Genomic DNA, 247,765 nt, shown 5'->3' on the forward strand with positions numbered 1-247,765 from the left:
AGTATATGTATTAGTTTGGTATTTAACATTCGGTATCAGAGCAATCACCACATTGTGAGTTTGACTCCCGGCGTGGGCGATCGCGTCGACCCAGACGCAGCAACCATGTAACAGAGGACCAGCGTCGTTAAGTCATCGGCTCGTAAAGGTGGATATATTGTTATGGTCGTGGATTAAGTACTTTCTGTTACCACACATATCTGTATTTTGATATGTATTGGCTAGGTATTTAACACAACATAAATAATTTATATAATTTTCAGCTAAATGGACTCATTCATGTTGAGCATAGGTTTCATGTCCTCTCCCTCCTATAATTGGTGGGAGTAACATCTGCCATTTTGACAAAATACACACTCAAATACAAAATATATGTATATATATATTTATACCGAATTACGGGTGGTTCAATTTATGACAAAATAGGCAAAATTTGAACTATATTTTATTGAGTTTTTACTAAAAAAATATGGTTTCTAAAATAGTAATGATATTATTTTGATAAACTAATACAAAACAAATTTTATTTATAACGAATTTCGGTGGTTCAATTTACCACAAAATAGGCAAAATTTGAACTACATTTTATCAAGTTTTTACTAAAAAATATGGTTTTTAAAATAGTAATGAGATTATTTTGATAAACTAGAAAATTCAGAGACAGAAACCCCTCAATAGTGAAGTGATGAAGTATATGTGAGAGGTTCTTAAAGTATAGAAATGGACAGGCATTTGAATTATAATTGATCTTGTTCCTGACGATGATTTGAATTTTTTTTTTTTGAAAAATAATTTTTTTTATTAGAGGGAGGAATTGAAGTGGAGACGTACTATGATGACTCGAATTAGAGTCACCCCTTTTGCAATGGAGTCTACATCTAGGTGAGTCATTTGGTCATCACCTAATCTAATTCCAAGGTGGTTGGGAGTCTTGTTAAGGGAGAAGATCTGTATTTAGTGGTAAAACCAATCATAATTGACTAGTATCCAACAATTTTCAAAGCTAAAAATGATTTAATTGACTTGACACAACTTGTTTCAATCAGAATTTGTCAAAGCAAGTGGCTTTAATTAAAAACAATTTCATAATAACAATAAGAAATGGTTGACCATTTCATAATCGAGCTTGGTTTAATTGGGTATGATCATGATTAACTTGGATATTGATGTCATATTGTTAGATTGAAGATAACTTCTCCCTTAATCTTGATGCTAGAGAGGAGGAGACCCAACCCCCTTCTCCCAGAGGATGTCGGCCCTCCCCCTTTTCTGATGGGGGAAGATCTCCTTAAGGAGAAGGGAGAATGGGTTGGTCCAAACTTCCTATGGAAACCTCTCATATAGGGGGGATTAGTCAACTTGAAGTTCGAGATGATCTTCAACCGCATGACGCCCTTTAACAGTTGAAATCATTAGTGGAGCACAGATGACATTTCATCTGGATGCAGGGGATGAAGTTGTCCTTCATCTCTACGGTTTAAAATCCTTCATCTCGTTGAATACCATTTTTTATCTTCTTTGAGATGAAGGACACGTGCAGCTTGGTTTTCCCCTCTCTCTCCTCACACCCCCCTCTCTCGCGTGTCCTCATTTCTTTTTTTTTCTCCCTTTCTCCCGCACTCCCTCTCTCGTCTCCCTGCTCCCCCGACGTCGCTACTGCCTCTCTTCTCTCGGATTCTCGTCTCGTCTCCGGCCTCCGTCTCTCGGTCTTATTTCGGACTCACCCTCTCTCTCGCACCCCTTCTCTCGTCTCCGTGCCTCCCTCTCTTCTCTTGGACTCGTTCTTCGTTTTTCTCTCTCACTTCTCTCTCTCTCTCTCTCTCTCTCTCTCTCTCTCTCTCTCTCTCTCTTATCTCTCTCGACCTCCCTTTCTTGTTACTCTTCTCCCTTTCAACCTCCCACTCCTTTCTCTCTATGGCTATTCTCCTTTCCCCCAAAATACCTTCTGATTTCCTTCGATTTCCCCATTTCGATTTCAATTTTGACATTTGGGCATCAATTACTTAATTTCTACTTTGATTAGGCATCGATATCTCCATTCGGCATCGATTTCACACTAACACCATCTTCGAACATGAACTTGTCAACACTAACACCATCTTTCGAACATGAACTTGTCCACACTAACACCCATTTCGAAAGTGATGCATGAGATAAAGATGAAGATCAAATTTCTCGTTTGTTGACTAACCAGCACCCCCCCCCACCCCCCCACCCCCCCCCCATATACAGAATTCATCTTTGCATAAACAATGAATGCCAATGGAAGGTACTACGGTTTTTTACATGATCAGGGACCAAGTGCATTTCATTTCTGCAACTTCTCAGCCGCTGAAGAATCCCACCCCAAACAGACCTGGAGGGCTAAGACGAGGCAAAGATGAACTTAGTCTCTCACATCAGGAATCAGGACAAAGGAGAGAGATTCATTTTTTTTTTGTTGCTATGAGAGAGTCATTCCCTGCTTACCAGTAGGTGGCAGGGAGAGAGATAACCCCCAGTCGTACTGGATTAGAGAAAACCAGAGACTGAGGAAGAGACATGAAAACGTAGTCTCAAGCTGGGGGTGGAAAAAATCGCCGATTTCGAGTCTAATGGGTGACCCTTGGATGGATTGAAAACAGAAGAATGAAGAAGACAAATTAAGCTTTTTCTTAAAATATAAAGATTGAAATATTATATGGGTAAGGGAAACAGAGCTTTCCTCTATCAGGCTCCTTCCTACCCTGGTTCTTCTTCCTTTCCTTCACGGTTCATACGGAAGACCCTCCCCTCCCTCGGTCAAAAGCGACAACGGAATGTGACAAAAGCCTCCAACTGTGTCATCGACACGTTCCGTTTTCACTCCTCTCTATTTATTAGTCCTGCTCTTGCTTTCACTCTCTAGATGTGAGCTGGAGCAGATTTCCGTGGGTGGTTTCAATTTCAACTTCGAAGTTTCAAGCTGTATTTTAATCAATCCCAACTATAAATGCCCATCCTCCTTCCCTCCTCTGGACCATTCACCTACGGAATCTCAGACATGGTTTCCCTTACCACCCTCCTTTCCCCTTCTCTTCTCTTAATCCTCTGCTTCTCCCTGCTCTGTTTTTGCTTCGTCGTCTTCTTTTACCTCTTGCTCAGCAAGTCCAGCTCCGGGCATGGGCATCGCATGTTGCCTCTGCCACCAGGATCTCTCGGTTGGCCTTACTTGGGTGAAACACTGCAGCTCTACTCCCAGAACCCAAATGTTTTCTTCGCTTCGAAACAGAAGAGGTAGGCGGCAACTAGAAACATTCATTTACTTGTCTTGATTTTGCCGGTCACTGCCATTCTTTTTGAATCTCTATGCTCATGGGTTTGTTATCGTTTCTCTTCCGGTCTCAGGTACGGACATATATTCAAGACGCATATCTTAGGCTGTCCTTGTGTGATGATTTCCAGCCCTGAGGCAGTCAAATTTGTCATGGTCACTCGTGCCCATCTATTCAAGCCCACCTTCCCCGCCAGCAAAGAGAGAATTCTAGGTCGACAGGCTATCTTCTTTCATCAGGGTGATTATCATTTTAAGCTGAGGAAGCTGGTTTTGAAGGCGGTCATGCCTGAGAATATCAAGAGCCGTGTCTCTGACGTCGAGACCCTTGCCCTCCAGTCTCTCAAGTCGTGGGAGAACCGGTCAATTAACACTTTCCAGGAAATGAAAATGGTTAGTTCTTCCCCTTCTCACTACTTGAAGCTTCCTCTGCTTCTCTCCCTGGTTCTTCACAACTCCTGCCCACTGATTCTTTACCGGTGCTGATCTCCACTTCAATTTTGCAGTTCACTTTCGACGTGGGACTTCTTGCCATATTTGGGAAGGATGAATTTTTCGACCGAGAAGAGCTCAAGCAACACTACTTCACTCTCGAGAAGGCCTACAATTCGATGCCCATCAACCTACCAGGAACTCTCTTTCACAAGGCCATGAAAGCGAGGAAACAGATTGCTAGCATCATGGCCAAGATCTTGGCCGCTCGGAGGCAGTGCAAGGAAGAGAGAAATGACCTGCTTGGGTCTTTCATGGGTGAAAAGGAAGCTCTCTCTGACGAGCAAATGGTTGACAATATAATCGGCATAATCTTTGCTTCAAGAGACACTACTGCGAGTGTCTTAACGTGGGTCGTCAAGTACCTAAGTGACAACCCCAAATTTCTGCAAGCCGTCACCGTAATTCTCTTGCTGTCACTACCTTCCCTACTTTACTCCCATTTTCCTCTCTTATAAATGTAATTCTCATCCTGCCGGTTTTCTGCTTCACAGGAAGAGCAAGAAGCAATCATGAGGCAGAAAGGAGAGACGGGTGACATGGGCCTGACCTGGGCAGACACTAAAAAGATGCCGATAACTTCAAGGGTGATTAAAGAAACTATGAGAATCGCTTCAATTCTGTCCTTCACATTCAGAGAGGCTGTGGAAGATGTTGAATATGAAGGTTGGTGTTCATGTTTTCCCTTTTGATTTATGTTTCAGGTTTCCGGAAGAGAACAAATAGATGAGTTCCAGCTTGTCAACTTACTGGTTTTCTTCTTACCAACTTTTTCCAGGGTACCTAATCCCAAAAGGATGGAAAGTTCTTCCTCTGTTTAGGAATATTCACCACAGCCCAGAAAACTTTCCTGACCCAGAGAAGTTTGATCCTTCCAGATTTGAGGTATTTGATTCCTCCTTGAACTGATGCAAACCCTTGTCAAGAATTCACTGAAAACAACCTCAGGCTAACTTTGTTTCCTCACTGACGACAAACAGGTTTCTCCAAAGCCGAATACCTTCTTGCCATTTGGCAACGGAATCCACTCCTGCCCTGGCAATGAGTTAGCAAAGCTGGAGATCCTCATCTTTGTCCACCACCTGACCACCAAGTACAGGTAAGAAAACGTAACCTACTTGGAGCTCAGTTCAGGCCTCCCTCTTGCATCTCTGTTTGGACAAGACAGTCCCTTTCCAAACCATGGTTAAAAAGTGGATACTGACAGGGAAGTTTTGGTTTCAGGTGGTCTGTGTTGTGTCCACAGGAGGGAATACAGTATGGACCTTTTGCACTTCCTCAGAACGGGTTACCCATCAGATTCGTCCGCAAGAATTAAGCATTTGAGAAAACCGAGCAGGGCTATTGGTGGTTGTAATGGGCGCTTCTGCTACAAAATTCTGTTCCATATTTAAAAAGCTTCAAGATCACTCCTCAAGTCTAGCAAGAGAGAGAGAGGGAGGGAGGATGCTTATTCCAAGAACAAGCTGGGTCTCACAACTCTGATGGCCTGGCATGATTATAGACACGTTACATAGCAGTTGAAGAAGAAGTAGTAGAAGAAGGTAAAAAGGGAGAGGAACAGAGTCACTGCTCATCAACCCATAGAGGGGGGGATGTTGTACATTTTGCTAGGAAAACAAAAAATAGCCATGAGAAAGGATGCGAATGAAGCATTGGCCCAAGGCGATTGCTTCAGAAAACAATCTAAATTTTTTTGTATGAGAATCAAATAAAGTTGTTCAACCCATGTACGGAGCCAAATTTGAAAAACGCTTTTAAGTCTCTTTCCGATCCCTCAAGCTTGCCTTTCTTGAATAAAATAGATTGTACTCTTGCCAGCAAAGACTGAAAGAATCTCTACTATAACCGACAACCCTTTCAGAATTGATGAATCCAGGGTCCCCTGATTCCTGGTAGCATCCCTTTCTGAGCTGTTCAAACTTTGACATTCCATTTACAGTCTGGTAATTTCTCAGAAACTTGTACGGCAACAGTATCACTATCATCCGTGGGGTGGGGATCTAAGTTTCATACAAGTTCAAACAGTTCTCTTTGGCCCTATCTAATCAATCTCTAAGAGCATCTTTAGACAGGACAACAGTAAAATCTCATTTGCCTCCCTGTACGAGTGAATGGCCTTCCATGTCCTCCTTTTTCACTAAAAAACATTCTACAGGCCTTGATAACATCTTCAATGCTCCAGGGAAATTGACATTTCTGATTAATCCATTCACTTGAAACGAGTCTGCAAAATTTCCCCCATATAATATGAGAACCCAGCTGCATACTATAGAGTGGAATTGAAAAACTAATTATTATCCTGCCAATATGATCAGTTCATGCACCCTCCTCCGAATTCCCAAGAGCAAGCTGCTGCTCCTTCAGCAGTTCTTCAGGTTATGATTGAATTATCTGCCTCTTGCTGACCAGTTTCTATCAGAACTTGGGATTGACATGAACCTCAAGACAGTCACCTGAGAATTCTACGTTAAGACTCGACTTCTATGGAGTGATTGAAGGGAGGGGTGGCACTTGGCTGCAGTTTCTTAACTCTCTTAGCTGTTTTATTGACAACAGAGGCCTCTCGTGTGGAAAATATGTGAAGCCCTGAATTCAATATCGTCTAAAGAGAGAGTACCGATGATTGGGTAGAGAATTTGTATGCTACATCTGGTCACAATTAAGTGGATTCGGACTTGCTGATCCAGATGTGATCTGCTAGAGGAGCTGGTAATGGCTCTGCTGCTTAGAGCAGCAACAGAGAGCCCTTCCCTGCTTATCACAGTCGACCCACTCTTCCTTCCCATTCCACTTGAACTCTACTGCGAGTATGCGTGTCCCTTAGAGATTAGCAGGTCCATTTCATTGATCTAATGAAAACACAAATCTGTGGTTCCCTAAACACCAACTCTGGTCTGGTATACGGCCTTTCGTTGTCCACCAGTAGCAGTATCAGCAGCAAAATTCCGAATGATAACTGGTTGATATGTCGGCCGCAGAGGATTTCAGGCTGTGCTTCAATCTGGGCAACCCGGACTGATTCATCTGTACGAAACCAATAGCATCGTCAATCAACAAGATTGGTCGTCCCGGAGAGGAACAGGGACGGGTCAAGGAGAAGGGAGTCGATAAGGTGGACAATGATGGTTCAACGCTCGTGGTAAAGACCACGATCGAGTCAACATCCTTGGACGTGGCGTTCTCATGCATGCATTCTTCCTTTCTTCTTCAAATTTCAAAACCTGTCATGCTGGCAGGTCCTGGTCTTTGAGTCAATTCAGAGTAAAGAATTTAGGATCAAAAGTGGATTAAAAGTCTGCGCAATTGGGTAATGGTCAAATTAGATGCGCTTCACTTCCCTTTTAATGACTCGAACCAGTGGATGTGCTTATTATTGGCTTCTAATGGACTCTGGATTTTCTGAGTCGCATCTCACCATCAGTAATCGGATAAAACAGGTTATTTATAGAACTGTACCTTTCATGGCGGGCCTTCACCGTAATGGGGGACTATTGTAGAGCTGTCTATTTGGTGAAGATTTATGTGAAGGCGTCTGTGAGAAGGAGAAAAGCATGTCTGCAACTCCACTGAAAACTCAAGTGTACAAACTCTGCAAATGCTAATGGAGGTCAGTGAGTCGCTTATCCTTATTGATAACTTAGGGAGACTACCAACTATCTTTTCTCCTTCCATTTCTGCCGTAGGAAAGAGAGAGGGAGTTCCGAATAGGACTAGGCGGCTTTCCTTGTCATAATAAAACAGAGTAATTGACCCTCTCCTATGGAAAGGGGGAGGGGAGAGAGAAGTCGAGCTTCCATGGATCTTGTGAGGTCCCCCTCTCATCGTCTCTCTCTCTCTTTCTCTCGCTTTCTTAGTAGCACAGCGAAACCATCAATGTCAACTGCCCACAAAAATAACAGTTCCAGTTTTACCCGTCTTCTTCGATCGCCATGTTGACCATTCCCCTAAGCTAAGATTTTCTAAAATGCATCTCAGAGTGAGAAGGAGGGCAATTAGGATTATCCATTCGTTAGATAAGAGTACCAAGATAAACCCAGATTTTGTGGGAGGCAAGTCGCACTGGTTGCTTGTCATTGAATGCCAAAACGGAGCTTTGCTGAAAGCTGCGTTTTTATGTAAAGCTCAATTTACCATTCTAAAGCTAAGCTTCAACAATTGTAGCATTCACTTGTTCAAGTCGCACCGGAATTCCTGCTACTTGCTTAGTATGAAATCCAAAGGCCCTAAGATCCTGATTACCATTTCATGTAGAGACACCTCTCACCAAATCAAAACCCCGAGTAATCACTATGGAACTGCTGTACATCGTTGAGTTTGTTAAGAATCGTTTCCATCTTAGCCCTCTCGCATGGTGACTGCTGAAGAACGGTTCGCATTGTGGACATCGCTGTTATCCTTTGTAAAAGCTATCATCGGGGACTGCAACCCTGCAACCTGGATCGCTCCCCATTAGCAGGTTAGAGAATCGGATGATTGATGATTGGCAGCTGGAACAGTTATGATTGACGATGAGAATCTTTACCAGTTTGGGGAAACCTGCGAAACGTAGACGTATAATAGAAGGAGCCTCCTCGATCACAAAGTGGAGACCGGCTTCCTCCCATTAATTCTCTGTGTGTCTCGTTACCTGCAACGTTGCACGGTTACAGAAAACGGTTTAGGCTTCATTAAATTCTCTCTCTCGTAATCTCCTCCTCGTTCCAAAATCCTGCGTCCGTTACACTACAAAGCCTTTTTAACTTTTTCAGTCACTACCAATTGGCACACAACCCTTGTCAACCTTAATTCCCACGGATACCCACCACAGTTCTCCATTAACATGAAAAAGTTTATTCGAGTTCGTGCGTCTGTATATATTCGGCTAAGAAGGCTAAAAGAGTTTGCCACAGATTCCTCTAGCTGTCTTCTCGCTCTCTTAATTTCTTGCTCTTCTGTGTATTCTCATGGCTTCTAAAGGCGTTTCTGTCATTCTGTGCTTCCTACTCCTCGTCGCCTTGCTCTTTGGGAGCCGTGGTGCTTCTGTGGGTAGAAGAGGAGGGCCAGACTCCACTCGCAGCTTGGAAGAAATTCCGGCTAGTCTTTCTCGGGAACTCTACAGTCTGACGGCATTTGAATTTCTTACCAAAGGCATGCCCATCCCGCCTACCGCCCCTTCAGATCGGCACAACGGCGTCAGAGGCGCTATAGGCGCTCGCTCCACCGCCGCCCCCTGACCGGCTTGCAAACCATCTCTCTCTTTCTTCATCATATATAGACATGCCTAACTATCAATGAAAATCGATGTAGTATTTCGTGTGTTAATACTAAAATAATAGTAAAGATTTAAAAGATGTTTGAAAGCAGCAATGTTTGATCGCTCTGCTGTTGATTACCGCTCGTTTGTATTGATTTTGTCACCATGATAAAACAATAATGGAGGAATAAAGTGTTAAGCGGTCGTAGTATTTCTCGTTCGAGTGATGAAGCCAACCTGAAAGCGTCGCAACAGGTTTGAGCAGCACGCATGCATGCCAACCACGTAGAAAACCAGGAGGCAGTCTCTTCATTATTAAGGAGCTACAGCAACCCAAATGTCAAACGTCCCTCAGAAGACAGTTGGATTATGAATTACGATAGGGTAGACGAGTAGTAGGAGCCTGTGGATTCAAGTTGCAGTGAGCCGAACGGTAAAATGGAAGGAAGAAGACGATCTTAGGGCGTAAACATGTTCTTTGATTGTAAAAAACAAAGAGCAGAAAGTTGTTTGGAATTATCACTTGTAATAAACATAACATCTCTTTTGAGGAAAAGTTAATTAGATCAGATTCCTTATGCAACAAAATCACAGAAAGATATCGTAAAAACGAAGGAACCAAACTCATGAAAACAAAAAAGCTTAGTTTTCTGAAATAAATCGATGAGGCCTCCGATTCTATTTCAACCAGAATTTCTAGTTTGCTGTGTAGAGATGAACAAGCACTAATTGATTAACTTTTTTTTTCTTTTTTTATCTACTTTACATGAAGAATGATCTTCTTTTGTAGTGTTCTTTCATCTCTATTCTAAGTTACAGAGTGAAGAGGCACATTTGCCTAGAATTTTTGCCTATTGATGAAAACCCAGGCGGGTTATAGTCCATGTACTTGAACTCTCTTCAAATCTTCCCATTTATGAACTCTTTTGTTTTCCTTCCATTAATTCTCTTCATGTCTGGTCGCCTGCAACTTTGCACTGCTGTAGAAAGCCGTTTCTGCCTCATTAATTTAAGTCACATTCTCGTAATCTCCTCCTTCCACAACACTGCGTCCGTTACACTGGTAATCTTTTTGACATTTTCAGTCAGCACCCATTAGCGTATTGGCTTGGACAAGCTTTCCTCTCTCCTCCAATATCCTGAAAAAGGGTATCCAACTGTTATACACACAACTACTATATAAGGAAGACTAAAACCAATTCTTACAATAAAGTTTCTTTATCTTCGTCTTTCGGCTCTCGTTCTTTCTCTCGGAGTCTTCTCATGGCTTCTAGAGGCGTTCTCTTGACTCTCTTCCTCCTCTTCATCTTCACGCTGCCTTTGAGAAGTAGCGCTTCCATACTCAGAAGGAGAGCTCCAGGCTCCACTCCCAGCTTTGAAGCCGATCCTGCGAGTCTTCCTCGGGAGGTCCATGGAGTGTCGATATTTAGCCTCCTCCCAAAAGGCATGCCTATCCCACCATCGGCCCCTTCAAAGCGACAAAACAGCGTCGTCGTTACTGCGACCACTCACGCCACCGCTCCATGAGAACTCCCAAAAGGCATTCTCTCTCTCTCTCTCTGAATCAACTACCAAGTTACTCACACAGTAGGCCGTCGTCTGAGAATAAATTGGCCGGTCATGTATCGTTCATCTCCTTGATAAGGATTACTGAAATCGATATACCAGTGTGCTTGTTCAAATTAAAAAAAAAAAAAAAAAAAAAAGTTCTGTAGCTATATATGATTCGTTGCTGTGTTACTGATTCCTGCTCGTTAACATATTTTGATTTTGATAATAGTTCTCTTCCCAGTTTATATAAAACGAAACAGAATCTGTTGCTAACGGTTTCAGCAGCATGCATGTACTTGCTTCAACTCAACCCTCCGGACAGCCTTGATTATAATTGCTATAGAATTAACGGATTCACACTAAATATCTATCGTCATTTTTCTAATTTCTTTCATACTCCCACAATGCGAGAGTCGCAAGAACAGAGTTGCAGAAGGGATTTTTATTTCTAACAGCAGTTCATCAATCGCATCGGTCAAAAGTAGAAAGTAAAAATGAGAAGTGGGTCATTACTGCTGGTGATGATTGTTTGGAAACTGGAAAGCCTTTCCATTGAAAACACTTCGAGATGATACCCAATCGGAAAACCGCCGTGACTTGCTCGACCGTCTTGGTAAGTGGACTGCATGCCTAACAATGGAGTGACAGTTCAAGTGAAAATGTAAACGATAACATCACCAAAATAATAGTAATGGTAGCAGTTGCACTAAGTTTTATTTGGAACCCCTAGAAAAAAAAATTAAAAAAATGAGAATTTAACTATTATTATTCTAAAAAATGGTTAATAAAAATAAAATAATGATCAAATTTTCTTTCTTTTCCATGGGTTCCAAACATACCCTAAATAAAATGTTAGTCTGCATAATGGTCGTTAGGTTTTGGATTTTAAACAGTTCAATATAAATGCCTGAAACTTTAAGTCTCCACTGTTGTTGACTAAGTCTCTTATCTTGAACTAAAATTCTTCTTCTGAGGGGAGAGACGCTGCAGTAGACTGAAAGACATACATACTTAATTAACATTTTTATTAACAGGGGAGTGACAGAAAGAGAGAAGAGTCATGGAGAGATGTTAGGTAAAGCAAGCTCCACTAGTGGCCTACGCTGAAATCTCATACTGGTATATACAAAAGCAACATGGACACGGATGCTTGAAATGAGGCTAGAAAGTAGAACGGACTATTATCTGGAGAGAAAAAACCACTTTCCCTTAACAGTGATAAATGAGTTCAGAAAGGAGAACAGAGAATTTGCTCCAAGAATGATTCGATGTTTCTCACCACCTTTTGCATTATCTCCGCGAATAATAAATTATTCGATGTGAAAGCCGAAGTCCAATCTCGTTGGCCGCAATGACAAGGAAAGCCACTGAAAGCTCAAGAGACATTTAGCAAGGAAAACAATGGCAAGAACAAACATTCAATTGCACGGATGGCTGGCCACAGGAGAAGTATGAATAGTCAACCATAAATGATATTGATAATTAAAGGATGTGTGTGTTGTTTGGGTGGCTCAAACATGCATTCTCAGAAAAAGATCAAATAACTGTGCCAAATCAGATGCAGATTTTATCGGTTCCCAGCTGCTGCAGCTTCGGCAGGTGTTCTTGTAGTCATCTGGTCAACTGCATGCACGGTGTTCTGTAGTTCTTCCCAAATGGCTTTGTAAACCATCCTCTGACGATTCACCGCACTTTGCCCCTCGAATGCCGTGGAGACAACATCTATGCTGCAAGGAATCAAAGAATAGCAGCCAAATTGTCAGGCGGGTAGATAAGCAGCAATGGTGACCAAATTTTATAGGATGACATAGCATAAATTATAGGTAGACAACAACTTAAACTTCATCTTCTGAGAAGCCTACAGGTACACGGAGGTTATCATCCACCACTAGAACTTATCATTCTAGGATCTAATTACCAGGTAATCCTTCGCTTACTGAATTCACAAATGCATAGAAAGAGAGAAACAAAAGGGTTCCAGCACAGGCATCTCCCCGACCCTGCTTTGCCCATGCGGCTATTGAGTCAAATGCCGCTGGTGAGACTTGCTTTGCACGCTGAAATAGCTGACCAATCCCACCATGGAACACGATGGACACAAGCAAGCATTTGACAATACCAACCATTAGACAGAGAAATGAAAGAAGCTGCAATAATCAAACAAAGCCGCCCACTAAATGAAGCAATTTGCGCAGCAGAATAAGTTAATACAAATAAAAAATACTTTCTTTTTCTTGTTTTGTTTATTTTCAAAGTCAACTGAAAGAATCTTTCGTTATTTAATGTGTTTTTAGCATCTGTTGCAAATGGAGTTGCCCTTTCTTGAATAAGTATCACACCTATCTGGAAGAGCAGGTTTATTAGTTCAAACAGTCACCGCATGCCCACATGATAATGTTGTTAAATTGGGTCCAAGGCCTTATCGCAAAATGACTAATCAACTTAGGAAACCTCTTTCCCAACTAATAAACACAAGATCTTTATACTCACTAATCCATGTACGACTATCCTTAACACTCCTCCCTCACGTGTAAACCATCTTTTGTGGCTCTACAAGTGGTTAATTTAGGAGTAGGCAGTTTAGGTGTAGGCCCTCTTTTGTGGCTCTACAAGTGGATTAGGAGTAGGCAGTTTAGGTATAGGCCTTCTTTTGTGGCTCTACGAGTAGATAGTTTTTAGGTGAAGATCCACATATGATTACCTGCTCTGATACCATGTTAAATTGGATCCAAAGCCCTATCCCAAAATGACTAAGTCAACTCAGGAAACCTGTTTCCCAACTAATAAACTCAAGTTCTTTGTACTCACTAATCCATGTGGGACTATTCCTTAACAAATGTAAAGGTTAACAAATCCAGATTCTACAATACCATCCTTAGGAACTCGAACCATCCAATAGGTTTAGTGACTTACTTTTCTCAGCTCATTGTATTCCCATAGTTTCATAGAAAGAAACACCAAAGTCAACAGCTTTCAGATGAAAAAATCAATAGCACCTACGACAATCTAATGAAATAACAATCGAATGAAACCTAGATGCTATTGAAATGCATCCAAAAGTTATTGACTTTATTGATTTTGATGTTTCTTTGTATGAAACTATGTAAATACAATAGCATCTGTGACAGTACAATGAATGTAAGGATAAGAATCCTAAAGAGAGCGATGAAAGCGAGAGTGAGTGAGAGAGAGCAAAATGCGAAAAGATCGGGGATATTCGGCAGCAAGGAGAGAGGTGCAGGACATGAGGCAGCTGCTCAAGGTGAAAAATGTGTCGGCCAGGACATGTATTCAGGGAAGATGATTGGCAGTACTAGAGAGGTTGATCAACTTGGCCACTTTGACGGAAGTGCATCCATTGGTTAGACAAGCTTAAATTTCAGGCAATTTATTTTCTATTTCTGCAAAAGATGAAATAATGTTATGGCACTATAGACTTCGCTTCCAAATTTCTTTTATTTGAGTAAGTTTTTTCCTTCATTTTTTTAAAATAAAAATATTTCTCCTTTCCAATGTAAAATTTGTCAACTTGCCAGACATCACAACTTTTCTTCTCAGCCTTACAAACAATCCCAATCTTTTTCTTTCATACATAGTGACACTTGGGGGACTTCGGGAGTGAAAAATATAATGGAGACACAGTGGTTCATTACATTCATAGATGATCATACTCAGATTTGTTAGGTGTATCTTTTGAAAGAAAAATCCGAGGCTGCCAAGGAGTTTTGAAACCCAATTCCATACCAAAATTCAAATCCTAAGAACAAAAAATGGCAAAGAGTACTTCAATTACATTCTTGGCCAATTTCTCATAAAAAAGGGTATTGTACACCAAACAACTTGTATCAACACATCTTAACAAAATGGTATTGCTGAAAACAAGAACATACTCCTTTTAGAGGTAGCTCAAGCGATTATGTTTACCACTGAGGTTCCTAAACACTTCCGGGGAGAAGCCATTCTTATTGTATCTTACCTCATCAATCAAAAAACCTCTCAACATTATGTTGGAGACCTACCCTTATGCACAATTCTTCAATGACATATTTCCCAAGGTATCTGGTTGTGTTGTGCTTGTCAATATTCACAGGCATACCCGTAGTTAACTTGACCGGGGAGCTCATAAACGTGTCTTTCTTGGATACTTACCAACTCAAAAGGGATATAAGTGTTTTGATCCTTACACCTACTAGGTATATATGAGTATGGATATCTTTTTCTATAAAGATCTATCTTTTTCTCCCCAAACTTCTCTTCAGGAGGAGAATCATTTGGATGAAGAAAAGTTTTAGGAAACAATTGTCTCCTTGCCTGTCTCTTTGGTTACCGCTTGTATAGAAATAACTACTTCATCTTCTCAACCACAGATTTTTCCTTTCACAGATTCCCTTCTTGAACACAAGTTTAATGTACTAGAAACTAAAAAATTTAATGTAGGGGGAGAAATACTACCTGAGAAAAACACAAAGCTACATGTCTATACGAGGAGGCATAAGTGACAAAAGTATGGAACAACAACCACAAATAGACAATCAAAATTCAATTCCGAGCACATCTAAGTAATTCAGATTCTTCCTTGTGTCCAAAATCTTGTGATTTTCAAGACCTTAATGTCCCAATCATCCTATGTCTCACTTTATATCATATCACAAATTGTCCTCTAGCTTTAGAGCCTTTGTTTCTAACTTGTCAAAAACATAAATTTCTAAGTCTAAACAGGAAACTCTTGCTGTTCAGAGTGGAAAGAGGTTGTTCTTAAGGAGATGAAGGTTTTAGAGAATAATCAGATGGGAATTGGAATGTCTTCCCAAAGGAAAAAGTTTAATTGGTTGTAAGTAGGTATTCACAATGAAATATAAAGGTTGATGGGTCAATAGAAAGGTACAAAGCAAGGCTGGTAAGCAAAGGGATATACTTAGACATATGGAATAGATTATCAGGAGACCTTTGCTCCACTTGCGAAAATGAATAGTGAATCCTGTTGTCTCTAGCAGCTATTATGGATTGACTATTGCAACAGCTAGATGTGAAGAATGTTTTCCTCAATGGTAAATTGGAAGAGGTGGTGTATATGCATCTACCTCAAGAACTTGAAGGCTTACTTGGCTCAAAAAAAGTCTGTAAACTCAAGAGCTCACTCTATGGTCTTAAAGAATCTCCTAGAACATGGTTTGATTGGTTCACTGAAGCAATAAACAACTTTGGGTACCTTCAGAGTCAAGCAGATTACACTATGTTTACTAAACACACTAATAGCGAGAAGATTGCTATACTTATTATATATGTGGATGATATTATCCTAAAAGGTGATGATTTTGTTGAACAGGAAAAGCTAGAGACCTTTCTGACCAAAGATTTTGAAATCATAGATCTTGGATCTTTGAGGTATTTCTTGGGAATGGAGGTGGCATGAACTAAGGAAGGAATCTTGGTGTCTCAAAGATCATATATCTCAGGCCTTCTCAATAAAACAAATATGCAAGGGTACAAGGCAGCTGAACACCCATGGATGCAAATTACAAGTTGAGGTTGATAAGGGACAATATCAATGATTAGTTGGGAGATTGATTTTCTTATCCCATACTTGACCAGACATCACTTTTGTAGTTAGCGTTGTAAGTCAATTCAAGCACTCCCCTCGTGAGGAGCACTTAAATGCAGTTTATAGGATTCTCAAATATCTTAAACATACTCCAGGAAAGGGATTATTGTTCAAGAAGAGTGACAATGTATTTGTTGAAGCATTCACTGACTGAACTGGAAGTATAGTATAAATGATAGGAGGTCAACAAACAGATATTGCACCTTTGTAAGAGGAAATCTAGTGACTTAGAGAAGCAAAAAGCAGAATGTGGTAATTGGAAGCACTGTTGGAGCTGAGTTTTGAACTATTGCACAAGGGATATGTGAACTTCTGTGGATAAAACAGCTTCTAAGTGAGTTTGAAGATTGTGTTCAACCAACCTATGAAGTTATGCTCAGATAACAAGGCCGCTATTAGTATTTCCCATATCCAGTACAGCATGACAAAACAAAGCACATTGAGATATGTTGAAGAACAAGTATTGAAGAGGTTTACATGACTCTCATAATAAGAAGTCTCACGAAGCCCTTTGTGTATAGAAATACCCCAAAAAGATACATTTTACTGCACAAGGGGACAACTTATTTTTGGAAGAACCAAATATGTGAGCAAAGTATACACACTCAAAAAGTTGAAGAGATAGAGGAAATAAAGTGCCATAAGGCATTAGCAACTGAATGGAAACTTTTAAGGAAGCATACATTAAGAACTGCATCACCCCATTATGAGTTGGAACACTCATATGAAGAAGCATTATATATGTGCAAGTTCCAACATGTAACAGTTCTTGTGTTCAGCTATCCCATTTTGTTGAGGAATAAACACACACGAGGACTGATGAATAATGCCATGAATCTAGCAGAACTTATCAATTTTTTTGATTCATAAACTCCAAACAATTATCAATGCAAAGGACACAAATAGAAGCATCAAATTGGGTCTTTATTTCATTATAAAATTTTTGAAATAAAATAAACAATTCAAATTTCTCCAATAGGAGATACACTCAGGTACATCGACTAAAGTCATCCATAAAAGAAAATAAATACTTGTAACCAAAGACATTGGACACAACACAGAGTTCCCACACATTTGAGTGAACAATTTCAAATAAACTACTATTTCTTGTGTAGTTGAAGGAGAAGAAAGTCCGGTGATGCTTGCCCAGTTGACACGAGTCATACCGAAAAGATAAACTAGAAGGAAAATCAAGAAAGAGTTGAGCCACTGGAAAATGGATGTCCTAACCATAGATGCCATTGGAAGGGTGATACTGCAGCATGGAGAGTGTGGGAAGGAGGCTGTGAGTGACCTTCCAAGTGATATAGTCCACTTCTATCAAGCATGGAACCAATGGTCCTTCTCGTCGTGAGATCCTAAAAGACATAATGAGATGGATAAAAAGTTACAAAAAAGTTCATAGATTTAGTAAGTTGGCTTACTAACAACAGATTAAGTGGAACTTAGGAACAAATAACTCTAACTGAGGTGAGATAAACGAAGATGGCGCAAGTGTACCCAAACCTTGAACTAATGACACTGACCCATTAGCTAGGGTGACATGCTTAATAACAAATGATTTCTTTTATTTAAGAAAATGAAAATAGGGAAGCCATACTTGACATGAGTAGGAGCTCTTTAGTCAAGAACCCAGGTAATGCAGGGCTGACGTACTTAAATTAGCTAGAATGGCGGTAGGAAGGGAAGGCTGAGCTACAAATGTTGAGGTAGTGTAAAGCTGCCAATTGTGTCATGTATTGGGCAAGTTGCTGCATCTCATCAGATGTTCTTGGTAAAATACCTGCTAAGGACCCAGTGGATGTCTTAGTGCTCTCATGAACAAGGGAATTTGCCATGCAAGCGTACAAAATTTACTCCAACACTTGTTAGAGAAATGGTTGAAGCAGCCACAATAAATACATTTCCTTTCAGGTCTACTATCACCAAGGCCTTTGCCTCAGCCAAAACCATCTCTACCTCTGCCTCTACTATTTTCGTCATGGCCTCTAACTGATTCTGAGTTACCTAGAGTGTGAAGGGTAAATGCATAAACATGCTTAGCCTCTTTACTCTGATAGCGGCTAGCCAATACAACCCAACAGACCGATCTGTTAGGTGCGGAAAGCTACCGCCTACAAGAGTGGACGGAATCACTCTGACATACTCCCCTTAGATGTAATGGCAGTCTCTACACGCATAATTATGTTAAATGCAGTGGATAGGGACAAAATGTCATCTAAGGCCAATAGTTGTGCTCTAACTGCATCAAACTCCAGTCCTAAGTCATCCAGAAATTTAGCTACATGACACTGTCACTATTGTTTCCTCAGCTCTCTCTTATCAACAGTGAAGGGGTGAAAAATACTTATTTTTTGCAAAACTCCTAACAACTCACTGTAGTAGTCTGAAACTGATCTCTCAACCCGCTTGAGGCTAAATAATTTGTGTACAATTCATAAACAAGGGACAAATTGCTCTCCTAAGCATACATGGCTTCTAGAGACGCCCACATCTCCTTTGCAGTCTCACAACTCACAATTTGATTCCTTAACTTGGAATCAGTGTTGTTGATTAGCCAAGTCATAACCTAGCTATCTTCTCCCTCCCAATCATCATTCAAGGGAACTGGTGGATCATCCCTAATGAATTTAGATTTCCTCTTGACTTTGAGGTATATATGAATCAATTTTGAGTAGTTGAGATAATTTTGCCCATTTAACCTCTCAGATAACCAAGATCGAATATTTTCCCTCTAAGCTTCCAGACTCCCTAGAGGGGGTGATTATTTCATCAGAATCAGTCATAGACACCAAAAATCCAAAGAAAGCAACTACAACTTCTCACAAAGCAACCACCTGCGTAGACTCTTATGGGCCCCATTTCTCAAAAAAGGCTTTGTGCAATTGCACGCTATGCATCCAATAATTCAGATTCACAAAGAACAACAAATTCCACTCCAAAATTTTCCAGAAATCAACCAATCAAGCTGATGTCAACCTACCTAGGAAGTGTAGGCAATTAAGCCCAGTAATGGGCTGCGGACTAGGCAAGTGGGAAAATCTCAAGCCAAATGACCCACTTAGAACATTAACCAAGCATTTAACTGCTCTAAAGGCAGTAGAAGTCATCAACCCTAAAGTTATGACAAAGAAAGAACACAAAAATTTGAATTTTTGTCAACCAATCAAACCAAACCTTGATATCCCCCCTTTCTAAGAGATAGTTCCTCCTGCTCTAATACCATGCAAAATAATTAAGGAAAGAGAGTTGAGAGAGAGAAGAGGCAATGAGATGAAGGAAGAAGGATTTTGGAGAAGAGCGTGCAGCTCTGCATCAGGGCAAAAAGTTGAGCCCCATCTCCCTTTATTAACTTAAGTGAAAATAGGGTAAAAAGTCATACATACCCTCTATACATTTACAAGCATATAACTCTTCACACACCTCCAAATTACTAGAAAATACATACCATATCAAATAACAAAATTACCCCTCGTACTTTTTTCTACGACTCACAATTTGATTGGCTTCTATGCAGATCTTTTCAAATAGGAAATGACCACAAGACTAGAGCTTGATGGTTTGCAGTTCACCAAGATCCCATCCACCATGGCAAGTCTGATTAAGCTCCCCTTCTCAAACAAGGAGATAGATGAAGCCATCACCCAAATGTCAAATGTAGAGCACCCAAACAACTTAACAGTGCGTTTTACAACATGACATGGAACTTCATCAAGGGAGACATTCACCCGTTTGTTAAAAACTTCTATGAGAATGGTCTGTAGCAAGGTTGTGCATACATCTTTTATTGTGCTGGTTCCCAAGAAGAATCAAGTTGAATCCCCAAGAGACTCCAAGCCAATAAGTCTAGTCTTAAGTCCATGCAATATCATTGCAAGGCAATTGGCAAGAAGACTAAAGATCAATCTTCCCATGGTTATCCACAAGGAGCAACGTGCTTTCCTAATGACTTCGCAATGATGGTTAATGAAGGCAGCTGCTTGTTTGAAGAAAGAAAAGGAACAAAGGTGGCCCTAAGGCTTGACCTTGAAAAAGCATTCGATCAAATAAACTGGAATTTATTGGATTCAATGCTTGAGAAGATGGGCTTGGACAAAAGTGAAGATTCTGGATGATAAGTTGTGTCACATCTGCATCCTTCTTCCTTCTCCTTAATGGCACAGTTTGTGACTATTTCAAAGGTACTAGAGGCATAAAGTAGGGTGAGACCCTCTCCCCCCTCCTTCTCAATGTTGTTGGGAAATTCCTGAATGGCTTGATGCAACAAGGAGAAATCAATGGAAAGCAAATGGAAACATATATATCATACAATTTATAGATGATACATTTGTATTTTGCGTCAAGCATGAAGACCAAATTTTTAAGAAGAAAGCAGTTCTTCAACTGTTTGAATTAGCTACAAGTCAGAAAGTGAATTGCATGAAATCCTATTTCGGATTTAATTTCGAAGACGAAGAAGGAAGAAAAGTAGCCTCAACTATTGGACGTGAGTATGCTACTCTCCTGCAACATGTTTGGGTTTTCCCCTTATCCCCTCTAGATCAAACAAGTACCTTTTTGGGCTTCGATGGTTGAGAAGGCAGAGCTATACTTTCCACCTGAAAAGGTAAACTTTTGTCAAAGGCTAGAAGGAGAAGACCAATGCAGTATGGCACTCATTTTTCCTTTTTGGCTGCTGCATTTATAAAGAATATTGAATTCTACATTGGAAAGGGAGAATCAATCAAGTTTTGGGTGGATTGGTGGTTGAGAAAAATTCATTTGGGAATTCTATTAGCTTCTCTTCAATCTGTCCACAAATCCTGCAATGATGATTAATTACGTAAGAAGACTGGAGACTCAAAATGTATGCAAGGACCTCTACATTCGACGGGATATGAATGATGAGGCGACGGCAGAAGCAGGCAGGCTCATGGGGGATCTTGATCGACTTATCATACAGAGACAGTGCGGACAGAATGATTTGAAACCCTGCTGACAATGGGGAACTGACTGCTTCATCAACCTATGCCAAAATCAAAGGATGGGACCAGAAGGAGAAAAACCCCGCTTCTATTACTTGGAAGCTATCAGCCCCTCCCAAAATATAATTTTCCATTTGGAGTACATCTTGCGGGAGGATCATCATGTATGACAATCTGAGGAGAAGAGAATCGAATATACCTCACACACTTTGTACCCTTTGTGGTGCTGAAGAAGAGAGTAAATCATCTGCTTACCAATTTGGGTGCACTTTCTTAATAAGCTAGGTATCCAGGCTTGCCTCCCCAAGTGTATTACTCATTGCTGTAGGTAGCCTTCCCAAGCTTGGTAAAGCTCTCCACTCAGACCTGAACCGCCCAATCCCTGGGGGTTGAGGCTTGAAAGGAACTGCGGAAGCTTTGAGAATAAGCACACATCCCTGAAAGAGTCACAGAAGCCATCTCTTGCACCATTCTTTCCTGGACCAGCACTCAGAAGCTCTTTAGATCTTTGCTGGGAAGAATTATCAAAAATAACTGGAGTTGAATTGCACAAATGTCCTTGTCCCAACACTCTGCAAATGTGGAATAGAATCTTTCCCTCAAGAGGAGGCATTAAGCTAAATTTTGATGAGAGTGCTTCTGGCAACCTGGGTCTAGTGGGTGTTGGCGACACTTTCAGAAGAAATCACGAAGGGATCTCCATTGCTTCCTACTTAAGACCTGTTGGTACGGCATATTCTACGACTGCTGAGCTCCGCAGCCTTCAGGAAGGACTCATCATTCATGAAAGCTCGATCAGTGGCCCAATATGGATTGAAGGAGACTCTGTCAATGTCAATGGCTAGTGCTCAACAGCCAATCCACCTCCTTGGAAGCAATAGGAAGTTTATCATGAGACGGATTTTGTAGCTTTCAATGTTCAAGCAATAATGTCCCAAGATCAGCCAATAGTGTTGCTGACTCATTAGCTAAAGAAGGGGTATCCCTCTAGTAGACCCCCTTCCTAAGATTTTATTCTTTTAATCTTCGCTTTGGAATAAAATTTCACCTTCTTCAAAATAATGAAAGTTAGACTCACCTGACATGTCGACCATCTCCATAAGCATCCTTCACAATGACTTTATCTGCGTTCAGCTGCTCCTTTATCTGTTGACACGTAAAGAAAGTAAGACATCCGAGAAAGAGACAAGGTTTATGCATAATCAATCTACTTGAGGTTTTCATTGGTAGGTAAGCTACCTTTTTTTGGGGCAGGCAAGTTACCGAAAATTAAAAATGAAAGGCAACACAGTATGAAATGTGAAGTACATAGGATATATCAATTGAGATGTGCCACAAAGTTATCCATGGAAGGGCCATGTAAAAGTGCAGTATAGAGAGGATTAAAGGAGAAAAGAGAAAGAAAAAGAGAAGGGAGAGATGGAGAAGCGGCTGTGTGCTGCATTGAATTGAGGGCTCAGAAAAGTCGAGCCCTCTCTTTTAACATTCTGACTTAAATGACATTACATAAAAAGGACAATTATGCTCCTCATTACAAACACCCTTACAACTTCATAATACAAGTTAGAATTCAATGAACTTTAAAATTAGAGTGCTGACATGAAGAGTAACCTGCTGTAACCTGCTACGAGTCATATAATACTATGAAATGACCAAAATACCCTTGCACTAGTATTTCAATACTCCCCCTCAAGCTAGAGAGTAAATGTCAGATAAATCCAACTTGTCACAAAACGTCAAATATTCACGCTTCCAAAAGGGTTTTGTAACAACATCACCAAGTTGTTCTAAGGACTTCATATATGGAATGACAACCTTCCCTTGCATAACAACATCTCTAATGAAGTGGCAATCAACCTCTATGTACTTAATCCTCTCTTGGAATACTAGATTACTAGCTATGAATATGGTAGTCTAATTATCACACTTCATAACCATAGGTTATGGAATATGAACTCCAAACTCAACAAGAACTAATATCACCTGCATAAGCTCACTAACTATGTTGAGCCATTGCCCTATATTTTGCCTCAATGCTGGATCTAGCCATTACATTTTGTTTTTTATTTTTTCAATTCACTAAGTTACCTCCAAGAAAGCAACAATACCCACTGGTGGATTATCTATCCATCTTGTAGCCAGTATAATCTATGTTTAAATATCGCAACACATCAATCCTCTTGACTTTGAAAAAGTCTTTGACCGTGTCAATTAGAAGCTTATTGACCATCTTTTTGACCAAATGGTTTTGGCACCCATTGGAGATTCTGGATGAGAAGTTGTATCTCAAATGCGTCCTATTCCATCTTGGTTAAAGGAAAATCCTGCGGGTTTTTTAACGGATCGAGGGGTATCCGTCAGGGGGACCCTCTATCGCTATTTCTATTCACCCTCATTGCTGAACACCTGTCGGCTATGATCCACCTTGCCAAATGCACAGTTGGCTCAGTGCCATCTCTGCTAACCCTGCTCAAGACATTGCCCTTCTCCAACATGTTGATGATACTATTTTCAATGAAGCCTTGCTCAACTTATTCGAAATTTCCTCTAGTCAAAAAGTCAATTGGACGAAATCCTCCATCACTGACTTCAATGTTGACCTAAACTTACTGAACTCAATGGCTAGCTATTTGGGGTGCAAAATTGCAACTCCTCCTAGCACCTACTTGGGCCTCCCTTTGACCTCTAGCATGCCTGCAAAACGCTCCTGGCATCCAGTTATTGAACGCTTGGAGGGTTGTCTGGCTTTATGGAGAGGGAAATATCTTTCTAAAGCAAGTAAACTTGTACTTATTAAATCCTACCTACATGGAGTTTCCAGTTACTATCTGTCACTTTTTTGGTGCCCTGCATCAATCAGAAACAGACTTGATATCATTAAAAGAAGGGTTTTTTTTGTGTGTGAGAGTGGTGGTGGTGGTTGGGGGGGGGGGGGGGGGGGGGGGGGTTTGAGGCTAATGGTGAAAGGAAGTACCATCTTGTGAAATGAGCTGACGTGTGTCAACCCAAACACCTTGGGGGTCAGGGGATCCAAGATACCGCAACCACCAACTCAGCCTATCTCTTGAAATGGATTTGGAAATTCAACTTGTTCCCAGAACTAAAACGGAGAGCTTTAGTCGCCGCTAAAGCCAACAAACCGACTGGCTGGTGGACTGAGGGTGGACGGCGTTACCATTTGTCCCCTGTCTGGAAAAAAATCATCATGCTACATCCCGACTTTAGTAAGGTAGTCAAATGCTACATTGGTAACGGCCGTGTCATAAATTTTTTGTCAGATTGGTGGCTGGGAATCAATAGTCTAGATAGCAGCCATGGCTCAATATCAAACTTAGCCAAGAGCACTGATGTTTCAATCTCTGACCTTTGGTCTGAAACTGATGGCTGGAATTTGAACCTTCGGAGAGCTCTTATGGAATTTGAGGCCATTTTGGCATCAAATCTCCTTACCAGCCTCTCCAGGTAAAGCTCCGGACATCCTCGCCAGATAAACTTATCTAGACCCTTTGCCCCAAAGGACTTTTCACCACCACATCGGCCTATGAATTCTTCCACAGTCCCAACACCTCTGATTCCCTTATCCGGCGCAGCACTTCTATCCATGACCTCTCTTGCCCCTTTTGCCAAAATACTCCCGAAACTGCCACCCATGTCCTTCTCCATTGCCACTTTGCCCATGCAGTTTGGACTAGCCTCCTTAATAAAATCGGCCTCCAGTACTATACTCCCAAAATTTGACATCCACTATCCTCTCAGTCACTAGTGCTAGACTCCCAAAACTCGAAAAATTGTTCATATCTAACTGTGTGAGTCATATCCTTTGGGCCTTATAGAAGAAAAGGAATAAGCGAAAATTCAAATTTATATCTTCCACCATTGAAGTTCTGGTAGATATAATTGTTGGTCAAGTATCAACCTGGCTCATGACTCGGAAGGAATTCAGTCACCTCAGTGGCTCTAATCTCAGAGGCAACTGGCGTGTGGTAGCCCAGATGGTGCATCATTCTTGTCCTCCAATAATGGTGAACTGGGATCCTCCACCGGCGGGCTACTATAAGTTGAATTTTGATGGTAGCGCCTTTGGCTGCCCTAGTCTTGCTGGTTTTGGATGAGTAATCCATGACGAAAACTATCGTCTCCTTTACTCCTTCGCCGGCCCGTTGGGAGTCTCCGACTCTACCACCGCAAAACTCTCCAGACTTCAGGTCTTCCAGGGTTATCTTGTGCGCCCGCTGCACACACACACACCCCCCCCCCCCCCCCCCCGACGTGTGGTAGCCCAGATGGTGCATCATTCTCGTCCTCCAATAATGGCGACCTGGGATCCTCCATCGGCGGGCCACTTTGATAGTAGCGCCTTTGGCTGCCCTAGTCTTGCTGGTTTTGGATGAGTAATCCATGACGAAAACTATCGTCTCCTTTACTCCTTCGCCGGCCCGTTGGGAGTCTCCGACTCTACCACCGCAAAACTCTCCAGACTACTCAACAGACTTCAGGTCATCCAGGGCCATCTTGTGCGCAGCACCCCCCCCCCCCCCCCCCCCCCCCCCCCTCCCCTCTCCTGGCGTGTGGTAGCCCAGATGGTGCATCATTTTCGTCCTCCAATAATGGTGACCTGGGATCCTCCACCGGCGGGCCACTATAAGTTGAAGAGGCCTACAGGGCAAAGCACGGAAAGCACATAAAGTTGTAAGACTCCAACAAAAGCGGACCCTCCAATCTTGTCTCTCTTTCTACCCACAACAAAAGAAAAAAAAAAAGAACAAGAACAAGAACAAGAAAACGTTTTCTTTACTCTCTTTTTTTCCTGTCGATTTTATCTATACTCAATTTGACTAAAACTGAAAGTGATATTAAGTTAAGGAAAAAGAGAATACGTAATCACATATGACAAGACAGAAACATCTGTAAGCATCACCTGTTGTTTGGTTACATAGGTGAATTAGAGGATTTGTTAGATGAAACCAAGAGAGTTGATATTGCTTTAATGAAGGTACGAAAGAAAACAAAATGATCAACAGTAATTTACGTAACAGAAAAATAAACAAAGAACGGAGGAAAATATTGAGTTGTTTCAATAAAACCGATACAGAATTTAAACGTCATAGGAAAAAAAAAAAAAAAAAAGTCAAGCACGGATGACCTTTTGTTCCATGGATTGCATCATGGGGGAATCGATGGAACCGGAATCTGAGACGTCTGTTGCCCGGGTGCTGAACTTTCGCCCTGAGCGTCCATGGAACTTAGACGCATGACAGGGAAAGCCATGATTTTGAAGCTTCTTACTAGTGGTAATTGATATATTCTCGAAAATTCTCGGAGAGGTTACCGAGGTACTAACGAGACGAGATGAATAGAAAGCTCGACGAATGAATGATGCAGAAGTGAAGACGTATGGACGCATCAGCAGCAGCGTCGTCTTTGCCATGGCCGTCTTCTTGGACTCTGTAACTGGTCCTACAAGCACTGACCTCTTGTGAGCCGGAGCTACCTTCTAGCGCCTCACCTTCCAGTCCTGTACTGCTGTTAATAATCTCTTGCGCCGAGCGTTTACTGATACCGAGTGCCCACAATTCTGATCTCGTTTGACTGGGCAGTGGGTAACCTCGTGGATCGAACCCGGAGTTTGGAGTCCTCAACTCGGCCCGCATCGAAACACCTTAACACCTGAGGTCATCTCAACCGAGACGCATGACCCATCTATGAGACCAAAGCCAGTAGCTCAAGTTCGAACTAGCCAGCCAAACTGAATCAGATCAAGTCAGGGTCCAACTGAAGAATGGGAACAAGGTATTCAACCGAGTTAGACCCCTCGAATTGTACAAACAAATGTCGAATTCTGAGTCATACCCAGGGTTTTCAACTCAAGACTCCAAACCTGATTTGGATTGGTAAAGATCCGAGTTGGATTAATCAAGACGGATTAGGATTTGCGGGTCCAAAGTCCCTCTCTACTACTCGATTTTTCCAATTCAAAATCTAATCAAATTCGTCTAAAATCCAATCAAATTCAATCGAGTTGCAAGGAGACTCAACAAGTATCCATCTCTCTCAAAAGCAGCTTATAATGCCTTCCTCTCTTAAAATAAGAGATCTTTTGATATATTTAATTTTTATATTTTAAAATAATATTTAGTCAAATATAGTTATATTATAAAATTTTATTATATTATTTAGAGTTCTATTATAAATTTTTATTTATTAATTTTAAATTATTTAATCAGTTAACAAAATGAATAATAAAATTCCCATTTAAAATGAAGTTCCTAAGATGCATTTCAGAATTTTTTTAGACTTTCTCTTTTTCAGTTGACATGTTCTTTTTATTTTTTCAATGGGACTGGAGAAAGTATTCTAGCCAAATGGGTGTTTATTTATTTCAGTTTGAATGAAAACGATCTGTCACAAATGGTAGTGGGATCCAGATCGAAGTCTCTTTTAGATAATTGTTTTGTAGCAGGTGAAATCGTTGACCCAATTGTTCTCTGATTCGCTACTTGCTCGATACATATTATTCTAACTGGTAGGAGCACTGCATGTTAATTGCTCTAGCAATTAAATCCATTTGATAGTCTGTAAATCTGAGGCAGCCATGGTGTTGACCTGCGGCTTCACAGCTCCTAGGCCTTCTTCCACGAGCAGGGGAGCATCGGAACCGACAAGAAAGGATATGCAGCTTCAGGGGTCTCCAGTCTTCATCATAACGGATCGTGCAATGTCTTCCCATCTCTTCGAATGATGCCGTGATGGTGGCAACTTGAATTTCCGGGACGCCGTTCTTCTCCATTTAATAACATTCTGAAATGGCTTGGAATCCCTTCCAGGATATCTCTAATACCAAGCCGCTTTTCCTAGCTGTTTACACCACGGTGATCATCGGAATTGTGTTCTCCACCGTCTGTGTCGTCTCCTCCCTTTACCCGGGCAAGCTCGCCTATTCAGGGGCATGGTCCTCCTCTTCACCATTCTCACGTACGTTGCTCGGTTTAGTTTTACATTCACGTTCTTTGCTTTATTTGTGCTGAAGGGAACCTGGGGTAGCTACTCTTAACTCGTTGCTATTTGTTTTCTTTAACTACTTTGATTGGCATTAAGCTGCACATTCTGCACAACATGGATAACAATTACGTTTCTGGTTGTACTCGTCTATCCTCATGGTTAGTTTGTATGTTCTGCCCTCGTTTCTGCTACGTGTTTTTTTTTTTTAAATAGTGCTGAGAATTGTTTGCAAATTGAAATTGGATGACAGGCTGAAGTTGACTTTGTGCCACCAGTCGTGTTAGTGAGCAAATTTGAACATATCTACTAGTAAATATCATGGAAACTGGATTTGAAACTACTCAGAGAGATAGAGTCACACACCCTGCAAAAAAATACATATGGAAGATCTTGTATCTTATTTGCATATAAGTCATGGTGCAAAAGAACACCTTGCCTGTTGTATTGCTTGTATTGTCTGAATATTCAATTGGAGTCAGTACTTCCAGCATATATATTAGTTCAGTTTGGTATGAACTCAAACACTATCATAAAGTGAGGTGACACTGTTGTCAAGAAGAAGATGAGATGTTGCAGGCTCATTCTGAGGCTGCTCATTGCCATTTTTGCAGTGACCAACAGTCATTACATAATTAAATCTATGCTCAACAAGGGAATTACAATGAAACATGTTCAGAATATCAGTTTAAAAATCACACTTGTTGCCTATTTTTCGGGATCATCAGGAAGAAATATTCGACTTAAGCAGAACATAATGAGCTTCCGGTTACTTCCCAATTCTTTCTTGGTCTTTTCACTGGGGAAAGATTTGGCAATGGTGGGTCAGGTGAAGCGGGACAAAACAGTGGTGACCAACCAAGGCATTTAGCAGATCTTGTTCAGGAAGTTCAGATTATATTTTTACATGCTAGAAATTGGATGGTGTAGTGTTAGAAATGAAGCAGAAACCTACAACAGGATTTTCTGGCTAGTCATGGAGCTTTCTTACTATGGCTGATCTTTCAACTTAACTTCCTGTGTATTTTTCAATTGAAAATGACAACTGGCACTTGATGTTTGTTGTTAGGGATCTGCTCCCTCCTCTTTTGTAATTTTTTATTTTGTTAATATAAATACATCTTTATAAAAAATAAAAAAATAAAAAACTGGCACTTGATACTTGTTACTCTTCATCACTTTTATATTAATCTGCTTTTATGTCTTTTGAGCTCTCAGAATCTTTCAATTGCCCCCTTTTACAATGCTTTTTTCATGGCTACAAGGAAAAGAATCATGATTTCTCCATCCAAGAAAATGTTTAAATTTGTTATATACTTTTTGTGATCTCAAAAATTGGGGAGCAGGAAAAATCAAAGATGGCAAACAGATGGAAAGCTGAACTGATAGTCTCCTTGAAGAATCATTATCCCTGGAACACGGGGGTCCCTTTACTAGTATTGGCTGTTGTATTGGGAACCCCTAAAAATTGATACACTATGGCAATAAATTGGGATATTAGTGCCATATTGGGCCTGTGTCGGATAAAACAGATAAATAATCCAATACATAGCTGTTCGAGGTATCATGTCATCCACCTCAAAATCCATTACATGTCACCTGACACACAACACCTTTCAGCAGTTTGGCCAACACTACTTGAATATGCACTTCATATTCTCCCTGCGTTTTCTCTCTCTTAACATTCAACTATTTTAATTGAATCCTCAGGTGAAGACTCTTTTCAGATAGATAAGGCCCCTAGATTTGCTCCACCAAGTAAAGATACAGTTGCTAATATTTCAACAGCTCCTGAGACTGAGGTGGTAGTGCACTCCTCACATAAAGAAAGCATGTTGACAAGACCAATATGGGATGCCCCTTCTTCTGGTACAAAAATGCCAGATCTGAAGGCCTTTCAGTTGACCAAAGAGATGGTCAAGTATCGAGCAAAAGACAATATTATTATTGTAACCTTTGGGAACTTTGCATTCATGGATTTTATAATCAATTGGGTGAAGCACTTGACAGACCTCAGGGTCTTTAACCTCCTAGTAGGTAAATTATTTCTATCCTCAAATCTGCTCATCCAGCAAGTATGAATATGTCTCGTGGCAAGAGTTTTTTTTTTTCTTTTTTTTTTCCAGCTTTAAGTTTTTTACTTATTGCTTAAAGAAGTTGAAATTCATGTCTTTTAGGTGCAATGGACACTAAGTTATTGGAGGCTTTGTATTGGAAGGGCATTCCAGTTTTTGATATGGGTAGCAATATGAATACAATAGATGTGGGATGGGGTTCACCAACATTTCATAAAATGGGGAGAGAAAAGGTCATACTAATAAATGCTCTTCTCCCCTTTGGATTTGAGCTGTTGATGTGTGACACTGACATGGTTTGGTTAAAAGTAAGTTATTTTCTTCTTGAAGTTCTACTCTTCATATTCCAATCCTCAATTTTTTTAACAAGTTTTATCTTCATTCCTTTTGTTTGTAATTGAACAAAGTTTGTAAGTGAAAACTTGTGTTGTTTAATAGAGAAACATAAGCTCAGGGTTTTTTTCTTGGCACACACTTTTTTAGCCTGACAGTGGTACCCTTCTGTAGTTTTTCTCTATGCAATTCTTTACCTCTCATTTTTCCTTCTAGCATCTGACCTGTTCTTGTTTCTTTATTCCAACATTGCCCTCCATCCATTTTTCGCTTTCACAATATGAAGCGTACTCATTGTAAATACACTGGTTGTTAAGGAAAAACAATCATCGGCTCAACCTATTGAAAGTTATCCCTGGATGACTTGCTCCTAAATTTTGTTATAATTTGATAAATTAGAAAAAAAATCCCAAAATAACAAGCCAATGTTAAAAATTTTATTTGTAATTTAGGAATCTACTTCCAAATTCACAGCCATTTTAGGACTTTTGTTCACTAGCACCCCTGTTATGTCCAGACTCAATAGAAAGTAACCAAACAGGTCTGGAAAGGATGAGACACAATATAATCTGTATCCACTATAGCCATGTCCCGTGATAAGTGGTTGGTCCTGTCCAAAATGGCTTGCCAATTTTAATAGGCTTATTCCTAACTTGTAGATCTGGCATTTTCAAAACTAAAGCTGTGAATTCTTACCCACAAGTGTACTGATTTTATGAAAGTGTGAAGTGGAGCTTTCCCCCAGTCTAATGGAAAACTGCTGGAAGTTTGTGTTTAGAGTATTGAGGCAGGTAAAAAGTTGACTCACTTCCACCCTCCCTCATCTGCCAGAGAATGTGCATATAGACAACTTTTAGTAATACAACAGTAATTAAAAATACAGGTAATAAAATTGAAAGAGAACTTATGTTCATTTGCCTTCATAAATGAACCAACTGGTCTTCCACTGAAAGAAAAAGCTAGTTTTTAATGTAGTGGAGTCAAGCAACCAAGGAACTGAGGAGTTGGTTTCGCTGAGTTCATCTCATGTTTAACTTGCCAAGATTTTGTGAAGGAACAACATGATAATGTTGGTCAAATGGTTTCTTTTGCAATTTGAAATATTGATTCAAAATTTTTTCTTGTCAATGTAATTGAAAGCTGTTATCTATTCAAAGATGCAATCACTTAGGGGGATTAGGTAAGCCAAAAAAATGATTAGCCTTCATATACAAAAGAAGAAGGAAAAAGAAGTTGAAATAAGCCTGGATACTTGTTTTATTGTATAAATATTTACTATTGTCCTGCGGCAACTGTTAGCCTATGCCAACCTTACCAGCACTCGATGTTGGCCCTTTCGCCGGCACTTGACATGACGACCTCAGCACAAACGTGGAGCTCCGACACCCCAACGCAAACAAACGTAGACATAAATGCATACTGGCGTCAAGAAGAGAGATAGTTCAGACTGACAACCCAAGGATGGAAAATGAAGACAACGCAACTGGCGACTGGACAACGGTTTCAAGGCAACGTACTACATCCAAGAAGAACTATTTCTGTTTTGACTATGGAACCACCACCATCACGATGGAGGATCTGAACTGTGCCTCCGGTACTGTGATTCGCATCACTGCCTCCAATGGCTTGAAGCGCTCCTTCATCTCCATTCCGATCGTGGCGACCACAACTTTCAGCAAGCAATTTGAAAGAGCGACCTCTGATCCTGCTTCCCATGGCAAATCCTTTGAACTGTGGACTGGATGTTTCACTTTCTATATCTCAATGACCACCTTCTGTTGCAATTGTGAATGCAAGATCGTTCAACACCGGGGGGACCTTATCACGGTGTGTTACATCCCGGAGCTGACCACCTCACATTTTGGTTGGGAGGCCTTCCATAACTGCCTGAAAAACCTCTCACCATCATCGCATTTGCCTAGACTGAATCAACTACCAGCAGTCCCAGTAACCACTTTCCACCACTTCCACATCCACATCTACATAATCCCACCTTACTTCCCTCTCCACCAGCAAACACCTCTTTCTACTCCCCTCCCGCAAACGACTACCCCTGAACCTGGAGTATTACTACCCAATGCCATAATTTCCCTTCCTCCCCACTCTCTCCTTAATGGTCACGCGGCCCTATGCAGGTCCATCGTGGTCTCTACAACCCCGTGCATCAGTAAACAAGCAATTACTAGCTGGTTCGCCTCCCAACTCCACTTGAGCTACATGCCATGCATCTCCTATCTTGGCTCCACTGACTGGCTGGTACATCTTTGCACCAACAACAATAAATCCTCACCTCTCCTACTCCCTCCCTGCCCCAGCATGGGCATCATTGGTATTGGCGAATGGCTCCCCTCGGCTCCGTCAAGCTCTTTCGGGCAATGGATCTCTGTTTGGGGACTTCCCGCCGAACTTTGGCAATGTTGTGTCTTCTATAGCATCTCTGCAGTTTTTGGCACCCTCATCTCTTTGGACCAGGATACAGAACATTAGCATTGATTGGACTCGGCAAGGCTGTTCATCAATCCCCATCGACTTTGTCATGGACAACATTTCTCAAGCATTGACGTCGACAACGCCTAAATCTGGATCAAAATTGTTTTCTGCGACATGGTTGACTTTTGGCAAACAAGTAATCCCTGCACACATCCCTCCCTCATTGCCACATACCAAAGGAGAAAGAGAACCCAACCAAGGCCAATTCTCCAGGGTGAATCAAGCACTCAAGGCCGCTATCCCAGAAATCATGTCACAAGGAGTCTTATCTTCCCCCCACCGAGCGAACACTCTCATCGTCTTGTTGAGGAGCTCTATTCCGAGAGACATAAGTATGATGCAGATACTTGGGATCAAATGATAGAATTGAATAAGCTGATGGGGGTAGTCTATTACTGCCTTCTCCCTGGCGACCAAAGCTCCTCTGAAGTCCAAAAGTAGCATAAAAAATGATAGTTGTGTCATGGAACACCCGTGAAATTGGCTCCTCCAGGCGACGGGCCTCCATCCGAAATCTTCTGTCTTCCTCCAAGGCTAACATTGCCATTCTTCAGGAGACAAAGTGCCCATCCCTAACCACCTCTACAGTTTGGATATTTGACCTTCTCATGACTTTGGCTGGTTAAAAATTGATGCGGTGGGCCGTTGCAATGCAATCCTTCTGGCCTGGGATAATGGCATTGTCGAGGTCTTAAACAATATACTTGGCTCCTTCTCCATTGGTATAAAAATTAGAGACAAAAATATTGGCTGCCTTTGGTGCCTCATTGGAGTTTATGGCCCAACCAAATGCCATGACAAATAACTTTTCTGGGATGAACTTCTCGTTGTTTGTCAACACTGGTCCCTCTCCTCCTTGTTGGCGATTTCAACGCCATCCACTTTTTGCAATGAAAAAGCATTGCCTACCGATTGCATTTCCTCCTCCATGCGTCACTTTGCTGATTTCATTGGGTCTCTAATTTTATTTTATTTTTGAAATAGTGTTGAGTTATATTAAAAGGCTCAAATGAGCAATATTACAAGGAGAAATAATTGTCCCAAACAATGAGAGATTGCTGGGATGTTCCAAATTTAGACCATCCTCTCCAAATTGGATCGCTTCTTTGTCAATGGTGACTGGTTGTGCCATTACGAAAATGCCACTGATAAAATTCTTGGTCGTACAACTTCGAATCATTGGCCCATACTCTTGGACACTCATTTCAAGCTATGGGGCCCTTCCCCCTTTAGATTTGAAATTTTTTGGCTCAATGATAGTAGTTTCGAATCGATGCTCTCCTATGTATGGAACGGATTCAATGTCTATGGGCCGAGGGGATGGCTCCGCCCTCAAAAACTCAAATTGCTAAAGTAGCACCTCAAAACCTTGTCCTTGGGGTGTTGGTCTGCCCTATCAGCTGATAAAGCCTCTCTCCTCAACTAGCTAGCTAACTTGGATGCAGCCGAAGAGCACATGTGTCTCTCCCCCAATGAAGTCCTTTAGCGTTTTTTTATTCTAAATCAACTGCAAACTTTAGTCCACAATGAACTTGTGCACTGCAAACAACACGACTATTTTAAATGGCTATCAGAGGGTGATGCTAATACTAAAAAATTTCACGTCGTAGCCTTCGCTAGGCGTAGAGCCATCCGAATTACCTCATTATGCATTGATGGCGAGGTAACATCGGATTGGCCCTCCATAACTAACTCTTTGGTGAGCTTCTTTTCAAATCTCTAAACTGAGAATTGCTTGTCTTGGCCCTCAATCCAAAACATTAGGCTATCCAAAATCTCATCCGTTGTTGCTGAGCTCATCAAGCTCCCCTTCTCCATTGGGGAGATTGAGACTACCACTCTCGGCCTACCGCACGATCATGCACCCGGTCCCAATGGTACAATGGCGAGTTTTATAGGAGATACTGGCCCATCATCTACAATGACGTTATTGCCATGGTCCGAAATTTTCATCTTAGGGGCATAACATACAAGAGCATAGGAGCATCGTTCATAACCCTCATTCCTAAGAGGACCAATGTTGAGTAGTCATCTGATTTTTGCCCGATTAGCCTCACCACCAGTACTTACAAAATCATAGCTTGCTTACTTGCCCATCAGCTCAAAACGGTCCTGCCTCTTATTATTCATCATGGCCAGTGCGCTTTCATCAAGGGGCGAAATATCCTTGACTCATCTATAGCTGCCCACGAGATCCTTCACTTCTTCAAGACTTTGAGGCACCCTCAATTTGTCCTCAAATTGGATTTTGAGAAGCCCTTTGATAGGGTAAATTGGAAGCTCCTTGATGTTCTCCTCAATAGAATGGGCTTTGGACAGAAATGGCGGTTTTGGATTAACAATTGCATTTCCTCAGCATCCTACTCCATTCTCATCAATGGCATTGCTTGTGGTTTCTTCAAAGGCTCCCACGTCATTCATCAAGGCGACCCCCTCTCCCCTTTGCTCTTTAACATCATTGCCTTGTACCTCTCCTCCATGATCTACTTGGGGAATGATGCAGGCTGGATCCACCCCATTGCGCCTCGAGCTGAACTTGGCATTCCTATCCTCCAGTTCGCGGACGACACCATTTGCTTTGGAGGATCAAATTCGAAAATTTCGGGTCCTTCTAGGCCTTTTCAAACTCTCTTCGGGACAACAGATCAACTGGCATAAGACTTCCCTTATTGGATACCACATTGGCTCGGATACCCTTCGGAATATGGCAGACTACCTTGGATGCTCCATGGCCTCCCCTCCCTCCACCTTCTTCAGCCTCCCACTTGACCGCAGGCCCAACAAAAACCTTTGGTCCCCTTTGATAGAAAGAATTGAGCGGTGCTTGGCCACATAGTGTGGGAAACTACTCTCTACAGCCGGCAGACTCACTCTCCTGAATTCATGTATTGCTGGCCTCCCTAATTACTACCTCTCCTTCATGATCTGCCTGTCCTTAATCTGCAATCAAATTGAAGCTATTAAGAAGCACTTCTTATGGCACGGATCTAATGATGCCTTCTGCTACCACCTTGTCAATTGAATGAGGTCTAACTACCTTGCTCCCTTGGAGTCCTTGGCATTCGCCCCACAAGGGACATGAATTAGGTCCTTCTTCTTAAATAGATTTAGAAATTTAATGTCTGCCACAATAGCATTTGGAGACCCATGGTCACTTTCAAGCTGCAGTGGCCAGGTGAACGGTGGACTGAGGGTGGAATCTGTGGCCGCCTGTCCCCAATTTGGAAGACCCTTTTCCCCCTTCTTCCCCTATTCAAATTTGCAACTAGTTTCTTTGTTGGCAATGGTCAGAGGCTCCTCTTTTGGCGTGACCGGTGGGGCAGCGATCACCCTTTCAGCAACGTCTTCAGCTCCCTCTTCCCCATCACTCTGTGCCAAGTTGCCACGGTTGCTGATGCCTGGAATAATCACTCCTGGAACTTCCACTTCAGGCGCGGTGTGAGTGATGCTGAGACCAGTTCGCTCTGTGCTCTTTTATCTGTACTGGACCCCATTGTGATCAGGCCTCACTTACCGGACAAGATTCTATGGCTGCCTGCTGCTAATAGTCTCTTCTCGGTCTCATCTGCTTTCTCTCACATCAAGAAATGGACCTCCAATACTATCGAGCATGACGTTGCTGCTACTTGGAAACTTTTAGCTCCACACAAAATCAGGTTTTTTGTTTGGACTGCCATCAGGAACAAGATCTTAACTGCTGATAATCTCCATCAGCGTGACCATCTCAGTCCAGACAGCATCTGTCCTCTCTGCAGCACTTATGATGAATCAGTTAACCATTTCACCTCCACTGCAATCACGCCTAGAGAGTCTGGATGACCATGTTCCAGTGTATTGGCCTTCAGGTTGGCCTCCAAAACAACCTCATTGGGACCAACCGCCTTGTCATGGGGATCTCTCTTCCAAAAATTGGAAAACTACTGCTCTCAGCTTGCCTTGTTCATGTTCCTTGGTGCATTTGACTGGAACGGAATAATTGACATTTCAATCACAAGTTCGCCAGCTTTGAAGACAACATCAACTCAGCTACGGGCCTCATCTCCCTTTGGCTTCATTCTAGAGAGGATTTTTCCTCCCTCGCTGGCGTTCCTCTTCAGATAAACTGGCACATTTTTACACATATGTTAGGCCCTCCTTAACCCCAGCAATGATTGAGTGGTCTCCTCCCCCACCCGGTGCTATAAAACTTAACTTCGACGGCAGTCATCGGCTAGTGTTCTAGCTCGGCATCCCCCCTTTGGCACCATTGGTCTACTTTGTCTTCTATTTCTGATATTACTTCTGTAATTTCTTGTTCTTCATTTCAAAAAAAAAAATTTGTTCTTGGAGTCATGTCCACCACTCAGCAAACTCCTTTTATGGCTCCTTTGCTAAAACCGAGGCCTCCCTCCAATCCCTTATTGTATGGGAAGGGCCCCCTCCTAATGTAATTCCTCTCTCTTTAATAAAATTCAGCACCATTTCAAAAAAATATATTTACTATTGTACTGCAATAAAAAAGATCACATATAAGATGTGATTGATTAATGTTAAGAATAGTCCCATATTGATTCAGGAGTGGAAAGATATTGTGCTTATTACTTGAGAAATACCTCTTTACTTTGGCTAGTTACTTTTGAATGAATGTGGACCCAACTTTAATATGATATTAGAGCATGTACCTATATGTGAGCCTCCATCTAAAATTATCCACGTGTAGGAGCCATAAAAGAGAGCCCACACATGAAGGGGGGTGTTAAAATAGTTCCACATTGATCCAGAACTAGAAAGATTATATGCTTATTACTTGGGAAAATGCCTTATAACTTTGAGTAGTAATTTTTGGATAGACCTGGACGCAACTTTGACAAGTAAGATAAATATTTATCCATATAGTAGAGTCAAGAACAGTAAATTTGGTTTAGAACCTACAAGATACAGGAATAAAGTGTAGTGGTGTCTGATGTATTATTTTAGTTAAGTATCCTCTTTGAGACTTTAACCTTACCTGCTTTTCTTTGTTAAAAAAAGCTGGAATTATTTTCCATCTTTCAAGCTTTGGCAACACCTATCTTATTTCATGTTCTTCAATGCACTAGTAGCTTATTTTGGTGCACTAACTCATACCTTGGTTTCTGTTTTCAAATTACGACATCATTATTACTCAGACTAGTTTTTAGCTTGCATTCAAATTTTATATCTTTATTTCGTCACTAAATATCCATCTCATATTCGCTTTCTAGTCTTGATTTCTTCTTCTATTATTCCATGTGCAGAACCCTCTTCCGTATTTAGCTCGTTTTCCAGGGGCAGATGTTTTAACTTCTAGCGATCAAATCATGCCAACAGTTGTTGATGATAGTCTGGAAATTTGGCAACAAGGTGAACAACAAAACGTCAACACTTTCCATTCTGTTCATCAGAAATACTTTTTTCTTCTAAAAAATTTACCATATTTTTTTTCCTAACATAATCAGCATCTCATCAATATAAATTATAATATACCACAAGAATTGGCTGCTTGAGAATTAGTTGGTTTTTAGCATTGTTTCTGTTTGGTCTGTGCATGAGTGGCACGTAAGTTTTAATCCTTTTCCTCCTTTTTTAATGAAATCCTCATTATTCTCCAAAAAAATTGGCTGCTTGAACAAACTGAGAAATGTTAATATCAAAACCTAAATGCTAAAGCCATGTAATCCAAAAAAAAAATCTAAATTTGAATTGCACATTAATATGAGAGGAACAAAAATAAGATTATGAAACAAGAACCAGCGTCTGTCCCTGATGAAAGCTGCCAAAAAGATAAGAAGTTTAGTGTGAACAAGTGTGAGTGAAGTAGACATATGTGAAGAATGAAAGTCTGTGGATAAGATGACCCTAAGGAGAAATCTGAAACCTACCTCTCTGGCCAAAGAATGAGGGAGATAGACCAGCTTTTTTCTTCATGTTTGAGCAAGAATCTTCATCAATGTCATCTGCTAGTGTGGATCTCTCCCTGTCAACCTCCCAAAGAAGCCTGGCAAGCCAGATATGCAAGTCCCCATTATTGGGTGGTGTTATGGGTAAAAGTCCTACATCTGTTATGGCTGTTGTAATTATTGGTCACCTGACATCTGATTGAGATGGTGGCTAGTTGGATTACTCCTTGTCCCACCTAGCTTAAACTCAAGTTTGATGGAATCTCTCAGAGCAATGCAGGTTTGGCTGTTATTAGCAGTGTCATATGCGACCATGAATATAATTTCTCTCTTTGGCCCATTTGGTGCTATGAATTCAGGTGAAGCCGAGTTCAAATCTTTTTGCCAAGGGTTGAAACTCTTATGTTTCTCTCTTTTCTTGGCTGCTGGTTGTTGTAGGAGATTCCATGATTGTAATTTCCTGGACAAAGGATCTTTGTCATTTCCATGGAGATTTGACTGGATCAAATTGAAGTTCAGCACATTGTGAATCAACTTGACATCACTTGGTTTCGCACCCCTAGATCTGCTAATAGGATAGCAGGTTCCCTTTGCCAAAACGGGTGCTCAGTGGTCTTGTTTTGGACTAGTTTTTACCTTCTTTAGGGCTTTTTTTTTTTTGTTCCCTCTCTCTGTCCTATAAGACTTTCTTACAAAGTGCTGCTTTCAATGTCTTGTTGTGGGCAGTTCCTACCCTCTTTAGGGTTTTTTTTTGGTTTTTTTTCCTTGCTCTTTCTTATAAAATGTCTCACCATTCAAAAATTCATTTAATGATTAGGGACATTTTAACTGATTCCTCATTCACTTCAAACAGTATCAGGGGCCTTGAATATAGGAATTTTCCATTGGCGACCTACAGACACATCGAAGAAGATGGCAAAAGAATGGAAAGAGATGCTTCTTGCTGATGAAACAATATGGGATCAAAATGGCTTCAATGAACTTATGCATAGAAGCCTTGGGCCATCTGTTGATGGAGAACCTGGACTTGTGTATGCTTTTGATGGTAACCTTAAGATGGGAATCTTGCCAGCAAGTATATTTTGCAGTGGGCACACTTACTTTGTTCAGGTAAACCTTCTGGTCTCCTCATGTATTTTGCTTTATTTAATGTTAAATTTCATCAATTATCCTTAGTAGGATAGTTCAATATTTAACTATGACAGAGTTAAGTATTTACTGAGCCTTAAAATCGTATCCTTAGGCAATGTATCAACAGCTCAAGCTTGAGCCGTATGCTGTCCATACTACATTTCAGTATGCAGGCACTGAAGGAAAGCGCCACCGACTGCGTGAAGCAATGGTCTTCTATGACCTGCCTGAGTATTATGATTCACCTGGTAATGTTTGTCCTAGTTATGCAATATATGATGCAGCTTGTACAGTATAGAAGACTAAAGTTCTCATTTTTAATGGTTCTTGTTTCTTGTTAGAAGGTATAATTTACAGTACCACTTGTGATCAATTTATTTTGTTCTTTGTTATCTAGGCTGCTGTATATTTCCTCCATATAGCCATGCTAAAATGATGACCTAAGGAAAAGTTTGGACACTAAGGTCTTGTTAGTGCACTTGAAATTCATAGGCCCTGTTAGATCACCCTGGAATTCACATTTACTTTCTCTTTCCCCGGGTGATCTACTTTCCAAGTGCACTAACTCCCCCTAAACTCAAACAAGTCTATCATTCTATTTATTTATTTATAGTTATCTAGGCTATATTGGTTGAGCTGAATTGACATGTGTCATACAACATTCAGTCCTAACTACAAATCATGTATGCCACTTCAAGACTTGATTTTTAACTCACTGTATCAAGTTTTAGCCAGTTCATGAAGTCCCATGTCTAACCCCTTTTCCATTTCATAAAGGATTAGGAGAAAGAAATTATTTATTTGTAGGTTGCACGGTGAATGACCAACCTGAAGGTTCCTATCTTGAGATCTTAGTATAGGTCACAGTTTGGATATTTAGACAATGGATGCAAATGCTTCTCTCCACCTCTATAAGATAGCATGAGACGTGGTGGAAATAGTGAATCTAGATGAGTCTAGATCAGTCTTTGATTTTGTTGTTTTTCTTTAGAAGGTGGGTTACTCTAGCACTGACTGTTATTAACAAGAGTTCCTAGGTTGCACATTACTTCTTCATAGGGAATCTCAGTGCATTTGTCAGATTTACCAGTTGCACATAGGAAATGCCAATTTTCTGCTAATACTGAAGTTTAAGAATTCCCAAAACATATACATGATCTTTATAGATTTAGAAAACTGCACAATAACCATACTTCTTTTTTTTTAAAAAAGATACAATAGAGTACTCGTGAGTTGATTTGATGACAGTTAAGGATTTGTAGATATATTAATCTCATTAAGGGCATGTGTGGGGGGACAAAGCTTTCTTGCACTAGGGGTTTAGACCAGGGACCAGAACTATGATTTTTGCACTTAGGATGGACTAACTCTTGGCTCATCTTCATGAGACATCCCTAGGTCTATGCTGTTTGCTAATGATAAAGTTCTTATTCATGAATCTAGAAATGATATATTGGGAAACTGGAAATTAGAGGCAGGCTTAGATTCAGAGATTTCTAAGTTAGCCAATCTAAGATAGAATCTATAAACTAAAAGCTAGTTGACAATCCAAGAGGAATTGTTTCCAGTTCAGTTAAGGTGACTCTTCCTGTACCTAGGCTTGGTCATTCAAAAGGAAGGGGAGATTTAGAAAGATATAACACACAGAATGAAATTTGGACGGCTGAATCAGAGATTGACAGCTGAGGTGCTCTGCCAAAAGCACTTGCTGGAAACATGCAGGAAAATTTCTATGAAGTAGCCATTAAAGCATCTATGCTGTATGAATTAGAGAGGTGGACAGAGAAGGAGCCCATTCTGAAGAAAAACTGAGAATGGCGAGGACAAGAATGTTAAAGTTGGATTTACAGCAACTTTGAAAGTCAAAACTAGAAGTTAATATTTCAGAAACAATTTGCTCTAATGCTAAGAGGTCTGGGCATGTCAGTGGAGACCTAATAGTGCCTCAGTTAGAAGGATCTTTTTATTGCTATTTGAGAACTGATAAGATGGGAGAAAGAATGATATTGAATCGGACTGAAATATGGGAAAGAGTCTAATGGACAATCTTGCAAATGAGAAAGCAGGAATGGACGACTTTTGTGAGCAACCCCTAAAGTAACGAGGACAAATCTCTGATGCTGATGCTCACAATTGTGAACATTTCTACATGTATCTGTATGAGTGACAAAATTGTACGACATGTTTATTCATATTCATCATGACAGTACTGAAAATAAAGCTGCATACTCATGTGTGGCATATTACTGTTGTCAGGTAACCGTCAAGTTTTCAGTTTTTTTTTTTTTTTGGCATAAATGACCCAAAATTCCTTTTGACATTTTGGCAGGAGGCTTATTAACTTTTAGACCAAACATACCTAGAAGCCTGTTGCTTGATGGAGAGCACACAGTCGATTCACACTTCTCTCTTGTCAATTTCCAAGTATACAATTTCTCTGATTTTGCATTTTTAGTGCATATTCTAATCAAATATTAATGTTACATCTGATTACTCTCTCTCACACAAACAGTTGAAGCAGATAAGGACTGCTCTGGCCATTGCTTCATTGTTGAATCGAACACTGGTAAGGCAAAACCCAAACCATACTGCCACATTTTCCTTTTCTGTTCTCTTATTCATTTTTTATTTTATTTTTATCATCTCGTTTTATATTTTTTATCAACAGACTCTAAGATCAAGAAATATGGGCATCCATTACAAAGGGATCTTGACAATGGATTGGCTTGGAAATCTCTTCTAAGTTTTATTTTAAAAAGAAAATAAAGAAATATTTGATGAGGAATTATGTGTTCTAAAGTACTATTTCTACTGATACCAAAGTTAGGAAAGGTATTTCTGACATGACTTGGAACTAACCTGGCTTAGTTTTAAAGCAGGTTAGTTGTTGACTTTATGTTTCAGTGGCCTATGAAATTAAGGTCAACTAAACCAGTTCTTTTCACTGAGTGTAGTATTTTGTTTTTTTTAGATTCCAGTGGGGTTTGGGTTGATTTTAGGCTGGATCACATTATGTTATTTTTATTTGTGACAGAGGTCACCTGGGGGTACTTTTCGTTTTTTTTTTTTTTGAATGCTTGACCATGTTCCTCAAAAAGAGTAACTTTGGCTCAGTGGTCACATGGACTGGGGAGGTTCAAGTGTGATGTCTCACCAGGTGTTAAGGGAAGTGTGTGCTTGTGTACTCAATATTCAAAAACAAAAGATAAGTTTGGGTGTGAGCAGGGACCTACAACTGTGGTTTAGTTTGGAAACAGAAACAACTTCAACTGAAATGTCAATATGATGCTTTCAATTCCTCGGATTCAAAATCATTTTTTGCTTAAAAAAATGACAATTTTCACCTTCAATGGTCTGAAACTTTCCACGTATTTCATGGTGTCCTCCAGAGAGATGAGTTCATTTAACTTACTCTGAGTTGTGCCTTAGCATCCAAAATTTCAAATACAATGGATTTAGAAGCAATGTCATTCAGCCGGATAAGGAGAATAGTTTCAATTTATGAATTATTATTGTAGAAATAAATTATTTTATTCTAAACAACAGCATCGACATGGTGAAGCGTACTTCTAAGGTTTCTATAATTGCAGTATCTGAGATACTTTCCTTTTAATAATAAAAATTATATTTAAATGAGGAGTTGAGGGGGTGAAATCAACATTTTAAGAAAAAAAGTACAACGGAAGGGAAGCTGTACCAACACGCTGAGTGGGAGTGTTTGAATACCAGTTCAGGGGTATTTTGTTCATTTCTCATATTATGTTTTATCCCAGTTTATGTCTGTTAGATAGATAATGTTTTTACATTCTTATGTTTCTTGTTTAATTCAAAACAGGGTTGTATTTTAGGAGTTACGTAATTTTTTGTCACTAAGGGCAACTTTATTCATTCTGTAATTATTCACTTAAACCCCTAGTAAAAGAATGGAGCTTGTGCTTTTCTGGTACAAACTACAATGCAGCCAAGGCTGCTCCTTCTCCCCTTCTTCTTTTACTTTTTCTTCTATTCTTTCTTCCTCAAATCTCTTTCTTTACACTTTTTCTTAAACCTAGTGTAGTGAGAGAAAAGGGCAATGTTTTTTTTCTTTTTGTGGTTGACATAAATTGCAGTTATAAGATATAACATGCTTTCATCTAGTATTTATATAGTTTGACATACTTATGTTGCTGACGTTGTTTACTACACTTGTCTTGTTTTCAGGTCATGCCTCCACTATGGTGCAGATTGGACAGATTGTGGTTTGGGCATCCTGGAATTCTGCCAGGCACAATGACGAGACAACCTTTTCTTTGCCCTATGGATCATGTGTTTGAGGTACCGTTAGTATTTTGAGAATTCGGTACACTAATTTTCTTCTGAATGATGATATAACTGAATATAGAACAAGTTAAGCATTTTACACTTATCTGTTTATGATATTGCTTTTCCCTGTTTCTGGACAGTAACTTTTACGGGGGGTTTTTTTTTTTTCACGGTGTAACTTTAAGCTTCATCTCAATGAATATTTGCACACCGACACACTCTTTATTTTTATTTCTCAATTTGGTGTAATAAGAAACAAGAAGAGGATAATGCTGAATATGTAAGATAAGAATGACTGGAAGCCATACAACAAATGCAGGTGAATGTCATGTTGAGGGGACAGGGAATGTCAGAGGAGGAATTTGGCCCTACTATCGGTTTCAGAGAGTACTCTTTCCTTGAGAATCCTTTGCTTCCTGAACGGGTACTGTCGAACTTGATTCTCTGAATATACTGTAGAGTGACAACCTACTGCATGTGCATTTGTGAGTGTCTTTTATATGACTAGAGCATTTTCCTTCTGGTCAATTCAGGTCAAAGCATCGCAACTTGAAGTTCAACTTTGTGATGACAAATCTCCAAATTGTATGTCTAAGGGGACAGCAGACAACGATGGCATTATCAGATTACAGAAGCATAGCAGTGAAGAAGTGGTATTCTAATTTCTTTGTCAACGTGATGCTTTAATGATAGATTTATTCATAACAGATGATTTGGATTTTTCTATTGAGTATATTTTTGCTGATACATTAAGTAACTAGGAGTTTTGCTCTCTCTCTCTCTCGCTCGCTCTCTCTCTCTCTCTCTCAATTGTGTATATTTTCAGTTGAAAATAGTCTTCTCCTCATACCAAGATGTCAAAGTTATAAAGTTTTTATCCATGGAAGATGCCTTTGAGGGTTTTACTGATAAGGCAAACTCTCTCTCTCTCTCTCTCTCTCTATCTGTTTGTGTACATAGACTAGAAAGAGAGATGGACTAATGATTTATTATCTGAATTATGTGCTATTTAATCAGGTGAGAGAAGCAAAGTTCAGGAACCGAGTCAAGAGGTATGTGGGAATATGGTGTTGCGTGGAGAACCGTGAACGTGGCCACATATATTATGACATGTACTGGGATGAGAAACCAGGTTGGCGACCAGTTCCTCCAGCCACTCCAGAGGATGATCGTCCTCCTTGGTAGATCCTTTCCCAGCTACTTCGCTACTCTATAAATGATCGAGGAAAGGAAATATTCCGGAGCTGCGCCGACCCTCTCATGTTATTCATTAAATCAAGCATTTATTTCTACTATGTAGAATGAATTATAGGTGGAGATATAGATGCTCAATGAGTAAAGAATATTTGCTTCAACTACTGTTAGAAATTTTGACACTCTTGAAAAAAATTAATTAAAAAATGCCTATTCTTGGCTTTCAATTAGAAAATCTATGCTGTTCCAGTACCAATCAATTTATAAGATTACTTCTTTCAGCATATTTCAAGGCAGAATGTGAGCGTACTCGGCTGCTTCAAGGACTCTAAGATAGGCTCTGCTGTGTGAATAACTGGCTCCATTACTCAGTCTAAAACTGAAGCCATCACTGACCTGATCATGGGCAGTGGCCTATCGCACTTGCAGCCTACGCATTTCTTATAGATTGCGCGTGCTCCAATACATTCCTCTTCGATGGGTTGGCTCAGAATTTCCCACTTCCCCACACTGGCAAGGGTTCTGAGAGCGGGGCGACACAGCGACTGATGAACAACATTGCAATCCTCTTCTCTGGATAGCGGTGCAGGGTCGAAAAATGGGACCATTAGCCATGGGCTCCATTGTTGATCACATACTGAGCTACAGCAACTCCATTCAGATATACAGGCGAAGAATTCAAGGTCGAACATTTGAAATTTTCAAAGTCACCTTTTATATCCGCAGCAACCAGCTGTGATGCTTAAAATTTGAGTTGTCTCCTCAACGATAATAGCAGGATCAAGAAATTAAAGAAAAGAAGAAAGGTGGACTCACAGCAGTTGTCTCCTCCTCACATGGAGAGAGCAACCTATCAAAGCAGTGTCCTGAAATGGTACAGACCACAAGCCCATCTGGATCTAAGATTGTCTCACGACATGTTTCATCACAGACTGTAAAAAGACAAACGTTATAATCAGGTAAAAACACTGAACCCCAATATATGTTAGATCTCAGCTTCAGAGCAAAACAATCTCATTTTCTCAGAGTGGTACAGTGACTTGCCATGAACACGACCAGTCTTGTCACAAAGAAATACATCTCCAATTTGAGAGTATGAACAAGTCTGCCCAGAGCAAACATGGTTTGCAGCCACATCATCACTCATGCCTCTACATCATCACTCGTGCCTTCATCAGCAACTGTTAGTTCAATTGTTTGTTTGAATTGAAACACAAAATAACATTTAGAATTATATATCTTGTAAATCGCATTTAGAAATACAATATCTAAAAAGACAATATTTGGAATAGGTCTCTTTGAGAACTCAATAGGCTCTAATTAACTCTCACAAAACTATTGTTACTTGCAATTGGATTTGATGTCTCTTTTGAGTTAAAAATCAAGAGCTAATGTTCAAAACGGAGTTTGGTTAACATCTTCTTTAGATTGGTTCACCTTATAGTGAGGAGAAAACTATCTATTTGGTGAAGCTGCAATATAAACCTTCTTCAAGGAGTTCCCTTTTGAAAATATTAGTTAATAGATATTGAACAAATATTATGTTTCTTAAATGTACCTCATGTACATGGGTACATAATAAGAAACCCTCTTTTAGCAGGTGCTATATCACATCTTAGGCTGGAGTCACTTAACAAATTGCACACAAAATAAGTCTACCTAGTGTGGTTATACACATGTGACCCAGACCTATAATCTAACTTTTAGATTGGTTATGCATAATATTATATAAAACTTGGATATTTTGAAAATGTCTTACATTGCTAGAACTAAGTATAATATTTATAAAAAAGGCTATCTTTCAACATTGTTGGGTTTTGGTGGGGAGAGATTGGGGATTGAATGCTGCTATGAAGTAATTCACCAGTTCCATTTTTTTCACTCCCAACTTCGACTCATTTCCCCCATATTTCAAGACACAAGGAAGATTTGTTGCTGCTATCATATTTTAAAAGATCTTGAACTCGTTTATTACAAAAAAGACTCTTTAACTTAACTAGTCATTTTGGATTGGACCTTGAATCTAAATTTAACATAGTACACAATTGGTACTAAAATGTGAGCTTCCATCCAATAGATGTTATAAAAGATGACCCACTTGTGAGGGTGAACAATAGTATTATATAGACTAGTAAGCAGAAATTTTAGTTGAAAAGGGATTTACAAACTTGGCTAATCATTTCGGGATAAGACATTGGACTAAAATTTAACATAATATCAAAACTTGTGCTCGTACATGAGACTCTGCCTAAACTGTTGACATGTAGGAACCAAAACAAAAGTCTATATATGGAAGAGTGTATTAAAGAGAGCCTATATAGTAAAGTTGAAAGTGTAAACTGAAACATAATGTCATTTTGAAAAACGAAATCCTGCCCCAGATAGATAATGACATCAGAATGAGTAAGCAGTTACTAAAAATCAGTAGAGTACTTATACGAGCAGTCATGCCTAAAAAGATAACATCACGGAAATTGCTCATTTCAAGCTCTTTACTTCAGTGTAAGAAACGGGCAAGCATAGAACCTGTCCAGAAACCTTGAACTTCTGAACTGACCAAAGCCTTCAAGGAGGTTATGCAGTAGAGATGTCTTTCCTTGCAGCTTCTGCTATTAAAGTCTTTCCATTACTTGTTAGCGCAGAAACTGCAGAAGAGAGCCCCACAGGAATACATGGATTGCAAGACACTGTTGGGTTGGGTTGGGTATGAGTCAGATTTGGAGTGGGTTTTTGAAAGCCTGGATTTCCCCTATGAACCCAACATAGAATCATGTCCCTTTGAAAACCTATGGCAGGGTTGAAAATCCCATCCCAGTCCCTACTCTTCAAATATATCTGTGGTCCATAGGCCATTCCATCATTCACATAACTTCATAAGAAAAATATAATAATAAAAAATCATAAATTTACACAACCTATCAATGAATGTAACAGATCAAATAATATGATTTAGATAGACCTATAACAATAAAATAACTCCCTTTTTTCTGTTAAACACATGTATCAATTGTAAAAATATGAGATGTAACGATGTAGGAATGTGTGGCACGGGCTTTTCCCCCTCACCCATGCACGCCCCATGGAAAGGAAGCTCTAATCTTTTCTCTTCTACTCTCGTTAGGGTTGCTTTTGAGAGAGAAGGAAGCCTGCCACAAGTTTCTCCACTCTTTCTCTTTCTTTTTTTCCCCTCTCCAAACTCACTATTTGGATAGAGTGCAATAACATGATAAAGAAAATAGTTTTCTCCAAATTCTTTTCTCTCCTTGTTTTTCTAAGCCAAACAAGGGAAAATAGCTTTCTCCGCTGTTTTCTTCTTTTCTCTCCACTTTCTGTACTACCAAACAAGACCAAACAGTTCCTTTTGAGCAAACAGGTAAATCCTCAAGCTATTGAAGCAACAGCCAATGAATTTATGCCTTATAATGAGCAAACCCGCCAAATGCCCTTAAGGCATTTTAAATGCAGATGTCTTCTTGTTACATTCCACAAAATTAAAAACATGGAGGTCAAGCAAGGTATTATAATGTCCCAGCTCTATTTCCTCATCTTTCACCTGATGAAGGAGAAGAAGTTCAATTATACGGTCTTCCTCATCAATACTGCATCTCTTTCTAGCTTGGAACTTTTCTTCAAAGAGGCTTATATCTTTGTCTGTCCCCAAAAGCAAGGATTTAGGGTGCATAACCTCATTAATTCTTTGTTTTGCAGCTTTTATTTTCTCTCTTCTCCTCTTACAAGCTTCCCTTCCTGCAACAAAAGATGGTGGTAAGGCATCAAACCCGATATACTTTTTCATATCATGATCCTTTATAAGATGCTTATCTGAATCATAATCTCCTGACCAGTAACCCAGATTTCTCTTCCTCTTTCTACTATTGTCCTTGGTTGCCTCATAATTTGCACTGTTAACCAAAACAGATCTGTCCAAGAACTCTCTATATGCATTCCACAAGCACTGTTCTGAAAGTTTAAAATTATCGATATCATCTAAACCTTCACCCTCTCCCCTATTTCCAGATTCCATGTCAAAGTACTTCCACTCATCTTCTCTATAATTACTATAACCATCTTCCATATATGCTGTTTGATTTTGCATGCACTCGGCTAAAGCTTCCTTAATATCAAAATCAACCTGTACCCATGACTTACTGATATTCGACTGTGAAGAAGGCTCAAATTTTGATTTCATCTCCATATATTTAAGAATGTATGTGGTATTCCTGATGATATTGTTCAAAGTAATATCCTTTCCCCATGGCAAAGCTTGAGCAGCTTTGACAAAAGTCTCCTTGAGTTCTTTATACCTCAGTTTGCTTGTCTTAGCCCCTGCATAAAGATCTTTGGCAATCTCCTCTATTGTAACTTTCACTTCATTCACCTCTGCAACAAAAGCCAAGACAGCAACAACGACAGGAAGTGGTTGACACCCGGTGGTCAAAAACCATTGTACAGAGCACACTAGAAGGAATTTCCCTTGCTTTTCCATTGCCTCCACTTTCTCTTTTGCCACTCCAACAAAGCTAGGGCAAGAATGGATTGCGCGTTCAAGGGAAGCCACCATATCATACTCAGGTAATTTGAGGTCCAGGAATTCAGTTGCCCTCATGACCATTCGACCAACCTCATGAACATCACACCCCAATGATGCACAAACTTCAGAAATGGAAGGAGGGAGATGGTTTATCCGGATAACAATATAAGAGAGCAGCAATTAAGATCTGGAACCAATTGCCTTGACCAAATTCACCTTCAGTGATTTTCTCAACCATGTCTCTAACATCATGAGATCGTGGACCAGATAAATGTAGCTTTGATGTGATATCTTCAATTTCGTTATGGGCTTGGAAGATTTTATTTTCTCTGTAATTGAAGGCTCCCTGGGTATATACACGTTGACCATGGGTGCCACTGATGAAGGATGGAGCAGAGGTACAACTGCGGACAATGGTTCCGGAGGGCACATTGAAGCCAGCCTCATAGTCAGACCGAAAATCATCAAACTGTTGGACACAACCGCAGGATTCACAGACCCAGTTGCTGGAGGACAAGTCGAGGATCACACGTTTCTGCTTGCATCGGTTGCATAGGCGGCAAGCATCCATGGGAAGTTTTTTCAAGAAGCTGAAGATCTGACTAGAATTTTCTACTAAATCTTTGCGACAAATAGAAGAAGAACAAACTAACGAATTCTGGTCATCCAGCAGGTAACAAAACCAAATAAAACGTAATTACTCGGCGTCCTCTTTCTGTGAATCAAATATGCGTACCAGCAAAGCATTTGAATTTTCGGGAATCTGCCGAAGTGGGTCTTTTTCTATCAGACAGCCCAAGACAGAAGGAAGGTGTCGTTTGACGATAGACAGGTGGGCATGAATTAAAAGCTTCAGGAATTCTTCACCCGAGTTTACTGAATTCTGAAACAAATTGAAATAAATTAAAGGAGTTAGGGAAAATTGAATTCAGTCATTAAATAAAAAGCCAAATATCTCTTCTTGCCTCTCATACCAAAGAAAGAGGCAAAGTTATCCTGATAAACGGAGAGACGAAGAAATAGTTCTTTAGAAAAAAAAGCTAATATCAGGAAAAGGAATTTTATGAAATCTGATTGAAGGAAGTCATGAGAATGAAAGAGATCACTGAGGTAGAGGCAAACAAGAAACAGACAGCTCAGAGCCAGAAGATTACGTTCAGAAGAGGAAAAAAAAACAAAGAATAAACCTAAAGATATATGGAAACACTATGTGCAGTTTATATTTTTGTAAACAGCAATTCAAATCTGGATAAATCTATAACAGTACCTGAATGTAAGTTTCTTCCAAGCACATGCTCGCAACTTTCCATAAGGAGATGAAAGGCCCCAACACATATAATACCTGCACAAATTTACATGTGTGTCACATTTCCACAGTAATAACACATACCTAAGAGAAAGCTAACTGTAATAAGGTCTCAGGCATGCTCATGATGGAAAATCCAAGATTGCAAAAGCTTGCATATATATAAAAAGTTGCAAAAACACATGAGTTCGATCCCACAACTAAAACCATGTCATGGATTCTAAAAGAAAATGTCCATCAAATAAACGGAATCCTGTCATTCCATAACAGAAAATTTTAATTACTATTATTATTATTTTGAGAAATTGATGGCAGAAAACCACATGAAGCTGGAGACACTGTCATCATCAATCAAATCCGTCAGCCAGGCAGCAATCGATCCTTCAGCTACAGGCACAGTAAAATCTAATAATTAGTTCACATGCATCTACTTATCAAGGAAGCAAAAAATAGTGATATAGTTGATGTAATTCAACAGGAAAATGAGATACTTACAGACGCCGCCAGAGACTTTCATCGGATGCTGCAAAGTTGAGGAATTTACAAGCGAGTGAGCACGAAATAAGATCCTGCGATGAAACCAGAGGGTGAGTTAGCAAAAAAAAGTGCCATTATCTTTAATATGGAAAAAGTTCCAATTTGTACTATTATAAAGTTAAAATGCTGGAACCTCAGAGGAAAGGAATTTGAAGATGTGGTGAAAGAGCTCTGGAGGTATCTTTCTGAAAATCCCGGTTTCGATCTGCGCCGGAGCTCTGCAAAGGCAAACAGCTAGAGAAGTGCCTTCGTTTTCAAGGCGCGGCCTCTTTGAAGGCCTTGTAAATTTGGATTCCTGCAAAAAATAAGAGCGTTTTTACCACTTCATATCTCGATTTTTCGTCTCCGGATCACTGGGTTCAACTACCCCATTCCATAACGCATAAAAACTCTAGACAAATCAATTATTAGGTTTCGGACACGGAAAACCAGCAGGCGATAAAAGGAAGAGCGTACCTGCTCCGAGGCCGCGGAAGGATCTCTGACTCGAGAAAGTGAGCCAAGGTTTCAAAGAGCCCTTTACCTCCTTTGGCGCGGATCTGACCAACCAACCCCCAAGTCTATAGTAACAAAAAATTCAAATAGGCCAAAGTTGTTTTCAAACTCTTCAGAAAATTACTTCATTAATATAAAAAGGGCTTGTTTGTGCATTAGAAAAGTTTAAAAAAAATAACAACAACAATATTTATGTATTAAATTCCTTGTCCAAATCACTTTTATTCATTTCTCATTGCTCCTTCAAGATATTTCTCTACTCCTTGTTAATTGTCCTAAACCAGAAATAAATCTCTCTTGCTAAGTTAGATAGATAGTGAAAGTCCGAAGGATCTTTTATCCATCAAGTTCATTCAATTAGGCCGTTAGTGGTGTACTAGTGCCAATGTCATCTAAAAAACGTAGGTAATCAACTTAGGCTAAAATTTGTAGAGATGTGTTCCTCATTACGTCTTAGAAATAAATCTCTCTCGCTAAGTTAGATAGATAGTGAAAGTCCGAAGGATCTTTTATGCATCAAGTTCATTCAATTAGGTCATTAGTGGTGCACCAATGCCAATGTCATCTAAAAAATATAGGTAATCGTCTCAGGCTAAAATTTGTAAAGATATATTCCTCATTACGTCTTAGAAATAAATCTCTCTCTAAGTTAGATAGATAGTGAAAGTCCAAAGGATCTTTTATGCATCAAGTTCATTCAATTAGGCCGTTAGTGGTGCACCAGTGCCAATGTCATCTAAAAAACATAGGTAATCGTCTCAGGCTAAAATTTGTAAAGATGTGTTCCTCATTACGTCTCAGAAATAAATCTCTCTCGCTAAGTTAGATAGATAGTGAAAGTCCGAAGGATCTTTTATGCATCAAGTTTTAGTAACTAAATCATAAAACTCAAACTCTTCTAAACCTTAAACTCTAACCCTTGAAAGCCCTAAAAACCCTAAATCTTAAACCCTGCAAAAATTAAGCCCTAACCCAAAAACCTAAATCCTAAACCCTAAAAACCATACACCCTACACCTAAACCTAAATCTTAAAAACCCTAAACTTAAACCCTAAAAATTCCAAAAACCCTACCCCAAAACCTAAATCCTATACCCTAAAACCATGCACCATAAACCCTAAACCTAAATCTTAAACCCAAAAAATCCCAAAACCCTAAATGTAAACCCTAAAACCAAAAAATCCTAAACCTACACCTTGAAGCTTGAAAACATAAACCCAAAAACCCTAAACCCTAAAATTGTAAACCCTAAAAAAGATAAAAACCATAATCCCTAAAACACTAGCCTTGGAAATTCGAACTTTACATTTGTTTTTCCATGGCATGTGTCATACGTTTTTTTCTTTTCTTTTTTCCGGGGGGGGGGGAGGTTAGTCAACGATGAAGTTGAAACAAAGTTCTCGCATATTATATAGTTCATTCAATTAGGCCGTTAGTCGTGCACCAGTGCCAATGTCATCTAAAAAACATATTATTTATTAATAAAGCCCCAAAACCCTAAATCCCTAACCCAAAAACCTAAATCCTAAATCCTAAACCCTAAAAACCATTCACCCTAAACCCTAAACCCTAAACCTCAATCTTAAACCCTTAAAATCTCAAAAACCCTAAACTTAAACCCTAACCCCAAAACCTAAATCCTATACCCTAAAACCATGCACCATAAACCCTAAACCTAAATCTTAAACCCAAAAAATCCCAAAACCCTAAACGTAAACCCTAAAACCCAAAAATCCTAAGCCTACACCTTGAAGCTTGAAAACATAAACCCAAAAACCCTAAACCCTAGAGTTGTAAACCCTAAAACACTAACCTTGGAAATTCGAACTTTACATTTGTTTTTCCATGGCATGTATCATACGTTTTTTTTTTTTGGGGGGGTGGGGGGCACAACGATGAAGTTGAAATAAAGTTCACGTGTATTACGTAGTTCATTCAATTAGGCCGTTAGTGGTGCACAAGTACCAATGTCATCTAAAAAATGTAGGTAATCGTCTCAGGCTAAAATTGTGGAATCATGATTGAGCCCAAAATTGCAAATCATCCACTTGAAGCCATCGTTCGGGACGCGTCAATTTTTTTTTTTGTCTCGTGCTCTCTTCTCCCTCTCGGCCTTCCTCCCCCGAATTTTTTTTCTCCCCCTCTCTTCTTCATCTCATCTTCGCACTCCCTCTCTTGTCTCCCTCTCGGCCTCCATCGCAGTTGCCTGCCGCCGCTCCGTCGCAGGGCATCTAGTTGAAGCGTCTCTATTGTAGGGCCTCTGGCATACCGTTGGAGCATCGCCTTCGTCGTCGTTGCCTGCTGGCCCACCGTTGTCTCCGTGCCATTATCGGCACCATGAGGAAGACGACGTTGTTGATTTAATTTTTCCTAAGTTAAGAAAAATTAAACCAGTGTTATTTATTTATTAAATTTATTTTTTAATTACTATATTATATTAGTGATGTAATAGTGGTAATTAAAATATTATTAAGTCAAGTATTTGATCAATTATTTTGGTTTAATTAAACTATTTTTATTTTGGTTTAATAAAACATATTTTCTGGCCATTAACACAACTCATTGTTATATTGCAAGGCATAGACGTTTGCTTTTATGCCGTAAATTGTGGACTATTACGAGTAACTCGGTTCATTTCCAAGCATGTTTTTAAAATTAATTATATATATATAAATATATATGTTATTAATAAAATAAATATATATATATATGTATATAGATTTATTTATTTATTTATTTATTTATTTATTTTATAACTATATTAAATTAGAAATTTAAGACTAGTAATTAAAATATTGTTAAAGAAAGCATTTGATCAATTATTTTGGTTTAATTATCCATTATTATAATTAATTAAACTAATCATTTTTAGTTTTGTAAAAATATATTATTAATTAAACTAAGTAAAAAACCCATCTTATGTTATTTTTGACTAATTAATTTATTTTTTATAATTTATTAGTCGCACATAATTATTATATTATTTTATAATAAACTTTAATCATTAATTAATATAACATAGTATTTTATTAATTAGTATATTAATATATTTTAATACTATATTAAATCACTTATTAGTGTAGTAACTATGCTTATTTTGGTTAATTATCTGTTTACGTATATGTTTTATTTAAGTATATTATAAAAAGTTACTCATTCTCTTGTGTACAATATATTTTTTTTATTTTAGGACATTAACAGTGCAATCTGTTTTCATTTTGGGACACTAACACCCAATTTGAAGTTGAAGTTGAATTAAATCATCGTCTTGAATTTGAAGTCTAACTTCAACTTCAACTTCATTGTTAACTAACCCCCTTTATGTTTTATGTTATTAAGATAAATTTGTTGTTTTTTACATGGTGTATATTATTTTTTTATGTTGATATATTGAAGTGCTATAGAATAGTATCCATGTGATGAAGAGATAATTTTTCTACCGTGAAGGAGGGGAAATACGATAGGACTATCGCATGAATTTTTATCATATTTTTGTGTTGAAGGAAAGGTTGGTGTGTTTTCCATTTTTCTTTTGTTTGTTTTAGTTATTAGTTTAAGTAGATGAGGAAAAAGTGATTGGACCATAAGTTTGGTCGAGTTTAACTATAATAATAACACCATGATAGAACCATAAGTCTGACCAATCTCAACTATACTCATAATACCAACTTTATTAGCACATAAAGCGAGCATAATACGAGTGGAATAAGATGAGCATATATAGACAAAAATGAGCATAATACGAGTTTAAATTATCAAAATACGAAACTATGAGGAAGTATAACATGAAAGTAATATAGGCATAATATGGGTAAATTTTCAAGCATAATATGTTATGATGAACAACATAATACCACACTAATTAGAAATAATTCAAATAAAGCATAATTGCAACCTGTCACCTTTTACCTCCTTTGGCTTGGATATCAATTCTTGCCAAAGAGGTAAAGAATGTTAGATCCGTTCCCAGCTACTGCGCTATTCTATAAATGATCGAGGAAAGGAAATTTTCCGGAGCTGCCCCGACCCTCTCATGTTATTCATTAAATCAAGCGAATGAATTATAGGTGGAGATATAGATGCTCAATGAGTAAAGAACATTTGCTTCAAATACTGTATGAAATTTTGACACTCTTGAAAAAAATTAATTAAAAAATGCCTATTCTTGGCTTTCAATCAGAATCTATTCTGTTCCAATACCAATCAATTTATAAGATTACTTCTTTCAGCATATTTCAAGGTAGAATGTGAGCGTACTCGGCTGCTTCAAGGACTCTAAGATAGGCTCTGCTGTGTGAATAACTGGCTCCAGCACTCATTACTCAGTCTAAAACTGAAGCTATCACTGACCTGATCATGGGCAGTGGCCTATCGCACTTGCACCCAACGCATTTCTTATGGATTGCGCATGCTCCAATACATTCCTCTTCGATGGGTTGGCTCAGAATTTCCCACTTCCTCACACTGGCAAGGGTTCTGAGACCGGGGCGATACAGCGACTGATGAACAACATTGAAATCCTCTTCGCTGGATAGCGGTGCAGGGTTTAAAAATGGGACCATCAGCCATGGGAGCAAGGGATAAGCTCCATTGTTGATCACATACTGAACTACAACAACTCCATTCAGATATAAAGGTGAAGAATTCAAGAGCTGCCCGCCTATGATATTCTTGTAAAAAGGTCGAACATTTGAAATTTTCAAAGTCGCCTTCTATATCCGCGGCAACCAGCTGTGATGCTTAAAATTTTGGAGGAGCCATCGACGACAGTTTGGCCAGTGATACTCTCTTCTTCGTGGCTTTTGTTGAAAGTGCGTGCAGTTTAAAATACCACAGCAATTTGGGAGGCCACCGCCGCCGTCGCCGGTTTGGAAGGAACTGGAGACAGAGAAGGGAAAGCAAGCCAGAAAGGGCAATAGGTGCGGAGGACACAACAGAGTTGTTTGGTGCAGAATTTGAAGGTAGAGAGGGAGAGACGAAATCGGCTGATAATGTCGCTGTAGGAAGAGCCAGTGGCAAGGCGGAAGAGGCCAATAGCCAGGTGGAGATGCGCCGGGAGGTTGACGTGGGAGCCAGCAGGGTCGCGGCGAAGGTGCTCGAGGATTGCCAAAGAGCCACTCAAATGTAGGGGAGGTCATGATGAAATTTGGGAATGGGTAGCACGGCTAAGGAGGAGCGAAAGGGGAACAAAGTTGCTGTGGGAGGTAAGTAAGATTTGAGCTTTCTGGAGGATTTTTCCCGCTAGCCAAAAATGCAACCCTGTTGAATGAAGTCTTTCCCAATAATGTTGTGAAAACGTAAAGCGAAACGATCTAATCAGCATCTTTTTGGCTTTTTCATCATCAATGGTAAACTCTTATTGATCATCACATAACAGTACTAATAGATTTTACTTGATGCAGAACTATTCCAGTCAAACATTTCTATTTTCATTTTCACATCTTATTTTCAGGCAATATATAAAATATGATTTTTTATGAAATTTCAAATAAAATCCCATTTAATTTTCTCAAAAGTACCAAATTCTTTTCTCATCTGTTTGCTTGTTTCCAATAAAACTCGAGACAATTCTGTCCGATTTCTCATCCCTATAAAGAATTTATATGAACATGGGATACATTGCTTGCATTGTAAGTTGACCACGAATAGCTGAGAAATAGGCTAGGCTACAACTGAGAAGGAGATAAGTCTCTAGAAAATATCTCTGCTGGTTCATTAATGAACCCAAATTTTCCAAATAGATAGGATGAACCCCAGCTCATGGGGAGCTGCCAACTATGAGCAAAATAATAGTTAACGAAACTAATGATGCCAACTTGTAGAAAATCATATATAACTAAAAGCAACAAACATTTACATAAATGTCACAAATTGGGTATGTTTGAAGCATTACAATGTCAGAAATGATGACCTGTCTCGCAATCAGATCAGCAAAACCTCAGTGCTTTCTCAAGCTCCTTCTCGTCTGCACAGTTATATCCTAGCAGGTAAGCCCTTGCTGCCAAAATACACAAAAAGATTTAACTTCAGTATGTTACAAGGTTCGACTTCGTATCAATGAAAAAAGTCTGGAGGCAAATCCAAAACAGGGATGAAAAAACGGGAATCTTCCAAAAAAACAAAGATGGAGAAGAATGCCCCTTCTCTCAAAATTTTGTCACAATATTAGACACAGATGGAAACCAAGGAGACCTCTGAGAAGAAAAGTAAACTTCACAATTAGAAACAACAGATACGACCCATAACAAAATGCCCCTATGTTTTTGTATTTGTTTTTGTCTTCTCATTGTTCCTGTTGTTCATCGCAGCAGTAACCCCCTTATTCTTCAACTCTTCTGTTCCTCTCCTTCTCTTTCCTCTTAACTGTTCTTCCCCCTTTCTCTCTAGGTTCTTCCTACCATGCGAGAACCCCATTTCTCCTCTCGTTCTTTCATCTATCTTTTTCTTCTTTCTCTCTCTTTTTTTTGCATACTATTTCACTGTTATTTAGAGATGGCAAACTTTCCTGCTTTTCTGTTGCTGCATTTAATTTCATCCCCCCTCTCTTCCTTCTATCTTCACTTTTTGTTTCTTTTCTTTCTTGTACTTTTCCCTAGCGTCCTTCCCTTTAGTAGGATTTCAGTGGCCGCTCCCTCTTCTCTTCTTCCTCTAGTTTCCTCCTCCACTTTTCTACTTTCATTCCCTTCAAATATACTATGCAGATAAAAATAAAGACAAGAAAAACAACATACAGACAACTTCATTTCAGAAATGCAAAAGATGGATCAAATTATCCAGTTACTAAAACATGGAACTTCATAAGTTGCTCATTCTAATGTTTGACCACAATAAACCTTGAATAATTCGTATCATTATCTGGCGTACATAATTATAAAGATGGCAATAAAATCATACATACAAACTAGTGGCCTGAAACAACTTTTTAAATGAAAACCATATTCAAGTAATCTCAACAAATTTTCAGTTTTGTCCACTGACTACAGGTCATATAGTATGACACCTCAACAGAACAGAACAGGTAATTACTGAATTGCATTCCAAGTAAAGATCTAGAAAATGCCATTTGTAGGTATATCTTTTCCTTTCTACTATGAAATGTTTTCAGAAAGATACAATACCAAATAATAAACGTCCTGTATGGTCTTACCAAATCGGCCAGATCCCATGAAAGGCTCTGCTTCATCAGTTACACCAACTTGCTGCTGATCCTAAAAGTTATGAATCCAAGAGTTAAAAATTATAATAGCACAGAGTTGGTGAATCAGCAGGGAAAATAAAACTGAACTGCACTTGTTAATGGGACACGAATCTGGTTGTTTATTTCTTTACATATTCCAAAAATTTGATTTTTTTTCAAATTTTGATTTTTTTTTTCAAAATTTGATTTTTTTTTCAAATTTTTATTTATGGTGTTAGTAATAGGAAAATAACAATAAAAAGGTACGATCTCATGACCTCTTACACTGAAACTGCGAGATAAAGCCAAAACACAAAACACTTTTTTGTAGGGTTGAATGCACCAGCAGATATCCAAAATTACAAAAATGATTATAATCAACATATAATAGGAGAATAAGTTAAAAAAAAATGATGCCAATAGAGAAGCTATCCAGAATATGAGAGAGGCTGAAAAAATAGCTCCTCCAGTGACAATGGAAGTAGATGTGTCATGTTGACAAGCAGCATCAACGTTTTGTCAATGTTACAACAAGTCCCATTATAAGATAAAATAATAAGAATATGAGACGGCGAATTTTGCACCCACCGGTAGGCCCGGCAACAAACCATATTTGGACAGGAACCTCCAGGTCCTGATCTTGGTGCACTTATTTTAAACAGACTTCAAATATTAAACCGAATGATCAAGCCAGTCAATGACAGATTTAAGTCAGATTTTAACTGGATTTGGACTACGCTACTCTCTTAAACATGGCTCTAAAAATTTTAGTTTTTCAACACACTTGCTACACCATTAACATTTTTGTGTTTGAAAAGATAATTTTTTATTAAAAAAAAAAGACCAACAGTATAGCAACATGGAAAAAAAACTGTAATCAACCACTCTTTCTGAATAGCAGCACATGCACCCCATGGTTTATATTTTTAAGAGAAAAATATAAAAAAAGGAAACTCGGAGAGGAGAAAGAAAAGGAGAGGGAGAGGGAGGGGACAGTTGGGAGGTCTTGCACTCAAATCGCACCTGTGTATATGAGTTTAACATTCCAAAAAAAAAAAAAAAATACGCTCAAATTTTCTTTGTCAGTGATTTACCACTAGCATAATCACACAGATTAAAAAAGATATGCCAGTAAGAAGCAATTCTCGACACCAGAAAAAGGGAGAGGAAAGGAGAGGAGGGGGCTGGACAAGAAGAAAGAAACAGAATCTTAGATTTCTTATTCAAATTCCTCATCCTGAAGATTCATGCAGAAGCATTGGAATGGTCTTTTTTATTCCCAAAGGAATGAAATATCCAGATAATTCAACCAAGACAGCATAGGGGGTAGACTAACATCCCATGTCTTAGCCGTAACCAAATAAGGCCATTTTAGCCATGTGTCAAGAGCTTAGTCTTGTCCATTGCATAACCATCACTTCCCTAACTTGTGCAGGTATGCCTTCTCCAGCAGGTTGTATAGCTATCATCTCTACCATATCATCTCTACCACCTCTATTTTTAAATCAACTGTTTGTTTAAGAATGAAGGCTGCAGATCACACATTAGCACACACACACACAAGAACACTTTGCAATTCTATAGGCTAACACAGTGTATATAGGCAATTGCACCAGGCCCAATGGCATATAAAACCCCTATTTAACTCTCCATACTTTCTGATTGCTTCTTAACAGCTCCATACTAATAGTAAGGCTCATTTTAGACTCTAGGGTTAGATATGGGATTGGACCTGAGTTACTTAAAATTAATCTCCACTGTTCATGTTTGTCATTTTTTTTTTAAATGTTGATGTTCATGTTTGTCATTTGATACCGCAATGGATGATTATGTCAACGATAAAAGCAGGATCAAGAAATTAAAGAAAAGAAGAAAGGTGGACTCACAGCAGTTGTCTCCTCCTCACATGGAGAGAGCAACCTATCAAAGCAGTGTCCTGAAATGGTACAGACCAAAAGCCCATCTGGATCTAAGATTGTCTCACGACATGTTTCATCACAGACTGTAAAAAAACAAACATGATAATCAGGTAAAAACATTGAACCCCAATATACGTTAGATCTCAGCTTCAGAGCAAAACAATCTCATTTTCTCAGAGTGGTACAGTGACTTGCCATGAACACGACCAGTCTTGTCACAAAGAAATACATCTCCAATTTGAGAGTATGAACAAGTCTTCCCAGAGCAAACATGGTTTGCAGCCACATCATCACTCATGCCTCTACTACTTTTCCAAATAGACACTTCATCAGCAACTGTTTTGTCAAGAATTAAGTGATCATCGTTCACCTCCACATCCAGAAAGAAATATTATGGAAAAAGTTAGGAGACAATATGTAGAGGGTTTTACTCAACTCAATAGACACATGAACATTGCCTCTCACCTGTGAAGGAAGAGGTGTTTGGCTTCGCCTGGCCACTTGCATCTGGATGTAGTACTCCTTGAACTCAGGTGGTGTATTCCTGATGAACTCAACCATATCCTCTTGATCACGCTGCAAACAAAATTATTCCGTAGAAGAAAGGAATATATAGGGAATTCAGTAACCACGAATGTCTTTCTTTGGCCCTCTTTGTGAATCCTAACCTCAAACAGGTAGCAAAGCTCAACAAGATGAGACTAGAACAGAGAGCATCCCAGGGGTCATCAAGGAGGACCCATACTGAGACATATGGTGTTTAAAGAAAAAAAAAAAAAAAAGAATAAACCTAAAGATATATGGAAACACTATGTGCAGTTTATATTTTTGTAAACAGCAATTCAAATCTGGATAAATCTATAACAGTACCTGAATGTAGAGTTTCTTCCAAGCACATGCTCGCAACTTTCCACAAGGAGATGAAAGGCCCCAACGCATACAATACCTGCACAAATTTACATGTGTGTTACATTTCCACAGTAACAACACATACCTAAGAGAAAGCTAACTGTAATAAGGTCTCAGGCATGCTCATGATGGAAAATCCAAGATTGCAAAAGCTTGTACATCAATAAAAAGTTGCAAAAACACATGAGTTCGATCCCACAACTAAAACCATGTCATGGATTCTAAAAGAAAATGTCTATCAAATAAACAGAATCCTGTCATTCCATAACAGAAAATCTTAATTGCTATTATTATTATTTTGTGAAATTGATAGCAGAAAACCACATGAAGCTGGAGACACTGTCATCATCAATCAAATCCGTCAGCCAGGCAGCAATCGATCCTTCAGCTATAGGCACAGTAAAATCTAATAATTACTTCACATGCATCTACTTACCAAGGAAGCAAAAAATAGTGATATAGTTGATGTAATTAAACAGGAAAATGAGATACTTACAGACGCCGCCAGAGACTTTCATCGGATGCTGCAAAGTTGAGGAATTTACAAGCGAGTGAGCACGAAATAAGATCCTGCGATGAAACCAGAGGGCGAGTTAGCAAAAAAAAGTGCTATTATCTCTAATATGGAAAAAGTTCCAATTTTTACTATTATAAAGTTAAAATGCTGGAACCTCAGAGGAAAGGAATTTGAAGATGTGGTGAAAGAGCTCTGGAGGTATCTTTTGGAAAATCCCGGTTTCGATCTGCGCCGGAGCTCTGCAAGGGCAAACAGCTAGAGAAGTGCCTTCGTTTTCAAGGCGCGGCCTCTTTGAAGGCCTTGTAAATTTGGATTCCTGCAAAAAATAAGAGCGTTTTTACCACTTCATATATCGATTTTTCGTCTCCGGATCACTGGGTTTAACTACCCCATTCCATAACACATAAAAACCCTAGACAAATCAATTATTAGGTTTCGGACACGGAAAACCAGCAGGCGATAAAAGGAAGAGCGTACCTGCTCCGAGGCCTCGGAAAGGATCTCTGACTCGAGAAAGTGAGCCAAGGTTTCATCTTCCTCGTCAGAAATTGTCATGGCTGAGGTACAGAGGAGAGTCAAATCCAATTCAAGTCCACTCACAGCCGCAGCGATTCCAATGCCGGTCGGTCGCCGTTGGCCACCTGGACCTCCACCCTCATCACCTGTAGCGATGACATCCGCCGGGAACGATGCAATCTGAACTCTGAAGCCGAGAGGAGGATAAGCAAGTCCAACCACACTCGTACGGACGACAGAGTCGATTGTTACTTGCCGCAGGATGCGTCGAATGAAATGATTATCGGTTCCTCGACGGGTTCCGCACGATTTGGACAGTTGTGTCCACAATTCCACATTGTTCGAAAACGGAGTCGACTCGGCCGTGACGACGAATCAAATAAGCAAGGCCGCAAAGGATGTTTGTCTCAGCCGAAGAGACGGACCCTTGAGTCTGATCAACTCAAACTTGAACTCTGCCGAGTCAGACCTCACAAATTGAATTGCTCAACTCAATATCCAAACCGACTCACTTGAATCGTATGTTGACTCGACGATACACGAAATCCTGAATTATAAAATTAGTGCAATGGAATTGTTCAAGCGATAATTCTATTTACTTGGTTCATACTCAAGTCATCTCAATCGAGATGAACAAAAAATTTGAATCAATAAGGCCAAGAAGGTTCATCTCAACCAAAAATGAGATGGCCAGATCAACTCAAACTTGAATTATCAGTGTCCGATTGAAACAAACCGACTCTCACAAGAAACAACGGTTCAACCGAGTCAGACTCCTAAATTGGATCGCCCACCTAAAAAACTATAAATATATAGCATTTGTATATAGTACATCAAGAAGAAAGTTGAGATTCTTGAAGAGACCTCTTTTAATACCCCAATAACTTAAATTTTTTCCTTACACTTCCATGAGTAGAATTCAAAATTCCGAGCTCCTTTAGGTTGAAACTGAAGTAATGCATAAGATTATAATATAGTTTGATGCACGAGGGAAGAACAAGAACTTTTGCACTGAGATTGATATTAGCTGAGAAGATGCTCAACCCATTTCTCGATAACAGCGGGAGAGCCATACCAAGGCCTTAAAATGTCATCAGAGCCAACAGGTGAGTGATACACCCCCTCCAAGCTAATGTTCAATGCTCCCTCCAAATGAGCTGATATTTCTGGAACCACGCCATCACCCCACACGTCTGGGCGCCCACATACCTGTTAAAGAATAGTCCCACATAGATTAGTGAGTACAAAGATTTTGAATTTATCAGTTGGGAAAGAGGCTTTCCTAAGTTGGCTAGTCATTTTGGGATGAACTTTTGATCCAACTTCACATAGTATCAGAGTAGGTACTCATATGTAGGCCTCCACCCAAATCGTAGAGCCAAAAGTGGGTTTATAAGTAAAGGAGAGTGTTAAGGAATAGTCTCACATGGATTAGTGAGTACAAAAATCTTAAGTTTATTAGTTAAGAAAGAGACTTCTAAAGTTGATTAGTCATTTTGGGTTAAGCCCTCAACCCAACTTTACAATACCTACCAAGGTTATTGCAGAAAATGATTAGGAGTTGATGGTTGCACAACAACAAGATCTACCAATCGTTTGGAATTGGGAAAATGCATAAAGGAAAAAACTGAGTTCATCTTCTATGAAGTTGACCATCACCTGCTTGTATCCCTGACCAACGAACCGTGCAGAAAGGGGCGTCACCAGTGAAGAGGCCTTGCTGATGATGTTTGCGGCTGCTGTACTGGGCATTTGCTGATTAGCTTCAGAAGGAATGACTGCATTGTAAGTCACATTGTCACCAAAAAGAGGAGCACCTTGAATGTACCTGTAACGTTATCAAGACCACAAAAGGTGTCATAAGTTTGCTCTTTTCTCATGGGAAGAATACGAAGCTTCAATGTTAAACAAGATGAATGAACATGCAGCTCTTGAAAATAACTTCACCGATACCAAGAAAAGTGGTTCCATCTCAAAACCAAATTTCTTCGGGGGTAATAGTCTCTAGTGATATCTTTACAAAAATTTGAAAGACTTCTAAAGTTGCAATAACTCTTTCACAAGCATTGGTATGTTATAAGGCTCAGTCTCCTGACAATCACACAAGATTTGAACAAAAAAATAGTAGCCAAACTAGTACATTTATAAATCACCTTCCAGCCACGCAAACAAACTTAATCTCATGTGTGTAAACAGCTCTCGAGCAAAACATTTGCACATAATCTAATAAGCCTCTTGTTTGATCGATAACCCCTGGTATACCCTTCGGAGGTGGCCTGAAAGGAAACATATCCAATTGTTTAAGCATTCATAACATGATAGAAAATTTTGAACTCAACATGAGATAGATACCTATTCAGTTAAGATTGATTTTATATGAACTTACAAAGAGAGTTGACTTAATAAAAACATCAACCAACTTGCCCACAAGGTGAATCAAATTTCTATTTATATACTTTGCGACTGACATTCGCCCATAAAGAAATAGTTCCCTTCAATCTGGTTTTCTATCTTGAAAATCATCCTAACAGAGGTGATTTTTCGCAAAGAACCAAGCAAGCAACAAAACAATTAAACGTACAATGGGAACAGTTCCAGTTGAACTGTTCAATCTCAGGGTGATAACTGAATGCAAGGGAAACAGTTATGCAGATGACAGGCAAACTCAAACAATTCAACTTGAACACAATAATAAGAGCATACAAGTGAGGGGTCCCAAGAGTCAATAACAACGATATATGAGACAGGCCAAATTCTTCCATGTAGACACGCGCTAGCCATCCTCCAGCTGAGTGTCCAATTAAGGATATACTCCCACCTACAATGGCAGACGATTTAGAAGTTCAGAGAAAGAAATGAGGAGACAATTGAAGGCTATAAATATCTCTGTACTGGTTGTTCGATTGGAACAAAATTGCAAAATGAGTACCTTTTACATTTTATTTCTTTGATGCATGTAAGTATTGTTTCATGCTTATACTACTTTGACTAAGCAGGGTAAAAGATTACAAAGAACTTTGATGATATTACTATGACTTAGGAGGCTTTCTTTCCTAATGTACACAGTTTTTGCGCATATTGATGCCTCTACTTTGATTGGGAACTAATCCTGCTGCATATTCGAGATGTGTATAATGGAGATAGAGATGGATTTAGTAAATGCGAATGACCTTGAGCTAAGAGCTTTGCCTCAGAAACAGCCTCCTCGACCCTTTCAAGATACCTGAGAAATAAAAGAATAAAAGTAAATCCTAGCAACATAGAAGAAGAGGGTACAGAGAACTTTAGTTATATGAAGCTACAAAATACCAGTCAAGAACAGGCCTAGGACGCAGAGTTCCCCTCCAGTAACTGGCATCTAATAAACCCGCCGCGTTCTTCAGCCAATCAACACGAGAAACCTTCGGAACAACAATAGGAACGCCATATCCTTTCAAGGACAAGGTTAGCCGCTGATAATCATCTGAGTTGTTACCTAAACCCTGCGCTCAGAGCAAAGTGAGAGGCGTCACGGAAATGGAAGAAAATACAAAACGCACTAGCAGGGAGACGAAGAAGGATGATGCTGTGCAAATTTCACGACACGGACTAGAAGATATAAAACAGCAGTGCATTATTAATTTCACCGCCCTTTTACAACAAGAAGCAGGAACGAGAGAGCAAGAAAACCAGAATGAGAAAGCGAGCGACTTCACTTAACTGGTAGAATAACGGCGGGGCGGGAGGCGGTTGTTTGTGCTGACTGGGAGTGGGCACCAACACTCCTGGCCAAACCTTGTGAGCTCCCCTGGGGCTGAGCAAAAACTCCGGCGGTCTGCAGCATTGCCTTCTTTGCTCTTGGCTGTGGCAGCAGTCAGCAGAGCACATCCCTAATGGCAACGAAGCCTATATCCGCATTCAGTCATTTCATTCCGTTTCTTCCTGACGCGTGTCACGCTTAAAATGTAACGGAACGCAGTAACCAGAACAACTGTAGTTACTGTTCAAAGCTCGATCTTTATCGGTCACATCTCGAAATCTTACGCATGAGCACAATGATTTTGTTAACTATGGAAACTCAACTCCGTTGACGTTCTAATCGATTTGTGTTAATAAAAAAGATCCAAGTCCGCGTGCATATTTGACATTATACGTACAATATGGAAAATTAAAAACTATAAACGTGTAATGAGTAATGAAGAATTAGTATAAATTATTAGTATTAGATGGCAATTTTTATGTTCAATAATATCATTTTATTGATAGAATAACTGGAATTTTTTATTTATTAACTCAAGATCATTATCGGTGCAAAGTAAATGAATAGAAATATATATTTATTTTATTATAAAAATATTTAAACAATCAAATACCTCAGAACATAAAAAAATCTGGATTCAAGATAGTGAAATCCTAAGTGAAATTTCACATCCAATTTTCTAGACACAGTCAGTCTCAAAAAAGAAGAAATTCACCAAACCAAGTTCTACAAAAAAAACAAATCTGGATTTTCCTAAAGATTCAAAATACCTCAAGTGATTGCAATTTAAACCAAATTTGGTTGTAGAGAAGTACAGTAAAGATACAGCTTCGATATGGTAAATAGGTCTCACGCAGACCAGGCAATCCTCTTCATCTCAATTCATAGAAAAATATTTGGAGCTGAAACTTTCAGACATGTTTTCAAAAGATGAGGATCTGATAATACAAAAATCAAAAGATACAACATATTTACACCAAAGTCGTAACAGTAAGGAAGAATGGGCTTTAGTACACTTATTGTCACTTGCCACTGAGCAGCCATGTCTTTCATTATCAACATAAAAATGTGAACTGGTTTAACGATGTCGACGAGAACCCTTTCTACGACGACAGTCGGAATCAGAGTCATCAGAGGAACTAGAAACAGAACGGTGGTGTTTCTTTGCTTTTTTCTTCCGTTTCTTTTTCAACCTCCTCTTTTCTGTTTCAGAATCAGAATTAGGAGGAGATGACAAACTGTTGTAAGAATCACTCCCAGTCTTTGTTGCCCTGTTCTTGTGTTTGCTTATCTTTTTGGAATGTTTTTTAGAAGACTTTCTTGCTGAGAACTTGGCCAACAGCTCTGGCATATCACCTCCAGTAAGGAATCCTACAATGGCAAAGTGAGATGATGATGAAACAAGAAATCGGGCACATTTTTTCACCTGGTAACTACAACAAGACCTATTCTTTTTTACCTCCATATTCATCAAATATATCTTCAGCAACAATTTGCTGATTGGGGTCATCAGCACTAAAGCCACCACGAGGAGGGCTTATACCCGGTTTCTGCTTCAGCTCCCACTTCAAAGGCTGTGAAGAAGCAAACAGTAAAAAATAAAAACATCTGAAAATGAAAAAGGTAAAGCCCAACCACCTCTGATAGGGTTCGCTTCAAGAGTGCCACAGAAAATAAGACCAAGTGCAAGGAAGCCAGTGCAAAATACTATGAAACAAGGATCCATTGTAGTTATTATCAAATAAAAGAAAATTTCTATCTGCAAATTTTAATTTCTTGTGGATAAGTCAATTGACCACATATTTATGCATTGCCCATTCACCTTTGTTGTTCTATCTGCCATGCTATACGAAATTTTTTCCTTTTTTCTTTCAGATTTATTAGTACAAATATTTGCAAGACTATTATCTAAATCAGAAAAAAATTACAATTAATTAATTTTTATGCAGCCATTTGGGCCTTGCAAAAGAAAGAAATGCTAGGACCTTTGAGATTGGATCTCAATCTATTGGAAGTGTGATGGAGCATATGATTCACCATACCCAACTTTGGGTTAGTAGGCTGTCTTCATTTGAGCAATGTTGTTCTTAGATCTCATTGGTATGAAATAGCTACCTTTGTTTTCAAGCAAAACTAAGCCACACAAGGGATAGAAGTATCCACCAGAACTATTTGCGACAAATTTTCAGGGTATATTCTGCTCCTTTTAGCGACTGTGATTCAACAGAGGTAGAACTTTAGACATTATTATGTAGATTGAAGATTTATAAACAGCACCTCACCATGCCTCTTGTCGATGGGTTGATTCAGCCTTGGTAGTGGGGTTGTTTTCATCTGAGCTTAGACCTCCTTGGAGATTTTGGAGTTTGCATGATGAAGTGCCTGACTTAAGTTAAGATCTTCAGTTGCAGTAGTTGCATAATGTGAGAAGTGCAAACAGTTTGGAGGATGCTCTTGCTCTGATGCCTATTCCTCTTTTTGGCCTTGTTGAGAGTTCTACATATCCTATTGATATTGAATGACTTTTTGTTCTTTGTATTTTGTGCTTACAGGTTTTTGTTTTTTTGTTCCTTTGGTATGGGCCTCTTGTAATCTGTATTATCTCTTCTTTCCTCTATCAATGAAATTCTCATTATTCTCAAAAAACAAAAAAAGAAACTCACAGCAGATTGCCCTATCCTTCATAGCATGCAGCTATCATATAACAATCATCTCTGAATGATAGATCTAAGGCGACAAAAATGAATCTTTTTGAATATTTGCACAGGCTATATAGATCATAATGATACTGAAGAATTAACTGAAGGGTACTCAAAGGAGGTTTGTGCCAATGTTGTAGAAAAGAGGCAATGAAAGTAAGACAGAGCGCTCTGCACACACGCGGGGCACGGCGTTACTCCCTCCATCAACCACCCTTTCTGGCCCACCTCTTCGAGTGGGACACCGTTCAGAATGGGGCGATGACCGATCACGTCCGGAGAAGCAGCAGCAGCACCAGCGTCAGAGGATTGAAGAGGAAGGAGAAGAAGATCAAGCTCAAAGAGAAGAAAGTGATTCAGGTCACCCGACCCTCGCATCGAAGGATAAGGTAGGAAGAACCATCTGGTTTCGACTTCTGAAATGGAAAAGCCACCGTCTCATTCCGGCGAACGAGAGAGAAGAATGGGGATGCCATCTGCATCCTCTCACGATCTGGAGCAAAGAAATCTTACATCTCTCTCCTGATCAAAGCCATGGAAGCTTTCTTGGCCATTTTCGATAAGATCCAGACAGGCAAGACGGGAAGAAGCTTTGGAAGATCCCTTTTCACTGGTGATCTGAAATTCCAGCTTCATACCCAGTATCACGGTGGCCTTCTCGAATGCGCCATCACTCAGCGCTGCAATTCGTTGATAATGGGTATGATTTTCTTACCTCAAAGCCCTAACTCCGGTCTTGGCTGGAAAATTTTCTGCCTAACCTTGCTCCGAATCCTCAAAAACCAAACAACCCCTCCCCCCCTTGATACCCCATTTCAAAAAACTATTAATCCTACACAGACGACCATACCTTCACCCCCTCAATCGTACTTCAGCCAAATGTCAGTGGAGAACCTTGCTCCGAATCCTCAAAAACCAAACAACCTCCCCCCTAGATCCTGCAACATGAAAAACACTACTCTCTTACCCTCCCGGCCCAAGTTGTGACTGAATGAGTTCATAAACTATCCCTGGCCCCCCAGATCCTGCAACATGAAAAGCACTACTCTCTTACCCTCCCGGCCCAAGTTGTGACTGAAGGAGCTCATAAACTATCCCTGGCCGCAGTCATCTATGTCCATCCAACAAACAACTCAGACCAACAATAAGAAACTGGATTCATGGAAGAGCACCATCAATCGGAGTCCGAGTCACCATTCAGATTCAAGACAGATAGTGGCTTATCATCTTCGCCTCAGCAGAAGACTGACAAAAATTGCATAAACTGAAGAACGAAGTGGAATCCCCAATCCTGAGCATGGACGACTGGAGCCCCGATCTCACAACTCCCCTCTCAGGACACTGGGTGGCTGTTCGGGGCATTCCCGTGGAGATTTGATGCAGATATACTTCTCAGAAATCATCTAAATCTTGAATATTCAAATTTTCTTCGAAATGATACTATTCATTGGAAACAGCGTGCAAGATTCTGCTGGCTAGCCGAGGGGGATGGAAATACAACAAATTTTCATGCTATTGCCTCGGCCAGGTGGAGGGCTAACCGTATCACTTCTCTCTGCCAAGGAGATCAAGTGATCACGGATAGTCCCTCTATATCTAATCTTCTTGTCAAGTTCTTTTTAGATCTCTATTCAGAAGAGCGTTTCAGCTGCCCTACGCTATTCCAGCTCAACTATAAGTGTATCTCCCCTTCTGATGCGGAAGAAATAGAGCGGCCCTTCAGCCCTGAAGAAATTGACTTTGCCTCCCTTGGCCTTCCAAAGGACAGAGCTCCTGGCTCTGATGGTTTCAACGGTGACTTTTACCACAAATTTTGGGGCATAATCAAAACAGATGTATATGCTTTTGTCCAAAATTTCCACCAAGTCGGCATCACTCACAAAGTTGTGGGTGCCTCTTTCATTGCCTTAATTCCAAAAAAAAAACCAATTCAGCCCTTCCTCAAGATTTTAGACCTATCAGCCTCACCACCAACTACTACAAAATCATTGGTCGAATTCTTGCAAACCGTCTCAGATCCCTCCTCCCCAAAATCATTAACCCTTGTCAAAGTGCTTTTATTTGTGGAAGAAATATTTTGGATTCCACAATGGTGGCCCATGAACTCCTTGACTCTTTTAAAAAATCCAAACTGCCCAGATTTTGTCCTGAAACTTGACTTTGAAAAAGCCTTTGACCGTGTAAACTAGAAATTAATTGATCATCTTTTTGACAAAATGGGTTTTGGGATCCTGTGGAAATTTTGGATGAGAAGATGCATATCTACTATATCATACTTTGTCCTTGTTAACGGAAAACCGTGTGGTTTTTTCAACGTAGGAAAATGCATAAGGCAAGGGGACCCTCTTTCCCCTTTCCTCTTTAATCTCATTGTTGAACACCTGGCATCAATGGTCGGTCTTGCAAAAAGTTCTGGCTGACTTAGCCCCATCTCAGATGATCCCAATCAAGATATTGAACTTCAACAGTATGTTGATGACACCATTCTCTTTGGCGAAGGTACAATGAACCAAGTCTCTCATATCAAAGCTCTACTCAACTTATTTGAACTCTCTTCTGGGCAAAGGGTAAGTTGGAACAAATCATCCATTACTGATTTCAATATTGATCCTTTTGTTCTAAGTTCTATGGCTAGTTATCTGGAATGTAAAATTGCATCTCCTCCCTGGGACTCCCTCTGTCATCTGCTCTACCTTCCAAAAATGTTTGGCACCCTGTCATTGAGCGACTGGAAGGCCGCCTGGCTTCCTGGAGAGGAAGATTTTTGTCCAAAGCAAGTAAGTTTGTCCTTATCAAATCTTGCCTCCACAGTATTCCATCTTATTTCCTCTCCTTATACCTTTGTCTTGCCTCTGTTCAGAAAAGAATCAAATTCCTAAAAAGGAGATTTTTGTGGGGTGGACCAAACAGCGAAAGGAAGTACAGCCTCGTGGAATGGGCTGAGGTATGTAAACCAAAAACCATGGGAGGCCCTGGGATCTGAGATACTGCTACAACTAATTCTGCCTTATTACTTAAATGGATCTGGAAATTTAACTTGTATCCTAATTTGATCTGGCAGACTTAAATGGCTATATGAAGGAGATGCCAATACAAAAATTCTCCACTCCCTCGCATAGACGAGGAAGAGATCCAACCAAATTACCTCCTTATGCATCAATAATGAGGTAACATCAAATAGGATCCATATTACTAATGAGCTGCTCAGTTTTTTCACAGATTTATACACTGATGACTTTATTAACCGGCCCAAAGTCCAGCAGCTTCATTTTAGGCAGCTCCCCTTCTCTACCTCATCTATTCTCGAAGCTCCTTTCTCCCAAAAGGAAATTGAAAAGGCAGTCTTGGGCATGGCATGTGATCGGGCCCTGGGCCCTGGGCCCTGACGGATTTAACAGTCAATTCTACCACAATGCTTGGCCGATTATCAAGGGAGATATTTATAAGATGGTTGAAGGTTTTTTCATGACTGGCATCACCTTCCTCAGTATGGGAGCTTCCTTTATCTCACTGATCCCCAAGAAGAGAAACGATGAGACCCCTGGTGATTTTCGTCCTATCAGCCTGATTTCAAGTTCGTACAAGATTATTGCTAGACTCCTTGCAAACAGGCTCAAAACAATTCTCCCACTTGTCATCAGCCATGGCTAGAGTGCTTTCTTGAAGGGTAGAAACATCTTGGACTTAGCTATGGCGGCGCATGAGTTGTTTGATAAATTTTCACGCTCGAAGGATCCAAACTTTATACTTAAGTTGGATTTAGAAAAGGCTTTCGATCGGGAAAATTGGGTTCTCTTGGATGACATCATGAGCAGGATGGGTTTCGGAGATCGTTGGAGATATTGGATTAGGAGTTGTCTGTCCTCCGCTTCGTACTCTCGTCTTAAATGGAACAGTCTATGGTTGCTTCAATGGATCTAGAGGTTTAAGACAGGGTGATCCTCTTTCCCCTTTTCTCTTCAACATTGTGGCGGAATTCTGATATGCTATGCTAGTTTCGGCCAAAGAATGTGGATGGCTACATCCCACCAGCAACTTCTCGGCTTTCAATATTCCGATGCTTCAATATGCAGATGACACTTTGATCTTTGGAGCAAAAACGATGGACAACATCAAAAAAAGTAAAGGTAGTTTTGGGGCTCTTCGAAATCTGCTCAGGTCAGAAAATCAACTGGAGGAAAACTTCATTGATTGGGTTCAATATCAACCCAAACTCTCTCTCTGAAATGGCGGAGGTGCTTGGTTGCGTAATCTCATCCACCCCTTGTACTTATCTTGGCCTTCCTCTGTTCACTGGCCGTATTGGCAAAGATCTTTGGACTCCAGTTATTGAGAAGATGGAATTGCGACTTGCATCATGGAAGGGACGTTTGCTTAGCAAGGCAGGAAGGTTGACTCTTTTGAAATCATGTATCGTTGGCATTCCAAACCATTATCTATCCTTCATGCCTTGCCCAGCTACTGTTTGTCAGCAGCTTGATAAAATGAAGAAGCACTTTCTTTGGAGAGGAAACAACCCTGATTTCAAGTACCATTTGGTCAGTTGGGAGGAAGTCTGCCTCCCGAAGAGTTTTGGAGGTCTTGGAATCCGGCTCTCCAAAGACATGAATCATGCCTTGCTCCTTAAATGGATTTGGAGACTCAACTCATCTGCTCCAAACCTCTAGAAAAATATGGTGCTTTCAAAGCTCGGCATTTCTTCAAATCGGTGGACAGAAAGGGGAAACAGAAGGAATTTATCTCCTATATGGAGGTCACTCTATCTCTTAACTCCTACTTTCTCAGCGGCAGTCCGATTCTATGTGGGGGATGGCCATCATATCAGATTCTGGGAAGATTAGTGGTTGGGTGATATGCCTCTTCAGAACACCTTTCCTACCCTTCTCTTCTAGTCGGACGAATGGTGTGGCCCCCAATCTCTCTCAGAGGGCTTTCCGGGGCTGCATAGGGTGGTAAACAACCTCTCTTGCTCTGTGGCCGATTCATGGAGTGATAACTCGTGGAGTCTTTAGTTTCGTCGGGGATTAAATGATGAGGAATCGTTGGCTTTTTGTTCTCTCCTTACTAAACTCAGCAGTACTATTCTTCGAGAGCACTCAATTGATAAGATGATTTGGAAGCCCAGTAATAATGGTCGATTCCCTGTCACTTCGGCTTACTCTCATATCAAAAAGCAAGACTATAGTCCTCATGAGCACAAGTCAAATCTGGCTTGGAAACTCTCAGAACCAAGCAAAATCAAGTTCTTCGTGTGGTCAACTATCAGAGAACAGATTCTTAATTCAGACAACCTTCACTCACTGCCCCCAATCTTTCTTGTCCCCTATGCGGTGAGTGTGAAGAGACAGTCCAGTATGTCCTCTTACACTGTGGATTTTCGTGGCAAGTTTGGATGAAGATATTTCAGAAAATCGGACTCCAACTGGGGCTGCATCAAGACCTCTTTGGTACCTTTGAGATGGTTCGAGGGATTCTCCTTCCTCGGCTGGGCAAGTTAATTCTTTCAGCCTGTCTTGCTCATGTTCCATGGTGCATTTGGCTCGAGCGGAACAACCGAAGGTTCAACTCCAAAGCTAGTACCCCAGAAAACACGACTTCTCATGGCGTCGGTCTCATCTCGAATTGGTTTCATACAAAGAAGGATTTTGCCACTCTTTCAAGGGTTTCCCTTCGGGAGAATTGGAATTTGATCGCTCACATGTCTGGCCCTAGCAGAGCTCCTAGAATGGTTATCTGGGATCCTCCCCCCAGTGAATGCTTAAAGCTGAATTTTGATGGTAGTGCTATTGGATGTCCTGGTCCAGCAGGAGCAGGTGGTATATTCAAAGGTCACAATGGAGACCCCATGCTTTCTTAAGCGGACCCGATGGTCATTGCCGATTCTAATACTGCTGAAGTTAGGGCTCTGTTGTTTGGCCTCCAAATCTTCAGAGATCTTCTTCATGGCAAGTTAATCATTGAAGGCGACTCGAAGAAGGTTATTAGTTGGTGTTCCAAAGACAACCTCCCCCCTTGGCGCCACTGGCCCATCACTGATATACTCCTGACATTGTATCTTCTTTGCATTGTAATTGGAATCTCATTCCTAGACCAGCCAACTCTCTGGCTGATAAATTGGCTAAATTCGGAACTTCCCAACAATCTCTCATTGTATGGGAAGGATTCTCTCCTTTGTAATTTGCTCTTTTGAGCTTTTGTCTTAATAAAAATCAGCATCATTTAAAAAAAAAAAAAAAAAAAGATTGAGGAATAGTACCATTGTTGAATTCGCTGACACTGGGGGATGGAAATTCAGCCTCGTCGTGGCCTATTTGAGTTAGAAGGTCTTGAAGCCAGTCGCTTGTTGGACGCTTTGTAGCCAACCAGAATCAAGCTAACAAATCAGATAAATTAATCTAGTGGCTAGATAAAAGTGGCTCTTTCATAGTCTCCTCCGCTTATCTTGCTATTCGAGGGATCACTCGTGGTCCCAAGCATGCAATAGAATTCACATGGCGTCTTAGTGCCCCCCCAAAAATAAAATTCTTCAAGTGGAGTGCATGACGTAACAAGATTCTCTCTACTGACAACCTCAAAATTCGTGGCCAACTCGGAGTTGACCCCATTTGCCCTTTCTGCCATGCAAATGAAGAAACTGTTAGCCACCTGCTTCTTTTGTGCCCTTTCTCTTGGGGGATTTGGACGTCGATTCTTAGCAAAATTGGACTCCAATTCTGCTTCCCTGAGGACTTGGCTGCCACCAGTAGAATGCTTGTTGGGACTCCTATCCCCGATTTTGGAAAACTGATGATCTCTGTTTTATCCGCATTCATCCCCTGGGGCCTCTGGTTGGAGCGCAATCAAAGAAGATTCAATGCCAAATTCAGCACTCAAGATAGAGTCATTGAAACCATCTCAGGCAATATTGCTACTTGGCTTCACTCTAGAAAGGCCTTCTCCATTTTCTGATCCATCAGAAATAATTGGAGAAGCCTATCCCAACTCCACATCTCTTCAAAGCCCCCTATCATCTGTGAATGGACCCCCCCCCCCCCCCCCCCCCTCCTGCTGGAGTCCTTAAGTTGAATTTTGACGGATCTTCGCTTGGTAATTCTAGCCTAGCCGGTTTCAGTGGCATGATTTGTGATTCTTTTGGGAACCAGATCGTCTCCTTCTCCGGGGCTCTCGATATTGCAGACTCCACGACGGCTGAGTTTCAAAGTCTTCTTAATGGACTTCGTGTTTTTCGCGATCATTGCTCCGGACCGATCCTGATTGAAGGAGACTCTAAGGTGGTGATCGGTTGGTGCGAGAATGCCTCTTCACCTCTGTGGCGCCATTGGGATGCCTTTTTTGAAATTCTAGATATTGTTAATCTTTTTTATTGTTTCTGGTCTCTAATTCCGAGATTAGTGAATTATGTGGTTGATGCTTTAGCCAAGCAAGGAGCCTCCTTACAATCTCTTATTGTCAGGAGTTGCTCCTTTTTGTTTTCTTAAAAAAATCACATTTCATAAAAAAGCAAACAATTTACTGGTTCGTGGACCGAAGGTGGAAGACATAATAAGCTATCCCCCGTGTGGAAAAAGATTGTAATATTGTTACCTGAATTCAAAATAACAGTCAAATGCTACACCGGAACGGGTAATCTGACAAAATTTTGGTCAGATTGGTGGGTGGGGCCGAGCAACATCAATGTCAGTCAGTTTGATCTTATCCTTGGCTAGAAATAAGGATGCAACCATTTCAGAGCAGAGGACCAATTCTGGTGAATGGAACTTAAATCTCCGGAGAGCGCTTTCGGATGTTGAAGCACTAGAAGCTTCAAACCTCATCATCTGTCTATCTTCGGTACGGCTCAGAAATGTACCCGATACACTCATCTGGACTCCATGCAAACAAGGTACTTTTTCTACTACCTCAGCTTATAACTTCTTGTTCTTCCCCTACCACCCTCAAACCAATCATCCCGCAACCATAGCATGGTCCTTACGTGCGCCTCTCCGAGCAAAGTTTTTTATCTGTAGCGCATGTCGAAACAAAATCCTCACATCCGATTCCTTAATTCATCGAGGACCCCTTGTGCCCCTTTTGCCAAACTTCTCCCGAAACAGCCACCTACATCCTGTTACACTGCAATTTTGCTTACACTGTCTGGACTAGCCTCCTCAACAAAATCGGTTTTCAGTATTGCCCTTCTCAAAATCTCTCATCCACAATCCTCACTATTACTAGTGCTTACTTCCCAAATCTTGGAAAATTGCTTATCTCATGCTGCGTTGGTCATATCATTTGGGCCTTATGGAATGAAAGAAATAACCGAAAATTGAATCTAAAATCTTTTCCTAGGAACATTTTGATTGAAAATTGTTGAAACCAGTGCGCTAAAAGGCTCGAACCTTATAGGAAAGCAACCGCACAGATCTTATACAAGGACTGGCCCGATATAAATATCTCAACACTCCCCCGCACAGGGAAACCCGTGGAAATTCGGGGTCCGTAGAAAGCGCACGGGGACAACCGTGGAAACGCGGCGGGAGGGGAATTCGAACTCGGGACCAACCTGCTCTGATACCATGTTGAAACCAGTGCCCTAAAAGGCTCGAACCTTATAGGAAAGCAACCGCACGGATCTTATATAAGGCTGGCCCGATATAAATATCTCAACAAAAATATTGTGGGCCAAGTTTCCACGTGGATCCTCATGCGTAAGGAATTTCGAAATATAAATGGCTCCAACCTACAAGGAAACTAGCGGCTTATAGCTGGCATGTCATATCCTTCCCGTCCCCCGTTTATGGAAACTTGGTCTCCTCCTCCGATGGAACACTTCAAATTAAATTTTGACAGAAGCGTATTTGGCTATCCAGGCCCTGCTGGGTATGGGGGAGTTATCCATGATGACAATGGAAATCGTTTTTTCACTTTCGTTGGGCCAATTGGACTCTCTAACTCAACCACGGCTGAACTCTCTAGACTGTTCAATGGACTTAAACTATTCAAGCAACGTCTGGTGGGCCCTCTCTGCATAGAAGGCGATTCGAAAATTGTTATCAACTGGTGTGCGAAGTCCGTTAATCCTCCTTGGCAGCACTGGGATCTGTTTTTTTATATTTTTAATTTAATTTCTCAATTAAACTGTAACTGAAAATACATTCCTAGATCAGCTAATCATTTAGCGGACACTCAGGCTAAATTAGGTGTTTCACTCCAACACCTTGTTGTGAAGGAAGACTCTTTTTAGCCAGGTATTGTACTCTTTACTCTTCTTAATAGCATTTACACCTTTTACTCAAAAAAAAATTAAAGAGTACTTAGACACCAAACTACCTAAGATCACTTATGTTTATGAAAAAAGAAGAAAACTAAACTTAAGGAGTGCTAACTTTACCATTTTAGGCTCAAGTTTCTAAAATAGAAAGTCCTAAATTGAGAAAGTCTACAGTAGTGGCAACTTCTTGTAGTTAGAAATCTTGATTAAAAGCAGCTTGCCTTCAATTGAAAGCTTCAATTTGAAAAGCAATTTAGCATTTCAGTTAATAACTTAATTAAAAAATCCATAGCCAGTTGCAGGTTTCTGTTTCAGTTTAGAATCTTAAGTTTCTAACCTAATAAAGCCTAAAAGTGGTAACCCTTCAAAATAGAAGTTCTATCCAGCTCTGAACTTTTCATGCAGCAAGTTAGGCGAGATTTAGCAACTAGTCACAATGTTATAAAGCCCAACCCAGTCACCAAGTGAGGAGACAAAGCCCAATTGAACTTGCTTCAACTAATTTCAATAGGCTTTTTCACACCTCAATTGGATATCGTATGGATAAATAACCTTTCATATCTTTATTATTACATAGTTTCTTTTAGTTCAATTCATCTAATTTAATCACTTTCTTTGATCTCACACTCTTTCATTAAGACTCTCCTATCTTCACCCTTAATGCATTTAACAAAGAAGAAGACAGAATTAGTCATTCATACAAGCATATCAGCGAGGATAAGAAACTGGGGGGAAATGCAACTCAGCCAGCTACTTTTTAATAAATACTGTAATTCATTATAACAGTGGCCAGCGCTAAATTAAGTCTCCACAAAACTGGTATGAGTGTGGACATGTCTGATAATGGTACCTATAGTGTTGCAAATTTTTCAAACTCCAGACATACCTCAGTTGGATCAGTGTGAGCCATGATAGCTGTCAAGGGATCATCTCTCTTCAGCCGATTCTCTTCGTTTGGCATAATTGCATCCCTCAACAGGCATTCACGATCCCCACTTTGATGACCATAAGTTCCACATCTTACACATTTCACATTACGAATTTCAATTCCAAAGGGCTTAACCCTTGCAGGCATGCCAGTCTCCAACCTACACCACCACAACATCTGCATGAACTTTAAGAAAGTAAAGAGAACAACTTAGGAAATGCATACCACCAAAAAATCGAAACAAATATATAGCATAAACCTTTATAGTTTGGTTCAAAGTTAACCCAGAAATGACATAATGATGTAGCTTTTAGCCACATTTTCAAGAAATAGCCCACCTATCTGGACTTACAAGGTTGAGAATAATATTCCATCAAACACCATACAATTGGAAGCATCACCAAGTGTGCACATCAGAAAGGTTACATGGGAAACCTGTCCCGACCCGATCCGCCAAAGGCATAGACAGGAATAATCCCTCACCCGGAGTGGAGGGGATTTGGTAAGGAACATAAACCCACGCAGATTAAAAGACGGGAAGAGTTTTTCCAACCCAGACCCATTGGGTCTTAATACCATGTTACCCATTATATATTTTAAAAATAGATATTTTTTCATAAAAAGAAAATGAAATTAATTTTCTTGTAAGAGATATTTTAGGAAAAAAAAGTTTTCAGTGAAGTTTAAATGATGCTTATGCCCTTCTCTTCTAAATAAAAGACTAACAAAACATTAAAAACAATAAACTAATTAAGATACGGGACTTTTTGGAAAAAAAAAGGTTAGAATTGGCCATGGCATGGTGATGGGCCAGGGATGCAGGGATGGAGTCGAGGACTTCAGTAACAGCATGCCAACCCTGTCACAGGTTCTTCATGTAGACAAGTTTCAAGTCGGGCTAATGGCCCAGGGTCAGGTTCTCAAAAACCGGCCCTAAATCCGACTTTGTACCCCTACTCACTGCAAACATGGGTATAAGTGTTGTTATTTAAACTTTAAAAGAGTGAACTTTAAGGTTATTCAGAGCGCTGGAATGGCTCTGGTTGAGGGTTGAGCTCAACCCCCATGTCTTTTATAGAGTTTCTGAAATTAAAATTACAGATGCACCTTCTTACTTAAAACACTTTAACACTTATATCTCCCTACATACTTATTCAAAATAGATGAAAATTGAACCAGAGATAAAACTAAACACATAGAACAAGCTAGTGTAGTTGTTGGACTTTATAGTGGGCACAAAATAACTATATTGCCCTTCAATAGATTTTTTAACGCCTCCATTCTTTTTTCGTATGATCTTGGTGGACTGGGTCTCGTCCCCTCTGTGATGAGTTCGCTGCATTGTTTAACATTTGCGTTTCGAAGGAAGCTACCATTACTGATATGTGGTCAGCAGACAGAAGCTGGAATATGAATCTTAGATGAGGGCTTTCGGATGCTGAAGCCAATCTCATGGCTCATCTTCTCCAGATTATTCAGCAATGCCATGTTCAAGGTCATGCAAGAGACAAAATTGTTGGGCATCTCGAGTGAAGTGGCCTCTTCTCTGTGTCCTCCGCCTATCATCACCTTGTTGGTTGGTCTACATCTGACCCCCCGCATCCCTCCAGCTATGCCTGGTCCCTCTCTGCACCCCAAAAAATAAAATTCTTCTTCTGGTGTGCCATGAGGAATAGCATCCTCACTGCCAACATCTTGAGAGGACGTGACAATCAACAGGCTACCCAACTGCGCCCCCTTTGTGACATCGAGGAGGAAAACAATTCCCATCTCCTCCTTCATTGCCCATTCACATGGCGCATCTGGTCCAGCCTCCTAAGCGAGCTCGATTTCAGCATTTCTCTTCCAAATAACATCACTGCCATGTGCCATTCCATCTTGGGGGTTTATCTTCCAAAGCTTGCTCGAATCCTACTATCAGCATGCGTTGCCCATATTCCTTGGACCCTCTGGAAAGAACGGAATCAAAGATTGTTCGCCTACAAATCCCGATCAGCCGTTGAGTACAGCATCTCCATCATGGATCAGATTGCTACTTGGCTTCATACCAAGAAGGAGTTTGACAAATTTCAAGGTATCTCTTTGTGTCACAATTGGAGCACCATTGCCAAGCTCTTTGCACCTCCTCGTGCCCCACCTAATCACACCTGGACCCCTCCCCCTCATGGCTTCATTAAATTCAATTTTGATGGTTGTGCTAGGCGTTGTCCTGGCATCGCTAGGGTTGGGGGGGCCTTCGGGGATTCTTAGGGAGTCAACGGTCCTCTCATCTTTGAAGGAGATTCCCAAAATGTGATTCGTTGATGCTCCACTGCTGCTGAACCCCCTTGGCGTCATTGGGCAGTTCTTCACTCAATTATTGACATTGTATCTTCCGTTTATTGCTCTTGGTCTCATATATTTCATTCATCCAACTCTTTGGCTAACTCTTTAGCTTACCCAACTTGTTTTTTTCTGCTCCGTTTGGCTTGTGTGATTCCACAATGGCACAATTATGAGTTCTCCTTCAGTTTCATAGACTATACTCAGCTAATTTCTTCACGCCCCTTGTATTAGAGGGAGATTTCTTGGTTGTATATAGGTGGGCTTCAGGGAAGAAAATCCCTCCAAGGAAATTTTTAATGTATTTTGATGAAATCTGTTACTTAACCAGCTCCATGTCAATCTCTTTGTGTCACACTCCATGAAGTAATAATGGGCAGGCTGACTCTTTGGCTACGGAAATTACTTTGGAACATCTTGTTGCTAGCAATACATTTGTCATATGATTGTACTTCTGGTTTTGCTTTGTTTTTGCTTACTGCTAGTTTCCTCTTCTTTTGATGTAATTTCTCCTTTTTTGGAGCTTCTTTAATGAAATGTTCATTGTTTTCAAAAAATTAAAATAAAATACTAATCTTTTTAAGTAGAGAAGATCACACAAAATTGATTAAATTTGAAAATCTCAGACGTACCTTGGAGCATTTTTCAGAACTTCAAATTCTTCTTCGGTTGGTAAAGCCCGGCCAAATATATCTTTTGGTCTTTTTTTCTTTCTATCATCACCTAAATGAGACCTTGCGGTATCAGTGTCATGCCTGCAAAACGATATGTCAGGTTTCAAGGTGATTAGATTCGAAGAGAGTCACTTATCGAAAGCCAAGTAGAAAATAGCTGCAGAAGCAATGTAAAATTTGCAGACGTTTCCATGGCACGGAAGCATACATTACAGTATAAAGATTTTCTGTAGGCTCTTTAGGGGCATTAATTTGCTCGAGTTTTTTCTTTTCGTCTGCAATCTCTGCGGCTTTGGCACTTTCAGCATTATAACCAGGTGGACGCACGTACATGAAACTCACTGCTTTCATCGCTTCTACCTACGAGTTTGAGTACTCGTCAAACGTCAAAAGAAGCTATTTGCATCATAATATACCACTTTGCTACTATCTTTTTGGGATTGAAAAGGAAAGCCCTAGGTCAGGGGAGTGTGTTCCTATTAAGTTCCACTCACCTTCTCTTTCTCTTTCTTGGAAATAAGCGCAGTCTGACGGAAAAATTCCTGCTCTTGAGCGAACTGGAGAGACGGCGAAAGGAAAAATCAGAGAAAAAGTATGAGAAATTAGATCGTGAAACAACCAAACAGAAAATAAAGGTAGATGAGAGTACCTCTCTAGAGACTTCCTCGGCTCTCCGATTACGTTGAGCATCGGTCTGCTCAGCAATCCACTTGCGGCGCTGGTTGGGATAAGAGAGAGGGTGCCACGGCTTCTGATTGAGATAGGAATGGCTCCATGCGGTTCCGGCCTTTGTCTTGTAATCTACCTCCCCTTTCTCAGAAAACCGCTTACTCAGACGGAAGCCTCGGTCTTCCTCCGCTTCATCCATGTGGTAGGCCTACTCCCTGCGTTTTTCTTTTTCTCCAATTTCTTAGCTGTGCTTCCTTCGAAATAGGAAATACCGAATGCACTTCAAGCTTTTGTGCAGAGGGGAGAACGAGGAAACGATCAAATCAAATCGAACCAGGATGCCCGTTGAATACGAAAGGAAAACGTTTGGCGACAGTCTTTGGCGATTTGGCAAATTACGGGTAGTAGTAGGGGCAGTAATTGGGGAAGGTAACACGGGTAGCATAAGCCAAACCTGTTCTCAAACTTTGGATCGACTTCAAAACGTCATCTCGGTGAGCCAACTCGTTAGCACAGAGTTTTTATATAAAAATACTTTTTACTTTGATTACTCTCATTAATTTCCTCTAGTTGGTTATAATTTCTCCTCAACGAATATCAATAGTTCAACAGTTTTTGGGTCAACCTTCCTCTAAGATCCCCACATGGTCCCTCCTGCCCCCAATAGCCTATTGTCCACTCACATAATCTCATTCATCATCCCATCAAGCCTCCTTCATCGAAGTTCTTCATTTACACACAAATTTCAACATTCTTCCAAGACGTCTAGCCATGGTTTCCTTTTTGAAAACTGAAAATGATTGGACCTTGAAGAGTGAAACATTTAAAAATGGTAGAAATATTGTGCATATAAATTTATAGCAAAGGGTTTTAAATCTAACATAATAACTCAGATAATTAACTCCTTTGTCATCCAAAGAAGAGGGAGTCGCCCCAAAGAGGGAGAGAAGAGGGAGGTCACCCTATTGAAAAATACACTCAGATAATTTGAATAATACTAATAAATAATGTTGGTGACAACTTATACATAATAACTCAAATAGGTTTGAGGTGTGTATTGACTCTTTCGAAATAAATTTGTCTTCTATAGTGCACTTGATACTAGTAATCCCTCCCCAATATACGACGGATTTTATGCCCTTTTAGACGTGCACAACACTAACATATCCTACAAACTTAGTAGGACCTTCTTTGATTGCAAATAGAGGTATTTTTCCTCATTTTTTTTGTCAAGAATCGAAGAACTACGAAGAACATGAACACTGGTTTTCGTTCAGAGGGTAGTGATTTTCTAATTTTTTCTACGCAAGCGGGAGGGGAAAGGAGAGAGAGACAAAGAGGGAGAGTGAGGAGGGATGACGAATTCTAGGAGAGGGATAGAAGAGCAAGAGAGGTTTGGGAATAGACTTAATGGAAATTTCCTTCAACGAAGACACTTGTTTATATTTTTGTCATTAAATGTTTAAAGAAGCTCCTCAATTAATTAGGTTCCCTAATTACATCAATCAAAGGAAAAATACAAAATCAAATGAAAAAATCTATAAAACTTCTAAATCAATTACAATCTTATTTATAGAGATTATTTAAAAGAGGAAAATAGAACTCTTAGGAATCCCTAAAAAAGAGGAGTGTAAAACTCCCATTTCTACTCTTAGTTTTTGGCCTTATTCCCATTTTTGCCCTTGAGCTCCTATGCTCCCATGCAAGCCTTTTCTCTTGCTTCTTCTTCTTTCTTTCTTGATGTTTTTGAAGATTTTAGGGTTGCCATCAATGTGAGATCACAATTAGGATAATCCATTAATGTATAATTTACATGAGTTATTTTTTTTTTTATGTTGATAATTGAGATGAATGTCAGGTGACCAAAAGAATATTATTGAATAAATATTTAAAATTATATAATTTCAAAGTTATCTTGACTTTTGAAATTAATATCATATTTCAAAACAATAGAATTTACTATTAGCGTGGCTGACTGGATTTTTTAGAATATAATGTAATAAATTAATGCATTTATTATGTCAATGGATTTGTTTACAAATAATAAACAGAGTACATAAAGAAGAAACAACTTTCAACATAACCTATTTAAAATTGTTGGTACAAAATTATGTAATTTAACAAGTTCAATAAAAAAAATATATATATATAAATAATTTTTTTAAACAGAAAATAAAATAATAAATTGTAAACATATGCTTAAAAATAATTAAAATCTAACTCTTTTCCCATGTTAATTATTTTAACTTTATCGTTAACAAACAACATTACCACATTGATTATAAGATAAAATATGAATAATAAACATAGTTTTAACATAATCAACATTCAATTATTATTTCTTTAATAATAAAAATTATGTTATTATCTGCGTGATTATAATATCCACGGTCACCAAACCGGGTGGCGGCCTCCTCGATCCATGTGCTCCTTAGTGGTCCTGGCGCGGAGAAACCAAATAGCCTTGTATGTTGTCTTCTTTCGCCGGGCAATCACCGATACTCGGTCGCACTCACTAGCCTCTTAGCGTTTGTGGCTCCACATCGAGCGTTCTCGTCTTATCCATTTCTCGCATTATCGTCCCCTCTCCCCTTCCCCTGCAAGAACGTCCTCCCCGGAGAATTCTCCTCGCAGTAGAACTGTAGTAAGAGATAGAGGATGGCATGTCTGTTGCCTCAGTTCAATTGCCCCCCAGACACTCTTGGTGTCTGTTTCAGAGCACCCCCCCATCACATTCCAAACTGTAAGTGTCCTTCATCTCCCATGTTCTCCTTTTCTCTGAGCTATCTAATAGTGCATGACTGCTGGTTCTACCCAATTTACCTTGCTCGCTGCCAGTGGGTTGTAGCTATTTTCAAGTGTCAGACTCCCGTCATTGAATGCCGCCTGCTGCTTTGGGATCCCTTTCTTCACCGGGTTCGCTCTGCGCTACTCCGTCGGCTTTTCCTCAAACCAAACGTTCTCGTAAAGCTGCAACATTGGCCTATGCCTTTTATATGTTTTTTCGGTCTGCAAGACATAGTGGCACCTTACTTGGTAGTTTAAATCAACGAGTCCATTTCATTATGACTAACACTGTCATGGCTGTCTCAGTATGTCGACCTTTCTATTCCTTTCAGCAACAATGAATCTGCCTTCCATGGCCTACTGTGTAGAGAAAAGATGCGTTTTAAATGAATGTCATCTTCTATCCTCCATTCTCGCGTACATTCCATTAAGTTCATTGGTAGTGTGGCTTCTCTACATTAGAGTATGCATTTCATTAGTCACAACGAGAAAATTGCTTCATTCGATGCAGAACTGGAAACGACAATGTGAAATGTGCTAAAACAGTTGATGAGAAGTGTAAACTCATGAAAGATCGGCAAATGCCTGAGAAGCTTTTATGAGACCCAATGAAAGTGAACCCGAAGCCATTTATTACTTAACTAAACAAATTATTTCAACCAAAGTACCAAACATTATTTTTTTTCAATTTTTAATCTTTTATTTTGAGGAAGTGTATTATTCTTATGAAATTTATAGGGAAGTTTCAAAAGGTTTTTATATAAGTTAACGTAACAATTTTGGATAAAGTTTCGTAACAGCTCCTTGGAATTTAGAAGATTTTCCCTTAAACTTTAAGAAGGATTTTGGTTGAATGTCCAACTCCCGTTCCCTTTAGGAGTTTCTAGTACTGTGGATTGGCATTATGTTGCTAATACTGTGAAACTTTTTCATAGTTACATCTGCTTTATGAGTCAGGTTGGTTGACAGTTGCGTAGGAAAAAATTATGAAGTCTAGAAAACTACTTCTTACAATTTTTTTTTTTAATTTTTTTATGAATAGAACGTATATTGATAAGACAAAAAAGAAAATTACAAACCTAACCTTGGGGGCCAGTCTCCACTACAAAGTGTTGGAGAGAAATGCCCGCCTTGGTCTGGGAGTTTGCTAGGTGATTAGCAGAGCGTGGAATGTGATTCCATTTACAATTTAATGGGGAAAATGAATTACATATTTCATTGAACATATCCCAATGACTCCATGGGGGGTGGCCATGGTTTGCACACCAATTAATGACCACTTTTGAGTCGCCTTCAATATAAAGGTGACCAAAAAGGCGGCTAGAGAAGATGTTGAGACCGTGCAAAATATTATGATGATATCTGGCTAATTGTTATTTCTCTTAAAAATTCGTGTGTTCATGAGTTCCCTTTTTTTATGAAATGTGATTTTATTAAAAGAACAAAAAGGAGGAGGTAACTCCTAACAACAAAAGATTGCAAGGAGGCTCCTTGTTTGGCTTAAACATCAGCTACAAAATTTGCTGATCTCGGAATGAGAGACCAAAAACAGTCAAATAAATTGACAATATCCATAATTTCAAAAAAGGTGTCCCAATGGCTCCACAGATGAATTCTCACACCAACCAATCACCACCTTGGAGTCTCCCTCAATCAGGATGTGTCCGGAGCAATGATCGTGGAAAACACGGAGCCCATTAAGTAGGCTTTGAAGCTCGGTCGTCATGGAGTCTGCAATATCGAGAGGGCCGGAGAAGGAGACGATTTGGTTCCCAAGAGAGTCACGAATCACGCCGCCAAACCCGCTAAGCCAGGGTTACCGAAAGAAGATCCGTCAAAATTCAACTTAAGGACACTAGCAAGTGGCAGCGTCCACTAAAAAATAATTGGGGGCTTTGAAGAAGTGTCAAGCTGGGCAAGATATCTCCAATTATTTCTTATAGAAGATCCCGAGAAGGGGGTGAAGGCTTTTCGAGAGTGGAGCCATATAGAAATATTGCCTGAGATGGTTTCTATGACTCTATCTTGAGTGCTGAACTTGGCATTGAATCTCTTCTGATTGTGCTCTAGCTAAAGGCCCAGGGGATGAATGCGGAGAGGGCAGAGATCATCAATTTTCCAAGACTGGGGACAAAGGTCCTTGCAAGCATTCAGCAGGTGGCGGGCGAGTCCCCTCGGAAGCAGAGATGGAGCCCAATTCGGCTAATAATTGACGTCCAAATCTCCCAAGATAAAAGGCACAGGAGAAGCAGGTGGCTAACAATTTCTTCATTGGCATGGCAGAAAAGGCAAATGGGGTCAACCCTAAGTTGGCCACGAATTCAAAGATTATCAGAAGAGAGGATTTTGTTGTGGCATGCATTCCACATGAAATTTTTTACTTTAGGGGGGCGCTAAGATGCCATGTGAACTCCACTGCATGCTAGGGACCACGAGTAATCTCTCCTTGAATAACAAGGTTAGCGGGGGAGACTGAGAAGGAGCCACTTTTATCCGGCCACCAGATTAATTTATTCGATTTATTAGTTTGAATTCTGGCTGGCTGTAAAGTGTCCAAAAGGCGACTGGCTTCAAGACCTTCAAGTTTCGATAGACCACAACGAAGTTGAATGTTCCATCCCCCATTATTGGCGACTTCAGCAATGGTAATATTCCTTAATCTTGAAATTCTGAAGAGGTTAGGGAAAGAGTTCTAAAGAGCCATGTCACCCAACCACCAATCTTCCTAGAATCTGATATGATGGCCATCACCCACATAGAATTGGACTGCCGATGAGAAAATTGGAGTAAGGAGATATAGAGATCTCCATATAGGAGATAATTGCCTTCTGTTTCCCCCTTTGGTTCACCAATTCGAAGTAATGCCTAGCTTTGATAGTACCATATCTTTCTAGAGGTTTGGAGCAGATGAGTTGAGTCTCCAAATCCATTTAAGGAGCAAGACACGGTTCATGTCTCTAGTAAGCCGGATTCCGAGACCTCCAAGGCTCTTTGGGAGGCAGACTTCCTCCCAACTGACCAAATGGTACTTGAAATCAGGGTTGTTTCCTCTCCATAAATAAACGCTTCTTCATCTTATCCAGTTGCTGACAAACAGAAGCTGGGCAAGGTAGGAAGGATAAACAATGGTTTGGGATGCCAGCAATACATGATTTTAAAAGAGTTAACCTTCCAGCCTTGCTAAGTAACCAACCCTTCTAGGATGCAAGCCGCAATTCCATCGTTTCAATAACTGGAGTCTAGAGGTCTTTGCAATTACGACCCATGAACAGAGGAAGACCGAGGTAAGTAGAAGGGGTGGATGAGATCGAGCAACCAAGTATTTCCGCCATTTATGAGAGGGAGTTTGGGTTGATATTGAACGCAATCAAGGAGGTTTACCCCAATTTACTTTTTGATTTGAGCAGATTTCGAAAAGTCCCAAAACTTCCTTTACTTTTCTGATGTTGGCCATTGTTCCTGCTCCGAAGATCAAAGTGTCATCCGCATATTGATGGACATGGATATTGAAAGCCGAGGAACTGCTGGTTGGATGTAGCCATCCCTTTACCCTTCCCTTGCAAGACTAGAGAATACGTTGCAGAGGACAGGCAACTCCTAATTCAATATCTCCAACGATCTCCGAAGCCCATGTGGGTCATGATGTCATCCAAAAGGACCCAGTTTACCCAATGGAAAGCCTTTTCTAAATCTAGCTTTAGTGTAAACGTTGGTTCCTTCGAACAGCTAAAATGGTCAAACAACTCATGTGCCGCCATAGTGGAGTCCAAAATGAGTTCCTTTTTGCTAGTTGTGTACTGGTAGTTTGGAGTCTTGACCTCCAAGTCTTACTAGTTTTGACCCTTTTTTGTGGTTTAATCCAGTGGATTAAATTAGCTAGTTTTGCAAACCTTTTATCCTTCAAGTGGAGGCTCCTAATGTTTGATAGCCATTCACAACAAGTTGACATTTGCATGATCTTATGCATTTTTCTTGTTGGCAACCTTTTAAACGTCCAATCCAATTCAGAAATATTGAGTGCTTCATTCCTAGTATATAATGTAGAGTTTTCTATTCTTAAGATTATTCTCGTGGAGGTAAGTATGTTTATCTGCAAAAATTGATTTTTTTGGTGGATTTTTCCAAAAAAATGTTTTTGGATCTGTTTGCTGATTTCCGCATAAGATATATTTGTTGCCATGATTTGTTATTATTTAGGCTTCACTTGTTTTCTGTTTTTTTGTGTTGCTAATTTGGGTAGTCTTTCCATGTAAGAGACAGGTAATATATGTTTTCCTTTCGGCTTTATTATTAATCATGTAAACCATGATGCTGATTTTTCATTTCCTGCTGTATTTTTTCAACTTCATTTCCGATCTGGCTTTAAAATTTTTTCCTTGCTTGAAATATTGGGTGTTAACCACAAAATTACATGTTTCTTTTATTATTCTAGTATGCACTTCTCTACTCCTAATGAAATTTTCATTATTTTCAGAAAAAAATAAAACACTACATTCACATGCTGAGTTAGTAACTTTCAACTTTGGCTGGTTCAATCTGCAGCAAAACCCAGAGAAGTACTTTTCTTACGGGTGCAATGTCTTTCATCCTCAACAGCAGCTGTACTTGATTCAGAGAAGCTGTATATCCCTTCTTTGGAAGCATATTCAACTTCTGTAGCTGCTGTCAGACCCTTAACATATGTTGGATCAATTGGTCCACCAGCGAAGGTGTGAGATAGGAACCTCTGTTGCCTGGGAAAGTCTTTTGAAGTATTTTGTTCACATCTATGATAATGATACAGATTATTCTCTTCAGTGTTTTTGCTGTCACCTTCATGCTGTAAGCTCAATTAGGCATTGTTGTAATAGTATCTTTAAGATTAGATGTGTAAACTAAGAGAACATTGAAGTATAAAGCAAAATCTAGCAAGAAGAGATACTCCAGTAGTTTTGCATCACAAGAAAAGAAGGAGATTAAAGGAATTAGTTGATTCCTCTTCCTCTTTTTTTCACTGGCTGATTGGAACAGAAATCCCTTGAAGTTAAGGTCACACCATATATAATAGTAGTGTGACAAGATTACCGTCAAACTTTAGAACACTGATACTTGTCTTCTCTTAACCCCAGAATTTCAAATATGCCATTGCTACAACTTTTCTCAACAAGAGGAATTAATGCTTCTTTGTGTTTGATTGCCCAAACTGTCAGGATAGCCCAAACTGTTGACCCCCAAAACAGACTCCTTCATCCCACACAGGAAGCCCACAAAAGAAAAAGAACTTTCTCTTCAAATCACTGAGATTGGAGAAAATGACACCATCAAAACACCAAAGCCTTCCCTTTGTTCCCATTCACTGCTTGCTCCACCTTCTCCCATACCTATGCCAGGAAGAAAATCAGTCCTAATTCCTCTGAAACCCTCCTCTCTGTAGCCAAACATACCCTATCCACCCTAGTTGGACAAATCATGTCAGCTAGCCCATCCAGAAATGAGGAATCCTCCTCCCAACCAGACTCTAACCCTGAAGACAATACCACTAGGCAAGCTTGCTTCAGAAATCTATCCTTCAAAATCAGTTAAATGAGGATTTTGGGGAAATGGATGCGGTCAACTTTGAAGTCCAACAACATGAGAAAGTTCAGCTCAATGAGTCAAGCATACACAGAGCCAAAGGATACCTCTTCAATCACAAAAACAAATCGAATGATGGCTGCTTACTATCTGAATCCATCCAAAGTCACAGGAATAAATTCGATGAGGAAACTTGGAGCAGGATGGTGGACCTTGCTGGTCACCTTCTACAAAAAATGAGTCCAAATGAGAGTAGCCAAGGAATCTAGAAGAACAAAAAGGGCAAAAAATGATTATTGTTTCTGGGAATGTAAGAGGAGGTGGTAAGGCCAAAATGAAAGCTTCAATCCGTGCCTTACGTGATGCGAAGATGGCTCACCTCATTATTATTCAGGGAAGTAAGATGAGTTCTGTTACTGATTCCGCTGTCCGGGACTTATGTGCCATTCCTCATCCTGAGTGGCTTGCCATCCTAGCATGCGGATCTGCTGATGGCATCCTAATCATTTGGGATGTTAGACTCTTGGAGCTTCAAGATCACCTCACTAGGGAATTCTTCATTTGCATCGAGTCTGTGAGGTTGGAGTTACATGGTGTCTTGCTGGAATTTATGGTCCTTCTATGTACCATAAGCGATCTGAATTCCGGGATGAGCTATACCAGGCAGTCAACCACTCGGATGACCATTGGCCGCTGGCCGTTGATTTCAATTCAACGAGATACTACAATGATAAGTTCCCACTCTCTAGGAAGATCTCTACGTCCATGCGTCAATTCTCCAACTTCATTAGAGCTCTGGAACTGGAAGGAATACTGGCATCCAGTATGCATTTCACTTGGAGTAATGGACAGCATGACACAATCCTCTGCCGCTTGGACAGATCCCTCACCACCCTTAGCTGGCCGCAAATATATAGCAACTCGGTGGACTCACTCCTTTGACCAATTCACCTTGACACCAAATCTGCTGCGTGGAGCTGTAAGCTATTTCGGTTTGAAAACTTGGTTGGAAGATAAAGATGCTATTGGCTCATGGAAATCCGTTGTAATGATGCTAGAATTGTTAGACCAGCCAAGGGTGTGGTTGCCATGAAACTTAAATACTTGAAATTCAAGCTTCGATTGTGGTCAACAATCAATTGAGCTTCTTCCCTCACCCAAAGAAATGCCTTGCAGCTCCAAATCGATGCCCTCAACCTGATTGAGGAAAGTAGAAATCTCACCGAATCTGAATTTTCTCATAGAATCACGGCCTCGACCATGCTGCAAAAGATCACAACCATGATAGAATTCTTTGGAAGTAGAGAGCTCGATACAAATGGCTGAAATATGGGGATGCCAACACTTGTTTCATCTAGTCTATTAACTTGGTCGGCAGATGATCTAATAGAATTAGCTCCCTCCTCCTTGACAATGAGCTTTCTATTAGATTAGAGATTACTAATGAAATTTTTAAGTGTTTACTCAGCTCTTTATATGGAGGAATTCAACCGGCCCTTCATTGACCACGTTCCGGTCAATCATATCTCCCCTCAGCAATGTGATTTACTTGAGCGTCGCTTCACTCAGAAGGAGATTGAGAATGCAACACGTCTTTTGCCTCTTGACAAAGCCCCCGGTCTTGATGGCTTTATTGTGGAATTCTTCAGGGCTGCATGGCTGCTCATGGAAAAGGATGTTCAAAGAATGATGGCTGAGTTTCATAAGAAGGAAATCATATACTGTGATCTTGGAGCTTCCTTCATCACGCTTATTCCAAAAAAAGAGAATGTTGAGTCCGTCAAATACTTCCGACCAATTAGCTTAGTATCCGGGACCTACTAGATCATCGCTTGTATCCTTGCAAGGAGGCTCAAGCAGGTCATGAACCATATCATCAACAAGGAGCAAAACGCTTTGATTCATCCTTGATGCAGCTATGACTGCCCACCTGACAATTGATTGCTTTAAGAGGACTTCCAAGCCTATGATCATGCTGAAGTTAGATTTTGAGAAAGCTTTTGAGAAAGTAAATTGAAGCTTCCTTGACTTTATGTGTCACATCATGGGATTAGGGGAAAAATGGAGAAACTGGATTCATAGTTGTCTTTCCTTTGCCTAATTCTCAGTGTTTATCATGGTGGAGCCTGCGGTTACTTTGTTGCCTCAAGGAGTCTCAAGCAAGGCGATCCAATTTCCCTGCATCTTTACAACATTGTAGATGCTGGCCTCACAAATCTCTTCAAGCTAGCTAAGAAAATAATATGGTTAAATCCTATCTTTGATGGTGGCCAATTCCACACCCCCTTGGTGCAATTTGCCGATCATACAGGTGTCTTTGGGGAAGGAAGTTTGGACCAGCTGCTTTGAATCAAGGCCCACATTTTTGAGCTCATGTTGGGCCAAAAAATCAATTGGCACTGCTCTTTATGGGTTCAACATTAATCAGCAACCGCTAGAGCAGTTGACTAATGCTGTGGTATGCAAACTTGGCACCTTTCCTTGCTCTTACTTGGGCCTTCCGCTTTTCACTAACTGAACGGAGAAATCCCTATAGAATCTTGTGCTTGTAAAGCTCCACATCAGGCCTACCTTTCCAAGAGATGCCCAACTTTTGATACTTTTGATAAGTGCCTACCTTTCCAAGAGGATAGCCTGATGTGGAGCTGTTTTTTTTGTTGAAAGTATCAAAAGTTGGGCGTCTCATGCTACTCCAATCTTGGTGGTTGGCCTCCAACCTACTTTCCTTCCTTCCTACATTGGCCTGTTTGTATTGCCAATCAGATTGCAAAGTTATTGAGGAATGTTTTTGGAAGGGAGCAGCTTAGGGGTTCAAGCATCATCTCATCAGATGGAGAGATGTCTTCCAGCCTAAGTTCTTGTGAGGTCTCTGCATCAGACAGATCATGTTGACTAATGTTACCCTTTTCACCAAGTGGCTATGGCAACTTAATACCCAATCTAATCTTCTCTAGAAGGATCTTGTCACAAAGAAGCTAGGTGGCATCAATAGATTGTGGTGGACAGACACGAGTCACTCTTACCAACTTTCCCCAATTTGGCAGCATATAGCTTGTATCTTCCAGCACCTCAGAACTCATGTCCTTATTGCTGCTGGGAACGGACACAAAGTTCTATTTTGGAGTGACTTTTGGGTGACAAGAAGAGCATCATCCCTTGGCTCCTCTTGTTGGAAAGAAGAGTGGCGAGAGAAGAGGGAAAAAAGAAGGAGAAGGGGGCGAAGGAAAAAGAAAGAGGTAAGTTCTATTCTCGGTCACCCTACCTGTTTTCTTCGAAATCTACTGGCGATTTCTGGGTGTTTTTACTCTGTTCTGTTCTTGTCTTCAAGTCCTTTTTTCAGCAGACATAATCTGGTGTTTTAAGAAAATTTCTGGTATCTTGTCTGAGAGTAACCAAAGGATTTTCAACAATATCTTACCCCGTGGTCCATAATTGTTGATAGAATCCAAGAGAGCATCATCCCTTGGCTCCTGATGTTGAGGCTATCAACGATATCAGTAGCAGTTCTCTAGAAGTAGCTGGTTGTCCATCTTAGGTCTCTCCAAGCTAAAGCATGTCCCCTTGCTGGAATGGTCTCCCCCTTGTGATGGTACTGTTAAACTTAACTTTGATGGCTCGTCCCTTGGGAGCCTGGGGCCGGCTGGGTTTGGAGGTGTTTTCCGTGACTCCTCTGGCACCATTCTTGCCTCCTATGCCGGTCCTCGTGGCACTTCCAACTCTACCACTGGACAACTCAAGCGTTGAGACACGGAATAAGTATCTTCAAAGACCACTTTTAGAATGCCTTGATCATTGAAGGCGACTCTTTAACAGTCATTTCCTGGTGGTTCCCCAAGAAGGACCCACCTTGGTGTCCTTGAATTGTTTTTCTAAGATTCTTGACTTTAGTTCCCCAGTTTATTCCTGGAATCATGTTCCTGGATCTATAAATTGTATGGCTGATTCCTTGGCTTGAGAGGGGGTCTCTCTCCAGTTCCTTGTTGTAAGAGGGCTCCCCCCTAGTCCTTGTTTTGCTCAGTATGCTTTTAATGCAATGCACTATTCATAAAACAAAAAATGCTGTGTTTGTAGTAGATGAGTCTGCAACCAGAGAGCCGGTTTCTCAATCCAGTCCTTACCTTCAACAGAAACTAATTGGGAAGGTAAGAAAAAACACAATTTAACTCCTCCTCTGGGAGGAATTAGCAATCTAACAAGGGAATAGGGGTCAATTAAAAAAAAAAAAAAAAAAACAAGGGAATAGGGGTGAATTCTTCCAGTGGAAGTGCTGCACAGTTCTGAGCCGCTTCAATAATCTTTAGAAACCCTATCCTGAACAGAGAGTCGAAAAAAGAGAAAAAAAAAACCTATTTCAATGCTTCTAATAAAGAGTCATGTCTTCGAACCTTTGAGCAATAGTGTATAGGGGACTCTAGAGCCTGCTCTGAGACCATGTCAAGATGGAAAATCAGGTTAAAGGGATTTTCAGTGGAAAAAGATCAGAAAATAGTGGTTGAGCATCATACTTGTCGAGCCTTCATTATTCATTTATATAATCACATGCTATATCTCTCTGTTTCCAACTTGAATGAAACTCTAATAGAGAAATGAATTGGGCTCCTTGAAGGAATCTTCTTCCCTGTTATACTCCAACACTATGATGAGATTTTTCCTTTTATTTTACGTTATATACTCTAACAATAAACAACTAATGTTTTTAATTGTGCACTCTCTATTGGCAAGCATTATGGCCCTGGAAAGTGTTAGCTGGTTTATAAAATTTAATGCTGTAAAATAATTCTTACTCTCTAATTTAAGTTTCCTTGATTTCTTATGCAGCAGATTAATTATGAAGCTGCATTGGCCTCAGAAACTCTTCTTACTGGTGGAGAGGCTGTAATAGCTGCCGCTGCCGCCGAGGCAGTTGCTCTGGCTAAAGCTGCTGTTGAAGTTGCCAAAGGTGCAGTGGATATGGCTACCACTTCTAACAGTGCATCCACAATGAAGTTAGATAACAGTGTGATGGATATTCCATTGGAAACTTACAGTTCCTGTTTCGAGAGAGTCAGGTTCGACAATATGGAACAAAGTGCTACGATGGCCTTTCTCAATTGTACTACAGCGGAAAGCCCTTTTCCAGATGACAGTAGCATTCCATTTTCAAATGAAGATAGTGGAAGTTCTATTCCAACTGATTATGAGCTTGAACTGTCACGTCTACAGCGGCATTCTGAAGGCATAGCCGTGAAGTCAGTGCGACTGAGTGAAAGAAAGGCTAGAAGGGAAAGGGCAGCAGAAAAGGCCAGCACAAATTCTATTTCCATCAAGTCTGGATCTTCTGGCAGGAAAAAGCGTTCTAGTTTACAAGAAGTAGATTTTTCTGATCCATTACGCTACTTAAGGGGCACTACAAGCACCTCAAGGCTTCTCACAGCAACTGAAGAGCTAGAATTATCTGCTGGAATACAGGTGTTGTTGAATAAACATTTGATGGACTTTTAATTTGAATAAGCTGTCTATGTTAGAAGCATCTTTTGATTTCCCAGTCCAAGGTCTAAATGTTTTGGTCAGGCTATTCTTCCTCCAACAGCAAATAATTATTGGTTGAAGTATGAGTTCTTAGTATTCTTGACCTGCCTGCTGAACACGCTATTCTTCTCTTATCTTCTGACGTTATTTATGACATTACATTAAAGGATGTTTTACAGGTTTTTATGTGCTTGTTCTGCTTTTGAAATAATTTTGTTATACCCACTGATGAGATAAATTTGTTTTCTAATTGTATTTGTCATATTATTTTTAAGTTTGCATTGCTGAACAGCAGTCCATATCAATTCACTCTATTGCTCCTAGTTCATCTTTTGTAAATGAACCTGTGGTTTTGGTTTGTTCCATGAAAACATGTTTGGACTTGTAAATGTTCATTTTTGAGAGCTGTGTGGTTCATTGTAGAATGATCTGCCTATGATGGATAATTACAGGAAGAAACAAATAAAAAGTAGAGCACAAAGTTACATAATTATGTTTTTTCTAAGACAAAAATAAAAGAAAGAAGCAGAAGAATTTCTGATAATCATAATTTTTAGTACAAAAAGTAATGGTTATGTGTTTAGGAGATGAAGATTCAATGAGTTCCAGTCTCTAGTTCTCAATATACCAAAATTGATAATCAAGAGAATGCTACAATGTTTTATTTTTTATTTTTTTTATAATTTTTATTTTTAGAGCAAATGCTGCAATGCTGTTAGAGCTGGGTGGAGATAGGTTCAACCAGGTTGAACTGGAAGCAGAGGCTGTTCCGGTTCTTACATAGCAAATAACTGGTTGTAGCTTAAAAGGGATGAATCCGCCTGATTTGACTGGTTTGACCATAAATTGGATCTGTGTTTAAAGTGCTAAGCTAACATGTGCATGGGTAAATGTCCAACCTGCCCACCAGTTCAGTGTTTTCTGCATAAATGATATAAAACAACATATATATGATTAACTCATAAATTTTTTTGATGAAAAGTGTGAATTTATTGAGACAAAAAAACCAAAAGATACCCAACACATCAAGGGTTTGGAGGGATGTGCCCCGTTTAGCTCGAGCGTCCACAAGGTGATTGACTGATTTGGGTACATGAACCTAAGTACATTCAAGGGAGGAGGAGATGCTATAAATCTCTATAAAGATGTCCCAATGTCGCCAAGGGGGAGTCTTGGATTTGGCGCACCAATCAATGCTCACTTTGGAGTCTCCCTCAATGATGAGGAGACCAGAAACCGGTCTTGGTAGATCATAAGGCCATGAAGCAAACCAGCAAGCTCAGCCGTGAAGGAGTTGAAGAGACACAACTACGCATCCAAAAATGTTGAGGAGATGAAGATTCAATGAGTTCCAGTCTCTAGTTCTCAATATAGTGCCCAAGGGATATGATCCGCGCAGCTGGAGAGTAGCATTTTGCTGAGTTTAGGAAACCGAGAGCCAGTGAGGGACTGAATCATGGATGGGAGGTCATGAGGGACACGATACTGAATGCCAATTCGGCTCAGAAGGTTGACCCATATTGACTAGGCGAATGGGCAGTAGAGCAACATGTGAGTAGCAGATTCCGGCAAGCTATGGCAGGAAGGGCATGATGGGTCTGGAAGTTGGGACCCAGGCACACCAAACAAAGAACTTAGACCGGGGTGGCGCATGAAGAGACCAGGCCGAAGTAGCTGGGTGGCGAGGCCGAGGGGTGCTGATTCCTTGAATGATGTTGTAGGCAGAAGCACCCGTGAAGGAGCCCTCTGGGCAGGGGGGTCCAAATTAGCTTATCTGGAATGAAGGCTCTGATTTTGATGTTACCAAGGGCAGAGAGGAGATTAGATGCCTCCATAGCTACAGCATCTGTGAGACCCCTATGGAATTGCAGATTTCAGTTCCCTGATTTTTGCCAAATATCTGCAACCAAGGCCATAGGGAGATTAGAGAGGCTCGAGAGGGAGCTGAAGGCATTTACTAGCGATTTGTCACCCAGCCACCAATCAGACCAGAATTTTGTCTTAAGCCCATTGCTGGGGAAGCACTTGATAGAGCCAAAAAAATGGGGGACAAGGAGAAAGATTTTCCTCCAAATTGGAGAGAGTCTGTGCCGCCACCCCCCTTCCAACCACCAGCTATCCTGCTTGCCTGCTTTGGCAGCAACTAGGGAGCTCCAAATCAGCAAGGGAGAGGTGTTGAAACGCCATAGCCATTTGAGTAAGAATGCAGAATTTGTGCCTAAAATACTTTTGATGCCGAGACCACTGAGGAGCATTGGTTGACATACATCCGCCCAGTTCACAAGGTGATATTTCCTTCCTCCATTTGGCCCATCCCAAAGAAAACAACGCTTGAGGAATTCTAATTGGTTGGTAATTGTAGTTGGGCTGGAATAAGGAGAGGAAGTAGCTCTGGATCCCATGAAGACATGATTCTGTGATAGTGAGTTTACCTACCTTAGATAGGAACTTGCCCCTCCAAGTTGCTAAGTGGCTCTCCATCCGTTCAATTACTGGGTTCCAACAATGCTTGTTTGGGGTGTAGTCAGTCAGCGGGAGACCAAGGTAAGTGCATCTAAGGTTGACGATTCTGTAGCCGAGGTAAGTAGCCATGGAATGAAGACTACCCTGCTCATTGTTATAACCTGTGATGGAGAACTTTGCCCAACTGACTTTCTTGCCAAAAGAGAGCTCAAATAGGTTTAGCAAAGCTTTCAATTTGGCAACTTGATCCATAGTGCGTTCTCCAAAGAGGATGGTGTCGTCGGCATATTGCAAAATAGCAATGTCTTGGTCAAGATGGTTTGAGTTGGGGGAAAACCATCCAATGCTCTTGGCGTGCTGGACCATCATGGAAAGATATTCTACGGCTATGGTGAAGAGGAAAGGTGACATGGGATCACCCTGCCTGATCCAGCGGGTGCCATGAAAACGACCGCAAGAAATGCCATTAACCAAGATGGAGTAGGAGGCCGAAGAGACACAACTATGCATCCAAAAATGCTAGCGATTTCCAAAGCCCATTTACCAAAAAAGAGAGTCTAAGAGCTTCCAGTTGACGTTGTCGAATACCTTCTCAAAGTCCAGTTTGAGAGCAAATCTTGGAAGTTTTGAGCGCTTGAAGGAGTTGAGAAGCTCATGCACTTCCATTTCTGAGTCGAGGATGTTTCGATTGTAGATGAAAGCAGTCTGACAAGGGTGAATAATTTGCGGTAGGACCTTCCTGAGTCTATTAGCCAACAATCGAGCAATAAATTTTATAGGTGCTGGTGGTGAAGCTAACGGGTTTGAAGTCTAGGGATGTTCAAATGCTGATTTTATTTGGAACCAAGACAATGAATGATGACTCCAATGCCTGGGAAGTAATGCTGCACTGGTAGAAGTTGTTGGCATATGCATGGACAACCTGACGGATCATTTGTTAAAGTCCTAAGCAAGAGTACTTCCCAAGAGGTCACCCATCCTAGAATTACTCTTGCCCAAGCTCGCTTAACTTCAGAGTTCTGAGTCAGATACCTAGCCAATACAACCCGAAAAGACTAGTCATTTAAGGTGCGGAAAACCAAGTACCTAACTTAGACCACAAACTCTTAACAAGAGTGGACAGAACCACTCTGACACCCACCTCACCCATTCTAGAGCCGCTTCTCACGGGATACGAATGCGGGCCGTGGCGTGCCAAGCTCTGATACCATGTTAAAGTCCTAAACAAGAGTACTTTCCAAGAGGTCACCCATCCTAGAATTACTCTTGCCCAAGCTTGCTTAACTTCGGAGTTCTGAGTCAGATACCTAGCCAATACAACCCGAAAAGACTAGCCGTTTAAGGTGCGGAAACCAAGTACCTAACTCAGACCACAAACTCTAACAAGAGTGGACAGAACACTCTGACATCATCGGCCAACAATGGCGGTAGAATTCTCATTTGAAGCCATCAGGCCTGGGGGTACGGTCAGTAGGCAATCCGTGGGCAGCATTATCAATCTCTGAATGGGAGAAGGGAAGTTTCAAAAGGTTGGCCATATTGGTGTTGATACGTTGATACTGAATGAGCTGAAACATCGGACGATCGAACCGTTCTTCAGTATAAAGTTCTGCAAAAAACTTCACTATGGCATTAGTAATAAAGATCCGAACACACTTGGCCCTCGATGTTTGAGAGAGGTGATTCAGTTAGCTCTCTTCTTGGCTGAGGTGATGGAGTGGAAAAAATTTGTATTTCCGTCTCCATCAGATAACTAGCAGAATTTGGCTCATTGCTTCTATGAATTGTTTCATTTTTTTATGAAATATGAAATATTCTGAAAATCACGAGTGAGGTGAAGTCAGAGGGAAAATCCAGGGGTGGAGAGAGACCTTTGTTCCTTGATCAGGTCAAGAACGGACATTTGGTTGTAGAGGGAGTTCTTCATACTGGCAGCAGTAGATCAATACCGAGAAGACTAGGACTTCATATGAGCTTTAAGGAACTTCAGCTTTAGAGGAAAATTCCAACTAGGATTAGGATTGGTTGGAAGGGAAAGCCAACAATTTGTGAAACTTGTGTTAAATTCAAGATCTTGAATCCGTATGTTCTCAAAACGGAAGGGTGTGCAACCCCAAGGTTTGAAATTTGAATTGATAAGGATCGGTCAGTGGTTGGAGCAGGCCCTGCTTGTTAAGTTGTGGAGCCTAATTAATGCCTAACTCTGAGTTGGTACACGGATCGACCTTCGTGGTAAGGTCGTCATGGGGGTTGGAGCCCCTGCTAGGTCCAAGATATATTAACTGTTGTTTCATTAAGGGCAGTTTGGGAATTTTACTTTTGTATTGCAGTTATCCTAGTTTTCTCTTTATATTTGGGGCGCCACTGTTAGGGTTTTATAATTCGAAGAGCATCATCAGTTGCGGTTGTGAGAGGTTAGAGAAAAACACTTTCAGGTGTGTGATTTCTCTTGTAAACTATTTCATCTTCATAGTGAATTACTGCAACAATGGAAAATAAGATGTAGTCTCACCTTGAGGCGAACCTATATAAATCTTGTGTTTTTCGAGCTTGTTTTTCCTTCTTTTGCGATTATTATTATTGCTCTCGTTAGTTTTGAATTAGGGCGTCTAATTCCTAACACTGCTAAGAACCTTTCTGAAAGTATTGTTGTGGAGTTGAAGCCAACTAGGATTTGCAAGGAATCGGTCGATCTCTGAGAGGATAGGGGGCTACTGACCATTAGTGCATGTGAAAATTTTCCTTGAGAGGGGGATCTTAGTCAGCTCAATGCTGCCAATGAGGTTAGTGAAAGCCCTCATCATGGAGGTTATTTTGTTGGTTGGGGGAGATTTTTTGTGGTAATAGCGAATTGCATTGAAGTCTCCCCCCAGGACCCAGGGAAGGTCCCAAAGCTGGAGAAGGTTCAACAATTCATTTGATGTATTAGTCGTCACCTCTCCCCTTTTTGGAAAGCCATGTTCCATCTGCTATCCACTTTCCACGTTGCCATCCAATTTTTTGTTGGTGACGGTTCCAACTTATGTTTTTGGATGGACAGGTGGTCAGGTGATGGCTTTCTTGCCTCATCCTACCCGCCGCTTCTCCAACTCATCACTTGTTGTGATCTCTCCATCTTTGATGTATGGGGAAATGGCACCTGGGATCTTCGTCTGAGGTGCGACCTTACTGATGAGGAAGCCATTTCTGTTTGTGGCTTGATTGATGTTCTTGGTAGTGTTAAGATTTGCCCCTAGGTGGCTGATCGGATGATCTGGCTTCTTGATAACAGCGGGCGTTTCTCGGTCTCCTCAACTTCTTGTCATCTTATGGGTTGGACCCGGCCTGTCGCCCTCACTTGGTTGCCTTTGCTTGGCATCTCTTGGCTCCTCCCAAGGTGAAATTTTTCTCTAGAGTGCCCTGCCGCAACAAGATTCTCACAGCCGATAACCTTATTAGGCGTGGCAACACTGCTCCTGATTCCCTCTGCCCCTTTTGCTGGCTAGAGGCTGAGACTATTAGCCACCTTCTCCTTCATTGTGCTTTCGCCTGGTAGGTCTGAACTTCTATGATTGACAGCATGGGCCTCACTTTCTGCATCCCCCCTAACTTGAGTACCATGTGCTGTTACCCCTCTGTGGTTCCCCTCCCAGCCTCGACAAGCTCCTGTTAGTTGCTTGCATTGCATACATCCCTTGGTGCCTCTGGAAAAAGAGGAACTCTAGACGGTTCGATTGAGCTTTTTGCTTCACTGCAGAGGTGATTTGTACTACTACGGGCCTCATCTCTACCTGGATCCACACTCGAAAAGAATTTACTTGTCTCTCATGTGCTCCTACCCACACCAACTGGAATATTATTGCTCAGATGTCTGTTCCTTTTGTGCCCAATCGGGTGGCAGTTTGGGCGCCTCCTCCCACCATATATTTTAAGCTTAACTTTGTTGGTAACGCCTTTGGGAATCCAGGTTTGGCTGGCTTTGGTGGGGTGATTTTTGATCACGGAAGCTTAACTATTATATCATATTTTGGTCCTCTTGGCATTGCAGACTCGACTACTATTGAACTCTCGGGCCTCCTTCACGACCTTCGCATTTTTCAGAATCTGTTCAGAGGTCCGCTTATTGTGGAAGGAGACTCCAAAGTTGTCATCAGATGGTGCTCCACTGCCTCCTTCCCTCTGTGGCATCATTGACAGATTTTTCTTGATATTATGGATATTGTATCATCTATAACTTGTACTTGGTCTCATGTACTTAGATTAGCCAACACTGCTACTGACTTGTGTGCTAAATTGGGTCCCTCCCTTCAATCTCTTGTTGTTAGGGGAGGTCTCCCTTGATGTATTTTCTTGCTTTGCTTTGAAATAAAATCATCATAGCCTTTGATATTTCGATTCTCCAGTTTGCAGATGATACTATTTGCTTCGGGGTTGGTACTATGGATCAGATCAGAAAATTACGTGCTGTGCTGGGATTATTTGAATTGGCTTCTGGTCAGAGCATAAACTGGGGAAAAACCACTCTCCTTGGCTATCATATTGATCCAGCTGGACTTTGGAATATGGCGGATTATCTGGGAGGCTCTGTGGGAAATATGCCAGCTATGTATCTTGGGCTCCCACTTTTTGATTCTCGGCCTTCGGCTTCACTATGGTCCCCCCCTCATTGAGAAATTTGAAAAGAGGCTAGCCACTTGGAGGGGTAAACTCTTATCAACAGCGGGGCGTCTCACTTTTCTCAAGTCTTGTCTGGCGGGACTTCCAAATTATCTGTTATCATTCATGCACTTTCCGGCCTCCATTTGTTCCAAAATTAATGCCATCCATCAACAATTTCTATGGAGGGGTTCAGAAGATACCTTTAGATTCCATTTGGTCAGTTGGAAGGATATTTGCATGCCCCATAATAGGGGAAGATTGGGTATCCGACCTACAAAAGAAATGAACAAAGCTCTTATGCTCAAATGGATTTGGAATTTCAACAACAAGCACAACAGTTTATGGAAGAATATGGTGAAATTCTACCTTCAGTTTTCGGGTGCATGGTGGAGAGAGGGTGGCATTGGTCGCCTCCTATCCCCGATATAGAAATCAGTTTTCAAGCTCCTTCCAGTATTCAGAGATGCTACCGCATTTCACACGGGATTAAATGATGAGGAATCGATGGCTTTTTGTTCTCTCCTTACTAAACTCAACAGTACTATTATTCGGGAGCACTCAATTGATAAGCTGATTTGGAAGCCCAGTAATAATGGTTGATTCACTATTACTTCGACTTACTCTCATATCAGAAAGCAAGACTATAGTCCTCATGAGCACAAGGCAAATCTGGCTTGGAAACTCTCAGCGCCAAGCAAAATCAAGTTCTTCGTGTGGTCAGCCATCAGAGAACAAATTCTTACTTTAGACAACCTCACAGAAGAAGCTTCACTGCCCCCGATCTTTCTTGTCCCCTATGCGGTGAGTGTGAAGAGACAATACAACATGTCCTCTTACACTGTGGATTTTCGTGGCAAGTTTGGATGAAGATATTTCAAAAAATTGGACTCCAACTGGGGCTACATCAGGACCTCTTTGGCACCTTTGAGATGGTTCGAGGGATTCTCCTTCCTCGGTTGGGCAAGTTAATTCTTTCAGCCTGTCTTGCGCATGTTCCATGGTGCATTTGGCTCGAGCGGAACAACCGAAGATTCAACTCCAAAGCTAGTACCCCAGACAACACGGCTTCTCATGCCATTGGCCTCATCTCGAGCTGGTTTCATACAAAGAAGGATTTTGCCACTCTTTCAGGGGTTTCCCTTCGGGAAAATTGGAATTTGATCGCTCACATGTTTGGCCCTAGCAAAGCTCCTAGAATGATTATCTGGGATCCTCCCCCCAGTGACTGCATAGAGCTGAATTTTGATGGTAGTGCTATTGGATGTCCTAGTACAACAAGAACAGGTAGTATATTCAGAGGTCACAATGGAGACCCCATTCTTTCTTATGCGGGTCCGGTGGGCATTGCCGATTCTAATACTGCTAAGTTAGTGCTCTGTTGTTCGGCCTGGCCTCCAAATCTTTAGAGATCGTCACCATGGCAAGTTAATCATTGAAGGCGACTCGAAGGCGACTCGAAAGCGGTTATTAGTTGGTGTTCCAAAGACAACCTCCCCCCTTGGCGCCACTAGCCCATCACTAATAGTATTGCTGACATTGTATCTTCTTTGCATTGTAATTGGAATCTCATTCCTAGATCAGCCAACTCTTTGGCTGATAAATTGGCTAAATTCGGAACTTCCCAACAATCCCTCATTGTATGGGAAGGATTCCCTCCTTTGTAATATGCTCTTTTGATAATATGCTCTTTTGAGCTTTTGTCTTAATAAAAATCAACATCATTTAAAAAAAAAAGAAAAAGAAATAAAATCATCACCATTTAAAAAAAAAGGATGAAGAATTTGGCTTGTGATAGATCTTTCATGGATATAGTGGTGTTATCAATACGTAGCAAAGTGCTGAAAATGTTGGCAATGCATTCCGTGGTGTGTTGACACCAGGGCTCCGTCAGGATTCCTATAGCAGTGATCCATTTGCCTAGAGGGGCATTAGCAAGAGTGGGGGACCAATCTAAAAGCTTTTCCACTGGTGAATATGGATGATTGGTGGACTCCTTAGCTGAGTTTCTGTCTTTTGCAGTTTTAAAATGTAAGAGCAAGAGCTGATCAGTGAACATGGGAGATAAGAGGGGTGTGGTAGAGGGGTAGTGGGATGGTGAACCAATTTTGGATAGTTTGCTCAAAGGAGCAAGGTGGACAGGCGAAGGCCAAAGCAGCCACAACCAAACGCTTTTTCCCATCATAGAGGGCTTGGGCCGGGAGGGTGAGGGAGATGAAGTCTGGGATATTTTCAACATGTGGTGGAGGGGGTGGTGGCAATTGGCTAGGAGGAGTTACAGGTTGTTTTGACAGAGGTGAAGGGATATGGATTTGGCCGATGTAGGGTGGTTGAAGGCAATGATGGGGAATGTGGGGTCTGTTGTGTGAGGGAAGTTTCCGGAAGTTTGAGTTGGTGAGCAGGGGGATAAAGAGAATGCCCATGATTGCTCCCCAACGGCACTGAGTGATTCTGCATTTCGGGTGTCCATGATGGAGTTGAGTGGCGAAATAGAAAACAAACTCACCTGTCCAAAGTTCTTTGGCGTAACTTCAGCCGGTATTTCCAGAGACAACTTTGTCAAAAAGTTCGATGAAGTAGTCTCTTGCGATAGTCGGAATGGAGATGAAGGATCTTTTGCTCCCCGTCTTGGATAGGATCCTTATGGCTTGACTAGAACGTTCTTGAGTTTGTCGAATGGTGGTGGTCGTCTTCCCATAACTGAAGGAGAATGTGGAGGGGTCTCCTCTTCTCCTATGCCGGCCCCCTTGGCATCTCAGATTCTACTTCAGCAGAGCTTTTGAGTCTCCTACATGGGCTCCAAGTCTTCTCTAGCAACCTCTCTGGTCCCCTTTGTATCGAAGGAGACTCTACAGTGTTCATCAACTAGTGTGCCAACCACGGCCACCCCCCATGGCATCACTGGGATATATTCAATGACATATGTAATTTATTTTCCCCTTTAAATTGTAAGTGGAGCCATATTCCTCGATCTGCCAACCACTTGGCAGATACCCAAGCTAAAGCAGGTATTTCTCTCCAACATTTTGTTGTGGAGTCATACCCCCGACATTAGGTTTGTATTATTCTCTCAGTTTTTAATATATTCACCTATTCATAAAAAAAAAAAAAAAAAAATGAATGCTTTGCTCAAGGATGCATTTTCCCTTGGGGTGTTGGGGCAAGGACGGGGTTCACCCAAAAAACTCGACTCAATCCTCGAGGTTTAGACTACATATACTTCCCATACTTTTCCGTAATGTTAGAGCTTCCAAATAAAAACAAAATGTAAAGAATCAGTGAGGTAGGAAAGAATTTTTTACCTATGTCAGCAAGCTATATTTATGCCCTTAATTATTGAACAGATAACAAAAAAAAAAAAAAAAGGTGACAAAAAAGGTGATATTTTCAACTTTTTCAAGCGCATAAATGGTACTTTCTGTGGATGAGGCAGGCTTTGCATGCTGAGTTATGGATGTGTTGGGGACAGGATTTGGGGATGGGGTGTGTAAAATGAGTAGAAGAAAGAGGGAAAGGAGAGATTTGAGAGAGAAAGATGAGTAGAAGAGAGGTGAGATGATTCTGGTTCTGTGGCAGAGAAAACGATCTCTTGAGGAGTAATAAATTGACCCCAATATCTGTTTTATTTTGGCTTAAATAACAATTAATACAATACCAGAGATATCCCTTTTGACTAATAACATGACCCTTATAACTCCAAATACAGAAATAGCATAATATAAACACTTCAACACTCCTCTAATGAACCTAAGTGAGAAGGAAACTAAAAAGCTTATCTGCTCACAAGTACAATGACCAAATTGCTCCTTAGACTACACAATATTCAACAGGGTGGTGGGGCAGGGACTGGGTTAGAAATCCAACCCTGTTGAACCGGGTTTGGGGACGGGGTGGTGGGGCAAGGTCGGCTTTCTTGAATCCCTACCTTGATCTAACCTGTTGCCCGCCCTCACTATTCAGCCTCGGCAGCCTTCTTCTGTGGGATGGCTAAATTTGAATTTTTGTGGTAGTTTTCAAGGGAATCCAGGACCTGCACAAGGAGGGGTGTTCTCTGTGACTATTCAGGTGAAGTCGTTTAGGAGTACACAGCCCTCTTGTGTTCTTATGATTAGGGGTGGGCATTGGGCCAGGTTTTGTGGGGAATCCAACCTGAAAGACCCAGGTTCGGCTTTCAGGTTTCACCCTGCGGGTTGGGGATGATACGGAGGGAAAAACCTGTTGGGTTTTGGGTTGGGGACGACTTCTCCTTAACCCGATCTGCGGAAATGGCGTGGGGATATAAATATAGTGGTAGGGACAGGGTAGGGATGGGGTTATGTGATGAGGATTGACTTGGGATCGGGGTTGGGGTTTCAGGTTTTTTTCAGGGTCAGGTTTTAAAAAACCCGACTCCTACAGGGTCCTGTGCCCACCCCTATTTGTGATTTTACTGTGGACTGAGGATTTTTCAGCTGCATTGTACTTCCTCTCTTGTAGTAGAAGGGGATTGTTTAATTGTTATTGGCTGGTTTTCCTTAGGTCAATGCTTTACCTTTGGTGATTTTGGTTGATCTATGAAGTCATGAAAATTTGTGAGCATCAGTCTCATATTGTCAGAAGCACTAACGGGATGGCTTACTTATTGGCCCATGGGGGTGTCTTGCTGCAATGTCTTGTTGAGGGCGATGCTCGTCCTACTATCTGCTGAGATGAGTTTGTCAAAGTCCTAGGCAAGAGTACTTCCCTGGAGGTCACCCATCCTAGAATTACTTACTTTTGCCCAAGCTCACTTAACTTCGGAGTTCTGAGTCAGATACCTAGCCAATACAACCCGAAAAGACTAGCCGTTTAAGGTGTGGCAAGCCAAATACCTAACTCAGACCACAAACTCTAACAAGAGTGGACGGAACCACTCTGACAGAGTTGATATCATTGTTTTGTTTGTTGGAATTTTGAGTTTTCTTCGTTTTGTAATGTCTTTCTGATTTCACTAGTCTTGTCTTGCTAGCTTCCTTTTTGAATTTGACCTCCTGACTGCTTTTTTTTTTCTTTGACAGAAGTTCTCTCTTCTCCTTATTTCACTCCCGATATTCAATCTTATTCAACTTTTACACACTTCTAGCTTGAGTAGGTCTAGTAGTTTCTTATTTGATGAGTTATTTTACTTAGTAGAAATATAATTATTGCTTTTCTCATGGATTAAAATGTCTGTAGGATACCTGATCCTCAATTTAGGTTTTAGGTGCCACCTTTGTTTTTTGCTTAAATAAAGTTTGGTGCTGATTCTAAACACAATATTGATTGGCGATGCTAAATTTATTGGTGCTTATGGGTTTTCTTTCAAGTTATGCTACATTAGCATTTTTAAAGAGTACATGTATGCACTTTTCTCTGATTTAAGGTGGCTTTATTGTCCCTCTAAAAATCTGATCAGGACCTGCTGAAATTGGAGAAACTACATAAAGAACTAGTTGAACGTTATGGAGGTCAACCTACTTTTGCTCAATGGGCAGTAGCTGCAGGACTTGATCAGAAGTCCCTAAGAAAGAGCTTAAACTATGGCATCCATTGCAAGGACAAAATGATCAAAAGCAACATACGACTTGTTATATCAATTGCCAAAAATTATCAAGGTGCAGGCATGAACCTCCAGGATCTTGTTCAGGTTTCTCCTTCATCCTGCAACTGCTTGAAATGCATTTGCCTTACTATTATATTGCTGTTGAATTTCATGAAGTGTCAAATAAAATGCATTTTTGCATTCTTTTGGTTTATTCAGATGGTTTTCAATGTCGAGTTGTGTAAATCCACTACCATTTAAAGATCTATACTTTATCTTTCCAGTTTAGTTTTCTTTCAACTTCTTTTTCCTTTTCTTTTAAATGAATATCCCCTTTGCAGGAAGGGTGCAGGGGCCTGGTAAGGGGTGCTGAAAAGTTTGATGCTTCCAAAGGATTCAAGTTCTCAACCTATGCACACTGGTGGATTAAGCAGGCGGTTCGAAAGTCCCTCTCTGATCAGTCTAGGACAATTCGTTTACCTGTAAGTTTCTGTCATCTAAACAATCCATGGTTTTATTTGTTTTTTTCAGTTTGACTCCTAGCAACCTTTTCGAATTAAAACTGCCGCACTAGTCAAAGTTTTGTGATTTCATGCCACTTTTTTGTTTTGAATGAAAGGAGATTTTATTCCAGTAAACAATAGATTATAAAAAGGCAAGCTCAATTAGCACTCCCCTAGCAACAAGAGATTGGAAGGAGGCTCCTTACTTGGCTAGCGAGTCTGCAAAATCATTTGTTGATCTTGGAAAATGGGACCTGTCACAATTTAGAAAAGATAAAATGTCAACAATTTCATGGAAGACGGGCCAATGTTGCCAAGGGGGGTCAGCAAGGCTGGAGCACCATCTGGTTACGACTTTGGAGTCTTATTCAATAATAAGAGCCCCGCTGAGGTGATCATGGAAAACAATGAGCCGTTGGAGAAGGGCTGTTAGAGTCGGTATCCCCATTTGGTCAGAATAGGTGATGAGAGCTGTGCCAACAGAGTCTCGAATGACTCCCCCAAAGCCAGTGATACTCGGGTTGCCTTGCGCCTGCAATCAAAATTGAGTTTAAAAGTTCCAGCAGTAGGAGGTATCCAAACTTCAATAGAATGAGGACAAGGGAGGCGGACATGCAAGCCATAAAACGCCAGTTGATTCGAAGGGGGAGTCTCTCATGCTGGCGAACTCTGTTTGTGTATGGAGCTATGAGGATACATGCCCAATGATGCGGTTGGAGACATCTTCGCCACTTCTGAATTTGCAATTGAATCTTCTATTGTTCCTCTCCTTCCAGATACCCCATGGGATATGAGCTAAGCAGGCTGAGAGAATGATTTTTCCTAGTTTTGGGATGTGGGTACCGAGAATCATTTTGCATGTTCCAAAAAGATCATTAGGAAGGCAGAGCTGGAGGCCAATATGGTTGAGAAGGTGTGTCCAAACTCTCCAAGAATAGGGGCAGTAGAGTAGGAGATGGGGGTCTATTTCATCAGTGCTATTGCAATGAGGGCAATGTATACAGGGGGCAAGAGTATCCCTCTTCCTCAAACTATCCACCATTAAAGTTTTGTTGAAAAGAGCACACCAAAGGAAGAAACAGACCTTTAATGGGCCAGATAGACCCCAGGCAGTAGCGGCTCCATGTGGTTCGGAATTTCTTGTCCAGCCATTAAGGGCATCGTAGGCTGAGGCAATTGAAAAAATGCCACTGTCATCTTGTTTCCATACGATCATGTCCTGGGGATGGTTACGGATTCTAGTTGGTTGAAATTCTTCTTAGAGATTGGAGACTAGCTGAGCCTTGGAGTCCAGGTTTTATCCCCATCGGAATTGAAACTTCCAACAAGCATTGGGATTCCAGGTTTTAGCAACAAAGGCAGTTTGGCCAACTCATCAAAGTGTCATATCTGTTGCAAAGGGGGGCCATTGTCAGTCCACTAGTCATTCCTGAAGTGGTAAATCAGAATGTGGGAAATGACCAAAATGCCCCTGAACTGGTATTTTAACAATGTTGATCATTGCATCCCTTCTCTCGTAGCCTGGGGTATCCTTTCAAATGAATATTTAAAGCTCAACCTTGATAACAACTGATGGGGTAATCTCAGCTTGGCTGGTGGTGGTGTAGTAAGAGACTCTTCTGTTAATGTTCTTTTTGTTTACTTTGCCCATTTTGGTTAGTGTGATGCAACGATTTCAGAATTGAGAGTCTTGTTCTAGGACCTTCAACTCGTTATGGATGGATTCACCACCCCTCTCATTGTTGAGGGAGACTCTGTTGTTGTCATCTGCTAGGGTATTGAAGGCAAGAATCGCCCGGTGTCTTTTTTATGTATTTTGATTAAATTGAAGTTGTAATGCTGACCATCTCTTGGTAAGACAACCCAAGGTGAGCCAATAGCGTGGGGGACACATTGGCTAGGGAAAGAGTCACCTGGCATACCTCATTGTTGGCTCCTCCTTCCCGTTTTGTTTTTCATTCTTTATATTTAGCTTTTCCTTTTCTTTGCATGTAATGGACTGCTTGTCTTTGTATTTAGCTTTTCCTTTTCCTTGCATGTAATGGACTGCTTGTACTTCCTCCCCCGGAAGCTTCTTTCTTAATGAATCTTTTCTTCTCATTGTCATATAACAAAAGAAAAGACAACATACTGGCCCTGAGACTGCCTAGACAATAGATCATGTTTTATCTCTTATCAGATCACCAAGACCCACAGAGTCGCAATTGCAAAATGAGTTTCGTCTGAGCCACTCATCCACTGGGAGGGCCCAAGTGGATATAGATGGAGTCACCTGGTTAACTCATAATGGTTTTCCAATGGCTCTGGGTGAGTGAGCTGAGGGAAGGTATCTTTTGGAGAAAGCTTGCCCAGAAGAGGGTAGTGTGCTGGATTGTCTCATTTACATTCCCCAGAGGTCTTGCCATGCTCATTTTAGGTAGTAGTCTTGTGTGGTTCAACAAGGCCAGAGAATGTGGCAGGAAAACATAGGCTAATCACAAACTGAGAAACTGGATGGACAATGAACAAGTATAGGCTTTATAGATTCCTAAACTTCCCCCCAAAATTTGCATAAGCTGTTTATTACCTGGTAACTCTTACTTGGTTCACTACAGGTGAGAGCTTTTTCACTTGCTGCTCTCTGCAGTGCTTTCGAAGTGCTAAGAAGTTTCCATACCTTAAAGATGTCTGTTGATGCCACCGACTGAAGCTTGGCCTGCATCTCATGCAAGGGTTCGCAGACAATTGCCTGAATATGTTGGACTCCGTATAGGTCTATCCCGACCTAAGTTTTCAATAGAGCAAGCAGGGTTGACAAATTCACCTCGTCCATCATTAAGAGCCCTCCTGAAATTGATGTTACAGCTTGTATTGTGATCCCAACCACTTCTTTTGCACTTGAAAGAGAAGCCCATAATACACACACAAACACATTTAAAATCAGTATGTAGTTCTCTGCTTGAGGCAAATTTTACTAATGATGAAGGAGAGATACAAGTTGAGGGAGAAAACAATCCCTTTTAACATCAAACAAATTAATAGAGATCATATGGTCAGAGTCTCCTAGACTCTTGCATCACAGATTTGTTTCATCAAATGGATACTTCTGGGTAAATGGGCATTTTTGTTTCTTGTTCTTCCCTTCCCCACCTAAATATTTTCTTGCTTTCAACAGTTTTACATGGTTGAGGCAACATATCGAGTAAAGGAGGCCAGGAAGCAATTGTACAGCGAGAATGGAAGACATCCTGACAATCAAGAAATTGCGGAGGCAACAGGTTTATCAATGAAAAGGCTTACTGCTGTGCTTCTGACTCCCAAAGCTCCATGGTCACTAGATCAGAAAATTGGGATCAACCAGAATCTAAAACCATCAGTAGGCATTCCTTTCTTAACAGTTTTCATCAAGGCTGTGTGCTTGTTATTTTTATTTTCTCATTCGTTTAAGTGTGTTTCTTCCAGGAAGTCATTGCGGACCCAGATGCTGAAACTACTGAAGGTTTGTTGATCAAGCAGTTCATGAAGCAAGATCTGGATAAGGTTCTAGACAGTCTAAATCCAAGAGAGAAACAGGTGATTAGGTGGAGATTTGGATTGGAGGATGGGCGGATGAAAACACTTCAAGAGATTGGAGAGTTGATGGGTGTCAGTAGAGAAAGAATCCGGCAGATAGAATCTTGTGCCTTTCGAAAACTCAAGAATAAGAAGAGAACCAAAAATCTAAGACAGTATGTTCTTTCATGAGAAGGGCCTAGTTTTAACAAGGTTGCCTTCTCTTTTCCTGTCCTTTGGCCCATGCTTGTTTCCTAATCCATTGTTTCTTCCTTTAGTCTTGTAAAGCATATTTGTTGTGTTCCAAATCTGCTGGACGGTGAATTGCATTTCATTCAGTGAGAGCAGCTGGTTAAGGAACTCTAAGATCCTTCAACTGTGATTTGTTTGTTCTCACTTCCTTCAATTTCTTGTGCATAGTTAATCATAGAGCAATCGTTGACAGTTTATTTGCTTTTTTAGTTTGCGTTAGACTATCGATCAGAGACACCAGGTTTTGACGTATTGATTCCGCTGCTGGAATGAGAATCACGATAAAGGTTTTGCAATGAAATATCTACTGCAGGATGTTGTTTCTTTACAATATTCACTTACAGTGGGATGCCGTGACTGATCTTCTTCTTTAAGATTGGTTTAGAGATTATGTGTTCATACAAGTAGAAGATAACTCTCTTCAGAATGTAATAAGGCTTGATTCTGTTATATTAAATGCTCAGAAAACTCTTCTTGACTCTGTCACCACCTTCATGAAAATGCAAACTTGTGTGAAAGCTGATGAGTGAGGTACATAGCGTCAAGATGAGGCTCACATACAAGCGAGTTAAGGAACACAAATTCTAGGCAGATGCTGATCTGCCTAAGCTCCCATTCCTGTACCCCTCTTTTGCTTTCTTGGTAGGATTCTGTAACCCAGTTGAAGGAAGTCTTTTGGTGACTTCGTTTGTTCTTTTATTTTTTTGAGATATTATTATTAATATTGTTGGTCATTTTTAATCATTAGATTCTCAGTTGAAATGGTCCTTTTTTTCTGGGCGAGACGGCTTGAGTCAGGTGTCTCACCCATCTACCTGTGCTTCACCCGATGCAGCGCCAAGTAGGCAATGAGACGATAGCCGACCAACATCAGCGCCATGATGCCAACATCTACCCAGAGGTGAGAGAGACCCACGGCTTTGACTGCCGGAAAATCCACCACTTTGCATTTGATTCTTCCTCCATTTGAACAGTCATAGTAATCGTGCTTCGTAAATTGTACTCCGAGAAGCAGCTTGAAGCAGTAAAAACTGTAGCTCAAGTACTTCAACCAGACGATGAAAGCAGGGATGTCCTGCACGTAGTAACCCCCTGCAATGAGGAAGACTAGAGTGGTGACAGAGGCCAAGGTGGTCGACTGCTTGATGTCCATAAGGATGGCTCCAATGGCAAGACCGAGGCTCTGGGATACGAGGACATTGTAGAGGACGACAAGGAGAGAGAGGATGAAGGTGGTAGGGTCGGGCTTGAGTCCTCCCATCCAGTAGATAATGAATACAAAAGCCGTAGGGAGTGCAAGCTCCATTGGAAGATCCCCCACAGTCCGGGCGAAGTAGTAGGATGAGAGGCGGTACATACCAGAGGACCGTTCCTTGATGAGCATCGATCGTTCTTGGGGAAACGTGAAGACCGCATTGTACAATGGGAAGAATCCCCAGAAGACGGAGAAGAAGAATAGAAGGGCTATCTGGGTAAGAAATGAACAGCTAAGAATCAGTGAATGAATGGTGTTGGTTGTAAATAGTAAAATAGAGTAATAGAGTAGCTTCCTTACTCGATCTTGGATATGAGAGGGAGGCGTGCGCCACCACAAGAGACCGCCCAGAAAAGCAACGCTGATGACTTGGAAGATCCTGAGCCTGTTGAAGGCTTCGTACCTCCGCTCTTTCATCCCTCTCCTGAGCAGAACCGTAAACTGCTGCCACCAGCTCGTGCTCCATTGCTCCATTCTCGCCTTTTGGTCCCCTGGTTGATACCAATGGACAATTCATCAGCATTGCCGTTCGCAGCATATGTATCGTCTCCTCATATGGTAGAACAATAAGGATGTCAGCACTTACTCAGATGAGTTTCTCTTGCGCAATTATAGCTGTTAGGATCCGGACCGCAGAGGTCAGCCTTCAATCTTGTAGCAATGTTTTTGTCATAGGCAGAGACAACGAGTTCCTTAACCGTTCTCTTCTCCCTTTCTGAAAAGCTCGCATGGGAATTGCCTAGCTCCGCTGTGGCAACTTGAAAATCGGGTGCGATCCCTGCATTTCATATTCCACATTTTGATCAGGTTAGACATGCGCTGCTAGGGACAATAGATTAGACGGAAATCATGGTGATCCATTCTACAGCTAATCAGAGGGAATCTGCTCATGAGACCCGACTCATTCCTCTCACACGAAAGGTTCTATTCCGTGATAGGGGTCCGGAGTAGGCGTACTGTGTTTCTGCCTGTAACAGATCTTGGGCAGCTAACGGGAGATAATTTTAGTACTCCGATTCCCAGGTGTAGTAGAGGATCAGGTTAGAATTTTCTGTAGCAGCAGATTCTAGCTTGGAGAGAGTGACAACGAACAATGCTTTTATATTCAATAAGAAGCTGACCTTTATCAATAGATAAAAATAAAATTGTCATAGTTCCTAGACCTCAAACTAAATTTCTCTGGGTAATAGATTAAATTCCGAAAGGAGCAAGAGGCAAAGAGTGGACGTTCATTCTGTTGCAGTGTGGACAGTCTGTGGTGTGTGGATACGTACCGTTGGCCAAGTCGAGCATGAGATCAGCTGGGTTGACGGTGACAGAGGTAGGAAAACCAATAGAGGCGAAATAATCCACGGCCGCGGAAGCCTTGCCATGGTAGATGGGGCATCCACCGGAAAGGAGGACGGCCTTGTCGAACATGTGGAAGAGGCGGCTGGATGGCTGGTGAATGGTGGTTACCACGGTGCGGCCGACACTGGCGAGCTTCTTCACTATTGTTATTATTCTCAGCGCCGTTGTGGAGTCCAAGCCGGAAGTGGGCTCGTCCAGCAGCAGGAGGCTCGGGTTGAGCAGCAACTCCTGGCCGATGCTCACCCTCTTCTTCTCTCCTCCAGAGATTCCTCGAAAGAGGGGTCCGCCTATCATGCTGTTCCTGCAATGATTCAGGCCCAACTCGTGTATCACCCCTTCTGCGTGCTCCATTTTCTCTACTTGGGTCAGGCTATTTGGCAACCTGAGCAAAGCTGTGAATACGAGGGTCTCACTGACGGTCAGGTGTGGGTAGAGCACATCCTCCTGGGCCACGAACCCTGTCCGTCTCTTCATGGCGCTAGAGAACGGTTGCCCGTTGTAGGTGATCTTTCCCGACAGTTTCCCACCGAGCCTTCCACCCAGTGCTGTGAGGAGGGTAGTCTTGCCGCTCCCTGAAGGACCCAGCATAGCCAATATTTCGCCGGGGCATACCAATCCAGTTATCCCATTCAGTATGGTCTTCTCGCTTGAAGAGTTCCTATCACCGACGGAGCACCACCACCTTATTTGGTTTCCAGTTTTCACTTTGTACACCACTTCCTCGAACTGAGAACAAACACCCAATCAGGTACAAGAACACAAGGAAGTAAACGAGAGGAAGAAAATTCCTCAAAAAAAAAAGTAAATAGAGAAGACAAAAAGATATGTATCATCACTGCTAGGATTGTGCTCGTCAGTTAATTAACTAGATAGATGAGGAGATATTTTAGTGTGAATATGGGTGATCAGGGGAAAGTGAGAGCAATAAGAGATGACTTATGGGGGGGGTGGACTGAAAACCAACCTTGAGTGTCACGGGGAAGCTGGCTAGACGACGTAGAGCAGCAGAAGATGGATTCAAGTGGGTTGCCGTAGTAGCAGTCGTGGCTGGGTATGCAATGACAGTGTCGGTACTTGCAGTGGCTTCGGCCATGGTCGTCTCCGTGCTGATCACGAGACTCTTTATGGTTGTGCTCAGGAGCAGCAACCGCAGAAGCAGTTGGTTGGAGAGAGGAGGTGTTTAGTAGTACTCCAAAGAAAGAGACAGAGGGGAAGACCGAAGACGGAAGAGTTTTCGAGTTAAGGCCTAAAGGCTTTGGTTCTGATTGAGTGACCCATTAGAGAGAGAGAGAGAGAGAGAGGGATGGACGGAGGAGGTCTCCCTCAGTGCCTCCGCAACAGCGACTGCAACGAGTCTCCCTTCTCCCCGGCCGCTTAAGTCTTAATATGTAACTGTGCATGTGGTGTTCTATGTAGTCCACAAGGCATCACAGAGAAAAGGGAAAGCAGCGGTCCACTCCTGCAAAGGGGCGCAGGCAGAGACAAATGCAAAACGGCGAACCTTCAAAAAGTGAAAAGAAAAAGAAGCAAAACGGCCATACAAATTTCACGCTTTTTCCTTGCCGCTGCTTTTCCCTTTATAGTTTGCTTGATTATCCGCGTAATCAAGATGAAGGTCTGCGCAGCCCCAGTTGAGAGGGGTGTGAAGGGAGGTGAATTGTGCATGACTGGGCATTTGGCCGGGGGAGGTAAGAGATTCCAATTCTCTTCTATTACCGGTCTGCTTTTATTAAAATAACAGTCAGGTGGGTCTCCCACTCTCATTCCACTCGACTCCTTCCTTTTCCAACGCCATGTCTTAAAATCAGGATTCATCATAAGACTGACTTAACCGAATCATTACCTTAAAAAGCAGCTTTTGAGGAGGGAGATTGACGATGAGAACTTGTCCATCCCTTCACACCTGCCCAAACTCCAACCTGTGCTTGTATTCATCAGAAAGGAGAATATAAGATCGATATAATGCGATTAGTGATAGTGGGAGGGGGAGAGGGTGGCCGCAGCAGCGGGCATAATAAACAAAGACGACTGACATCTATGATGCTTTCTTAATTGACACATGAATATGCTTATCAGTTAAGTCTTAATATTCGAAGAAAAGCCCAACCGGAATTTCAATTTGAAAACAGGGAGATGCGAGATCTCATGCTTTAGGATTGGGAAATCATTAAAGTGTGAAACATCGGATTCCAACTGGAGGGGCACCCCCACCCCCACCCCCACCCCCACTCACATTTAGCCCAGACCAAAGCAGAAAGCAACTTTAGACTACTTAATACTGCACTAACTCCGAGGGGTTTATATCGATTAACACAAAATAAGTCAATTATACATAAATCATCATCAAATCACATCCATCCAAGTCTGATTTGAAAATGAGCAAGCGGAAGTAAAAAGTAAACCCTCCGTTCTGGCTTTTCTATTTTGAACCACACACTGGGTGGGGGCAGGAGTCGTTTGTTCAGCCACAGAGTTACGATATCGACACGTGCAGTCCACTTTAGAGGGTCCCTCCCCACTCCACTCGGGTTCTCTTCTCTCTCTTCTCTTTTCATCCGTGGGATCGTGTCGCGTCCAAAGCATGAAAGAGAAGGAATGGTGATCTACGGGATATATATCTTGGTAACTCCGGTTTTTATTAGCTTATCTTTGGGAAAAACAAAAGGGTAAGATCAGGAACTGACACCATGATGATTACACAAGTGCCTCTTTATTTCCAGATGATGCAAGCCTGAAAAATCGATCCTCTCACCGGATTCAGCGTTTTCTCTCTAGAGTTGCTTAATTTTTGGCCAAATATTTCGTGGTGTAAAAGGAAGAAACGGGTGTCCTTTCAGAGTCGTATTAGGCATTGTAGCAGTAAAAGGAAGATGACAGCATGGAAGAAAGAGGAGGTAGCAGTCGAGAAGATTGAGGCAATCTTCTCTGAGTAAAAGTAAATCGCTATCACTATCTATTGGCAATTGGTGTCGTGTTCAGTTTGCACTGCCCCCGCAATCGCATGCTTCCCATATATTGATTGCATTAGGATATGGTGGCATCTCTGTCATATTTGGATTTGCTGCGTCGTTGTTACAACTTACAGGTAACTTGTGAGAGTGTAGAGTGTAATGTAAGGTAGAAAAGGGACAGGGGAGATTGGATGAGAACCGGGGAGATTTCCGATCGACTGCCTCAGTCGCAGAGAGAATTGAGCAAAAGGCAGATGGCTGTGACGAAACGAAAAGGTATCCTAATCTTCGGGTAGTGGGACTCCTAGTCCTAGACTGTAATGAATGAGATTGAGCACGCTTAAATATTACGTATCGTGGGGGTCCCTTCAACCCACGCGCGGCAGCTGCGTGGGACTGCAAAACAAGGTCTCCCCGTTTTGCTGCCTCACCCTCTATTTCCCTAATTTTGATAAATATTAGCTGGCTCATAAATTTTTTAACTTGGTTCATCATTATGGTTTTTTTGTCTGGTTCAATAATATTTCAACCCCCTTAAGGTACTTGCGGATCAGTTCTTTGTTTTGTCCAGGTGCGGACTGTTACCAAATGGAAGAAATCAGTTCAACCATTTAAATAATAAGGTATTGATTCTGCACATAGACTCAGTTTTTTAAACCATCTGAACCCTCTCATAAATGCTAGTTAACGAAAACACTGTTAACTTCAGCTGTTTTCAGGCAGTTTAAGGAGATTTCAAGGCACTTTCCTGTAAATTTATTATGATTTACAAACGTTTTTCACATTCAAACATGACAGAGACAATGAGACACATGATTGCATCACTCAGTAGAAAAATTGAAGATGAACCATAAAAACCATGAACAAAAAGAGTACTGGGTTTTGTTCATGGTTCTGCAGCTTACCTTCAGTCAGCACAAAGGATTTAGTAGCATCCTTCGAATGCTCGAGTCGAGAGAAGTTGATTGACATGAATTAAGATTCGTATACTTCAGTCCAAGCTCTTGGAGATGCCATGGAGGGGCCAGAGACGAGTCCCCTCTGATATGGCGTCTTGATGAGTAGTGGATCTTCAGGAAGCAAAGGTTCACTGTCTCGATTAGAATGTGCGACACCAACAACTTGCAGGCGCTCACTATAGCGGGCCCAAGTAACCAAGTATAAACCAGCGATGATGAGAAACCCTCCAACAATGCTGTTAATTCATAGACAGAAAATTCATATAACGCTGATAAAATTAATAGCAATTCTATCACACAGTGAATGTCGGTTTCTTGATTGATCTGATTGAAGAGCAATGCAAACTCCACTCAAAGACAGTAAATTTTTCACACATAATGCAATGCAAGTACAGCAAGGGAATGAGAGATAGAAAGAGGAAGAGGGAAAGAATGAGAACAAGGTAAAACAGAGGAAAGTGTATTAGGATTCGATCAGATCTGCCAGATTCTCTGGATGCACTATTTAGTCAGCCATTTCATGAAAAACATTTGAAACCTGCAATTATTGACTGCATTTCTCAAGGAAAATTAGGATAATGAAGTTCCTTCTTTCCCTGGAATAATGCTTTTCAGTTGATAGTGTTAAATAAAAAAAAGTATTAGCAAGCAGCAAATGCAGTATGAATTGCAGTGAGTTGAAAAAGTATTTTCTAGCTTACATTCTAGCATATTTGCATTCTAGATAGATGTCACAATCTGTGAGTTCTTAACCACAAAACGTACAAGTAAATCAAGCAGTATAGTATTTAAAGGCAGTATAAATATTTCTGTAGCTTAAACCGCATGATGTAGTACTCTCTGGAATGAACAACTACAGGTGTGATCTAACCTTCCCAGATAAATGGAGCTTCCCAGAAAAATCCTAGACAAAATTGCAGAAGCTGCAGGCTGGAGTGGATTGTAAAGGGCCACTAATGAAGGTCCTAATATCTTGTTTGACCACGTTAAGAGCCCATAGTTAAGAGCAGAGGCAATAATCCCCTGGAAAAAAAAACATAAAATCATTCAGGGTTAGACAGTTCAAATAATCACCTAGGATATTGCAAATATTGATCTGAAACCAATGGAAAGAAGATCCATGATAAGCCTCTCACAAAATGTAATCTTGCTGTGCCTCTCAAACTAAACTTGTAGTCTTGGTTTCCATTGACGGATTCCCTCAATCTGCTTACTCTAATCATCTCCCCTTAAGCAACAAAGCAGTATTGACCCCCAATTGTCTCCATAAATACCTCTTCTTGTAAGTCGCCATATAAAAAGGCATTTTTCATGCCTAACAAATTCAATGGCCACCCTTTTATTAATTTTCATTCACCTGGGATGATTCAATGCCTCCTCAAATGATTTAGGAATAGACACAGACAACAAGAACAAGGCAAAAAACTTGGAAGACGAGGGAAGCAATTTAAAGGACATTACATGAGGCAATGGGTGGCAAGTGCTAAGTTGTGCACTCTCTGTGAGTTGTAGATCAAACACCCCTCTATAGGGCAACAGGAAGTTCTAGATTAAGGAAATCCTTTAGGGCAAAAGAAGAAGAAGATAGAAAACCTGACAAGGTAAAGAAGATGACTGTGTTGAGGGCTCCAGCAACAGGTATAGCATGGTAGGCATATGTTTCGTCATGTAAACTTACATCTACCGACCAATTTGGTCATCTTCTATACTGTGCAGAGAAGTGAAGAAGGGGGACGTGTCTGATATATTTATATGCTCTAATAGCTTATTATGTGTTTTTAGAAATATTACTATGGCATTGGGGGGGGGGGGTCAGCGTTTATGCCTTTTGGGTTGCCTAAATCAAAGTCGGACATACTTGAAAAATCACATCTTAATTGTTTCTTAAACTGTTTTGAGCCCTTTTGAGATTTATTTTCCTTTATCCTCGCATATTTGTTAAGAATTTTCATCTGTAAGGTATTTTCTCATTTAGTTGGTACTAGTTATGCATGTTTGTAGTGACTTCAGTATACTTTCATTATTTAAGTTATTTTTCTTATGGCAGTAGCAAGCGATTAATGTACCTTATTTCCTGATTTGTCTAGTCAGCCCCTTTGTGACCTAATTCAGCCCTTATTAAGCCCTTGCTGTCCTATATTAAAGGATATTTTAGTAAAATACATGCCCATGAGTTTAAGCTAATAAAAGTAGGAGTCTAGCCGACCTGAAGTGATTTGTCTAGTCAGCCCCTTTGTGACCTAATTCAGCCCTTATTAAGCCCTTGCTGTCCTATATTAAAGGATATTTTAGTAAAATACATGCCCATGAGTTTAAGCTAATAAAAGTAGGAGTCTAGCCGACCTGAAGACAAACTGCATCCATTCCAAAATACTCTAAATTTTCAGAATTTCAAGAGATCAGGTTCCATCTAAAAATAGAACCAATTCACTCACAAATTCAATAAATTCATCTTCTTTATCTACTACTACATTTTTTCCCCTTTATTCAAGGTAGGAATTATATTTGCTCAAGGTTGTTGAAACGAATTTCGTTTCAATTGGTATAGAGCGGACGACTCGCTACTATGGGTACTAGCGGATTTATCGAAGGAAGGGCTTGAGGTTAGTACTTATATTTTTTCAGTTTAGAATTAGGAGATTTGCAGGCATTCCGGGAGTTTTTTATGAGTGTGTTCAAATAGGCATACTAGGTGTTCGACAGAAATCTCAAATGACGAACACTAGACAAACTACCTTGGATCATTGGTCACAGATTTTGATGGGATGAAGGAGAAGCTCGAGGGAGTCCAAATGAAGTTAGACACATTGCCACAATCATTTGAAGTCAAATTTACAGCGTTGCAACCTTTGTTTAAAGCAGGGAAGACTCGGCAAGGTAAAAACCAATGCAGCCTTTCACATGCTGGTCTGAGTTAGGGCAAGCAAATGATTGCTAATAGTACAAAGGTTATGCAACGCGACAGCCAAACTTAGGTAGACTGCATGGATCAAGAGAGTTGAATAAATTTTTTATTATCACACCACTCTGGAGGAGCAGAAAGTGGAGTTAGACACAAAGGTAGCTCTTTCACTCCTAAAACTATGGTGGAGGGCACAAGGCCAGTGAATGTACGGGAGAGGAAACTTAATATCCTCAACAACCTGGGGTTGACCCCAGACCACCACTCCTACCCAGCCTACAATTCAGCCATGGAAAGACGTTGCCCATGAACAACCACAAAGATCAACAGCCAATACCGGTTCTAAGCCTTTCCATGAACTTTGTCAAGAAGAAATGGGCAGCAAACAGACAAGGATTATGTTTTAGTTATGATGAGCAGTTTGCCCCGGGACACCATTGCAAGTTTTTAGCTATAACTTTATGAAGTAGCCAGTGGGTATGAATTGGAAGATCAAGTGGGTATGAATTGGAAGATCAAGCTAAGCTATGAAAATCTTACTCTACAAGATCCTGTAATGCTCTAGTAGGTAATTCCAATCCTTGAATTATGCATCATCCATATTGAGCCAAACACGAGGCAAATCTTGTGTCTTGATAATGGTCAAAATTACATGGTGTTCCAAGCAGTTTCTTATTTCGATAGAGATCCTATTTTTTAAAGTAGCTTTTGGACTGGAATTTTCAAGCTCTAGGGGACAACCCTCATAAGGAGCATAATCTATCATCCTCAGATAGATGGCTAGACTAAAGTGGTGAACAGATTTGGAAAATTACTTACATTGCCGGTGTCAAGCCTTCTACTCAGCTACAGTTCCTTCATTTATTCTTTTACTCGCACTCCTTTTCAAGCAGTATATGGTCAGCTTCCTCCCACAGTGGCCAAATACTTTCGAGGTGCTATTCACTTGCCCAACCTTGAGACTCAATCATTTGCAAGAGATAAAGCCATAGCTTCATGTATAATTTAGCGGTTTCTCAAAACAACATGAAACATAAGATCAATGAGAACAAAACCCAAAAGATTTTCAGGCTGGGGATATGGTTTACCTGAAGCCCCAGCCATATAGGCAAGCTTCAATGGTGCAGCAGCGGAACCAAAAATTAGATTTTCAATATTTTGAATCTTTCAAAATACTAGAGAAGATTGGTGTGGTGGCCTACAAATTAAACTTGCCTAGCCGCTCTTTAATTCATCTAGTATTTCATGTTTCTCAGCAAGATTGATGATCAGGTGGTTGTCTCTTCCTTTTGCCATCGTGGGATAATATTGGCTCCCTCTTGAAGGAGCTGCACAACATTCCCCACACTGGGTGCTTTCATGTTAATCAATGCCTACAGATTGAAGTATTGGTGAAGTGGAGGCATCTTCCTAACTCTAAAGTCACGTGAGACTGAAGAGCATGTCAGCTTGCAATATCCATTTTTTCCCCCAAACCTTGAGGACAAGGTTCTTTGAGGCGGGTAGAATGATATGCTTTTATGTCCTAGTAGTTTATTGTAGGAGAGGTGGGAGGGGGGGGAGGATGTTTTGACCATGAGTTTATACTAATGAAATTAGCAGTCTAGCCAACCTGAAGGCAAACTGAACTGGAACCAGTACACATTTCGTATCAGTGTCAAGAGTTGAATTGTCATAACATTTTTAAACATTTCCTGAAGATAATTTGTTTGCAATCTGCAATGTCCGTCCCTTACTTGAGAAAGTTGAGACGACCTTTTGGAAAGAATTATCTTATCCATAATGGGATTCACCTATTTTGTTGGAGGAGATAGTAACATGGTTCACTTTACTAGAGCAGGGAGATCCTCTGCTCACATGCCAACGGATTACCTCGTTTCAATAACTCTGTGTTACCGAGGTACATAAATGAATGACATCCTCCCATTCTTTCAAAGGTGGATAGATTTCTACTCTTTTGAAGTAGTTGGATTTATTTCTAGATTTGAATGCCAATAGGCTTCCTAGGCCTGTATGAGTTCACAGCCATAACATATTTGATTATGGTTTTCATCAGTTGAGCCAGCCTCCATTTCATTTCGAGTATGGTTTAAGATATAGGGTTTTTAAAATCCGAAAGAAACTTTGAAGTGACAATGCAAAGAATCATTCGGTAGCATCAAAGAAACAAGAATAACTGCCTCTATCTCATTCAGAATCTAGATCATGCAGAAGAGATCTCTTAATGTCGAAAAAATTATGCTTCAGGACTTCCTAACAGATGGAGATGCAAATTTAAAACTCTTTCATTCCATTGCTTCCACACTCGTAACATAAACAATTCAATCTCTTCCACAACTATATATGGAATTTTATCTTCAAATGAAAATCCCATTGCTAATGCCTTTGTTGACTTTGTAGTAGGGATGTACACAGATGACCTTCACTATAGATGATTAGCGAGCAATCCTACCTTCAAAACCTTTTCAAATATGGAAGCAGATTCTCTAGAGCAGCCACTCAATTTAGAGGAGATTGAGGCAGTTGTGTAAAATGTATTCATGGCATTCAAGGCCCCTTATTCAGAATGACCAGTTTAAGAGAATTCCTGAAGCGGCTGCTGGTCTGATTGAGCTCCCTTTCTCAATGTGTGAAATTGAAAAGGCTACCCTTGGCCTTCCTTGTGATAGGGCCCCCGGCCCCAATGGTCACAATGGAGAGTTCTACCACCACTGCTGGCCTACCATAAAAGAGGATGTTACTACCATGGTCCAAGATTTCTACCATCGAGGGATTCCCTACCGAAGTATTGGAGCCTCTTTCATTGCTCCCATTCAAAAAAAGCAAAATGTTGAACAACCCTCGGATTTCAAACTTGTAAGTCTCACTACAAGCACTTATAAGATCTTAGCCAGATTGCTTGCCAACATGCTTAAAGTTGTCCTGCCTCTGGTCATTCACCATGGGCAAGTGCTTTTATTAAGGGCCAGAATATCCTCGACTCTGCCATGTCAAGCCATGAGCTTCTACACCATTTCAAGACGATGAAGCGCTCCCCTGGTTTGTTCTCAAGTAGGTCTTTGATAGGGTTAATTGGTGGCTATTTGACCACCTTCACACCATAATGGAGTTTGGGCAAAGATGACGTTTTTGGATTCACAACTGCATCTCCTTTGCCATTTTCTCTCTCATTAATGGTACCGTTTGTGGTCTCTTCAAGGGAACCCGCAGCATTCGGCAAGGCGACCCTCTATCCCCGCTCCTACTCAACGTTATTATTGAGTATCTCTCTTCCTTGGTCTACTCGCCAAGGAGAAGGGGTGGTTGCTACCTAACTTTGATCTTGCGGAGTTCAACATCCCTATCCTTCAGTTTGCTGATGACACGATATGCTTTGGTGTGGGTACTATGGATCAGGTCAGAAAACTTCGAGCACTTCTGGGATTATTTGAGGTTTCGTCGGGTCAATTAATTAACTTGAGGAAAACTACTCTCTTCGGTTACCACATTGACCCCGAGATCCATGGACATATGGTGGCTTTTTGGGATGTTCTCTGAGCACCACACCTTCGACATACCTCTCCTTGACAGCAGACCGAGTGCCAACCATTGGTTTCCCTTGATTGAAAAGCTTGAGCGGCTGATGTTCTAGCAAAGCAAGGAGCCTCCTTGCAATCTCTTGTTGTCAGGAGTTAGCTCCTTTTGTTTCTCTTAATAAAATTCACATTTCATCAAAAAAAAAAAAAAAAAAAGCTTGAGTGGCAGTTGGCTACTTAGCATGGCAAGTTACTCTCCACTGTGGGAAGGCTCACTCTTCTGAAGTCTTGTCTGGCGGGCATCCCGAATTATTATCTATCCTTCATGCATTGCCCAATATCTGTGTGCAAAAGAATTGACTCCATTAGGAAACACTTCCTATGGTGAGGATCCGAGGACACCTTTCGTTATCTATTGGTCAATTGGAACAAGGTCTGCTTGTCGCGCATTCTTGGCGGCTTGGTATCTGCCCCACAAAAGAAATAAACCAAGCCCCCCTCCTCCTCAAGTGGTTCTGGAACTTTAATTCTCAAAGAGTCTCCTGTTGGAAACCCATAGTGGCATACAAGTTACAGTGCCCTCGACATTAGTGGTTTGAAGGAAGGAGATACAGAAACCTATCTCCCATATGGAAGTCTCTACTTTCCCTGCTCCCTCTCTTCAAGAGAGCCACCTCCTTCTATGAGGGTAATGGTTAGAGACTTCTATTCTGGCGAGATGCATGGTGTGGAAACAAACCCCATATGGAGGCCTTCACTTCTCCCTTAGCCATCACTTCTAGACAAGACATCCTCATTGCAGATGTTTGGCGCATCCAATCTTGGGACTTTCACTTCAAGCAGGGCCTTGGGATTGTGAGACCAACTATCTATGTGCTCTTCTTGATAATCTTGCTCCTATTGTGATTTGGGATTGCATTCTAGATAAGATTATTTGGAATTCGAACAAGAGCAGCCTCTTCTTGGTGGGTACTACATACTCCCACATCTATGGGTGGATGCCCAACCCCCCTGAGCGTGATGCCGCAGTTGTATGGAAGCTCTTCGCGCCGACCAAAATAAAATTCTTTATGTGGACAACTATCAAAGGGAAGATTCTTACCGCTGACAACCTATTCAGGAGGGGCCGGTCTGCCCTCTATCCGATGCATGCAACGAATCAGTCAAGCATGTCCTCCTTCACTGCAGTTATTCGTGGAAAGCTTGGATGGTGTCTTTCCAGAAGATAAATCTTCAACTCGCCCTCTCGCTTGACCCAAGTGGAGCCATTCAGATGATTAGAGCTACCCAGCTTCCCAAGCTAGGAAAGATCCTCCTCTCTACCTGTCTTGCCCATGTTCCATGGTACATATGGCTAGAGCGTAACAGTCGATGCTTCAACTGCAAGTCCAGCAACATTGAGCACTCTATTGAGTTGGTTGTGGGTCACATTACCAACTGGCTTCACTCTCGGCGAAATTCTTCCCTCACAGGAATGCCGCTTCATAGTAACTGACATATCCTCACCCACATGGCGGGCCCGACCAAGGCTCTTGGCATGGTCGAGTGGTCTCCCCTCCTCCGGGCAACATTAAGCTAAACTTTGATGGTAGCACTTTGGGTTGCCGGCCCAGGGTGAGGTCATTCTATCCTATGCGGGTCCCTTGGGTCTTGCTGATTCAACCACGGCTGAAGTCACTGGCCCCCTTCACAGTCTAAACATTTTCAAGGAACAACTATCCGGTAATCTTCTCATTAAAGGAGACTCTAGTATCGTTATTAGCAAGGCATCGGGATCGGCCCCTCCCCCTTGGCGCTATTGGCCCACCTTGCACTCCATTTTTGATATTGTAACAGTTATTTCATGTTCATGGACCATGCAATCCGTTTGGCAAATTCTTTTGCCGACACCCCCCCTCTTCCCATGTAATTTTCTCGATTTAATACAATTCTCAACACTTTCTCAAAGAAAAAACAGAACACATAGTCTGATGAATTTTCGTCCAAGGATCTACCGACAATTGCAAAGTCATAGTACTCTATCATGATGATCAAATATCCATATATAGCTAATAATCTTCTAAAGAATTTGGTATGAGACATGAGCAGGACAAGTCAAATCTAAACATGTTTCTCCACAGAGTTAACTTTTGTTTTTAGAATGAAATGATTAATTAATAAAAAACAAAAGGATACAAACTAAAGGATTCTCCTAACAACAAGATATTGTAGGGTGACTCCTTGTTTAGCCATACATCATTTGCTGATCTTGGCACATGAGACCAAGTACAATGAAAATAAGAAACAATTTTAGTAATCTGTTGAAAAATTATCCAACGGCGCCAAGGGGGATCAACAACTTTTGAGCACCAGCCAATGACAATTTTGGAATCTCCCTCAATAACAAGAGGGACATTATAATAATCTCGAAAAACAATAAGCCCTTGAAAAAGGGCAAATAATTTAGCTGTAGTAGAGTCTGAAATTCCCAATGGTCCTGAATAAGTTATAAGTTGAGCTCCAGAAAAATGACAAATAACTCCTCCAATTCCAACTTGATCAGGATTTCCAATCGCACTACCATCAAAATTAAGCTTTAAATACCCAAGAGGCGATGGACTCCATATAACCATGATAGGAGGACGAGGGGAAACCATCATATGAGCAAGAATTATCTTTCCTAGCTTTTGTATTCTAATATGAAGCATCATTTTGCACATACCAAGAAGATTCATTGGAATACAAAACTGTACCCCAATCTTATTTAGAATATGAGTCCAAATCTTCCATGCAAAAGAACAGTATAAGACTTTATCAAAAAAGGACAGTATAATGGAAGATGACTTACCGTTTCTTCCTCTCCATTACAAAACGGACAAAGAACAATGTAGCTGATTACCTCTTCTTCTCAAATTGTCCACAGTAAGTGTATTATTTAAGAGAGCACACCATAAAAAGAAACAAAATTTTAATGGATCTGAAACACACCAAGCTATTGCAGCATCATGTGGAGCATCAGTATTTACCCATCCATTGAGAAATTTATAAGCTGATGTAACTGAAAAACAACCACTTTCATCATGCATCCAAATCATTTTGTCTTGTTTGTCTCTATAAATCGGGAGTAAACGGAGCTCATCAATAAGATTAGAAGCTAAAGTAGTTTCTAAGTCATTCAACCCTCTTCTAAAGTGAAAATTCCATGAGCCATTATCTATCAGAAATTGCTGAACAGAGTTAACTTGCAAATGCAATTACCAAAGTTTTAACATCAGCTTCACCAGCATCAGTCATTGGCAAGCTGCAGATCCATGTTCTATTTTCATCAGTTTGAGGGGGAGTATTGGAGTATATCATGTTAAAGAAGAAACTTATTTCTCTAAAACAGTTACTTACCCAAGTACTTTCTGCTACAGTGAAACATTTATTTTTGTTTCCTACTAAAAGTAGGAGATATCTCCTGATTTGTAGCAAGTGAAGTTTATAAGGAAGTGATGTAGGTCGAGTAAAAAATACTTGATAGTTACTCTCTCTTTTAGAACATCTCTAAATATGCACAAGCTACAAAGGATACTATAAGGAGGTCAGCCTCATTTTCCACATCGAAGTTTGGGAATACATTGTCTTATAAGGGGTGCTATGGAAACTTATGTTGAATATGAAGATCTCTTATTTCTACTTCAGAGAATTCTCTTGTTTTTGTTTTTTCTTAATTTTTGGGGGGTCACAAGCCAGACATGTGCCACATATTCTTATTTTTTCTTTTCTTCTTTTTTTTTTTTTTTAGTAATTTCTATGTTTATAATCAGTTGAAGTTATCCTATCAAGTAAAGATCTACTCACAGCGAAACAATCTCCATGTTTTTATTCATTCTACCAACATAAGATTTTGGTCACAGTTCGAACTAAACATGAAATTTTCCACAGTTGGTATATTTATCAGTGTTATCCTATCAAGTATAGATCTACTCACAGCGAAACTATCTCCATGTTTTTATTCTCATTCTACCAACATAAGATTTTTGTCACAGTTCCAACTAAAGCTTCCACTGCTGTTTCATTTTACTAATATAAATTCATAGTCATGATTCATAGCTAGTCAATACCACTTGCATTTCTTTTTCTTTATATCACAGACTATCTGATGAGTACTGGCTCAACTGCTATCAGTACCATCTAAAATAGCAATTTGAAACTTACAGCATATAAAACTGCAATAACCTCAGATTTTGTTAGGGACCACTCCGTGTAACCATTTGTTGTAGACAAACCCGTCAACAGCATCAACAGTGCACCAAAAAAGTATGAATATGCTGTCAATGACATGCTTGCTGGATACTTGGCCAAAAGTGAAGCCTGTAATCATCAAACAAAATGTGTATGAATCTTTCAGAATTGTCTCCTTTAAAGTAAAAAAGAATAACTTACTCATGAAAGGGGGAAATGGCAGGGTAATCCCCTTCTTCTGGGCACAAGAAATCCGAGTAAATACAAGATAGAAATTACTCAAGGAAGCTCAAAAGAAAAACTGTTTCACTGATTTTGGAGATGTTATTTGGTGCCACAAGGATTTTACATTGCTGTCCTGCTTGGGTCCTCTCTTAGTGACAGGTTCAATATAAGCTTATGTCTATAAGCATCATTTCAAAAAAAAAAAAAAAAATATATATATATATATATATAAGCTTATGTCTATCCTTCCTAAACTGATGTTTTATAGTTGAATACTTCCATGTACCCCTCGTGGAGGGAACTCCATGGTAATGATTTCACAGGCAAAGCAAGCTATATCCCAACTGAGTAAAGAGTTAATCATCAATGAATTCTTGTGAACATCTTTATATCCGCCCTTTTGTATTATCCTTTCCTCTCTCTTCTTGGAGAACTTATCCTTTTGTATTTTTTTTGTCATTTTAATAAAATCATCCCCATGAAAAAAAAATCAAGGCATGTTTAATGACAACCTCTAATCGACAATTTTTTTATTTTTTTATGAAATGTGATTTTATTAAGAGGACAAAAAAGGAGCTAACTCCTGACAACAAGAGATTGCAAGGAGGCTCCTTGCTTGGCTAAAGCATCAGCCACAGAATTTGATGATCTCAAAATGAGATACCAAAAACAATAAAAAAGATTGACAATATCCAAAATTTCAAGAAAGGCATCCCTATGGCACCACAGAGGTGAGGAGGCATTCTCGCACCAGCCGATCACCGCCTTAAAGTCTCCCTCGATTAGGATTGGCCCGGAGCAATGATCACGAAAAACACGAAGCCCATTAAGAAGACTTTGAAGCACAACCGTCATGGAGTCCGCAATACCGATAGGTCCGGAGAAGGAGAAGATCTGGTTCCCAAGAGAATCACGAATCACGCCACCGAAACCGGCTAAGCCAAGGTTACCGAGAGAGGATCCGTCAAAATTCAACTTAAGGACTCCAGCAGAAGGTAAGGTCCACTTGCAGATGATAGGGGGCTTCAAAGAAATGTGGAGCTGGGCAAGGCACCTCCAATTATTTCTAATGGATGATCCTAAGAAGGGCGAAAAGGTCTTTCAAGAGTGAAGCCAAGTAACAATATTGTCTGAGATGGTTTCAATGACTCTATCTTGAGTGCTGAATTTGGCATTGAATCTTCTTTGATTGCGCTCAAGCCAGAGCCCCAAGGGATGAATACAGATAAAGCAGATATCATCAATTTCCCAAGACCAGGGATAGGAGTCCCTGCAAGCATTTGGCAGGTGGCAGCCAAATCCTCAGGGAAGCAGAGATGGAGCCCAATTCTACTAAGTATCGACATCCATATCCCCCAAGAGAAAGGGGGATCCTCTCCAATCAACAATATCATCAAGCTCAACTTTGATGGATCCTCATTTGGTAACCCAAGTCCGGCCTGTTATGTTGGTATTTTTCATGACTCCTCTGGTGTTATTCTTGCTTCCTATACCAGGCCTCTTGGTGTCTTGGATTACATCTCAGTTGAGCTCCATGCACCGAAATTTGGGTTAAAGATCCTCAGGGAGCGCTTTTGTGGGGCCCTTCTTGTGGAAGGAGACTAATCCTCCATTATTTAGCTGGTGCTCAGGGAAGAAAGATCCACCTTGGCATCTTGTCCTGTTTTTTCGAAATTCAAGACTTATCTTCCACTGTTAATATCTGGACTCAAGTTCTTAAAGTGGACAATAATCTTGCTTACTATTTCAGCACTATTTCAAAAAAAAAATCTTGCTTACTTTTTGGCCAAAGAGGGGTCACCCTCCAATCCCTCATTGTAAGGGGTCCCCCTTCTTGATGTATTTCTTTGTGTTGAACTTTAATACATTGCGCTCTTTTTTAAAGATAAATATTAATATTAATATTAAAAAAACCCACAGTGACATGAGCCTTTGGCTCAAAGGATACCTTGAGGGGTTCCTAATATAAGGTCTTTGGATTACCTCTCACCAAAGGTAAAGGGAGTTTGTGTGTCTAGTCAACATTCAAACAAAAATAAAATCATCCCACATGGCAAACAAAAAAAGCAGAAACAAAACTTGGTCTTTCTTAATATGCAAGAGAAGCTCCTTAATTAAAAGAAGTCCCAATCAATGGTAAAAAAATTCAAAGGTAATTTGCACAAGGATGAAGGACAATTTAACCCCCAGAAGTAAAGATAGAGCATAGAGATGCAAAATTTTGATGTGATTCCCATTGTTCAAATGATGAACAAGAACCAACGAATGAGGGAGGAAAAAGACTTCTTAGTTAGAAGCCATGAAGAAATTTGGCCGAATGATGCTGATTTTTATTAGGACAAAAACTCAAAAAAGCAAATTACAAAGGAGGGAAACCTTCCCAAACAATGAGAGATTGCTGGGAAGTTCCGAATTTTGCCAATTTATCAGCCAACGAGTTGGCTGATCTAGGAATGAGATTCCAATTACAAAGGATAGTTGATACAATGTCAGCAATACAATTTGTGATGGGTCAATGGTGCCAAGGGGGGGAGTTGTCTTTGGAACACCAACTGATGATAGTTTTCGAGTCAGCTTCAATGATTAACTTGTCATGGAGACGTTCCTTGAAAATTTGGAGGCCGAATAGAAAAACACTAACTTCAGCAGTATTAGAATCAGCAATGCCCATCGGTCCAACATAAGAAAGAATAGGGTCTCCATTGTGATCTTTGAAAACACTGCCTGCTCCAACCGGCCCAAGACAGCCAATAGCACTACCATCAAAATTGAGTTTAATGCAGTCACAAGGGGGAGGATCCCAGATGCCCATAATCGAAGTCTTGCAGGGCCAGTCATATGGGTGATCAAGCTCCAATTTTCCCGAAGGAAAACACCGGATAGAGCGGCAAATTCCTTTCTTGTATGAAGCCAGCTCGAGATGAGGCCAACGGCATGTGAAACCGTGTTGTCCGGGGTGCAAGCTTTCAAGTTGAATCTCCGGTTATTTCGCTCGAGCCAAATGCACCATGGAGCATGCGCAAGACAGGCCGAAAATTGATAATTTTATTTCAAAGAGGAGGATACATCAAGGGAAACCTCCCCTAACAACAAGAGATTGAAAGGGAGGGTGGGGGCGGCAATTTAGCACACAAATCAGCAGCCGAATTGGTTGATCAAAGTACATGAGACCAAGTACAAGAAATGGTGGAAACAATGTCCAAAATATCAAGAAAAATCAGCCAATGATGCCATTGGGGGAAGGATGAGGTGGAGCACCATCCAATGATGACCTTGGAGTCTCCCTCCATGATAAGGGGACCACTGAAGCGATCTTGAAAAATACACAAGCCGTGAAGGAGACCAAAGAGCTCAGCAATGGTCGAGTCAGCAATATTGAGAGGGCCCAAGTAAGAGAGTATGGCAGTGCCTCCTGGATCAAAAATCACCCCGCCAAAACCAGTCAAACCCGAGTTCCCAAAGGCACTGCCATCAAAGTTTAGCTTATAATATCCGCACCCAAACAACAACTTGGCGGGGGGCAAAAGGGACGGACATCTGAGCAATAATTTTCCAGTTGGTGCGGGTTGGGACACAAGAGATGCAAGGGAATTCTTTCCGAGTGCGGATCCAGGTAGAGATGAGCCCTGTGGCAATGTAGAACCTTTGCAGGAGAGTGGAAAGCACAATCAAACTGTTTGGAGTTCCTCTCCTACCAGAGGCACCAAGGGACGAAAGCTATACAGGCAGCTAGCAGAAGCTTGCCTAGGTTGGGGAGGCAGGTCCCAAAGGAGAAGCGACACATGGTGCTCAGGTCGAGTGGGATGCAGAAGCTGAATCCCATATTGCCAATCATGCAATTCCAGACCTTCCAGACGAAGCCACAATGGAGGAGAAGGTGGCTAATAGTTTCAGCCTCTGTCCCGCAGAAGGGGCAAAGAGGATCGGGAGTGCTGTTACCATGCCTAATAAGGTTGTCTTCAGTGAGGATCTTGTTGCGACAGGCACTCCAAAGAAAAAACTTCACCTTGGGCGGGGCCGAGAGGCGCCAAGCAAAGGCTACTGGGTCCATCCCATAAGATGGTGGTAGGCCAAGGAGACCGAGAATCATTCGCTGTCATCAGGGAGCCAAATCATCCAGTCAGCCGTCTGAGGACGAACCTTAACACTACCAAGACTATCAATAAGGCCACATACACAAATGGCCCTCATCAGTAAGACCACGTCTAAGACAAAGATTCCATGAGCCATTCCCCCAAGTGTCAGAGACAGATAAGTCGCAGTTGGTGATGAGCTGAAGCAGTGGTGGAAAAGATGAGGCAAGAGAGTCATCGCCCGACCATCAATCCGTCCTGAAACGCAGACTGAAGCCATCCCCAACAAAGAACCGAATGGCAGTGCGGAATGTGGAGAGCAAATGGAACACAACATTCCAGATGGGGGAGAGGTGACGACAGTTGTCGTCAATGATCCATCTATCTCCAAGACGCCGCAGCTTGCATGCAACCATTGGCTTCCACGAAGCCCCCGAAGTAGAGTTGAACTTCAAGAAGCACTTGAGCAATAGAGCATGCCCCATTTCCTTGCTGCGTCTGATCCCGAGACCACCCAAAGACTTTGGCATTCACACTTCATCCTAACTGACAAGGTGATAGCGAAACTCATTATGTCAATGTGTTGGCTAATAGAGGCGGGACAAGTCAGGAAAGAGAAGAAGTAGTTAGGAATACCCTCAAGGCATGAGTTTAAGAGGATCAATCTACCTGCCTTGGAGAGTATCCTACCCTTCCATGTGGAGAGACGTCGCTCGATCACCGGGGCCCATAGACCCATCCGGGGTCTGCTGTCAGTAAGAGGGAGGCCCAGATAGTACGTGGGAGCAATCGCAACCGAACATCCCAAAGTCTTTGCCATGATCTGAAGCAAGGGGGATCAATATGATATCCCATAATGATCGTCTTCCCCCAGTTTACTTTCTGACCAAAAGTGATCTCAAAAAGGCCGAGAAGGGGGTTGATGTTACGAACTTGATCTAGCATGCCAATGCTGAAGCATATAGTGTTGTCCGCAAACTAGTGGAGGGGGATGGCAAAGCAACTCTAATCAGAGAACCTCTAGCCAACCAATGCTCGAAGTAGAGTAGAACATAGAAGATAAATACTCAACAATGATGTTGAAGAGGAGCGGGGAGAGGGGGTCTCACTAAAGGATGCCTCGAGCGCCTTGGAAGAAGCCACAGACCGTGCCATTGAGGAGCAAGGAGAACGAGGCCGAAGAGACACAGTTGCTGATCCAAAACCTCCATTTGTCTCTGAGCCCCATACGCTGCATAATGTCATCCAAGAGGGACCAAGTAACCTGATCAAATGCTTTCTCGAGGTCCAACTTGAGAACAAACCTTGGCCGACAAGCTGCATAATGTCATCCAAGAGGGTCCAACTTGAGAACAAACCGCGACCGACCCATCTTGGCAAAATGATCCACAATCTCATGCATGGCCATAGCTGAGTCTAGTATGTCACGACCTCTGATAAAAGCGCTCTGGCCCCGGTGGATGAAGGAAGGAAGAACAACCTTGAGACGACAAGCCAAGATGCGGGCGATGATCTTGTATGGACTTGAAACGAGACTGATCAGCCGGTAGTCCTGAAGGCATTTCATCAACCTCTTACTTTGTGTTTCTTAACTGTCTGCGGCTACTTCCATAACTCCTGTGATATTTGGGAGGGAGACCCTCTCTCCCCGCTGCTCTTCAATATTATTGTCGAATACCTGACCTCTATGTTTTATTTGGACCGCAGCTTTGGGTGGCTTGATGCTATCTTGGATTAGAGTATTTTTTATTTTTTTTTATGAAGGATGTAAAAGCTTTTATGGATCTCTTGGAGGAGTCCAATAACTCATGGGCTGCCATAGCCGAGTATAGGATATTGCGCCCTTAATAAAAGCACTTTGGCAAGGGTTGATGATTTTAGGGAGGATGGCATGGAGGTGGTTAGCAAGGATGCAAGCGATAATTTTATATGAGCAGGAAAAGCTGCTTTCCAAAACATCTTACCCAAATGTAGGAGAGGCCTTTTAATCACCTAAACCATTACATCCAGGAAAGATATGAGGAACAAAAGAGAGGAAAATTTGCACAAAATGGTATTCCAAACTAGAAAAGCAAAAGGACATTAAACAAGTAAATAACCCATACAAGCATACACATCATTAAAAAAACTTGCAATCAAAATTTTGAATCATGACTGCAATAACTTAATTGCTCGATCATTATGTTGAAAAATATGGTAGAAGAGTAGTTTGGTAATATCTTAAAATCTGCACCTCCTAGGAATAGTCTTATCTTATTCAGTATGTTTGATAGTTTGCATAGTCAAGTTTCATGTAATTAGAAGGTGTAATGAAGAAGTTAAAAGGTTTTAAGTGAGTTTAAGTGAGTAGGGGCATTATTGTCCTTGTCTTCTGGACAGAAGGTAAGTTGGGCTAAATCTTCCATTCTGGGTTTCAATATTGATCATCTGGTTCTTAATTCCATGGCAAACTATTTGGGTTGTAAAGTTGCCTCCTCTCCGGGTACGTATTTGGGTCTCACCATTTCTCCTGTATTACCCACAAAATCTTCTTGGCACCCAGTCATTGAACGGCTTGAAGGTAGGCTCGCTTCCTGGAGAGGGAAGTTTCTGTCTAAAGCTGGTAAACTCACTCTGATTAAGTCATGTTTACATGGTATTCCATCTTACTTTTTATCATTGTACTGTTGCCCAGCCTCTGTAAGGAAGAGAATAGAGTTTTTCAAAAGAAAATTTTTATGGTGTGGGCAAAATGGTGAAAAAAAATATTGTCTTGTAAAATGGGTTGACATATGTAAACCTTTTGCTGAGGGTGGCCTTGGAATTCGCGACACTGCAACAACAAACTCGGCTCTGCTTTTGAAGTGGATCTGAAAATTCAACATGACCCCATCTCTGGTTTGGCGAAACATGGTGGCGAGTAAAGCAGATAAGTTCTTGGGATGGTGGATTGAAGGAGGAAGGTATAACAAATTATCTCCTATCAGGAAAAAAATAGCTAAGTTGTTGCATGTCTTAAAAAACGTTGTCAAGTGTTATATTGGATCTAGAAGTAGGACAAGGTTTTGGACAGATTGGTGGATAGGTCAAGCTAGTCTAAACTCTTGCTATGGTTAAATCTACTCTCTCGCCAGAAACAAGGAGGCTAATATTTCTACTGTTGGACAAAATTCTTGTGATTGGAACCTAAATCTCCGTAGATGGCTGACAGAAGCAGAAACTATTGAAGCCGCCGAACTCATTACGAGTCTATCTTCGGCCCGAGTCAAAAATGGCCCAGACACCCTGATATGGACACTTTGTCCCAAAGGTACATTTTCTGCTTCATCCACCTATAAAGCTCTTCTACCCCCCTCCCATGCTCAATCCTGTCATCCATCAGCCATTGCATGGTCCCTACACATACCCCCGAGAGCAAAATTCTTTATCTGGACTGCATGCCAAAACAAAATCCTAACATCGGATGCGCTAATTCGTCGGGGAACGCACGTTTTGGATCCTCTTTGCCCGTTCTGCATGTCCTCCACTGAAACTACGGATCATGTACTTCTGCATTGTAATTATGCGCACTCGGTATGGATAAATCTCATCAACAAAATTGGCTTGCACTATTGCTCATCCCAAAATCTCGTTTCTACGATCCACACGATTACAAAGGTTAATCTCCCTAAAATTGGAAAGTTATTAATCTCCTGCAGCGTCGGTCACATTATCTGGAGCCTTTGGAAAGAACGGAATAACAAAAGGTTTAATAACAAATCCCTTCCTGACTACATTCTCTGCAATCAGATTGTGGGGCAAGTCACCTCTTGGATTCGGATGAGAAAAGAATTCAAAAGTCTTGGAAGGATCATTCTTCGTGAGAATTGGGATCTTGTTGCAAAATTGTCCTATCCCCCCGCCCTCCGACTATGGAGACTTGGTCTCTTCCTCCGGCTGGATGTTTTTAAACTAAACTTTGATGGAAGTGTGTTAGGTTGTCCTGGGTTAGCTAGATATGGGGGGGTTATCCATGACGACCAAGGGAAATTGTTCCTCTCTTTTTGCGGGCCACTCGGCATATCGGACTCAACAACTACCGAGTTATTTGGGTTGTTCAATGGCTTGAAGCTGTTTCATCAGAGAATGGAAGGACCTTTATTTGTCGAAGGCGATTCACAAGTTGTTATCAGTTGGTGTAAGAAGACATGCAAACCCCCATGGCGGCATTGGGATCTTTTTTATGATATATGTACTTTAATTTCCCAAATACGATGCAAGTGGAATTATATTCCTAGATCCGCAAATCACTTGGCGGATAGTCGGGCTAAAACAGGTGTTTTTCTCCAACAGCTTGTTGTGGAGGAAGGTCCTATTTAGTATGGTTTGTATTTTTTCGCTCTCTCAGTAATATATTCACACCTTTTTCAAAAAAAAACTATAAAAAGAGATTAGGGGTCGACCAAAACCCTAATCACAAGAGACAGGTCTCTCTCTTGTTGTCATCTCCTCTCCCTTCTTCATCTCTCAATCCCTCTTATTCCCTAATTTCATACATTAAAATTTTATTTTTTGACCCATATCAAAGAAAATATTTAACCTTTGTAGGAACCAAGAACAAACAACAGAAGATGCTTCATGACACTGGATATAAATGGTTATGTTCATCGCATAAAAAAGGAAATTGCAAAAAGACATAAATCTTTATTTTCTACACATGAATTGCTTAGGACATTGCTTTTCTAATTAGAGTCAAGAAACATCTTTCTTTGTGGTTCTCCTAGGCTTTAGGACATAAGTGATATGCCTTTTCCTAAAAATATGGGGGAGAAATCAATTTTCCCCTCTCCTAAAATTTGGAGAAAAGGTCATGTTCAGATGTAGTTCAGTTGTGGAAGAAAAAAGGCAAAGAATACGAACACAGAGAAATTCTTCCAAAACAATTGAAATTATACAAAGAAGAAAGAAGAAATGGAAGAACTTGCCATGTGTGAGATGCTATCTTTTAGGGTGTAGGGTTTAGGGTGTTTGGGCTTTTAAAGATATCTTTCAAATATATATTTTTTTTAAATGATGCTGATTTTTATTAAGACAAAAGCTCAAAAGAGCAATTACAAAGGAGCGAATCCTTCCCATACAATGAGAGATTGTTGGGAAGTTCCGAATTTAGCCAATTTATCAGCCAGAGAGTTGGCTGATTTAGGAATGAGATTCCAATTACCATGCAAAGAAGATACAATGTTAGCAATACTATCAGTGATGGACCAATGGCGCCAAGGGGGGAGGTTGTCTTTGGAACACCAACTAATAACCGTCTTCGAGTCGCCTTCAATGATTAACTTGCCATGGAGACGATCTCTGAAGATTTGGAGGCTGAACAACAGAGCACTAACTTCAGCAGTATTAGAATCGGCAATGCCCACCGGACCCGCATAAGAAAGAATGGGGTTTCCATTGTGACCTCTGAATATACCACCTGCTCCTGCTGGACCAGGACATCCAATAGCACTACCATCAAAATTCAGCTTTATGCAGTCACTGGGGGGAGGATCCCAGATAACCATTCTAAGAGCTCTGCTAGGGCAAAACATGTGAGCGATCAAATTCCAATTTTCCCGAAGGGAAACCACTGAAAGAGTGGCAAAATCCTTCTTTGTATGAAACCAGCTCGAGAAGAGGTCGACGGCATGAGAAGCCGTGTTGTCTGGGTTATTAGATTTGGAGTTGAATCTTCGATTGTTCTGCTCGAGCCAAATACACCATGGAACATGCGCAAGACAAGCTGAAAGAATTAACTTGCCCAGCCGAGGAAGGAGAAACCCTCGAACCATCTCAAAGGTGCCAAAGAGCTCCTGATGTAGCCCCAGTTGGAGTCCGATTTTCTGAAATATCTTCATCCAAACTTGCCACGAAAATCCACAGTGTAAGAGGACATGTTGGACAGTCTCTTTTTTTTTTTTTTAAATGATACTAGATTTTATTATGAGAGCTCAAACGAGCTGATTACACGAGGGGAAGCCTTCCCAAACAACGAGAGATTGCTGGGGGGTTCCAAATTTTGCCAATTTATCAGCCAAAGAATTGGCTGATCTAGGAACGAGGTTCCAATTGTTGGACTATCTCTGCACACTCACTGCATAGGGGACAAGAAAGATTGGGGGCAGTGAAGCCTCTTCTGTGAAGGTTGTCTAAAGTAAGAATCTGTTCTCTGATGGCTGACCACACGAAGAACTTGATTTTGCTTGGCGCTGAGAGTTTCCAAGCCAGATTTGCCTTGTGCTCATGAGGACTATAGTCTTGCTTTTTGATATGAGAGTAAGCCGAAGTGACAGTGAATCGACCATTATTACTGGGCTTCCAAATCATCTTATCAATTGAGTGCTCCCGAATAATAGTACTGCTGAGTTTGGTAAGGACAGAACAAAAAACCACCAATTCCTCATCATCTAATCCCCGACGAAATTGAAGACTCCACGAGTGATCACTCCATGAATCAGCCACAGAGCAAGAGAGGTTGTTTGCCACCCTATGCAGCCTCGAAAAGTCCTCTGAGAGAGATCGAGGGCCACACCATTCGTCCGACCAGAAGAGAAGGTCCTTCTGTTGCCTGTGTGAAATGTCGTAGCATATCTGAATACTGGAAGGAGCTTGAAAACTGATTTCCATAACGGGGATAGGAGGTGAGCAACGCCACCCTCTCTCCACCATGCACCCGAAAACTGAAGGTAGAATTTCACCATATTCTTCCATAAACTTTTGTGCTTGTTGTTGAAATTCCAAATCCATTTGAGCATAAGAGCTTTGTTCATTTCTTTTGTAGGCCAGATGCCCAATCCTCCCCTATTATGGGGCATGCAAATATCCTTCCAACTAACCAGATGGTATCTAAAGGTATCTTCTGAATCCCTCCACAGAAATCGTCGACGGATAACATCAATTTTGGAGCAAATGGAGGCCGGACAATGCATGAATGATAACAGATAATTTGGAAGTTGCGCCAGACAAGACTTAAGGAGAGTGAGACGCCCCGCTGTTGATAAGAGTTTACCCTTCCAAGTGGCTAGCCTCTTTTCAAATTTCTCAATGAGGGGGACCATAGTGAAGCCGAAGGCCAAGAATCAAAAAGTGGGAGCCCAAGATACGTAGCTGGCATATTTCCCACAGAGCATCCCAAATAGTCCGCCATATTCCAAAGTTCAGCTGGATCAATATGATAGCCAAGGAGAGTGGTTTTCTCCCAGTTAATGGTCTAACCAGAAGCCAATTCAAATAATCCCAGCACGACACGTAATTTTCTAATCTGATCCATAGTACCAACCCCGAAGCAAATAGTATCATCTACAAACTGGAGAATCGGAATATCAAACTCTATTGAGCACTTTGTCGGAGACGTTACTGTAGAGCTGAAGCCAATCATTGTTGGCTAAGAAATGGTCCAGCTTTGAGAGGATAGGGGATTGCCTGCCATTTGACCAAGTGAAGGTCTTCCCAGATAGGGTAATCTCGTCCAGGTCCTAGTTGCCAATAAAATCAGTAAATAGCCTCATGGAGGTAGTGATTCTCCGGGACGGTGGGGATTTCTTGTGGCAGAAGCGAGTGACATTGAAGTCACCCACAAGCATCAGAGGAATAGGCCACTTCTGACAAGTCCTCGATAGATCCTCCCAAAATAAGTGGCGCTCATGGTGTCTGGTAGGGCCGTAGACACCAACTAGGCACCAAATGTTCCCCGAACCTTTGTCTCACAGATTGATCCAAGGGAGTAAGAGTTACTACAACGGTCAAGCACCTCAGTAATACTGGTGTTCCATATCAGTTGGATACCGCCTGCCGATCCCACTGCATCCACTAAAAGCCCAGTTGGGCTCCTTTAGGTGCCACAACTCGCGAATGTATCCAAGGGGTAGAGAAGCCACCTTGGTTTCTTGAAGAACAACAACATTTGCCTTAGTAGAGGAAAGGAGGTCCCGGATGGAGGTGCAGCGACGCAAGGACCCAATTCCACGGACATTCCATGAGAGAATAATCATTGATCATTTTTCACCTTTTCTGACTTCTCAGATGAGTGGTTATCTCCCGGGAGAGACTCCGCGAAGACAGTGCCCATCACCTTGGCAAGTTCCACTATCTGGCCCAGGTTTTTGGGTCGTATTTGTGTTGATATGACAGAAGAGTTTCCACAAGCACCTGAGCTAGTTCACCCGGCTCTGGAATGATGAAATCCCCCGCCTCTGGGTTGCAGGGGTATCGAATGGTGGAACTGGGTCCTCCCTTTAGAAGTTGTCTCTGCTGCCCTCTAGCTCGACGCTGGTAGGTTACAACGGGAGGGGGAGAATTGTTTTTCTTGTGGGCACGAGGAGTGCGCTCATTGCTTCCAGACTCTGCGTCGGAGAGGTAATTTCCAGGGTGGGGATTTCTTGGGGGTGAACTAGGGGAGGATTCCAATATCTGGGCGTGGGAGGGTTATGGGGTTGATTTGCAGGAGGGTCTACAAGGGTTTCTATGGGGAGGCGGGGCGGGGGGGAGAAGGTGAGGTTAAGGGTATTTCTGGAGTTAAGACAGAGGTGTGGATGACATCTGGATCTGGGCCAATGGCATTTTTTTTAGGAGATTGGGTTGAGAGGGTGGGTGGGTGATGTGTCAGATAAGTGGGGGGGAATGCCGGGGGGTCAACGAGTATAGTTCCCATGCCAACTATAAGGCTACCTAGAGGGGATCGCAACTGCAGAGAGGGGGCAGAGTCGAGAGGTGCATTTCCCAGTGCATTGGGTGGCTGTGTGATTTTTCGAGGTTTGATAGCGATTTCGGGGACCACATCTCTAAAATCATCCATCGCAGCGATGCTGATACGGATCCAGTAGCGCTCTTTATCCACCGTGACACATCTGAAATGTTGTCCTTCACATGGGTGAAGAGGGTTGATGAGGATCCGGGCCTCATCCAGACAGTGTCAGTGCTCCGTGAGTGGGTCCAAAGCAATGATAGTGTCGAACTCAGATACGACTCACAAAAAGACCGCGTTTTGCCATAGCTCAGTAGGAAGCCCTGTAACTGTGACCCATTGGCCGTATTGGCTTGAGGGTGCCGAGGGGAGCCATTCTGAGACCCCAATGATGCCATGTGTTAAATGATAATCCCAGCCTAGGGTTTTCAGCTCTTACTAGTTAGACACTACATGTATTCAAACATCAAATGTCAAATTTGGATAATCTTAAAGCCAAATCCAATTACATTAAAGCCAGCTAGGGATATAGATGACTAACAAAAAATAAGGACTACTCTTTATTTATTAACGCAATTGCCTGCAGGATAATAAGGTGATTGGGTAAACACATTCAAAAACTTTTAAATAACTAGCAAAAATTATAAATAAAATTTTCAAAAAATATCTAAAAAAAGATACAAATAAAACCAAAAACACTGAAAAATCTTTCTGATATAAATAAAAGTAATCGAGTATAAAAATTATTCAATATAGACATAAATTTTAGCCCCTATGACATAAATATAGAACATATTTCGCACAAATCTGTAACATATTAACATAGAGAATGTTTAGTCTCCAAAGTATAAAGATAAAAACATTTCTAACCACTCAAAATAAAAACATAAAATTTTATGAGATAACATTTAAAAAAATGAGCGAAATACATTAATTATCCTTGACTTAGCTAGGTAATTGGGTAATTCAGTAACTCTTACCCATATTCTTTCCATGTAATAACTTTTTTTGGAAGGTAAATTGGTAAGGCTATGCTAGACACTTCTATAAGGATATTTTATGATATCCAGCGATGCTTGACATCAATGCTGCCAAGTCTCTCGCAATAGCCTTAGATAGAGCTTGGCCACTTGCCAATTATTGTTGGTGAGTACACAACTTTCATGTCATCACCATTGGTTCTTCCACTCTACCTTTTTTTCCATCAACAGAAATCATTGCCATTCAAAAATAAGAGAGAAAAATATACATTCATAAAAATACAAAGATATGCAAAACAACACCAGCTGCACAAATAAACTACTTCAAGCACTGAACATGTATATTTTACATACTTTATAAGTGGCAGACTCATAATAATTTTACCTGAACATAGCAATATATTGATACTAAGCATGTAGTCAAACTTATGAGTTTTATCTCATATTTATTTTACAAAAAACTTGCAAAAATTCCAATACCTGTAAAGCCAGATAAATTGCCATGCATATGCAGTTCCCCATGAGACACAGTGTACCAATGTGCCACTTTTCAAGACTAATTCCCAATAAATCAGATGGTAACCATCCACTAGGCTCTGGTTGAGACATTGCACTCATCACATTGTTAGCTACAAGCTCTGAATCACCAGTTCCCAGTACAGATGGACCTCTGTATAGAACCATAAATATGGCTCCAAAAACACAAACAAGTGTGCCTCCAACCTTGGCACGCCCATCACTCTTAAGCAAATTCACTTTTTCAGTTCTGCATGAATGAAAGTTAAAGAAGACACATCAAAACCAACAAGTTCAGAAATAAAATTTGAAGATCACTGACAGAACCAAAGATAAAACCTCACCCCATCAATGCAGCCAAGAGGAAGGTAAATACCGGTATCGCAGGTTGTGTGGCTGCAGCATAAGCCGGATTTGTGTAGCTAAGCCCAATGAGAAATAAAAGTTGGTTGCCGAAGATCCTATTCACAAGTTAATCATTAAGGACAGAAACCACTTTAGCTGGATAAACAGACTTCTTTAACAGATCAAACGATGTACAGACATGGTCTTAGACTTTGCCTTACCCTGTCAAACCAAGAAAGAAGAAAGACATGAGGAGGAAGGGGGAGATTGGGAGGCGTACTCTCCTGCCAAGATAAGCAAGCACCCCATCATATTAAACCACATCTACCGTGCAAAACATTACAACCAGGTTAAGAGCATAAAATGTTGAAATCAATAATAAAACACAAGCGTTCACTTACCCTACACAAAATGTCACTCCAAAGCTGTACAATTAGAACAGTTAAATATTCCAACCAAGAAAGTCGAGCTCTACTTATGGTCTGTTCTCTTGGTATTGGATACCCGAAAAATGCTACTTGCTGATTGATATAAGCCAATGTGTTGGTCTAATATCTAACGCAAATAATCAACACAGAACTGTTACAGCGTGGTCCAAGATGATAAAAAGAAGGTTTTAACATTTTCAATGGCGACGTGATAATGCTGCACAATCAAGCCTAATTTTCAATTCCTAACACGTTCAAGTTTGTCAACCTAAAGTTACCAAGAATGAAAGTTTTTAAGACATTAGTTTCTTGGCATTTAGGTAACTTAAGGACGACCCATTTCATTCGATACGAGGATCAGCTTGCCTAAGCAAATGCTAATAAACATAAACCTTAATTCCGGAGTAGAAAACTTCAAAATGGGCGGTCGCTCGATTGATTGAGATTGAGGTAGCACAAAATTGTTCAATATAATTGATTGCGGCAAAATTGACTTTGGGAAGCAAGAATAAGCACTCACTTTTCTTTAAAATAGGCGACGGAGGTGAGGATGGCAAGGGCTAGGACATCGCGGAATACGCAGAAGACGATCTGATTCATCCCCACGTTGAGAGCTACCTTAGTTATCACGTGATAGCCTCCATTAAATAACTGGACTAAAGCCATGGCGATATGGGCTTTCCATACTTCTCCCCCATTATTAGTCATCATAAGCATCCGATATTCCTATTTCCAAGTCTTCCTGCAGGCTTCGCCCAAACAAAGCAAACAGCAACCGCGACGAAGACGACGAGAAGAACAATAACAAAAAATTTGGCAACAATAGAGGGAAAAAATGGGGAACCTACTTTTCTCAACCGCGGTAGGAAGCATGTCTCTGTAATCATCGGCGTTGAGTGATTAAGAAGAATGTCCAACAAAACTTTTCTCTGTCAATTTTGGACGTTGTCAACGGATTAATTGCGTACGAACCTTCGGATCTAGCAATTTTTTTTAGAAATGAGATATAACAGACATATTTATATTTTGCTTGATACGTAAATACCTCAACAGAAATACTAAAATTACCTATATATTCCAATGGATATCGAATCCATTCTTTTTAATAAATCAATTCGATCGCAACTTCCAATATGAAATTCAAAGTTATTAAATTGAAAATAATCCTTTGAATCATCTAACTATAATAAAATATAAGACTATGAGATTCCAAGGTATATCAAGATCCTTTGAATCATCTAACTACAATAAAATACAAGATCAACTAATATTTATTGAATTTGAAAAAGGAATAAAAAGGAAGAGTTTGATCTCTCTTATTTCTCGAACAGTGATATCCATGAATGGGGATTCCAATGAGATACAAAGGTAATATGTTGCAGACATGCAAACAAATGATGATGGCGAGAACCTCTCCAAGGGGCTAGAATGAAAAGGGTGAGAAGTAGGGACTGTTCACTCTATCTTTTCTCTTTCATTGCGAACACCCCTCCCTCTTCAACAAAAAGATGGAGTCCTTCCCTAGACCATAAGTTTCTTTTAAGGTACCCTATTTACAAAAATATTATTTACTTTATTGTATTGACAACAATGATATTATCTCTATATTGCTATTAAAAAATAACATAAAATTCAAAATAACATTGACCTGAATGTATAAAATAATAAGTAAATATAAAATAAAATATTAATTTTTAAATCATCCTCTTCAACTATAACAATAGAAATAAAAAGCAAATGAAACTTATATCAACAACAAGTCAATATTTATTTATTTTCTTTTTATTAATCCTAATTGTAATCCTCAATTGTATTTTATTTCTTTTTTTGTTTTTTCTACAAAACATTACTAACATAAACCTTGTGTACTAAAACGAACAAATATCGACCTCTAATGACGTACTCAGAAAAAACACAAGGTTGGATAATAATTTCATTCCCACCTTGTTTCCCTTTACCTCAACCTCGTCCTTGCCTCCTTCAGTTGTGGTCGGTTTTGGGTTTCTAAAAATTGAACTCGGACCTCTAAACCCAACCTTATAAAAGAGTTTGAAGGGAGAAAATTAACTTTAATTTGCCCTGTTTCTCTTTCCCTTTCTACCCCATTCTAGCCCAAAAACCCAAACCCAATCCCAATCCCACCCCCATTCCTTTTCACTTCACCCTATTCTTGCCTCGATTGGGGTCAAGTTTTTAAAAATCCAACTCTTAGGAGGGGTTAGTCCAAAATAAACAAGAATGAATTACTCCCGCATTACTTGGGGGATGTTATGGTCCTGGGTTAAGTACCTATTTCTTCCGCTCCTAATAGGCTGGTCTTATGGGTAGTGTTGGTTAGGTGTTTAACATTTGGTATCAGAGCTTGCTCCCTTGTCACGTGTTTGAATCCCGGAGGGGGCGACCTATGCGGAGGGTGCGACCTTGACGGAGTAGGCCACCGCACGTGCGGAGGGGGCGACCTTGGCGGATTGGGTCGTCGCTAGAGTGGGTCACAGCAAGTGGGCTGCCGTGGACGTCGGCCAGCTAAGGAGAAGTATGATGTTATGGTCCTCGGTTAAGTACCTATATCTTTCGCTCCTAATAGGCCGGTCTTATGGGTTGTATTAGCTAGGTGCTTAACATTGATGTTGTGGACTCAATAGCACACTGAGTCACACAACGAAGGAGGCAACAACAACTCACTCAATAGGATTTATTTCTTATATTACTTTGAGTATGATTTATTTCTTATATTACTTTGAGTAAGATTTATTTCTTATATTGTTTCAAGTAGGAGTTATTTCTAATTACTTTTATATGTAGGGGCATTATGGGTATTATTGTAACCCTAACCCTAAAACTCCATGACGTGATCTATTTAAAGGGAAAGAATGAATGAATGAAGTAAGCTTTGAGATTTTAGAATACCATAGTGTAAACACATGAGATCACCTATTGATCTCGAGTTTAGGGTTACTCCAAAAATCCAACATATCCTTCACCCTCCATTCCCATCCATCTTCATCCATCTTCCATCACCAGCATCCCAAGTAAGAAGGGGAGCTTCCTGCCCCTTTTCCGAGCCCAAAGAGAAGGTTTTTCCTCCTTCTCGGCAGTAGCAACAAGAGAGACCTCAACTCCTCCCTTATCCAGCAGAAAAGTGAGGATCTTTATCCTCAGACCTTGAGCAGCCCTGGTGCAACGTAGGAGCTTATCACAACAGCAAAGAAGAGGTAATAATCTATTCCAAACTCGTGTTTCAAGTTAATTTAGAAAAAGGTTGCCATCTTAGCTAGAGCAGCAACAAAGAGGGCCAAACCCTCTTTGTCGTGATCAAGAAAAGAGAGCAGTTTACTCTAGCAAGCTCAACATTACTGTGGTGTATCCTACCTTTCACAGCAACTCGTTAGGACCATCAAAAGAGGAGCTTTCCTCCTGGCCGAGCACTGGTCAAGAGAAAGACTCACATACAGACCCTTCACCTGAAATGAGCTTTAATTCTAAGTCCAAAATGAAGTGAGATGAATTACTCCAGCATTACTTAGTTCATTAGATTAAGGGGTTAGTGTACAATGAATTATACTTCAAATGAATCATGTCAATTCATTTGCTCAAGTAAAAAACGGGGAATTTAGATTCAGACCTATTTTGCGAATCAAACACTTGAAGTAGTGCGCGATGCTCCTTTTCCCTTCTCCCTCCATTTTCTAATGCGGGAGAAGAGAAATGAAACTTAAATCAACAACAAGTCAATATTTATTTTTTTCTTTTTATTAATCCTAATTGTAATCCTCAATTGTATTTTATTTCTTTTTGTTTTTTCTACAAAACATTACTAACATAAACCTTGTCTACTAAAACGAACAAATATCGACCTCTAATGACGTACTCAGAAAAAAACTGAGGGTTGGATAATAATTTCATTCCTATTTTGTTTCCCTTTAACTCAACCTCGTCCTTGCCTCCTTTAGTTGTGGTCGGTTTTGGGTTTCTAAAAATTGAACTCAGACCTCTAAACCCAACCATATAAAAGAGTTTGAAGGGAGAAAATTAACTTTAATTTGCCCTGTTTCTCTTTCCCTTTCCACCCCATTCTAGCCCAAAAACCCAAACCCAATCCCAATCCCACTCCATTCCTTTTCACTTCACCCTATTCTTGCCTCGATTGGGGTCAAGTTTTTAAAAATCCAACTCTTAGGAGGGGTTAGTCCAAAATGAACTAGAATGAATTACTCCCGCATTACTTTTTGTTCATTAGATTAAGTTGTTAGTGTAGAATAAATTACACTTCTTTTGAATCACGTCAGGTAATTGAATCAGGCAAAAATCGGGGAAAGTTAATTCAAACCTATTTTGCGAATCATCCACATGAATCGTGCACAGGACGCGTTTCTCCTCCCAAATTTACGAAGGTTTAGAAATGAGAATTAATCGTCAGTTGGATCAGAAGAGGATGAAGAAGAAGAGAGTGTTAGTGTTAGTGATTGTTCGTACTGGAGCCAAAAGATCTAGACCCTCTATAGGGAAGCCAAACTTGATGTCAATGCAGCTCTCGCGCTTCTTGACCGCCTCCACCTCTATGGTTACCGACCCGATTCACCGAACCTTGTCGCCATCGGCCTTGCGCTTTGTCAGGATGGCCGCTTCTCCGAGGCCCATCAATGCCTTCTGCTTTCTCCTTCCTACCCTAATCATGGGAGGTTGAGCCTCTATCGTAGAGCCTCTCGGCCTCCCGACCTCTCTTCTCCCTCTCGGTGTACCGTCAGAGCGCCACCTCCGTCATTGTTGCTCACCAGCCCATTGTAGTCTCCTGCCATTATCGGCGCTGAGGAAGACGAAGTTTAATTTTTCCTATTACAAAAAATTAAACCAGTGTCATAAAAATAATAATTTATATTTTTATTATAAAATAATTTATTTATTTATTCAATATATTCATTTTATAATTATTGTATTAAATTAATGATTTAATAGTCAAAATTAAAATATTGTTAAAATAAATATTTGATAAATTATTTTTGTTTAATTATCCCATTGCTATAATTAATTAAACCAATGGTTTTAAATTTTTTGACAATATATTATTAATTAATAATACATAAAAATATATATTATGTTATTGATAAAATAATTTATTTATTAGTTTATTATATTAATTTTTTTATTACTGTATTAAATTAGTGGTTTTTAATGTTTAAATATATCTTATCCTATTAAAAATAATTTATTTATTTATTATATTCGTTTATGTTATTTTTTACTTTTATTTATTTTTTTATAATTTATTCTAATCACGCGTAATTATTATATTAATTTATAATAAACTGTAATCATTAAGTAATATAATATAGTCTTTTATTAATTAGTTTATTAGTATATTTTAATCTACACATTAAATCACTTATAAGAATAATAATCATGTTTATTTTGGTTAATTATCTGTTTAGGCATATGTTCTATTTAAGTAGTTTACAAAAAGTTACCCATTCTCTTATTTATATCACATTTTTCATTTTGGGGCACTACCACTAGAATTTGTTTTCCAATGCACTTGAACTCGTCTATACTAACACCCAAGGATGAGTTGCAGTTGAATCAATTCATTTAAATTGAATTGAAATCTTCACTTCATTTCAAGTTTATTGTGGAGTAACCCTTAACTCCCTATCCCCACAAAATAGTCCAACCAGGAGTTGAAAAACCGACCCCAACCCCCATGTTTTCTTTTTCCTCGACCCAACCTAGAGTTAGAAAACCTACCCCAACCCACCCCTTTTTCTTTTTGCCATGACCCAATCCATTCTTGCCCAAAAAGGCCCAGCTTTGACCGCAAACCTCTGTTTTGCTTTCCATTGGCCCCAACTCCAATCTGCCACGTCTCCTTTTCCCTTGATCCCATTCTTGCCTAAAAACCCCAACTTCTAAATCCAACCAAAATATTTTGACCTTGATAATTCTCTCCTCCCCAACATTTCCTGGATTTTTCACGTTTGAGAATTTTTAGTAAGCGTATGAGTTTCTAATGATGGATATTCACTGCCATTATCAACAAAAAAACTTCTATTATTTCTTAATTTTCCTAAAATTTTCTCTGCTTAAATTGTAGTAGATTTCCTTATATTTTAGATATGAGACAACTAAAGAGGGCATCCAACTTAATCAATTGACCAATCAGAAATAAAGGTTTTCATGAAGAAAAAAAAAATTCAATCCCTCTGGTACACATATATATATATATATATAACTTAATCAATTGACCAATCAGAAATAAAGGTTTTCACGAAGGAAAAAAAAGTTCTATCCCTCTGGTACACACACACATATATATACATATATATATATATATATATATATATATATATATATATATATATATATATATATATATAGATACATATATATATATATATATATATATATATATATATATATATATATATAGATACATATATATATATATTGTCTCGCGTGAATTGGAGCCGCGGACACACACTTCTTCCACCTGCTAAAAATCCAGCAAAGACGTTCTTACGTTCCTGAAACTATTCCATCGAAATCCTTATTAAGCACTCCTGAAAGTGAAGTAAGAACATGCCTCAAAGATATGCAAAAGGTTGACAGCCTCAATTTTCAACAGAGCGCAACATCTTCAGGAGGCTATATTGCCATTGAAGCCACATTTTTTTTGCCAAAATTCGTCGCAATTTTGGAATGCTCTTTACATTCATTGCTGCAATGTTATGACCTAGCAGGGGATGCTTAACAGCCGACGAACCACCAATCAGGAAACCTTGGGTAGAGCCAGTGTTTCATGTCTCTGCATCTTGGGCAATAATTAACTTAAAATCTGAGCATTGTAATTTGAAAGTTGAAAAAATGCAATTTGAAATCCAGTCAAAACCATTTTGTTCCTTACCTGACAGTTTCCAAATATTCTCTTTTCTTAATGTCGAACCTATAACCATTAGTGAAACTTGATCCCCAGATCTCACATCTTTTTTTTTTTTTAAATGTTGGACCCATAAACACCGTGAAACTTTATCCTCAGATCTCACAAGATTAATAAACTTTTTGGACACAGTCATCGATTGAATGTATATCAATTGAGTGTAAGAAGTTATAATATGCATATTTGATATCAAATTGCATATCATACCCTGTTAGAAGAAAGCCCAAGTCAATCGAGATTCAAAGAGATGATGCAATGTTCCAATCATCAAATAACCTGAGTAGGAGACAAACTCACAATAATTTATAGCAATTGTCCTTCCTCCACTGTCTGGAGTCTGTCTGACATAATGATACCACATGCTCGGCCTGTATTATCATAAATAATCAACATTTGTGATCTCATCCGTCTGATAATGAAAGTTAGACAGTGACACGCAACAACCATAATTGGAAGTAACACATTGTGTGATACCTTGATGTAGCAAGTTATGCAGTGAAGAAGTTATAAGAAACAGGTAATTGCAGACAAACAGTTGTAGCCAACAGATTGAAACTAACATGCAGATGAGTACCAATTTAAACAAACATAATTATTTTTTGCTTCTGAATTGACAACATCGGTATTTAAGATCATTTAAAAAAAAACATCGGTATTTAAGATGAGAAGGTAAAATGTTCCAAATATATCACTGTAGTCTATGGACTAAAGACCGTACACACTTATCTCATGTGTAATTAGCATGAAGCACAACTTTTTCACTTCCTTCTTGCGGTCAGAAATGAGAACTTCTCTAGGGAACTAGTCACAAACGACTCTCTCACTATCCTTCTTAGAGGCTTCTTCAGTTGCATCTTTCATATCCTAGCTGTTTATTTAAGACTTCAGATTTGTTGAAATCTGGCCTTTTGAATTCATTGATTTGTCTCATCAATAAAATCATTGATAACCTTCTGAAAGGCTTATTCGTCCATCCAACCTGGTTCTGCTAGGTTCAATTTCCTAACAAAAAAATTGATATTTAATTACTCCCATACAGGCATTCTATGATAAATCATTGGAGACCCGATCCATGTTAGCCAAAAAGGTGTTCAAAGGACCTGTTCATGGAGAACCTCTTCAATTCTTTTCTTTTTTCTCCTGAAATGAGATGACTAAAATGTTATACAGGAATAACATCCACATCAGTCACTTCTCGTTACCTACTTATGATGAGCCTGGAAGCTGAACCCAGGTACAAGAGTCGGGTCCTAGCATAGGGCCATGGGTGTTCCTAAGGATGGGATTAGAAGTACTCCAGAAAGGTGTTCGAAGGACCTGTTCATGGAGAGCGTCTTCAATTCTTTTCTTTTTTTCTCCTGAAATGAGATGTCTAAAATGTTATACAGGAATAACATCCACATCAGTCACTTATCGTTACCTATTTATGATGAGGCTGGAAGCTGAACCCAGGTACAAGAGTCAGGTCCCAGCATAGGGCCGTGGGTGTTCCTAAGGATGGGGTTAGAAGTACACATCTTAACTCAAGAACACAAGGCCACAGAAAAACAAATTTTGGCACCAAAACCAAAACATTAAAAAAGAAAAAAAAAGCTTTCTAACTAGAAAAAGTGCCTCTTTGCAAACCAATCTCTACCAACACACTGTACTACAAAAGAAGACCGTAAAAATCATTTCTCAGCAGTACTAGCATTAGTTTATCCATCTTACGAAACTAATGAAGCTTTTTATGTCTTCACATTCATAAACACCAAATCAGTCCTGAAAGATATCCTATAAATTCTACACATCCCAAAAACCATACAGGTAAATTCCACCAAAAAAAAAAAAAAAAAAAAATCTGTGGTAAGACAGGTTAGCAGAGAGAAAGCCTCCCTATAACCAAAGACAGTGTTGGGCACTTCTTAGAAACTACAAGTAATAGGTAAGAAAGTTGGATTAGGTTACAGTGGGTCTAGAAACAGATATGCAGAAGAATTACAGTGAAATATAGGCTTTGCTCTTATAAAAAAGGTTTCTTTTAGATTTGATGATTTGTTTTTCTAAAATTTGGTTGACTCACGGTCAACAGAAGAAGAAGATCGCACGTAACTGATCAATTACCACATAGGCAGCGTACATGGCAAAAACAATGAAAATATTTTTTTTCCGAATTTTCACAATAATATCAATACTGAGTATTAAGTTCACAATAATATCAATATTTTTTTTTGAGAAGAGTTATAAATGTATTCAAAAGAAAAAATACAAACCTAGAGACTAAAAAGACATTTCCTCCACAACAAGATGTTGGAGGGTAACTCCTTTTTTAGCTTGAACATCGGCTAAATGATTAGCGGATCTTGGAACATGTTTCCAAGTACATAATAAAACAGAAGTTAAATTACAAATTTCATCAAAAATCTTCCAATGACGCCAAGGAGGTTTTGATGGCTTGGAGCACCAGTTTATAATGACTTGAGAATCCCCTTCAATCAAGAGAGCACCGTCCTTTTTTTGTTTGAAGAGCTTCAGCCCGTTGAGCAAGCCATGTAATTCCGCACAAGTAGAGTCTGACACTCCAATTGGACCCGCATAAGTGAAGAGAAGATTCGTTTAATCATCGTGAATTACTCCACCAAATCCAGCTGGGCCCGGACACCCGAAAGCACTTCCATCAAAATTTAATTTAAAGTGTCCAGGAGGAGGTCTAGTCCATTCTAACATAATAGGAACCTTCGAAGTAAGAGACATTTTCGCAACATTTCTCCAATTTTCCCCTCATATTTGTTGCTCTTAGATCACAGAATTCTTTGCGAAGGAAAACCCAAGAGCTAACTTGACCGACTATCTGATCACAAAGAATATTTCGAGGAATAGCTTTCTGATTGAATTTGCGATTGTTTCTTTCTTTCCATAAATTCCACGCAATGTGTCCAACACAACAAGATATTAAGATTTTTCCTAACTTCGGAAGACGAGAGCTAACCAAAGTTAAAATAGTGTTTTGCAAATCTTGCGAAGGGCAATATAATAAACCGATTTTGTCCATTAATTCGGTCCAAATCTTATGAGCATATTCGCAATGTAGAAGCGTGTGATCTGCTGTTTTAGGAGATGTGTTGCAAAATGGGCATTCTGGATTGGAAATATTAATGCCTCGTCTTTGCAAAGCGTCAGAAATTAAGATTTTCTTACGACATACCGTCCAGATGAAAAATTTGATGGGAGGAGGAATCGGGAGCGACCATGCAAAAGCAGCAGGATGTTCTGCGTGGAGAGGCGGGTATGAAATCATATGATGGTACGTTGAGGCTGTAGAGAACATACCTTGTTTGTTGGGCGTCCAGATGAGTGTATCGGCAGAATTTTTTAAGGCCACACCAGAAAGTAAATTGATCAGACCAGTAGCTTCAATAGCTTCAGAGTCATTTAATGCCCGCCTGAGATGAAGATTCCAACCACCCGAAGACTACCAATGGTCAGAAATCATTGAGCTACGAGATCTTGACAGTTGGAATAAAAGAGGATAACTTTCCTCTAAACAACTAGCCCCGATCCACCAATCCGACCAGAATAGAGTATTTGTACCACTCCCAATATAGCATTTGACGGCAGATTTGAAGGTAGGTAAGAGTTTGGCAATTTTCTTCCAAAGAGGGGATAACTTGTAAAATCTTCCCCCAACCGTCCACCAGCCATTCTCTTTTCCAGATTTAATTGCAACCATTCGGCGCCACAGTAGATTGGGTTGCATGTTGAACTTCCAAAACCACTTTAATAGCAGAGACTTGTTGGTGGTAGCAATGTCGCGAATCCCGAGGCCCCCCATTACAATTGGTTTACAAACATCTACCATTTTACAAGATTAAACTTTTTTTCCCCATTTGGCCCATCCCATAAAAATCTTCTTTTCAAGAATTCAATTCTATCCCGAATAGAAGTTGGACAATGGTACAAAGATAAGAAATAGGATGGAATTCTATGAAGGCATGATTTAATTAGAACCAGTTTACCAGCTTTGGATAAAAAATTTCCTTTCCAAGAAGCCAGACGCTTCTCAAGCCTCTCAACAACCGGAAACCAGGAATTTTTCAAAGGCAGGAAAGGAGTCAAAGGTAAGCCCAGATATGTACTCGGAACTGATGCTACCTTACAACCCAGATAGTTCGCCATTGAGTTGAGAATAGATGCATCAATATTAAATCCAAAGATTGTTGTTTTTTCCCAGCTTATCTTTTGACCAGACGTCATTTCAAAGATGTTCAAGATTGCTTTCATGTGTTTTATTTGTCTCATGGACCCTTCTCCAAAAAAAATAGAATCATCTGCAACCTGAAGAATGGGAACGTTTTGGATTGGATCAGAAAAAATAGGACTGAGCCAACCCGAACGTTTAGCAAACCGGATCATAGAGGTAAGGTATTCTCCAATGAGAGTAAAAATAAAGGGAGAAAGGGGGTCTCCTTGTCTGATCACCCTAGAGGCTTTGAAATATCCTCGGGGTTTCCCATTTACCAAAACAGAATAAGAAGGAGAGGAAATACAGCTCCTCATCCAAAATTTCCATCTTGTACCAAAACCCATACGGTCAAAAAGATAATCCACCAGTTTCCAATCAACCCGGTCAAAGGCTTTCTCAAAATCAATTTTCAGAACAAACCTAGGAAGGGAAGATTTTTTGAACGAATCAAGAAGTTCATGAGCAGTTAGAGAAGAGTCCAGGATGTTTCTGTCTCGGATAAAAGCACTTTGACAAGGATTAATTACCTTGTAAAGGATAGCTTTTAGCCGATTAGCCAATAGACGTCCAATAATTTTATATGAACAGGAAGTGAGACTAATAGGCCGAAAATCTTTAGGCTCCTCCGAATTTGTTTTTTTAGGAATAAGTGCAATAAAAGATGCGCCGATTCCAGAGTGAGTAATTCCCACTTGGTGAAAATTGTGAACGAAGGCACATACATCATTTTTTAACAGATCCCAAAAACAGTGATAAAACTCACCATTAAAGCCATCTAGTCCGGGGGCTTTATCTTTAGGAAGGCCAAGCACAGCCCGTTCAATTTCTTCTGAGGAGAATGGTTTTTCAAGATCAACAGGGTCTTCAGTTGAGATGCGCTCGAAGTCGAGCTGATGGATTTTTGGTCTTCTGAAACAGACTTCTGAATATAGCTCTGAGAAATACTTCACCAAAAGGTTAGAAATGGACGCACTATCCGTTACCACTTGGTCTCCGTTACAGAGAGCAGTGATACGGTTAGTCCTCCTCCTGGCCGAGGCGATGGAATGGAAAAACTTTGTATTTCCATCACCCTCAGCCATCCAACGAAATCTTGAACATTGTTTCCAACGGACAGATTCAGAATGAAGAAACGTACGGTATTCAGCATTTAAATTATTTCTAATCAAAAAATCAGTAGGAGAGATTAACCTTTGTTCCTCCAGTAGATCCAGCTCAGAAATGCGGCGGCGAATCGAATCTTTCTGGGAAGCAGCAAAAACTCGGTGATTTTTATCCCACATTCTGATCTTTGTCTTGAGGGCTTTGAGTTTCCGAGGGAGGGCCCAGCCCGGGTTCGGATGATTTTCCAATTCGAGCCACCACGATTTCAAAGAAGGGATGAAAGCCTTGGTTAATAACCAGGCATTCTCAAACCGAAAGGGAGATCTTTCCCATGCAACAGGCCGAGAATTGAGTTGGATAGACCAATGGTCAGATCCTATTTTGTTTAGGACTTGGCCAGAGGTGTTGGGAAAAAGGAGGTTCCATTCTATATTGGCAAAAAATCTGTCCAATTTAGACAAAATGGGGGGGTTCTGACAATTTGTCCAGGTGAAATTTTTCCCCGATAGAGGAGCCTCGGAAAGAGCAACACTATTGATAAAGTCAGAAAAAGCTCTCATGGTTGATGAGGTTCAGGAGGCAGGAGGACTTTTGTCAAAGCAAAATAATGTCGCATTGAAGTCTCCTCCAATGAGCCAAGGGAGGTCCCACAATTGGACAAGCTGAAAGATTTCCTCCCAAAAAGACGCTCGGTCACAGTAACGAGTAGGCCCATATATGCCAGCTAGAGCCCAAGAAGTACCGAGGTTGTGATCCCGGAGCTGGATACCGATTGAGTATCGCCCCGGAAGGACGGAAATAGCATCAAAAGCAGTTGGATCCCAGATGACAATAATGCCCCCAGAATGGCCAATTGCACCCACATGCGCCCACGCTGGGTTGGAGTCATACCATAAATTACACACAATTGAGTAATCAAAAGACTGTATCTTCGTTTCAAGAAGTATAGCAATTTTTGGTTTAACATCAAAAAGCGCTGCTCTGACGAGGGCACGCTTGGCCAGAGAGCCGAGACCTCTTACATTCCATGATAGAACGATCATGGGGAACGGTGGGAGTTGATATTTCGCTCCACAACGCCAGCTTCAGAGTATCCCGCACAAAAGATGTTGGCAAGCTTCGTCATTTCTGAAAATTCTTCTCGAGGAAAGTGTTGTTCCTGTTCTAGCAGGAACAGGAGGAGCTCATCCCGCGGATTGGGAGTGAAGGCCTTGGCTAGGGTAGATTCAGAGGTTATAGTTGGGGGGAGGTCGGACCAAATTGGAGGGATTCCAGAGGGGAAAGCAGGGGGGAGATCATACCAATCATGGGGAAATTCCATTGGAAGGACAGGAGGGGGGTTTGAAGGGGGGGAAGGTGGGGGGGTAGTGTCTTTGATTTTATCTTTGTCAGTGTTTTTTTGGGAAGGTGCAGGGTTACCGAATTTGGCTTCTAGTTTTCCCTGCTTCTTTTTTCCTGGAGTAGGTATACCGGAAAGGGGTGTTGGCAATTTGTTTTCCAGTATTGGTGTGCAAGGGAGGGGTGAAAGTTTTGGGGTTTGGGTTTTCCATGGTGTCCGAGTGGGGGAAGATAATACGAAGGGGGGTGGGGCAGAGGATAGTGGGAGAGTGAATATATAAGGGGGGAGGGGAGTAAAAGGAGGGTTCGAAATCCCAAGTGGATTCATTAGAGAGGAGGGATGGGCTTAGCGGGGCTCGAGGGGTGGCCGTATAAGGGGAGATTTGAGTCAGAGAGGGAGGGTCTGATGGGACGGCGAGAGGAGCGGGATGCTGGGATGGATGGGATGGGTGATGTGGAAGGTTTGAGGTCGGGGGGGTCGCAGAGGGTGATCCTCGATAAGGAGTCGAGAATGTGGGTGAAAGTGGGGGGAAAGGGGATTTATCGAGTTAAAGAAGTTGCGGGATGGGAATGCCAGGCAAGGGGTACGGCTTCGGGAAAAGGAAGATTTAGGCGGCGGAGGGGAGGGGAGGGGAGGGATTTAAAAGTGAAAGGACGGGAGGGTGGCGTGATGTGGACTGAGGGATTGATGTATGGCAGGCGAGTGGTACTGCTTCGGGAATCGAGGAGCGGCGGAGGTGAAAAGGTTGATGTAGAAAGGAAAGGACAGGGCGACGGCGTGATGTAGACTGAGGGGTTTTGGAAATTGACATATGGCAGGCGAGTGGAAATGGTTCGGGAATCTAGGAGCGGCGGAGCGAAAGGGGGTGATGTAGAAAGAAAAGTACGGGGCGACGGCGTGATGTCGACTGAAGGGTGTTGGAGGTTGATGTATGGCAGGCGAGTGGTACTGCTTCGGGAATCGAGGTGCGGCGGTGGGGAAGGGGTTGATGTAGAAAGGAAATGACGGGGCGACGGCGTGATGTGGACTGAGGGGCTTTGGAAGTTGATGTGGTCGACGGCTGTGGATTTGATGGTTGAAAAGGTGTTTTTTTTATGTGTAAAAGTATGGTGCGGGGCTCGAGGTTGCCAGATCGGAGGGGCATTGGATATGTCAATGATTTGAGAGGGTGATGATGATGGTTTTTGGTAAATAGAGAGGTAGGTATGTGGGGGAAAGTGTTTCTTTTTTTGGTTTTTGTGTCGAGGTGAGGTAGAGTTTGACAGTGATGGATGTGAGCATGGGGAAGTAATAATCCCCTTGTCAGGATGTGTCTGTAGATCAGGTTGGGAGATCCTGTCAGATTTTGGGTTTGGGAAGTGGTGTATTGCAGATGTTTTGGGATTGGGGATTGGCACTGTGGCCAAGGGTGATTTCAGAGATAGGATTTTGTCGGCGGAGGCATTAAGAGGGTTACTGTGAACTGGTGTTGATTGGACTGTTTCGGGATATGGGGATTGATTTTGTGTGGTTGGATTTTTTTATTTTTTTTCGGAACCCATGTCCGATTGAACTCCGAGTGATGCTTCCGAGTCAGCAACTGGCGGATCGGCTGAGTCTGGGTTGTGTTTCGTGAGGTTTCTTCCGAGTTGGCTGCTGGGAGGGTTTCCAGATCTCCGAATTCCATGGAGACCCAGATCGTGGTTTTTCCGCAGGAGATATGAAAAAACTGTAAACCACTTACCGGTGATTTTGGCCGGATGAAAATTTTTTCTTTGTGAAGCTGCGTTGGCTGGCTTTCGGCCCAAATAATCTCTCCGAATTCTTTTGTGAGGCATTCCAGAGTATGCCGGCATCGGATTTCCACCGGAAGACCTTTGACAATCACCCATTGCCCCGAGATGGGGGTTGTGAGTTCTGGGCTCCAATTGGTCATGTGGAGGGTCATTGAAATAGTCTCTGTCTTCAGTGAATGTAGTCTCTTGCGGTCCTCCTCCGAATGGCAGTTGATGATCCAGCTCCTCTCATGAGCTTTGATGATGGCTGTGGACATGATATTTCGTTTTTGCAGCCATTCTTGGAGTTGTCTTTTGGTGAAAAAAAATTTCGGGTCTTCCAAAAGCACTGCCAGGGACATTTTGCGCTCGCCCTCAGTTTCAATGTGGGCTGGCAGGGATATAGAGAATTGGTTTTTCTGGGGTGAGAATTGGGGGAGTGGTATTGGTGGTGGTGTTGGATAATTGGTTTGGCAGACCTGAGTCTTCTCTGGTGGAGGATCCGGTGGGAGCGACAGAATTGTCTGGTGTGAAGCGCTGGGTTGTGAGTGGATTTTTGGTGGGGTGGCTAGCTGCTGGAGAATTTGATCAAAGCGTTTCCAACCCATTCCAGAAGTGGAGGGCTGTGGGAGAAAAATCATACCCATTATCATTTGTCCACGTCTTTGGTGGATGATGCATTGAAGAAGTCCTCCATGATACTGGCTGTGTACTTGGAATTCCAGATCGCCGGTGAGGAGTGATCTGCTGTATTTTCTTCCCGTGTTTCCTACTTGGACTTTCCTGAAAATGTCTAGGAAAAAACTGACTGCGGAGATCGGGAGGGAGATGTATGATTTTTTTCGCCCCTCTTGTGCATGAATCTGGATGGCCTCCCCACTCTTCTCCTTCCTCTTTCGAAAAGTCAGCTTTGCTTTTCCATTCCGGAATTCGTATCTGGTCGGATCCTTCGGTGTGAGGATTTCGAGATTACAGTTTGCCATCTCTCGCCTGAACTATCTTCAGAGTCAATAACTTCCTTTTCCCTCTTTTCTTCTTCTTCCGATTGTTTACCTTTTCGTTGCTGCTGCTGCCGGTGCTGCTACCCCAGACTGGTTCGATCTTCGCCTCTTCCTGGGTGCTGTCCTACTAGAGGTGCTGGATCAGAGGGAGTGGTCGTTGAGTGGGAGTTACTTCGTTCCCCAGATGGTTGGTGGGAGGAAATTACTCCTTGACCAACCCCTCGTCCAGCCATCAAGCTCAATAATATCAATATTGAGTACTGAGTAATTCAATTTCTCTTTTGAATTGTACTTGGAAGTACATTCCTTGTTTTACCAATCATTTAACAGACATTCAGGCTAAGGCAAGCATTTCACTCCAATACCTTGTTGTGGAGGAAGGCCCTTTCCTAGGTTTGATTTGTACTTCACTATTCTTTTAATAGTTTATACACATCATTGAAAAAAAAAAAAAAAGAAGTCCACTCTAAAGAGAAGTGACAAAGTCGGTACTACTGACACCAACTTTTAAGTCAGTACTAGCCATACCAAGTATACGAAGCTGGTTGAAGTTGGTAACGTCAGTACCGGCTTTGTCCCAAGTTAGTATAATAAGCATTGTTCCTCTAAAGTCAGTACCACCAGTATTTTGAATACCATTTTCACTTTACCAATTTTACTCTGCCGACTTGAGTGTTTAGTTAGGAAGTTGGTATCCAAATACCCATTTTTAAACTCAATATTTTGGATACCAAGTTAACTTTACCAATTATTTTACTAATGTTTTTAACCCTCTCGTTTTCATGTTTTATCCTAAGTCCATTTTCACCCTGTCACCAATGCCCTAGATGCAGGAAACAATTCTTGCTCACCCTTGCTGTTAGTCACAGCCGTTGTCGCTGGTGCAGCCTCTATCTGCTCGTTGCTCGATTCTTCTCCTCAAAGGTATGACAAAAAAAAAAAAAACTCTTCTTTCTCTTTTCTGTATTGTTTTGTCACCTCGCCAAAAGGTCATTTCCCATTAGTGCACTTTTTTTTTAAAGGATGAGATTTTATTCCAGTAAACAAGACAAATGATTAAGGGAGCATCCTCCTAACAACAAGAGATTGGAGGGAGGCTCCCTCTTTAGCAAGCAAATCAGCAAAAAAAATTGTTGATCTAGGAACATGAGACTAACTACACAAAATAGAAGATACAATCTGAATAATCTGATACAAAAACATTCTAGCGGCGCCAAGGCGGATCATAAGAGGAGGAGCTCCAGCCAATCAGCACCTTGGAGTCTCCTTCCATGAGAAGGGGACCATTTCAGGTGCTCATCGATAGATAATGAGCCCCTGGAGAAGGGCATAAAGCTCAACAACAGTAGAATTAGAAATCCCTACAGGGCCTTAGTAAGTAATAAAAGGGGTGTCATCTGCATCACGAAATACTCTGCGAAGCCAGCTTTTCTATGGTTACTAAGGGCAGTACCATCAAAATTGAGCTTAAGGGTTCCCACATGAGGTGGCTGCCATTCAATCAAAGTACGGAGCTTGGGAGGTGTAAACATTTGAGCCACAACAAGCCAGTTAGTACAGAGAAGGGCGACCCTTAAGCTATCAACCTCCTCTCTTGTATGTAGTCACGAAGACACGTGCCGAGTAATGCAGGTTGTGACTTCTTTCACACTACCCTATTTGCAATTAAGTCACCAATAATTTCTTTCCTTCCAAAAGCACCAAAGAATGTGAGCAAGACACACCGAAAGGAGAATTTTTCCCAACTTTGGAATATTAGTCTCAGACACCATTTGACTCATGGTGATGAGATCTCTTGAGAGGCAAATCTAAAGACCCATGTTGTCAAGAAGAGAGGACCAAACCCGCCAAGTAAACAGTGAAGCAGAAGGCAATTGACACTTTCCTCCCAAACACTGCATGGAGGGCAAAGGATGCATAGATTCGATAGCATGAAGGCACAAATTTTGGCCTCAGATGAAATACATAACCTCTCTACTACCTTTAAGAGAGCTGAAAAGATTGTTGTGCCTAGAGCTGGAAAAGACACAAAGTAGGTGAAGCTACTGCCCTTAATACATCAGATACGATATCTGATTCTATTGATCCGTCCAAGGGACACACAAGGACTGGTAGAGGCAAATGTAGAGATAATTCTGGCAAAGGGAGAGGCCGATGAGATTGTAAATCTGAGTGTGATTGTGTTCACTGTGGACGCACCAATCATTACTCAAATAGATGATGGGTAAAATTTGGGAAGCCTGGTAGGCAAATGCTATTACACATGAAGTTACAACACCAGGGTCTGAAACTACAATTACACTTGGTACTCCAGATGAATTATAAAAATTGATCCAACAGCAACAACAACAGATTTCCCAAAGTATGGCACAACTATCTATTCCCTTTGCATCCTTAGCACATACGACTCCTTCTGTAGGTATGACAACACTCTGAGTGTCTCATTCCCCATCTTAGGTTTTTTATTCTAGTGCCACAAAACACATGTCAGGTATGTTCTCACTATTTTTTTATTTAAAATAGTTTATTCTCATTAAGCATGTTAATCTTGTGGATGGGTCAGTTTCACCAGTATAAGCAGTGGGAAATGTTACCCCTACACCTTTTCTTTCTCCTCAATTTGCACTGTTAGTTCCAAAATTTCCTTTAAATCTGTTGTTCGTCAGTCAAGTGGCTAAGTCTATGAAATGTTACCCCTACTCATTGTGCCTTTCAAGATCTCATGACGAGGAAGATGATCGGTTCCACTCGTGAGAGAGGGGAACTATACTATCTAGATAGCCACAACCTAGACAATACTTTACATGCACTACACACAAATAATTCACCTCTTCAGTGGCATCTCAGACTTGGTTATCCATCTCCAGAAAACTGATTCAAGTAGTTCCAGATTTTCCTTCTAGTATTGCTTTTTTATGTAAGTCATGTCAACTAGGCATCACTGGAGCTCCTTTCCTATTTCATCTAATAAGACAAGTAAACTTTTTGAGCTTGTCCACTCAGATGTCTAGGGTCCTTGTCCTGTGACTAGTCAGTTTGGTCATAGGTATTTTATTTCCTTTATTGATGATTTCAATAGATATACTTGGGTTTATCTCATGCGACAAAAATCTGAAGTTTTTTATGTATTTCAGCTATTGTATAATGAAATAAATAATTAGTTTGCAATATCCATATCTCGCATACAGACAATGCTCTTGAGTTTATGAATCGTAAATTTGGCTCTTTCTATCAGTCCCAAGGAATCATTCATCAGACTTCTTGTGTGTTCACTCCACAACAAAATATTGTTGTTGAGCGCAAAAATCGTCATTTTCTTGAGGTCGCTCGCACTATACTGATTCATATGAATGCACCTAAGACTTATTGGGGTGATGTTGTTCTTACTGCAAGCTTTCTGATAAATAGAATGTCGTCTTCTGCTCTTGATGACAAGATTCCTATTCAGGTTGTTTTACCTACTACACCTTCGTTTCTAGTGTCACATCAGGCCTTTGGGTGTGTATGTTTTGCACATGTATTTGATTAGTCAAAGGATAAGTTGTCTCCACGGTCTATCAAGTGTGTCTTTCTGGGGTATTCTCGAACACATTAAGGGTACAAATGTTATTGTCCATCTATGAGAAAAACATTTGTTTCTACTCATGTTACCTTCTTTGAGAATGTTTCATTTTTTTAATCTTCTAAATTTGAGTCGGTTCCACCTAAACCCTCTATACCTAGTCCGGTTATTCCTCTTCCAGTTGATGAATGTGCTCCAGCCACACGAGATGCTCCTACTGAAAAACCACTGCAGGAATACCAATACCGACAACAACCATCACATTTTGATCCAAACCTCCTCCTCACATCCGACCATGATTCTTCATCGTCTCCAGATCCTGAGGTAAGTGATCTGCACCTTCCTATTGCCCTTCGGAAAGGTGTTCGTAAAAGCACCCGTCATCCTTTATCTCATTTTGTCTCTTTTGATTCCTTGTCTAATAACTATCGTAAGTTTGTCACTATTCCTTCTTCAATGCAGGAGGTCTTGTTGCAACCTCATTGGAAGAATGCCATGAATGTTGAGATAGAAGCATTAATTGATAGAGGGACTTAGGAGTTATGTGACTTACCTACAGGTGCTATTGTAGTTGGGTGATGGGTCTATACTATTAAATATAACTCGGATGGATCAACTGAACAATATAAGACTCGTCTTGTTCCCAAAGGGTATAGACAAACATTTGAGGTGGATGTTTTTTAGACTTTTTTCTCAGCTTGCTCGCTTATCCTTTGTTCATATACTTATTTTTGTTGCAGTCCATCATAGATGGTCTCTATTCCAGCTAGATATTAAAAATGTCTTCTTATATGGTGACCTTGAGGAAGACGTCTATATAGAGTAACCTCCATGGTACGTTGCTCAAGGGGAGCACATAAGGTATGTCGACTAAAGAAAACTCTTTATGGCTTAAAATAGAGTTCGCGAGCTTGGTTTGAAAATTTTAGTTAAGTAGTTATATCCTTGGGATTTCATTGAAGCCATTGTGATCACTCATTATTTATTCTAAAATGACCATTTGGAATTATTATCTTATTGGTATATGTAGATGATCTCATCCTATCTAGGAGTGACAAATCAAGTATTTAAACAGTTAAATCCATTTGGCAAATCACTTTCAGACTAAGGATCTGAGTCAATTAAAATATCTTCTAGGTATTGAGGCAGCATGAAGCAAAGAAGAAACAACACTAACTCAGAATATGGTTTTTTGGGGACTAAACCTATGGATACACCTATGGAGGTAGGACTTGATCTTCATGATGATCAAAGTCCAGAACTAAAAGATAAAACAATCTATCGAAGGTTAGTAAGCAAATTCATCTATGCTATAATTACTAGACCAGATATTTCATTTGCAATGAATGTAGTGAGTCAGTTCATGGAGCATCCACGTAAGATTCACCTAGAATCTGCATGAATCATGAGATATCTAAAGGAAGCACCAGGAAAAGGACTCCTTTTCAAACTTAATAATCACTTGAGGATTGTAGCTTTCTCTGATGCGGATTATGCAGGCTCCAAGCTGGACAAAAAATCAACCACTGGATACTGTGTATTTCTGGGAGGAAATCTAGTGAGCTATAAAAAGTAAAATGTTAATTGTTCAGTCCAGTGCAAAAGTTGAATATAGAGCAATGGCCCACACTGTTAGTGAGCTAATGTAGATAAAATTTGTTGTCTAGGAATTTGGCCTCGATCAAAAGGATCCTAGGACTATGTGTAGTGATAACCTGGCGGCAATCTTCATAGCAAACACTTCAGTCTTTCATGAAAGAAAAAAAACATATAGAGATAGATTGTCACTTCATCCAAGATGCAGCAATGAGGAAAAAAGTAACTACTCCATATGTTACGTCTGGTGATCAACTTGGCGATATCACAAAAACACTGGAAAAACGTGAATTCTTTTGCAACAAGCAAGGATTACTCGACATATACTCTCTAGCTTGAGGGGGTCTTGAAAAACAAGAACTGGGGCATTTTGGTCATTTTACCTTGTCGTTATTTATATTTTTTATGTAATCTTATTCTACATGTCAAATTATGTCAATGGACCAAATTTCATGTAAAAGGGACTTTTAGAATAGGAGATATAGAGAATTAGGGTTTTCATTTAAAAGTAGGGGCAATGTTGTAAATTGTACTCAACCCTACGCTATAAATAGAATCTAGGGGATGTCCAAGTCCCTTGTTTCATTTTCTTTCTCAATTTTCTCTTCTCCACTTTCTCTCCCTCTCATTCTCTCTCTTCAACTTTCTTTCTTCTTACTTTTTTTTCAAAAAGGTATAGAAATCCTAATGCATTTCTCCACCGCCTATGCGTATTTGCTCATCATCGGCTGGAACAGCACCACTCCTTGGCACGATGCAATCATCACTTGGAGACTCTCGGCTCCCCCAAAGGTTAAGTTCTTCTTCTAGTGTGCACTTCTTAACGAAATTTAGACGGCCGATTACCTTCGGAAGTGCGACAACACTAGTCCTTACAACTTATGTCCTTTTTGCAACCAGTGTGAAGAGGCAGTTCCGCATCTCCTCATGCATTGCCATTTCTCCTGGAGCATCTGGACCAGAGTTCTTCAACTTGTCGGCGTTCAATTCTATTTGCCTCAAAGTTTGCTTGATGCCAACCTTACCCTCTTGGATCCCAATCTCCCCAAGCTAGGCAAGATTATGGTCTCAACATGCCTTGCCCATATACCGTGGATCTTATGGAAGGAGAGGTATAATAGGAGGTTCAACCAAGCTTATCATTCCATTAATGAAATCACCACGGTGGTTGTTGGTCATATCTCCTTATGGCTTGCGTTCCCAGAAGGAATTAACCAACTTTGTTGGTATCTCTTTATGTTCCAATTGGTGCTTCATCGCTAATATGGTTGTTCCTCCTCGCCCCCCAGCTTGTATCCCATGGCAACCACCTTGGCACAGTTCCATCAAACTCAATTTTAATGGAAGTGCTTGTGGGAACCCCAGGTTAGCTGGTTTCGGTGGTGCATTCCGGAATAATGACGCCAACATTCTGATCTCATATGCTGGCCCAATGAGAATATCTGATTCCAACTCTACTGAAATCTTCGCTATCTTTCATGGGCTCTTCATATTCAGCGATCGTCTCACCGGCCCTCTCATTGTTAGAAATAATTCTCAGGCAATGATCAATTAGTGCTCCTCCTCCATGACCCCTCTGTGGTACCATTGGCCGATCTTCCACCGTATATCAGATTTAATCTCTAGTCTTCATTGTATTTGGATCCAAGTACCACACTTAGCTAATTCACTAGCTGATGCTCTTGCAAAGAAAGGAGCCTCCCTCCAATCCCTTGTTGTAAAGGGAGGGCTCTCCGTTGATCGACGCTGTATTTTTGGTTTTTGTTTTATACATTATCATTTCTCTCTCAAAAAAAAAAAGAACAGGTATAGAAGAGTCTTACATGACTTACACATCAAGAAGCCTCACAGAGTAACAATACATATGGCAAAGTCTTACCAAAGTCTTATGGAAGGAAGTCTCACAGAGAGGTCTCCGTTAAAAAGTGTTTACATATGTTAGTATTTTATTCTTATTTAGTTGTTTAGTTACTCTGGGACTTATTTTTAAGTGTTCGACTTTTGGTGTAACTGGGATATGGGTAGTTTAATAGTAATCTAATTCTACTTATTCCTACTAATCATTGTAAACAGCGATAATCAAATCAATGAATTATTTCCCTTTTCCAAAAATCCAATATTTCCCAACTCTCTTCTATGTGCAAGTCGTTTGAGATTAGCAGCATTAGACGTTTCAAGCTAGTACAGCGAAAAGTAGTCACAAAAAGCAGTCGAATCTTGGTATTTAAGCCTAAGTACACGAAACTCGAAGTCTCTCAGAAATATATTGGACAATTAATGCAAACATATTAGCAAAAGGGAAACAATTGCAACAGGAAATATCAAAAGTTTTGGTGATTGTCATCTAAATGTTTATCATATATTTGATATGGTGTATAGCCATTTTTATAGAAAGAGCGAGTATTGAAGAGGATACTGAATGGAAAAAACACGTTAACGGGAAGAAGACCCAATGGCGAGGTGACAAGAAAGAGTGGGAGAACATGCATAAAAGAGAGAGGAGTTTATTTGTCATACCATTGAAGGGTAGAATCGAGCAGTGAGTGGAGTAGCGAGTGGGGCGGATAGAGGCTGCACTAGCGATGGTGACTGGCAGTGATGGTGAATGTCATTTGTTTAGGGCAACGACTACAGGGTGAAAATAGACTCAGGATAAAAGGTGAAAACAAGAGGGTTAAAAACGTTAACAAAAAATTGGTAAAGTAAACTCGGTATCCAAAATACTGAGTTTAAACTCAGTATCCAGAACATTAACTTCCTAACTAAACAGAGAAGTCGGTAGGGTAAAATAGGTAAAGTGAAAATAATATTCAGAATCCTGGTTGTACCAACTTCAATGTTGGTATTGGTAGTACCAACTTTAATGATGGTATTGATGGTACCGACATTAATGTTGGTATTAGTGATACCGACTTCAGAGGAATAACGCTTAGTATACTAATTTGGAACAAAGACTGTTGACTTCAACCCGCTTATTATACTCAGTAGGGCCAGTAGTAACCTTAAAGTCGGTACTAGTAGTATCGACTTTGTCACTTCTCTTCTTAGTGAACTCAGTACTTGCAGTACCTATATTATTGCAAAAATTAAAAAATATTTCAGTTGGCAGTTGACCGATTACTTAGAGCGTGGAAATGTCATCCTTTTAAATATTTTCTGTTGACAGTCAGTCAACCAAATTTAGAAGAAAAAATATCGTCAAATCTAAAAAAACCCAAAATAAAAAAGAAGATTAGATTTTGCAGTGAAAGAGGCAAACTTACAGGTAGAGAATTTCTCCAGCTTTAACTGTACAGTGAAAGGGCTCCGGACCAGAAAAAAATCTAGGGAATAATGATATTTGCTGTTCTCGTGTCGAAGACGAGGGGAAAGGGTTGACACTGCACCAAGGAACGTATCTCAATGGTTTCTCGAGTTCCAAGCTGAACTTCCCTGTTTCCTGCCAAATATAGATGCGAGCATGAATAAAAGAATTGGAGGTATGGTGACGAATAATATAAAATTAAATACTTAACGTTTCGCGGCCGTAGTTCGCAGCTACAAGTGAAGAGTACCATACAAGGCCCTCTGAGAGAGCACAATTGTGCCACAGTTAAAAGTGTAGACTGACTAGCTGACCTGTGAAAAGTTGTAGCAAGCAGCAGGATACTCGCGTACATACATCCGGTGAGCATCGGTAGGAGGGAGGAGGACAAAATGTTTCTCGCCGCTGATGACAGCATAGAGATTCTCGTAGTGATCCTTGTGGAAGGAGGTCTCCGAGCGGTGGTTGCCGATCCAAAGATTCACAGCTTCCGGACGGCAACCGAGCGCCTCGGAGGCCCAGGGGATGTGGGATTCCACATCAGGAACCAGAGGGGAATACTCCGACCTGAAGCAATCGTTCTGCTCTTGAGCGTATGCAACAAAAGAACTTGAAGGGGAGGAAGAATCGAAAATGTATTGGAGGGCCAGAGGAAATGGCATCCGCTTAACATGTGCAGAAGCAAAACAAAGAGTAGAGGGGGAGCAAGGATGGGGAACAAGGGCGTCTGCTCGACCGTCCGGGGTGAGGTGAAGAGACACTTCGCGATCGGCGAGGGCTCGACAAAGGTACTCGTCTTGCGTCCAAGCGGAGAGTGCAGGCCAGTGCCGGGTGGCATTTGAGATTATGCAGGGCTTATTTGGCAACACGAATTGCCTCAGAAATTGGAGAGGCGAAGGCGCCGCTTCCAGATGCTCGATAGCGGTGCCCAGACTGAGCTCCCTCACCTCTTGGCACAGCCCCTCAATGGCGGTGCGAACACTATTCGCACTAGCCTTCCGTCCTTCTCTACTCATTGATCCTCTCAATTTTCGACATCAATACTGTCAAAATCTAATCCTAATAATTTATTTATCCACCGTTGTTGAAGCGGAGGGCAAACGTGCTGTTCAAGAAGGTACCAAGGGAGCCATGATCTCCATGGACTAGAAATTTGTGGCCTAATAAGGCGTCCATACAACAAAACCTGCAGTAAGACGTCTATTTCCTTCTCAAAAATTACTATGATGCTGTACGACCCTTTGACATGGACTGAACTACGTGACTGGATACTATCGTTGTAGAGGGATAATGGTTTTACTTTTCTTTTCATTTGTTGTGTAATATGTAGATTGAAAAGTATTAGTAATCTAATATTAGTTTCTTTTTCAAACAAAAAATGCTAAGAAACCTCTATCATGACCATTAATTTGGCTAGTATGGTGTAGCTTGGTTGCCATATTAAGCAAGTTCCCTATGATGAAATTGGGTTAGTGCACTTGAAAAATATTTTTTAGTTTTTTGCTTCTCTTTCTTCTATTTTTATTACAGAGTCGTATCAAGAGGCCCTTCAGCATCCGGGATGGAAGGCGACTATGGATGAAGAAATGCATGCCTTATTTGAAAATCAAACCCGGTCCTTAGCATCACTCTCGAAAGATAAAAGACCGGTTGGTTGTAGATAGGTGTTTTCGGTAAAACATAACCCGGATGGATCAGTTGCTCATCTTAAAGCTTGAATCATTGCTAAAGGTTATACTCAGTGTTATGGGATAGATTACTAGGAGACCTTCTCTCATGTTGCCAAATTGAATTTGGTACGTATCATCTTATCTATTATTGTTAACTCATCGTGGCTCATATATCAATTGGATCTCAAAAATGCCTTTTTAAATGGTGATATACGTGAGAAAATTTATATGGTTCAACTACCTGGTTATGTAGTTGAGGGGGAATCGGTATGCCGATTAAAAAAATCTTTATATGGGCTTAAACAAGAATGAAGGATTGTCGACCAGTTGACACACCTATGGATACAAATATAAAATTGTGTGGCATGACTGAAGAAGATATTGATATTGGCAAATATCAAAAACTTGTGGGAAAAGTAACCTATCTCACAGTAACTAGGCCAGACATATCTTATGATGTAAGTGTAGTGAGTCAATTCTTGCACAAACCACAAATTACACTGGCAGGCCTTAGAGAAAATATTACGATACCTAAAAGGAGCTATGAGAATAGGACTATTGTATAAAAAACATAGGCACTACAATACAGAAGGCTTATCAGATGCAGATTTGGCTGGATCACCTGATGATAGAAAATCTACATTGGGATATTGCACTCTTGGGGGGGGGGGGGGGGGGGAACTTGATTACACGAAAAAGTAAGAAGCAAAATGTGGTTTTAAGATCTAGCGCTGAAGCAGAATACAAAGCTCTGGCCCATACAGTTAGTGAACTCTTATGGATTAGGACCCTTCTTACCAAATTAGGATTTTATAAAAGAGGTTTCATGGGTTTGCATTGTGAAACCAAACAATCATTCATATTACTTCAAAATAATTAAACATATTGAGGTGGATTGTCACTTTATACTTGAGAAGTTTCAAGCAAGAATAATCTTCCTCAAACATGTTTCATTTTAAGAGCAAGTAGCTGATATTCTCACTAAACCCGTTACATAAAAAATCCTATCTTTTATATGTGACAAGTTGGGTATTTATGATGTATTTTCTCCTCCAGCTTGAGGGGGAGTGTTGGAAGATGAGCTAAAGCCTACAAGCTCAGGACAAGAAGCCCACATGTCAAAGGAGTGGCATATGTGTAAAATATGGTACTTTCCATAAAGATGGCATAGAAGTGTAAATATGTGTTCCTTTTATGTATTTTGTTTTATCAAATTGTAACCCTAAGGGCATTGTAAAACTATAAATAAAGGCCTTGGCTAAGAGTAGAGCATTGAAGCCCTCTCCTCTTCTTCCACAAATTCGTCAAACCTTCCTCTATTTGACGCAAACCCTTCTTCCCTTAATCCAAACTCCCTCCTTCTTTGTTCTTCTTCTTCTCCTCTCCTTTCTCTCTTCTTCTTCTTCTTCTTCCTCGTTGATCTAAAGTTCTTCTCATTGGATCCTAAATTTTACATGTATTAAACATATTTTGAAACACATCATATAATTTATGTAAATTCTTGGTACTAGAGTACAACTTGGCATAACTGTCCCATAAAGAAGGAAACTTTCCTTCTATGTCACTTGGCGTCAACTAGTAATAAGAAATCATAATCTTTGACTTACTTCATTCCTTAAATAATTTAGGAAGTAAATTATACATAATAAACTGATATAGGAAGCCTTCAAAGAGACAAAATACAACAACTTTCTTTCCTAAAAAACTTTCCTCTCAGCAAGCTCTAGAAGAAGGAAACTTTCCTTATAGATAAAGTGTGCCATTTTGTCTAATCAAATCACAACTTTGACTTACCTTTTTTTCCTTCAATATTTTATGTTAAGATAAATCATAGAGTAACTCAACCGTTGGAAGATAAAGGACGTTGCAAAGATCAATAACTTTTTCCAAAAAAAAGTTCTCCTCTAGGTAATCAAGAACTAGTCTTCACCTAACTCTGTAGAGATCAAATCACACAAATAAACGAATTCAAACATGCCATTGATCATAATAATCCACATATATAGCAGAAAACTAATAAATCTTGATCCAACATATAATTTTTAAGGGGAAAAAAACTATCTTCTATGATTAAATCGAGCACTTAAAATTTTGTTTATCAACTTACATGATCCAAAGCAAACCGAGCATTTAATTCTTATGTTGGAGCATAATACATATAAATACTTAACTTCCTATCCAATTTGGACGAGAAAACTCATATATCAATGATTTTTCAAGACCAAATAGCATTAAACATCTCATCAACGAGAAGGGGAAAAAAACTTATCTTTGAACAAACCGAATCCTTGCTTCATCAACAAGAGTTCCACATGAAGCTTGACAAAAACTTTAACTTAATATCATCTTAACCTCAGGATCCTAGACCCATAGCTCTAATACCATGATGAAAAACGTAAATTGATCAGTCAAAGGGAGATGAGAAACCGAAGAGAAAGAAGAAGAGAGATGATAGTAGAGAGAAAGAGAGAAAGAGTGAAGGACGGCTAGAGAGAGTTTGAGAAGGGGGAAAAGAGGATTAAGGATTATCTATCATGCTTAATCCTCTCCCTCAACATATATTTATAATATTGAATATCTCAAAAATTACATCAATGTCCTTTACCCTAAGAAGGGAGGAAATGGACAAGAATTAAAGATATTTTACATCATTGCCGTTATATTCAAGTTACATCTTTCAACAAAGTGTACATACCCAAGTTTTTCTAATAAATGTCCGCTTTCCAAGAAATGCTAAACTATGTTAAATGAACTATAAATCTTACTCCAATAGTCTTCTAACAAAATGTGCTTTTTCAAGCGCTCATGAAGGTTTGAGATCTCATGTAGCTAATTAATATATTTAAAACATTAAAAGTAGGAAAAACAATCACATAAAATTAGTAAAAACATAGTTAGCATGTTAGAGTAAGGTGAAAAATAATTCACCTAGTTAAAATGACTTAAATACCTTTGTTAACAGTATGTATTTTTTAGCAATCTCCTACTAGTATTTTCACCAAAGTTTAATAAGAGCAGCTCAAGCAGCTCAACTATGGGTGTAGTGAATACTAATGAAGACATCTTGGATAGAAGCTTGAAGCCAAGAAATCCCTCTTGATAGAACACAGAGAGGAAAAAAAAAGATGAAATTAATTAGATAAAAAATACCTTTCAATTAAAATAAATTAATATAAATGAAGACTACATTATTCAAATTTTGATGACCCAATCCAAAAATATACTAAGTAAATAAGAAAATACCACACTAAGTAAAAACCTACAACTTAACAATTAGCATAAAACACCAAAATAAATAAATATGAGTGCACAACAAAACAAATTGATTTTAATCAATGGGAAAAGAATCACTCACAAAAAGTTGTTACTTGAGACCCCTCATTTGACCTTCTAGACATGCTCCTAGTTACACAGTCAAATCATTACATAGTTTAATAATTTTCTTAAAAAACACAAGTAGGCACCATGGAGGATACTTATCCCTTAATTTCAAGCTCATGACCATATGAAATCACTCACCAATAATGAAAGAAATAGATGAGTTAACTAATTTGCCCTTGGGGCTACATAAGTGAATACCTAAGAGAATGGACACCTACTTCAACTATATTATATTTATCTTTCACTTAGACAAATATGATAAATCAAATGAAAGGAGTCCAAAGTAGATTTAGTTTATGATCTAACTCGAGTATTATGCAAAAATTGCATTTGTCTGTTTGGATGGATGCTAATTACTAAGGGTGGGCACTAGGTTTAGGTTTCATAGAAACCTAACCCGACATGACCTGCAAACCTAAGGATGAGTTTTAAATCTCACATTGTGGGTCAGGGATATGGTTGAGGAAAAAATCCCCATGGAGGTTCGAGGTGAGGATGGGTTTTACAAAACCTGACATGAACTTGACATGATTTTGACCTAATTAATTTATATATCTAATTTTACAATATATAATTATATATATTAAAAATGTTTTTATTTTTAGAAAAAAATATTATTTTTTATTCATACAATTTAATTAATAATTTTTAAAAATCTTATAATATTAAATGAATGAAAGATTGAGCCATGAGCCGAAGTAAGGATTAGTCAGGGAGAAGCTTATGGGGACAAGGATTAAGTTGGGGTCAAGGTCGCGGGGACGAGTTTTTTAGGGTTCATGTTTTAGGTTACAGGTTTGGGTTGAGGTTTGGATTTTTAAAAGCTTGATCCAATCCAAACCTACTTGTGTCATAATTTCCATTGACCTAAGTGCTTTTTGAGGTAAGTTGATAGTTAGGTTTCAACATATGTTCCACTATTGAGTAGCCACTAGATAGTTAGGTTTTAACATATGTTCCAAATTTGCAATGCATGATTATTTTAAATTGAGAGAGGCCCTTAGTTTTAGAAATGTAATAATTATTCTTTTGTTAACATTATAATTTTTTAAAAATAACTAAGGGGGGGTTAGTGCACATGACTCAGGACATGATCTTCATGCGCATTACGCAGTTCATGTCCTGATGTCGTTAGGGGACGCCGAAATTCATGTCATGTACATGAATATACATGAATCACGAGTTCATGTCTCAAGAGTAACGGGCGGAAAGTGCTTTCCGCCCGATTTTGAGAATCATCTACATGACTCTCGCGCGGGCTCTCTCTCGGCGAGCGGGGCTGTCTCTCGGGGGGCTCTCTGCCGCACACCCTCTCTGCCGTTTCATTTCCACAGCCCTCTCTCGGTGTTGCCGCAACCCTCTCTCGTTCCGGAGCCCTCTCTCGGTGTTGCCGGAGCCCTCTTTCGTTCCGCAACCATCTCTCGTTCCCGCAGCCCTCTCTCGGTGTTGCCGCAGCCCTCTCTCGTTCCGTCGCCGGCCGTCGCCGTTGCCTACTAGCCCGTCCCCGTCGCCATCGTCGTTGCCTGCCGTCGTCGCTGGTAGTCGCCGTCGCCGTCTAGCCCATCCCCGTCGCCATCGTCGTTGCCCTTTGGCTCGCAGCTAAGGAAGACGACGATGGTTTAATTTTTTTTATTTATAAAATAATTATTTTTATTTATAATTAATTATTGTTATTTATAATTAATTATTTTTATTTATAATTAATTATTTTTATTTATAGTTAATTATTTTTATTTATAATTAATTATTTTTATTTATAATTAATTATTTTTATTTATTTAATATATTTATTTAATATATTTATTTTACAGTTACTATATTAAAATAGTGATTTAATAGTCATAATTAAAATATTGTTAAAATAAATATTTGATAAATTATTTTTGGCATAATTATCCGATTGCTATAGTTAATTAAACCAATAGTTTTAAATTTTGTGATAATATATTAATAATTAATAATACATAAAATATATTATGTACAAATATATAGTGTGTTAAAGTTATGATTAGATCATTTTTTTCTCTTAAATTATTCGTGTAGTAATAATGGTTGTTTTACCTAATTTGGGGTTTAAGGATTATGTTGTAATTAAGTGCACTGTAAAGGTTTAGAAATTCTCTTGTTTTTTATGTTTTTTTCATGTTGGGGCACTAACACTGGAAACTGTTTTCCAGTGCACATGAAGTCGTCAACACTAACACAAATTCTTACCTGATCTTCATGTACATGACATGACATGATCTTCATGTTGGACATGACTTGATCTTCAAGAATCCACTTTGGGGCACTAACCCCCCCTAAATAAATTCCCAATGAAATGTAGACTAGAGACAACTTCGTGATATTTTGGTGATAAATATTGTCCTCTTAGTTTTTGGCCCACAAATATAAGACAAGGGCGGCACTTATACACGTAGATAGGCGCGAGTGGTTGTGAGAGAACTTGCTCCCGCATGCCCAGAGAAAGGAGCAGACATTTGATGCAGCTAACAGTAAACAGCCGATGCCGATCCGTCGTCTCCCCTCATGAACAGCGGCGAGTTCAAATAAATTTCTTATATTCCTGATTGTGTAGTCCCGCAGTTCGCCGGCGCTGCACCTGTCTCTATTTTCCTTTTCTTTTCCTTTCCTTTTTATTTATATCTTTCAAATGGAGATTTGGTGCTACTTTTCGAGCGCCAAGTCGAGCTTCCTTTTCCAAACCTTGTCATCCTCCGTCTGTTCAATGGGTTCATTCAGTCCCATCAACAACAAATATCGCTATTCTTCTCCCCGATTCAATTCAATTTCCGGAATCCAGCCGTTTATTTGCATGGATAACAGAGCTAAAAACATATATAGAAGCAAAAGTGTCCTCAGACGGTCTTCTTGTTCACGATCAACTCCTACGGAGGAGCAGCATTACATGGACGACCATGCCACCCCGATTAAGACCAGTGCCGCCACTCTTTATCAGAACGGGAACCCCCTTGGGCGCAAGGAGCTCGGCAAATGTGTAGTTAAGTGGATTTCACAGGGAATGAGAGCGATGGCTTCTGATTTTGCTTCGGCCGAGATGCCCGGTGAATTCGAACCAGAGGTTAGACAAAAAAGGGATATCGGCACTGGCGGCCTCACGTTCGTGATCCTCGCTCAACCATATTTAAATGCTATACCCATGCCCCGGGGATTTGAAGCTATATGCCTTAAAGCCAGCACTCATTACCCCACTCTCTTTGATCACTTCCAGAGGGAGTTGAGAGGCGTCCTCCAGGACTTGCAATCCAAGTCCTTCATCCAAGATTGGCGTAAGACCGAGTCTTGGAAGCTGCTCAAGGAATTCGGCAGTTCAGGTGAGGTCCCCCTTTTATTTCTTCTTTCAAAAATCACAGTATTCTCTTTTCACATTTATTTTCCTCTTTGGGTCGCCATCTCTCTCTCTCTCTCTCTCTCTTTCTCTCTCTTAATGTTATAACTCTTCAGTCTTTGGTCATCAAACAAGACACGAGGAAGTAAAGAACATGATGCTGTTCTTTTTTCAGCACAGCACCGCGCTGTTGTACGGAAAGCGACTGTTCCATCAAAGCTTGTGCACGGTAGTCTCCGCATGCACCTCGATAAAGCTAAATCTATTCAATCTAAGATTGACGACTATGTAAAACACATGTCGGATCTTCTTCGTATCGAACGTGATTCAGAATTGGAATTCACTCAAAAGGAGTTGAATGCTGTTCCCACACCGGATGTCTGCAATACGTCAAAGCCAATTGAATATTTAGTCAGCCACGAGCAGGCTCAACACGAGCAATGTGACACCATTTGCAACCTCAGTGCTGTGAGCTCCTCTAAAGGTGAGGTCCAATCTTTCTCGTTCGTGAAGTTCCTACTAAGGTACACGTGAAGTTGAGTTGAGGAGATAATGGTTTCTCATCTAACAGGCTTAGGAGGGATGCATTTGGTTTTATTTAGAGTTGATCGGAACCATCGGCTACCACCCACTACCCTCTCTCCTGGAGACATGGTTTGTATTAGGACATGTGATAGCAGGGGTGCTTGTGCCGCATCTTGCATGCGAGGCTTTGTTAACAACCTTGGTGACGATGGGTGCAGCATTACTGTCGCTCTAGAATCTCGATATGGTGCTTCCACTTTTTCTAAGCTTTTTGGCAAGAGTGTCCGCATGGATCGAATACATGGCCTGGCTGATACACTCACATATGAGGTATAGATGATATTTCCATACTGATTATATTTTTTGAAGTTTATGTATGAATTAACTCAAACTTTGCAGCCAGCATGTGAGATTAAAGAACTAGTTTCTAGGAAATTAGATAAATGGCAGATTTGATATAAGGTATGGGTTGTACAATTCTAATGTGTGGAAAGAGAGTGGTTTATAAGCAATTGGGTTTAGTGGTTCATTTCATGAAGAATGTAATGTCCTTGGTTCAATCGAAGGAGGGCACGAACTCCTGACTTCTAAGGACACATTTGGGGAAAACTCGTCTACCTCTTATGGCTTAATTTATTAATTTTTTTTCTCTTTTTGACTAATGAGAAATTCTTATTAGAGTGGAAGATACCCTTTAGGACCAATTGCTGCTTATGCCATGTAGTTGGAAGATTTTTTTTTTTTTTCGAGACAAGTGTGATTTTATTTAGCGCAAAGGCTAAAATTACAAAGAGGAGGGGTCCCTAACAATGAGAGGGAAACCCCTTCTTTAGCAAGAGAATCTTCCAAACAGCTGGCAGCTCTATGAGCATCAAGAACGAAAAGAAAGAAGAAGTTAGCTCCATAATTTCATAAAAACATGCCCAATGATGTCAAGGAGGATCTTTTTTACCCGAGCGCCAATTAATCACATAGCTTGGGTCATCTTCAACCCATAGAGAACCCTGAAATTTTTCCTTAAATGCCAGAAGTCCATGCCAAAGTGATTGAAGTTCAGCAGGAGTGGAATCAGAAAGCTCAAACGGACCAGCAAAGGATGCCAAAATTGAACCAGCAGAATTTCTGGAGACACCACTAAAACCAGAAGGAACCAGATTACCAAGAGAAGAACCATCAAAATTCAGTTTGATAATGTCTAAATCAGGAGGCTTTCAAGCTTCCAAGGTGACTGGACGATAATGTGTTAATTGAGCAATTTGAGACCAGCGATTTCTTAAATAATTAGCTTTGAATTCTTCAAACTAGGATAGGGAAGTAATCCAGGGAATCACTTGAGTGAAAGCCCTTTCAGCAACTTTTTTCCAAGAAGAAGATGAATTCTGAAATATACCCAGGTTTCTTTCTTCCCAAATAAACCAAGGTATTATAACAAAGCAAACTTAACACATTATTTGTCCAAGTTTTTGAAGATTTAATCTGGTACCAAGCTGAACGAGGCCAGCAAGAGAGTTTAGAAGATAGATGGAATTCAAACTTACTGAAAACAAAGCTCCAGATATGCCAACAAAATTGCAATGGAGGAGAAGGTGGTCTATGGATTCCTTCTCAACGTGACACAGAGTGCAAATGCTATTAGGAATATTTGATCCTCGGTGAATAAGATTATCTTCTCTAAAGGAAAAGTTTTGCTTTAGGAGGACCAAAGAGATTCCAAGTGATAGCTGCATCAGATGATGAATGATGTTCTATCATCAATGTAGAATAACAGGAAGCTACAATAAATTGACCAGCATTATGAGGGCACCGAATTGGCTTGTCTGGATGTGTCAGCCGAATGAATTCCTTGTTAAGCTGATCCAAAAATTTCCGAAGTCAATAGCCTCCATATCATGTGACTCTCGATGAAAATGATTATTCCAGTCAACCTCTTTCAAGGATCTATTATTGAGAACATTTGAAAGTAGGATCTCCTGTTGCATGATTAAATTGAAAATAAGAGTAAACTGATAGCTTAAAGATGCATTCTTACACCAGGAATCAAGCCAAAAAAGGATACTTTTTCCATTTCCAGGAAAGAGGCTGTTAAGATTGGCAAAATGACCAAATCTCTTATGAGTATACTTCAAGATTGGAAATAGGGTATCCAAGGATCATTACTTCTCCCCATGTTTTTCAGCACAGGAGGTATCCAAGGCTGGTTGCTGTGCATGTTGATTCTCCAACACCATTTTGTGATAAAAACAGAATTTGTTTCTCTGATCCTCCTAATACTCAATCCAGCTCAATGCTTATCTTTGCAGACATCTTTCCAATTTACTAGATGATGCAATCCATCTTTTTGAACCTTTCCAAAGGAAGCTATGCATAATTTTCTCAATTTCTTTTGCCACAGTAAAATAATGAAATAAATGAAACTGAGAGGAGAAAGAAAGGAGATAAAAGGAGAAATAGATGCTGGAAAAGAGAGCAAAGGGAGAGAGCTCTAGTTAGGGATCAGAAGTCGATCCCTAACTCTTATTCACTTAAGTGAAAAATGGGTACAATGACTAATAAGCTCTCGTACACAACTACTTATAACTCCTAATCTACACCTCCTATTACATGAAAATTGGACCATAGACTCCTAAATATGCTGAGTAACATTGTACCCTCACTACAAAATACAGATCATGTAAAATAACCAAGCTGCCCCTTATACTGTTTTCTAACAGTCACAAAAGTTGGGCAATGAAGGAAGGAGAGATAATAAGTAGGAATACCCACCAAACGAACTTTTATCAAAATTAATCTTCCAGCCTTAGAAATCAGTCTGCCCTTCCATATAGATAGACGCTTGTGCAGTTTTTTAATTACTGGAGTCCATGGATTTCTATCAATTCTACTAAACGCTAAACCCTAAACCCTAAACCCTTGATTCTGGCAAGTGAGGCTGAAGAACATCCCAACTTATTTGCTAATGTCTCAAAGGTAGCTTGATCCAAATTGGAATAATGCCACCGACTTTCATTAAGGAACATTGTTCATTGCTGATAATTTAGTTGGGGAGACTTGCCAAACAATCAAAGATGCAATAACATCTTTAAGAATGTGTTGTGTTAAAATACAAGTTCAGGGGTATTTTGGTCATTTCTTAGATTTTCAATATTTCATTTGTCTCTTATAGTATGGCCATTAGATAGAAAATGTCTTATTTTATCTCTAGTTAAATTTGCATTCAATTTAGACATGTATTTTAGGAGATTTGTTATTTTGAGTATTGAGGGGCATTTTTGTCCTATTGTAAAATTTCACTTAAAACCTGATTATAAAGAAGCAGGAAGGGTCTTTCTGCCTCTCTTCCAGAAAAAAATAAAACTAATTCTAACAACTTGGTGCTTTGACTAGAACTAACTGGGAAACTGGAGCGACGATGCTTTTCCAACTGACAGGATTCACAATCAAATGAAATATCGGCTGGTAGAGAAGGAAAAGATTGACCCAACTTAGCTGGTGAGGGTGTCCCAAGCACAGATGCCACAAGTAAGAAGAATTTGTAGTAGTGAGAGCTATAACTCGAGAAACGGATACATCATCCAGCATGTAGAACCTTCCCTTCTCATGTCCTGAACTAATCGTCCTCTTCGTCTGCAAGTCCTGGAAAACACAAGAAGTAGGATAAAAAGTTACTGAACAGCTTAAGGATTTAGTTCTATGACTCACAGACAAGAGATTAACTGGAAAATTTGGTACAAATAACACAGAATCTAAGGATATTTGTGGAGTAGTGCGAACTATACCCTCCCCCTTAATGGGAGAGGTGGATCCATCAGCTAAAGTAACTCAACAATATGAATGAGATGGGCTAATGGACTGAAATAGAGATGACATACCTGACATGTGTGTAGAGGCTCCTGAATCATTGATCCAAGAGGGGGAATGAGACACATTTAGTGCATTCATACCTGTACTAGCCATCGTGGCACTCGCTGAGGAAGGAGGAGTCTCGGTAGTCTGAGAAGCAGTTAGTTGACCCAGTCATTGTAATAACTGCTGAATTTCCTCATACGATCCAGTGTGTGAGGAGGCATCCTTATCTGTGACTATAGAATTGGCTCAGGTAGGTTTACCAAATTTGTCCCAGCATTTCTCAGAAATATGATTAGTCCTTCCACATTACACACATTTTCGATCCCCCCGATCATTTCGGCCACGACCACGGGTTGTGTAAGAGCGACCTTTACCTCTATTATTACCACCATGAAACTGACCGTCGGGCTTACCCGTAGAAGATTGAAGGTTAATAGTAGCTGCTTCTGAGAGGGCTCCACTTGACTCATTCTTATTTACAACTGCACCTTCAACTCGAAGAACTCTATTAAAAACTTGCTCAAGAGTGGTCACATCCTCATTAACCAACAATTGGGCTCTAATAGCATCATACTCATGCCCCACACCATCCAAAAATCGGGCTACTTGAATCTGATTTTCTTTCTAACGGATGTCTTCAACATTCGTAGTAAAAGGATGGAATATACTAATCTCCTGTAGTACTCCTCTCATCTCAGTGAAATAATTTGTCATTGATCTACCTCCACGCTTCATATTAAAGAAATTCACATATAACTCATAGATCCTTGATAAATCACTTTCTTGAGACAAAATGGAAGCCAATGTAGTCCACATTGCCTTAGCAGTATTGTAACTCAAAATCTGATCACTAAATCTGGATTCCATACTATTGACCAACCTGGACATTACTAAATTATCTTCTGCCACCCAATCTTCAGTAATAGGCACCAGGGGATCATCATTTATATATTTTTTCCATTCTTCTGGCCCTCAAATATATCAAAGCTGATCTAGACCAGTTTATATAATTTGATCCATTCAACCGGATCATAGTTATTTGAATAGACTGAGAGAATTTCACATCATGAGCTCTTAGCAGTCCTTTGGACAGCAACCCGTGTGTTGGAATCAACCATTAAATATCACCAAACACCACAATTCAGTACACTGGTGCGTCAATTAACCAAAGGGAAGCACTTTCCCCAAATTTCAATATTTGCGTAGTCAAGTGGGCCCCACACCGAATTCAATTAGCTCAATGCAACACCCAATTCATTCAATTTAGAACCAATAGTGATCAATTCTAGCAATTGAGACCATAAATCAATGAAAGAATGACCTAATTGCAAGAAATCAAGATGGTGTAGGCTATATGGATGATGATGCAAACATTAGGTTGACGACGCAGGCAGATTTGAGAAATTTCCTCAAATTTGGATCATTAAACACTTCTAAATCCCAACATTTAGTCAAATAGAAGCAGTAATCATTAGCCAATAGGCTAAGATAGGCAGAAAAAGGGAAAAAATAAAATTTTTACCCTACTAGTCCAAAAATGTGGGGAAACCTTCAAGGAGATTGCTAAAAATGGAGAGAAGATCTACAAAATCCAAAGAAACTTGCCCAAGACTTGCGTTACTACTCTGATACCATGAAAAATAGGTGATTTGGGGAGAAAATAGAAGAGAAAATGGATTTTGCTGCCTCTTCCTGAAATCCATTTTCTCTTCTATTTTCTCCCCAAATCACCTATTTTTCATTTTTTTTTGCCAGGAGGAACAAAGAGAGCTACATTGATCAATTTACAAATGCATATTCTTCCTCAAAACAAGATTCTCTTTGCAAATGAAACACTCATTTTCTAAAAAAAACAAGAAGAGAACACTCCTTATGTGAAGCCAGATGATCAGTTGAGTGACATTTTTTGTCTAGTATCTAGTTTTTGAAATGCTAGTATCTAGTTAGGATAAAGTTTTCTATTTTGTGTAACAATCTAGGGTTTTTTTATATGTATCCCAGTTAGAGGAGGTAGTGTTGAGTGTTATAGTTTGTAAGTATCAGGATAAAGTAGTCAAGTCACTTGTTAGCAATTATTTTGATCTTATATTTAACGGGTAATTTTTTAATTGGAACAGAATATCTTAAATTAATGAGTGGAAGTGAATTAGGGTCAACCAGCAGTCCGAACTCAAGTTGTATGGAATCATCCTCTCTTTTTCTCCTGTTTCATTTGATTCATCCTGATTTCTATTTAAAGCTGGAAGTACTCATTGGAGACTAGCTATTTATGTTTTCCTTTGGTAATGCAAATGCGGGTTTACAAGAGAAAATAAAAAGGAAAACAATCAAGCTGAAAAGTTAGACTGTAGTTCAAAGAAAATAAAGAATGAAGACTTTCAATAAAGGATGCTTTGGGTGCAAGAGAAGAAACAGACGGGATGGATCAAGGAGATGGACCAACCATAAGTGGTTCTCAGATCAAAAGAAAGGACTCATTGTTGTGATCTGTTTTGGTTTCAATGCAAACTTGAAAAGTTTGTGGTCCAAAAATGCGAAAAGCTTCCATGTTGGAGAGCTTCTTTAAGGAAGAGAAAATTCTCAACAGAAGACCTTGTATAAACTTGAAGTATTTGCCCTTTCCCATGTTCTAGGAGCGTTTATATAGAGTTATCTTCGAAACATTTCCGAGTTCAATCCTGATTTGGACTTACATAACTTGAAACTTCTAAAACTAGAAACTAAAATATTATGGTAACTTCAACTGCCTCTACCACTTCATGAGTCGTTCAATTCATCACAAAATTTACATTTTTGTACTCAAAATTAAGTTAGCTAACAAAAAAATTGACTGGATTTGGATTTTTATAACAAGTTACAGCAGTTTCTCTAGAATCTCTCAAAATTAGCAATTTCCTTGTGAGTTTTGGGAATTTACAGCTTTGGCAACCTTCTAATCTTCTAAGTCGTGCCAAACTTCATGCAGATATTTTAGAAGGGCTTTTTATGTTTGAGGAAAGTAAGGAAGTCGAATTTAGATGAAAAATTGAATCCTTGTTGAGAACTTACTTTTTCTAGGACTTGCTTATTTTGTTCATATTTAGTTCTCATTTTTTTTATCTGAGCTTCTAAACTGCTCCTTAGGGTTCTGGGCTTCCCCTTTCAAATCCAAAACATGGAGTAGGATTTTGAGAAACATCTGTCTTTGCCAAAGCATATGCTCTTCCATTTTCACTTCTAATCGTGTGAGACCAATTTAGTCGAAGACCTTCAGAAAGCGTTCCAATTTCTCCATCATCTGCCAAAATATTCATGGAGGAGCACAACTAGTTGTAACCAACCAATGACCACAAAAGAGTTCCCTTCAACAACAAGGGGGAAATCCAAATGCTGCAAAAGGAGCAGAGTATGCTTGCAAGAGTTATCCTAATTGACATGGAAAGCACCCCTACTTCTTAAGGTGCCTGCTTTCCCTCTTGAGCTTCCATCAAAATTCAATTTTAGATATCTTTTTGATGGAACCTTCCAAGGAAATATTCTAGAAGTTGTAGAGGTAACAAAAGTAGCCGTATCATCCCAATGGTGTTTCAATACTGCAGTAATCATATGCTGATAAAAGTGGTTCTTTTAAACTTAAAATGCATATACTGTATCATCCAAGTAATTGCCCCTTCTACTAAGTGAATTTATGTCTTTTGGAATATTAAAAGGCCTTTTGTTGGAGATGCTTTGCATCATTTGGTGGTTGGAATTGTTAAGAATAGCTCTACCTGGATTTGGGATAAGAAAAATCTTGTACTTATTACTTGGGAAGAGACATCTTAACTTTGGTTAACTTTGGGAGTGGGTATTCATATATAGATATCTACCCAAAATTGTCCACTTGTAGGAGGCACAAAAGAGGCTTCACATGAGAGGGGGACTGTTACAAATAGTTCATTTATGAATTCAGGATAAGAAAATCATATGTTTATTAAGGCTGGAAGGCTCTTCCTCCTCAAATTTTGCCTGGCTGGAATTCCAAACTATTACATCTCCTTCTTGCCTTGTCTGGTCTCTGTCTGCCTGCATATTGACAGAATTAAAAAGAGGTTCCTTTGGCGTGGCACAAGCTCGAAGTTTAAATATCATCTTGTTGGCTAGTCTGATGTGTGCCTCTCCAAATCTCTGGGCGGTTTGGGGATCCAGCTTACCAAAGATATGAACTTGGCTTTGCTTCTCAAGTGAATTTAGAAATTCAACATCGCCTCTAACAACCTTTGGAAGCTGATGGTGACCTCGAAGCTGCATTGGCATGAGCATTGGTGGACTTCGGGTGGCAGACGATGTGCGCTCTCTCCAATTTGGAGAGCTATCTACCTCCTCCTTCCTTTCTTCAATTTGGGCATTTGATATCATGTTGATAACGGGTGGTTGGTTTGGTTTTGGGAGGATTGGTGGGTGAGCAGTGGACCTCCTCGGGCTGCTTTCAACAACATTTGGCTGGCATCCACTCAGAGGAGTCTCTCAGTCGCTAATGCTTGGAGGTTTGGCTCTTGGGACCTGCACCTCCGATGCGGTCTAGATGACTCGGATGCTTTACTCGCCTCTTGGAGACTCTTTTGTCTTCCAAACCTAGAGATTCCTTGGTTGATTCAATGATTTGGTAGCCGAAGGCGAGCAGTGTCTTTTCGGTCTCCTTTGCTTATTCCCTCATCAAGGGATGGGCTTCGTGCTCTGCTGATCATGATGTGACTATCATTTGGCGTCTTTGCACCCCCCTTAAGGTCAAGTTCTTCCTTTGGAGTGCCAGTCTTAACAAGATTCTCTCTGCCGACTATCGCAGGCATCGTGGTAACCATAATGTGTTTACTTCTTGCCTCCTTTGCGGTATTGAGGAGGAGACTGTCAGCCACCTTCTCCTCTCCTGCCCTTTCTCTTGGACAATTTGGATGGCCATCCTTAGCAAGGTGGGCCTTTAGTTTTGTTTGCCTTGGGACCTCGTTTCTGTCTGTCGCTTGCTTCGTGGGATCTCTTTCCTCAAGATGGGTAAGTTGCCTATCCTTGCTTGCACCGCCTTCATCCCTTGGGTTATCTGGAAGGGGTGCAACAATCAGCTGTTCAATGCCAAAGCTCGGTCTTCAGAGAGGGTCACTTCCTCTATCATTGGCCTTGTCTCTTCTTGGCTTCATACTAGGAAGGAATTTTCCTCTCTCATGGGTTTTCCCCTCAGAGATAATTGGCATTCTTTCACTTAGATGGGTTCCCTAGCTAAATCCCCCACTATTCAAAAGTCGCAACTCCCTTAGCCGGGCTACCTCACGTTCAAATTTAATGGGGGCTCTCTTGGTAACCCCGGGAAGGCCGGATTTGGTGGTGTTTTTCGTGACTCAGATTGCAACCAAATCATTTCTTATTCTAGCATTATGTGTATCTTTGACTCCACTTCTGCTGAGCTTCAGGCCCTCCTTAATGGCCTCACAGTCTTCCAGGATCATCTCTCTGGTCTGCTCCATATTGAGGGTGACTTTGCAATGATTATCAGCTGGTTTTCCTCTCCTTCCACCCCGCCGTGGCGACATTGGGATGTATTTTATGCTATCATGGATCTCTTACCCTTCATCTCTTGTATTTGGTCACATGTCCTTAGATCTGCTAATTCTGTAGCCGACTTACTTGCTAAGCAGGGAGCCTCTCTCCAATCCCTTGTTGTAAAGGGTGTACTCCCCTAGCCTTGTTTGTTGTTTGTTTCTTGCTTAATAAAATGACCACTTTCTCACAAAAAAATCATATGTTTATTGTAAAATCGTGGAGAAATAAGGTGTGTGTGTGTGAGAGAGAGAGAGAGAGAGAGAGAGGCTCAGATTAGGAGTTGGATTTGACCCTTAAACTTCTCTCTTAATTAATAAAACGGTAATTTACAAGTATGCTCTCTCTCTCGTGTATTACCAAAATCAGTCCTTTCAACACTTATTACTTGGGAAGAAGCCTCTTAACTTGCACTAGTCATTTGCGATGAACCTGAACACAACTTTAACAAGAGAAAATATAGACAAGAATCTTCAATAGATTAGTTTCCCTTGGTGGCCTTATTGGGAGCAGATTTCATTTCATCCTTCAGAAAGTGAGCATTTACAAGGGCCATCCCTTTTCTGGTAATAAATTGTATCATAGACACATTACTAAGTTTGATGATTAGTTCTCACTGTCTCTCTGGTTTTGGGTTCTTTCCTCAATTAAATTTTGGCAAAAGTTCCACCTAAATTTCAGAGCCTACTGGTGTGGGTGGAGTTATTATGGGTAGTGATGGAGGATCCCATCTCTTCTTCTCTGCTCTCTTGGGTAATGTGATTCTATTGGGGCTGAGACTTGAGGCTTCTCAACAGTTGTAAGGTTGTTCTACGTCTCTTCTGCTTATGATTTGTTAAAGTTGAGGCATTTTGCTACTGCTTCTTTATATATCACATCTTGTATGGAATGCCTGATGGAGAGGCTGGAGAAGAAACTTATCATGGGATTCTATCTTTGGCTGGAAAGTTGATTTAATCACATGTACTTTTGTGGGAATTCCTAAATATTTTTCACTTATCCCATGTCCAGCTAGCTGTAAGAATTGTGGCATTTTCGGAGAAACATTTATAATGGATTCCCTAAAGTAATTTTAATATCCCTTGGTGAGATGGGGAACAGTGTGTATTCTCATGGACGCTTTGGAATTAAGTGTATTAGATCGATGAATCAAGTATTTCTCATAGATTTGTTTGGAGATTTATGTCAGGAAAAAGGATCTATGGTAGTCTGTAGTTTGTGCTAAGTATAATTATGATCCATTCTAATGTTTTCCATTGGACTCTTGTTTGTATAGACCTTATTATTTATGGAAAGACATTTGTAGGCGTTGATCATTGGTGCAACATGATTGATTTCATGTGTATGAAGGATCATCACTATTCAAAAAGAAAAAAAAAAAGAAAGTGCATAAGGATTGTCAGTTAGTGCAGTTAGAGATTTGGGTGGGAAGCAGTAGCTTTCAAGTCGAGTTTCCTATTTATGCAGAGTAATTTGCAACAAGCAAGTTTCAGTTGCATATTGCTGATGATAAACTAATTGGATGGGGTTGAAAATTAGGTTTTTATAGATCTCTTACAGATGAGGAAGCTGGTGAACTTGAGGAATTGCTACACATATTGATGGAATTTTTATACTGAGACATGGTTCAGATTGGCCTATTTGGAGTCTCAAATCTTTCAGATACTTTTCTGTAGCACCACTTTATAATTAATGAATTCCGCCTCCTTTTCATGGAAATTTTGGATTGCCAGCTTTGGCATGGAAGCTTTTATGGGACTGGAAAAGATTGTGCATAGTTTTTTGGATGACTATTCATGAAAAGATACTCAGTTTTAATGAATTATGAAGGAGGCAAATGTCAATGCTTTGTGCTAGCTATGGAGAGGTGGAAGAGACAGATGGCTAATCATATTCTACTTCATTGTGCATTCAGTTGGCAGCTATGAGATGCCATAGTGAAGAAATTTGAAATTTCATACTTGTTTTCTGGATTCTGTTGCTAATTTGATTTCTCAGCATCATTTGTGCTCATACTCGAGAGAGAGGAGATTTTTTTAGAGGTTTTTGGTTGCTGATGCCATTCATCACTTATGGAAGGAGAAAAATGGTTGAACTTTCTTAGGTATTTAAAGGTCAGTGGAGGGTGTAATTGAGAGTATAATGCATTCTTGTTTTTCTTGGTTTCATGCGTTTGAGCTCTTTATATCTTTTCTGAGTTTTGTAATGCAGGGCTGTAAACGGTCTGCATATAGCAGTATTGGGATCTTCAATTTCATTCGGAAAAGCAGCTAGTTTTTCCAGAATATGATTTTGAAGAATGATTTCTCCTTTTGAGATGTTTAGACCTAAGAAATCTATCTTGGTTTTAAACAACTCTGATTTCTTTTTGCTGAGTGCTATCCCAGCAGTTTTTAAGGCATTTAAGACCTGAAGTAATTGCTCTTTATGTTGATCCTTGGTTTCTGAAAAGACTAAGATGTCATCAACATAAACTAAGCAAAATTTAAAGAATGGTTTGAGGATATCATCCATTCTTCTTTGAAATATGTTGGGTGCTTGTTTTAACCCAAAGGGCATTACAAGCCACTCATAATGTCCTGAAGGACAACTGAATGTAGTAAGGGGAATAGCTCTGAATTTGCCAAAACCCAGATTTGCAATCAAATTTAGAAAACCATTGTTTTCCTCTTATGGCAGCTATTAATCTTTCTTTGTTAGGAAGATAGTAGCCATCCATTTTTGTGGCTTCATTAACCTTTTTATAGTTAATGACCATTCGAGCTTTTCCTCGTTTTATCTCTGCATGATTCCGTACTAGGAAAGCAGGAGATGTATGTGGAGAATGACTTGCGTGGATTAATCCTTGAGCTAGCAAGTCATTTATCTGTGTTGAAAATTCTTCAACATCAGAAGGAGTGTAAACCATAGGTTTTTCTCGGATTTCTTTTTCAGGATCAAGAAGTTCGAGGTCGGCATATGGTTTTTGTTTATGCCACCATTCTAAGGGCTTCTCAGAACAAGTGGATTCTAGAAGTTGCTGAACTTCAGATTCACAGGACTCAGCGAGGAGCAGAGTTTCTAAGGTTGGAATCTCATCACCACGCTTGCTGCGTTTTTTGAAGACCTGATGGAGGACAGCTCCATTGCCGGAAATGGCATAGGCTTCAGTGGGTTTTACTGCGTAGACAAATACAGCAGTATTATCGATTTCACGTCGAGTGCGACATCGAAGTTTATAGTAGGCTGGTGTTTGGACAATCTTTTGCAAAATGTCCTTCTTTCTGGCATATCCAACATTTGCATTTGCTTGGGGTTTTCCCCTTTGGGCAGTATGCATTTGACCCTTTACTAGATGTGGTAGGGCCAAAATTTGTTCTTTTCTTAAAGTATCTCTTTTTAAGAGTATACCTTGTTGTAGAACTTTTTTGTATCCTAAATTTTTTCTGTTGAAATTTCTTAGGATATTTTCGTTGCTTATGAGAGGTGGTTTTGCAACCATAAGCTCCTACATTTTTGTTTTGGTTTGAACAACATAATGTTTGTTTATTTGCCTTACTACTTTTCTTTTGTAGTTTTTGGGCTTCACAAAGACTTGCCAACATGTCTTGTACAAATCGATGTCTTCTTCCTAAAGTATCAATGTTTAGGAAAATATCCATGGTTAAAGTACCAAGTTCTGGATTGTTTTGCCAATATTTTGTAATGTAGTCTTTTTCAGCTACATGTGCAAATGGTTCTGGCAATTTTGCATAAAAGATAGACAGATAAGGTTTTTGGTCTTCTTTTTGCAATTTACAGAAGTTAACTTGCAAACTCGCAGTAATACTTCTCATAAAAACAAATGTTACAGATTTGTAACTTGTTTAATTTCTGAAGAGTTTCTAAACGTTTTCTTTGTTTAGTACTCTCATTGTAGGCTTCTAGGGTTGGATGTATTCCTAGAAATTCTTTTGATATCTTAGCCACTAATCCTTTCAAGATATTGGCTATCGATATTGAGGTATTAGCTCGTTTTTGGACTGCGGGAAGGTTGTCCCACCAATGAGCTACATTACCCTGTAAAGCATGGGTAAAGAAATTAAATGCTGATTCTTGGTTCCAAGATTCATGCATATTTGCAGCATTGCTCATGCTTCTTTCCCAATCTTTAAGGACTTTTTCTCCATCCTTGGGGCAATCCAAGTTGAGGTAAAATCCAAAAGGGTTTATGCTATCTATGGTTTGGTGTCCCTTAGTAGCATTTGAAGGATCGACATTTGTGTATTTTGTCGCATACCTTTGTCCTCCCAGGGATATTTTTGAGTGGGAGAAACTTTCTCGTTCTTGCGGGTGAACCGCAGTACGGTTTCGGAAGTTATCTTGAAAGCTATCTTCCATGTGGGTGTCTCGTACCCTTGAAGTTTCTGCTTCAAAATGGTCGCTACCACGAAGCATTTGAAATCTTTTACCAAGATCATCTGCCTTTTTGTCTTTAGCAGAATAGTCTGTTTTCTTGGTATTTTCTTCTGCAACTTCATCAGATTCCCAGGCTTCTGGTTCACTGTCGTGTTGCTCTTGTTGTTTACTAGAGGAAGGTTTTTCCTCTTGAACATAATAGATCGGTTGGCGACCGAAGGTATTATATTCTGCGTAAACTTCATCATCGGTGGAGGATGATGCTTTTGAAGCGATCCTAAAAGCAGGTGTTGATGGATCCTTTTTTCTAGGTGCTATGCAAGGTGTTGCAAAGTACACTAGGTTTTTAAGCCATCTGGTGATGTCAGGAAGGCCTAATGGTAATGGAGTTTCCATATCCATTAAATAGAAAAACTCTGTCATAGAGCTAATTCTTGAAGCTTCCGTTGAACCTTTTTAATCAGATACCGTAGTAGAATTTCTCTACGGGTTAATCTCCACCATTCATTCAGATATGCTTGATAAGCTATATCGGTTTCATTTACTGGTGTGAGAGTTTCTCTGGCTTGCCAATTTTGGGCTTGCATTGTCCGTACCAGACGGAGTTGATCTAGTAGTCTTGCTCTACTGATCATTTTACAAAGCTAAAAGGTTTAGCTTTCTTTTGATTTTCTTGATCTTGCATCGAAGGTTGTAGATGCGATCAGAATATCTTTCCCAAAAATAGTAATACCATATCATTGCCGGGATTGTATTATCTTCTGGCTGAAGAGTATTTCTTTGGAGTAAAGCGAGGTCAAGGCTTTCTCTTTTTAATTTTAAACGATCTAAAAGTTTCTTTTTATAGATCATTCTGGTGTCCAAGGTGTAAAAGGTGTTTTATACCTTGATGGACCTGGGAACCTAGACGTTCTTTTGAACCTAGCTGTTCTTTTAATGCTAAGACTTCTGTCAAAAGTTCTTGCATTTTATCTTTGTTTAGATTATCTAAACTTTGTTTAAGTTCTGTTAACTCTTGGAAGAAAACAGGACTATTTCCATGGTCAATCTTTTCTAGAATATTTTCTAGGATGTTTTGACACTTTATTATTTCTCTATGTTTATGTTCATCATAGAGGAAATCTATTTTCTGTTGGAGGTTTTCAACAGTTTTTTCTAACCTATTAAGGGTCTTACCATAAGACTCTAAGGTTTGAATGGAATTGGTGACAATGTCACTATTTCCTATAGGTGGACCTAAGGCTTTGTATGGGTTATGTGCCATCATCTATGTGAAGAGGAACATAAGCATTGGGCCTTGGATTTCCGATTCCTTCGAAACGAGAACTGTTTGAGGTTCTACTTGTTGAGGTAGAGGGTTTGTCCTGTTCGATGGAAAAGCTGGATCTAGTGTTTGTGATCACTAGTTTTCCTTCTATCTCCTTTATGGTTTTCCGAGAGAGGGGAAGGTGTCTGGGTGCCAAAGGTTGGACTACCCATTCTGTTGGCCATGTTAACTCTCTAGGGTCGAGTTCTTCTATGGTCAAGTTTTCAGAATAACCAATGTTTTTGGCTAATTCTGTGAGTTTCTTTGAATCTTTGACTGGAACCTTTCCAGTGTTGATTCCTCGGGCTACTATGCATACAAGTATGTGCATAACTCTTCTTCCTGGTTGAATTCCATTTTTCGACCAGTTGTCTGTATAGATTTGTAGGGACAAGGTATCTTGGATGTGCTTGTTTTCTAAATCTATTTGTAGATTGGGCCATGTTGTAAAGGATATTGGGCCTAATCCTAAATTTGCTCTAACTCCTCTGAGTAGGGCTTTTTCAAAATTATTCTTCACAGAGTTATCTACTATAGCTGCTATGAAGGGTAAATTCTGATTTATTCGTATTAAGGGGTCTAATCCTATACGAACTAGTCCATAATGGACATATTTGAATCTTTTTAGCTTAGCTAAGTCAGATTCACTTAATAATCTGTAGCAAAAAGTACCTGAGTCGGTATCCTGTATTTCTACAGATAGTTCCTTCTGGAAGACGAAGGATTTCTTTTGGAATTCAATCCAATCTTTGTTATAGACTTCAGTTATCCGAGGGATACTTATTGTCCACTTTTGTCCATCCTGCATTAGATTAGGATGTTCGTCGTATTCTCCCTGAGTTTCATGATGTATATGAACACTGTTTTGGAGAGAAGTACATTCTATTCCTATTTGTTCAGACATTTAGGAATTTTAGATGAGTTGAGGTCTCTTCTAATTTTTGGAACAAGATTTCAATCAATCGTTCCAATTGATACAAAGTGATGAAAGGAGAGATGTGTTGTATAACTAGTTCTCTCAATTCCTCATTTTGAGTTAAGGCGCAGATGTCTCGTATAAGACGATCTCTATCTGTTCCATGTTGAGTTTTTACAGAAGATATTTTGCAAATTACTTCTTGTAACTCTTTTTTAGATGGTTTGTTGTTAACCATTTTTATTTTCGCTTCTCGGATAGGTTCTAAGATTCTAGAAGGATTTATTTCTTGATCCACATAGCTTTGTAGATCTGTACGTACTGTTTCTTCAGTGTTTCCTGTTTTAAGTACCTCAAGATGGGCATTAATTCTTCTCTTGAGTTTCTGTACTTGTTCATTAACGTCACTTTCTATTCCTAAGCATAGGAAAACAACGCTTTCTGGGGTGTATTTTTCCCAGCATCTTTTCATAAAGAAGCTGTGATGCATATCACCAACTAAATCCATTACATTATTTAATATTGGATTATTCTTGTCATGCCATCCATGTGGATAACCTATTATTGGACAAACATTTGTGTGTCCAGTTTTCAACACGGTGTCGTAAGAAGGACCGTTGAGTTCCTTCTGACCTACCAGTTGGGGTCTTTGGTACATTAGTACATTTGTTCCTTACAAATGTTACTTGGGATGTGACCGGTATGGGTCGTAACTGTTTGGGAGTATGTATACCTAAACAGAAAAAATCAAAGGTAAGCTTTGACTTCTTTGACACATACAAAACCAAGTCTACTACTCGGCTCTGATACCATTTTCAAACACAACACGAGTCTCTAGCAGACTCTGACAACGGAATACTGATACCATGCACTATTGCTATGATATCGACAAGAAGTCTCTAATAGACTTGTACACACAATGGGAGAGAACCTAGGGATGAGGGCAGCGGAACAAGAATCCTAGGGACTGCTACCTGCCAGTCTCGAGCTACAGGCAGTGGATGACATCTACGGGCAACGGAAAATAACAATGACTCACACAATACTATTCCTACAGTCAAACTTCGTCAGTCTTATTATTTTACCATCATATTACTCTCTTGCTTCCTACCATATGTCACTGCTATATACTCGTTTGTGTCTATTTTATAGCTATCTAGTAGGCCCAACATGACTTCTGCTGCTACTTAGAACTTCTTCGGGGTTTGACCCTATTCCTGCCGGCTTACCACCAAGTGGGCAATTCCGTCGATGCGGTCCTCACGGTCTCCAGAGGGCCCCAAGCCGTTTCTATTAACCGTTGTTGCTCCATGGCTGCTTCAGCAGGGTAGAGCACAACTCCGTTTCGTTTTCTACCTCGGAGCGTAGCTGAATAATTCCAAGTCTCTAGCTTCTGTCCTATTTGGCACTATTTCGATACTATTTCTTTTTGATGAATGAACAGTAAACATGAATAGTAATCATGAATAGTAACCATGAATAATAAAAATGAACAGTACTTTTGAACAGTAAAAACAAACACTATGGAGATCATATATATAGATGCGGAACATGAACAGTAATAACAACTACTGTGGAGATTATATATTTATATATGTGGAACATGAACAGTAATAACACATACTGTACGAATCACCATATTACAAACATGCGGAAATATAAAAAACATTTGCAAAAAAAAAAAAGTAAAACATAACTAAATACATACCCTTAAAAAGGGAAAAGAAAAAACTACTTAGCTACATAGCTCCCGAAGTTACCGTCCGTGGCACCGGTCGGTTCCCTCTTTTCTACTCAGCCATTATGGCTGTTAAGCACATACCGTGCTTGAGGAACTTGCCGGAGAAAGATCGCCGGAAATCGCCTTCTTCTTTGGATGCTAATGCTCGTCAATTTTTGAGTTGCTCCAAGTTTCGATGATCAAACCTCTGGAGGAGCGTCGTATTTATAGCTGAAGATCTTTCGTGTCTTCCGCTTTTACCCTCGATTGAGACGTGTGTGTTTAAAGACAAAGGGTAACTTTTGTCTTTTTGGCGTGTCATTTTTGCCCTTGCATTATTACCTTTCGGCGCCGAAAGCAGGGGTAGAAATGTCTTTTCTGCTTGTGACATCATGATGATGACGTGCAAGAATCTTTTTTAGCCATCTTTGTTGACTTGGTGTAGCCGTCATTGATGACTTTTGTAGCCGCCGTGGCGGACTTTTGAGCCGCCTTTGCTGACTTTGTTTTCGTCGTGGGCCTAGTCTGCTAACGTGGCTGCTGACTGCTCATTCGGACAGTTGCCTTTCTGGGCACAGTTTACAGGTGTGCTCCTTTGGAAAAGTCTTCTGGGCCATCTGGCAGAAGCTTTCCTTTGTTGTTTTGCTGAAGGGGATATTTCCTCCGAGGAGTTTCTTCAGCGTAGCTTCGAGAGTGGTCTGGACGGATGCCGGAGTCTCTTTATAACTTTTCGAGACGATCGTCAGTGGGACGGAGGTCTTGTAGACGAAACTTCTCTTTTTCTGAATCAGCTATTGTATGAGCTGTATCAGGTTCTTGAGCCCGTGGATACGCCTGGTTGGCCACACTGCTTCTTGGCAAGGCTTGGCTTTTGGAACATGTCTGGGATCATATTCCATATTTGCGTCACCTTCTTTGATGCCTTCAATAGTCATGACAGAAATGCTTGGAAACATCTTTGTGTCAGTAACAATTTCAGCAATACAGGAAACGAAATGAAGTCGAATTCCTTTACTCTTCGTTATGGAGATGAAACTTTTGCAGGCCTCCATAATTTCCTTTGGCATTTTCTCCAATACTGATAAGTCGGTGGAGTGAAGTACCATCTGTTTTATGAATCCATATGCATAAAGCATGGATGCATATTTTGAGTCTATTTCATGACTCAGCTTCACTTGGTTCCAACTGTTGCTGGGCTCAGTGGTGAAGAAGGGAGTGTTCATCCCTTGCTCAATTTGTTCATTCCATCTCTGGAATTGAACAGTATGATCGGATTCGATCTTTGAATGAACGTTGTCCACCTTTTGGGGGCGTAGCGAGGGTTCCTCAGACATAATGTCCGATAGTTTTAAAGGTTTAAATTTCTTTAAAAACTCAAACTCATTAAAACTAGTTTTATCTGGTTTATTTAGGCTTTTCAACCTTATAAACTCAGACGGGGTAACCAATTTTGTCTTGAATGATTTCTCATTACTAGACAAGTCCGTTTCCATCAGAGATGGATCCGTTAAGACTTCCTTTTTAGTTCTAGACTGACAGGTAGAAGTCCCTGATTCCGATTTCAAAGAAATCGTTAAGGTTTCCTTTCCAGCTCTAGACTGGCAGGTAGAAATCCCTGATTCCCCTATCTTCAGAGAAGATTGGGTTGTGATTTCCTTCTCATGCCTGGCATGACTGGTAGAAATCCCGGGTCGACCTGTGTTTAGCAAAACACTGAAGTCATCCGTCTGCTGATTAGCTGACGTTGTGGCTTCCTTTTCTCGCGATGGAGATCCGGTAGAAGTCCCGGAGGAGCTTGGCATTTCATGCCGTTGAGTGAGTTCTTTTAACTCTTCGGTTAATTCTTTAACCTTGAGTTGTAAGACTTCTCCACTTAACCCGTAACGGGCACAATTTTCATGTATGTCTCCTCGTTCTGAATGGATTGAACCCTTATTTCAGACTCATTGGTGAATTTCTGAGGCCTTGGCAGCATTCGACCTCATCACCATTCTCTTTTCAGTAACTCTAAAAAATGTGCCTGATACTTTTATTTGGACACCGTGCACAAAAGGTAATTTCTCAACTTCTTCTGCTTTCAACTTCTTGAGCTGTCCCAACCTTCCACAAACCAAACATCCTGCTGCCATTGCATGAACCTTGCATGCTCCCCCACGTGCCAAATTTTTTATTTGGTCCGCATGTAGGAACAAAATTCTTACTTCAGATTCCCTAATCCGGAGAGGTACCCATGTCCCAAACTCTCTTCGCCCCTTTTGTCAAACTTCTTCAGAAACAGTCACCTATATCCTTTTGCATTGCAATTATGCCCATTCTGTGTGGACCAGCCTCCTTAACAAAATCTTTCTCCAATATTGTCTCTCTCAAAATCTCTTGTTAAGGAATAGTCCCACATGGATTACTGAGTACAAAGATCTTGAGTTTATTAGCTGGACAAGAGGCTTCCTAAAGTCGCTAGTCATTTTGGGATGGGCCTTGGACCCAACTTAACATGGTATCAGAGCAGGTACTCATATGTGGGCCTGCACCTAAAAACTATCTACTTATAGAGCCACAAAAGAGGGCCTACACCTAAACTATCCACTTGTAGAGCCACAAAAAAGAAGGCCTACACCTAACTGCTTACTCCTAAATTATCCATTTGTAGAGCCACAAAAAGAGGGTCTACACGTGAGGGGGAGTCTTAAGGAATAGTCCCACATGGATTACTGAGTACAAAGATCTTGAGTTTATTAGCTGGAAAAGAGGCTTCCTAAGGTGGCTAGTCATTTTGGGATGGGCCTTGGACCCAACTTAACATCTGTCATCTACAAATACCAGCCTCCCAAAGCTCAAAAAACTATTAATATCTTGCTGTGTTGGGCATCTTATTTGAGCATTATGGAAAGAAAGGAATAATCGCAAATTTAATCTAAAATCTATTCCTGAAGATACATTGGTTGAAAAAATTATTGGTCAAGGCTCTGCGTGGATCCTTTTGCGTAAGGAATTCAGAAATCTAAAAGGATCTTACTTTCGTGAGAACTAGCGAACAATTGTTGGCATGTTTTATTCACCTCATCCTCCGATTATGGCAATTTGGTCTCCTCCACCAATAGGCTTGTTAAGTTGGGTCCAAAGCCCATCCCAAAATGACTAGCCAACTTAGGAAACCTCTTTACCAACTAATAAACTCAAGATCTATATGGGACTATTCCTTAACACTCCCCCTCACATGTAGACCCTCTTTTGCGGCTCTACAAGTGGATAATTTAGGAGTAGGCAGTTTAAATGTAGGCCCTCTTTTGTGGCTCTACAAGTGGATAGTTTAGGTGTAGGCCCTCTTTTGTGGCTCTACAAGTAGATAGTTTAAGTGCAGACCCAATATGAGTACCCGCTCTGATACCATATTAAGTTTGGTCCAAGGCCCATCCCCAAATGACTAGCCACCTTAGGAAGCCTTATTTTCAATTAATAAACTCAAGATATTTGTACTCATTGATCTATATGGGATTATTCCTTAACAAGGCCATTATAAACTGAATTTTGACGGAAGCGCTCTTGGATGCCCGGGCCCAACGGGCTTAGGTGGTGTTGTTCATGACGAAAATGGTATTCTTCTTTTTTCTTTTGCTGGGCCTATTGGAATTTCTGATTCAACTACTGCTGAATTATCCGGATTACTAAATGGACTACGGATCTTCAAAAGTCGTCTTTATGGGCCCCTTTGCATTTAAGTAGATTCAAAAATCGTCATTAATTGGTGCGCAAAGAGAGAACGTTCTCCCTGGCAGCATTGGTACATGTTCTATGATATATGTAATTTAACTTCTGCTTTAAATTGTAAATGGAATTATATTTCTAGATCAGCTAATCAAGTAGCTGATGTACAGGCTAAATTAGGTGTCTCACTCCAACACATTGTTGTGGAGATAGGCCCTGGTTAATAAGGTATTGTAATCTTCATCTTTTTTAATAGCTTATACATCTTCATTAAAAAAAAAAAGCATCCCCATCGGAGAGCCACTTAAATCTTGCACGTTGCTTCTAGTTCAAGAGCTTGCTGTGGGTGAAAGACTTCAGTTGCCTTTGCAGGGCATACCTCTGAGTGACTTCCGAAGAAGAGAGTCCTCTAGAATCCTCCTCTGAGTCTAGAGCGGTTATCTGAGCAAGGGTAGTTGCTTTCTCGGCCGAGGAAGAGCCCTACTTCGCAGAGGCCCATGACTGCAGCAACGACTTCAAAAACTTGAGCTTGACTAGGAAGGTTCACCCGCTCGGGCCAACAATGGTCATTTCCTCCTAGAAGGACTAGAGAGTGAGGTTGAAAGAGGGGTCCGCCATCCAAGTATTATTGAATCTGAAAGTAGGGGGAAGGGGGGTGCAACTGCCCAAATAGGTATCTACCATAATCGGCCAATGATTAGAAATGACTCGGTTGAGAACTTTGCCAGTGATATTGTTGTAGAGCTGGAACCAATTATTGTTGGCTAAGAAGGGGTCAAGCTTGGAGAGGACAGGGGGTTGTCTGCCATTTGACCAAGTGTAGGTCTTCCCAGATAGGGTAATCTCGTCTAAATCCCAGCAACCAATAAAGTCAGCAATGAGCCTCATAGAGGTTGTGATTCTCCGAGATAATGGGGATTAGCGGGTAACGTTGAAGTCGCCCGTAAACATCAGAGGAATAGGCCACATCTGACAAGTCCTCAAGTGGTCATCCCAAAAAAGTGAACTATCCAAACTCAGATATTATCGGATCCATTCGATAATATCTGGATTCCTATGTATACAATTCTGGAACCATCAGACCTTGCAGCAAAAACTAACTGATTTTAGAAATGAAATTCGAGTAAAATTTTGCGGAAAAGAATCATGATCAAGAATTTTTTCATGCCACCTCAGTGCCATTGCCTCATCATCTCTTTTAATATATGTAGCTGAATGGAAAGGAGTAGCGAGTAGATTAGCTAGTAAGGGTTCCCTAACATAAATTTCAAATTATTAAAGAGTGAACTTTAGGGTGTAGGAGAAAGAGGAGTGAAAAGAGGAGACAATCAGAGTTCTGAAAAGTCTTTGTGTGGAGGTCGAGCTGGACCCCTAGTGCTTTTATAAGAATCTGAAAAGAAAATTACAGAAATGTCCCTAGTCATTTAAAATCAACCTTATAGCTCCCTATATACTTGTCCAAATTACACAAAAAATGAACTAGAGATAAAATTAAACACTCAAAACATGATAGTATAGTCGTTGGTCTTTGTAGTAAGTGAAAAATGATGATATTGCCCTTTAGTTGATTTTCTAACACTCCCCTGCAAGTTGAAGCATATATATCCATAAAACCCAACTTTCCGTAGAACACATAATTCCCGTTTTCCTAGTGCTTTAGTAAACATGTTTCCAAATCTGATCACTAGACTACATGGAGGGGTGAGGATTTCATTTTTCATCACAGCATCTCGAATAAAGTGACAATCAATATCAATGTTGTTGAATTGGGTCCAAGGCCCTATCCCAAAATGAATAGTCAACTTAGGAAACCTTTTTCCCAACTAATAAACTCAAGATCTTTGTACTCACTAATCTATGTGGGACTATTCCTTAACACTCCCCCTCACGTGTAGACCATATTTTGTGACTCTACAAGTGGATAATTTAGGATTAGGCAGTTTAGGTGTAGGCCCTTTTTTGTGGCTCTACAAGTGGATAGTTTTAGGTGTAGACCCTCTTTTGTGGCTCTACAAGTAGATAGTTTTTAGGTGTAGGCCCACATATTACCTGCTCTGATACCATGAAAAATAGGTGATTTGGGGAGAAAATAGAAGAGAAAATGGATTTCTGGAAGAGAGGCAGTTGTGCTGCCTTGGAATCCGAGCCAGAAAGGCCCTTCTTGCTTCTTTATAATCAGGGTTTAAGTGAATTTTTATAATAGGACAAAAATGCCCTTCAATACTCAAAATTACATATCTCCTAAAATACATGTCTAAATTGAATGAAAATTTAACTAGAGATAAAATAAGACATTCTCTATCTAATAGCCATACTATAAGAGGAAAATGTAATATTGAAAATCTAAGAAATGACCAAAATACCCCTGAACTTGTATTTTAACTCTCCCCCTCAAGCCAGAGAGTAGATATCAAACAATCCCAGCTTGTCACTAAAGGATACATGTTCAAGTCTCCCCAAAGGCTTGGTAAATATATCTCCCAACCGGTCTGAAGATTTTACATAAGGAGTTACCACCTTCCCCTGCATAACTGCATCTCTAATGAAGTGGCAGTCAACCTCTATATGTTTCATTCTCTCATGGAATACAGGGTTGCTGGCAATAAAAATGGCTGCCTGGTTATCACAATTCATAACTATAGGGTCAGGTAACATAAAACCAAACTCAAGAAGCACAAACTTAATCCACATAAGCTCACTAACTGTATGAGCCATTGCTCGATACTCGGCCTCTGCATTGGACCTAGCCACAACTGTCTGTTTCTTACTTTTCCAACTTATCAGGTTGCCTCCAACAAAACAACAGTAACCTGATGTAGAACGTCTATCCATCTTACACCCAGCATAATCGGCATCAAAATACTCAAGTACATCAATTTTCCCATTATGAGTATACAGAAGACCTTTTCCAGGTGCACCCTTCAAGTACTTCAAAATCCTCTGAGCAGCTTCTAAATGGACTTTTTGAGGATTTTCCATAAACTGGCTCACAACTCCCACAACAAATGAAATATTCGGCCTGGTAACTGTAGCATAGATCAGTTTACCTACTAACCGTCGGTATTGAGTTTTATCCTTGAGTGTAGGACCCTGCGTGTCATGTAGACTATGATTAACTTCCATGGAGGTGTCTATAGGTTTAGCACCTAATAAACCATACTCCTGTAACATATCCAATATATATTTTCTCTGAGAAAGAACAATACCTCGCTTGCTATGAGCTACTTCAATGCCAAGGAAATACTTGAGAGATCCCAAATCCTTTGTCTGAAAATGTGTAGCCAAATATTGTTTAACTTCTGTAATACCATCGAGATCATCACCAGATAACACAATGTCATCTACATAGACAACCAAAACCACCATACCAGTCTTCCTTTTAAGTATGAACATAGAATGATCACAATGACTCCTATAGAACACTAGGTTTCATCTATTCATAAAACATTAGGTTTTGTGCAATAAATATGGCAGTACATAGTCATCGGCCTGTCCTATCCTAGGGGCAGATCTTCCTTGAGGCTCAAAGGAAGTTTTTATTAATGAAAATTTGCATATTTCCATGTTGAAAAACAAATTTATTTTTCCAGAATGGAAAATTTCGTAGATTAATTTTCTGCAAGTTTCACTATTTAATCTAAATAAAGTTTTTGTATATTTACCACATGTCTCTTGCTTTCATTCAAAAAGGATACATATTACACTTCATACCTAAGCAAAACCAGGGAGATCAAAGCAGAGATTGAGAGAGAATTACAGCATTATGATATTCAATGTTTTTACTCAAATGCATTGATCTGTTGTAAACTGATCTTTACAGCGTAACTGTGAAGCACTAATGTTGCTTCAAAAGAGAGGTTTGCGGAAGAAAAACCCATCTATAGCCATTGTTACTACTCTATTTGGTGAAGATGTTAAATGGCTTGCACATAGTCAAATGGGTGAGTGGGGTGAAGAAAAGCTGCAAGGGCTGGCTCACAGTGGAGCATATGATAGATCTCAACTAAAAGCTATTGCCTTAGGCACAGATAAGAATCAACCACTTTTGGCCATTCAAGGGCCACCAGGTACTGGAAAGACAGGTGTGCTTAAGGAGATAATTGTGCGTGCTGTCCAACAAAGTGAACAGGTGCTTATGACTGCACCTACAAATGCTGCTGTTGACAATATGGTGGAAAGACTTTCAGATAGTGGATTGGACATTGTGCGTGTTGGAAATCCAGCTCGGATATCTACTACTGTTGCTTCAAGATCCTTAGCAGAAGTTGTGAATGTCAGACTTGCTAGTTTCCGCAAAGAGTTTGAAAGGAAGAAGGCAGACCTTAGAAAGGACTTAAGACATTGCTTAAAAGATGATTCTCTGGCTGCAGGCATCCGCCAGCTTCTAAAACAGCTTGGTAAGACTCTGAAGAAGAAAGAGAAGGAGACTGTTGAAGAGGTTCTGTCAAGTGCTCAGGTTGTTCTTTCTACAAACACTGGTGCAGCAGATCCAGCCATCCGGAGGATAGAAAGTTTTGATCTTGTTGTCATAGATGAAGCTGGACAAGCAATTGAACCATCTTGTTGGATCCCAATGTTGCAAGGAAAGCGTTGTGTACTTTCAGGAGATCAATGTCAGTTAGCTCCAGTTATTCTGTCCAAGAAAGCCATGGAAGGTGGGCTTGGCATATCTATGCTGCAAAGAGTATCAGATTTGCATGGAGGTGTCCTTTCCACAAAATTGACAGTCCAGTACAGAATGCATGATGCTATTGCTAGTTGGGCTTCAAAAGAAATGTACGATAGTTTGTTGCAGTCTTCTCCCACTGTATCTTCTCATCTTCTTGTAGATTCCCCATTTGTCAAGGTAAGAAGTATCTCACACATTTGAAGTTTTTAAATTCATGTATTCTCTCGTTAACATTTCTTAAAATGTTATACAGTCTTTTTTATTTGTGTTAAATATTTGTTAACTTATACTTCTCGTTTCCCTTTTTTGAAGTTACTTGACTATGTTTTTTTTGTTCGTTTCCTTTTCGTGTTTATGTATGCATTAATTGGGGTACAAAAAATTAGTAAGAACTGATAGCTAATTCTCTGTCTCGTCCAAGAGTTCAGAAATGGTTAAAACAAGGATTTTTTTTTTTTTTAAGTGGTGAGGATTTTATTTCTAGAAAGAAAAAGAAACATCAAGGGAGGCCTCCCCTTACAACAAGGGATTGAATTTAAAACAAGGATTTTAATAGATAGAAATTGCAATATGACTAATAGTGCACCCCTGACCTAATTTTTTTTGGAACCATCAAAACTTTGAAGCATTTTATATTATTTTCATGATGAAATTCTTATTAAAAATTCTTCCCATAGCGAGACTTACTGAAAGATATCCTGGTTGTGTGCTTGGACTTTCTTTTGACATGTCAGACTTGATTTTGTGCTGTATACTGAACTGTTTGATGTTTTGTGAATTGCAGGCTACATGGATAACCCTGTGTCCTTTGCTGTTGCTGGATACACGAATGACTTATGGCAGTTTGTCTGTTGGGTGTGAGGAACATCTGGACCTCAATGGCACTGGTTCTTTTTATAATGAAGGGGAGGCAGATATCGTGGTGCAACATGTGATCTCTCTCATTTATGCTGGTACAAATTGATTGCTTTTTTATGCTTGAAACCTGGTTGATTCCTTTATCTCATTTTAACTGCAGAAAAATACTTGATTGTCGTCCAAAAGCGTAGTAGATGCTCAAACATTAGATTGGCAGGGATGTTTGTTTTCCTAGATTTTACTGAAGCAAATGGCATCATATTTCTGTACAAACTACAAGCTTAGTATTTTTACTTTCTAGGAAAAGTGTTTTCATGTAGAACCTAGATTCCTAGAGTTTTGAAAGGAGGAGGACATTGTTATAATTTTAACCATTGATTAAGCTATAAATAGGGGAGATGGATTTTTAAACCCTTCGTTATTTTTTTTAAAGAGAGACCCTAATTTATCCTACACTTCTTTTTAAAAATTTCACATGATATGTGAGTAGTGGTCCCAAGATGGAGAAATAAAAGAAGGAAAAGAATAAGACAAAAGAGTATCGAAGGGGGGGGGTGGGGGTGGGGTTAGTCTGAGGGTTAGTCAACAAACTTCAAATTTGAACTTCAACTTCAAATTCATTTCAATCATCTACATGAACTTCAACTTCAAATTTGGTGTTAGTGTGGACGAATTCATGTGTACTAGAAAACAATTTCCAGTGTTAGTGCCCCTAAATGAGAAAAATATAAAAAACAAGAGAATGAGTAACTTGTAATAATATACTTAAATATTATGATTTCTGCTCACTCTCAGGTTCATGAAATGGCAATGATATCGTGAGAGGCAATTAGAGTGAAAATCGAGAGGAGAGAAACGTTACACGTAAGTGCGTCAGAAAAATGCGTTTCATGCGCTGTTAGCTTCGAGTGCACTAACTTGCGCTGATTTCTGGAAATGAGCCAGGACCCTTCTCTGATCACCATCCCCATGGCCGGTGACCGGAACCCACGACGACAAACTTTCGGCAAGGACACAACCACCTTCTCTGACGTTGATCGACGGAAAGACGTCGTCTCACCGAGATGACATAGAAGGTCCGAGCTATCGGAACCGCCTACGGAAGGTTTCGACGCCAGCTGGAAGATGATCTCCCGACGAAAGAAGAGGAACCATCCTTTCCGTTTTAGTTACGGAAAGAACAAAGTTATAGTAGAGATAGTCGCCCAGAGCTCTGAATAGGTGATTCACATCTCCTCTGCCGTCGGACCGAAGATGTCCTTCATCTGTGTTCTGATGGAAGCCATTTTAAGCTTTGTCCTTCAGTTCCAAAGAGTCACGAAGGAAGCCAATTAAATCCGTGAACTTTGGACATGGGATTCGATTTTCTTCATGCCGGTGAGCTCCTTTCGGGGATGAAGAGAGTGTCTTATCGTCCATCGGCGTGGCTCAACAGTGCTCGCCAAGATCTATATTCTCGAGGCCACCAACTCGGGATTTGGTTGGAAGGAGTTCACAGAAGCCATTCGGAGCCGACTTCGGCAAGGGGAGCCCCCAGCTCCAACGGCAATACCTGAGCTGCTCTCCCCCCCCCCCCCCCCCCCCCCAATTATTTCCAAGCCCCACCAGAGACAAAATACCCCCCTGTGCCCACCTCTCCCTCCAATCAGCCCTCCCCTTTCTTCAAAAACCCCCTAACCCAACCATTCAAAACCTCTTTTCAAACCACCATGTCCTAACACACCTTCTTCCCTCAGAAAAATCCAAAACCATCCAAATCCTTCCCAACTTGCTCCATAAAGGGCGACAATCTCTGGCCCGCTCCATACTAGTCCACACCTCCCCCAGTATCGTTAAATCCAGCATCCTTCAGTGGTTGACTGATAAGCTTTACCTCCCCTACACACCTAGAATTTCCTACCTCAACCCCCAATCCTGGCTTGTTCATTTTGAAACCCAACAAGAGTCTTCTGCCGCCCTTGCTCTCACACCCCAATCAGTTATGTGTGCTTTTCTTGGTTATGCCATTTCTCAAAAAGGCTATGTTTGCTATGATCCGCATGCTCGTTGTATCTGTGTTTCTTGGAATGTGGTTTTCTTTGAAAATCAAAATTTCTTTCCATCTCATGTTGCACTGCCATCTGCATCTTTGTCTATTCTGCCTAGCTTTGATGAGTCTCGCCCTTCTTCATATGTGTCCCTCCTGATCCCGACTTGGCGCCTACTCCTGCCTCCACCACTCTTCGCCGGTCTACTCGCCCTTCTAGCCCCCCTGATAGGTATGGTTTCTCCTCCCCAGTATCTCTTGCGGCTACTTTATCATCTATATCCATTCCCTCTTGCTACAAACAGGCAATGACACATCTGTGCCCCCTCCAGATCCTGATTTTGCGCGCCCCCCTGATATGTATGGTTTCTCCTCCCCTGTATCTCTTGCTGCTACTTTATCATCTATATCCATTCCCTCTTGCAGGCAATGACACATGAGTGTTGGCAAAAGGCAATGCAAACAGAACTACAAGCTCTAGAGGAGAATCACACTTGGGACATTGTTACTTGCCCCCCTGCTATTCAGCCTCTTGGGAGTAAATGGGTTTTCTTTGCCAAGCTGCGTTCAAATGGATCTTTGGATCGGTACAATGCCCACCTCGTTGCCCTGGGAAATAAGCAAGAATATGGGATTGATTATGAGGATACATTTGCTCCAGTTGCCAAGATGACCACAGTTCACACTAAATTAGCCATTGCAGCCTCACAGTCCTGGCCACTGCATTAGATGAATGTGAAGAATGCCTTTCTCCATGGTGATCTACAGGAGGATATCTACATGAAGCTCCCCTCGGGTATGATTACTTCTCCTAATGATGTCTGCAAGCTACGCCATCCTCTGTATGGGCTTAAGCAAGCTCTCCGAGCTTGGTTTGAGAAGTTTCACGGTACACTTATTCTCTACAAGTTTACACAGAGTCAGTATGATTCCTCTCTCTTCTATCACAAGTTTGTCGCGGGTATGGTCATTCTCTTGGTTATGTGGATGACATCATCATTACTGGCATTGACTCTGGCCTGATTACTAAGCTTCAGCAGGTGTTGCATGCAACTTTTCATATGAAAGATCTTAGCCAGCTCACGTACTTCTTAGGGCTGGAAGTACATCATCGACCCAACGGTATTTTCTTAAACCAGCATAAGTATATTCAAGATATTATTACTCTAGCTGGGTTGGAGGACACTTCTTCGGTCGCTACTCCTATGGAGGTCAATGTCAAATACAGGAAAGATGAAGGGGCTCTTCTTGATGATCCTACTATCTATCGACGCCTGGTTGGGAGTCTCATATACTGAACCACTACTCATCCTTCAACAATGTGATGGGAAAACAACCTATTGGGTATGGTTCTCATCATCCCAGGAGGACATGAGGGAGAATGTTAGTGGGAATAAGGTTCAATATCAAGAAAAATCATATGGTTATTATATGGGAAAAAAATTTCCTATGTTTGGAATTGATTTAGACCCACTTTTGCAAGGTTTTAGATGTTTTTAATGAGTATATAGTTTCTAATGTAGACTAATGCATGAAATTCGAGAGGAGAGAAATGTTACGCGTAACGTGAGAGGCGATTTGAGTGAAAATCGAGAGGAGAGAAACGTTACGCGTAACTTGCGCTGGATCGACCCGTATTGTGTGTCGAAAAAACGCGTATAGACCTTTCTCCGGTCACCATTCCCACAGTCGGTGACCAGAACCCTCAACGGAAGACTTCCGGCAAGGATGCAAACTCCTTCTCCGACGCAGATCGACGGAAAGAAGATGACTTTCCGAGAAGACACAGAAACTCCGAACCAGAAAAGGTCAATCCAGACGCTCGGAAACCTTCAAACTTCCCTCTGACGAGCCAACGAAAGGTTTCGATGACAACTGGAAAATGATCTCTCGGCGAAAGAAAAAGAACCCCCCTTTCTGTTTCAACTACGGAAAATATAGAGTTACAGTGGAGAAAGTCGCCCGAAGCTCTGAACAGGTGATTCACATCTCCTCTGCCGTTGGATCGAAGATGTCCTTCATCTGTGTTCCGATAGAAGCCACTTAAAGCTTCGTTCTTCAGTTCCAACGAGTCATGAACGAAGCTAACCAAACCCGTGAACTTTAGACACGGGATTCGATTTTCTTCCTGTCGGTGAGCTCCTTTCGGGGACAAAGAGAGTGCCGTGTTGTCCATCGGTGTGGCTCAACAGTGCTTGCCAAGATCTATATTCCCGAGGCCACCACCTCGGGATTTGGCTGGAAGGAGTTCGAAGAAGCCACCTGGAGCCTCTCTCCGGTGCAGACTCCGGCAGGGAGAGCCTCCAGATCCAACGGCACCACCCGAGCCTTTCCCCCCCTTACAACCAAGCCCCACCAGCGACAAAATACTCCTCTGAGCCCATTTCTCCCCCCAATCAGCCCTCCCCTTCCTTCAAAATTCCCTAACTACCCTAACCCAGCCAGTCAGAACCTCTTTCCTGATAACCATGTTCCTGCACACCTTATTCCTTCAGAAAAATCCAAAACCATCCAAATCTCTCCCAACTTACTGCATAAAGGGTGACAATCTCTGACCCGCTTTATCCTAGTCCACACCTCCTCCAGTATCGTCAAATCCAGTATCCTTCAATGGCTGACTGATGAGCTTCACCTCCCCTACACACCCAAAATTTCCTACCTCAACCCCCATTCTTGGCTTGTTCACATTGAAACCCAGCAAGAGTCCTCTATGGCCCTTGCTCTCACACTCCACACCCCCTTGGGCATCATTGGGATATCAGAATGGCTCCCCTCAACTCCTTCTAGTCAATTTGGGCAATGGGCTACAGTTACCAGCTTCCTTGCAGAACTATGGCACAATGAGGTCTTCTCGAGCATCATCTCGGAGTTTGGTGACATAATTGCTCTGGACCCCTTTACTGAGCACTGACATCGCCTTGATGAGGCCCGGATCCTCATCAATCCTATTCATCCTTGTGAAGGACTCTACTTCCGATGCATTATGGTGGATAATGCCCGATTTTGGATTCGTATCGAGTTGGCAGATATGTAGAATTTCAGAAATGTGACCTCCTACAACTAAATTCGGAGATTCTCCACAACCTATCCACACATTGAGAGCAGCAACCCCGACCTCTTCTTCCCAAAAGATGCGTCCTGAACCAGCCAGTCTTACAGTTGGCGCTGACTCTATTCCAGCTGCTTCCTTGGTTGTCCCTCCCTCCAGCTTGCCACACCACCCACCCACCAGTCCATCTCAACCCACCACAAATATTATTCCTGATAGAATCTATTCCAACCCCCAGATACCTATAGCTGCCATTCACCCTCCCATTTTACCCCCTGAAATAACCACACCCCCTTCTTCCCCCCTCATTAAAAGCCCTGGAGGCATCCCTATAACTCCATCCCACAGTCCTGACACCCCTAAAACCACCACTCAAATATTGAACTCTCCCCCTCCACCACCTCCGAGATATTCCCACTCCAAAATTCCTCCTCCTTCACCCCTTGCCACCTACCAGCGCCAGAATAGAGGTCATCCGAGACAGCTTCTCCAGGATGATCCCAGTGCTCCTACTAGATACCCCTGCAATCCAGAGATAGGGACTTCATCTTTCCAGAAACGGGTGAAAGAGCTCAGAAGTATGTGGCTGCTCTTCAGATAGAACAACAAAAATTCGACACAGATAGTGGAACTTGCCAAGGTAATGGGCACCATCTACACGGAGCCCCTCAGGGGAGATAACCACCTGTTTGAGAAGTCCAAGAAGAAGACTAGTGATCAATGATCATTATCTCTTGGAATGTTCGAAGAATTGGATCCGTGCGTCGCTGTACCGCAATTCGGTACCTCCTTGCCTCTACCAGGGCAAATGTTGCTATTTTTCAAGAAACCAAGGTGGCTTCTCTGCCCCTTGGATATATCTGTGAGTTGTTGCCTCTTAAGGAGCCTAAATGGATTTCTGTGGATGCGACTAGATCGGCTGGCAGCATTTTGATTGTGTGGGACACTAATACCATTGAGGTGCTCGATCGCTGCTGAGGCACTTACTCCCTCAGAATCAAATTGAGAGACAAAGGATCAGGAAACATTTGGTGCCTTGTGGGTGTGTATGGTTCTACTAGACACCATGAGAGACATCTCTTCTGAGATGACCTTTTGAGGACTTGTCAGAGGTGGCCCATTCCTCTGATGCTTGCAGGAGATTTAAATGTTACCCACTTCTGCCACGAGAAATCCCTGCCCTCCCGGAGAATCACTACCTCCATGAGGCTATTTGCAGACTTTATTGGTAGCTGGGATCTTGATGAGGTTACCCTATCTGGGAAGACCTTTACTTGGTGAAATGGTAGACATCCCCTCATCCTCTCCAAGCTTGACTGCTTTTTAGCCAACAACGACTGGCTTCAGTTATACGGTAATGCCACAGGCAAAGTCCTCAATTTATGGTAGATACCCAATTCGGTAGTTGCCCCCGCTCACCTCCCTCCCCCCTCTTTCAGATTCAACAATGCTTGGATGGCGGACCCCTCTTTTGACTCTTCTATCCAGTCCTTCTAGGAGAGGATGGTCGTGGCGGGCCCGATCAGGTGGAATTTTCCAGCCAAGCTCAAGATGCTGAAGTTGTTGCTGCGATCATGGGCCTCTGCGAGAAAGGCCTCTTCCTCAACCGAGAGAGTCGCTTTCCTTTCTCAGATTTCCACTCTTGACTTCAAAGAAGAATCTAGAAACCTCTCTTCCTCAGAAGTAACTCAGAGATACGCCCCTCCAAGGGCAAATGTCGTCCTTTGCTCATAGTGAACTCGTGCACTGGAAGTAGCGTGCAAGATTTAAATGGCTCGTTGAGGGGGATGCCAATACTAAATTCTTCCATGCAGTCGCCTCTGCTCGGAGAAGAGCCAACCGCATCACCACGCTCAAAGTCAATGGTGAGAGTACCTCGGATCGACCCCTTATTTCAGACTCACTGGTGAACTTTTTTGCAGAATTATACTCTGATGGCCAGCTCGTTTGCCCTTTATTTGAAAGGGTTCATCTCCAGGTTATTCCTTCAGCCGCAGCTAAACTCATCGAGCTCCCTTTCTCCAGTAAGAAAATTAAAAAATCAGCATTGGGTCTTCCTTTGGATCGTGCTCCGGGCCTAGATGGTTTCAATGGGGAATTCTATCGCCGATGCTGGTCTTTCATCAGAGACGATATTGCCTGCACGGTTCACTCGTTCTATCAGCATGGCATTAGATATAGGAGCATTGGAGCTTCGTTTATTGCCCTCATCCCTAAAAAAGAAGAGGCAGAAATTCCTTCTGACTTTCGGCCGATTAGCCTCACCACCAGTGCTTACAAGGTGCTTGCGTGCCTCCTTGCCAATCGCCTCAGGGCGGTTCTCCCTATGTCCATTCATCATGGCCAGAGTGCTTTTATCAAGGGAAGAAATATATTAGACTCGACCATGGCATGTCACGAGCTCATCCACCATTTTAAAGCTTTAAAGCTTCCCAGATTCATCCTAAAGCTTGATTTTGAGAAAGCCTTTGACAGAGTTAACTGGAAGCTTTTGGACACTCTCCTGGGGAAGATGGGATTCGGGAAAAAATGGCACTTTTGGATTCAAAGTTGCATCTCCTTTGCAAGCTACTCACTTCTTCTAAACGGAACGGCATACGGTTATTTTAAGGGATCCCTGGGAATCAGACAGGGAGACCCCCTTTCCCCTTTGCTCTTCAATGTGGTAGCGGAATACCTATCATCTTTGCTCGATTCGGCCAAAAATCTGGTTGGCTCCTCCCCACGATGGACTGAGCAGCCTTTGATGTGCCGATCCTTTAGTTTGCAGACGATACAATTTGCTTTGGAGTTGGTACTATGGATCAGATCCGAAAACTGCGTGCTATATTGGGACTATTTGAACTGGCTTTCGGTCAGAATATTAACTAGAAGAAAACCACCCTCCTAGGCTATCATATCGACTCGCCGGTACTTCAGGGTAAGGCTGACTATTTGGGGTGCTCAGTGGAAAATTTGCCAGCTACATATCTTGGACTACCACTATTTGACTCTCGGCCTTTAGCGACGCTTTGGTCCCCCCTTCATTGAGAAATTTGACAAGAGATTAGCTACTTGGAGGGGCAAGCTTTTATCTACTACTGGGCGATTCACTCTTCTCAAGTCTTGTTTGGCAGGACTGCCAAACTATTTATTATCATTCATACATTGTCCGACCTCCGTTTGTAACAGGATTGAAGCCATCCGTTGACATTTTCTCTGGAGAGGATCAGAGGACACCTCTAGATATCATTTGGTGAGTTGGAAGGAAATTTGCACGCCCCACAATTGGGGTGGTTTATGCATTTGGCCTACGAAAGAGATGAACAATGCCCTTTTGCTCAAATGGATCTGGAACTTCAATATCAAGCATAACAACCTATGGGGTGATATGGTCAGGTTCTATCTTCAACCTTCGGGTGCCTGGTGGAGGGAGGATGGCGCTACTCGCCTCCTATCCCCGATATGGAAATCAATTCAAAAGCTCCTCCCAATATTTAGAGATGCAACTTCCTTTCACACAAGCAACGGAAGGACCCTCCTCTTTTGGTTGGATGAATGGTACGGTCCCTCCCCCACCCCCTCTCCTAGGATTTCGTGGGGCTCTTTAGGGTGGCGAGGGACTATCTTGCTTAGTGGTTGATTCTTGGAGAGATTGCTCATGGAGTCTCACGTTTCGTCGGGGATTAAATGATGACGAAACTACGACTTTTTCCTCTCTCCTCTCCTGACTCAGCAACACTACTATTCGTGAACATGCAGTTGATAAACTGACATGGAAACCCAACATTAATGGCCAATTCATAGTTGTATCCGCCTACTCTCACATTCGAAAACAAGATTACAACGTGCATGAGCACAAGGCAAACTTGGCATGGAAGCTCTCAACGCCTAGTAAAATCAAATTCTTCGTGTGGACGACCATCTAGGAACAGTTCCTCACCTCTGACAACCTTTATAAAAGAGGTTACTCTACCCTTGATCGCACTTGTCCCCTTTGTGGTGTGTGCGACGAGACAGTCTAGCATGTTCTCTTACGTTGAGACTTTTCTTGGCAAGTCTAGATGAAGATATTTCAGAAGATTGGTCTCCAAATGGGGCTACATCAGGACCTTTTCAAAACCTTTGAGATGATTATGGGGATAGGCCTTCCCAAGCTGGGCAAGATAATTCTCTTGGCTTGCCTTGTGCATGTCCCATGGTGTATATGGCTCGAGCGGAACAACCGGAGATTCAACTCCAAGGCTAGCAACCTAGACAATATAGCTTCTCAGGCAGTGGGCCTTATCTCGAGTTGGCTACATTCTAGGAAGGAGTTTGCTTCTCTATTGGGCGTCTCCCTACGAGAAAATTGGGGCTTGATCGCGCACATGACGGACCCCTGTAAAAGTCCGGTTATGGCCACCTGGGATCCTCCCCCGTACGACTGTACCAAACTCAATTTTGATGGCAGTGCTTTAGGCTATCCTGGGCCGGCTGGAGCTGGTGGTGTTTTCAGAGACAACAGTGGAGACCCTATTCTATCCTATGCAGGGCCGGTGGTATTGCTGATTCAAATACTGCTGAAGTGAGTGCTCTTCTATTCGGCCTCCAAATCTTTAAAGAGTGGCTTCATGGCAAGCTGATTATCGAAGGCAACTCAAAGACTGTAATTAGCTGGTGTTCCAAAGATAGCTCCCCTCCTTGGTGCCACTGGCCAATCATTGATTGTATTGCTGACATTGTGTCATTCATTCATTGTAATCGGAACCTCGTTCCTAGATCAGCCAATTCTTTGGCTGATAAATTGGCAAAATTCGGAACCTTCCAGCAATCTCTCATTGTTTGGGAAGGCTTCCTCTCTTGTAATCTGCTCGTTTGAGCTCTCATAATAAAATTTAGCATCATTTAAAATAAAATAAAATATTGTAGACTAATGCATAAGCTTTTCAAGACTTTTTAAGTTGTTTTGTTGATTAGTATAAGGTATCTTTGATGTTTCAACATTCAAATATATATATATATATATATATATATATATATATTGCCTATTGGTTTGGTCAGATACTCCACAATCACCTTTTTCATTTGGAGATTTGCAAAGCACAATGAGGATGATAGGAAGTAGTAGACTAGTTGGGTTTTTTTTTGTTATTGATAACCATTTTTAAAGAATGGAGATTTGATTTGTTTTTTTTTTTTTAAATGATGTTGAATTTATATTAAAAGTGGAGGGGGGGGGGGGGGGGGGGGGGGGGGGGGGGAGCTTGAGATGAAGCACAATTGATGACGACTTTGGAATCCCCTTCGATAAACAGCTTTCCGTGGAGACGGTCTTTGAAAAATTGCAGCCCATAATGGAGGGCACTCACTTCAACAGTGTCGGAGTCAGCAATACCAATCGACCCGCATAAGAGAGAATTATCTCACCACAACTGTCCCTGAAGACACCTCCTGCACACACCGGCTCGGGACATCCCAAGGCACTTCCATCGAAGTTGAGCTTAATGCATTCGCTAGGGGGAAGTTCCCATATAGCTATGACCGACATCTTATGGGGACCCGCCATATGAGTCAACAGACTCCAATTTCTGCGAAGGGATGTACCTACTAGAGAGGCAAATTCCTTCCTAGTGTGCAACCAGCTAGAAATCATACCCACTGCATAAGAGGTGGTGCTATCCAAGGTGCTGAATTTGGAGTTGAATCTCCGGTTCTTGCACTCTATCCACAAGCACAACAGAATATGAGCAAGGCAAGCAGAGAGGAGCAACTTGCCCATTCTAGGCAGGCGAGTCGCCAACACTGATGAAGTCCCACTTGAATACCAACCTTTTAAAAAATCACCATCCACATATTTGATTTGTTATTTTATTTTATTTTATTTGAAATGAGGTGTATAAACTCTAAAAGAGAATGAAGAGTACAAATAAACCTAGCTAGGAGGGCCTTCCTCCACAACAAGGTGTTGGAGTGAAATACCCGTCCTAGCCTGAATGTCTGCCAAATGATTGGTAGAGCGAGGAATGTGTTTCCAATTACAATTTAAAGAAGAAATTAAATTACAGATTTTTTAATACATATCCCAATGGTACCACAGAGGTCTGATAGATTTTGCACACCAGTCAATGACAGTCTTTGAGTCCCCTTCGATGCAAAGGGGCCCCGCAAGCCGGCTAGTGAATACTTTGATTCTGTTCAGCAAGCCAGAGAGTTCTGTAGTTGTGGAGTTGGAGATTCTAAGAGGGCCCACGAAGGAGAAAAGGAGATAACCGTTTGCATCGTGAATGATCCCTCCATAACCAGCAGGACCCGGGCAGCCAAGAGCGCTTCCATCAAACTTTAGCTTGAAGTGGCCTATTGGTGGGGGGGCCCAGGTAGCCATGATCGGTGGGCAGGAAGGTTGAGACAACCCAACAACCAGTTGCCAATTTCTTCTGAGATAGGAGCTGTTGAGGTTTCTGAATTTTTTTTGGGTCAGGTGGATTAAGGAATCTGATGTGAGGATTTTATTTCTACAAGTGCTCTAGATAAAAGAGTTTTGTGCGAGGTGGGGCATGGAGGTTCCAGGCGGAGGCCATTGGGTGATTTGGCTGATTTGAGGTGGGGTTACTGAGGAAATTGTAAGCTGAAGCAGTAGAGAAAATACCTTTTGTACAAAGTGTTCAGATCGAAGTATCAGGATTAAATCTGGGTTAGGCTGTGGAGATGCTCGAAAGGAGATTAGATGCCAGGATGGCTTTAGAATCCGAGAGGTCTCTTCTGAGGTTCAAATTTCAGTCCCCTGTTTCAGACCAGAGATCTGAGGTAGAGGCATCAATATTTCTAGCCAGGATAGAGATAGGCTCATGCTAATGTTGAGCCTGGGTTGGACAGTCCACCAATCGGACCAAAATTTTGTGGAGGTCCCATTGCCAACATAGCACTTAACAACTTTCTTGAATTCTAGGAGTAGCAATGCTATTTTTTTTTTAGGCTGGCGACAAACGGTAGTATCTTCCCCCCTCAGTCCGCCAACCCAAAAGCTTGTTGGCAGCAACTACGGCTCTCCAAATTAGACCTGGGAAAAGATTGGATTTCCAGATCCATTTAAGGAGAGGAGCAGAATTTGTAGTGGCAGTGTCTCAGATACCCAGTTTGCCAAGGAATTTTGGCTGCAGACCTCTTCTGATACTTTTTCTCACCATTTGGTCCTCCCCAAAGAAATGTTCTTTTGATGAGCTCAATTCTGTTTCTAATAGAGGTAGGGCACCGGAACCTAGGCAGAAAGTAACCAGGAATTCCACGAAGGCAGGATTTTATGAGAACCAACTTACCAACTTTAGAGAGGAACTTTCCTTTCCAGGATACCAAGCGACCCTCCAGGCGCTCAATAACAGGGTGCCAGGAGCACTTGGAGAGTAATCCAGGGTCAGGGGGAGGCCCAAATAAGTGTATAGAGTCATCTTAGTTTTACATCCAAGGTAGCTGGCCATGAAGTTTAAAAGGTGGGGTTCAATGTTAAAACCAATAATAGATGACTTTGACCAACTAACTTTCTGACCGGATGAGATTTCAAATAGATTGAGCAATGCTTTAATTTGATGAATTTGTTTCAAAGAGCCTTCACAAAAGAAGATGGTGTCATCTACATATTGTAGGAGGGCGATGTCCTGAGCAGGATATGAGGATATGGGGTTGAGCCATCCCGATCTTTTAGCTAGTCGAACCATGACCGACAAATGTTCGCCAATAAGGGTGAAGATGAAAGGTGACAACGGATCTCCTTGTCTGATTCCCCTAGTTCCATTGAAGCACCCACAGGGCCTACCGTTGGCAAGAACACAATAAGATGTAGTAGAAATGCAGTTTCTCATCAAATTTGATTTGTTATTGATAGCCATTTTAGATCTCCTAGAGAGTTGGTTTGTTAATGATAGCCATTTGATCAATTGGAACTCTGGGAACAAGTATATTGAAGATAGAATGTTTTTTTTTTTTTTTTTTTGCTTGGACAACTGATTCTAAAAGTTTTGAGCAGTACTACAGTTAACTCTTTTTTCTTTAGAAAAACAAAAAGAAAAAAAGAAAAGTCTAAACTAACAACTCTTAGCATGATGTACCCCAATTTTCATCTCTTGAACTAACTCTAGGTTTTTTATCCATCTCTCAAACATTATCATTTGATTGTAGTTTATACTTTTTTTGTTGTGAAATCCATCTAATTTTTTTGTTGTTGCTGAGTTACTTTTTTTATTGAACAGTCATTTTGTTAATTGGAGATTGTTTATTGCTACATGCATGTAAGTAATTGTTGCTGCTTTTTACAAATATAGGGGTCTTGCCTACAACCATTGCAGTGCAATCACCCTACGTTGCACAAGTACAACTTTTGAGGGACAGGCTTGATCAGCACCCCGAGGCTGTGGGTGTTGAGGTAGCAACTATTGACAGCTTTCAAGGACGGGAGGCTGATGCAGTAATCATTTCAATGGCATGTCCTCAAAATTTAATTACTATTTTCGAATTACTTCATAACGTTTCTTTTATTCCCACCATGAATCATTGAAATGTGTTCATCTATTTATCTCAACTTAGGGCTCCATTATATGATAGAAAGATAAACTGTTACACTAAGCTGCAAATAGGTTCTTGTTTGTGCAATTATTGAGTTGGAAAGATTAGGAGAAGAGTGTGAAGTTGGGTCTAAAACCTATCCCAAAATGACTAGTCACCTTAGGAAGTACCTTGTACAACTAATAAGCTTAACATATTTGTTCTTTCTAATCCATGTGGGACTATTCCTTAATACTCCCCTTCACGTGTAGGCTATTTGGCCTCTTACATGTGAATAATTTGGGTGGAGGCCCACATATTAGTACCTAATCTGATACCATGTGAAGTTGGGTCCAAGGCCTATCCCAAATGACTAATCACCTTAGGAAGTATCTTTCGCAACTAATAAGCTTAACATATTTGTTCTCACTAATCCACGTGGGACTATTCCTTAACAAAGAGAGTGTGAGAAAAAGGAAGGCTGACAAGACAGGAGAAACAAGAACAGAAAAAAAGAGGCTTGTCCAGTTATTAGGAGTCAATTTCTCTTCGTTTAATTGTAACACTTGATGCTAAGTATGCCATGTTGCCAGAATGCCCCTGAGTTGAACATAATATAAAAGCTGGTAAAAACTTGAAAAGTAATTTAATGCCCTTAGAAGGACAAAAATTGTGGTTGTGCCCCTTATTCTTCAAACACTAATCCAAAAGGTAGAGCATATATTCTATAAATGACTATCTTGCAACATATGTGCGAAAGCAAAGATGAAGCTAGTGCTTCATAAATACATCTGCAAGTTGGTCCTTGGAGGATATATGTTCTATAGTAATCTTCTTTTTTAACAAATTTTGTTTGTGGAAATGAAAGTCAACGTTAATATTCTTTATCTTCTGAGGAAGTATTGGGTTAACATTATATGCTACTGCTTATTGTTTTTTTTGTTGAAATAGTGATGATTTTATTTCAAGAAAGAATAAGATACAACAAGGGAGGCCTCCCCTTACAACGAGGGATTAAATGGAGGGACCCAACACATGAATTTGCACCCAAATTGGCTGATTTGAGAACATGGGACCAGGTACAAGGGATATAGGGTACAAGATCCATAATGTCAAGATAAAGCTGCCAATGACGCTAGAGCGGGAAGGTGGAGGAGGAGCACCATCCGATGACCACCCGAGAGTCCCCTTCAACTATGATCGGACCGTTGAAGTGATCATGGAAGATACGAAGTCCGTGAAGCGAACTAGATAGCTCCGCTGTAGTCAAATCAGTAATGGCGAGAGGACCCGAGTAGGAAATAATAGCGTTTCCACTAGAGTCCGAAAAAACCAAATTTTTTTTTTTTATGAAATGTGAATTTATTAAGAGAACAAAAAGGAACTTACTCCAGACAACAAGGGATTGCAAGGAGGCTCTTTCCTTGGCTATAGCATCAGCCACATAATTTGTTGATCTCGGAATGAGAGACCAGAAATAATAAAAAAGATTAACAATATCCATAATTTCAAAAAAGGCATCCCAAAGGCGCCATGGAGGTGAAGATGCATTCTCGCACCAATTGATCACCACCTTAGAGTCTCCCTCAATCAGGATTGGCTTGGAGCAATGATCGCAAAAAACACGAAGCCCATTAAGAAGACTTTGAAGCTCAACCGTTGTGGAGTCTGCAATACCGAGAGGCCCGGAGAAAGAGACGATCTGGCTCCCAAAAGAATCACGAATCATGCCACTAAACCCGGCTAAGCCAGGATTTCCAAGAGAAGGTCCATCAAAATTCAACTTAAAGACTCCAGCAGGAGGTGGAGTCCATTCGCAGATGACAGGGGGATTCGAAGAGATGTGGAGCTGGGCTAGGCTTCTCCAATTATTTCTGATGGATGTTCCTGAGAAAGTGGAGAAGGCCTTATTATTACATATATTTAAACACTTTTCCTCAAGTTGGAGCGTATATATCAAAGAGCCCCAGCCTGTTACAAAAATTAAAAATTCCCAATTCTTTCTTACCGAATGCTTTAGTAAAGATATCTTAACATAGGTAACTATCAGTTAATAAAAAACATAGGGAGTAACTACAACACCATTAATTACTGCATCATGGACAAAATGACAATTACTTTTTTCGTGTTTTCATGAAATACTGAGTTACTGACAATGAAAATTGCAGCCTGGTAGTCATAAAACATCTTCAAAGCTTCTGTGGTAGAAAAATTCAACTCTTGTATCACTGACCTCCCCAACAGGAATTCAACACCTGGTCGAAAATGTCACAGTATCTTGTATGTAACTTCTAAATGTATTTTCCTCGGATGCTCCATAAATTGGCTGACCATGTTCACTGCAAACGATATGTTAGGTCTAGTCACTGTAGCATAAATAAGCTTGTCGGCTAACCGTCTATGCATAATCTTGTCATTAAGCTGGGCACTATCATCTTCGTGGAGATTGTGATTTACCTCAATTGCTGTCTCAACAGGTCTTGCTCCTGACAATCCATACTCATCATCATACAAGTAACATATTTTCTCTGTGTCAAAATAATACCTTCTTTACTCCTTGCTACCTCAATCCCAAGGAAATATTTAAGGGAACCTATATCCTTGGTTGAAAATGTTTAATCTTTTGATGTCTTCTATGCCCTTCAAACCATTCCCTAACAACACTATGTCATCAACGTATACAATCAGCATTGCAACTTTAGAAGGACTCTTCGAGACTTGACATCCCCTTCTATATAACATAACTGCCATCAATGAAGAGGAGAGGAGGCTTCACATGCTTGTGCTTTGGATTGGCTGCTTTGATACCATGTAAAAGTATAAAATAAAGAGGATTGAGAGAGGAAGAAGAAGAGAAAGGAAGGAGAGAAGTTTTGGAACAAGAGAGCTGAAGCATTGGCTCTTGTTGGGGATAATGCTCAACCCACAATCTCTTTTATTAAGTGAGTTGAGGTCTGAAAAATAGGTGATTTGGGGAGAAAATAAAAGAGGAAAATTTTTTCTAGAAGAGGGGCAATTTCTTGGAATCTGAGCCAGAAAGGCCCTTCCTGCTTCTTTATAATCAGGGTTTAAGTAAAAATTTACAAAAGGACAAAAATGCCTCTCAATACTCAAAATTACATATCTCTTAAAATACATGTTTAAATTGAATGGAAATTTAACTAGAGATAAAATAAGACATTCTTTATCTAATAGCCATAATCTAAGAGAAAATGTAATATGGAAAATATAGGAAAAGACCAAAATACCCTTGAACTTGTATTTTAACATCCCCCCTCCAGCTGGAGAGTAGATATCAAACAATCCTAGCCTGTCACTAAAGGATACATGTTCATGTCTCCCCAAAGGCTTGGTAAATATATCTCCCAACTGGTATGTAGACTATACATAAGGAGTTACCACCTTCTCCTGCATAATTGCATCTCTAATAAAGTGGCAGTCGACCTCTATATGTTTCGTCCTCTCATGGAATACAGGGTTGCTGGCAATAAAAATGTTTGCCTTGTTTTCAGAGAGAGCAGTGGAGACCCTATTCTATCCTATGCAGAGTTGGTGGGTATTGCTGATTCAAATACTTCTGAAGTGAGTGCTCTTCTATTCGGCCTCCAAATCTTTAAAGAGCGGCTTCATGGCAAGCTGATTATTGCAGGCGACTCAAAGACTGTCATCAGCTGGTGTTCAAAAGACAACTCCCCTTCTTGGCGCCACTAGCCAATCACTGATTGTATTGCTGACATTGTGTCATCCATTCATTGTAATTGGAACCTCGTTCCTAGATCAACCAATTCTTTGGTTGATAAATTGGCAAAATTCGGAACCTCCCAACAATCTCTCATTGTTTGGGAAGACTTCCCCTCTTGTAATCTGCTTGTTTGAACTGTCTTAATAAAATTCAGTATCATTTCAAAAAAAAAAAAAAAACTCCTGCCTGGTTATCACTATTCATAACCATAGGGTCAGGTAACGTAAAACCAAACTCAAAAAACACAAACTTAATCCACATTAGCTCACTAACTGTATGAGCCATTACTGGATACTCGACTCTGCACTGGACCTAGCCACAATAAACACATTTTTGATCCACTTGATCATTTCGGCCACGACCATGGGTTGTGTAAGAGTGACCTCTACTTCTATTATTACCACCATGAAATTGACTATCAGGCTTACTAGTAGAAGATTGAAGGTTAAGAGCAATTACTTTTGAGAGGGCTCCACCTGACTCATTCTTATTTACAACTGCACCTTCAGGTCCCAAACCATCCAAAAACCGAGCTACTTGAATTTGATTTTCTTTCTTACGAATGTCTTCATCATTCTTAATAAATGGATGGAATGTACTAATCTCCTGTAGTACTCCCTTCATCTCAGTGAAATAATTTGTCACTGATCTACTTCCACGCTTCATATTAAAGAACTTCACATATAACTCATAAATCCTTGACAAATTACTTTTTTGAGACAAAATGGAAGCCAATGTAGTCCACATTGCCTTAGCAATACTGCAACTCAAAATTTGATCACTAAATCTGGATTCCATTCTGTTGACCAACCAGGTCATTACTTAATTATCTTCTGCCACCCAATCTTCAGTAACAAGTACCGGGAGATCATCATTTATATATTTTGCCATTCTTTTGGCCCTCAAATACATAAAAAGTGATCTAGACCAATTTACATAATTCGATCCATTCAACCGGATCGTAGTTATTTGAATATACTAAGAAAATTTCACATATGAGCTCTAAACAATCCTCTGGACAATATTGGAATCATCCATTAAATATCACCAAACACCACAATTCAGTACACTAGAGCATCAATTAACCAAAGGGAAGCACTTTTCCCAAATTTCTATGTTTGCATAGTCAAGTGGGCCCCACATTGAATTCAATTAGGGCAATATAGCACCCAATTCATTCAATTTAGAATTAATAGTGATCAATTCCAGCAATTGAGACCATAAATCGATGAAAGAATGACCTAATTGTAAGAAATCAGGATGACCTAATTATATGGATGATGACACAAACATTAGGTTGATGACGCAAGCAGATTTAAGAAATTTCCTCAAATTGGGATCATCAAACACTTTTAAATCCCAACATTCAATAAAATAGAAGCAATAATCATTAGCCAATAGGCTACTATAGGCAGAAAAAGGTTTTGTATTCTCTTGGTAATATAAATACAACTTTATAAAAAAAAGGACAGAAAAAGGAAAAAAATGGATTTTTTACCCTACCTGTCCAGAAATCTGGGAAAAACCTTCAAGGATATTGCTAAAAATGGAGAGAAGATCCACAAAATCGAAAGAAACTTGCCCAAGACTTGCGTTACTGCTCTGATACCATGAAAATGGGTGATTTGGGGAGAAAATAGAAAGAGGAAAAATATTTTTGGAAGACGGGCATCCGTGCTGCCTTGGAATCCGAGCCAGAAGGGTTTTACTTGACTAGCTAACTTAGGAAACCTCTTTTCCAGCTAATAAACTCAAGATCTTTGTACTCAGTAATCCATGTGGGACTATTCCTTAACACTCCCCCTCATGTGTAGACCCTCTTATGTGGCCCTACAAGTGGATAATTTAGGCGTAGGTAGTTTAGGTGTAGGCTCTCTTTTGTGGGTCTACAAGTGGATAGTTTTAGCTGTAGGCCTTTTTTGTGGCTCTACAAGTAGATAGTTTTGGTGCAGATCCACATGAGTACCTGCTTTGATACCATGTTAAGTTAGGTCGAAGGCCCATCCCGAAATGACTAGCCAACTTAGGAAACCTCTTTTCCAGCTAATAAACTCAAGATCTTTGTACTCAGTAATCCATGTGGGACTAATCCTTAACAAGGGTTTAATTGAAAATTTATAAAAGGACAAAAATGCCCTTCAATACTCAAAACTACATATCTCCTAAAATACATGTCTAAATTGAATGAAAATTTAACTAGAGATAAAATAAGACATTCTCTATCTAATAGCCATACTCTAAGAGAAAAATGTCATATGGAAAATTTGTAAATTACCAAAATACCCATGAACTTGTATTTTAATAATGTCAATTTACAGAAATGCCCCTATACATTTAAAATCACTTAAACCTTAATATCTCCCAATAAACATACTCAAATTACTTGAAGATAAAAGTAGAGAGATCTAATCATGTAGAATAAGATAATATAAAAAAAAGATGAAACTACCCTCCAGTAGATTTTCTAATTGTAAATCTATATAAAATTTTTGGCCTCCAAATCTTCATGGACCATCTCCATGGCAAGCTACTTATTGAAGGAGACTCAAAGGCTGTCATCAGCTAGTGCTCAAAAGATAGCTCCCCCCCTTGGCTCCACTACCCTATCACTGATTGTATTGCTGACTTTGTGTCCTCAATTCATTGTAATTGGAATCTCATTCCTAGATCAGCCAATTCCTTGGCTGATAAATTAGCTAAATTCTGAACCTCCCAGCAATCTCTTATTGTTTGGGAATGCTTCTCCCCTTGTAATCTACTCGTTTGAGCTTTGTTTTTATAAAATTCAGCATCATTTAAAAAAAAATCTATATAAAAATTTAAAGAAGAAAAACTTTCATGAACTCAATTTAGGCTGGACAAACTGAATGAATAGAAGAAAGGGAATAAAAAATAAATTTGAAATTACTTACAATAAGAAATAAAAAATATATTTTTTAAAAGAAGAACTTGAATCAGGTGACATAACCAATTCTGCAGACAAAGATAAATTGATAATCTGGACTACTTAATTTTTTTTAAATGATAAAATGGATGATCTTTCTCCAAGAAGTGGAAAACTTGAACCCAAAGCCATCCAAGAGGGGACTATATCTCAACTAAAACATAAATTTTCCTGAAAGTAGGACATTCCATCACCATGGAGCTCTTTCAAGCAATAAATTCCAATTCAATAATCTACTTTGATGTCAAGTAAACATGATAATGGTATCTTATGGTCTATAAACTGGTGGAGAGGCAGAAGCAAAGAGAGGTTGGTTGTTTAAATTGAAGGAAGAAGAGCAGAAGAAGAGAGAAGCATGAGAGAAAATGAAAACATTTGTTAATGTGTATCCTAACTTGACTCTCTCTCTTTTGGAAGCAAAGAGAGGTTAGTTGTTTAAATTGAGGGAAGAAGAGCAGAAGAAGACAGAATCATAAGAGAAAATGAAAACATTTGTTAATGTGTATCCTATCTTGACTCTCTATCTCTTTTGTAAGTAAAACTGAAGTATTAGAAAAAAATTATCCTAATTTTTCTGACATTTGAAAACAATTTAACTCTTTGTGTACCCCTACACCTTTAATACTCAAAAGAATACCAATGCCCTCATGATATCATAAAAAAATATGTCAAGTACCCCCCAGCTTATTTACATCGACTTGCAAATGGAAAAATATTATTAGGAAAAGAGATAGTAAGATCTCAAAGATTAGAAAATCTTTGACATGAGGAAAAGATGAAAAGTGAAAAAATGGCTGGGGCAAAGAAAACTGAGGTGTGAATTAAAGAGTGTTTTAAGAGCTAGATTTTCTTCTTTTTCTCCTTCGGATTACTTAGCCTGGCATTGCAGACTCAGATGATGAAGGCCAGCTTATGCTTCTTTTAGTGTTGAGCATTTGATCCACCTGAGCTTGTGACATGTTGCCCCTGTAATAAAATTTGATTGACAATGAATAACAAAATAAAGAGAATAAAATTCCATGTATACACAAATGGGTCTGAAATTGGATTGGATTTGTCTATACCTAGTTTGGAATCATTTTCAATAGGTTGAATTAAAAATTAAAAAAAAAGGATTGGGTCAAGTTTCAGACAAATGTTATTAAATTCAAACCAGGCCAACCACTAGATCCATGTTCTACTGGTCCTAGCCCCTCTTGGGGGTCTAATTCTCAAAAACCCACTAACCTGACCAATCTCCCATCAATCCCCCTCCCCACCCTGCTGTTAGGCTTTTTTTTTCCTACTGACTGAGGAGGAAGTTTTACATGCTGATGAGGAGGATAGGGGCCCTTCCCTACTTGTACAAGAAGAGGGTGGGCAAAAGCAAAAGCACCCTTGTTATTCCGCATCACCCCCTCTCATTTTCTTTGTAGACAATCGAGAGCTAGGAATCATGTTAAGCTGCTTTATTCTAATAATTTTTTAGAGCAGAAATATTTCTATAACTACTTTCAAAAAAATCTATAGCTAGGAAAAAAAATTTACATTAAAAAGTAATATTATATCTATAGCGGTTAATTTAAAAAAAGCTATCCATGTCACAAAAAACTTGTAATTTTTATGATATAGGAAAAGTGTGCTAGAGTGTTGTTAAAATACAAGTCGAGGGGTATTTTTGTCATTTTTTATATTTTTCACATTGCATTTTTCTCTTATAGTATGACTATTAGATAGAGAATGTCTTATTTTATCTTTAGTTAAATTGTCATCCAATTTAGACATGTATTTTAGGAGATGTAATTTTGAGTATTGAGGGGCATTTTTGTCCTTTCGTAAATTTTCACTTAAACCTTGATTATAAAGAAGATGGACATGCTTTTTTTGGCTCGGATTCCAAGGCAACAAAGCTGCTGCTCTTCCAAAACTCTTTTTCCTCTTCTATTTTTCCCCAAATCACATATTTTTCATGGTATTAGAGTAGTAACGCAAGTCTTGGGCAAGATCGCTATTGGGTCACTCTTTCATCGATTTATAGTCTCAATTACTGAAATGGATCGCTACTGGTTTGAAATTGAGTGAATTGGGTGCTGAATTGCCCTAATTGAATTTGGTGTGGGGCTCACTTGACTACACAAGCATAGAAATTTGGGGAAAGTGTTTCCCTTTGGTTAATTGACACTCTAGTGTACTGAATTGTGGTTTTTGGTGATATTTAATGGCAGATTCAAGCACACGGGTTGCTGTTTAGAGGACTGTTGAGAGCTCAGATGTGAAATTATCTCAGTCTATTCTGATAACTACGGTCTGGTTGAATGGATCGAGTTATGTAAACTGGTCCAGATCAGTTTTGATGTATTTGGGGGCTAGAAGAATGGCAAAATATATAACCGATGATCCCCTGGTGCCTGTTACTGAAGATTGGGTGGCAGAAGATAATTTAGTAATGACTTGGATGATCGACAGTATGGAATCCAGATTTAGTGACCAGATTTTGAGCTGCAGTACTGCTAAGGCAATGTGGAATACTTTGACTTCTATTTTGTCCCAAGAATGTTATTTTTCAAGGATCTATGAGTTATATGTGAAATTCTTTAATATGAAGCGTGGAGGTAGATCAGTGACAAATTATTTCACTGAGATGAAGGGAGTACTATATGAGATTAGTACATTTCATCCTTTTACTATGAATGTTGAAGATATTTGTAAGAAAAAAAATCATATTCAAGAAGCCCGATTTTTGGATGGTTTGGGGCTTGAATATGATACTATTAGAGCCCAACTATTGGTTAATGAGGATGTGACCACCCTTGAGCAAGCCCTTAACAAAGTTCTTTGAGCAAAAGGTGCAGTTGTAAATAAGAATGAGTCAAGTGGAGCCCTGTCAGAAGTAATTGTTCTTAACCTTCAGTCTTCTATTGGTAAGCCTGATGGTCAGTTTCATGGAGGTAATAATAGAGGTAGAGGTCCCTCTTCCTCTACCCACGGTCATGGTCGAAATGATTGGGGGATTAGAAATGTGTTCATTGTGGTATGATTGATCATATTTCTAAGAAATGCTTGAAATTTTTTGGTAAGCCTACCTGGGCCAACTCTATAGTCACAGATAAGGATGCCTCCTCACACACGAGATCCTATGAGGAAATTCAGCAGTTATTACAGTGACTGGGTCAACTGGCTGCTTTATCTATTGCTTCTCAGACTACTGAGACTTCTCCTTCTTCCTCAGCGAGTTCCACGATGGCTAGTACAGGTATGAATGCACTAAATGTATCTCATTCCCCTTTTTGGATCATTGATTCAGAAGCCTCTACACACATGTCAGGTATGCCCTCCCTATTTTATTTTATTAGTCCATCTCATTCATATCATCAAATTACTTTAGCTGATGGATCCACCTCTCCCATTCACGAGGAAGGTACAGTTCACACTACTCGACAAATATCCTTAAATTCTATTTTATTTGTACCAAAGTTTCCAATTAATCTCTTGTCTATGAGTCATATAAACTAAATCCTTAAATTGTTCAGTAACCTTTTATCCTACTTGTGTTTTCCAGGACTCGAAAATGAAGAGGATGATTGGTTCATGACATGAGAAGGGAAGGCCCTACATGTTAGATGGTGTATCCGTTTCTCGAGTTGTGGCTTTTACTACTAGAAATTTTCTTACTTGTGGCATTTGCGTTTGGGACATCCCTCACCATCTAAGTTGCGTCAGTTTTTTCCTACTCTACTATCCAATATTTCATTTGATTGCAAATCCTGTCAACTGGGAAAGCATCGTCAATCCAGTTTCCCAGTTAGCTCTAGTCAAAGCACCAAGTTGTTTGAATTAGTCCAGTCTGATGTATGGGGTCCATGTCGAGTTCCTAGCCCATTTGGTTTTAAGTATTTTGTGTCGTTCATTGATGATTTTAGTAGAGCCACTTGGGGGTATCTCCTATGGGAGAAGTCCGAAGTATTTGATGTATTCTTCAATATTTTCAATGAAATAAAAAATCAATTTGGTGTCTGTGTTCATGTGATTTGTATTGACAATGGTTTAGAATATCTTAACCATAAATTTCCAGTATTTTGTGCTTCTCATGTATTACCCATCAAACTTCCTACCCTTATACCATAAAAATAGACATCTCCTTGAGGTTACAAGGACACTTTTACTACATATGAATGTTCCTAAATCTTTTTGGGGAGATGTAGTTTTAGCTTTGTGCTATTTGGTTAATCATATGCCCTCATCTGTTTTGAGCGGTCAAGTTCCTCTTCATGTTTTAAAGCCCAATTGTAAATTGTTTGATGTGGCTCCTCGTATTTTTTTATGTACTTGTTTCATTCATATGTTTGAAACTTCGGTTGATAAGTTGTCACCTCGGTCTGTCAAATGTTTTTTTTTCTAGGATATTCGACAAAAAGGGTACAAAAGTTATTATCCTATTCGACGGAAGACATGTGTCAAACGATGTGACCTTCTTTGAACATACTCCATATATTTCCTCATCTATTGAGCTTCCTATATCACCTGAATCCCCTTCAGACAATCCTGTTCTTGTTGCAGTTTTGGATGTACCAGCTTCATCGAGTTCTTCATTGCCTCTTCGCGTTTACACTTGTCGCTCTTGTGCTCCTACAGTACCGCCAACAGTTAACTCTATAGAGCTCTCTTCTCATGATCCACCAACTTTCTCATTACTTGCAAATCCTGTTGTCTCTGATTTGAACCTGCCTATTAGTCTAAGAAAAGGTAAACGATCTTTTACTTCTCATATGATATCCAAATATGTGTCTCTCGATTTCTTGTCCCTATCCTGCATGTCCTTTGCTATGTCATTGTCTACATCCCATATACCTCTTTTAGTGCAGGAAACCTTGTGCTCTCTAGAATGGAAACAAGCTATGGATGATGAGATGAGTGCTTTGGTGTCTTGGGGAACATGACGTCTATGTGATCCACCAGCAGGAGTAGCTATTGTGGTGTGTCTTTGGGTTTATACTATTAAATGTAATGTTGATGGCTCTATTTAACTGTACAAAGCTCGACTAGTAGCGAAAGGGTACACAAACTTTTGGAGTTGATGTCTTTGAGACATTCTCTTTTGTGGCCTGACTTCAGTACGTATCTTAATATTTGTGGTTGTTAATAAGGGTTGACCTCTCTTTCAACTTGATGTGAAGAATGCCTTTCTATATGGTGATCTACATGAGGAAGTGTTTATGGAGCAACATATTGGGTATGTTGCACAAGGGGAGACCCGAAAAGTGTGTAAGCTACAAAAGACTATTTATGGACTTAAACAAAGTCCACGAGCTTGGTTTGAAAAGTTTAGTGATGTAGTACTACAGTTTGGGTTCTATAGGAGCTATTGTGATCATTCTATGTTCCTACTTAAAAGGAAGACTAGTATGGTGGTTTTGGTTGTCTATGTAGATGACATTATGTTATCTGGTGATGATCATGATGGTATTACAAAAGTTAAACAATATCTGGTCACACATTTTCAGACAAAGGATTTGGGCTCTCTCAAGTACTTCCTTGGCATTGAAGTCGCTCGTAGCAAGCGATGTATTGTTCTTTCTCAAAGAAAATATATATTGGATATGTTACAGGAGTATGGTTTATTAGTTGCTAAACCCATAGCCACCCCCATGGAAGCTAATCATAATCTACATACACCCAAGGTCCTACACTCAAGGATAAAACTCAATTCCAACGCTTAGTAGGTAAACTGATCTATGCTACATTTACCAGGGCGGATATCTCATTTGTTGTGGAAGTTGTGAGCCAATTCATAGAAAATCCTTAGAAAGTCCATTTAAAAGTTGCTTAGAGGATTTTGAAGTACTTGAAGAGTGCACTTGGAAAAGGTTTTCTGTATATTCAAAATGGGAAAGTTGATGTACTAGGGTATTCCGATGTTGATTATGCTGGGTGTAAGATGGATAGACATTCTACGTCAGTCTACTGCTGTTTTGTTGGAGGCAATCTGGTAAACTGGAAAAGTAAGAAACAAACAGTTGTGGCTAGGTCTAGTGCAAAAGCCGAGTATCAAGCAATGACTCATACAGTTAGTGAGCTTATGTGGATTAAGTCTGTGCTTCTTGAGTTTGGTATTACGTTATCTGACCCTATGGTTATGAATTGTGATAACCAAACTGCCATTTTTATTACCAGTAACTCTGTATTCCTTGAGAGAATGAAACATATAGAGCTTAACTACCACTTAATTAGAGATGCAGTTATGCAGGAGAAGGAGGTAACTCCTTATGTAAAGTCTTCAGACCAAGTGGGAGATATATTTACCAAGCCTTTGGGATGACGTAAATATGTATCTATTAGTGACAAGTTGAGATTGTTTGATATCTACTCTTTAGCATGAGGGGGAGTGTTAAAATACAAGTCCAAGGGTATTTTGTTATTTATTATATTTTCCACATTAACATTTTCTCTTATAGTATGACTATTAGATAGAGGATGTCTTATTTTATCTCTAGTTAATTTTTCATTCAATTTAGACATGTATTTTAGGAGATATGTGATTTTGAGTATTGAGGGAAATTTTTGTCCGTTTGTAAGTTTTCACTTAAACCTTGATTATAAAGAAGCTGGACTATTAGATAGAGAATGTCTTATTTTATTTCTAGTTAAATTTTCATTCAATTTAGACATAGGAGATGTAATTTTGAGTATTGAGGGACATTTTTGTCCGTTTATAAATTTTCACTTAAACCCTGATTATAAAGAAGCTGGATGGGCTTTTTTTGGTTCGGATTCCAAGGCAGCATAGCTGCTCCTCTTCCAAAACTCTTTTTCCTTTTCTATTTTCTCCCCAAATCATATATTTTTCAAGTGTAATTGATATTAAAATGTTAGGACAAATTTATGAAATAACGAAAATATACCCAATCACTGTTGCCACTGAAATAAACTTGTGCTAGTACATAGGCTGCGTTGCCATATGGCTCTGCCTAATCTCATTTATACTTAATTTCAAGCCTTTCAATTGAAACATATTTCATGGCAAAAAAAAAAAAAAATGAGTCCGAGAGTACTGATTTGTTCTCTCACTTCCGAGCTGAATCTGAGGTTATATTGGTTGCTGCTGTATGTAGGTGCGCTCAAACACTTTAGGAGCTGTTGGATTCTTGGGTGATGGCAGAAGAATGAACGTAGCTATAACTAGAGCAAGGAAGCATGTGGCACTTGTGTGTGACAGCTCAACCATATGCCACAATAGTTTTCTTGCCAGGTTGTTGCGCCACATTCGACGTTTTGGAAGGGTAAAACATGCTGAACCAGGTGCTTTTGGTGGTGCTGGTCTAAGCATGCATCCCATGTTGCCCTCATTAAGTTAGATTTTGTGCTGCAGTTTTTTTTTAAGTTATTTGCTTGTGCAAGAAGCCCTGAAGGATAAATCTTTATCATAGACAGCAAGCAGCCATAGATCCATATCCAATTTACATGGAATTGTGTTTCTGCTTTTGTATTTTCTTTTCCTGATATCTATTTTTTTCGTTTTAAGGCAGGGGTAGTGCATTTATGACTGCCACTGAAATGTTTAAAGTCTGTATAAAGTTATTCTTTAGACAATGAAGCAAATCTTTGTACATATAAAATTGGATGTATCAGGATTCTCCTTACAACTCTGTTGAAGAGAAATAAAGGGTGTGTTAAGCATTTCCATGTACCCTTCTTTTGAAGGAAAATATGATTGCATGTATAATGCATAATGAACAGACAAACACACCAAAAACATCAAAAGAAACTGAAAAGAATGGAAATTTTGAAGGGACCATTAATGGTACTTGAGGAATCAGGACCATTAATCCTGCCTTATTTAGGCTTCAAATTCTTTTCATCAACTTTAAAGCTCTAGTCCATCAGGTTACACAGCCTGAAAGTTGGGAGATATTTTCTGCCTTTAACAGTGATAAAGATTTCAATGTCTTAGACTGCAGATAAAACTTTATCCAGCAGGGATGCTGATTCATTATTGATACAGACTAGAGCTTAGGTGTGTTTATCAGACTGCCAGATGTGTACTGATTCCGAAGTAGAATAGCTCTTGAAGACTTTTTGTGTGTTTATCAGGTTATCCTTCTCGATGATGATAACCCTAACAATGGCGCCGAATATGGTTTGTTGCATCAAATCAGTTCATTTAGATGTGGCCACCAGTCAAAATTCTCACAAAGCTGTACAATGCAAAAATCAACGAGATAGATAAATTCTCACTAGTCTCAGAAGTCATCTATGTCAAAATCTTTGTAAATAACTGCTCTTAGGAGGTTGAACAATGAAAATACAAGAAATAATAAGTAAAGAAAAAAATCTATGGTTAAAAGCTCAAAACAGTATCAACAAATGACAAAAAAATGTAAAAAGTTTAGTACACAATAAGAGTAATATGACTCTACTGGGATTTGAACCCAAATCTCCAGTTGCCTGGTGCCATACCATTAGGCCATAAAGTCTTATCAATATAATGGAAACAATACAACTAGTATGTAGCTCAAGACAACTAGATATATATACACCTAACACCTCAAGGCCTGCATAGTCATTCCTAAATCCTAAACCCTATATCATCAAATATACTTGTTATCACAAAAAGTACATGTTTTGATTATTGGTGACCTGTTTGTGAATTTTCTATCAATATTTTTTTCGACAACACAAATATCAAAGTTCAATACTTTCTTGATTAATCTCACTATCAAGTTCAAATATCATATTACAATGTCAATACAATACAATTCAGCATGAATAACTTCAGCATCCAGATTTAGTCAAGAAACAGATGCCAAATACAAAGCATAATCCAACATTAAGGAATAACACTCAACATCAGTAAACATCTGATTTCTCTGTTAATTGCTGCCTACGGAAATACTGAGGGTTAACGTAGCCAAAACTTCCTTTCATTGCGGCACTTGACATGGGTTCCTGTGTAGGGCCTATCTTTGACAGGCCAAAGTTTGCCACATTTGCAGCAAATTTTTTATCCATTAATATGTTAGTTGTCTTAAAATCCCTATGATTTGGATCCTGGCAATCCCATAAAGCCACACAATCCATGTGAAGTGCTCAGGATATTACATGTCATCTTGGTCATCCTATGAGATTTTCTAGAGCTTCAGAATCTGGTACGGTACTGCTGACAACAGCAGGAAGAATAGTAGACTGAATCAGAGGCACCTGCCATGATTTCTGATAACAAGAGAAACACCAGTACAAACACCAAACTGCAGGGATTGAAGACAAAGAGATATTATTATGAGAAACTAAAAAGAAGGGGCATATAGAGATACAATTATTCTAAAAAGCCATTTGAGACATAATTCTTTATCGTCAGAAAAGTAAAACATCAACTGCCAAATATTAATGTTACAATCCTAAGGTCAAAGTACAACGGTACGAAATGAAGAAAACAAACTACTTCCCAAATAGACACAATAAAGGTATTAGACCATCCTACTTACCAACCCACAAACTAAAAGATTTACCTATTAGACCTTATCAGACCATCCTATTTACTAACACAACTAAAAGATTTTTTTTTTCTCTGAACATCTATTACACTTTAAGACCTCGTTACAAACCTTCCCGTGTGAGCCATTTAGTGAAAGGTTCATTTTACAAACTAAAAGGAAGCTTAGGAGAAGTATGATGCAATACAATTCAAATGTTTTTTTATATTTAACGAATTACATTGTTATCAAAGTTTTTACATTTACAATAACATAGTAATTTATCATTCGACAATGATACTATGCGGCCCAATTTTGACCTGAATAATATAAAAGTCATCTAAAAATTATTTTGAAAAAGTAAATTGCAATTTGCATTCTATAAGTTCCAAAAACTCTTTAAAGGGAAGGACATAACAGGTGAGAACCACAAACTTACTCAAGAGAGTGAGCCTAAAAGAAACACCTATATAATGCTTCTAAAAGCTACTTTTAACGAGTATGCAATATGTTTTCCATAAATTTCTTAACAAAGTAAGCTCAAATAAATCCGACAACATAAATGTTTTAAAAAACAAAGCAGAGCTCGATTTAATCAATTAGTAATTTGATTAACGACAAAGTAAAGTGTTTACAACAAGTAAAGCTTGTGATAGCTATATAGCAAAAACATACTATGAGATCAAACTACTGCCAATACGAAACGAAAGGTCATTCTTGCTAACTCTCCTATAGACACAACCATACATTCGAGCAGTTTTATATAAATCTCCATACATCGAGATTCCATTTGCAAAAGCAATTGATGCAACAGACCTCAGGAAACTGATTGTCATGTTTTGAAAAGATAAGGCTCCTTACCAAGTTCTATCACCCACAATGACTCTGGAGTTTGCACCACAATTGATAAAAAATGGTTTCATTTGAGTCCCCAAGATAAATATATAGAAGGGAGAAAGCTATGAAAATCAACCAATAAGAACCCATCACTTTGATCTCCTTGCACATTGCTAGAGGAATGCAGACTTGGGTTGACAATATTTTAAAAACTGGAATCCTAAACCAGTCGGCGATGGAGACTCAAGGAAATATTCAAAATGTAAAAATAAAATAAAATTGCACTCATTGACGAATTAATAAAAATTTTAAGCAGATGAAGAAAAAAAAAACAAAGCTAGACGTTCGTACCTTGCGAGGGAAAGGCAACCAGATGGTGGAAGAGGGAAAAAAGAAGGAAAAAAGGATGAGGCGCCATTGGGAATGAATGGTGACGGCGAGGAGCGGCGGACGGGAATGGGGCGAGGCAAGGTTACCACTTTCTACTAAGTGAAAATACCCGCGCATGGTGCTTTGAACTTCATGCCTTGTTACTAGTCTCCAAGACCTGAAATAGAATTTAGGTGGCCATGGTAAGAGAGAACAAAACCAAAATTATTTAAAACATCACCCATTGAGTTTTAGATTGATTATGTACCTAATACAATGACATTAATACTTTCTTGTATTTGGTCTCACATTCCAAGATATGGAAATTCGGTAGCAGATGTGTTTGCCAAGCAGGGAGCGTCCCTTCAATCTCTTGTTGTTAAGGATCTGCTCCCTCTTCCTTTGTAAAATTTCCCTTGTTAATATAATACATCTGTATAAAAAAAAAAGACACTCAAGAAAGACATACATATACACTCCAACAACTCAAATACAAACCTAGCCTAATGAAACGAAACTAAAAATCTGAATTTTATTCTTTTAAAACTTCAATACTGAATACATACATACAATTTACATATAACAACTAAGAAAAAGAGTGATGATTTGCAGCTCATTGAAATCCTACTTTGGTTTATGAGGATGTTGCAACTGTTATCTGACAAATTAACTGGCTTGTAAATAAGTTGGGGGAGGAGAAATATGGGCATCCTCCAGGGAAGTCAATCTTTGAATTTGGTAGGGAGGGTGTATCTAAAACAACTGAGTGTATTTAAGCTATCAACTCTCATATAGACACAACCATACATTCAAGTAGTTTTATATAAATCTACATACATCGAGATTCCATTGGTGAAAGAAGTTGGTGCAACAAACCCTGGGAAACTGACAGTCAAGTTCTGAAAAAGATAAGGCTCCATACCAAGTTCTATCACCCATAATGACATTGGAGTTTGTGCCATAATTGATAAAAAAATGGTTTCATTTGAGCCTCTACAAGATAAATATACAGAAGAGAGAAAGCTATGAAAATCAACCAATAAGAACCCATCACTTTGATCTCCTTCTTGCACACTGATGGAGGAATGCAGACTTGGGTTGACAATATTTTAAGCCCCACTTAAAATATGTGGAATGACACTTTGCCTCGCAGGCCACATTGGGGGTTAGGCTGGGAGGTCTTTCTACTGTGAAGTATTGGATTCAAGTTTTTTTTTGATAAAAAGGTACATATATTAAAACAAAGAAAAGAATACAAACCTAATGTCGGGGGCATGACTTCACAACCAAGTGTTGGAGAGAAATGCCTGCCTTAGCTTGGAAATCTGCCAAGTGATTAGCAGATCATGGAATGTGACTCCACTTACAATTTAAAGGAGAAAATAAATTTCATATGTCTTTGAATATATCCCAGTGACGCCAAAGGGGATGGTCGTGGTTTACACACCAGTTGATGACCACTTTGGAATCGCCTTCAATACAAAGGGGACTAGAGAGGCTGCTAGAGAAGATTTGGAGACCGTGTAGGAGACCCGAGAGCTCTGCTATAGTAGAGTCTGAGATACGCAGGGGGCCGGCATGGGAGAAGAGGAGATCACCCTTTTCATCATGGATGACTCCACCGAATCTTGCTAGGGTTGGGAAGCCAATAGCACTTCCATCAAAATTGAGTTTCAAGAACCCGGGGGGAGGAGGGGTCCAAGTTGCCATAGTAGGATGACGACCAATTTTTTTAGAAGGGACGACCAGACTAGGTGGGCAAATTGGCAATAAAGAAAAACATGGGTTGCCGTTTCTGGGGTATTTATGCAGAAAGGGCAAAGAGGCAAGTTTCACCAGCATAAATGGTCCAATTTAAAATGCAAAAAGAAATAAATAAAAAGAAGACAAACAATCACATTCAAACCATCAACAACGCCAACTATGCTTTAGTTCCATACATTTTTTGGAAGAAATACTAGTAGTTTCATACATTATACCTACCTAAAAGCCAGAGGACAACACATTGTTTTGGGAACTTTTTTGAACTAGAAGTGATATGAGTAATGACTTGAATAACTTGTTGTTGAACTTGCATTCATTCAAGTAAACAATTGTCTGACCAAATATTTAGAAAAAGAAATAACAGAGACCAAGCTTTCCAAAACGAGACTGAATTACTTGAACATTTTACTCACTACATCTAGGTAAAAACTGGACAAACAAATGTCTATCCACATGGATGTCACTGGCGAATTAATAAAAAACTTAAGCAGATGAAGCAAAAAAAAAAAGCCGAATAATCAGACAAAGCAATGGGAATGAGGCTAGGCGGGTGATTAAGCGTCATTCATACCATGTGATGGAATGGCAACTAGACGGCGACAACGTCATTGAAGACAGTGGAAGAGGGAAAACAGAATGAAAGAAGGGATAAAGGGTGAGGCGCAACTGAAAATGAGTGGTGACGGAGAGGAAGAGGAAGAGGACGACAACGAGGAGAGGCAGAAGGGAATGAGGCGAGGGGAGGCGAGGCTATAGGGCTAGGTGTTGGCGTCGGTGGCTAAATGGGTTAGGCGAGCTATTAGGTGAGTGGGGCTAAATGAGAAGAGGTAAAGAATGGGGAAAGAGTGGCAAGTTGGAGAGTCGAGCGCAACATTGTCTAAATTTTTAGCGATCAAACAAGGTTTCGAGATAGGTGGTGCCACCTCTGTTTCAAAGTGTGAGGAAGAAGAACACGGTGGCTGTAGGGATCAAAATCACCAATGGAGTAGCCGATCTGGTCGTTGTCTCTGAAGCTGTCTAAGCAGGAAGGGGGAGAGCCGAAGATTACCAGCCATTTATGTAGAGGTATAGAATGGGCTAACTCAATCATGACTTGATCAGGTTAGTTGTCGTAACATGGTCGATTGATCGATAGAGCCCGGTATTGTTATTTATTGTCACTACCTCCCCGTGTCAAGATTGGGTAAATTGGGCACCTGCCGCCTTCCTTGGATGTGGTAGCCGTTTCTCAGGCTCCCTTTTCGAAATCGAACCCTAATTCTCCGTCACCCATCACCACCATGGTAGGCCCCTATCCTACCATCGAAAGTTGATAGGGCAGAAATTTGAATGATGCGTCGCCGCCACAAGAGCCATGCGATCTGTCAAGTTATCATGAATCATCAAAATAACATGGCAAAGCTCACGTTGACCTTTTATCTAATAAATACATCCCTTCCAGAAGTTGGGGTTTGGTGCACATATTAGCTCAAGAATTACTACGGTTATCCAAGTAGCAAGTACTATCAAACAAACTATAACTAATTTAATGAGCCATTTGTAGTTTCACATTCTGAAATAGTTCATACTTACACACGCATAGCTTAATCTTTAAGACACGTATATGACTACTGGCAAGATCAACCAGGTAGCATTCGTCTGCAACCGCAACGTTGTGACCCGACCGGCGCTTTGCGCACATGAAGGGCCACAAGGCATCGAAGCAAGAGGGGGGAATCGCCGCCAAACCAGAGTCCCGCAGGACTTCGCAATCCACCTGGGTCCAAAGCACACTGAAGTCCGACTCTCTGAGCCACACTTTAGAAACTAGTCTTCATTATATAAGTATGTTTTATTAGTAAATTAGCTAGTTGAATCGGATGTAATATGACTTGATCCCTTAACAAGTCAGCTCATTTGGATCAAACTGAGTTGACAAATTTTGGTTTACTCATTCCCTAAACCAACCCCAATTCTGGTTTATTCTTTTACTGAGCTTCTACTTTCACATCCTTATTTACATAGTATCTTTTGTGACAGAGAAATTGATCTTATACTTGACCTCAAAATAATCACTTTAATATTTGATTTTGATAGGTCATTTGTATAATTATTAGAATCTGGTGGAAGAGTTTCAAAAATTCAAGTTCTTAAATATTTTAAGTTTGAAATTAACTTAAGATTTACACTAAGCCTATATCACAACAAAAAAACCGGTTCTACCATTAAAAAAACCAGAGAATGAATTTAATTTTGGTGGACGAAACACCACTTCAAAGATTCGCTGGGAAAATTTAGAGTTTTATGGTTTAGGGGTTTAGGTTTTAGGGTTTAGTGGTTATTTCGGGGTTTAGGGGTTATTTGGGTTTTACGGTTTGGAGCTTTAAGAGGTTTTGGGGGTTTATGGTTTAGGTTGGTTTGGGTGATTGGGGGGTTGAGGGTTGAGGGTTTTTTCGGGGCTTAGGTTTAAGGGGTTTTGGGAGGGTAGGGTTTAAAAAAATACGAAAAAGGTACCTCATAATTATAGAGTCATGGAAGGTTATCCGGATTGGATTTCCGAGGCACATGTACTTCCCGATAAAGGGATTTAAAAAAATTCGAAAAGAGGAAAACAGAAAAGAAAAAAAATAAAAAAGCTACAATTAATTAAAGATATGATGGATTGTGAAACATAAAACGTTGTTATATTTCATTTTGTGGAGAAAGGAATAAGATAAAAGAGGGGTATTTTGGTACTTCTGAATAAATAATTTTAAAAAACATAAAAAGGAATATAAATATTAAAGAAGAAAAATTTATATCTTTTGGGAACGGGCAATTGGATTTCCGAGGCACGGAGCGCTCTTCCTTTGGATTTCGAGGCATCTCATTGAACACCGAATGGCAGGTGGTTTTGGTGTAGGTTTTAAAGAGGCTCGGGTAGGAGAAGATAGCGAAGAGGAGTGTAGGGTATTCGATTCTCCCACTCGCATTCTTTCCCTCTCTTCTCGTTTTGCCTCGCTCACCTAACCCATTTCGACTTCCCCGCCGATGGCTAGTCCTGTAGCCTCGCCTTACTCCCTTCCGCCTCTCCTCGCTGTCGTCCCCTTGTTCTTCCTCTTCCTCGCCGTCACCACTCTTGCCACGCCTCATCCTTCTTTTTTCCCTCTTCCTCATCTCCGGTGACGCAGTCACCCTCTGGTTGCCATTCCACCGCAAGGTACGAAAGTCTGGCTTTGTTTTTTTTTTTTTTTTTGTGCGCTTGTTCTTCTTAAATTTTTGATTAATTTAGTCATGGAGTGCACTTTTATTTTTATTTACATTTTGAATATTTTCTAGAGTCTCCTTCGCTTTCTGGTTTAGGGTTTCAGTTTTTAAAATACTGTAAAGCGATGTCTGTATTCCTCCCGCTGTGCGCAGGAAGATCGCTGTGATGGTTTCTTATTGTTAGTTTTAGGGTTTTAGGTGTCCTAGGAGACAGATCCTTGCTCTTCTCCTGAAACTCTTGGCTTTCTGAACTATGTCAGTGCACACAGCATGGCTGTTTCTAGGTTCCAGCTATTTCACCTGCTTGAATTCTACCTTTGCAATCTGGCCGTGCCTTGTGCACTAAAAGACCTCTTCTTCCTCATTTATTTCTATTATATCCGTCTTTTGGCTCTCCAATAAACCCAAATTCGTCTTTTTGCTCGCCCATGTCCATATGCTCCAACTCGTAATCCTTGAATTTCCTTGTCAACATTTGTGCTGCTTGCTTCTACTCCCTTGTTTTCTTTTCTTGTTTGGTGTCAGTCAGTGTTTCCAGCATTAAAATTTAATTTTTCCAACTATTAAAAAGTTTATTTTTTTTTCAAAATCTCCCGTTTGGAAGACTTTGAAACACCTTGCTCGAGTACTGTACTTTTTTCTCCTCACCATTGATGTCTAATCACTCTACTACCGCTTCTCTGTATCTTAGAGGCACTCTTGAGTTTTTACCAAAGATCCTTGCCCTGTGCACCATGCTTCTCCTCAATCTGGTGTGCTGTAATTTTGACCGTCTCCTATCCTCTTCTTAGTCCTTGATTTTCTTCCAAATCCGTTCCAAAGTTCGTCACTTGTGTCCTACAACTTCCACTCATCACTAGTACATGGAAATTTTTGGGAACATCTAGAATGTCTTTTTGAAAGTGTTCATCCAGGTTCATATTCTTCTGGGAAACAAGTCACTCTCCTTCTCAAGCACAAGCTTCGAGAAGCAAATAATCTTTAACCCTAGCAAATCCAAGAAGTACATTACCTCTACTTACCTACTTTAATCATATTTTAATGCTTTGGCATTATCTTTTTGTTGCAGGTTACTGTGTTCAAACAACTAGGTGCTACCTATTCTGGTGCTCCCTCATTTACACTTAACATTCTTTTGTTCTCCCCTTGATCTGGTCTCTTTCTGGATTTAACTGCAGTACCATTTGATACTGTATCGACCACTTACCTTTTACTAGTTACTTGATTTATGATCTGACTATGAACTCATATAGTGGGAGTTTTTTTTTTTTTTTTTTTTTTTTTAAAAAAAACTTTTTGAAATTCTTATAGACTGATATACCATATTATCTGCTCTAGGGTTTAAGGTTTCGATTTTCATTGTGGCAAAAGATGAGTTAAACTGTGAATCTTTTTACAGATTCAGTTGCATCTGAAGGAGGCATACATTCTTCTTCTTTTTTTTGAAATTGGGGCATACTAGACATCTGATTACCCATTTTGGTTTTTGGTCATATTTTTCATTCGTTTTGATATATTTTGTTTTTCCAGGATTGAATTCAATAGTTTTCTTACGATTAGTTCTGATTTTATTGTTTATCAACTAATCTGTAATAAACAGTTACTTTGACGTCTTATGGTTTCAATTATTTTGCATCCTCTTTTTGGGCTTAGTATATGTAATTATCTAAACAAATTTTTCCCATGCTAAGTTTAATTGCAAAATGAACTGATTTTACTTATTTAATTTCTTGGTTTCTCATCTTATCTCCCTTTTGGAGCATATTAGAGTATGATATCTATGTTGTCTTTTTGAAGTATAAGGCGTATGAAATTTTGGAAATTTATGATTTTCTCCACTTTGCTAATGTTTTAAGTTTTTTCGTACTTGTCTTTATTACCTAAATGTGTGGCAATAGTATCTAATATCTTAGCTTTCTTGTCAGTGTACTGTTTGTAACGTGTTGGTAAAGAGGTGAAAAATTGGGGATTTTTATTGAACTATAATGATAGATTAGGGTTTAGGGGGTTTAGGGTATTAGGGTTTAGCAAGGTATAGGGTTTGGGGTTTGGGGTTTGGGGTACAGGGTATTAGGGTTTAGCAAGGTATAGGGTTTGGGGTTTGGGGTACAGGGTTTAGGGGTTGAGGGTTGAGGGTTGAGGGTTTAGGGTTTTGTGTTTAGGTTTTAGGGGTGAGGGGTTTTGGGTTTTGGGTTACGGGGGTTAGGGGGGCTAGGGTATTAGGGTATTAGGGGTTTTAGGGTATTAGGGGTTTTAGGGGTTTTAGGGTATTAGGGGTTTAGGGTATTAGGGTTTAGGGTATTAGGGGTTTAGGGTTTTGGGGTTTAGGGTTTAGGGTTTAGGGTTTAGGGTTTAGGGTTTAGGGGTTAGGGGTTAGGGGTTAGGGGTTAGGGTTTAGGGTTTAGGGTTTAGGGTTTAGGGTTTAGGGTTTAGGGTTTAGGGTTTAGGGTTTAGGGTTTAGGGTTTAGGGTTTAGGGTTTAGGGTATTAGGGTATTAGGGTATTAGGGTATTAGGGTATTAGGGTATTAGGGTATTAGGGTTTAGGGTTTAGGGTTTAGGGTTTAGGGTTTAGGGTTTAGGGTTTAGGGTTTAGGGTTTAGGGTTTAGGGTTTAGGGTTTAGGGTTTAGGGTTTAGGGTTTAGGGTTTAGGGTTTAGGGTTTAGGGTTTAGGGTTTAGGGTTTAGGGTTTAGGGTTTAGGGTTTAGGGTTTAGGGTTTAGGGTTTAGGGTTTAGGGTTTAGGGTTTAGGGTTTAGGGTTTAGGGTTTAGGGTTTAGGGTTTAGGGTTTAGGGTTTAGGGTTTAGGGTTTAGGGTTTAGGGTTTAGGGTTTAGGGTTTAGGGTTTAGGGTTTAGGGTTTAGGGTTTAGGGTTTAGGGTTTAGGGTTTAGGGTTTAGGGTTTAGGGTTTAGGGTTTAGGGTTTAGGGTTTAGGGTTTAGGGTTTAGGGTTTAGGGTTTAGGGTTTAGGGTTTAGGGTTTAGGGTTTAGGGTTTAGGGTTTAGGGTTTAGGGTTTAGGGTTTAGGGTTTAGGGTTTAGGGTTTAGGGTTTAGGGTTTAGGGTTTAGGGTTTAGGGTTTAGGGTTTAGGGTTTAGGGTTTAGGGTTTAGGGTTTAGGGTTTAGGGTTTAGGGTTTAGGGTTTAGGGTTTAGGGTTTAGGGTTTAGGGTTTAGGGTTTAGGGTTTAGGGTTTAGGGTTTAGGGTTTAGGGTTTAGGGTTTAGGGTTTAGGGTTTAGGGTTTAGGGTTTAGGGTTTAGGGTTTAGGGTTTAGGGTTTAGGGTTTAGGGTTTAGGGTTTAGGGTTTAGGGTTTAGGGTTTAGGGTTTAGGGTTTAGGGTTTAGGGTTTAGGGTTTAGGGTTTAGGGTTTAGGGTTTAGGGTTTAGGGTTTAGGGTTTAGGGTTTAGGGTTTAGGGTTTAGGGTTTAGGGTTTAGGGTTTAGGGTTTAGGGTTTAGGGTTTAGGGTTTAGGGTTTAGGGTTTAGGGTTTAGGGTTTAGGGTTTAGGGTTTAGGGTTTAGGGTTTAGGGTTTAGGGTTTAGGGTTTAGGGTTTAGGGTTTAGGGTTTAGGGTTTAGGGTTTAGGGTTTAGGGTTTAGGGTTTAGGGTTTAGGGTTTAGGGTTTAGGGTTTAGGGTTTAGGGTTTAGGGTTTAGGGTTTAGGGTTTAGGGTTTAGGGTTTAGGGTTTAGGGTTTAGGGTTTAGGGTTTAGGGTTTAGGGTTTAGGGTTTAGGGTTTAGGGTTTAGGGTTTAGGGTTTAGGGTTTAGGGTTTAGGGTTTAGGGTTTAGGGTTTAGGGTTTAGGGTTTAGGGTTTAGGGTTTAGGGTTTAGGGTTTAGGGTTTAGGGTTTAGGGTTTAGGGTTTAGGGTTTAGGGTTTAGGGTTTAGGGTTTAGGGTTTAGGGTTTAGGGTTTAGGGTTTAGGGTTTAGGGTTTAGGGTTTAGGGTTTAGGGTTTAGGGTTTAGGGTTTAGGGTTTAGGGTTTAGGGTTTAGGGTTTAGGGTTTAGGGTTTAGGGTTTAGGGTTTAGGGTTTAGGGTTTAGGGTTTAGGGTTTAGGGTTTAGGGTTTAGGGTTTAGGGTTTAGGGTTTAGGGTTTAGGGTTGTAGGGTTGGTTAGGTGTTTAGGGTTGGTTTTGGTTTGGTTTAGGGTTTAGGGTTATGGTGTAGGGGTTTAGGGTTTAGGTGGTTTAGGTTTAGGGTTGGTAGGGTGTTAGGGTGTTAGGGTTTAGGGTTTTGGGTTTAGGGTGTAGGGTTTAGGGTTTAGGGTTTAGGGTTTAGGGTTTAGGGTTTAGGGTTAGGGTTTAGGGTT

The 247,765-nt window shown here is 40.3% G+C and overlaps 12 protein-coding genes and 1 pseudogene across 18 annotated transcripts; 4 read left to right on the forward strand and 9 right to left on the reverse strand.

The window, feature by feature from the left end:
- Nucleotides 1-3,066: 3,066 nt before the first annotated feature.
- Nucleotides 3,067-5,132, forward strand: LOC137948571 (abscisic acid 8'-hydroxylase CYP707A2). The gene is made up of 7 exons (XM_068794658.1): nucleotides 3,067-3,255; nucleotides 3,367-3,685; nucleotides 3,799-4,185; nucleotides 4,279-4,450; nucleotides 4,563-4,669; nucleotides 4,765-4,883; nucleotides 5,009-5,132. Exons 1-7 carry the CDS (start codon nucleotides 3,152-3,154, stop codon nucleotides 5,100-5,102), a joined length of 1,302 nt encoding a protein of 433 aa, XP_068650759.1. The 5' UTR covers nucleotides 3,067-3,151; the 3' UTR covers nucleotides 5,103-5,132.
- A 6,893-nt stretch (nucleotides 5,133-12,025) lies between these two features.
- On the reverse strand, nucleotides 12,026-26,652 carry LOC137948895 (protein BOLA4, chloroplastic/mitochondrial-like). Its single transcript, XM_068795104.1, has 3 exons — nucleotides 26,281-26,652; nucleotides 22,216-22,283; nucleotides 12,026-12,298 (listed from the first exon to the last, which is right to left on the reverse strand). The coding sequence occupies exons 1-3, from the start codon at nucleotides 26,563-26,565 to the stop codon at nucleotides 12,139-12,141; spliced, it is 513 nt and encodes a 170-aa protein (XP_068651205.1). The 5' UTR covers nucleotides 26,566-26,652; the 3' UTR covers nucleotides 12,026-12,138.
- A 787-nt stretch (nucleotides 26,653-27,439) lies between these two features.
- Nucleotides 27,440-45,760, forward strand: LOC137947870 (arabinosyltransferase XEG113-like). 3 transcript variants are annotated; one of them, XM_068793689.1, is made up of 14 exons: nucleotides 27,440-27,660; nucleotides 27,755-28,109; nucleotides 29,844-30,170; nucleotides 30,311-30,516; nucleotides 38,287-38,392; nucleotides 39,782-40,038; nucleotides 40,172-40,307; nucleotides 42,389-42,483; nucleotides 42,572-42,625; nucleotides 44,260-44,373; nucleotides 44,681-44,785; nucleotides 44,895-45,014; nucleotides 45,188-45,274; nucleotides 45,379-45,760. In XM_068793689.1, exons 2-14 carry the CDS (start codon nucleotides 27,941-27,943, stop codon nucleotides 45,544-45,546), a joined length of 1,944 nt encoding a protein of 647 aa, XP_068649790.1. In that variant the 5' UTR covers nucleotides 27,440-27,660; nucleotides 27,755-27,940; the 3' UTR covers nucleotides 45,547-45,760. The 3 variants fall into 3 exon arrangements, with proteins under 3 accessions (XP_068649790.1, XP_068649789.1, XP_068649791.1); XM_068793688.1 differs by having other exon boundaries at nucleotides 27,440-28,109; XM_068793690.1 differs by having other exon boundaries at nucleotides 27,440-28,109; nucleotides 44,895-45,011.
- A 402-nt stretch (nucleotides 45,761-46,162) lies between these two features.
- On the reverse strand, nucleotides 46,163-56,986 carry LOC137947773 (F-box protein SKIP31-like). The gene is made up of 10 exons (XM_068793538.1): nucleotides 56,775-56,986; nucleotides 52,386-52,410; nucleotides 52,063-52,224; nucleotides 51,888-51,961; nucleotides 51,354-51,428; nucleotides 51,061-51,082; nucleotides 50,823-50,969; nucleotides 46,600-46,660; nucleotides 46,372-46,487; nucleotides 46,163-46,288 (listed from the first exon to the last, which is right to left on the reverse strand). Exons 1-10 carry the CDS (start codon nucleotides 56,984-56,986, stop codon nucleotides 46,163-46,165), a joined length of 1,020 nt encoding a protein of 339 aa, XP_068649639.1.
- LOC137947871 (plant-specific TFIIB-related protein PTF2-like) lies at nucleotides 48,426-50,958 on the reverse strand (annotated as a pseudogene).
- Nucleotides 56,987-58,013: 1,027 nt separating the features above from the next.
- On the reverse strand, nucleotides 58,014-63,736 carry LOC137948032 (F-box protein SKIP31-like). Its single transcript, XM_068793944.1, has 9 exons — nucleotides 63,424-63,736; nucleotides 63,101-63,262; nucleotides 62,926-62,999; nucleotides 62,391-62,466; nucleotides 61,986-62,096; nucleotides 61,716-61,890; nucleotides 61,488-61,603; nucleotides 59,572-59,632; nucleotides 58,014-58,422 (listed from the first exon to the last, which is right to left on the reverse strand). The coding sequence occupies exons 1-9, from the start codon at nucleotides 63,499-63,501 to the stop codon at nucleotides 58,352-58,354; spliced, it is 924 nt and encodes a 307-aa protein (XP_068650045.1). The 5' UTR covers nucleotides 63,502-63,736; the 3' UTR covers nucleotides 58,014-58,351.
- A 662-nt stretch (nucleotides 63,737-64,398) lies between these two features.
- LOC137948847 (uncharacterized) lies at nucleotides 64,399-67,342 on the reverse strand. Its single transcript, XM_068795026.1, has 7 exons — nucleotides 67,163-67,342; nucleotides 66,772-66,944; nucleotides 66,633-66,685; nucleotides 66,166-66,280; nucleotides 65,616-65,738; nucleotides 65,122-65,290; nucleotides 64,399-64,671 (listed from the first exon to the last, which is right to left on the reverse strand). Exons 1-7 carry the CDS (start codon nucleotides 67,283-67,285, stop codon nucleotides 64,486-64,488), a joined length of 942 nt encoding a protein of 313 aa, XP_068651127.1. The 5' UTR covers nucleotides 67,286-67,342; the 3' UTR covers nucleotides 64,399-64,485.
- Nucleotides 67,343-68,011: 669 nt separating this feature from the next.
- Nucleotides 68,012-84,082, reverse strand: LOC137948654 (uncharacterized zinc finger CCHC domain-containing protein At4g19190). Its single transcript, XM_068794768.1, has 7 exons — nucleotides 83,724-84,082; nucleotides 83,569-83,631; nucleotides 83,283-83,434; nucleotides 83,033-83,155; nucleotides 80,037-80,238; nucleotides 68,661-68,775; nucleotides 68,012-68,572 (listed from the first exon to the last, which is right to left on the reverse strand). The coding sequence occupies exons 1-7, from the start codon at nucleotides 83,940-83,942 to the stop codon at nucleotides 68,280-68,282; spliced, it is 1,167 nt and encodes a 388-aa protein (XP_068650869.1). The 5' UTR covers nucleotides 83,943-84,082; the 3' UTR covers nucleotides 68,012-68,279.
- A 2,180-nt stretch (nucleotides 84,083-86,262) lies between these two features.
- LOC137948271 (RNA polymerase sigma factor sigB-like) lies at nucleotides 86,263-114,792 on the forward strand. Its single transcript, XM_068794294.1, has 7 exons — nucleotides 86,263-86,486; nucleotides 91,073-91,239; nucleotides 96,905-97,531; nucleotides 110,103-110,333; nucleotides 110,570-110,710; nucleotides 113,886-114,086; nucleotides 114,173-114,792. Exons 1-7 carry the CDS (start codon nucleotides 86,402-86,404, stop codon nucleotides 114,452-114,454), a joined length of 1,734 nt encoding a protein of 577 aa, XP_068650395.1. The 5' UTR covers nucleotides 86,263-86,401; the 3' UTR covers nucleotides 114,455-114,792.
- A 161-nt stretch (nucleotides 114,793-114,953) lies between these two features.
- Nucleotides 114,954-118,571, reverse strand: LOC137948270 (ABC transporter G family member 14-like). 2 transcript variants are annotated; one of them, XM_068794293.1, is made up of 6 exons: nucleotides 118,084-118,571; nucleotides 117,044-117,845; nucleotides 116,356-116,547; nucleotides 116,070-116,260; nucleotides 115,874-115,982; nucleotides 114,954-115,606 (listed from the first exon to the last, which is right to left on the reverse strand). In XM_068794293.1, the coding sequence occupies exons 1-6, from the start codon at nucleotides 118,210-118,212 to the stop codon at nucleotides 115,326-115,328; spliced, it is 1,704 nt and encodes a 567-aa protein (XP_068650394.1). In that variant the 5' UTR covers nucleotides 118,213-118,571; the 3' UTR covers nucleotides 114,954-115,325. The 2 variants fall into 2 exon arrangements, with proteins under 2 accessions (XP_068650394.1, XP_068650393.1); XM_068794292.1 differs by having other exon boundaries at nucleotides 114,954-115,982.
- Nucleotides 118,572-120,735: 2,164 nt separating this feature from the next.
- On the reverse strand, nucleotides 120,736-147,851 carry LOC137948272 (WAT1-related protein At4g19185). Of its 2 annotated transcripts, none has more exons than XM_068794295.1 (7): nucleotides 147,420-147,851; nucleotides 146,693-146,755; nucleotides 146,471-146,587; nucleotides 146,091-146,376; nucleotides 131,626-131,781; nucleotides 121,901-122,052; nucleotides 120,736-121,265 (listed from the first exon to the last, which is right to left on the reverse strand). In XM_068794295.1, the coding sequence occupies exons 1-7, from the start codon at nucleotides 147,614-147,616 to the stop codon at nucleotides 121,046-121,048; spliced, it is 1,191 nt and encodes a 396-aa protein (XP_068650396.1). In that variant the 5' UTR covers nucleotides 147,617-147,851; the 3' UTR covers nucleotides 120,736-121,045. The 2 variants fall into 2 exon arrangements, with proteins under 2 accessions (XP_068650396.1, XP_068650397.1); XM_068794296.1 differs by lacking the exon at nucleotides 147,420-147,851 and adding an exon at nucleotides 146,873-146,953.
- Nucleotides 147,852-153,352: 5,501 nt separating this feature from the next.
- On the reverse strand, nucleotides 153,353-172,725 carry LOC137948680 (lysine-specific demethylase JMJ32). Of its 2 annotated transcripts, none has more exons than XM_068794806.1 (5): nucleotides 172,024-172,725; nucleotides 171,669-171,844; nucleotides 154,125-154,195; nucleotides 153,795-154,035; nucleotides 153,353-153,695 (listed from the first exon to the last, which is right to left on the reverse strand). In XM_068794806.1, the coding sequence occupies exons 1-4, from the start codon at nucleotides 172,723-172,725 to the stop codon at nucleotides 153,938-153,940; spliced, it is 1,047 nt and encodes a 348-aa protein (XP_068650907.1). In that variant the 3' UTR covers nucleotides 153,353-153,695; nucleotides 153,795-153,937. The 2 variants fall into 2 exon arrangements, with proteins under 2 accessions (XP_068650907.1, XP_068650908.1); XM_068794807.1 differs by having other exon boundaries at nucleotides 153,353-153,701.
- A 6,481-nt stretch (nucleotides 172,726-179,206) lies between these two features.
- On the forward strand, nucleotides 179,207-235,479 carry LOC137948252 (DNA polymerase alpha-associated DNA helicase A). 2 transcript variants are annotated; one of them, XM_068794263.1, is made up of 7 exons: nucleotides 179,207-180,095; nucleotides 180,285-180,593; nucleotides 180,681-180,964; nucleotides 205,869-206,894; nucleotides 207,502-207,670; nucleotides 220,924-221,081; nucleotides 234,918-235,479. In XM_068794263.1, the coding sequence occupies exons 1-7, from the start codon at nucleotides 179,414-179,416 to the stop codon at nucleotides 235,158-235,160; spliced, it is 2,871 nt and encodes a 956-aa protein (XP_068650364.1). In that variant the 5' UTR covers nucleotides 179,207-179,413; the 3' UTR covers nucleotides 235,161-235,479. The 2 variants fall into 2 exon arrangements, with proteins under 2 accessions (XP_068650364.1, XP_068650365.1); XM_068794264.1 differs by having other exon boundaries at nucleotides 220,924-221,085; nucleotides 234,918-235,041.
- The last annotated feature ends 12,286 nt before the right edge of the window (nucleotides 235,480-247,765 follow it).

This window comes from Aristolochia californica, unplaced genomic scaffold, assembly GCF_029961685.1.
Source record: "Aristolochia californica isolate CCGP_79_NKW_82.1479 unplaced genomic scaffold, dmAriCali1.0.hap1 SCAF_13, whole genome shotgun sequence".
NCBI lineage: Eukaryota > Viridiplantae > Streptophyta > Magnoliopsida > Piperales > Aristolochiaceae > Aristolochia > Aristolochia californica.

Bases quoted from the DNA above. Each gene is read 5' to 3' on its own strand.
- LOC137947773 (XM_068793538.1), bottom strand. From the start codon at position 56,986: ATGGTCCCATTTTTAAACCCTGCACCGCTATCCAGCGAAGAGGATTTC. The intron at 52,225-52,385 runs GTACGCTCTTCC...TATTTTTTGCAG, and splicing joins CTTCCGCGGCCTCGGAGCAG to GAATCCAAATTTACAAGGCC. The intron at 46,661-50,822 runs GTACGCATATTT...TGCTCTGGGCAG, and splicing joins AAAATTCAAATGCTTTGCTG to ACTTGTTCATACTCTCAAAT.
- LOC137947870 (XM_068793688.1), top strand. From the start codon at position 27,941: ATGGCTTGGAATCCCTTCCAGGATATCTCTAATACCAAGCCGCTTTTC. The intron at 40,039-40,171 runs GTAAACCTTCTG...TCGTATCCTTAG, and splicing joins GGCACACTTACTTTGTTCAG to GCAATGTATCAACAGCTCAA. The intron at 45,015-45,187 runs GTATTCTAATTT...GTATATTTTCAG, and splicing joins AGCATAGCAGTGAAGAAGTG to TTGAAAATAGTCTTCTCCTC.
- LOC137948571 (XM_068794658.1), top strand. From the start codon at position 3,152: ATGTTGCCTCTGCCACCAGGATCTCTCGGTTGGCCTTACTTGGGTGAA. The intron at 4,186-4,278 runs GTAATTCTCTTG...TCTGCTTCACAG, and splicing joins AATTTCTGCAAGCCGTCACC to GAAGAGCAAGAAGCAATCAT. The intron at 4,670-4,764 runs GTATTTGATTCC...GACGACAAACAG, and splicing joins TTGATCCTTCCAGATTTGAG to GTTTCTCCAAAGCCGAATAC.
- LOC137948252 (XM_068794263.1), top strand. From the start codon at position 179,414: ATGGAGATTTGGTGCTACTTTTCGAGCGCCAAGTCGAGCTTCCTTTTC. The intron at 206,895-207,501 runs GTAAGAAGTATC...TGTGAATTGCAG, and splicing joins TAGATTCCCCATTTGTCAAG to GCTACATGGATAACCCTGTG. The intron at 207,671-220,923 runs GTACAAATTGAT...TTACAAATATAG, and splicing joins GATCTCTCTCATTTATGCTG to GGGTCTTGCCTACAACCATT.
- LOC137948847 (XM_068795026.1), bottom strand. From the start codon at position 67,285: ATGCTGCAGACCGCCGGAGTTTTTGCTCAGCCCCAGGGGAGCTCACAA. The intron at 65,739-66,165 runs GTATGCTCTTAT...GTTTCCTTTCAG, and splicing joins ACTCTTGGGACCCCTCACTT to GCCACCTCCGAAGGGTATAC. The intron at 65,291-65,615 runs GTGATTTATAAA...ATAACGTTACAG, and splicing joins TTTGTTTGCGTGGCTGGAAG to GTACATTCAAGGTGCTCCTC.
- LOC137948032 (XM_068793944.1), bottom strand. From the start codon at position 63,501: ATGACAATTTCTGACGAGGAAGATGAAACCTTGGCTCACTTTCTCGAG. The intron at 62,467-62,925 runs GTAAGTATCTCA...AAATTTGTGCAG, and splicing joins GAAAGTCTCTGGCGGCGTCT to GTATTGTATGCGTTGGGGCC. The intron at 61,891-61,985 runs GTGAGAGGCAAT...CTGGATGTGGAG, and splicing joins AAACACCTCTTCCTTCACAG to GTGAACGATGATCACTTAAT.
- LOC137948680 (XM_068794806.1), bottom strand. From the start codon at position 172,725: ATGAGTAGAGAAGGACGGAAGGCTAGTGCGAATAGTGTTCGCACCGCC. The intron at 171,845-172,023 runs GTCAGCTAGTCA...TATATTTGGCAG, and splicing joins CTTGCTACAACTTTTCACAG to GAAACAGGGAAGTTCAGCTT. The intron at 154,036-154,124 runs GTGAGTTTGTCT...TTCTTCTAACAG, and splicing joins GACAATTGCTATAAATTATT to GGTATGATATGCAATTTGAT.
- LOC137948895 (XM_068795104.1), bottom strand. From the start codon at position 26,565: ATGGCAAAGACGACGCTGCTGCTGATGCGTCCATACGTCTTCACTTCT. The intron at 22,284-26,280 runs GTCATCCGTGCT...ACGTGTCAACAG, and splicing joins TGCAATCCATGGAACAAAAG to ATAAAGGAGCAGCTGAACGC. The intron at 12,299-22,215 runs GTGAGTCTAACT...GATTCCTTGCAG, and splicing joins GGAGATGGTCGACATGTCAG to CATAGATGTTGTCTCCACGG.
- LOC137948270 (XM_068794292.1), bottom strand. From the start codon at position 118,212: ATGGCCGAAGCCACTGCAAGTACCGACACTGTCATTGCATACCCAGCC. The intron at 117,846-118,083 runs GTTGGTTTTCAG...GTTTGTTCTCAG, and splicing joins GCTTCCCCGTGACACTCAAG to TTCGAGGAAGTGGTGTACAA. The intron at 115,983-116,069 runs GTAAGGAAGCTA...TTTCTTACCCAG, and splicing joins CCTCTCATATCCAAGATCGA to ATAGCCCTTCTATTCTTCTT.
- LOC137948272 (XM_068794295.1), bottom strand. From the start codon at position 147,616: ATGCTTATGATGACTAATAATGGGGGAGAAGTATGGAAAGCCCATATC. The intron at 146,756-147,419 runs GTGAGTGCTTAT...TTATCTTGGCAG, and splicing joins GTCGCCTATTTTAAAGAAAA to GAGAGTACGCCTCCCAATCT. The intron at 122,053-131,625 runs GTAAGTTTCAAA...TTTTTTTTCCAG, and splicing joins TTATTGCAGTTTTATATGCT to GGGATTATTGCCTCTGCTCT.
- LOC137948271 (XM_068794294.1), top strand. From the start codon at position 86,402: ATGGCATGTCTGTTGCCTCAGTTCAATTGCCCCCCAGACACTCTTGGT. The intron at 110,334-110,569 runs GTTTCTCCTTCA...TCCCCTTTGCAG, and splicing joins ACCTCCAGGATCTTGTTCAG to GAAGGGTGCAGGGGCCTGGT. The intron at 114,087-114,172 runs GTAGGCATTCCT...TGTTTCTTCCAG, and splicing joins ACCAGAATCTAAAACCATCA to GAAGTCATTGCGGACCCAGA.
- LOC137948654 (XM_068794768.1), bottom strand. From the start codon at position 83,942: ATGGATGAAGCGGAGGAAGACCGAGGCTTCCGTCTGAGTAAGCGGTTT. The intron at 83,632-83,723 runs GTACTCTCATCT...CCGTCTCTCCAG, and splicing joins CCGAGGAAGTCTCTAGAGAG to TTCGCTCAAGAGCAGGAATT. The intron at 80,239-83,032 runs GTACGTCTGAGA...GTGGTGGTGTAG, and splicing joins GTTCTGAAAAATGCTCCAAG to GTTGGAGACTGGCATGCCTG.